This window comes from Oryctolagus cuniculus, chromosome 7 (assembly GCF_964237555.1).
Source record: "Oryctolagus cuniculus chromosome 7, mOryCun1.1, whole genome shotgun sequence".
Lineage (NCBI taxonomy): Eukaryota > Metazoa > Chordata > Mammalia > Lagomorpha > Leporidae > Oryctolagus > Oryctolagus cuniculus.
This window is the reverse complement of record NC_091438.1, coordinates 157582910-157828746: the sequence shown is the minus strand read 5'-3', so window position 1 is coordinate 157828746 and position 245837 is coordinate 157582910. Positions and strand designations below refer to the sequence as shown.

Sequence of the window (245837 nt, the reverse complement as noted above, 5' to 3'; positions counted from 1 at the left end):
AAATATTCCTATTTTTTACTTTGAATTTCCTTTGAACTTTTACCGAGAGATTTTCTTCCTTTACCTTCTTTTTTAGTGATGACCATGTTTCTGTGTTTCTGTGTGCAGCATATCCTTAAGCATTTGTTGTAAGCCTAGACAGGTGGTGACAAATTCTTTCAATGTCTGTTTGTTATGAAAGGTCTTTATTTCACCTTCATTCATAATGAGAGCTTTGCAGGGTACAGTATTCTGAGTTGACAGTTTTTGTCTCTTAAGACTTGGAAGTGCCGGCTCTGTGGCACAGCGGGTTAATACCCCAGCCTGCAGCACCAGCATCCCATATAGGCACCTGTTCAAGTCCCGGCTGCTCCACTTCCGATCCAGCTCTCTGCTGTGGCCTGGGAAAGCAGTAGAAGATGGCCCAACTCCTTGGACCCCTGCACTCAAGTGGGAGACCTGGAAGAAGCTCCTGGTTCCTGGCTTAAGATCAGCTCAGCTCTGGACATTGTGGTCATTTGGGCAGTGAACCAGTGGATGGAAGACCTTTTGCTCTCTGGATCTGCCTCTCTCTGTAACTGTCTTTCAAATAAAATAATTCTTTGGAAAAAAAAAAAAAAAAGACTTATTATGTCACACCATTCTCTCCTAGCCTGTAGGGTTTCTGATGAGAAGTCAGCTGTGAGTCTAATTGGAGATCCTCTGAAAGTAATCTGACATTTCTCTCATGCACATTTTAGAATCTTTATGTTTTTCTGTGGAGAGTTTGATTACAATGTGTCGTGGTGAAAATCTTTTCTGGTCATGTCTGTAAGGAGTTCTATGTGCTTTCTTTACTTGGATGTCCCTTTCTTTCTCCAAATTAGTGAACTTTTTCTGTTATTATTTCACTAAAAAGGCCTTCTAATCCTTTCTCTCTTTCCACACTTTCAGGAGCTCCTAGAACCCATATGTTGGCTCATTTGATAGTATCCTGTAGATTCCCAACAGTGTTTTTTAGTTTTCTAATTTATTCTTGTTTTTTGTCTGACTGCAATCTCCTGCAGTTTGTCTTCTAAGTCAGATATTCTTTCTTCTGCTTCACCAATTCTGTTGTTAAGACTTTCTGTTGCATTTTTTTATTTGTTCCATTGAATTCTTCATTTCCAAGATGTCATTTTGCTTTCTCTTTAAGATCTCAATTTCGTGGGGGAAATTTTCTTTCATGTCACATACAGATTTAATTAGTTCATGCACTTGCTTCTGATTACTTCTAAGGAATCCTATGATCAATTTTTTGAATTCCATTTCTGGTGTTTCTTCAGTCTCATCTTCACAATCTAGTATTGTGTTGTGTTGGGCAGTTTGGGGGTGTCATGTTGTCTTCCTCATTCTTGTTTCTTGAATTGGTGTGTTGATTATTCGGCATGTGTGGAGATACTCATTGATTTCTTTTCTTTTCTTTTTTTTTTTTTTTTTTTTTTTTTTTTTTGCTGTGGTGGCTTTTATCTTTGGACTGTGTTTGTGTCAAAACAGAGATTTTTTTATATGCTCAAGAAAGCTGGGCTGATGCTGTTTCTTTGAAAGTGCTTTCCTCCCGAGTATGGTAGTGGCCATTTTAGCTGGAAGATGTGTCGTGTCTCCCTCGAAGCCTGTGATACCGTGTGTAGTGTCTTGTTTTAGGGGTAGTGATAGAATTTGAAGAGCTCAGCATGCCAGCTTAGTTTACCAGCTCCTGTTGTGAGCAGAGCAGGACAGGGGCCTGTGTGCTGGGTACCTGGGGAGGCGCGACCCCAGGCCGATGTCAGCCTCCTTTCACCTGCCATCTCCACCCCGTGCACTTTGTGCTTCTTGGGTGCTGATGATTCTGCAGCAAACAGAGCAAGCCCTGCCTTGGGCCTAGTGATGAAGGCTTCAGTCAGGAACCCCACCTTCCATGTCAGAACGCCGGGGAGGGAGGCCCAGCCGCACTCCCGATCTCAGTTTCCTGTTGTAAACCCTGGGAGGCAGCAGGTCATGGCTTAGGTATTTGGGGTCCTGCCTGCCATGTGGGAGATCTGGACTGAGGTCCCAGCTTCCAGCTTCTGCCTGGCCCAGCCCTGGTTGTTAGAGGTAGTTAGGGAATGAGCCAGTGGATGGTAGCTCTCTGTCCCTCTCTTTGCCTCTCAAAATAAATTTTAAAAAATTCTGATTTCTGAGTAGGAAACAACTAGGGAGGTGGTGGGGGATAGGAGTGAAGAAGGGAGACAAAATAGCAGCCCCTAGGAGAAATGATGGTGCTTAGCCTAAGGCAGGAATAGTATAGGCTGGGAGACATAGCCAGATTCAGGATATGGAGATATATATATGTGTGTGTGTGTGTGTGTGTGTGTGTGTGTGTGCATACATATACATATATAGAAATTGTTTAAAGGTTTATTTGAAAAGAAGACTTACAGAGAGGCAGACAGAGAGATCATCCATCTGCTAATTCACTCCCCAGATGGCACAATGGCCAGGGCTGGGCCACGCTAAAGCCAGGAGCCAGAAACTTCATCCATGTCTCCTGCATGGGTACAGGGGCCCAAGCACTAGGGCCATCCTCCACAGCTTTCCCAGGTGCACTAGCATGGAGCTAAGTTGGAAGTAGAGCGGCCAGGCTGCGAACAGGGATGCTGGTACTGCAGGCGGTGACTTTTCCTGCTGTGCCACAACACCAGCCCCAGGATATGTTTTGAAGTTAGAACTAACACAGGCTGGTGCCGCGGCTCACTAGGCTAATCCTCTGCCTGTGGTGCCGGCACACCGGGTTCTAGTCCCAGTCGGGGCGCCGGATTCTGTCCCAGTTGCGCCCCTTCCAGGCCAGCTCTCTGCTGTGGCCCGGGAGTGCAGTGGAGGATGGCCCAAGTGCTTGGGCCCTGCACCCCATGGGAGACCAGGAGAAGCACCTGGCTCCTGCCTTCGGATCAGTGCGGTGTGCCGGACGCAGCACGCCGGCCGCGGTGGCCATTGGAGGGTGAACCAACGGTAAAAGGAAGACCTTTCTCTCTCTCTCTCTCTCTCACTGTCCACTCTGCCTGTCAAAAAAGGGGGGGGGCAGTTTGGGGGCTGGCGCCGCGGCTCACTTGGCTAATCCTCTGCCTGCGGCGCCGGCACACCAGGAACCCGGTCGGGGCGCTGGATTCTGTCCCAGTTGCCCCTCTTCCAGGCCAGCTCTCTGCTATGGCCAGGGAGTACAGTGGAGGATGGCCCAAGTGCTTGGGCCCTGAACCCACATGGGAGACTAGGAGAAGCACCTGGCTCCTGGCTTCAGATCAGCGTGGTGTGCCGGACATAGCACGCCGGCCGCGGCGGCCATTGGAGGGTGAACCAACGGAAAAGGAAGACCTTTCTCTCTCTGTCTCTCTCACTGTCCACTCTGCCGGTCAAAAAAAAGAAAAAAACAAAAACAAAAACAAACAAGCACAGTGCTGAGAGCACGTGGAGTCGGAGGACAAGGAGAAAGTAACTGAGGACGTGTGTGAGTGACAGGACGATGCTGCAGTTTGCTGAGGGAAGAAGATGGTGGAAGACCAGCTAAACCTAGGGCTGAGCCAAGAATTTGACTTTGGTCATGTTGACTGAGATGCCAACATTTCCAGCTGAGTGTGTAGTCAGCAAAACAGCTGGGCAAACCGGAGTCGAAGGGGAGCAGCTGGGGCTGGAGTGGTCAGCAGGAAGACAAGGAAGGTCCTCCAGTAAGGTGAAGAAGGCTCGAGACGGGTGAGCAGGCCTGGGGAGTGAGGTGCAGTCTTCGGGGTGCCACCACGGAGCAGTCAGGATAGCAAGGTCTGCTCAGCAAAGAGGAAGAGGAGTGGCCCGTGGGGAGAGTGACACTTGGCAGCCAAGTTGAGGAAGAGTCTTAGAGGACGTGATCGCTGTGTTCGGCACAGCCCGTGGGTTAAAACAAGGACTAGGCAGTGACCACAGGTTTTGGCAATAGGAAGCAGCAGGGAGCCAGTGAATACTAGCACTGTTACCCAATGTCAGAGCCAGTTGAGAACCCAGAGTAAGGCGAATGGGAGACCAAAACAATCACCTTTATCGCTGGTAAAACTGCTACTAAAGGATGCGGGATCATCTGCAGGAAATGGATTTTCTAATACTGAACCTCATGGGGCACTTCTCACACGGAATGTTTTTTATTTGACAAATAGTTCCCATCTGTTGAGTCCACGCCCTAAATGCCCACAATGGCCAGGGCCGGGCCATGCCAAAGTCACCAGCAAGAACTCAATCCCTTGAGTTTTCCTGGGGTCTGCATTAGCAGGAAGCTGGAGTCGAGGCAGAGCCAGGTGCGGAACCCGGGTGCTCTGATACAGGACACAGGTGTCAAGCACTAGGCTTAAACGCCCACCCACTTCTGCACCAGACTCAGGCGGTCACACTGCAGCACAGACACTGACAGAACTGGTCTGGGGCCCAAGACTTTGCACGTCTGGTAAGCTTCCCAGTGATGTCAGTGCCTCTGCGGTGGGACCAGTCTTTGAATAGCAAAAGGCTAGAGGAACTCAGCAGAGTGTGTGTTCCCTGAAGGCAGCCGAGGTTCTGGGAGACAAGGTGGAAGGGACTGGACTATCCTTGCCTACAGGTTCCTCCCGAAGTCGCAGGAAGGTTCTGGAAACAGAACACGCTTCCCACGGACAGAGGCATCAGGGGTACCTCTGCCCTAGCAAGGTCATTAGCGAGCAGAGTGTTTTTGTGAGTGCTGCCAAAGAAAGCCTGTTTGGAGTCATCTCAAGAGGAAATGGGAAGACAGGAAGTGGGAAGAGTGAAGACAGACCATTCTTTGAGAGCTTTTATTGTGAAAGAAGAGAAACGGGGTACCTGGAAGGGGATACAGGAGTCAAAGAAAGGGGTTGAAGGGCTTATTTATTTAAAAGATTTAACTTCTTTATTTGAAAGGCAGACTTAGAGAGAGATCTTCGATCTGCTGCTTTACTCTCCCATGGCCAGGGCTGGACCAGTCTGAAGCCAGAAGACAAGAGCTCCATCCAGGTCTCCCAGGTGGGTGCAGGGCCCAAGCACTGGGGCCATCTGCTGCTGCTTTCCCAGGCGCACTAGCAGGGAGCTGGATCAGAAGCAGAGCAGCCAAGGCTTGAACCAGTAGCACTCATAAAGCATGTTGGTGTCACTGCACCACAACGTAGGCCCCAAAAGGGTTTTATTTTATCTTATTTTAAAAGATTTATTTTATTTGAGAGAGTTAGAGAGAGAGAGAAAGGAAGGAAGGAAGGAAGGTAGGTAGGTAGGTAGGAAGGTAGGAAGGTAGGTCTTCCTTCCACTGGTTCACTCCCCAAATGGCCGCAACAGCCGGAGCTGTGCCGATCTGAAGCCAGGAGCCAGGCGCTTCTTCCTAGTCTCCCACGTGGGTGCAGGGGCCCAAGGACTTGAGCCATCTTTTACTGCTTTCCCAGGCCACAGCAGAGAGCTGGACTGGAAGAGGGACAGCTGGGACCAGAACCAGTGCTAGCACTGCGCCACGGTGCCGGCCCCCAAAAGGGTTTTATTTTAAAGAAAGGAAATGAAACATCGTGTTTGTGTGTGAATTTGAGTGAATGAACCAGAGGGGAAGACCTGGCAAAGGGGAAGAGAGTGGGTGGGGCTGCCAGAGTGGGCCCAAGGATTAGGAACCAGCACACTCTTTTTTTTTTTTTTTTTTTTTTTTTTTTGCCAGGCAGAGTTAGAGACAGTTATAGACAGAGAGAGAGAGAAAGAAAGGTCTTCCTTCCGTTGGTTCACTCCCCTAATGGCCGCTATGGCCAGGGCTGAATCGAGGAGCTGGGTACTTCCTCCCGGTCTCCCATGCGGGTGCAGGGACCCAAGCACCTGGGCCATCCTCCACTGTCCTCCCAGGCCACAGCAGAAATCTGGACTGGAAGAGGAGCAACCGGGACTAGAACCCGCACCCCAACCAGGACTAGAACCCAGGGTGCCGGCGCCGCAGGCAGAGGATTCGTCAAGAGTGAGCCATGGCGCTGGCCCGGCCCAGTCTGAAACCTTATGTGAGCTCTCCTCGTTACGTCACAGCACATCTGCTTTGGGATGATCATCCCTGAATCCGTCCTCACAAAGCCAGCTGTTCCCCGTAACTGGACCCCGTCTGGGTCACACTCTCTGTCATGTTCTCCAAAGTTAATGGCACGGGAAGTCAGGTGCCCCGTGCCACTGTGCACGTTTGCATGTTAATTCTGCATCAGATTTTTCTGGTCATTCTACTTTTGCTCAGGTATTCCCCACTCCCATAGAAACTCCTCGTGCCTGCACGGGCCATCTCTTCATACTTCACATGCCCGCTCCACTGGCTGTTGAATATATGGTGTCAGGGTTTTTGTTGTTGTTGTTGTTTTTTTTTTTTTTTTTTTTCATAATTGCTCTTTCTCTGTAGCACGTGTTCCAGCCATTTGGGTTCAGCTCCAGGAACTGCCCTCAGTGAGCCAGCCGCAGAGCTGAGCTGTGCAGGCCCACCCCTCTGCACACCCTGGACCGGAGTCAGATGGGGCTCCGCCCTGGGAGAGGCTTCTGTGCGGTTCACGCTCCTGCTTTGAGTGAGGATCTGGGGGGTTAAGCCGCAAGGCCTTAAGATGCTTAGTAGAGTGGGTCGTCTTTCTTACATATCGGAAGCCACATGTTGGAGAATTTTTATAAAAACAAGCTCAGTGTGAAACTTCGGCTCCAGCACCGTTTCTCCACCCTGGTGGGGCCTGGCCTGTGTCCCAGCCTTGCCCTCCTAAGGCCACTTGGCCGCCGCCTCCCGGCAATTGCGGGAAGCCGTATTTTCCTGCTTGTTAGTGCCTTAACAGAAATGGAAAGTGTGCAGGGTGTAGCATTAAAGAGGGGGGAAAGGGCTATTTGATTAGATATCGAACCATGTTTGCATAAAGCAGTGCCTATACAGTACTAACTAGGGTAAATCCAGATACAGATGTGTAGTCACATTGACTCAGCATAATTTCTCTCTTGCTAAATCTCAGGCCAGAGCAATCAATTTGTTCCTTCTGCAGATGGCAGCTTCCTTTGTAACTGAGCCCACAGAACGAGGAAGCAGTTGCAAGGAAGTTGAAAGGTCACCCAGATTCTCTTAGGGAGCCATTGTGTAAAGTTTTACCTGTTGGCGCCCCAAAACTGGTCTTTGAAATTTCATTTCAATTCAGCTTTCCATTTAAAATCACCTTAGACACCACGCGTGTACAGACACGCCAGCTTCACTGGGAAAACACAGGCTGGGTATGCATGCTTATGTCCTGCTAATCTCATTACGAAAGAGCCCTGGGCTTGGCCCCATGGACTTGGGTCACAGTTCAGTTCTGCCACTGGGTGGCTGGGAACGTCAGCTTTGCCACAGCAGAGCAGGCCCGTGGTCGGCCTGCTGGGGAGGGCAGCAGCTGAGGTGTCCCACATCGAGTGCCTGGGTCCAGAACTCAGCTCAGGCTCCTGACTCCGGCTTCCTGGGAGGGAGCAGCTGATGCCTCAAGTACGTGGCTCCCTGACACCCATGTGGGAGACCTGGATGGAGTTCTGGGCTCCTGGCGTTGGTGGCCTGGGCTGGTTCTAGCTGCTGTGGGCATCAGGATCAGGGGAGTGCAGCAGTGCCGCTGAGATCTTTCCCTCCCTCTCTGCCTTTCAGCTTCAAAAAAAAAAAAAGGGGGGGGGGGGTTGGGGCTGAAGACCAAAGCCATAGAATTGACTTATTCAGATTGCTGAAAGGAAAGACCTATCACCTCAGAGTTTTCTGTCCAGAAAACGATCCTGCAAAAAAAAAAAAAAAAGGAAGGTGAAATAGAGGCATTCCCAGAATTTTTGTTTTCCTAAAAACTTCTTCCTAGCAGAGCTGTCCTAAAAGAAACACTAAAGGAAGTCCCTTCAAGCTCAAAATGACACCAGACAATATCTTAAACTTACCAGAAGGAATGAACAGCACTGGGATGAATAATAAATGCATAATTAAATATAAAACTTACTATATTTTGTTTTTAAAAATGACGTATTTATTTGAAAGGCAGAGTGACAGGAAGAGAGAGAGGGGCAGCATCCACCCCTTGGTTCTCTCCCCAAATGCCTGCAACAGCCAGGACCTGACCAGGCCACCAGGAGCTTGGACTTCCCATCAGAGTTTCCTGTGGGTGCAGGGGCCCAAGCACTTGGGCCATCTTGCACTGCTTTTCCAGGCCAGTAGCAGGAAGTGGATTGGAAGTGGAGGAGCTTGGGATGCATGCCAACAGTAGCTCAACCCTCCGTGTCACAACATCACCCTTGGGTTTTTTTTTTCTCTTAATTTTTTTTTTAAAGATGTTGTCTCAGGAGTTTGACTTAGCAGTCAAGATGCAGGTTCAGGTGGCCACATCTCATATTGAATTGCCTGAGTTCGACACCCACTGCAGCTCAGGACACCAGCTTCCTGCCACTGTAGACCCTGGAAAGAAGTGGTGATGGCTGAAGTAATTGACTTTTTGCGCCCACATGGGAGCTCCTGGCTTCAGCCCTGGCCACCCAGGCATCTGGGGAGTAAACCAGTGCAGGGGTGCTCTCTCAAATAAGTTTTTAAAAACTGGGGGGCCAGTGCTATGGTGTAGTAGATGAAGCCTCTGCCTGCAGCACCAGTATCCCATATGGACACTGGTTCAAGACCCGGCTGCTCCGCTTCCGATCCAGCTCCCTACTAATGGCCTGGGAAAGCACTAGAAGATAGCCCAAGTTCTTGGGCCCCTGCACCTGCGTGGGAGACCCAGAAGAAGCTCCTGGCTCCTGGCTTCTGATCAGCCCAGCTCCAGCCATTGCAGCCATCTTGGGAGTGAAGCAGTGGATAGGAGACCTCTCTTTCTCTCTCTGCCTCTCTGTAACTATGCCTTTCAAATAAATAAACAAAAGAAAGAAAAGAGGGATTGCATTAAAAAAATAATTCTTGGGCCAGCACTGTGGCTCACTTGGTTAATCCTCCACCTGCGGCGCTGGCATCCCATGTGGGTGCCAGGTTCTAGTCCCGGTTGCTCCTCTTCCAGCCAGCTCTCTGCTGTGGCCCGGGAGTGCAGTGGAGGATGGCCCAGGTGCTTGGGCCCTGCACCCCATGGGAGACCAGGAAAAGCACCTGGCTCCTGGCTCCTGCCATCGGATCAGCGCGGTGCGCCGGCTGCAGCATGCCGGCCGCGGCAGCCATTGGAGGGTGAACCAACGGCAAAGGAAGACCTTTCTCTCTGTCTCTCTCTCTCACTGTCCACTCTGCCTGTCAAAAAAAAATAAAAAAATAAAAAAAAAAATTTTAAAAAAGTGAAATTAACTTTTAGATGTAATGACTTTCAACAGCCCTTGTCTCAACTGTTGAGGAACATTTTTTTTGTGCGAATTGTTGAACTCTTTACTTAATATAGAGTTGGTCTTCTGTGTATAAAGTTAACTGAAAATGGATTTTATTGGAGAATGAGACTGGGAATGGGAGAGGGAGGAGGAGGAGGGCTGGGAGTGTGGGTGGAAGGGCAGGTATAGTGGGAAAAGTTTGTATTCTTTAAATAAAACATTTCTTAATGAAGAGCACAGGTTTGTCATTTGGAGTCCAATTTATGTTTTTGGTGACACATCTAGAAAATCTTTGTTTAGGCCGGCGCTGCAGCTCACTTGGCTAATCCTCCGCCTGCGGCACCAGCACCCTGGGTTCTAGTCCCAGTTGGGGCGCCGGATTCTGTCCCAGTTGCCCCTCTTCCAGGCCAGCTCTCTGCTGTGGCCCAGGAGGGCAGTGGAGGATGGCCCAAGTGCTTGGGCCATGCACCCCATGGGAGACCAGGAGAAGCACCTGGCTCCTGCCTTCGGATCAGCGCGACGCGCTGGACGCAGCACGCCGGCTGCGGCAGCCATTGGGGGTGAACCAACGGAAAAGGAAGACCTTTCTCTCTGTCTCTCTCTCTCACTGTCCACTCTGCTGTCAAAAAAAAAAAAAAATTCACTCAAGATGATCACAGATGTACACGTTAAGAGCTAAAACATAACTAGAAGAAAACATAGCAAAACATCTTTGTAATTTCAGGTTAAACAAAGATTTTCTTTTTTAAATTTTATTTATTTATTTATTTATTGACAGGCAGAGTGGATAGTGAGAGAGAGAGAGAGAGAGAGAGAGAGAAAGGTCTTCCTTTTGCCGTTGGTTCACCCTCCATTGGCTGCTGTGGGGAGCAACCCGGACTGGACTGAGTTACTGGAATTAAGACTTATTCTATGCATCTGCTCTCCCACAATATGGCGCTGGGAGAGGAGAAAACAGCTTCTACGCAGCTGCCTCTTGCCAACTTGAGTGCTGACCTCCAGGAGCTGATCTTGCTCCTGATTGGAGGAGAGCAGCGTACTCGGCGTGTGGGCAGCCGAGTTGGGATTGGCGGAGGAGGACTATAAAGGAGGAGAGAGACAACATGCACCAGGAACATCTACGGGGAACATCTATCTGAAGGAACACCTGTGCAGCCCCCGAGAGAGCCGGCCGGCGGTGTGCCGCTCCCCTGCGGAAGTGGGGAATGTGGCAGGGGGAACTGCCCTTCCACGGAGGTGGAAGGGACAGTAGCCAACCTGGGAAGAACCAGCAGCAAACCCGGGGAGGTCCGAGCAGACGAAAGAACAGCGCAGGGTCCTGTGTCGTTCCTCCACGAAGACGGGGAGCGACATAATGGTGCCGTGACTCGGATATGAAGCCTAGGCAGGTTTAGTGTCGTTCCTCCATGAAGAGGGGAAGCGACAGCCGCCATGGCCGGCACGCTGCAGCCGGCGCACCACGCTGATCTGAAGGCAGGAGCCAGGTGCTTATCCTGGTCTCCCATGGGGTACAGGGCCCAAGCACTTGGGCCATCCTCCACTGCACTCCCGGGCCATAGCAGAGAGCTGGCCTGGAAGAGGGGCAACCGGGACAGAATCAGGTGCCCCGACTGGGACTAGAACCCTGTGTGCTGGCGCTGCTAGGTGGAGGATTAGCCTATTGAGCCACGGCGCCGGCCTATTTTTTATTTATTTATTTTTTTGACAGGCAGAGTTAGTGAGAGAGAGAGAGAGAGAGAGACAGAGAGAAAGGTCTTCCTTCCGTTGGTTCACCCCCCTAATGGCCACTACGGCCTGCGCCACGCTGATCCGAAGGCAGGAGCCAGGTGCTTCTTCTGGTCTCCCATGCGGGTGCAGGGCCCAAGCACTTGGGCTATCCTCCACTGCCCTCCTGGGCCACAGCAGAGAGCTGGCCTGGAAGAGGGGCAACTGGGACAGAATCCGGCGCCCCAACTGGGACTAGAACCCAGGGTGCCGGTGCCACAGGCGGAGGATTAGCCAAGTGAGCTGCAGCGCCGGCCTAAACAAAGATTTTCTAGATGTGTCACCAAAAACATAAATTGGACTCCAAATGACAAACCTGTGCTCTTCATTAAGACATTCAGAAAATAAAGACAAGTCACAACCTGGGAGAAAATATTTGCAAATTGTATATTGGATACAGAACTTCTATTTAAAATAAAGAACTTAAAAAAGTGTTTCTTGAGGCAGTGCTGTGGTACAGGGGGTTAAGGCACGGTCTGAAGCCCCAGCCTCCCAAATGCCAGTTCTATTCCCGGCTGCTCCACTTATAATTCAGCTCCCTGCTAATGTGCCTGGGAAAGCTGCAAAAAAATGGCCCAAGTGCTTGGTCCCCTGCACTCACGTGGGAACCTGGAAGGAACTCCTGGCTCCTGGCTTCGCCCTGGCCCAGCCATGGCTATTGCAGCCATTTGAGGGAGTGAACCAGCCAATGGAAGATCTCTTTCTCTGTCTCTCTCTAACTCTGCCTTTCAAATAAATCTTTTTAAAAATGTTTCTTTTCACCTACTTGAAAGGAGAGCAACAGAGGAGAGAAATCTCACTATGCCCCAGTGCTGGCCCCATATGAATTATATCTCCATAAATCAGTGTGTGTGTGTGTGTGTGTGTGTGTGTATTTTAAATGACTGTTCTGAAGCTGTGGCAGGTCATCCTGAAGCAGGGTGCCAGTACAATCTTCCCTTCAATTTCAGGTTCATAGCTGCCAGAGGATGGGCATGGGCAAGACTGTTCGAGAAGGACCACAGTGAACACCCCCATAAAGCCGGCACTCACCAGCAACACCGAGTGCCTGTCGGGTGTGTGGTACGTGGAAAGTGCCAGAGACACACTGGTGAGCAAGGCACACACAGCGGCCGGGCTCAGGCTCCGAGGTCTCGTGCTGGAGAAGGAGGCAGAAGCAGCTTGCCGGGGACACAGGCGGGAGATGGGCACTCCGTCTGGATAAGCGGAGACGCCTGCCGGGAGCCAGGACCCTGGGCTGGGAGGATCCAGTGAGCGAAGAGCAAGCGAACCGACCGTCACCCAGGGCTGCTTCTGGCACCAGCCAGGCATTCCTGCTGTCTGGAATGTGGTGCAGCCGGGGCAGGGAGGTGTGTCTGCCTTGCGGAGCTTGTCTGTCACCAGGGCTGGGGATCCAGCAGAGACAGGAATCTTCCTGGCCCTGTCTCATGGGGCGACCCGCAGATCCACGGATCCACGCTCACACTGCGGCCCACGTTCCAGACACTGCCCTGGGATGCTCTGGAAACACGAGCATTGTGGTGCAGTGGCCTGCGACATCCAGCCTCCTGCTCACGCACCTGGGAAAGCAGCAGGTCCTGGCCCAGGGAATTGGTCCCTGCACCCCTGTGGGAGGCCCAGATGGAGCTCCTGGCTCCTCACTTTGGCCTGACCCAGCCCCAGCAGTGGTGGGCATTTGGGGAATGAACCAGCAGATAGAAGGGCGATTCTCTCTCTCTCTCTCTCTCTCTCTCTCTCTCTCTCTCTCTCTCTCCCTCCTCCACACACACACACCCCACCAGATAAATAAATATTTTTTAAAAAATTTCAAAACTAGTTGTACCAGGATATTCCCATGATGCAAAGGAACGCAGACGAGAGGTCAGGTCAGGACTGTGGGAAAGGGCCTGGAGGTGGACAATGCCCCAGGCACGGGTGTGTTGTCAAATGGGAATTTTTCCATAGCAAACCCTTTGAGCGCTGGGCCAGCGTTACCACTGCTGGACGAGTCTATGGGAGCCACCCGGGGCACCCCTGCCTCTCTCACCTCCTTCTCCCCAGGGGAAATCTTCTGGTTCGGTTTTATTTTTCCAAAACAATTTCTGTCTCTCCTCACTGAGTGCTACAAGAGGTAGCAGCAGAAAGGCCCGAACCCCAGCACTCCCCACTTGGAGGAAAACAAGAGAAAAGCATTTTGCAAAGTTATTTCATCCAAGTTTCTCCTGAGGGTCCTCAGGAAGACCCAGGGAGAACTGTGTGTGTGGCTCCGGTTGGGGGAGGGCTGGGCGGCCGTGGAGGGGGGAGCCTGTGGGGCCGGTCTGTTCACATGCCTCCTGGCCTCTCAGGAATGAGGGTCTTTGAGCCCTCTACCAAATAGGGTAGGCCAAAGAATTCCTTCCTGGTCAGTTCCTACAGAGAACGGTGGGGGCAAGTCAGTTACAGTTCTAGGGTTTATAGCTCCCCTCCGGGAAGGCGATTCTATCTTTTGGAAGGGCAGGGACAGAGTGAGCGATCATTCAGCCACTGGTCCATTTCCCCGATGTCTGCAGCAGCTGGGGCTGGGCCAGGAGCTCAGTCTGGGTCTCCCACGTGGGTCGCAGGAACCACGCACGTGAGTCACCATCACCTGCTACCTCCCAGGGCGCCCATTAGCAGGAAATTGGAATCAGGAGCTGAGCAAGGACTCGAACCCAGGCCACTGATGTGGGATGCAGGCATCACAGGGTCTTCACCACGAGGCCAAATGCCCACAACCTGGCTCTACATTTTATGACCCATCTACGGGGGGGGGGAATTCTGGTTACTTTAACTCACTTTGGAGGAGAAAAGGGGGGCAGAAGGGGGGTAGAGGGCCCTTCCTTCTGCGGTGTTGTCAGTATCCGTCAGGTCCAAGCCCTCAGCTGGCCACAGTGGGGTGCCCGGGAGACTGAGCTGAGCCCAGGGACAGACACTGGTACCCACCGCAAGTTCCCTTTGTTTTATTTAACCCGAGAGCTACGCTGTGAAATTCGTCATTTCTGTTTTACAGAAGGGAAACTGACTCAATAACTTGCCCCCAGAAGCACAGCGAGCTGGGGGCAGGGTGACGCCCAAACCCTCCTGCCCATCACCAAGCAGACTCCAAGAAGAGCTCAGATCCCGTGAGAAGCCCCCGGTCTCCCAGCCCAGACTGAGAGGGACCCGGAGGACATCGCATCTCCTGAGAGGCACTTCTGGAGTTGGTTCTGTCACCATGGGACTCAGCAGGTCTCGCCACACCCCAGGATCCTCATCTCTCAAGTATGAGTTGGGGGCCCAGCGCTGTGGTAAAGCTGCTGCCTGCAGTGCCGGCATCCCATAGGGGCAGCAGTTCGAGACCTGGCTGCTCCACTTCTGATCCAGCTCTCTGCTACGGCCTGGGAAAGCAGCAGAAAACGGCCCAAGTCCTTGGGCCCCTGCACCTGCATGGGAGACCTGGAAGAAGCTCCTGGCTCCTGGCTTCGGATCACTGCAGCTCTGGACATTATGGTCATTTGGGGAGTGAACCAGCAGGTAGAAGACCTCTCTGTTTCTCCTTCTGCCTCTCTGTAACTCTACCTTTCAAATAAATAATCTTAAAAAAAAAAAAAAAAGACATGTCAGTTTAATAAAATTAAAAAATGTGGGGCTGGCGCTGTGGCACAGCAGGTTAAAGCCCTGGCCTGAAGCGCTGGCATCCCATATTGGTGCCAGTTCTAGTCCCAGCTGCTCCTCTTCCAGTCCAGCTCTCTGCTATGGCCTGGGAAAGCAGTGGAGGATGGCCCAAGTCCTTGGGCCCCTGCACCTGCATGGGAGACCCGGAAGAAGCTCCTGGCTCCTGGCTTCGGATTGGCACAACTCCAGCCATTGCCGAAGGACCTCTCTCTCTTTCATATAAATAAATCTTTTTTTTTCTTTCTTTTTTTTTTTTTTTTTTTTTTTTTTGACAGGCAGAGTGGACAGTGAGAGAGAGAGAGAGACAGAGAGAAAGGTCTTCCTTTGCTGTTGGTTCACCCTCCAGTGGCCGCTGCGGCCGGCGCACCGTGCTGATCCGAAGCCAGGAGCCAGGTGCTTCTCCTGGTCTCCCATGCGGGTACAGGGCCCAAGCACTTGGGCCATCCTCCACTGCACTCCCTGGCCACAGCAGAGAGCTGGCCTGGAAGAGGAGCAACCGGGACAGAATCCGGCGCCCCGACTGGGACTAGAACCCGGGGTGCCAGCGCCACAGGCAGAGGATTAGCCTATTGAGCCGCGGCACCTGCCCAAATAAATAAATCTTTAAAAAAAAAAAAATGTATCCAGGCTGCATTTACTTAAAAAAAAAAAAGTCTGAGTTGGGCTAGGTCAGTGTTTCTGAAAGTCTCAGGCCCATCGCCTTCATGCTCCTAGAACAATGACTGAGGGGGTGGGTGCCTGGCCTGGGCTGAAGCCACTGGACCGGGTGCCCGTATCCCTAGTGCAGCGCCTGGGTTCAAGAACCGGCTGTGTTTCCGGTTGCAGCTTCCTGCTGTAGTGCACCCTGGGCGGCGGCCGGTGACAGCTCTAATGGCTGGGTCCCTCCACCCACGTGGGAGCCCCAGGTTGAGTTCTGGGTTCCTGGCTTCCGCCTGGCCCCGCCTTGGCTGTTGGCCAGCATTTGGGGAGTGAACCAGCAGATGGAGACTCTCTGCCTTTCAAATAAAATAAACGTAAACAAATAAATATATTGAGGCCCCAAAGAGCTTTTTCCTTTTCCGTATGCGAGACCCATCAGCACTGACCCATGTTAACAACTAAAACTAAGGACAGGAGTCCAAGCCCCTGGCTCAACGCAGCGGTGGCAGCTGGGGAGCAGGGGTCTTGTGGGTTGTCCCCATGACCCGCGGATTCCTGGGAGCCCCCAGGTGGGCATTTCATTGCGGGGTGCAGTGCGTCAGGGCCCGGCCTGGACGCCAGCTCCCTCCTGGAGGGCAGCAGGCGATGGCCAAGCCCCCGGAGTCATCGCCACCCACGTGGGAGACCCAGAGGAAGCTTCAGCCAGGCGGGGAGCGAGCCTCTGACGAACCGTAAACGAAAATGCAATAGCTCCCTCGCTCGGCGCGTCTGCCGCAGACACTGGGGGCCCACGTCCCGCCCCATGCGCCCTCTGGGCAGGACCAACAGGCCGGACCCTGGCCCTCGCCGGGGGCGCCCCCAGTGCGCGGCAGTCAAGCCTAACGGGCCGACCGAGTGGGTTACCGCCGTTGTGGCTGCGCGCATCCGCAAGCAGCAGAGCCTGGGGCCCGACGACAAGCCCCGTGCGACCGACCCCGGCCCAGCGCTCGGTACCCACGAACCCTCGGTACCATCGATCTGCTCGGCGCTCTACTGATCCGGCCCCCCGGGAATGGGCGGGCCCACTTGACCTCAGGTGGTCTAACAGGCGCCGGAGACAGCCAATGGCGTGGCGGCATAGCTCCGCCCCCTACCCGCCGATTGGTCGGCGCCGGAAAGCAGGGCTGTAAGCGGCTGCCGCCCGGGAGGCCAGCAGGAGCCCGACTGAGCCGTCCGAGCCCCGGAGCCCCGACCTCTCGGCGCTTCTCTGCTCCTCGGATCTCCTCAGCCCGCCGCGCAGCCGCCGCCATGGCCCAGTGAGTGGCACGCCCGCGGGAGCAGGCCTTGCCTGCGCGGAACTTCCCGGGGCCAGGATCTGCCGGGCTCCCCAGCCCCGGGGGTCGCCTGAGGAAGCCCGCGTCGCGAGCCAGCCCCGCAGCCTCCGCATCCCGGCGTCCCCGCCCCTGGCCTCCGGCGGCCTGGGCCCGGGCGGGGACGCGGGCCGAGGGCCTGGCCAGGTCCGGCTGCGGGCCGGACCCGGGGCAGTCCCGGCGCGTGCGGGCGGCTCGCGGAGGCTGACGCGGGCTTCTGTTCTTCCTCTCAGAGCCGACATCGCGCTGATTGGCCTGGCGGTCATGGGTCAGAACTTGATCCTGAACATGAATGACCACGGCTTCGTGGTGAGTGGCGGGCGGGGCTGGCCCTGCGCCCTTGCGGGACCCCGCGGCTCCCGCCTCCTTGGAGTGGGGGGGGAGGTGTCAGGGCCGACCCCGAGGGGCCCTGCCCGAGACCCCAGGTGCCCGCGGCCCTGGACAGAGCTCTGCTTACTGCCCTGGAGACCCGGGGGCGGGGTGCAGTCGCCGCCACGGAGGCCAGGGTGGGGGCTGCGTCCCAGCAGGGGCTGACCGGCCGCGCACTGGCCGCAGCCCGCGCTGGGGGGCGTTCATCGCCTCACCAGGCCTTCCGCCCCCCTAGGTCTGTGCTTTCAATAGGACGGTCTCCAAGGTGGATGACTTCTTGGCCAACGAGGCGAAGGGAACCAAGGTGGTGGGCGCCCGGTCCTTGGAGGAGATGGTGTCCAGGCTGAAGCAGCCGCGGCGGATCGTGTTGCTGGTCAAGGCCGGCCAGGCCGTGGACGACTTCATCGAGAAACTGGTGAGGCCCGCGCAGCTGCCCGGCTGGCTGCCTGATGCTGCTTCCTTCCCACTTTGTCCTTCAGTGTTTAGATGTGGCCTGCCCAGTTCCCACACAATGATTGCTTACTGGGCCGGAACCAATTAAGTAACAGTGTATCCTGGAGGGGTCCTAGTTATCCATGCAGTTCTCACGGCACTAAGACACATCTCAGTAGAAAGGGGAGAGCAGCAGTGGGCACTGGGTGCCGTGGTTGAGACACCGCCTGGGACCCTGCATCCCGTGGCACAGGGCCTGCGTCTGCAGCCTCGCTCTGGATTCTGGCTTCCTGCTGAGGTGCACCGCGGGAGGCAGCCGACCTGGATTAAGGTCTTTTTTAAGATTTATTTACTTATTATTTGAAAGGCAGAGTTACAGAGAGACAGAGGCGGGGGTGTGGGGGGGTCCTCCATCTGCTGGTTCTCTCCCCAGATGGCTGCTACAGCTGGAGCTGCGCTGATCTGAAGCCAGGAGCTTCTTCCGGGTCTCCCTAGCAGGTGCAGGGGCCCAAGGACTCAGGCCATCTTCCACTGCTTTCCCAGGCCATAGCAGAGAGCTGGATCAGAAGTGGAGCAGCCGGGACTTGAACCGGCGCCCATATGGGACGCCGGCACTGCAGGTGCTGGCTTTACCCACTCACCACAGCGCCAGCCCCTGGATTGAGGTCTAGACTCCTAGCTTTGGCCTGGCACAGCCTGGGCCGTCACAGACGTGCGAGCAGTGAACCAGCAGGTGGGAGCTCTCTGCCCCCAGATAAATAGACACACAGACATGAAAGACTCAGAACAGCGGCAGTCTTCATGGGCTCTCTGTCCCTGATGTTCAAAAGGGTCTTTCAGAGTTGAGTATGCAACACTGATGGGTTTTTAGTGCTGTTCACTAGTAAACCTCCGGGTCTAAATGGACGAATAGATTGCATGTTCTCGTGTTCGTACACAGCGGTGGTTCTCAAAAGGCCGCATAACTTGGTAGCGGCACCACCAGGTCCCCCTAGGGAATTCTGGGAACTACGTGCTGGGCACCTATTTTTGTTCCAGACAGTTTGCTGGCCCTGGGAAGTGTACTTACATGGAAGCACAGACGTGCACACGAATGAAGGGGAGCCTGTGGAAGGGGTTTATTTAGATACCTTAACAACTATTCTAGAGTCATAACTCTGAAAAACAAGAGACTCCCTGTTTGGAAGAAATGTTTGGTAAGAAGTGGAGTGAGGACAGGCGTTAACACTGGGCTGTCTCCCCAGCGAGGAGAATTTGTAATTGTGCTACTGTTTTTAAAGTAGAAAGGACCTTGTGACCCAAGCTGCTGCGATTAGCTTCAGACCGAGTGGGCTGAGAGAGGCAGGTTCTCCTCCAGCAGAGAGAACGTTGTCACGCTGACTGGGAGCCTTCCGGGGGAAGTGGAGCAATCGTAACAGAGCCCGCCGAGGGGTGTGCCAGGGGAGGTTCTCTTTAGGGGGTCAGCCTCTTCCTTTTTTACATTTTTCTTAAAGATTTTTTCATTTATTTGGAAGGCAGAGTTAGAGAGGTGGGGGGGGTGTCTCCCATTCACTGGTTCACTCCCCAGATGATGGCAGTGGCCAGGGCTGAGCCAGGCCAAAGCCAGGAGCCAGGAGCTTCGTCCTGGTCACCCATGTAGATGCAGGGGCCCCAGCACTTGGGTCATCTTCCCCTGCTTTCCCAGGCCATTAGCAGGGAGCTGGATCAGAAGTGAAGCAGCCGGGACTAGAAGCAGCGCCCACAGGGGATGCCGGTGTGGTGGCTTTACCCACTCTGCCACAAGGCCATCCCCAGCCTCTTCCTACCACTTCCAAACCGTGACGATGAGATCATTCATTCACACATGACATCGTGTGGCCTGCTGTGTTCCAGAAAGAGCCTCTATAGCAAGTGTTTTAGATCCTGGGAGCTGGTCCTAGCCCTGGGGCTATTCACTAGGCGGGAGGCACACTATGGAAGTATAAGCTTTCCAAGTTGTTTGTTTCACTAAAGCACTTCAGAAAGTTCATGGAAAGTAGAATTAAAAGGTAAGTTTATTTTAGTGCAAAAACTCTGGAAGCCCTGCCTAGTTTTTTGTTTTTGTTTTTGTTTTTTTTTTTTGGACAGAGTGGACAGTGAGAGAGAGAGAGAGAGAGAGAAAGGTCTTCCTTTTCCGTTGGTTCACCCTCCAATGGCCGCCGTGGCTGGCGCGCTGCTGCCTGCGCACCGCGCTGACCCAAAGGCAGGAGCCAGGTGCTTCTCCTGGTCTCCCATGGGGTGCAGGGCCCAAGCACTTGGGCCATCCTCCACTGCACTCCCTGGCCACAGCAGAGAGCTGGCCTGGAAGAGGGGCAACCGGGACAGAATCTGGCGCCCCGACCGGGGCTAGAACCCGGTGTGCTGGCGCCGCTAGGTGGAGGATTAGCCTATTGAGCCGCGGCGCCGGCCCCTGCCTAGTTTTTTTACAATATGCATTTCCTGTTAATTTTTTGAAAAATCCTTATAAAAATCTGAGATTACTCACTGTTGGGCATTTGGCCTATTGGTCAGGATGAGTTGGGACGCTGTATCCTGTATCAGAATACCTGAGCCCTGGCTCAACTCCCGATTCCAGCTTCCTGCTACTGTGCACCCTGGGAGAGGGCAGGTGATGGCTCAAGTATTTGGTCCCTGCCACCCTGTGGGGACCTGGATAGAGTTTCTGGCTCCTGGCTTTGGCCTGGCCCAGCCCCAGCTGTTGTTGGCACTTAGAGAGCCAGCCGCTGTCGCTCTGTCCCTCTCTGACTCTCCAGTAAGTCATTTTTAAAGTACTTGGAGTAGTTCAGGGGGTGGCATCGTTTGTGGACAGTTCTGGATTTGGTGGGCGGGATCACTGAAGAGGGATGGTGGCGGCAGAGCAAGTGATTGGTCAGCCTGGCACGACTTTAACTCGGGCGCTCGGGGAAGAAGGGGCTCCACTTGCAGTCTGGGAAGTCACCGGCTGAGGCCAGGCTGCCCCGTGGTCTGGCTCTGGTGGCCGGTCTCAGGGCGGACAGGGAAGCAGAGAGGGACGGGCAAGGCGATCTCGGGGCTCCCCCTAGCAACCCGGTCCAAACCAGTCACTCCCAAGTCTCCACCTTCAGACGCCAGAATTGGATCAAGCCTCCACTGTCATCCACGAATCCATTAACTGTTAACTGTTGGGGTTCAAACATGAGTTTGGGGAGCCACATCCTGTTGGATCCGAGGCGAATGACCCACGCTTTGCTAGGCCGTGTTTACTCTGGGCACGTTCTTGCCTGTGTCGGTCGGCCAGGGCTCTTGTTCCCTGTCTTTGGCCCACTTAATGCTGACGTCTGGTTACAGGTTCCACTGCTGGACGCTGGTGACATCATCATTGATGGGGGAAACTCGGAATATAGGGACACCACGGTAAGTGCTCTTCAGTCCAGGCTCTGAGAACGCTCCAGAAAAAGGCAGCAGATTCCACCCGTGACAGAGGCGCCGTCCTGTGGGGCCCTCTCGAGGAAGCGGCGGGGACTGCTGGGATGCGCGGCGGATGAGGGTCTCAGTCGCACGCCTGACTCAGAAGAGAGGCTGCTGCTTGGAGCAGGCGGCCAGAGCCCGACCGGCAGTGCTTTTCCCCGCCCACTGATCCACGGCGTGTCAACGGGCGGGGGCTGGGAACCGCAGCTCTGAGGGTCTCGGATGCCGGGAGAGTGCTGACCCCAGTCCGTCCTACTGCGCTGAACCAACCGCCGGTGAACAGTGTCGCACAAGGCCGCCGCCAGCCGAACGAGAGCGGGAGTGCGACTTTGTTATCGCCTTCGGCAACAGGGTTGCTGTCTCAAGCATCCGGGGCTTCTTGTCGCTCTTTATCAACTCCCACACGGGGGGGGGGGGGGGGGGGCGGGATTCACGGCCTGGGGTGACGGCTGCTCCCAGACCCCCGAGACGTCTTCCAGTGTGGATCCCCGTCCCTGTCTCACCTTTCTCTCCCGGGGAGAGACTTACTTTGTGGGGCCTTCATAGAATTCTTTTTCTTTCCTTTAGAGACGATGTCGAGACCTCAAGGCCAAGGGGATCTTGTTTGTGGGGAGCGGAGTGAGCGGTGGAGAGGAAGGGGCCCGGTACGGGCCGTCACTCATGCCAGGAGGGAACAAAGAGGCTTGGTGAGTCTGGGCGCCCCCCTGTCTCAGTGCAGGGGGCCTGCCTGGAGGAGTGAGCCAGGGACCCCCACGTCGCCCTGGGCGCCAGTGCTGGGAGATGCTGGAGGGACTTCGTCCCCCAGACCTTTGGTTGCTGTGGCAGAATACACGAGGGTTCTTCCGGAAGTCTGGAGCGGCAGCGTTTGGCCCAGCAGCTGGGTGCCCAGAGCCCACATCCGAGTGCCTGGGCCAGTACCCGGCTCTGCACCTGACGCCGCCTCGGGACGGTGCAGACCCTGGACAGCAGTGGCGATGGCTCAAGTGACTGGGTCTCTGCCTCTCACGTGGGAGACCTGAGCTGTGTTTCCAGCTCCCAGCGTCACCCGGCCCAGCCTGGCCGTTGCAGGGGTTTGGGGGGTGAACCAGCAGGTGGGAAATCTCTCTCTCTCTGCCTCTCTGCCTCTCAAATATAAACGTTAAAGAAAAATAGTTCACAGAAAAATGGAATTTAAGAAAGTTCAATTTATTTTGGTGTAAAAAATGGAACTCCACACACAGCTTTTTCATAGTCCGCGTTTCCAGAAGCCGTTTGAAGGGCCCTCATGCGTGCCTACTCTTCTCTGTCTCTTCCTCCCTCACCCTCTGCGAGACTGGCACTGGGTTGTTTTTTTTTTTTTTTTTTTTTTTTTTTTGACAGGCAGAGTGGACAGTGAGAGAGAGAGACAGAGAGAAAGGTCTTCCTTTGCCATTGGTTCACCCTCCAATGGCCGCCACGGCCGGCGCGCTGCGCTGATCCGATGGCAGGAGCCAGGAGCCAGGTGCTTTTCCTGGTCTCCCATGGGGTGCAGGGCCCAAGCACTTGGGCCATCCTCCACTGCACTCCCTGGCCACAGCAGAGAGCTGGCCTGGAAGAGGGGCAACCGGGACAGAATCTGGCGCCGCGACCGGGACTAGAACCCGGTGTGCCGGCGCCGCAAGGCGGAGGATTAGCCTAGTGAGCCGCGGCGCCGGCCGGCACTGGGGGTTCTAAGTAGGCTGGGAGGAAGCAGCTGGGACCATGCCCGTGCACTGACCGCACTTAGGAGTAAGGTCTGCCTCTTCCCGCTGGTGTGTGGCCCACAGATAACTAACAGTTGTGAGTAATGGAAAATCCGGCCTGGGATCGAGGCAGAGAATTTGCCCTTCTCTTGGGAAAACAAACTTTGGGTCACCTGCTGTGCTCTGCTCAGAGGCAGGGTCGGCCACAGGAGGGCACATGCGGCAGAGGCGGGGTCGGCCACGGGAGGGCACGTGCGCTGCTGATGTGAGTCAGGGCTGTAGGCACCTCCGCGGGTCGCGGTGTCTGCCCGCTGATGGATTCCTCGCCGGCTCCGCGGGGCGGGGGTGGGGGGCGGGCAGAGGAGAAAGCCGGATGGGGAGAGAGGTGGAGCGAAGGGACGCAGTGAGCCAAAGGGAGGAACCTTTTGAGGGAGATGTGGAGAGGGGGCGTTCTTTCCTGAGTGAGTCTGATTGCCACTTGTTCTAGAATTACGTCAGGAATAAAGCGCCCGAGTGACCAAGCCTGACCCTGAAGGGTGACGGGTTTATTTTTAAATTCTCCCTAAATTACCTCTCTGCTGAGAAGCCTGGGGATTCTCTTAAGCGTGTAAAGTGTACAAGAAGAATCCTGCTTCTCGCAGGATTAAAAATGCTTATCCTGGGGGGCAGGGGCATCGTGGGCAGTGGGTTCAGCTGCCGCTTGTGACGCCCGTGTCCCAGTGGTTAAGTGCTGGCCATTTCACTTTACTTCCTCAATGTCCCCAGCAACCAGGGCTGGGCCAGGCCGGAACCAGGAACCAGGAACTTAACAGAGGCCTCCCACATGGGTGGCAGGGACCCAAGTACTTGAGCCATCCACTGCGGCCTCTGTGGGTTTACGTGGGCAGGGAGCTGGATCCGAAGTGGAGCCAGGACTGAAACTGAGGCACTCTGACGTGGGTGGCAGGGCCCCCGACGGCGTCCTGACTGCGTGGTGAGCACTCAGAGCTGTCGTGAAAGTTAACTTGGCAGCCGCGTGTGCACGGTGTTCACTAGGGAGTCAGGGCAGGCGTCGGGGCACAGCTGGTTCAGTCACTGCCTGTGACACCAGCACCCGTATCAGAGCACCGGGTGGAGTCCTGGCTACTCTGCTTCCGGTCTTGGCTCCTTGCTAATACACCTGGAAAAGCAACTGAAGATGGCCTACACCCACGTGCCAGACCCTGGTGGAGTTCTAGGCTCCTGGCCCAGCCCGGCCATTGCAGCCATCTGGGGAGTGAATCAGCGGATGGAGGATCTCTCTCTCTCTCTCTCTCTCTCTCTGCCTCTCTTTCTATCACTCTGCTATTCAAACAAGTAAGATACATCTAAGACCATGAGCAGGACAGTCAGGAAAGCTCGGGGTGCGCACAGCTTCCTGGAGGAGCTGCTCTTGCTCTGAGGTAACGGATCTCTGCAGCAAGTCGCCCGCCTGCCCTCTCGGAATTGTGCTGCACCTGCTACCGCCTGCCATCCGACGCGAGAACAGAGGGTCAGAGGGTCTCTAAACAGCTCCCGGTGCTCGCCGTCGGCAGTCACAGCCGCTCCTGGTGCTGCAAGGGAAGGGGCTTCTGGTGGGTGGGTGCCGCTTCCGCCCGGCCTTTCCCGGGTCGTGTCAGCCAGCATGGGGCAGGGGCACGTTCATCCCTCGGTGCGGCACACCCTCCTCCCCTAGACAGAGCCGGGGGGGGGGGGGGAGGCGGCCTGGAGTGGGTGACGGCCGTCTCAGCCCAGCGCTCTGACCTCACCGCTCCCTCCCGCAGGCCGCACATCAAGACCATCTTCCAAAGCATCGCTGCGAAAGTCGGAACTGGAGAACCCTGCTGTGACTGGGCAAGTTCTGGGGCTCCCTTTAAGGCCGGGTGCAGTATGGGGGTGTGCGAGTGACGGAGTGCACAGAACAGAGGCCACCTGGGTCGGTGGCTGGCTCTGTGAGGTAAGGTCCTGGTCTTATGCTGCTAGCATCGCTGATGTCTGAAACGCATGCCTGTCACGTTCACGTTCCTGCTTTTCCTGACTATAACATAATACCCGAGCTGGGTAACTTCATGCGGAAAAGAGGTTTAGTTAGCTCACAGTTCCGGGGCTTCAAGGCCACGGCCCTGATAGGACCTCCTGGTGGATGACCCCACGGTGGCTGAGGGAAGGATCACACAGCAAGGGGGAAGCCAGGTGCCCCTCGCCCTCATGAGGACTCACTCTGGGTCCCGTGAACTGCCTCAGTCCTTCGACGGCAAGCAGCCAGTGAGCAGGGGCCTCCCAGCAGGCTTTCAAAGGCTGCCTCAGCTCCCAAAGTAAACATGGGGCCCACGCTTCCAACGCAGGAACCTGTGGGGGACAGACCCCGTCGTGCCCCGAGCACCTGTGCTCTGCACAGCCGAGAGGTCGACACTAAGGCAGCCTTCCTCAAACCCTCCGAAAGAAACAGGAAGGCCCAGGGACCTAAGGTGTTTCGTAACGATCTTACCACATAGCCCGAGACAGTGTCACAATCAGAAGTGGAGTGTGCAGCCTGCGTGGGAGGAAGAGGACTGAGCGGCTGTCGCCTTGGCGCACGAGTCTGGAGAAATCCTCTCCCGTGGCTTGGGATGTAGGTGCTCCGTGCTTGAACCCAGGAAGCCGCAGGCCCTCCCCGAATGTGAAGGCAGCACGGCCAATTCAGTGCCTCCCCTTCCTGCTTTTTGTGCTGCCGCAGAAAGAATTCTCTCCCGTGTTGTAGCTCAGCCCTCATGCGCCAGGTGGGAGACGGCTGGTAAACCTGGGAGACATCAGCAAGCCACTTCCCCCTCGTGGACATGAGGATCGGACCTGCTGACCTCTGGGATGTCTTGCTTGCGCCCCTCCTCCCCTTTAATTTTCTATCAGCAATTTGGACGCTAATGTTGCTGTTCACTTGCACGCGAGGCAGGTGGGAGGGGTGCTAGGTGCGGTGTCTGGCTGCTGCAGCGAAGCGGATCGTCCCCTTCTCGCCAGGGGGCGCCGCTGAGCTCAGCGAGAGTCTGCTGGGGGCGGCCAGGCTGGAGCCGTGAGCTCAGGGGTCAGTCTGAAGGCTTGGGAAGGGACTTCGCCTCCTCGGCATCAGATCACTGCCCGGCGAGTGCAGCGCTAAGGGGCTCTTTTTGCACACACGCGGGACGAAGTGATGAAGGAGGAGCAGCCCTTGCCCTTGGGTGTCTTTTTTTTTTTTTTGGACAGGTAGTTATAGACAGTTGTTGAGGTTGATTTCTTCTGAGAGGATTCATTTCTGAGAGGAGCGTGGTGGGGGCAAGAGGCGCGGAGTCACCACACAGCCCCCGGGAGTCGGGTGAAAGCGGGCCAGAGGCGAGCAGCTGGAAGACTCGTTTATTTCAGTTGCTACAGCTGCTTATATAGCCAAGGCAGCCAATCCGGTCAAGGGGCGGTCTATGCCCTAACCAATCACAACCTGTTGCCAGGCAGTTTCCAAAGCCATCCAATCACAGCCAGTTGCCAGTCAGGCTCTGTTATCATGTGGTTTCTGAAACCATCCAATCACGGCCTGTTGCCAGTCAGGCTCTGTTATCATGTGGTTTCTGAAACCATCCAATCACAGCCTGTTGCCAGACAGTTTCTGTTGTCAGCGGCCATCTTGGCATGACCTTCTCACCTTCTCATTTCACCACATTTCCCCCTTTTCGTGTATTTTGAGCAACAGGAGGCATGATTCTTGGCCACACCATTGTTGACCCCGTTTCCATGTGGTCTCCGTACGCGACTGTGCCTTTCTTAGGTTGTCCCACAGGGGATCTTACCCGTCATTGACTAACCAGCGCTCAAAACGAGAGACCACAGGAGTGCTTTCTCAGATGGGGGTGGGAATGAGGAACAGTGTTAACCAGGAATGGCGTGACCGCACACAGGCTGTGGGCCATTCGAGTGGCTGACCAGAGCTAGTGGGGTGTAAAGCAGTAGCAGATGTGCCTATGAGCAGTTTCTCAGGGTAGGACGATAGGGCAGGTGTGTCTGCTAATAAGGTGGACTCTGTCTTGTTCAGCTGGTTCTGGTTGGCTGTCAGTTGCAGGCTTGATGTTTCTGGCTGCACCCAAATGGGCTGTCCCGCATTCTCTGGAAAGACACAAGCATATTCTCGGCCCTTGGTTAGCAGCAGCCTTTCTAAGGGCGTACAGGGCCTGAATTTTGTGTCCATTCCTATATTAATGGCAAACATGTAGGTGGGATGGGGTCTAGCAGCTGCCCTGAGAGCCTGGGGTGCCTGAGTACTGCCACAAATGTGGGATCCTCACTGGGTGCAGATGGGATGACCTCGCATGAGTTACTGCTTTGAGGTCCTCTAAGTTCATGCCTGGGGTATGTGGGGGTGGCTGACCAGGCATTGCTACCTTGTTTGCTACGTTGTTTGCTACCTTGCTTGCTACCTTGTTTGCTACATTGTTGTTTTCACTATCAGAGCTGTCTCTCCCTAAGTCATCAACTGTTGTCTGTGAGACAGGGACCTGGAGTGTTAGGCTCTTATCACTCTCAGATTCACTATGTTTGGTCATCTGCATGGGATTCCGAGAAGGGGGTATCTTTCCCATGTTTGAGTGTTTAAGGGCGGCGCACCACGCCAACTCTAGCCAAAGGAAAGACACGCACAGCACTGCTGCCGTAGCAATGCAAATTCCTAGCACCTCAGGTGTTGATGGCATTCTGCAGGGGTTCCCTACGTTAGACAGACAGACAGTGGTGTGTCAGATCGTACGTATGTCCTGTGCTTAGTGGGGGACTTCCTTGATTCGTTAGGTCAAGGCCGTATGCCCACACGGTGTCTCTGGAGCGTCACCTCTCTCGAGGGAGGAAAGATGACATGGTTCCGAATTCTGGGATGATAAGTCCCTTATGTGAATTCGCCGCGTGAATCGAAAGTAAAAGGAGGAGCCGAGAAGCGGTGTTATGCTTCTGGGGGGTGTGTGCCTAACCTGGGGTCACTTAGACTGAGGACAAGGACAAGGAAAGGGGTGTAGGAGGGGATTCTGTGCTCACTCTCACAGAACCGAACAGCACACAAAACATCGAGGGGCCTACTTGCCGAAATCCAGGGGGGACCTCGCCAATTCTGACACGCTGTCTCTTTCTCAGTCATGTTGGCGTGCCAGATGTTGAGGTTGATTTCTTTCTGAGAGAGAGAGAGAGAAAGGTCTTCCTTCCGTTGGTTCACTCCCCAAATGGCTGCCACGGCCGGTGCTATGCCAATCTGAAGCCAGGAACCAGGTGCTTCTTCCCAGTCTCCCATGGGGGTGCAGGGGCCCAAGCACTTGGGCCATCTTCCAGTGCCCTTCTAGGCCACAGCAGAGAGCTGGACTGGAAGAGGGGCAACCAGGACTAGAACCTGGCGCCCATATGGGATGCCAGTGCTGCAGGCAGAGGATTAACCAAGTGAGCCATGGCGCCGGCCCTCCCTTGGGTGTCTTAATCAGCTTAGGTGTTGGTTTTGTGCAGCCTCAAGACTTCATCTCAGGTCACTGAGAAAATCTAAATGCAGGTGCACCTTAGTCCACTGTCGGAGTAGCCGGAAGGCAGAGGTGAGGATGTCATTAGTCACAGGACTGCATGAGCAGGGCGGTAAGAGCAGAGGTAGGCCAGCGGCTGGAACCAACAGGGCGGTCCCTGACATGCGGTGGGCTGATCCGCACAGAGGCTGCCCAGGCCACCAGCACCCGGTCTGCAGGACAGGTGCGTCGCAGTCACAGAGATGGGTGTGTGATGGGTGCACACGTGCCACGCCCTTCCTTCTGACTCCTTGCCACTCAACAGCTTTCCACTAATTTGGCATCTCGGGTAGCTTGTCTGTAGAGACAGAACATGCTGATCAGAGTAACACCTGCAGCCATGAAGATCCACCATGAAAAGTCTCACCCTTAACCCAGTACCTGCAATGCAGGTGTTTACATCTTGCCAGAGCAGTGCCAGGACCTGGTCCGTGAGGGGACCTGGAGGGCACCCGTCTCTGGCTTCCTGGGTTGAGTGAGGGCTAGATGTTGGCTCTTGGGTCGTTTTCCTTGGCCCACAGTAACCACAGAACCAACCGCAATACAGTTGTATTTTGGAAAAAAATGTATGTGCCTTAATTAACCATTTTTATTTTAACCTCCAGTTTGTAGAAAAGTGGCAATTTCAGGACAAAGAAGACTGTTCATGGGTGAGGGCTGGAGAGTAGGGGACTGGTTCAGCAACAGAGTGAAAGTAGAGGGAGGCTAAAGGACTATCAGGCCCTGGGGCCAGCACTACGTCTCAGCAGATTAAGCCACCATGTGCAGTGCCAGCATCCCACATGGATGCTGGTTCAAGACCTGGCTACTCCATTTGCAACCCAGCTCTCTGCTATGTCCTGGGAAAGCAGTGGAAGATGGCCCAAGTGCTTGGGCCCCTGCACCCACATGGGAGACCTGGAGGAAGCTCCTGGCTCCTGGCTTTGGCCTGGCCCAGCTCCAGCTGTTGCAGCCATTTGGGGAGTGAACCAGTGCTTAGAGGATCTCTCTCTGTCTTCCTCTATCTCTCTCTCTCTTTCTGTAACATTGCCTTTCAAATAAATAAGTAAATCTTTGAAAGAATGAACGAACTGTAGGTCCTTCTGGGGAATTTGGGGATTTTGAAAAAAATCTTTGGAGGAATGTGCTGGAATTATTTAAACAGCGTGGGACTGGGCTTGCATTGGGTTGCTGCACGACTTGTCTCAGAGACACCTGTTGACTGGGTGTTTGTGGCGTCTCATGTGGGGAGGGGCGTCGAGCCCGGGCGCCCCTCTGACGGCCTCGCGGTGCCTGTGCCTGCCAGGTGGGCGAGGAGGGGGCCGGGCACTTCGTGAAGATGGTGCACAACGGCATAGAGTACGGAGACATGCAGCTCATCTGTGAGGCCTACCACCTGATGAAGGACGTGCTGGGCATGGGTCACGACGACATGGCGCAGGTGAGTCCCCGCCGGGGGGAGGCGCTCCGCAGCAGGCTGTGAGGTACAGGAGGTGGTCACGAGGCTGGAGGCTCCCCGGGCCCCGGCTGCTCGGGGAGCTGCCGTTACAGGACTGCGGCACTGCGTGGACTCTAGCTCAGTGAACCCTGCCGTCCCGTGCAGGAGGTGGCACTGCCTGCTCACTCTGGATCAGCTGTGAGAATTTGCACACACAGGACAGCGGAAGGCACGGTGGGCACCGTGCGCACTCCACCTGCAGGCTGCCAGTCACTGCGCTGTCCCGGGCTCCGTCTGTCAGTTTCACCTTCTTTCTGGGTGCCTTTCCAAGTCAGTGCAGGATTCAGTGCCGAGTGCTTCAGCGTCTCCAGGCAGACGTGTCTGCTCCCTGCAAGCAGAGGAAGGGCCACGCGTTCATTCACTCAGCGTCCTGCAGAGCCAAGGCCATTACCACAGTGTGGTGCTGCTGACCAGCAGTCCAGGCGTCCTCCCTGCCACACAGAGCGTCCAGATACCACCGTAGTTACTGCGAGTGGAGCGCCACTGAAAGAGCCGTCGGCGCACGCCGTGCAGGCTTCTCGCAGGTTCTTCCCTGTGTTAGCCTGCGTCACCCTCGCCTGGTGGCCTGCACTGTCCCTGGCTTGCCCTGCTTGGTTTCCCAGGACGCTGGACTTAGTTGTCATGGAAGCAGAGTTTTGCTTTTCTGTGTTCATGTTTAGTTGGTTTTTTGACATTTAATGTATTCACTCAACAAACCTAAGTGAGGGCCTCCCTACGTGTGAGTCCCAGTTGTAGGTGCCGGGGATAGAGCAGGGAAGACGACAGAGCCCCTGCCCCCAGACCCGGGGAGGCAGCCCCTCCCCATTCAATATCTAATAGAAGAGTAGCTGGTGCTAGTGACCATGAAGAGAGGCCGACGGGGGTGAGAGGGGGTGAGAGGTGGGTCACAGAGCAGGTGAGCACGGCAGGTCCGGGGAGGTGACAGGGTAGCCCCAGGAGAAGTGAGGGGCCCGAGACTTGGGAAGGGGTGGTTCTGGTGCTGAGCAGATCGGCATAACCGGGTCAACAGCAAACACGGCTGCGACTCGGTTAGCACAGAACCAGTCTGGGGGAGCAGGAGTCCACCAGCCTCCTCGGGCCGAGTGTGGTGGGTCAGGCCTGCAACACTGGGAAAGCCGGGCGGGTGAACGAAGGCCAAGAGGAATTGGGGGGTCGGAGGGGCAGGGAGCAGCCCTTGCACAGCCTCCTCTCTCCCATCCCACATGTAGGCCTTTGAAGAGTGGAATAAGACTGAGCTGGACTCTTTCCTGATTGAAATCACAGCCAACATCCTCAAGTTCAAAGATGCTGATGGCAAGCAGCTGCTGCCAAAGATCAGGGACAGCGCGGGGCAGAAGGGCACCGGGAAGTGGACGGCCATCTCGGCCCTGGAATACGGCGTTCCCGTCACCCTCATTGGTACGTGCCACGTCCCCACAGCCTGACCCAGGTGTCCGTCTGAATACTGATCTCGCCTGCTGTTGTTTAAAGATTGATTGATTGATTTGAAATGCAGAGAGAGAGGTGTCTTCCATCCTCTGACTCTCCCCAAACGGCCACAGCAGCTGGGGCTCGGCCAGACTGGAGCCAGGAGCCAGGAGCTACATCCGAGTCTCCCTTTGTGAGTGGCAGGGACTCACATATTTGAGCTGTGATCTGCTGTTTTCCAGGTGCATTAGCAGGGAGCTGGAGCAGACGTGGAGCAGCTGGGACTGGAACCAGTGCTCTGACATGGGATATGGGTCCCCAAGTGGCCATTTACCCACTGCACCAATTACCTGCCCCTCGCCTGGTCTCCTGGAGAGTGTGCACTCCTGGACAGCTTTCAGATGCTTTTGCCCTTTTGCGTATGAAGAAACACAGCGTGAGAGAGGCTGACTCTGCTTTCAAATCTCTATTAAAGGCAGAGTGACAGAGAGAGGAGGAGACAGGGGAGAGAGATCCACCTTCCATCTGCTGGTTCACTCCCCAGTGGCCGAGCTGGAGCCAGGAGCCAGGAGCTGCATCCAGATGTCCCCCTTGAGTGGCAGGGGTACAAGTACTTGGGTCACCTTCTGCCACCTTCCCAGGCAAATTAGCAGGAACCTAGATTGGAAGTGGAACAGTCAGGGCTGTAATGTGGGACACCGGCATTGCAGGCCACAGCTTTACCCCTGTGCCACAATGCTGTCCCCCCACATGTTTTACTTTTATTATTTGAAAGGCAGAGTGACAGAGAAAGAGGAAGAGACAGAGAAGAGAGACCTTCTATCCTCTGGTTCACTCCCCAAATGGCCACAACAGTGGGGACTAGACCAGGCTAAAGCCAGGAGTCAGGAACTTCGTCCGGGTCTACCACATGGGTGGCAGGAACCCGAGTGCTTGGCTGTCATTTGCTGCCTCCAGGTGAGTTAGCAAGAAGCTGAATTACAAGTGGAGGTGGGACTTGGTCCGAGGCACTCCTGTATGGACTACATCTCGTGAGAGGCAGCCACCGTGCCCACCCCTTGAATCTCTTTATAATGCTTCTCTCATTCGTGGGAGCTTGGAGGTAAATTTGGAAGTTACTGTCCTTTCCAGTTTTACCTTTGGACTATTTTAGCATTAGTGACTTAACTGTACTCCTTGACTTAGGATCTTTTTAATGGGGCGGAAACCGTAATGGAAGTTTTGGTAGAAAACTTCACAGAACAACATATGCTCATGTACCAGAACTTCTTGGTATCTTCAGAGTTTTTCATCCTGTAAGTTTTTTCTGATTCGCTGTACATTTGAAGTCCTTGAGTGGTCTTTCCCTGCGTTCCTTCCGTGTGCTCTTTTAGAAGGAAGCCACACGGACACACGTGGCGGAATGCTGCCGCTCAGGACACCCGCATGCCCTACCAGAGTGCCTGGGCCAGCCACGGCCCCACTGGTTCCCGCAGTGCAGTGGTGGTCACATTCACGTCCCACAAGCCCTCGCCCCACTCCCAGTCTTCGGTTCCTGCTGAGGCATATTCTGAGAGGCAGCAGGTGATGGGTCAAGTCCGTGGGGCCCTGGCACCCACAGGGGAGACCTGGACTGAGTTCTGGGCTCCTGGCTCCAGCTACCCAGCCCTGGCTATTTCAAGTGTTTGGGGAGTAAACCAGTGGATGGACAATCTGTCTGCCTTTTAACTTAATTAAACTTAATTAAAATACCAAATAAGGTAAAAAGAAGGTGGCGTTGTGGTGCAGAGATTAAACAGATGCCTGCGTGCTGCGTCAGCGCCTGGATGCGTGCCCCCTGCTTCCCCTCCAGCTCCCTCCAAGGCACCGGGGAGGCAGCAGAAGCTCAAGTGCTTGGGTGCCTGCCACCCACGTGGGAGACCAGGATGAGGTCTCCTAACTCAGCCCTAGCTGTTGTGAGCATTTGGGAAATGAACCAGTGGATGGATGATTCATTCTCTCTCTCCTTCTCTTTCTCAGTCACTCTTTCAAATAACTTTAAAAACAAGATACCCACTCTCCTGAAGTTGCTTTGTCACCTTCCCAGCCATGCTTTTATCTTTTTTTTTTTTTTAATATTTATTTATTTGAAAGGCAGAGTTACAAAGAGGCAGAGAGACAGAGAGAAAGGTCTTCCATCCACTGGTTCACTCCACAGATGGCTGCAAGGCCAGAGCTGTGCCAATCCAAAGCCAGGAGCCTCTTCTGGGTCTCCCACGTGGGCACAGGGGCCCAAGGACTTGGGGCCATCCTCCACTGCTTTCCCAGGCCATAGCAGAGAGCTGGATCGGAAGTGGAGCAGCCAGGTCTCGAACCAGCGCCCATGTGGGATGCTGGCACTGCAGGCGACGGCTTTACCTGCTACACCACAGTGCTGGCCCCAACCATGTTTTTATCTTATGTCAGTGAGCTAAGTGTCAAACTCAGAACAATGGAGGGAAGTAATAAAAACCAGAAATAAATAGAAAAAATTAGTAAGAGCTGATGAACAAAACCAGAAGCTGGCCCTTTAAAATGAAGAGATGGAGCTCAGGCCCAGAGCCAAAGGCAGGGCCGGTGTGGCTGACTGGTGGCGTGGCTGGTGGCGTGGCTGGTGGCGTGGCTGGTGGCATGGCTGGCGGTGTGGCTGACTGGTGTGGCTGACTGGTGGCGTGGCTGACTGGTGGCGTGGCTGGTGTGGCTGACTGGTGGCATGGCTGGCGGTGTGGCTGACTGGTGGCGTGGCTGGTGGCATGGCTGGCGGTGTGGCTGACTGGTGTGGCTGACTGGTGGCGTGGCTGGCGGTGTGGCTGACTGGTGGCATGGCTGGTGGTGTGGCTGACTGGTGGTGTGGCTGACTGGTGGCGTGGCTGGTGGCATGGCTGGCGGTGTGGCTGACTGGTGTGGCTGACTGGTGGCGTGGCTGGCGGTGTGGCTGACTGGTGGCGTGGCTGGTGGCATGGCTGGTGGTGTGGCTGACTGGTGTGGCTGACTGGTGGCATGGCTGGCGGTGTGGGTGACTGGTGGCGTGACTGGTGGCATGGCTGGCAGTATGGCTGGCGGTGTGGCTGACTGGTGGCGTGACTGGTGGCGTGGCTGGCGGTGTGGCTGACTGGTGGTGTGGCTGACTGGTGGCGTGGCTGGTGGCATGGCTGGCGGTGTGGCTGACTGGTGGCGTGACTGGTGGCATGGCTGGCGGTGTGGCTGGCGGTGTGGCTGGCGGTGTGGCTGACTGGTGGCATGGCTGGTGGCGTGACTGGTGGCATGGCTGGCGGTGTGGCTGACTGGTGGCGTGGCTGGCGGTGTGGCTGACTGGTGGCGTGGCTGGTGGTGTGGCTGACTGGTGGTGTGGCTGACTGGTGGCGTGGCTGGTGGCATGGCTGGCGGTGTGGCTGACTGGTGTGGCTGACTGGTGGCGTGGCTGGCGGTGTGGCTGACTGGTGGCGTGGCTGGTGGCATGGCTGGTGGTGTGGCTGACTGGTGTGGCTGACTGGTGGCGTGGCTGGTGGTGTGGCTGGCGGTGTGGCTGACTGGTGGCGTGGCTGGCGGTGTGGCTGACTGGTGGCGTGGCTGGTGGTGTGGCTGACTGGTGGCGTGGCTGGCGGCGTGGCTGGCGGTGTGGCTGACTGGTGGCGTGGCTGACTGGTGGCGTGGCTGGCGGTGTGGCTCCCCCTGAGAAAACACTTTCCCGCTGCTGTCCCCACACCGGCGCCTTCCCCACCCTGATCTCCTGATCCCCGTTGGCACTCCCTGGTCAAGAACGTGCCGTGGGAGGCGCAGTGAGGAGGGCAGGGTTTATCAGTCCCGCGCTGAGTACACAGAGGGAGGCCGGGAGCGGGGCCGTCCCTGCCTGTCGCTCCCCCTCTTCGTGGAGGAACGACACAGGACCCTGCGCTGTTCTTTCTGTCTGCTCGGCCCTCCCCGGGTTTGCTGCTGGTTCTTCCCGGGTTGGCTACTATCCCTTCCACCTCCGTGGAAGGGCAGTTCCCCCTGGCCGCATTCCCCACTTCCGCAGGGGAGCGGCACACCGCCGGCCGGCTTTCTCGGGGGCTGCACGGGTGTTCCTTCAGCTAGATGTTCCCCATAGATGTTCCTGGTGCATGCCGTTTCTCTCCTCCTTTATAGTCCTCCTCCGCCAATCCCAACTCGGCTGCCCACACGCCGAGTACGCTGCTCTCCTCCAATCAGGAGCAAGTCCTACAGTTAATTGGTTGAACTGGAGGCAGCTGTGCGGAAGCTGTTTACTTCTCTCCCAGCGCCATATTGTGGGAGAGCAGATGCATAGAATAAGTCTTAATTCCAGTAACAGTCTAGTCCGAGCTGCTCCCCACAGATCCCCCTTTCTTTTTATTTTTTTGGCGTTGATACGCGCCTGTCTTCGGTGTCCCGCAGCACACACTCTGCTCTACTTGCTAGAGCTGCCACAGGCTCTTACAAGTCCTATCAATCAGGCAAACCGAATCCGGGTCCTCTCTTCGCCATGCTGTGAGGAGGTTTTCAGGCGCTGATGCGTGCCTGTGTTCGGTGCCCTGCAGCGCATGCTCTGCTCTGCCTGCAGGGGACTTACAAGACCTATCAGGCAGACCGAATCCAAGCCTTCTCATTGCCTTATTGTGGGGGAGACTTATTAGTGTTGGTTCGTGCCTATCTTCGGTGACCTGCAGCTCATAAGCTGCTCGCTGGCGCTTACCGCCTTAAATCAGGCAGACCGAATCCAAGCTTAATATTGTTGTATTGTGGGGAAGCCTTACTGATGTTAATTCGTGCCTGTCTTCGGTGACCTGCGGCTAGCCGCCCAGGTGCTCATAGCCTCACTAATCGGGCAGACCGAATCCAAGCCTTCTAATTGGCATGTTGAGGGGAGGCCTTATTTTTCTCTATTTCTCTATCTCCGGGCATTCCTACCTCTCCCATTTCACTTCTATCTTCCAGCATTCCCACTTCTCTTTTACTTCACTTCCAAACTTCTGTTTCTCTTATCCCTGCGGCTTTCCGGCACCTCGCCCCGCCGGCGGGTTCCCGGCTCTGCGCCGCTTCAGCCCGCGCGCCTCTCTGCGCGGCTTCCCGGCTTTGCGCGGTCCGCGGTCTCCACGCTTAACCCTTTCGCGTCTGAACCACGGCCTACGCCAGCGTTCCCTATCTATTCACGCCCCGTGCTCTCTCTGCACGCGGCGGCTTCCGCGAGTAACACAGCGTAGCTTGCGTCTCCGCCACTAGGATTCAATCTAAGTTCCCCGGGCTAGCCTGGCGAATTCAACCCAGCGTACGTCTCCGCCCCACGATTTGGCTTCCCGTCCTTTGCTCCCCGGGCTAATCAGACGGATCCCAATCTGGCTTACGTCTCAGCTTCTGGTTTCAACTTTTCGCCCCCTATTCCCGGGCTAACCTGAGAACCCCAAAGTGGCTTTCGTTTCTGCCTTGGCCTGCCCCCCGCGGCTTCAATTTCCCTAACAGTTTTCTCTACCCGGTATGTTTCCCCAAGCTTTCCTCCAACGATATTCCTCCCTCATTTCTCCTGGCCTCTCCCCACAGTCCGCGTCCGAGTCTGTTTGTTCTAGCTTTCACTTTCACTTTCGACCTTAGAGATTTCTCCCAGCTTCCCCCCGTAGTCCGTATCCGAGTCTATGCCTAGGCTTTTCAATAGCTTCTTCCGGCACCCTTTTCGTCCGGCTTTTCCCTAGGCTGTTTGCTAGTCTCTCTCTCCGGTAATTTCCTACTTCTTCCCATTTCTTCCCTCCTAAGTTTGCTAATCCGTCCTAGGTTTCCTATCCGAGTCACGTTTCCTATCCGAGCTAGGTTTCCTATCCGAGTCATTTCTTCCCTCCTAGGTTTTCTATCCGTCCTAGGTTTCCTATCCGAGTCACGGCACCATTATGTCGCTCCCCCTCTTCGTGGAGGAACGACACAGGACCCTGCGCTGTTCTTTCTGTCTGCTCGGCCCTCCCCGGGTTTGCTGCTGGTTCTTCCCGGGTTGGCTACTATCCCTTCCACCTCCGTGGAAGGGCAGTTCCCCCTGGCCGCATTCCCCACTTCCGCAGGGGAGCGGCACACCGCCGGCCGGCTTTCTCGGGGGCTGCACGGGTGTTCCTTCAGCTAGATGTTCCCCATAGATGTTCCTGGTGCATGCCGTTTCTCTCCTCCTTTATAGTCCTCCTCCGCCAATCCCAACTCGGCTGCCCACACGCCGAGTACGCTGCTCTCCTCCAATCAGGAGCAAGTCCTACAGTTAATTGGTTGAACTGGAGGCAGCTGTGCGGAAGCTGTTTACTTCTCTCCCAGCGCCATATTGTGGGAGAGCAGATGCATAGAATAAGTCTTAATTCCAGTAACAGTCTAGTCCGAGCTGCTCCCCACACCTGCCTGATGCGGTCTGTGAGTCAGGTCAGGAGGAGGCCTCCTCTCCTGCACTGCAGAGCCCTCTCTCCCCTTCTGCCAGGCCGGCAGGGACCCCGGGGCAGGGAGGCCTCTGCTCCCCCCGCCCACCTCGGCCGCAGCTGTCTCTGAAAGCATCCTTGTGCGCCTGCTCAGTCCCTGTGGGTGCCCCCGTGGGCGAGAGGGCGACGCCTGGGCCCAGGCAGCCGTGCGTGTGCTGCACCCTTCCCTCGAGACGTCACTCCCCGGAGACCCTACTTCATTTTGTCTGCAGGAGGACGTGGCTTGAGAGGAAGTTATTCTAGTTCTGAGTCAAACAAGCAGTCTTTTACGGGGACTCTTTTTTTGAAGATATGAAGTGCTTTAAATTAAGGTGCCAGGTTGGAATGACTTATTCAGATGAAGTAGAGCTGTGATCCTGGACCAGGGGCACACCGAGAACCGCGAGATGTGGCAGGTGCTGGGGCGGGGCGGGCACACGGTGCTTCCCTGTCCTGGTGGACATCTCCGACTGAAGTCCTCCAAGTTGGAATTGAAATTGTATTCATGGCCCAGTCTGAGTAATTCTGGATCCTAGCGCTTTTAGCTCTGTTTTCCCTCTGGACTCCTTGGGGGTCCTTGTGCCGCCACGCCCGTGCGCACAGTGGAGGACTGGTCCAGAGGTTCGTCAGCAGCGGAGCTGTTCAGAGCTGTTCCCAGGCGATTTTTCCGGTCGGGTGGAATTCTGTGGCCTGAGCGGTCGTGGACTGGGCTCCCTGGCCTGGCCCCCGCCATGGCCCCGTCTTCCCTCTGCCCTCAATGCCTGCCCGCAGGAGAGGCCGTCTTTGCGCGCTGCCTGTCATCTCTGAAGGACGAGAGGGTTCAAGCCAGCAAGCTGCTGCGGGGGCCCCCGAAGGCTGCGTTCCAAGGCGACAAGAGGGCGTTCCTGGAGGACATTCGTAAGGTGGGGCCTGGGAGGAGGCGGTAGCGGTGGCGGGGGCCTGAGCACGGCCACCTCTCCCCGTCCCCCTGTCCCTCTGGGGAGCCCCCCTGCCACATGGGGCAGGCGGCAGGTGGGGGCAGCCACTCTGCTGTCTCCCCGTCACTCCCTAGGCACTCTATGCTTCCAAGATCATCTCTTACGCCCAAGGCTTCATGCTGCTGCGACAGGCGGCCACTGAGTTCGGCTGGACCCTCAACTACGGCGGCATCGCCCTGATGTGGCGGGGCGGCTGCATCATCCGCAGGTGAGTGGGGACAGCCCCGGGGCACGGGGGCTCAGGTCACTGGCTCCGGGGCTGCCCAGAAGTGGCGCGGTGGCCCTCCCACGGAGCACCGGCCACAGGGCAGTGGAGGGCTCCACAGCGTCCCTGGCCTGCCCAGCCGCCCGTCACATCTGTGGATTTCACCAACCGGTTGAAATTATTTGGGGAAAAAAAAATGTATCTGAGCTGAACATGCAGTTTTGTTTTTATTAAGCCCTAAGTAGTGCAGTTTAACCACTGCTTATAGCATTTACATGGTGTTAGGTACCCTGCGTCACCTAGAACTGACTGATTATTAAAGTGTACAGGAGGAGGGGCAGGTGGTTGGCACCGGCATCCCGTGCCGGAGCCCTGCTCTGCTGCTGTGACCCAGCTTCCGGCCGCCGCGCGCCTGGGGAGGCAGTGAGTGAGAACCCAGGTGCTTGGGCCTCTGCCACCCTCCGGGGGACCTGGGTAGAGTTTCTGGCTCCTAACATCAGCCTGGCCCAGACCTCACTGTTGTGGCCATACAGGCAGTGAACCAGCGGATGAAAGGTTTCTCTGGCTCTGCCTCTCACTCTGCCTTTTGAATAAATAAGTAAATCTTTAAAACAAAAAAGGGGGGAGGGGGGGCAGCATTGTGACCTAGCAAGTAAAGCTGCCACTTGCAGCACCAGTATCCCGTGTAGGCACTGGTTCTTGTCCCAGCTGCTCCACTTGTCACCCAGTTCCCTGCCAATGGCCTGGGAAAGCTGTGGAAGATGGCCCAAGGGTTTGAACCCCTGCCACCCAAGCGGGAGTCTTGGATGAAGCCCCTGGCTTCTGGCTTCAATCTTAAAAAATAAAAAAAAAGATTTCACTGCCTTCTTTCCTCTTGATCATTTCAGTGTTTTCCTGGGAAAGATAAAAGACGCATTTGATCGAAACCCAGAACTTCAGAATCTGCTGCTGGACGACTTCTTCAAGTCAGCTGTCGAGACCTGCCAGGTGCGTGGCCCGTGGCTGGGGGCGGCGGCCTTCTGGGTGGGTTCTGCCCCGGGGCCCCTGTCACTTGGGAGCGTGGGTGTGCGTGGAAGCGGGTAGCGTGTCTCAGGCAGAGCGGACTGCTCACGGCCGGCTTTGCCCTCCCTGCCCAGGCCTCCTGGCGGCGGGCAGTGAGCACCGGGGTCCAGGCGGGCATCCCCATGCCCTGCTTCAGCACCGCGCTGGCCTTCTATGACGGATACAGACACGAGCTGCTGCCGGCCAACCTTATCCAGGTGAGCGTGCGGCGCCGTGCCGGACGGCCCCTGCTGGGAGCCGGGGGCCTGCGGCTGGGCGGTGGCCTCAGCTACTCCACTTCCTGTTTCCCAGGCTCAGCGGGATTACTTCGGGGCTCACACGTACGAACTCTTAGCCGAACCAGGACGGTTCATCCACACTAACTGGACAGGCCACGGCGGCAGCGTGTCCTCCTCCTCGTACAATGCCTAAGCGGCCCGTGTGCCACACACACTCCTTCCTCGGCCCCTGTCCCACTTCTGCTCAGGTCTTTGCAAGTCCGACGTTGCGAGAGGCTCCTGAAACAGTCCACTTACTTGGAGGCGGCTCCGGGAGAGCCACCTGCCCTCCACCCTTGCCTTTGACCGTGTGCGGGACAGCAGCGGCCAGGGGCCCGGCCCCGCGGATCAGCAAGGCCATGCGTCTGTCCCGAGAACGCTGCAGCTCTGAGTACACAGAGGGGAGGGGACGTGGGGTCGATCAGGTGGAACTCGGGGTCACGCTGATTCCCCCCTTTCCCACACCCAATAAAAGCTTCTCTACGTTTATGCCTTTTCTGCGACTCCTGGTTACCTTGGCCCCACGGAGCCCTGGCCCCGCTGCCACGAAGACCTGGCGATGGGTTTGTGAGTCAGTTTGTTGGCAAGGCTGGAGCAGGCGGCATTCAAGGGCTCTCACCGTTCACGTCTCACCTCCTGCCGTGGACCTTGGCTGTGGAGTGGTCCCTCGAGGGTGACAGTGAATCCTGGGCCCGGCCGGGCTGACTTGTTTCCTCGCCCACGCCCGTCCCTGTCTGTTGGTCTCAGTTTGCTGTGGGCGCCTTAGCAACCCCAGCCCGCTCCTCGCCCAGGCCTCACTCGGCCGCTTGTACTGAGGCCGGAGCAGGCCGCCAGCGCTAGTGCCACTGTGGCCTCATGTGGCCTGGGTCCTGGGCTTCACTCTGATTTTTCTAGAATGCTCCAGGAAGCTGGGAGGGTGGCCTACTCCTGGTGAGAGCAAACAGCCTCCATGTTTTTGCAGCTGGTGCTCCTATGACCCCAGGCCTCTGTCTCTGCAGGGTGTGGGGCGGGCATAGCTGACTCGGGTGGGACCGGCCCCTGTGGCTCCCTCCCACCCCACCAGCAAACCTGAGAAGCTGCTTGTGTGTGGGATTCTTGAAGGTTATGAAAGGCCTTCCTTTTATAAGGACTGATTTATTTGAAAGGCAGAAATACAGAGAGAGAACAGAGATCTTCCATCCACTGGTTCACCCCAAATGGCTGCAAAGGCTGGGGCTGGGTTAGGCTGAAGCCAGGAGCCAGAAGCTTCTTCTGGGTCTCCCAGGTGGGTGCAGGGGCCCAAGCACTTGGGCCATCTTCCAATGTTTTCCCAAGTACATTTAGCAGGGAGCTGTATTGGAAGTGGAGCAGCCGGGACTCGAACTGGTGCCCAAACGGGATGCTGGCACTGTAGACAGTGGCCTAACCGTCTATGCCACAGCGCCGGGCCCTGAAAGGGCCTTTCTCACAGGTGGGCTGTTGACCTTGCTCTGAGGTGGCAGGAAGGGGAGCATTCTGAGTTCTGAGAGGAGACGAGAGGGAGAGGGACGCTGACGCAGCAGGACGAGGGCCCGGCTGGCTTGCCCGGCGTCTGCGGCCCTGACCCTCAGCAGGGAATCAGCCAGCCGCTCTGACCAGCTGTGTGGCGCTGCTCCGTTCTCTCAGATGGGGGCAGTCGTCCATGGGATCCTGTCTCCGAGAGGCTGTCCTGGGGGAGATCACTCGCGTAGGAGGTGGCGGTTCCTGCTCAGGGCGAGCCCTCCCGAGGCACCAGAGCTGCCTCCTGGTCCACAGGTGAATTCACCTCGCACCCCCAGCCGCAGAGGCTCCTGTGGGCCCCGGGGCGCCGCACGGTCCCTGTGTAGGGTGAGGTCTGACTGGCGCTTCTCAAACTGCCACCCAGACCCCGCCCCTTCCTGGGATTCGAGGAAGAGGTGCAGATTCGGTGGGCAGGTCGGGGTGGGCTGCATTTCCAGCAGGCTGTCGGGATGTCCGCGCTGTGGTCGGTGCACCACGGCGACGTGCTGGGGCTCGCGTGGAACGGGTGGCCGAGCTGAGGTCAAGTCCCGCTCCCGCTGTTTACCTAGCTGTGTCCACTGGGACAAGTGCTTGCAACCCTCGGCACCCGTGAAGTCCGGCGGCAGGAAGCCCCCTGCGTGGACGGACACGGGGAGCGGGAGCCATGTTGTTAGAACAGAGCAGTCCTCTGCCCAAGTCCTTGACAGGAAGGCTTTTCTACTCCCTGCATTTTATGTTTCCCCGAGGACTCTGGCTATGCCGCAGCCTTGCCAGACAGCTCTGGGCGTGGAAGGAGCTGGAAGCAGAGGCCCCACCACGTCTAGCTCCCGGGGACAGTCAGGGCTCCCCTCGGCAGGAACCGCAGGCCTGCGGTAACTTCAGCCACTTCCGTCTGCTTCGGGATTAAAGAGATGAGGACACGGATCAGGCCTGGGCATTCAGGCAGCAGTTGAGGTGCCCACATTCCGAGTCAGAATACGGGGTTCACGCCGAGCCCGGGCTCCAGACCCCCACACAGCAGGGGGTGGCTCAGGGAGCTGGGCTCCTGCCACCCACGTGGACAATCTGGACTGCATTCCCAGCTCCCAGCTTTGGCTTGGCGCAGCCCCAGGGACGGTTGGCACCTGGGGAATGAACCAGCCAACAGAAGCTCTCTGTCTCCCTGATAAATCAGTTTTTTTGTTTTGTTTTGTTTTGTTTTATTTATTTCTTTTTTTTTGACAGGCAGAGTGGACAGTGAGAGAGAGAGACAGAGAGAAAGGTCTTCCTTTGCCGTTGGTTCACCCTCCAATGGCCACCGCGGCCGGCGCGCTGCGGCCAGCGCACTGCGCTGATCCGATGGCAGGAGCCAGGTACTTCTCCTGGTCTCCCATGGGGTGCAGGGCCCAAGGACTTGGGCCATCCTCCACTGCACTCCTGGGCCACAGCAGAGAGCTGGCCTGGAAGAGGGGCAACCAGGACAGAATCCGGCGCCCCGACCGGGACTAGAACCTGGGGTGCCGGCGCCGCAAGGCGGAGGATTAGCCTAGTGAGCCACGGCGCTGGCAATAAATCAGTTTTTTAAAGATTTATTTATTGATCTGAAAGGCAGAGTTAGAGAGAGACAGAGACAGAGAGATCTCCCATCCACTGGTTCGTTCCCTAGATGGCTGCAATGGCTGGAGCTGGACGGATCCAAAGCCAGGAGCCAGAAGCTGCTTCCTGGTCTCCCATGTGGCGCAGGGGCCCAAGGACTTGGGTCATCTCAGGCTGCTTTCCCGGGTGTATTAGCAGGGAGCTGGATCAGAATTGGAGCAGCTGGGACTCGCACAGGCGCCCATATGGGATGCCAGCATCCCAAGCAGAGGCTTTACCTGCTACACCACAGCACTGGTCTCTAAGAAAATAAATTTTAGAAAGAAAAAAGAAGGCTGGGTGTCCTGGGGCAGTGGGCTAAGCTGCCGCCTGGGCACCTGCTCCCCAGGTTGGGGTGCCTGGTTTGTGTCCAGCCCCCTGCTGATGTGCATTGTGGGAGACAGCAGATAATGACCCAAGTACTGGAGTCCCCATCACCCATGTGGATGACCTGGATTGAGTTCCAGGTTCCTGGCTGTGGCCCAGCCCAGCCCTGGCTGTTGGCAGGTATTTGAGGAAAACACCAAAGTAATCTGATATTTTAATTCCACTTTTCCATGAACCTTTTGAAGTATCCTTGTATAAGAATGTAGCAAGTGGGGCCAGCCTGTGGCCTAGTGGGCTAAGCACCTGCAGTGCTGGCATCCCATATGGGCACCAGTTCAAGTCCTGGCTGCTCCATTTCTGATCCAGCTCTCTGCTATAGCTTGGGAAAGCATAAGATGGCCTAAGTGCTTGGGCCCCTACATTCACCCCACCTGGGAGGCCCAGAAGAAGCTCCTGGCTCCTGGCTTCAGATCAGCCCAGCTCCGGCCACTGCGGCCATTTGGGGAGTGAACCAGAGGATGGAAGATCTGTCTGTCCCTCCTTCTCCCTGTCTGTAACTCTACCACTCAAGTAAATAATATTTTAAAAATGTAGCAGAGTGTGTCAGGTACTGTTCTGGGTGCTGTATATGTTAGCTCATTAACACGGATGAAGCCCCTGGCAAGTGGCTTACCCAAGGTCACTCGGCTGCTGAACAGTGATCTGAGGCTAGAGTCCACGTAAGGATCCTGAGGCCATCGTGTCGCACACACGTCGCCCAGGATCTGCACGCCTCCACCCATCCTCCGTGTATCTGCTGTACACCTGCCACGTGTGCCTCTCCGTGTGCCGTTGGTCCGGTGCTGGGAGAGGTTGAAGGTGCTGACCTCACACACTTAAAGAACATGTATAAGAGGCTGACTTTTGAATTGGCATTTCACAGTGCAACTTTAAGGAGAAAGTGATGTGTTCTGCTGACCAAAAATATCCATGACACCCCATTGCAGGCAACTGAAAAGGATTCGGGGATTCTGCACAAGTCCTCGTCTTATCTGTGGTGAAGGCAGAGGGGTGAGAGCGTGACCTCAAAGCCAGTTGCCCAGAACCACATCTGGGCCGTACCCCTTGCAGGGGCTTCCCCCACGCAGTTCTCTCTACTTGGAGGCCGTGCTTCCTCAGAAACGCGAGGCTGACAGTGTCTACCTTTTAGGGCAGGTGGGACATAAAATGAGCGCCTGGGAAGCGCTGCAGGTGCGAAGTGTGCCTGGGAACCTTGTTCCCTGGCATGGGGCAGTGCTGCCACCTAGTGGCCATCTTACAGCTCTGCCTCTGCACTGAGTCCAGGTAGCTGCAGCCAGGAACATTCATTTTCTCTTCCTTCCTTCCTTCCTTCCTTCCTTCCTTCCTTCCTTCCTTCCTTCCTTCCTTCCTTCCTTCCTTCCTTCCTTCCTTCCTTCCTTCCTTCCTTCCTTCCTTCCTCTTTCTTTCTTTCTTTCTTTCTTTCTTAATATTTATTTTATTTATTTGAAAGACTTACAGAGAGAGTTGGGAGGAAGGAGGGGGGGAGAGAGAGACAGAGAGATGGAGATGGAGGGAGAGTGAGAGGTCTTCCATCCGCTGGTTCACTCCCCAAATGGCCGCAATGGCCGGAGCTGAGCCGATCCAAAGCCAGGAGCCAGGAGCTTCTTCCCCGTCTCCCACGTGGGTGCAGGGGCCCAGGGACTTGGGCCATCCTCTACTGCTCTCCCAGGCCACAGCAGAGAGCTGGATCAGAAGTGAAGAAGCTGGGTCTCGAACTGGTGCCCATATGGGATGCCAGTGCTGCAGGCCAGGACTTTAACCCACTGTGCCACAGCGCTGGCCCCTCCATTTTCTTTTTATTTTTTGGAAAGACACAATGTCAGAGAGAGACAGACAGACACACACACACACATCCACCATCCAGATTCATTCCCCAAATGGCTGCAACAGTGAGGGCTGAGCCAGACTGAAGCCAGGAGCTTTTGGGTCTCCCAAGTGGGTGCAGGGGTCCAAAGTCTTAGACCATCTTCTACTGCTTTCCCAGGCCATAGCAGAGAGCTGGATCAGAAGAGGAGCAGCCAGGATATGAACTGGCACCCTTGTGGGATGCTGGCATCACAGGCAGAGGCTTAGCCTACTACGCCACAGCACCAGTCCCAATATTCTTTTTTTTTTTTTTTTAAGAAAGATTTATTCTATTTATTTGAAAGGCGAAGTGACAGAAAGAGAGAAAGCAATCCTCCCAGTCCTCCACCCACTGGTTCACTCCCCAAATGGCAGCAACAGCTGGGGCCGGGCCAGGCCGAAACCAAGAGCCAGGAGCTCCATCCAGGTCTCCCACGGGGGTGCAGGGGCCCAAACACTTGGGCCATTTTGGCTGCTTTCCCAGGTGCGTTAGCAAAGAGCTGGATCGGAAGCAGAGCAGCCCAGACTCAAACTGGCGCTCTGACGTGGGGTGCCTGCATCACAGGCGGCAGCTTAGCCCTCTGCACCCCAGTGCTGGCCCCTGGAGGAAGATTCTTTATCCCTGGGAAGCAACAGCTGTGGAATGAGACCAGAGGCGGGCGTGCGGTGCGGCAGTTAAGGTGCTGGCTGGGACGCCCGCATCCCGCATCGGAAGCGCCTACCTCAGGTCCTGGCTCTGCTCCCAATGCCAGGTTCCTGCTAATGCAGCCTGGGAAACAGCGGGTGGAGGCGCAAGTGCTGGAGTCCCTGACCCCGGGTGGGAGACCTGGACTGAATCCCAGGCAGAGCCAGGACGAACCCAGGCACTCTGATCCGAGATGCAGCTGTCCCACGCTGTGACTCAGCCACTGGCCCGAACGACCCCCCGCCACCCCGACCTTATTTTTCAAAAGTGATGCGTGCTTGTAAAAAAGGCAGAATACAGACGCGCGCGAAGTGGGAGCTCTGTCTTCCCCGAGCCGCAGGAAAGGCGGCCACACGGTCCAGTCGCTGACGTCACTGCACCTGCCAGCCCTTCGCTCTCTCTCCCTTCCCATAAATGCACCGTGCTCCGTTCTGCATTCTCTGTGTCGGTACAACCCCGGGGGTGAACTGTGAACCCCCACCCGCACGTTTCTGGGGGAGAGGTGCTTGTTAAGCGACCACCTTCCGAGGAACCGGAGAAGGCCCTGCCCGGGGCCGCCGCCAGGGGGCGCGCGAGACGCAGGGAGGAGGAACTTCGCGCTTTGTCCCCTCGCGCGCTCCGTCGGCCGGCGCCGGGCGGGAAAATCCGAGCGCGCCGCCGCCCGTGCCTGCCCACGCGCGCCTGCGTGGGGCGGCCGGCTGGGATGGCGGAGGAGGAGGCCGAGGAGCAGCAGCGGTTCTCTTACCAGCAGGTAGGGGTCCCCGCGGGGCCTGGGTTTCGGGGGAAAAGGCCGCGCCTCGCGCAGCGCCTGTGGGGCCTGGGTCTGGGGGGTGCCGCTGCTCGGCCTCCGCTCCGGGCCCAGGCTCGCTGTGAGGGCGGAGTGGGGCGCTGGAGGAGCCGGGCCCCGCGCGGGGCGGCCGCGGCGGGAGCTCCCCGCACGCTCAGACCCCGGGCGCGGGTGCGGTTTTCTGTGCGAGGCCGGCGCAGGGCAGTGGGGGCGCGGGGGTCCCAGCCGTGTATCGGGAGACCTGGCGGCGCACTCCCCAGGTGGCAGGGGCGCCCCGGGGCTCCCGTGCGGGCCTGGGTCGTCCTGAGCTGCGGGTTAGCGCGGCGGCCCCCGGTGGGGACACAGCCCGAGGGAGCAGCGAGCCAGCTCCCGCGCCTGGGCGCCGCACCTGCTGCTTCCAGCCGCGGGTTTGAAAGGCAGAGAGGATGAGAGACAGCGGTCTCCGCTCTGCCCGCAGCACCCGGGGCGGAGCCGGCCTGGGCCTGGGCGAGAGCTGAGCGGGAGGCCGGACTCCCGGCCCGGGGCCTCCGCCGTTCCGCGCGGGCAGCTCGCTGCGGACTCCCGCGCGCTGGTGTTGCCCCGAAGGCGCGTCCGGTAGCCCCTGGCCCCGTGTCTGCTCTCTGCGGAGCCGAAGGAGGCGTGGGAGACGGGCCCCCAGGCAGCAGGGCTGCCCTGTGCGGGTTTGTGCGTGGGCAGGGCGGACGACGGTGGACCGACCGCACGAGAGTGGGGGCGGCCGGGGGCACTTCGGAGAGACCACTCCGCCGTGGTCAGCCACCTGCCCGGGAACAAAGCTGCCCGTCTTAGCCTGGAGGCCTCAGAGGCTGGGAGCTGGCCTCTGAGCACTGGGGTGTCCGCACCACCGGGAGGGGCCAGGGAGGGAGGAGGGGCAGAGGGCACTGGACCCAGCGTGAGCGTGGAGGAAGGAGGTTAAGGGGTTCGGGGTGCCGGGCAGGTCTTGTGATGTTTGGAACCGAGGAAGGCAGGAGCCTTGTCCCCTGCCTGGCCTCCACATGGGGTCCTGGTTCCTGTTTGCAGCCCCTCCTCGGTGTCCTGGTCCAGCTGTCACCGTGTCCAGTTCGGCTTTGTCTCCGGCACAGCCAGCACGCGGGCTGTGGACGCTTGTTTTTTCTTTGTTGGGGTTGCATTTTTGTTTGAGAGCGCTCCTGTCTGCCGGGTCGCTCTCCCAAATGCCTGCACTGAGCCCACGTTGGGACCGGAAGCTCTTCCCGGCCTCCCGCGTGGCTGGCAGGGCCCCCGCCATCAGAGCCAAGGCCACAGCCTCCCAGGGTGCAGGAGCTGGGCGGGGCGTCACCGTCACGTCCACGCGCCCTGATCCCGAACGTGGACGTCGGAATTGGCATCCTGACTGCCTGCTGCAAGTGCCCACCCCTTGCTGTTTTGTTTTGTTTGGATGAGGTTTTTTTGTTTGTTTTTCTTTCTGACAGGCAGAGTGGACAGTGAGAGAGAGACAGAGAGAAAGGTCTTCCTTTGCCGTTGGGTCACCCTCCAATGGCCGCTGCGGCCGGCGCACCGCGCTGATCCGAAGGCAGGAGCCAGGTGCTTCTCCTGGTCTCCCATGCAGGTGCAGGGCCCAAGCACTTGGGCCATCCTCCACTGCACTCCCGGGCCACAGCAGAGAGCTGGCCTGGAAGAGGGGCAACCGGGACAGAATCCGGCGCCCCGACCGGGACTAGAACCCGGTGTGCCGGCGCCGCAAGGCGGAGGATTAGCCTAGTGAGCCGCGGCGCTGGCCTTGGATGAGTTTATCAGAGGCAGAGTGAGCGCCCATCACTGAGGAGAGTGCATGGAGCCGCAGGCGCCCGTGCCTTCCCAGGGACCTGCGCTGCAGGCTGGGATTTGGGGCCTAACCCTGAGGGTGGAATGGAACCCTGCCGGGAGTGTGGAATAGTGTGGTCTGGCCTCGGCTTTCCGTGCCCTGGCTCGTGGCTCGTGGCTCGTGGCTGGGAAGGGGTGTTCCTGGGCGTCCCGCACAGAGACCTCGTCCATCGATCCTGCACTTGGAGAGGAGCTCAGCCCTGTGGAAGGGGCCGAGCGGCTTCTCCCCTTGGCCTTGTGGTTGAAGACATTTATTTGAAAGGCAGAGTTACAGAGGGAGAGGGAGAGAGAGGTCTTCCATCCGCTGGGTCATCCCCAGGTGGCCTCGACGGCTGGCCAGGCTGGAGCCAGAGCTTCTTCAGGTCTCCCATGTGGCTGCAGGGTCCCAAGCGCTTGGGCCATCCTCCACTGCTTCCCGGGCCATTGCTGGGCGCTGGGTGGGAGGTGGCGAGCCGGTGTCACGTGGCAGCCTCACCGCGGGGTCTGCTCTCTCCCCAGAGGCTGAGGGCAGCCGTTCACTACACCGTCGCTGCCCTCTGCCAGGAGGTGGCTTCAGACAAGGGGATGCCGTTCAGCAAGCAGAGCGTCGCGGCCGTCTCGGAGGTGACTTTCCGGCAGTGCGGTACGGCCGAGGTCTGCCCGGCAGGGTGGCCGTGCCGGGAGCGGTGCGTGGGTCGGGGCGAGCGCTGGGGGGCCGAGGTGCGTCTGAGCAGCGCCGTCGGATGCGCTGAGCGAAACGTTTCTTTCTTGGCTGTAAGAGGTGGGTGCTCTACGGGAGGAGCTGGTGCTCTTTGCTTGCACGAGCTCTGGGGCACCAACACACACACCCCGTCGTGTTCTGACGGCCCGATAGCTGGGACGTTAGACGCCACGTCCCTTCTCCAGGGTGTATACGTTTTACGTCACCCACAGCTCGGCAGGTGAACCTGCAGCCTTCGCATTCGCGTGACTGCGAGGAAGTTAATGTCCCCCTAAGCCCTACCCCCGGCAGATGGTTTCTAGAAACCAAAGGTGCGGTCACTGTTAACGGAGGGCCCACCCTACAGACCGGGAGGGCCGGGAGCCCGCGGCGAACAAGCGAGCTGAGTGCTGCTGCCAACGCCGAGTCACCTGTAGGGTGGTTTGCCATATTAGTGCAGAAATTGGGATTTCACTTTTCCTCCTCCTGGGTTAATACTGGGGTAAGGGTGGCTAAAGTATGTCTCTGTTCTTTTTCAGAAAATTTTGCCAAAGACCTTGAGATGTTTGCAAGGTGGGTGTCGTCCATTTTTGCCCGTGTGGGGCTGCAGGGTGGGTGTTCCTGGGGCGCCTTAGCTGCTGCTGGTGTTTCACGGGGAGCTGAGCCTCACCATGCCAAGACTCTGCAGGGGTGTGGCCTCTGATGGCCACGCCCACTCTGGGGTGTGGCCTCTGATGGCCACGCCCACTCTGTGGGGTGTGGCCTCTGGTAGCCGCACCGATTCACATCTGTGTTGTGCTTCTTGTTAAAGAGCTCAGGTCTCCGGCTGGGAAGGTGGGAACGAGGCCGCCAGCACTCAGGATGGGTGTGCGGTGTCTGCTTTGACAGCGGCGGCTTGGGGGTGGTTTGATTGCGTGGGCTCTGCGGGTGCGGGGTTGGCAGTGCTGCTGCTCCGCGGGGCAGCCCCTCGAGCTCGTCCCGGTGACTGCCGGCAGGTGTGCAGAGAATGAGGGGCGCTGGCTTGCGCTGGCTTGCGCTGGCCGTGTTTGTTAGGAGCGAGCGCTCCCTGGAAAGTGGGCGCCTTGCTTTCCGCTGGGAAGCTTTGGCCTTCGCAGGTGGTTTTTGCCCGGCCGCTCAATTGGTGCCTCAGGTAATTGAGAGCAACTGCCAGGAGCGGGAGCCGTGTGAGAGACGGCGGCCGGAGAGGGCTGGCGCTTTCTGGTGTGCCGGCTTCTCCCAGACCCCTGCCTTCACCCTGCTCCTGTCCGCCCTGTTTCCTGGATGAATATTTTGAATGAATTAAAGCAGTGGGCTCTCCGGGGCAAGCTCTAAATCTTCCCTGTTCCTCTATATATTAGTCCCTGAAAACCGCTTAGCATCTGCAACTTGACCAGAGGGGCTCAGAAGTATTATGGGATGCTGCGAGCTCTCATTCGCTGTTAATCCAGGCAGTCACCCCCACGTGTGCCCCACCCCCAGGAAATCATTTATCACTTGCCATTGTGTTAGCTGTGGGAAAAGACTCTGAAAAATTTAAAAAAGGGTACTGTGTCAGAGATTGAGAGAGAGAGGGATCAATTCATCTTCCATCTGCTTCCCTCTCAAAAGGCCACAGCAGCCGCCTAGGCCGGCAGAAGCCAGGAGCCAGTAACTCCATCCTGCTTTCCCATGTGGGTGGCAGGGGCCCGACTGCTTGGGCCAGTTCACTCCTCAGACCCGTCCTGAGAAGCTGAGCAGGTGCAGACCCAGTTCTGGGTGCCCAGAGGCAGGCTGTGCACCCTCTGACTTGACACAGTCCACAAGTGCAAATGGTCGTGACGGCTCCTCTTCTGTCTGAGATTCACATTTGTTTTCATGATATTCCAGGTTGTTTTTATACAAGAAAGCAGGTTATTGTTGGGGGGGGAGGAGCGTGGTACAGTGAGTTAAGCTGCCACTTAGGGCACCGGCTCCCTTATTTGATGACTGGGATCAAGTCCTACCTCCACTTTAAAAATAAATAAATAAATAAAGATTGATTTAAAAAAATTTATTTTATTTTATTATTATTTTTTGGACAGGCAGAGTTAGAGACAGAGAGAAAGATCTTCCTTTTTCCATTGGTTCACCCCCCAAGTGGCCGCCACAGCCGGCGCACAGCGCTGATCTGAAGCCAGGAGCCAGGTGCTTTCTCCTGGTCTCCCATGCGGGTGCAGGGCCCAAGCACTTGGGCCATCCTCCACTGTACTCCCGGGCCACAGCAGAGAGCTGGACTGGAAGAGGAGCAACCGGGACAGAATCCGGCGCCCTGACCAGGACTAGAACCCGGGGTGCCAGTGCCACAGCTGGAGGATTAGCCTAGTGAGTCGCGGCGCCGACGATTTATTTATTTGAAAGAGTTAGAGAGAACGAGCGAGCGCGAGCACACGCGCCTGCATCCACTGATTCACTTCTCAGATGGCCACAACAGCCAAGGCTGGGCTGGGCTGAAGCCAGGAGCTTCTTCCAGGTCTCCTATGTGGCTGGCCAGGGCCCAAACTTGGGCCATGTTCTACCACTTTCCCAGGTCATTAGCACAGAGCTGGATCTGAAATGGAACACCCGGGACTTGAACCGGAGGCTGTATGGTAGGCTGGCGTAGGAAGTGGCAGCTCTCCCTGCCACGCCTCAGTGCCAGCCCCCTAGTAATCAGATCCTGCCGCCCATGTAAGAGACCTGGGCTGTGTTCCAGCTCCAGGCCCCGGCCGCAGTCCAGCCCGAGCTGTTGCAGGCATTTGGGAATTTGGAGAGTGAACCAGTGGATGGGGGTGCTTGCTCTGTCTTTACCTCAAATCAGACAAAACCCCCATGTTGAGCGGAGTGGAGGACAGGGTGAGTGTTGTTTCCCAAGACTTCCTGTGTACACAGCTCACTCTACTCATTCCTTTTGCTACAAGAAGAGAATAAATAAATAAACTTCGTGGGACGTGTATTAAGGGGTGCTTCAGGCTTTCTCCATGAAGCACTTCACACAGGCTGAGCGGCGACGCGGTTCCCAGGGCACAGGAGTTGATACCCAGGACCTCTGTGGCTCTGGTACTTTGTAGCTGCTATCCTGTTACCTTTTCTTTAAAAACAAACAAAAAGATTGATTTCTTCAAAGGGCAGAGTGACAGGAAGAAACAGAAGTCCATCTTGCAACTGCTGGTTCACTCCAAATGTGCACGGTAGCCAGGTCTGTGCCAGACTGAAGCCGGGAGCCAGCAGCTCCGTCCTGGTCTCCACGTGGGTGCAGGGGCCCAGGCACTTGGGCCATGCTCTGCGGCCTTCCCAGGTGCGTTAGCATGAGGGTGGATCAGCCAAGACTTGAACCCGCACTCCAGTGTGGGATGCTGGCGTCACAAGTGGTGACCTAACGCTCTGCACCACAGTGCTGGCCGCCCTGCCCCCATCACCGTCCTCTGCCCCGGGTCTTGCAAGGTGGTAATGAGAAGTGATCTCTAGAAATGGATAGTATTTCATGACATGCAGATACTGTCAGGACGAGATGACGTGTTATTTGTACATTTAGCAGGATGCAAAGGATTAATTTGGCCAAATGATGTAATTTCTGTGTGATTTTTTTTTTCTTTAACTCAGCAGATACTCAGGGTTCAATCTGTCCTGACCACTTTACTAGTTATTGAGGACACAGAAGGGCTGGTGTTGTGGTTCAACAGGTTAAGCCCCAGCTTGGCACACCTGATCCCAAGTCAGAGTGCCTGGGTTTGGGGCCCTTCCCCACTCTGACCCCCCTCTTGCTGACAGGCCCCCGGGGGGCGGGGCAGTGGTGGTGTTTCGGATGCTCGGGCCCTGCCAGTCTCGTGTGGCTTCAGCCCGGCCAGCCTTGGCTGTTGCAGTTACTCGGGGAGTGCACTGTGGGTGGAAGGTCTCTCTTCTGTCTCTGTCTCTGTATGTCTCCATTATTCTGCCTTTCAAATTAAATCTTAAAAAAAAAAAAAAAGATAGCCAGACTCCTGCTTGTTCTCATCTACAAGTGCTCAGTGTCTGGGTGGAAGTTGGCAGTGGCGAGAAAGGGTGTGCTCAGCCGTAAATCATCGCGTGGTGCTTACTCTCTCAAACCCTTCAAATTGAGGGTGAGAGGACTGAAATGAGAGTTTGAGGAGTTTGAGTTGTGATAAGAAACAGGCTGCAGTCTATTTTCCTTTTTTTTTTTTAAAGGTTTATTTATTTAAAAGGCAGAGTTACGGAGAGGCAGAGAGAGAGGTCTTCCATCCTCTGGCTCACTCCCCAGATGGTCGCAACGGCCAGAGCTGGGCTGACAGAAGCCAGGAGCCTCTTCCGGGTCTCCCACACCTGTGCAGGGGCCCAAGCACTTGGGCCATCTCCTGCTTTCCCAGGCCATAGCAGAGAGCTGGATCGGAAGTGGAGCGGCCAGGACTTGAACTGCTCCCAGTGGGATGCCGGCACCACAGGTGGCGGCTTTACCCGCTGCACCACAGCGCCAGCCCAGGCTGCAGTTTAAAGGAGCCAGGATGAGGGGAGGGAGCAGGCGCATTCGGAGGCATCTGCGTCTGCTGCTTCCTGCAGGCCCTTGCGGAGAGCTTCTGGGCCTCCACGTGAGCAGAGTCATGCTTTGGGACGTTCTCTTAGCTCCTCCGCACGAGCTCGCACCCTGACCTTGCTCTTCTGTGCTGTTTGCTGGGATCCCGGTGACCCAGACGTCACCTTGGAAGGGCCCCGCCCTGTGCTTCGTCACCCGCAGCGGAGAGATGGGCTTCTGTGGTCTCCGTCTCTTTAATTGGTTTCTTGGCTGGTAACTTCTCTCATTCTGGAGTTACTTTGCTTAATGACCGTAATCTAAAAAGAGGGGCTACTTAGAGACCCTCGTTAGCTGGAAGTCTGACCGTGAACTTGTAGTTTCATCGGAACTTTCAATAACAGCAAACATTTTGGTGACTTGCTCTGCCCTTCCCACAGACATGCGAGAAGGAGCACAATTAACACTGAAGACGTGAAGCTCTTAGCCAGGAGGAGTAATTCACTGGTGAGAGATGGATTTCTTCCCTCACTCCCCTTTGCCATCAGAATACATTATTCCCAATTAATCACTTGCAGCCACGAAGTTATTCCCCGGGGCACCTTGCATTAAGAAGTAGAGATGGCTGAACCGTTTCAGACCTGCCCGTAATTTATGGTCTCTCTTTCATGATGATGGATCTTGCTAAGCCAATTTGAAATTTTCTAATCAGCACTCTCTGGATTTCATAATTCGCCTTTTTTGTAATGTCTCAAAACTTTGGTCCCATGTTTGATGCACAACATGATGTCAGAGACCGGTCACAGACTCGAGTCAGTGGGGATCGTTCCATTATGGGCCCACAGCTGTCCCCGGGGACAGATCCGTATGTCTGGACGTGCAGAGCAGAACAGTTTTGACCACACCTTCCTTCTCTGGGGAGACACTGGCACCCTGATTCCGTGATCATCCCCGTGGCGTGTCTGGGACGCTGGGCAGCGTGTGCCCGCCTCTGACACTGGGTGGCCCTTGCTCAGTATGCGCTCCGTGTCTCTCTGGTCCGGGGACGCAGGAGGAGCTCTGCAAAAAGCCGTTGAGTTTGCCTGGCACTGCATGTCGTAGCTGAGTGCTCACTGCCGCGCGCTGCGGGTGCTGCAGATTCAGCTTGTGAGCCCTGTTTACAGACTCGGCAGCCGAGGGTAGAGACAAAGTTGACAGCTAAGCTTTCTGGGTGCCAGGTGGACCTGACCACCGCCTCCACCTCTCCCCTTCCTCCTCTTCCCTCCCATTTTTATTATTATTATTTGAATGGCAGAGAGACATCTCCCATGTTCTGGTTCATTTCCCGAATGCCCACGATAGCCCGGGCTGCGCCAGACTGAAGTCGGGAGCTGATAACTCGATCCAGGTCCCCCGGATGGACAACAGCGCTTTCGCCGTTCCTTGCTGTGTCCCAGGGTGCACATTGACGGAAAGCTGGATCCGAATTGGAGCGAGGACTCAGACCCAGGCCATGGCATTTTACCTGCTGTGCCAAACGCCTGCCCCCAAACGTCACGCGCTCGCCCTGGATCCAGTGCCGTGTGCCTCCTGCTGTCTCTCCCTCCTCTCCCGAGACTGTGGCGGCGCGCAAGGAAGCTGCGGTTCCCAGGGAGAACAGCTACGGCGCCTGGATTCTGTCAGTGGGAGGCCTTGCTCGGATCCTGCACACTTGGCCCACGCCACTGGAGGAGTGGTTGAGGGAAATCACCTACTCTGTGTAGCCCTGTACTTCAGAACAGTGCTTCTATTTTGGACTCCTAAAAAGTTGTGTTTTTTGTTTGGTTTGGTTTTTTTCCAAATTATTACCAAAGAGTGCAGCTCAGTTTGTGCATTGGACATCTGTCCCCTATGAGGGCTGGGGCCTGGTCTGGTCTTGTAGTTTTGGTGCCTGCTACATAGTAGTCAGTATTTTTTCATTGAGTAAATTTAGGGGGATATTGGTTACTTTCTTTAAAAAAAAAGATTTATTTATTTGAAAGAGTTACATACAGAGAAGAGAGGCAGAGAGAGAGGGAGAGAAAGGTCTTTCATCTGCTGGTTCACTCCCCAGATGGCCACAGTGGCCAGACCTGGCGCTGATCAGGAGCCAAGAGCTTCCTCCAAGTCTCCCACACAGGTGCAGGGGCTCAAGGACTTGGGCTGTCTCGTACAGTTTTCCCAGGCCACAGCAGAGAGCCGGATCAGAAGTGGAGCAGCCGGGACTTGAACTGGCACCCGTATGGGATGCCGGCACGGCAGGTGGGGGCTTTACCGATTATGCCACAGCACCGGCCCCAGTTACATTTGTTTTTGTAGAGTGTGTCTGTGATTAGCAGGCCTTCCACAAGCTTCACACTTTAAATTCTTTGGATTTCCAGGGAGCTCTGACCTCTACGTAGTAGCAGCGAGTTGATTTTTGTAGTTGATTCCTTTTTCCAGAAAAAAAAAATTTTGAAACTGCATTGGATTCTAGGAAATACAAACCAGGCTTTTGCACGCAGGTTCTTTGGGTGGGAGGGAGTGTTTGGGGGTTGTAGTTATTCTCGGTTTTCTTTATCTGGTGTGTGTGTTTTTTGTGTGTGTGTGTTTTTTGTTTTGTTTTGTAGCTGAAATACATCACAGAGAAAAGTGAAGAGATTGCCCAGTTTAACACGGAGCAAAAGGCAAAGAAGAAAAAGAAGTTAGAGGAGGGAAACAAGACGCTGGAGGCGGCCGAGGTGGTGGAGAGTGAGAGCTAGAGCCGAGCGCCGCGAGGGCCGGGCAGAGCCGCCGGGGTGCAAGGACACGCGGCCGGGCGCTTCCTGCCGTGCCCGAGGTCCCGCGTGTGGAAGCCGGTTCACAGGAGGGCTGCAGGCCCCGGGCGAGCCCTCCCAGGTCGTACTCCAGAGACAAGGCCGCGTGCGCCAGAAGCCGCTTCTGTTGCCGTTGAGGGAGTTGTGTTAGCCTCTGGACAGCGGCTTTCTCGAGGGAGAATCGGTGACTTCCTGGTCTCTGACACAGTTTTCCAGGCTGCATGATGGCCTGCGGATGGATGAAGCGGTGTGCAGTGTCTCGTCGGCAGTGTCTCTAAGCCCAGCCTGCGATCACGGGGAGGAAGCTGGGTGTCCGGGACTGGTCCCTTGTACTAGTTAAAGGTAATTTTCTCCAGAAACAGTTTATATGGCTTTTCTCTGGTTATTTTGTAATTAAACTGCTTTTCTCAGGCAGCGTCTGGCTTTGGATTACTGCCCCAGATCCCCGAACGTGCTGTCTCCTGTTTGTGAGACCAGGTCCCCAAGGCCCCCCCTTCTGCCTTCTCACATCTTTGGGGTTTCTTGGAAGCCCAGGGCCGGCCTTTGCCTTTGGGGGCCGTGAGGGTGAAGAGGAGGGCTGGCGTTGCAGAGCCAGGCCCTGCTCTGAGTGCCATCTCCATCAGTCACCTCGTTGCAGTCTGCAGTTTTACCGGGCGTCTTCCTGGTGAGCACTGAGCCTTGATGAGGTTGACCAGCTGCCAGGATCACCAGGCTGGATTGATGAGCAGGGACGGAATTCACACTCAGCGGTGCTGACTGCAAGAGAGGGAAGGGCGTGTGTTCTGGGCGAATTTATACCATCTGCTCAGTCTGCTCAGCAGGACACCCTACAGTCTGGCTCTCAAAGCCGTGGACACAGACGCCGTGGGATCCCGGGTGTGGCACCTGCGTGGGAAACGTGGGTCACAAAGTCCCGTCCTCTTGGTGCCCCCAGCAAGGCCCCTCGTGTTGGCAGTGGTGTCTCTTCCAGCTCCGTGTCAGGAGGAGCTCAGGGAATTGGGCCCCGGGCTCCCCGGGGGCTGGCAGATCCAGACGGGCACCCAGGTCCGGCAGCTCTGGCAGCTGTGTTCACTGGAGAAGCAGGGCTGAAAATACTCGGCATTGGAACACATCCTGCCTTTTATGTTTCTTGTCTCCGTGAGGCTAGAAACGGTGAGCCTGAGTGTGCCGGCGTGTCTCATTAGCATGTCACAGAGGGCGTCTCCCAGGTGCCGTGAGTTTAAGATTCGCTGATTGATTTGAAAGGTAGAATGATGAGGCAGGAGAGGGTTTCTTCTGCCCTCTGGTTTGCTACCTAAATGGCCACAACAGCCAGGGTTAGGCCAGGCTGAAGCCAGGGGCCACCTGGGTAGCAGGGCCCAAGTGTTGGGGCCATCTTTGTGCTGTCTTCCCCAGGCACGGTAGCAGGCAGGCGGGATTGGAAGTGGAGGAGCCAGGACTTGCAGCTGCTGTGCCACAGTGGCTGCCCTGGTATGGGTATTTTGATGGGATTTTATTTTTCCTAGCTAGTAAGAAATCTGACTTGTGTTGTCATTCATGTAATATCTTGGTTTGACGTTTATTTGTTACCTACTTACACATTTTATTTTTAAGAGGCTTTTATTCATTTATTTGAGGCAGAGTTACAGAGAGAGGGAGAGAGAGAGAGACAGAGGGCTTCCACATACTGGTTCACTCCCCAGATGATTGCGATGGCCAGAGCTGGGATGATCTGAAGTCAGGGGCATCTTCCAGGTCTCCCACGTGAGTGCAGGGGCCCGAGCACTTGGGCCATCTCCCACTGCTTTCCCAGGCCATAAACAGAGCCAGATCAGAAGATGAGCAGTGGGACATAAACTGGCATCCATATGGGACGCCAGCGTCACAGGCACAGGCTCAGCCTACTAAGCCACAGCACCGGCCCCCTCATATTTTAAAAAGTTTATTTTCTTGGGGTGAACGCTGTGGCATAGCAGGTTAAGCCACTGCCTCCAACACCGGCATCCCACATGGGCACTGGTTCTAGCCTTGGCTGCTCCTCTTCTGATCTAGCTCCCTGCTAAGGAGCCTGGGGAAGCCTCAGAAAATGGCCCAAGTCCCTGGGTCCCTGCCACCCACGTGGGAGAGCTGGAAGAAGCTCCTGGCTCCTGTCTTCAGCCAGGCCCATCACTGGCATTGCGGCCATCTGGGGCGTGAACCAGCAGGCGGAAGACTCGTATTCATTCTTCTCTCCCTTCTCTCTCTAACTCTTTCAAATAAATAAGTCTTTAAAAAAAAAAAAAGTTTATTTTCTTGCTTTGTTTGAAAGGCGGAGCTACAGAGATCTTCCACTGATTTGCTCCTCAATAGCCAGAGCTGGGCCAGGCTGAAGCCAGGCTGTCGCACCTGGGGGAAGCCAGGGAGAACCCCGTATGGGTCTCCCGTGAGGGTGGCTGGGAGCCAAATACTTAAGCCATCATCTGCTGTCTCCCAGGGTGCACCTCAGCAGGAAGCAGCATTGGAAGTGGAGGATCTGATCCCGGGCCTCTGGCGTGGGAAGTGGGCATCCCTAGGGGTTTAACCTGTGTCACTGTGCCTCCCCAGGACTGAGCCTAGAGCCTCCCACCTTGTAATGAAGCTCTGCCCAAGCTGCAGCCAGAGCCCTCCTTGGCACATTCCTATACTGGAAGTTCACTTGCCTCTCATGTGTAGTGAGGGTGGCCTAGCACGTAGGCTGTGGCAGCTGTCAGGGTGTGGGTGGCGTGGGTGCTTTGTGGTGCACGAGTTCTGTGTACCTGCTGGATACCCAGGTGTTTACCGAGTCCACCCAGTCAGACCTGCGCATCGCACCGAGGGTCTGAGAAGCTGGCTGAGCTGCCCTGACGTTCTCAATGGCAAGAATTCCCCAAATGTCAGTGTTGGGGCCGGTGCTGTGGCACAGCGGGTTAATGCCCTGGCCTGAAGCGCCGGCATCCCATATGGGCGCTGGTTCAAGTCCCGGCTGCTCCACTTCCAATCCAGCTCTCTGCTATGGCCTGGGAAAGCAGTGGAAGATGGCCCAAGTCTTTGGGCCCCTGCACCTACGTGAGGGACCTGGAGGAAGCTCCTGACTTCGGATCGGTGCAGCTCCTGCCATTGTGGCCAACTGGGGAGTAAACCTTGGATGGAAGACCTCTCTCTCTCTCTGCCTCTCCTCTCTCTGTGTAACTCTTTCAAATAAATAAACAAACAGTAGTTATTCATCTTGGTATAGAAATAAAGTGTAGACGTGCAGTGTAGACGTCATGGGTATTCAGGCCGTGCTGACTTTACCTTGAATCTTAAACAAAGGCCAAGGGGACTGAGGTTCAAGACAGGTCTCCCTCGGGAAAGGGGGTGGGTGATTCAGACCCTCCTGGCCGTCTCGCTTCAGAGAAGGGCTCTGCGTTTGTCTTGGTGAATCTGAAACCAAGCCCTGTGGGGAGGCCAGGAGGTGGGTCAGGACTGCACATTCTCACCTCCCAGAGGTGGCACTGCGTGTGGGAGGAGAGGGTCCTGGGAGCTGGCCAAGGAAGGCTCGGGGGGAGATACTTTCTCAGATGGTGACAGGTGGAAGGTGTCCTACCAGCCTGGTCACTATATGTGAAACATCTGCTTTAAAATAAAAAGTACTCTTCATTTGAAAGGCAGAGATACAGAGAGAGAGAGAGAGAGAGAGAGAGAGAGAGAGGTCTTCCATCCACTGATTCACTCCTCAAATGACCACAATGGCCAGGGCTGGGCCAGACCCAAGCTAGGAGCCAGGAGCTTCTTCCTGGTCTCCCACATTGGTGCAGGGCCCCAGGCGCTTGGACCGTCATCCACTGCCTTCCTAGGGCACTAGCAGGGAGCTGGATCGGAAGTGGAGCAACAGGGACTTGAACCTGCGCCCATATGGGATGCCGGCACTGCAAAGGAGCAGCTTTACCCCCTGGCCACAAAGCCGGCCCCGTACGTGGGTTTCTGTCTCATCGGAGAAGCGAAGTGCAGCGCCGTGACCGCGAGAGGCTGCTTGGTGGCAGCATGGAAGGCACGAGAGCCCGGCGCTCCAGGGCCAGTGTCACCTGGGAGCCCGTCACTGCCCCTGCCCGCCTCTGAATCTGCACTTAGTGGTTCAGGTACACTGTACAGCTTGAGAAGCCTTGGCCCAGAGTGGGGCCGGGCTGACGGCCGGGCTGGACACCATTGCGTGGCGTCCCGGCCCGCCGTTGGGTGAAGGTGTGGGTGCTGTCGCGGTGCCTGGGCCCTCACTGCCTCCTCGTTTCTTGTGCGCACAGCAGATTCTGTCACACTTGGTATGGGCACCGTCTTTACCATTTGCAGCTCCTTGTCCAAGACTAATTTTGTGTTACGTTAAATCACTTGCTTTGTGCTCAGCTTCCTGCTTACGCACGGGCACAATTAGGAGACGGGAAGCGTCTTCAGAAACACGCACGTGCTTTCCAAAATAGGGGCAGCTTCACTCCCGGCACCGGCACAACCTGAGGTCGCCAATTAAGGGGCTAAATCCAGTCCCAGGGCGTTCTGCGCCCTGATTGCTCTGGCTCGTGCGTCACGATACCGGCGTGAGGAAACAGGATACAGGTGGGAGACGCGTAGACAAAAAACAGCTGGCGCCCGGACTTAAAACACCCCCAGTCTGCAAAGAGACCCAAATCCAGGAGACGTCGGTGCCAGCGCCGTGAGAAGCATGGGCCGCCGCAGAGCCAGAGGAGTGCTGCTGCCCCCCGGCCTGCTGCTGCTGCTGCTCTCGGGGGCTGCGGCCACGGCCACCCTCGCCCTGGACGGCGGCACCGGCCAGGACAGCCAGGTGAGTCCAGCCGCCCACTCCCCTGTGCGACCCCCAGCATCTGCATGGCCGGGCATGTGTGGTGGGGGGTTGAAGGACACCAGACTGGACTGGGCTGCCCTGTGGTACTGGGATGTCCCCTGCAGGCAACTGATGGACACTCGGCTTACTGGGGACCACTAGTGACATCAGAAAACCTCTGTGACACACGGGGCACCGGGGAGCCTGAAGTGGCCTCCCCAGCCGCGGTGGCGCGTGGTCAGCCTTAACTTGCACACGGCACGCGCTCTCGCCGGTGCACATGAACCATCACCAAGTGTCCGTTGTGAGGATCCGCGACTTCCTGTGGTGATTTATTTCTCTCTTGTCCGTTTTGAAAAAGTTCCAAGAAAGACTACATAAAGTCGACCATTAAAAATGGATTTTTCTCTGAAATTGCCGGATGAGTTTGAGATGGGCCATCCGTCAGCAGGCTGCTCGGAGCAGTGTCCCCACCCCGGTGTCTCGGAGCTGCCACTCACGGTGCACGGGGAGTGACAGGTGTCCCGACCCTCCTGCCCCAGGCCCGGGGCGGAGCAGGCGCTGTCTGCACTTGCCTGCTTGCCTCTGGCACGGGGAGTGACAGGTGTCCCGACCCTCCTGCCCCAGGCCCGGGGCAGACTGGACGAAGTCTGCACTTGCCTCAGGCTTGCCGGCTTTGCCCTCCGTCTAAGGGGCTCCCTCAGCCTTCCCAGCCTGGGGCGGGGAGCGCCTCTCCATGTTGAAGGGCCTGCGAGTCTGGGGGCCAGATTCCTGACCTCTCTCTCCTTTGTCATCTGCCTCTCTCTGAAAGCCCACGCAGGAAGGGGCGGCGGCGGAGCAGAGCGGGCTCCTGACCTTCCTGGCTCGGTGGCACGCGTGGACCGCCCAGGCCCGGGGCACGCCCAGCCGAGGGGACACGGGGGCCATGTCCAGGCGGCAGCAGGGTCCGCCCCCTCCGCCGGCCCCGCCCTGCCGGAATTTCTTCTGGAAGACCTTCTCCTCCTGCAAGTAGCTCTCGCTCGCCCGCGGGGACCCCTGGAAACCGAATAAAATATGATCAGCAGAGTGGGCGTGAGCGGTGTTCTTTCCCAGCTGCCCCGGGGCCTTGGCGCGCCGGGCTCACCGCAGCTGGAGCAGTTTGGGATCCAAAGGAAATGCTGCTTTCTGGTGGCGAGCAGGGCGTGCTCAGTGCCCCCCCCCACCTCCCGTCTTCCTGTGGTTTACAATAGCCAAAGGCCACCCCCCCCCACCTTACAGAGTGACAGCGCGAGCTCTTCCATCTACTGGTTCACTTTCCAAATGGCCAGAAAGGCTGGGCTGGGCCAGGCCAAAGTTGGGAGCCTCTTCCAGGTCTCCCACGCGGTGCAGGGGCCCAGGGACGTGGGCCATCCTCTGCTGCTTTCCCAGGCCACAGCAGAGAGCTGGAGAGGAAGTGGAGCAGCTGGGACTGGACCCTGTGCCCGTATAGAATGCTGGCCACAATGCCGGCCCCAAGGCCACCTGTCTAATAAGAGGTCAGAATAACGTTTCAGTTGGTTTTGATACAGATTCTCTGAAAAATGCTTCCCTCGCATTCAAAGCAGCTTTTCAACATTGTGTTCAAAGAGCAAAATATTCATGTTGTAGCCAAAATTAACCTTAAAAATATTTGAGAGATATTCGGACGGAGAGACAAGGGCCCATCCACTGGTCCACTTCCCCGATGGTCGCGGTGAGCAGGGCTGGGCTAGTCCAAAGCTGGCAGCCAGGAGCTCACCCAGGTCTCCCCCAGGGACCCAACTGCTGCAGCCACCACCTGCTGCCTCCCAGGGTGTGCAGTGACAGGAAGCTGGGCCCAGGAGCCAGAGCCGGGAATCGAACCCACACACTCTCATATGGGGTGCTGGCATCTTAGCCACTAGGTCAAACGTCCACCCCTCTAATTAAATTTTTAAAGGATTTTATTTATTTATTTGAAAGGCAGAGTTACAGGGAGGGAGAGGTAGGGACAGAGGCAGAGAGAGAGGTCTTCCATCACTGGTTCACTCCCCAGATGGCCACAATGGCCAGAGCTGCGCCGACCTGAAGCCAGGAGCCAGGAGCTTCTTCCCAGTTTCCCACACAGGTGCAGGGGCCCAAGGACTTGGGGCATCTTCCATTGCTTTCCCAGGCCATAGCGGAGAGCTGGACTGGAAGAGGAGCAGCCAGGACTGGAACCAGTGCCCATATGGGATGCCAGCACCCCAGGCGAGGGCTTTACCCACTACACCACAGCGCTGGCCCCTCTAATTAATCTTGAAACTGTGCCATTAAACAGCACCGTGCTGACTTGATTATAAAAGTGACCCCTGAACTTGCTGTTAGGTGCTGGTTTTAATCAGTGACTTCATTTGTTAGTGATTTTCACAGGTTGTAGCTTAGATTTGCCCTGAAGTTTATTATTTCGTTCATTCTTTCTTTTTCCAAGATTTATTTACTTGGCAGGCAAAGTAACAGAGAGAGGGAGAGACAGACAGGTCTTCCATCCACTGGTTCACTCCCCACATGGCCATACTGGCAGAGCTGAGCTGATCCAAAGCCAGGAACCAGGAGCTTCTTCCGGGTCTCCCACGGGGGCCATCTTTACTTTCCCAGGTGCATGAGCAGGGAACTGGATCGGAAGTGGCGCAGCCCACATGGGATGTCGGCGCTGCAGGGGGTGCTTAACCTTCTGTGCCACAGCGCCGCCCTGGCGTTTATAATTTCAAACCAGATACGGGGGCAGCACTGCTGCCTAGCCTGTACCTTGCCTCCACTTCCTTCTGAAGTGTATGTATTTATTTTAAAACTGTATTGATTTTGAAAGGCAGACAGACAGAGACTACCTCCCATCTACTGCTGGTTCACTGCCCGAAAGCCTGCAGCGGCCGGGGCTGAGCCAGGCAGAAGCCGCCAGGAGCCTGGGCTCAGTCCGGGTCTGCGGTGCAGGTCCTGGAGCCGGCACCTGCTGCCTGCAGGGCGCACGCGCAAAGCACAACGCTGGCAGGACGGGTGCTGGGACTCCGGCTTGGGCGCTCTGGCGTGGGACGTGCATGTGCTAAGTGGCATCTTGACTGCTGCGCCAGCGCCTGCCCCACCTCAACTCCTTTTTTTATTTTTTATTTATTTGAAAGGCAGAGCTTGGAGAGGGGGCCGTGGAGAGAAAGAGAATGAGCAACCTTCCATCTGCTGGCTCACTCCCCAAATGGCCACAATGGCTGGGGCTGGGCCAGGCCAAAGCCAGGAGCCAGGAGGTTCCTCCGGGTCTCCCACGTGGGTGCAGCGGACCAAGCACTTAGGACATCCTCTGCTGCTTTCCCAGGCCCATTAGCAGGGAGCTGGATTGGAAGTGGAGCAGCTGGGACTCGAACTGCATATGGGATGCCCAGCATTACAGATGCCGGCTTAAACTGCTATGCCACAGCACGGCCCCGCCCCCGACTTTCAGCACAAGGACCCTCAAAATCTCAGGCGCCAGACTCTGTCCAGGGACAAGTGGCTATGTGTTATGTTTATGACATTCATATTGACTGCCTCATTCCTCAGTAGTTTCCAGGGAATAATGGTTAAACCAGGGAGGCCTCACTTCCTGTGATATAAGCCCCACGTGGGCCAGGACTTCCATGTGCTCAGAGGAAGTTTGGAGTAAACGCATCACTCCACTGCAGGACCCTAATCAAATCTTAATTCTAGGGGCCGGCGCTGTGGCGTGTGGAGCCACCGCCTGCAGTGCCAGCATCCCATGTGGGCGCCGGTTCAAGTCCTGGCTGCTCCACTTCCCATCCAGCTCCCTGTTATGGCCTGGGATAGCAATAGAGGATGGCCCAAATCCTTGGGCCCCTGCACCCACGTGAGAGACCCGGAGGAAGCTCCTGGCTTCTGGCATTGGATTGGCGCAGCTCCGGCCATTGCAGCCAACTGGGGGGTGAACCAGCGGATGGAAGACCTCTCTCTCTCTACCTCTCCTTCTCTGTGTAACTTTGACTTTCGAATAAATAAATGAATATTTAAAAAAAAATCTTACTTCTCCCCTCGAGCATCAAAATCTGCCTGATTAGCCTGTTCAGTGACTGTTGGGTTATGAACTCGAGCGTGGAGTTTTACAGGCGAGGCTGGCCTTAGTGGTCCATACCTGATTACACCCAGGGTCCATTCCTGGGTGAGGCCTCGTTCTGGGGAGGGTCCGCTACTCCCCCTCCGTTCCCTGGACGCCAGGGAAGCCGACTGCTGAGTGTGACTGCTGACTTTCTGTTCTGCTTTCCGCAGAGCTGGGCTCACGCCTAATTACAGCTGCGTGAGGGCCGGCGTGACGGAAGACACTTCACAGCAGGCTCACGTCCAAGCACGGCAGCGTTAGCGGACCCGGAACTGGGTCAGTGCGCTGGTGGGAGACGCCTGAAGGCTCCTTTCCGGGGGGAGGTGTGTGCGGCTCTTGGCACAGAGGTTGGGAGGCGGCCTGGGATGTCCACATCCCACTTCAGAGCGCCTGGGTTTGGGTCCCAAGTCCACTCCCAAGTCCAGATTCCCGGCCGGGTGCACCCTGGGAGGCAGGGGTGAGGACTGAGTGGTTGGGTTCCTGGCTCTGGCTTGGGCCTGGAACAGGCCTGAATGTTGTAGGTATTTGGGGAGTGAACCAGCAGGTGGGAAATCTCTGGCTCTCAAAATAAATCAACAAATAAATTTATTAAAAAGATTTATTCTTTCTGATTTGCAAGACAGAGTTACAGAGAGAGAGACTGGCACACACAGAAAGAGCTTCCAACCACTGGTTCACTCCCAAATGGCCACTATGGCTGGGCTGGGCCAGGTCAAAGCCAGGAGCCAGGAGCTTCATCCGGGTCTTCCACGTGGGTGCAGGGCCCCAGCACTTGGGCCATCTTCTGCTGCTTTCCCAGGCTCATTAGCAGGGAGCTGGATCAGAAGTGGAGCAGCTGGGACTTGAACTGGTGCCCCTGTGGAATGTGGCGGTTCAACCTGCTATGCCACACCAGCCCCAAAGATTTTTTTTCCTGGAAGAAAAGTATGTGCATTATTTTTCAGTTTCACTTGAGGTCACTTGTAGCCCCGAGGAGTGCTTGCGATTTGGGTCAGGGCTGACAGCAAAGCAGCCCTGGCGGGAGACACGCAAGCCAGTGAGCTCAGTGGGCGTCGGCTCCACTGACACAGCACCCGCCTGGGCAATGGCCATGTCTCGGCAGCTGGCTCCGTTGAGATGGGGACTCCATCCTGCACAAACCAGAAGAGGAAAAACCAGGCCGAGATGCACGAGAAAGAGCCGCTGTTTCCAGACTGGAACGGAAGGGGCTGGCTGGCCTGGCAGCCTGCTGTCTCTAACCTCCTACGGCTGATAAGCACAGTCGTTTACCCTTTCCATCCCGCACTTTAATTAAACAGTTCAGTGATTAAAAATACATGTGTTTGTCTTAGTAAGACAATTCCAGGCCGGCGCCGCGGCTTACTAGGCTAATCCTCCGCCCTGCGGCGCCGGTACTCCGGGTTCTAGTCCCGGTCGGGGCGCTGGATTCTGTCCCGGTTGCCCCTCTTCCAGGCCAGCCCTCTGCTATGGCCAGGGAGTACAGTGGAGGATGGCCCAGGTGCTTGGGCCCTGCACCCCACGGGAGACCAGGAGGAAGCATCTGGCTCCTGGCTTTGGATCGGCGCAGCACACCGGCCGTAGCAGCCATTTGGGGGGTGAACCAACGGAAGGAAGACCTGTCTCTCTGTCTCTCTCTAACTATGCCTGTCCAAAAAAAAAAAAAAAATTACAAGCTGGAGAAAAAGCGTCATTTTGTCTTGATCAGAGTTCTTGAACCTGGTGACGGAAACCCCGAACCTGTGCATTAACCTGTTGCTTCACTTCCTTCCGACTGCCACGTGTCAGATCTCATTCAAGCAAAGGGCGTTCCGCAATCTGAAAATGTGGCTTTTCTTCTCTTTTATTATTTATTTGAAAGAGTGACAGAGAGAGAGAGATCTGTCGTCTGGGGGTAGTCTCCCCCTGCTGCCTCCCGCCCCGGCCCCAGGGTCAAAGCCGGGAGCCAGGAGCTGCATCCTGGTCTCCCGTGTGGGTGCAGGGCCCGAGCACTTGGGTCAGCTGCTGCTGCTCCTCCAGGTGCATTCGCGGGCGCTAGATAGGAAGCCAAGCCAGCCACGGCTCGAGCCGCTGCTCCAGAAAGTGGCAGCTTAACTCCTGAGCCATGATGCTGGCCCCCCAAGATGGGCGTTTCCAAACTGGGTGGAGGACTCCCTGTGGAGCGTGCAGGGGCTCGACCAGACCACTTCCAAGGTCATTAAGGACCTGAGGTCGCTTCCGAGCACAGAGCGATGATGAACGTTTAAGGAGACGGCAATGCCAGCCACCCTGACTTGAAGTTACACTCGTACCGTGGGTTGAGTTATCACACTGCCTCAGAAATATGTAGTTATGTGTCGATTTGAACAGACCCCAAAACTCAGTAGTGTAAGTTATGGCCAAAATAATTCAACCCAAAACTCTTCAGATAAAATGGAGAAAAACCTTGAAAGGAAAAAAAAAAAAGATAATTAGAAAATTAAACAGCTAAACAATTTGGTTAGTAAAGGCACATTAATAAGCCTGGTAATTAATGCAATGGGTTTTTTTTTCTTTTACAGACTACTATTATTTTATTCCCTTCTCTCTGGAAAATGAAAAATCCATTAGTTTCTTCCTTTTGCTTTTACCCAGAAATTAAAGGTTGGTAAGTGGCAATTAGCATAGCTCGTGTCAAAGCCAATTGCCTAATGGGAACCGACATCTGACTCAGGCTGAGAGAGTGGAATGCGGCTAATGGCGTGTGTTGGTCCCCGCCGCGCTCTCACATTCTGCGGAAGCCAGCAGAGCCGGCGTGCCCGCTTGCGCTCCTATTTTTAGGCACAGCGCTGTCTGCTCTGGAGGTGCAGTGGCCTGGGCAAGGTGAGTGGCCCCGGAGCTCGGGGGCGTCCTGGTGGCCTCTTGCTGCACACCTGGGCCGATTCCACACTGCAGCCCTCGCCCTCCATACCCACGGATAGGGGCCCCCTGCCCCCGGCCCGGGCCCCAGCTGCAGTGGGCAAGGACTGTGCACCTCCTCACGCTACTTCGTTTAACCCCTTTGTCTGGGGGGCCTCGGCTAGCTTAGGGTTCCAAAGGTTTGTCTTCCTCTGGACCTGCGGTCCTTTTTCCATTATCCTGTCCAGCTGAGGTGCCTGGTGGGCTTGTTTCCAGTGCAGAACGGCACGACTGGGCATGGGCATGGCTCCTCTTCCAATCCACCTTCCTGCTGATGTGCACCCGGGAGGCAGCAGTGATGGCCCAAGGACTTGGGTCCCTGCCACCCGTGTATGAGACCTAGATTGAATCCCATGCCCCCAGCTTTGGCCTGGCTCAGCCCCAGGTGTTGTGGGCATTTGAGGAGGGAGTGCACAGAGCATGGAGGATCTGTGTCTGTCTCTCTCTACCTTCTAGTCCTGGTTGGGGCGCCGGATTCTGTCCCGGTTGCTCCTCTTCCAGTCTAGCTCTCTGCTGTGGCCCGGGAGTGCAGTGGAGGATGGCCCAAGTGCTTGGGCCCTGCACCCATGGGAGACCAGGAGAGGCACCTGGCTCCTGGCTTCAGATCTGGGCAGTGCGGCCATTTGAGAGGTGAACGAAAGGAAGGAAGGAAGGAAAACCTTTCTCTCTGTTTCTCTGTTTCTCTCTCTCTAACTCTGCCTGTCAAAAAAAAAAAAAAAAAAATGTTTTTAAATGTTAAAGAAGAAAAAATACCAGCACCCAGACAAGTCAACTGAATGAAAGGTCCACTGTGTATTTGACGGAAATAAAATATTTGTAATTTGTGGGCCAAGGTGCAGGTGTGAAATGACGGTTGGGGCTGGTGTGTCACTGTGAAGCTGCCGACTGTGGTGCCAGCATCCCATGTGAGCACTGCATCGAGACCGGCTGCTCCACTTCCAATCCAGCTCCCCACCGACGTGCCTGGGAGTGCAGCGGAAGACGGCCCGAGTACTGGGGCCCCTGCCACCCCGTGGGAGACCTGGCTTTGGCCTGGCCCAGCCCAGGCTGTTGTGGCCATTTGGGGAGTGCGCCAGCAGATGGAAGATCTAACTCTGCCTTCCAAATAAATGTTAAAGCCTGGTGAATAGACACCACCCTTTCTGGACGTCTTTTGCCGCAGGAGTGGGCCGAGGCGTGACGGCTGCTCCACGCCACCAGCGCAGTGACGGGGCAGGGGAGCCAGGTTCCGGCAAACGCCTCACATCGTGTACCACCCGCGAGCTGGATGTTGAAGAGGAAAGCTGAGAGCACTCGGATCAGATCAGAGTCTTGGTGAAGAGCCCAGGCCCTACCCCTGCAGAGCCCAGGCCCTACCCCTGCAGAGCCCAGGCCTGCTCAAGTGTGAAACGAGAGGCCACGTCCCGGGCCCTGCCGAGCTCACCTGGGTCCCGGAGGCTCCAGGGTGAAGGGCTAGCAAACGCCGACGGCCATCGCTGCCCTCCAGGGGTGCCGTGGGAGGATGGGGGTGTGACTGGGGGCTGCCGCTGGCCTTGGGGCGGGGAGAGTAGGGGAGCGAGGCGCTAGTGCCCCTGCAATACCCAGGAAAGGCCCGCCCATATCCTGCGTGGCGTCTGCATCGCACTGGGCGTTAAGTGTGAGAACCCGTTTAAATGATCTCAGCCTGAAACCTACTTTATATAAACTCAGAGTATTTTCCTGCAGCTTTAATGGGCCCTGCATTTCCTAGGGCTGTAGCTGGGCTGTAAGTCAAGCCGAGGTGGGCAGTTTTGTTCAGAACTTCACTGATGATGCTATGGTACTCGGGCTGGTGATCACCACACACCCACCCGTGCTGGTCTGCGTCTGTTAATCCAAGGCCCTCAGTGGCTTGTGTCAAACCCTACCTTTTTCCTATATGTATATAAGCCTGAAAAAGTCTAATGTACAAATTAGGCACAGTAAGACACTGACAATGGAGCAGGTGTTAGCACACTAAACACGCCACTCGAGACGCCCACATTGCGTGGTGGAATGCCTGCTCCACTCCCAGCTTCTCACTAATGTGAGAAGATTCATTTCTTTATTTGAAAGTCAGAGTTGCACAGAGAGAGGCAGAGAGAGAGAGAGAGAGAGATGGATCAATCTTCCATCCGATGGTCCACTCCCCAACCGGTCAGAGCTGTGCCAATCCGAAGCCAGGAGCCAGGAGCCAGGAGCCTCCTCCTGGTTCTCCCACGTGGGTGCAGGGGCCCAAGGACTTGGGCCATCTTCCACTGCTTTCCCAGGCCATAGCAGAGAGCTGGACTGGAAGTGGAGCAACTGGGACTAGAACCAGGCACCCATATGGGATGCCGGCGCCCCAGGCAGAGGATTAACCTACTGCGCCATGGTGCTGGCCCCCAAAACATTGTTTTCAAAGATTAAAAAGATTAACAATAGCAATAAAATAATGATAATAGTTACATGAATGGTTTTTAAAAGATTTATTTATTTTGAACGAGTTATAGAGAGATCGATCTTCCATCTGCTGCTTCACTCCCCAAATGGAGGCAATGGTCAGCACTGGGTCAGGCCAAAGCCAGGAGCCAGGAGCTTCAGCCAAGTCTCCCATGTGGGTGCAGGGGCCTGGGCACTTAGGCCATCCTCCACTGCTTTTCTCAAGCCTTAGCAGGGAGCTAGATTGGACATGGAGCAGCAGGGACACGAACTGGCGCCCACATGGGCCGTGGTGTTACCAGTGGTATCTAACCCTCTACTCCACAACACCAGCCCCTAAAGAGTTATTTTGAAAGTCAGAGTTAGAGAATGAGGGAGACACAGAGAATCCTCCATCCATGAGTTCACTCCCCAGATGGTCACAACAGCCAGGGCTGGCCAGGCCAAAACCAGGGGCCAGGAGCTTCCTCCGGGTCTCCCACGTGGGTGCAGGGCCCTAGCACTGGGCCGTATTCGGCTGCTGTCTGAGGCACGTTAGCGGGGAGCTGGATCGGAAGCGCAGCAGCCGGGGGACTTGACCCAGCGCCCACGTGGGATGCCGGCGCTGCAGGTGGCGGTTTTATCCGCTACACCTCAACGCCCTCCCCACTCTTAATCTTGCTGTGCTGTACCTACACTTCTCGGGATGATGTAAGTACGAGGCCTACGTGATGAGAAGTGAGGTGCCCGCCACAGGCGCCACGACACGTCAGGCTACCAGGACAGATCTGGTCACTGGGATGGCTGCAGCTGACTAGCGGCGGGCGGCACCTACAGTGTGGCTGGTGGAGCCGGGGTGGGGTCCAGTCCCAGAGGGGAGGAGGTGGGGGACTGCCAGCCATTCCACGATGTGAACTTGTGAGCCTTCCACTGCTGGAGTTTCCCATTGGTTGCTGTTGGACCACAGCTCACTGCGGACGGCCAGCACAGAAAGAGAACCCGGGAAGTGAGACCCAGGGCTGACGGGCACCTGCCCTGGGCATCCGGGGCCTCTGGGAGCCTGTGGCCGCGTCCAGACACCGCCGTTCGTGTCACTTTACCGGAAGTGATTTTGCTTCTGCTTCTGAAATCTCACCTTGGGGCACCAAGTACAAGCCGGGTTATCGGCTGCAGCCTGTATTCGGGATGGAGGCGTCGTCGTAAAATAACCAGCCGAAGGAAAATGGCGCTGCCAGGTGGGAGCCGGTGGGGGAAGGCACTGGGCCAAGACGGCCGGACGCGTCGGCCCTGCCTGCCGCCCCCGGGCGGGCCCCTTGCTGCTCGTCCCCGCCAGGCCTTCCTGGTTTCTTTACTCCGGAGCTGGCCGAGGGAGCAGCGCTCTATCCCCTCTAAGCAAGCACGGCAGTGACGGAGTGCCGCCCCCTGCAGAGGACTGCGCCAGGACAGCGTGGACAGGCAGGGCAGCGTGGACAGGAAGGGCAGCGTGGACAGGCAGGGCAGCGTGGACAGGAAGGACAGCGTGGACAGGCAGGGCAGCGTGGACAGGCAGAGCAGCGTGGACAGGAAGGGCAGTGTGGACAGGCAGGGCAGCGTGGACAGGAAGGACAGCGTGGACAGGCAGGGCAGCGTGGACAGGCAGAGCAGCGTGGACAGGAAGGGCAGCGTGGACAGGCAGGGCAGCGTGGACAGGCAGGGCAGTGTGGACAGGCAGGGCAGCGTGGACAGGGACAGCGTGGACAGGCAGGGCAGCGTGGACAGGGACAGCGTGGACAGGAAGGGCAGCGTGGACAGGCAGGGCAGCGTGGACAGGAAGGACAGCGTGGACGGGCAGGGCAGCGTGGACGGGCAGGACAGCGTGGACAGTGCCAGGACAGCGTGGACGGGCAGGGCAGCGTGGACAGCGCCAGGACAGCATGGACAGGAAGGACAGCGTGGACGGGCAGGGCAGCGTGGACAGGCAGGGCAGCATGGACGGGAAGGACAGCGTGGACGGGCAGGACAGCGTGGACAGTGCCAGGACAGCGTGGACGGGCAGGGCAGCGTGGACAGCGCCAGGACAGCGTGGACAGGAAGGGCAGCGTGGACAGGAAGGGCAGTGTGGACAGGCAGGGCAGCATGGACGGGAAGGACAGCGTGGACGGGCAGGGCAGCGTGGACAGGCAGGGCAGCGTGGACAGGAAGGACAGCGTGGACAGGCAAGAGGCGCAGTCGCTTTGATGACCTGGTGCCCCTGCTGCTCACATAGTAGAGGTTTGCGACGCTGGGGGAGATGAGAAATGGTGACTCGGACTCCCGGGTGCCCACGGTCTGCAAGCTTCCTGTTGCCTTTGAACTGATCCGTTACCCTCAGAGAGACCTGGGGTCACAGCGCACACCGTCACGTCACCTTCTCTCCCAGCCTCTGTATTTAAACTTCTGCAGTGCTGTAGTCAGTCATGTTTAAAAATATTATTTATTTGAAAGGCAGAGTTACAGAGAGGCAGAGAGAGAGAGAGAGCGAGCGAGCGAGGTCTTCCATCCGCTGGTTCACTTCCCAGATGGCTGCAATGACAGGAGCTGTGCCGACCCGGAGCCGGGAGCCGGGAGCCAACTCTCGGGCCCCACATGGGTGCAGAGGCCCAAGGACTTGAACCACCTTCTGCCGCTTTCCCAGGTGCATTAGTAGGGAGCTGGAGCGGAAGTGGAGCAGCCGGGACTCGACCCGGTGCCCATGTGGGATGCCGGCACTGCAGGCGGCAGCTTTTACCCGCTACGCCACAGCGCCGGCTCAGGTACTGGTTTCTCCTCACTGTGCTTGGCAACAGCGCTAACACAGGGGAGAGCGTATGCCAGGAGGCGGCAAACTGCGCGCAGCTCTATCATTCAATACGGGGGGGGGGGGCACACGTGGAGACCCGGGATAGATTCTTCTGGACGGGTGTCACGCCAGTCTTCCAGCCTGTGCCAAGAGAACATGCTGGAAGGCGAGGGCACGGCTGTGCGGAGGGACACCAACCAGGCCGAAGGCATTTACCGAGAGCAGAGACGAGGCCCAGGGCTTCCCTCGCATCCTCCCGGCGGTCGCTACGTGGGGTCTGGCTTGGCTCGCTTGGGCTCCTGGGCTTCCCCGGGCCGGGGGCTCTTGCGTGCTGACGCGGTCCTGAGAGACCGCAGGCTGTGCACCTGCTGCAGGCGCGCGGCGAGCTCTCGGCCACAGGCCTGCTGCGCGGCTTGCGTCTTCGCCAGGTTCCAGCTCAAAGCGACAGCCAGCGCCGTGGGGTCTTCCTGGGTAACCAGCTGCAGCGGGAACAAGGACCTGAGACCACGCTCTCACGCTCTGCGCCACAAGCGCGCTCTCGTGCTCTCGTAGGGCAGCACGCGAGGCGGCGTCGGCGTGGGCTGCACCTGCACGTGCAGGCCGGGCTTCTTTCACGGTAAACCGGCCCCGCCTTCGCTTACAACACCAACAGCAAAGGGTCTTGGAACGCGGCTCAGGGGAGCGACTGCCGCGTCCTGTGCTCAGAGGCGGCCCGGCCAGCCGCGGGCCAGCCTCAAGTCAGCCACCTCCCTCCTCTCCACCTCCACCAGGGAGGCCCCCGGCACGGGCAGCGGCACCCACTGGGTGGCTTCCCTGGCCCTGATGGCGGCACCGTGTGGGTCTCCTGCAGGCCTCTGTGGGTCGTCTTCAGCCACAGAAGCCTGCACCCTGCTCCTGCCCCGTCAGGTCTCGTCCTGTCCGACTGCCCCGGGCTGCATTCCCGCTTCCCCGTCCCAGGAAGGGAGCCTGTCTGCAGCCATCTTGCCTCGGTCACGGGAGAGGCCCAGAACGGGCAAGCGGCCGCTTCAGGGTCTGCAGAGCGGAGGGAGCCCACACGCGCCGCTGCCGGGGCGCGGCCCGCTCCGACTTCAGTGGCCCTGGGTCTCGCCCACCTCCAAGTCCCGACTGGATAAACTCAGCTCCGGAGCAGGCGTCTCCCGCAGCGTGGTGAGCACCCGGCTCGCGAGCGTCCTCTCGGAGGAGAGCTCTCTGCTGACGCCCCTGTCCACGGCATCCGTCTCCTCGCTGAAGGCAGCTTTGGTCTCTGCAAAGCAGACAGGGACGGGGATCAGCACCCGGCCTAGTCACACGGCCGCACAGCCACCCGCACCCACCGACCCGTCAGGCGGGAGACCGGAGCCCCACACCCCGGCGGCGCACAGCCTCCCCTGGGGCGGGCTCGCTGGCCCGGGGTCAGGCATGCCCTTGCAGAGCCCCACCTTCCTGCTTCGACAAGACGCTGCCCTCCTTCTCCAGGGCCTGCAGGTAAAGCCCCAGGAGCTGCCTGGACTGGCGGGCCTCCTCCCTCTGGTCGAGCACCTGCTGCAGTGTGTCCTGGAGCCCCTGCACGGTGGCGTGGCTCTGGCCAAGCTCCTGCGCCAGCTCCGAGCACGGAGCGTCAATGAGCACCTGAAGGGCAAACACAGACTCAGAAACCGGCAAGGCCCTTCCAGACACGCGGGCTGGGAGGCAAGAGAGAAGCGGGCGGTTTTGCCAACTTCCTTCTAGTACAAAAGTGGGGAAAGTGATGCCCGCTGCCCACTACGAACACAGCAGCACAGAACATGAAGGAGAGGGCAGCTGGGGTCAGGAGCCGGGGCCGAGCACCGAACCCACCACTCCTGGGCGGGGTGAGCCTCTCCCTGCACCTTAACTGCCAGGCCGAACGCCCGCCCCATTCGGCATCAGTTGATGTGCAGTAACGTGGACACATCCCGGTGTAACATCTGCGAGGCCTGGCCCTCGTGAGAGCTCTCAGCATCACTCTTGTTTACAGACGAGGAAACGAGGCGAGACGGAGCACGGACTTCCAAGAATCACAAGCTGACAGCCCCGTGCCCACCCCCTGCCCCCCACCCTCAGTCCACCACAAGCTGACAGCCCCGTGCCCTCCCCCTGCCCTCCCACCCTCAGTCCACCACAAGCTGACAGCCCTGTGCCCACCCCCTGCCCCCCACCCTCGGTCCATCACAAGCTGACAGCCCCGTGCCCACCCCCAACCCTCGGTCCATCACAAGCTGACAGCCCCGTGCCCACCCCCTGCCCCCCACCCTCAGTCCACCACAAGCTGACAGCCCCGTGCCCACCCCCCACCCTCAGTCCACCACAAGCTGACAGCCCTGTGTCCCCCCACCCTCGGTCCACCACAAGCTGACAGCCCTGTGCCCACCCCCCACCCCCCACCCTCGGTCCATCACAGGCTGACAGCCCGGTGCCCTCCCCTCTGCCCACCCCGTCCTCGGTCCCTGCAATGGCGGCGCTTTTGCCTGCAGGTGGGTCAGCCTCATAAGGTCTCTGTGTGGCCGGAGCTTCCCCGGGGAGTCCCGGCCACGCTCACTCATGTCCTGACGTCCCTGTCTGGGCGTAACGTGCTCCGTAGCCCAAGGAAGTACTGTCGGGACGGGAAGAGACCTCAGCACACCTTCTTATTTCTTAAAAAAATCTTAAATCCAGTGAGCCTGCGGCACCCATCCCTCTCCTGGACACTGGCCCTACGGCAGCCATCCCTCTCCTGGACACTGGCCCTACGGTAGCCATCTCTCTGCCTGGACACTGGCCCTACGGCAGCCATCTCTCTGCCTGGACACTGGCCCTGCGGCGGCCATCCCTCTCCTGGACACTGGCCCTGCGGCGGCCATCCCTCTCCTGGACACTGGCCCTGCAGTGGCCATCCCTCTCCTGGACACTGGCCCTGCGGCAGCCAGCCCTCTCCTGGACACTGGCCCTGCGGCGGCCATCCCTCTCCTGGACACTGGCCCTGCGGCAGCCAGCCCTCTCCTGGACACTGGCCCTGCGGCAGCCATCTCTCTGCCTGGACACTGGCCCTGCGGCGGCCAGCCCTCTCCTGGACACTGGCCCTGCGGCGGCCATCCCTCTCCTGGACACTGGCCCTGCGGCAGCCAGCCCTCTCCTGGACACTGGCCCTGCGGCAGCCATCTCTCTGCCTGGACACTGGCCCTGCGGCGGCCAGCCCTCTCCTGGACACTGGCCCTGCGGCGGCCAGCCCTCTCCTGGACACTGGCCCTGCGGCGGCCATCCCTCTCCTGGACACTGGCCCTGCGGCAGCCAGCCCTCTCCTGGACACTGGCCCTGCGGCAGCCATCTCTCTGCCTGGACACTGGCCCTGTGGCGGCCAGCCCTCTCCTGGACACTGGCCCTGCGGCGGCCATCCCTCTCCTGGACACTGGCCCTGCGGCGGCCAGCCCTCTCCTGGACACTGGCCCCAGGCTCTCCGTGCAGCTCCACCTTGGCCTGCAGCCCCCGGTTACACTGACCCCTCCTGGAACCCTGCTGGTGCTGACCAAATGCGGGCGCCCTTGAACTCCGCACTCACTGCACAGCGGAGCCTGAGTGCAGAGACCAACACAGCTTTCACAGCATTGACCGGAAGAGCGACACGACACGCCATGCGGTGGTAAACAGACGGTGGATGGCTTTTCTGTACTGAGCTAGAAGACGTTTCCAAATACTTCTGTGCAAACGCGGTAGACACGCCCCCACGTGGAGAGAAAGGAAGGAGGAACCGCATACAACCTGTCTCCGGCGGGGCCAGCGCTGTGGCGCAGTGCGCTAAGCCGCTGCCTGGGACACCAGCATCCCAGGTGACTGCCGGCTCAAGTCCCAGCTGCTCCACTTCCAATCCAGCTCCCTGTTAACACGCCTGGGAAAGCGACGGAAGAAGGCTGGGTGTTTGGGCCCTTTCCACCCACGTGGGAGACCGGGATGGAGTTCCAGGCTCCTGGCTCCAGCCTGGACCACTGTGGCCATTTGGGGGGACCGGCAGATGGAGGATGCTGCCACTCTGCCTTTCCGTCAGTGGGATGGGAAACCGGGAGAGTGGTATCTCCAGGAAGGGACATCTGCGCGGGGCTCCTGCCACCGAGCCAGAACACACGCCAATCCACCCATCCATCAAGGATACGATTCCATTTCGGGTACTCACCAAGCTGTGCGACACTGCCATATCGAGCTCAGAGCATGTTCACCCCTCCGAAAGCAGCCGTCAGCGGTCGCCACCCTCGTCTTCACCTTCCCGCCCCGCCCCGCCCCGGGCAGCCACCACTGCACACTTGGCTCCAGACTCGCACTGCTGAGCGCTTCCTACAAGTCACTCGTCCCCGGGTGCGGCCTGCGGTCCGGCTTCTCCCACCCAGCAGTTTCCAGGGCTCACCCACGCTGCTGCCTGAGCTCACTGGACGGCGTCACCACGGGCCCATCGCTGACTCCCTGACGGACACCGGGGCTGTCTGCTGTCGGCCTACCTGTGTATCTACCCTCCTTCGCCTCCTGGAGTTTGAACTACGTGAATGTATTCATAATATTCATTCAAAATAAACACGTTTAAAAAGAGGTCTCCCTCCACCCACCCCTGTCACCCTCTGTACGCCAGCCCTATGATGTGTGTGTGACGTACTCATTGGAGATGGAAGGAGAGACAGAGTGCCCCGTGTTCCCTGGCTGGGGCTGGGAACTGGATCCAGGTCTCCCCGTGAGCGGCCGGGACCGGCAGGGGCCCGAGTACTTGAGCCGCCACCGCTGCCTCCCAGGGTCTGCACTAACAGGAAGCTGGATTCAGAAGCAGAGCCAGGGACAAAGCCAGGCAGCCCGATTCGGGACACAAGTGTCTTAACCAGGAGGCCAACGCCTGCCCGTGACGCGCCGTCCCGCTGCCTCCCGTGGGCAGGGTGCAGGCGCCCTCAGAGCTGACGCTGTGCCCAGCTGTGCGCCACGGTGCCCTGGTACATACACAGAAACGCGCCAGGCACATGGCAGCGCCCTGGAAGAAAACGCACGGTTTCAGCCCATTTTCCTGGACAGGGTACACAGCAGAGCAGCAGCCCTGCGGCTGGGACGACCCCAGCCCCTCGCCACCCTCCACGTCTCAGCGGCACGGCCTCCGCCCTGGGTCTCAGCACCTGGATCGGAAAGCCCACGGGCGACTCCGACGCACCGAAAGGCTGACGGCGCGGCAACGTCACTGGAGTTTGAGAATCAAGAACCTTCACGGAGCGAGTGACCCCAGCGGGAGGCAGGGCGGTGTGGGCGCAGCTGACCTGGAGGTGCTCCTCTGACAGCAGGACGATGCTGGCCAGGTCTCCTCTCAGCTGCCTGGCCACGTTCTTCCACGTGGGCCCTGCCCCGCTGTCGGTCTCATCGGCATCAAAGGACTCTTGGGAAATCCACGCCGTCCCTCCGTCTGCAGTGGGAAAAACGCCGGTCACGGTCAGGACGGCCTGGGGCGCTGCTCCGCCCCCTCCCCCGCCTGGTGAGGTCGGCTCGTGTCTGCTGGCGGGAGAATTTCAGGGATAAAGGAAGCCCCTCTGCTCGAGGGTCACGGAGTGCAGGCAAGCCAGCGCTTGCCAGGACCCCACTGTCCCTCCTCCACCTCCAGTCCACGTGTGTGCGACCGTGGCTCGGTACGCTTCTGTGGAAAGAGGCCGCTGAAGCCCCGTGTGGGAGCAGGGTCGTGTGCACGCACGATCCCACCACACTTCCTGTTCGGTTGAGTTTTGATAGCCTAAGTGGGCTGGTGCTGCGGCTCACTAGGCTAATCCTCCACCTTGCGGCGCCGGCACACCAGGTTCTAGTCCCGGTCGGGGCGCCAGTTCTGTCCCGGTTGCCCCTCTTCCAGGCCAGCTCTCTGCTGTGGCCCGCGAAGGCAGTAGAGGATGGCCCAGGTGCTTGGGCCCTGCACCTGCATGGGAGACCAGGAGAAGCACCTGGCTCCTGGCTTCGGATTGGCACAGCGCCGGCCGTAGCAGCCATTTGGGGGGTGAACTAACGGAAGGAAGATCTTTCTCTCTGTCTCTCACTGTCTAATTCTGCCTGTCAAAAAAAAAAAAAAAAAAAAAGATAGCCGAAGTGTTGTATGTTTGTATCCAAAAAATAGTCACTCTCACCCAGCGCGGCTCTGGTGCTTAGGTCTGGCCCCCAGCTCAGCGGTGGGGCTCTGGTGAGGCTCTGGTGGGGCTGCAGCACCGCCCGCGGGCCCTGGGGTTAGGTGTGAGTGACCGGAAGAGCCGCTGGCTCCTTGGGCAGCCGTGCAGCCTGCAGCGCTGTGACCCCGATCGTCAGTGTCCACTGCCTCTGTGTCACCAGAGGTGACAAAGGTGACGATCACCAAGCCAGGCAGCACACGGAGCCCTCCTGGGTGCAGGTAAGAGCTGAGCGCTTCCTGTCGGTGGTCCTCAGCCAGAGGCAGCTCTGTCCCCCGGGAGACGTGTGACAGGCTCAGGAGACACTCTCGGTAGTCCGAGTTCGGGCGGGGAGTGGACGTCACTACGCACCCTGTGACACAGGCAGCCCTGCACCACAGAGCCTGCTCCAGCCCCAGAGTCGATGGCAGCATCACCGGGAAGGCTGCTTCCACGGGCTCACAGCAGCCGGGGAGGCGCCGAGAGGTCACGTGACTTGCCCAGGGTCGCTGGGTGGCTCAGATCCCGTGGCACTGATGGCCCCGCCACACTGCATCTTAGCCCCTGCCAGGCTGAGCCAGGGACCGGGCCCAGGCCTCACCCGTCTTTACCCCAGGACTCCGCCCCGCCCGGCACACAGAGGTCTCGGTCAATGTCTGCTGCCCCGTGCTCGGACAGCCAGAGAGCAGCAGCCCGCGCGTGCGCAGTGAGGTGATCAAGTGACTCGTGACGGATGCCGCACTGCAGGCGGCCCGCGCTTCTTACCTGAACTGCTGTATGTCCACTTCTCGTTACTGGCCAAGGCCACAAATTTAGTGTTGGAAGGCAGACACAGGAAGTAGTCGTCATCGTCCACGATGGTGCCGTCCTCCGCCAGGACCAGGGTGACCGGTGTCAGGGACTCATCGATGCCCAGGATGTCACAGGCTGAGGAGAACAGGTCACTTGACAGATACGCACCAGAGAATCCCATCTCTCCTTGCACCCTCAGTCCGGCGGCTCCCAGGGAGCCGGGCAGAATCCCCGACGGGCGACAGCAACCCCACCTATGGGCGTAACTGTAGCTACATGTGGCACCATGTGCCCGGGGCTGTTCCATATGCTCCTGGCACTGGATCTTCCAACAGCCCCATGAGGTGGGCGCTGCTATGTTCCCACTTTAAAGATGAACCCTAGGCTCAGAGAGGCCTAGGTAACTTGTCCGAGATCACACGGTTTGAAAGAGGCAGGACTTGGGGCTGGCACCGTGGCTCACTTGGTTAATCCTCCGCCTGCGGCGCCGGCATCCCATATGGGTGCCGGGTTCTAGTCCCGGCTGCTCCTCTTCCAGGCCAGCTCTCTGCTGTGGCCCGGGAGTGCAGTGGAGGATGGCCCAAGTGCTTGGGCCCTGCACCCCCCATGGGAGACCAGGAGGAAGCACCTGGCTCCTGGCTTTGGATTGGCCAAGCGCGCTGGCCGTAGCAACCGTTTGGGGAGTGAACCAATGGAAGGAAAACCTTTTTCTCTGTCTCTCTCTCACTGTCTGTAACTCTACCTGTCAAATAAATTAAAAAAAAAAAAAAATCCTTTAAAAAAGAAAGAAAGAGGCAGGCCTGGGACTTCAACCCCGTCTGGCTGCTGCAAATGTGCTTCGCAGAGCGACCGTGACCCAGAGGAAGCATTCAAGTCTTTCTGCAAATGAGCGACCAGAGTCTGGTGTGGCTCTTACCCTCATTTATCCTCACTTGTTTAACTTCTTTAGATAAAGAATTTGTTGCTGTGAGCAAATACTACCTGCAAATTATTTAAATACATCATCTCATTTTGGTTAAATGTCAAAAAAAAGGGAGGAGGGAGGCATTGTGGCAGAATGGGCAAAGCTGCTGCCTGGACTCCGGCATCCTATATGGACACCGGTTCGAGTCCCGGTTGCTCCACTTCCAATTCAGCTCTTTGTTAAATGGGCTGGGAAAAGCAGCAGAGGATGGCCCAGGGGCTTGGGCTGCTGCACCCACGTCGGAGACCCAGATGAAGCTCCTGCTGCTGGCCCAGCCCGGGGTCGCTGCAGCCATCCGGGGAGTGAAGCAGCAGATGGAAGCTCGCTCGCTCGCTCTGGCCCCCCTCCCCGTGTAAGTTTTCTATTCAATCAATCTTAAAACCGGGGGCGGGCACAAAAGAACAATTTTTTGTTCTTTGTAGCATTTTCCTTTGCAGCTTTTCTAAGCTACAGAAAAGCGGACGTGAAGTCCAGCTCCTACCATTCTCATCACCACCGGGCAGCAGGCTTTGTCCAGGACAGGGCTGTGACGCCTCACGGGCTGGAGTAAGCACAAGCGGCCAAGAGACCACCAATGTCCATCGGCCATGCTGTCCACCACCGACAGCGCAGCAAGCCTGGGGCAGGCCGAGCGGCTCGGAACACAAGCCTCCGTGCCAAGCGCACCCAGCAAAGCCCCGAGTGGCACAGCTCCTTCGGCTAGCACCTGCACACCGTCCGCGTACACTTCATTTTAGAGTCCCGCAACGTCTGAAGCAGGGCTGGAAATACATCCGCTCTGCCAAGGGCAAAGCGGCCGCCGAGGCCCAGCAGCCCGGGGTGCGGCTCGGCGTCTCTCCCAGCCCACGGTCGAGCCTCCGGGCCGCCGGGGACAGCACCGGCCGGGCGGGCCGAGCGGCCGGAGCACACCCCGAGGCTCGCCTGCGCCCCGAATCTAAACCGTTAGTGGCAAGACGCTAACCCGAGCCTTCTGTTCCCGCGCCCGAGCCGCGTCAAGATCGCTCGCACCGCGCCCGAGCTCCGAGAACCTCCAGGTCGTCTCCCGGCCGCCCCCGCCTCGCCCCGCCGGACCCCGCCCCGGCCCGGCCCCCGCGCCGACCCTTGCTCCGCAGCTCCTCCAGGCAGGAGGCCGCCACGCCGTACTGCTCCCGGCTGTGATTGCGGCGCAACACGCAAGGCTTCAGAGCCCGCATCTCGCCCTGGACCTCCATCCTTCCCTAGGTCGGGACTCGGCGACTCCCAGAAGTCTCGAGCGGCTCTCCTCCCGCGGCCTGCCGGGAGATGTAGTTCTCTGCAGCAAATCAGGCGTGAGGCCAAAGGCACGCCGGGAAATGTAGTTTCAGTGGCTGCTAATACCGTGCGGCCCTGGGGCATGCCGGGAGTTGTAGTCTCTGGGTTCAGGGCTGACTTCGTCCGGTGGCGCAGTACAGTCCCTGCGCCGGCTTCTGACTCCATTCAGGAGCCTTAACAGCACGTTCACGCGTGGGTCGGTAGCGACGGGCTGTGCGTTTTGAAGCACATGCGTGTCTGTTCCCTTGGGGCTGTGGAGCGCGTCTGTCTGCATACGCATGCGTAGTGGTTAAAGAGGCTGTCACCCAGCGCTGGTTTTCACGTCCAAGGCCAAGGATCTGTAAGACGCCCGGCTTTGGGCTGACGTGAAGGAAGCCGAATTTACTTGTTTAAATTTCTTAAAGGTTTACTTATTTATTATTTGAAAGGCAGAGTTATGCAGAGGCAGAGAGAGAGAGAGAGAGGGAGGGAGAGAGAGAGAGACTTCCATCCGCTGGTTCACTCCCCAGGTGGCCGTAGCAGCCCGAGCTGTAGCTGTGCCGATCCGAAGCCAGAAGCCAGGAGCTTCTTCTGGGTCTCCCACGCGGGTGCAGGGCCCAAGGACTTGGGTCATCTTCTACTGCTTTCCCGGGCCATAGCAGAGAGCTGGATCGGAGGTGGAGCAGCTGGGACTAGAACCGGCGCCCGTGTGGGATGGCGGCACTGCAGGTGGAGGATTAACCTACTGCGCCACGGCCCCGGCCCCCGCAAATAACAATTACAGGAACCCACTGTTTTGAGCTAAGCTCCTACACGAGGCCTCGACAGACCAGCAGAACATCAAAATGGAGTCACTCAACCTCAACTTTTACAACACCAAGCTGGAACTAATTTATCTGACCTCCAAAGAAATTAGGATTAGCGGTGACAGCCCCATTTCCCAGCTTGATCTGGCATGATGATGAGCTCCTCTGCCTCAATCTTTACCAAAAAAGTGCAATTTGAAAGTAACCTGATTTTAGCCAATTGGTCACTTTTCATTATTCCGTCTCCCTGTCCCTGTACGGCAAGCAAAGTAACTTTGAAAAGACCAGTCTGCTTTTTTTGTTTATTTCTGCTTTTTTCAGCTCTTTTCTGTCTACAGACCCAACATCTCTGCTTCGCTCACTGAAACATTGTGGAATGAAGTGTCCCCTGATTCTGAACTCAAAAATCAGGCTAAGTAAGGTCATTGGACAAGTTGCTACAACTTTTTCCTTTGGCTATATCACATAAACAGTAAGGTCTCCAATCAGTCAAGAAGAGTGATCCATGCTTGGAAGTTGTTCAGGTGCGACCCCACAGCACTTACCTTGATTTTGTTTTCTTTCTTTTTTTTTTTTTTTAATTTATTTTTTATTATTTTTTTTGACAGGCAGAGTGGACAGTGAGAGAGAGAGAGAGACAGAGAGAAAGGTCTTCCTTTGCCGTTGCTTCACCCTCCAATGGCCACCGCGGCCGGCGCGTTGCCGCCAGCGCACCGCGCTGATCCGATGGCAGGAGCCGGGTGCTTATCCTGGTCTCCCATGGGGTGCAGGGCCCAAGCACTTGGGCCATCCTCCACTGCACTCCCTGGCCACAGCAGAGAGCTGGCCTGGAGGAGGGGCAACCGGGACAAATCCAGTGCCCCGACTGGGACTAGAACCCGGTGTGCCGGCGCCGCAAGGCGGAGGATTAGCCTAGTGAGCCGTGGCGCCGGCCAATTTTGTTTTCTTTAAAAGATTGGTGTGTTTGAAGGGCAGAGTGAGAGACCTTCCATCTGCTGGTTCACTCCCTGAATGCCCACAACGGCCAGGGTTGCACCAGTCTGAAGCCAGGAGCCAGGAACTCCAGTCTGGTCCCCCACATGGGTGGCACAGACCCAAGCACTTGGGCCATCGTCCACACCTCCCAAGTGCATTAGCAGGAAGCTGGATTAGGAGCAGAGTGGGTGGGGTCAGAACCAGTCTCTCTGATTTGGGACGGTGGGGTCCCAAGTGGTGGCTTAACCTACTGCGTCACAATGCCTGCTTTCATCCTTGTTTTAATAGTTTTTTTAAAAATTTATTTGAAAGTCAGAGTTACAGATGGCGGTGGGGGGAGACAGATAGACAGACAGACAGAGAAGAGATAGATCTTCCACCCACTGGTTCACTCCCCAGCTGGCCGCAACAGCCAGGACTGAACAGAAGCTGGGAACTTCTCCTGGGTCTTCCACGTGGGTGCAGGGGCCCAGACACCTGGGCATCTTCCTCTGCTTTTCCCAGGCCACGAGTATGGAGCTGGATCGGAAGTGGAGCAGCCGGGACTGAGACCAGCGCCCACGTGGGATGCTGGTGACTCAGCAGGCTTTACCCACTATGCCAGTGTTGGCCCCAGTGCTGCTTGTTAAAACACAGAGAAGTCTCTGTTTCTTCCTCCTGAAAAACTAACACTTAAGATGACAAATAATTTTTAAAAAAATATCAAAGTTTCCTGGCTTAAAGGGGGGCCATTTAATGTAAATTGGAAACAACTGTCCATGTTCACTTTCTTATTTTGTTTATAAAAATGCAGGTGAGGGGACAGACATTATCTTAATCGAGGTGTAGCCATTTAAGCCATATTGGTGGGAGGAATTGTTAATGAAGACAACTTCTGAGTACTCCATATTCATCTAGAAACACTACAGTTATGAACTGATACTTCTAGCTTATGCATCCTTTTTCACATAATTTCCTATCGAGTTTAAAATCTAACAGTCGCCAGCACCACGGCTCAATAGGATAATCCTTTGCCTGCGGCGCCGGCACACCAGGTTCTAGTCCCGGTCGGGGCGCTGGATTCTGTCCCGGTTGCCCCTCTTCCAGGCCAGCTCTCTGCTGTGGCCCGGGAGTGCAGTGGAGGATGGCCCAAGTGCTTGGGCCCTGCACCCCATGGGAGACCAGGAGAAGCACCTGGCTCCTGCCATCAGATCAGCGCGGTGCGCCGGCCGCAGAGCGCCGGCCACGGCGGCCATTGGAGGGTGAACCAACAGCAAAGGAAGACCTTTCTCTCTGTCTCTCTCTCTCACTGTCACTGTCCACTCTGCCTGTCAAAAACAAAACAAAACAAAACAAAACAAAACAAAAAAAACAACCTAACAGTCTATGGGGCCTGTGCTGGCGTAGCAGATAAAGCTGCTGTGTGCAGCGCCCACATCCCATATGGGCGCCAGTTCGAGTCCCAGCTGCTCCTCTTCCCATCCAGCTCTCTGCTATGGTCTGGGAAAGCAGCAGAAAATGACCCAAGTCCTTGGGCCCCTGCACTCATGTAAGAGACTTGGAGGACGCTCCTGGCTCCTGACCAGCCCAGCTCTGGCCCTTGCGGCCATCTGGGGAGTGAACCAGCATTGGAAGATCTCTGTCTCTTCCATTCTCTTTCACTCTGTAACTCTGCCTTTCAAATAAATAAATCTTTTTTTTTTTTTTTTTGACAGGCAGAGTGGACAGTGAGAGAGAGAGACAGAGAGAAAGGTCTTCCTTTTGCCGTTGGTTCACCCTCCAATGGCCGCCGTGGCCAGCGCGCTGCGGCCGGCGCACCGCGCTGATCCGATGGCAGGAGCCAGGAGCCAGGTGCTTTTCCTGGTCTCCCATGGGGTGCAGGGCCCAAGCACCTGGGCCATCCTCCACTGCACTCCCTGGCCACAGCAGAGAGCTGGCCTGGAAGAGGGGCAAGCAGGACAGAATCCGGTGCCCCAACCGGGACTAGAACCCGGTGTGCCGGCGCCGCTAGGCGGAGGATTAGCCTAGTGAGCTGCGGCGCCGGCTCAAATAAATAAATCTTAAAAAAAAAAAATCTAATAGTCTAACCACTGTGAAGTACTGAGTGTTAGTGGAGGACTCTCTCCACCAAAAGGCCCCCTCTTGTGTGTTCTCCAAACAGAGCCCACCTGTGACCAGGCTGGGCGCCCCTTTGACCTGGGGTGGGCGCCCCTGTGACCAGGGTGGGTGCCTCTTTGACCTGGGGTGGGTGCCCCTGTGACCAGGGTGGGAGCACCTGTGACCAGGGTGGGTGCCCCCGTGACCTGGGTGGGTGCCCCTGTGACCAGGGTGGGAGCACCTGTGAGCAGGGTGGGTGCCCCCGTGACCATGGTGGGTGCCCCCGTGACCAGGGTGGGTGACCCCGTGAGCAGGGTGGGTGCCCCCGTGACCTGGGTGAGTGCCCCTGTGACTGGGCTGGGCGCACCTGTGACTGGGCAGGGCGCACCTGTACCAGGGTGGGCGCACCTGTAACAGGGTGGTTGCACCTGTGACCAGGGTGGGTGCCCTTGTGAGCAGGGTGGGTGCCCCTGTAGCTGGGCAGGGCGCCCCTGTACCAGGGTGGTTGCCCCTGTGACCATGGTGGGTGCCCCTGTGACCAGGGTGAGTGCCCCCGTGACCTGGGTGGGTGCACCTGTGACCATGGTGGGTGCCCCTGTGAGCAGGGTGGGCGCACCTGTACCAGGGCGGGTGCCCCTGTGACCGGGCAGGGCGCACTTGTATCAGGCTGGGTGCTTGTTTGGCCTGGACTGGGGAGCGGGGGTTGGGACTCGGACCGTTTTATTTCTAGCGTCCACCAAAGTTCTGGTGAACAGTAGCCAGTGAGTTGTACTGAACTGAACGCTTAAAGTTAATTTTCACCTTTCTTAAATACGTCCCGAGTCCCCCATTGTATCCTGGCACCGCGTGGGGACGGGTAGCGATTTAATTCAACAATGCACACGCAGCGATACGAAGAGGACCCAGACTTTGAATCGGCCCCCATCGACAGGCTCGGCTCCGGCTACTTTAGTCTGGGCGGGAGCGAGGGTGCTTGGGAGAAACCTTGCCCCTCGGCGATAGATTAGTCAGGCCTCGGAAAGATGGCGTCCTCGGAGCAGACAGAGCAGCCGGGCCAGGTAAGGGGAGCGAGACTCCCTCGCCGTGGCGGCGGGGACCGCGGCTGCAGAGGGCGTTCGGGGCGCGGCCGGGAGCCAGCTGGGGCCCCCGGAGTCCCCGAAGCCGGCGTCCCCGACTTCGCGTCCCCCTGCGAGCCCCGCCCCTCCGCCAGCCCTGCCCGCCCGGCCCCTCCCCCGGCGACCCCTCAGTGACCACCGTCCGGAGCCGCAGCCTGGGGGGCTCGGGCGCGCCTGCGGGCTCTCGCTTCCCACTCGCAGGTTCCTCCAGTCCAGTTCATGCGTGGCGGGCGGGAGGCGGGCCGCTCGGGCAGCCCCCGCCTCGAGCTGCGGAGGGGGCCCTGCGGGAGGCGAGGGCGTGCGGGGGGGTGTTCGGTCGCTCGGGCTGTCCCCCAACCCGCGAGGGGCAGGGGTCCCGCTCTCCCACGGCCTCAGCCTCCGGGGCGGCCCCTCTTCGAGTCCCTCTCCTAGTTGCAGGGTCGGACCCTCGCCGGCGTCCGCGAGCGACGCACGCCGCCGGACCTCCGCGGAGGAGCCGTCCCAGCCGGCGTGCGTTTGGGCTTCTTGGCCGAGGGCTGCCCCCTGGCCTTGGAGCCGCGTGGGCGCCGTGCACCTGCCGCCGCGAAGTGGGGAGGGCACAGCCTCGAGGGGGCGTCCGGGCCCGAGGTGGGAGAAGCGGGCGGACGCAGCCTGGCACCCCGGGGTCAGATCTCGGTCATTATCGCCCTTAGTGCTTGTGCACCCTCCACGCACGACTTTGTCAGGACTGAGGTCTGCGCGGAGCTAACTGCGCTCCATCGCGCGTGGGTTTGAACCCGCGCGTGTGCGTGACTGCCCCGGGTCCCGGAGTCCGCGGAAGATGGAATTCAATAGCGCACCCGTCCCGTGAACTTCGCGGAGTGGCCGTGGATGTCTGTCTGAGGAGTAGACCGATGAGGAAGAAACTGGTCCCACCTGGGCCTCCCCACCCTGTCCCCGCTCGCACTGCAGCACTTTCCGAGTCTTCGCTTCCTCCCTGGGCAGCAGACCTGGACTTAGGGCTTCGCAGCCCTCTCTCTCCGGGGTGAGTCTGTGCAGGAGCTGCGTAAAGGCGGTGCTGAGGTCCCCAGATGGCGTCCCCGGCGCCGTGAGACTCAGCAGGCAGGTGGCCCTGTCCTGAGATTAGGGGAATTTCTCGGACTGACTCTCGCCTTCTCACTGTCCAAAGCGCTGGAGTTTGGGGAGTGTCTGCCTTCCTCTCTCTCTTTTAAAGATTTATCTTATTTACTTGACAGGCAGAGGTAGAGAGGTAGAGGCAGAGGGGAAGAGAGAGAGGTAGAGGGAGAGGCAGAGGGGAAGAGAGAGAGGGAGAGGTAGAGGTAGAGGTAGAGGCAGAGGGGAAGAGAGAGAGGGAGAGGTAGAGGCAGAGGGAGGTAGAGGCGGAGGGGGAGGGGGAGGCAGAGGTGGAGGGGGAGGCGGAGGGGGAGGCGGAGGGAGAGGTGGAGGCAGAGGGAGGTAGAGGTGGAGGGGGAGGTGGAGGGAGAGGTGGAGGGGGAGGTGGAGGGGGAGGTGGAGGTAGAGGTGGAGGTAGAGGGAGGGGGAGGGGGAGGGGGAGGTATGCCATCTGCTGATTCACTCCCCAAGTGGCCGCAGGGCCTGGAGCCGGGGCAGAGCCAGGAGCTTCTTCTGGGTCTCCACGTGGGGGCAGGGGCCCAAGGACCTGGGCCATCCTCAACCGTTTTCCCAGGCACATCAGCAGGGAGCTGGATTGGAAGTGGAGCAGCTGGGACGAGAACCAGCACCCATATGGGAGGCTGGTGCTGCAGGCCAGGGCTTTAACCCGCTGTGCCACAGCCTCCCCCCCCACCCCCCGAAATACTGAGGCTTCTCCCGGCCTGGGGCTCCTCCCAGTGTTCTGTGTTGTGACGTCCTCGGCCTCATCCCTTGGTCTTTTAGGACATAAAATGAGTCAGTGCTGGGAAGGGCACTGAAAATCCCGTCGCTTGGCTCCGCTGTTGTACCCAGGGATTCCTCTGGGTTCTGGAAAGTGCCCTCTCTGAACGGCTGGAAACGGATCTGCGGCCCCTGTGGGGCATGGCCGACTCTCCGGTTCTCAGCCCTGCCCGGCCTTTGCCCTCCTTTCTCAAGCTGGTGGAGCCGGGGTTGCATCAGAATTGCTGATGGCCCCGGGAGAAACCGAACTCTTCACACCAGCGTCGGTCGCCGTCCAGCCGGGAGCCGCAAAGACTGGGCTCTGCATGCCAGTGTCTGTCACTGTCCAGCCGGGAGCCGCAAAGACTGGGCTCCTCACACCAGAGTTGGTCGCCGTCCAGCCGAAGTGGCCGGAGCTGTTCTGCAGCTGCGTGTCGTTTGTGTCCTGATCAGCCCATTTCTGCAGTCCAGGCGTGTGAGATGGAGTCTTTGCCCCAGAGTTGGTTATGTCTCAGGAGCTCCGTGGGGTGGGCCAGCGGGGCTGAGCCCGTGCTCTGTGTCTCACTGGAACTTTGAGAGTTGCCCATGTGGCGACAGTCTCAGTCTCAGAAGATTAGAGGTTAAGAGTGAGAGGGAGAAGGACTCTTCGGTTGAGAGGCAGGGTCAGGGGTTGCAAGTGTAGGCTCTGAGGCCAGCGCCTCTGCTTGGAGCCCTACCCCACTGCTTAGCTGTGTGAACTTGGAGATGGGAGTTTTTTGGCCTTAGTTTCTGCATTCGTGGAATAGAACAGTCCTAGAGCCTGTCTCGTAGGGTTGCTCTGAGGATTAAATCAACTGATGTATGTAACAGTGCTTAGAACCATGCCAGACAAAGTATGGTGTCTGTTACTGTTATTCCACCTAATAAACTCTAGATTTGCACTCACAAAACAAATGGACCTAAACCTTTCCACAGGTTCGTTCGTTCTTTCTGTCTGTCTGTCTGTCTTCTTTCTTTCTGCCTGCCTTCTTTTCTTTTCTTTTCTTTTCTTTTCTTTTCTTTTCTTTTCTTTTCTTTTTTTTTTTCTTTTCTTTTCTTTTCTTTTTTTTTCTTTCTTTCTTTCTTTCTTTCTTTCTTTCTTTCTTTCTTTCTTTCTTTCTTTCTTTCTGTTTTTCTGTTTTTCTATCTTTCTTTCTAAGATCTATTTATTTTACTTGAAAGAGTTGCACAGAGAGAGGAGAGGCAGAGAGGTCTTCCACCCGCTGGTTCACTCCCCAGTTGTCCATAACAGCCGGAGCTGCACTGATCTGAAGCCAGGAGCTTGCTCCGGGTCTCCCATGTGGGTGCAGGGGCCCAAGGACTTGGGCCATCCTCTACTGCTTTCCCAGGCCACAGCAGAGAGCTGGACAGGAAGTAGAGCAGCCGGGTCTCAAACTGGCACCCATATGGGATGCCGGTGCTTCAGGCCAGGGTGTTAACCTGCTGCGCCACAGTGCCGCCCCCCCCCCCCTTTTTTAAGATTATTTATTTGAAAGTCAGAGTTGGAGAGAGAGAGGGAGGGAGGGATGGAGAAAGGGAGACAAGAGATCTTCCAATGGCTGGTTTCCTCCCCAAGTGGCCACAATGGCCAGGCCAGGCTGAAGATAGGAGCCAGGAGCTTCGTCTGCATCTCCCACGTGGGTGCAAGGGCCCAGTGCTTGGGCCATCTTCTGCTGCTTTCCTAGGCCTTTGGCAGGGAGCTGGATTGGAAGTGGAGCAGCTGGGACATGGACTGGCACCCATATGGGCTCAGGCATCCCAGATGGCGGCTTTACCTGCTGCACCACAATGCCGCTCCTCCATAAGTTCTATTACAACATCTCTCAGGGTATGATTTTTAAAAAAAATGACTTGAAAGGCAGGGCAACAGAGAAGGAGAAAGGAAGATCTTTTAGTCCCTTGTTTGAAACTGTAAATGGCCACAGCAGCCAGATCGGGCCAGGCAGAAGCCAGGAGCTGGAAACACGATCCGTGTGTCCCAGGTCTCAATCCAGGTGGCAGGGGCCCAAGTACCCAGGCCGTCCACTGCCTTTCTAGGTATGTTAGCAGGAAGTCGATCCAAGGTGCATCTGAAGTGCAGTGGCTGGGACCCAAACTGTCACTTTAATACGGGATGCTGGCATCACCTGGACCTGCTGTGCTACAATGCCAGCCCCTAGCACATGATATTTTAATATGTTAACCACTAGTCTAGTCAAGTAGGCTGGTTAAATTGTTCTTTTATTTGATCTGAAGTAATTTAAATTTTAAAGGATGGGCTGACACTGTGGTGCAGTGGGTTAAAGCCCTGGCCTACAGTGCCAGCATCCCATATGGACGCCGGTTCAAGTCCCAGCTGCTCCTCTTCCAATCCAGCTCCCTGCTCATGCGCCCGGGAAGGCAGCAGAGGATGGCCCAAGTCCTTGGGCCCCTGCACCTACGTGGGAGACCTGGAAGAAGCTCCTGGCTCCTGGCTTCGGATCAGCTCATCTCTGGCTGTTGCGGCTGTTTGGGGAATCAACCAGTGGATGAAGGACCTGTCTGTCTTTCTACCTCTTTCTGTAAATCTGTCTTGCAAATAAATAAAATAAATCTTTTAAAAAAATAATTTAAAGGAACACCTCAAATGCTGGTGTTTATGCTGGCTGTCCTTTGTGACTTTAGGGTTTCAGGGGTAAACCTTTTTGTAATGGTAAACTATAGTCTTTTTAAAAAATTACAGTGATTCCTTTTTTTTTAAAACGTTTATTTCATTTTATTTATTTCAGAGACAGAACTAGAGATTCCCTTCTGCTGGTTCACTCCCCAAATGCCTGCAACAGCCGGAATTGGGCCATGTTGAAGCCAGGAGCCAGGTCTCCGTGTGGTTGGCGAGAACCCAGGCCTGGAGTTGTCAGTTGCCACCTGCACTAGCATCAGCAGATCTGGGGCTGGAACCCAGGCACTGTGATAGGAATATGGGTGCCTTAAGCAGTGTCTTTGTTTTTAAGATTTTGTTTATTTGGAAGTCAGAGTTACAGAGCGAGGCAGAGACAGAAAGACACACAGAGAGATCTTCCATTTTCTGGCTTACTCCCCATATGGCCACAACAGCCAGGGTTGAGCCAGGCCAAAAACCAGGAGCCAGAAACTTTATCCAGGTCTCCCACATGGGTGCAGGAGCTGAAACACTTGGGCCGTCCTCTGCTGCTCTTCCCAGGCCATAGCAGAGAGCTGGATGGGAAGTGGAGCAGCCGGGACTTGAACTGGTGCCAATTTGGAATGCTGGCACCAGCTGCTACGCCATAGCACTGGCCCCGACCCATAATTTGTTTATTTTCCGCTGGTTTTTCTGTTGCCACTGTAGAGCAGAGGCCTGGTTCTATCTGACTGCTTCACAGTTACTGCGTATTGAAGATGATGGCAGAACATAGACCTCAGATCTGTTGGAGTTCTTTGGGTGCAGTGCATTTTGTTTGCAGGGCCAGGGAAGGAAGGAGAGCCATGGAGGACAGCAGAGCGGGCGTGTGTCCCCACGGTTCGGTTGGCCTGCAGCTCTGCAGTGAGGGTGCGGGGCTTGGCACGCCAGCTTCCAGCAGCCGAGTTGCCGCTGAGAATGAGCAGCTGTGGCTGCCCTGAGGTGTGCAGTGAGGGTCGGCTGAAGTCACGGTGTGAGGAGCTCCTGGTGCACCGTGCATGCTGGGTAAGACTCAGTTTCCTGCACTGTGGCTCCGGATGCAGGTTAGGAAGTCCATTGAACTCTTGGATAACAGTGGTTCAAACCAAGGTATCTTCTCCTTCTGTGCTTCCTTTTGAAAATTTTCCAACTTTTAGGAAACTTGGAAGAATAATAGAGAACTGTAAAACTTCCATAAAAGTTTCGCCAGGGTCCGGCGCTGTGGCATAGCCAGTTAAAGCTGTGGACTGCATGCTTGCATCCCATATGGGTACCAGGTCCAAGTCCCAGCTGCTCTACTTCTGATCCAGCTCCCTGCTAATGTGCCTTGGAAAGCAGTGGAGGGTGGCCCAAGTGTTTGGGCCTCTGCCACCCACTTGGGAGACCTGAAAGAAGCTCCTGGCTTCAGCCTGACCCAGCCTTGGCTGTTGTGGCCATTTTAGAAGTGGCCCAGTGGATGGAAGATCTCTCTCTCTCTGTAACTCTGCCTTTCAAATAAATAAATAAATCTTTGAAAAAAAATGTTTCACCAACATTGCTCATATTTTGCTGAAGTTGCTGTATCTTGGTCTCTTGTTTAAGCGTTTATAGTAAATTACAGACATCAGATGAGTCTACTCATCCCAGTGAGGGGAATACTTGACCATCTCCTAAGAGTAACTTATTCTCTACATAATCATCACACAAGAGGTTTAGTATTGATGCAATAATGTTATTTGATACACAACCCACATTCAGGTTTTCCCAATTAAAAAAAATCAGAGAGCTGGCACTGTGGCCCAGAGGATTAGGCTGCGGCCTGTTTTGCCTGGCTTCCAACATCCGGGTGCTGGTTCAAGTCTCAGCTGTTCCACTTTGATCCAGCTTCCTGCTGATCACCTGGAAGGCAGCAGATGATGGCTCAAGTCCTTGAGTTCCTGCCATCCACGTGGCAGCCCAGATGGAGCTCCTGAGTCCTGGCTTCTGTGTGGCCAGCCCTGGCTGTTGCAGGCAGCTGGGGAGTGAGCCAGCAGGTGGAAAAGCGCGCCCTCTCTCTCGGTTGCTTTGCCTCTCTCTTTTTTTTTTTTTTAGATTTATTTATTTATTTGAAAGACAGAGTAACAGAGATGCAGAGAGAGGGAGAGGGAGAGAGGTCTTCCATCTGTTGGTCTACTCCCCCCCATATGGCTGCCAGTGATGGGACCTGGGCCAGTCAGGAGCCAGGAGCTTCTTCCGGGTCTTCCACATGGGTGCAGGGGCCCAAGGACTTGGACCTTCTTCTGCTTTCCCAGGCCGTAGCAGAGAGCTGGATCGGAAGTGGAGCAGCTGGGACTCGAACTGGCACCCATGTGGGATGGCAGCATTGCAGGCGGCTTTACCTGCTATACCACAGCACTGGCCCCTTGCCTTTATTTATTTATTTGAAAGTCAGAGTTACAGAGAAAGAAGGAGAGGCAGAGAGAGACAGAGAGGTCTTCCATCCGCTGGTTCACTCTGTAATTGGCTGTGATCCGAAGCCAGGAGCCAGGAGCTTTTTCCAGGTCTCCCATACAGGTGCAGGGGCCCAAGGACTTAGGTCATCTTCTACTGCTTTCCCAGGCCATAGCAGAGAGCTGGATTGGAACTGGAGCAGCTGGGACTTGAACCAGTGCCCTTGTGGGATGCTGGCACTGCAGGCGGTGGCTTTACCTGCTATGCCACAGCACCCGCCCCACCTTTCATTTTTAATGAGAATATTATATAAGTGACAGTGTGTCCTCAGTGGTCAGCAGGCATGTGGTGCCAGTTTGTCCCATTGTTGACGATAATGGATTCGAATGCTTGGTTGAAGTGGTGTCTCGGATTTCTCCTTCACAAAGGTAACTTTCTATTCTGGTTACTTTCTCTGCGGCTTTGCTAGTGTTTTTAATACTTTAGATTTAATATCTTCTTGGGTGGCAAGGTCCTCTGGCCTGAACTTTGCTGTGGCATGCCAGTAGGTGTGCTGTGGTCAGTTTAATGAGCTCTGGCCAGCCTGGGTCATCGCCAGCACTGCCGAGACCAAACAGCCCCTTTCTCCTTCTGTATCCCCTTGGGCTCCTTGCCGTTGATTCTCTTCTGTTAGGGGCTGCGGGAGTCAGAGTGGCTCTCTGTGACTGCAGATTATATTTGTTTTCTTTAGAATCTCATAGGACTGGCTGGCGCCGCGGCTCACTAGGCTAATCCTCCACCTTGTGGTGCCGGCACACCGGGTTCTAGTCCTGGTCGGGACGCCGGATTCTGTCTTGGTTGCCCCTCTTCCAGGCCAGCTCTCTGCTGTGGCCAGGGAGGGCAGTGGAGGATGGCCCAAGTGCTTGGGCCCTGCACCCCATGGGAGACCAGGAGAAGTACCTGGCTCCTGGCTTCGGATCAGCGCAGTGCGCTGGCCGCAGCACACCGGCCGCGGCGGCCATTGGAGGATGAACCAACAGCAAGGGAAGACCTTTCTCTCTGTCTCTCTCTCTCTCACTGTCCACTCTGCCTGTCAAAAAAAAAAAAAAAAAACAAAAACAAAACAAAAACAAAACAAAAACAAAAAAAACCTCATAGGACTGAATTTATAATGTATACATTTTTTCTTTCTTTTTCAAAACATATTTATTTATTTGAAAGTCGTAATTACAGAGAGAAGGAGAGATTGTCCATCTGCTGGTTCACTCCTGAAATGGCTGCAAAGGCCAGGTCTGGGCCCGGCCAAAGCCAGGAGCTTGGAACTCCGTCCTGGTCTTCCACATGGGTGGCAGGAGCCTAAGCACTTGGGCCGTCTTCCCCTGCTTTCCCAGGCACGTTAGCAGGGAGCTGGATTAGAAGTGGAGCAGCCCGGAGTTGAAATAGTGCTCACGTGGGTTGCTGGTACTGCAGGTGGCAGTTTAACTTGCCGTGCCACAGTGCTGGCCCGAATGTAAACATTCTTTTATGTGTTTCTTCTTTTGCTCAGAAAAGTGTGAAATTAATGAGCATTGTGTATTCGTACTTTGTCACTTCTATTGCAGAGTAGAATCCTGTTGGGTGGCTCTAGCCTAGTTTGTCCATCTCTTCACCAATTGGACATTTGGATTGTATTAGTTTTTGGTTGCTGTGTGACAGCATCACCACAAACTCAGTATCCTGGCCCCTCTGTTATCTCACAGGTTTTGTGAGTCAGGAGCTAAGCTGAGCCTCACCAGGCTACAATCAAGGTGACTGTCAGGCTGTGGTCCCATCCAGGGCTTTGCTGGGGTGGGCTCTGCCTCCTAGCTCACGTGGTCGTTGTGAGCATACAATTCCTTATGAACTGGGGGTCTCAGTGTGTCACTGACTGTCAGCCAGAGACCACTCTGTTTCTTGCCACATGGTCTTCCTGACAAATCCAGCCAGAGTCTTGTACCAAGATGGACGTTACTGTCATGTGTCATACACATTAGTACAGTGACATGCACCCCGTCGCCTTGCTGTACTCTCTTAACCAGAAGCAGCTCACAGGTCTCAGCCTCCCTTCTTGGAAGGAGGCAGCATGAGGTATGAATGCTGGAGAGTGGACCACGGAGCTCAGCTTCGAGTCCGCCCCGCAGGCTCGGTTCTGGTTGGGGGCTGCTGTGAATGCTCGCGCGTAGGTGTTGGTGCGGCGTGGTTGTCACTTTGCTAGGCGAATGCCTGTGGGTGGAACGACTGGGCACAGGGTGTGTATTTAACGGGATGAGAAACGGAGCGTTTTGCGAAGTTGTACTGGCTTTCCTTCCCACTAGTGGTGTGTGAGACTCCTCGTGGCCCGCCCCTGTGTGTGCCCTTGATTGGGCCACTCTAATGAGTGCGTAGTGATATTTCATGTGGTTTTAATTTGCACGTCTGTGATGACGCATCACGTTGAACATCTTTTCCTGTATGTATCATGTTGAGGTTATTTCCCTATTTGGATATCAGTTCCAGCATTTTGGGTTGGAAAAAATGGCCCTTTCTCCTTAGAATTGTCCTGTTTCCCTTGTGAAAAATCAAATTGTGGGTACGTGAGTTACCTTCTGTCCTCTGCTTCATTTTTCTGTATCTGGCCTAATGTAAATATCCCACTGTTGCTGCAGCTTGATGGTAAGTCTTGAAATCAACTAGTAGAAAGGTTTCTAATTTTATCTTTAAATTGTTTCAGGCTTTGGTCCTTTGTGTCATCATTTGAATTTTAGAATCACTTTATCAATTCTTACCAAAAAGCTTGCTGGGATTTTTATTGGGATGTGTGGGAGCTATGGATCAATTTGGGGCAGAATAGACTCCTAATATTGATCTTTCAATCCAATACTGTGCTGTATGTCTACATTTACTTAGGTCTGCTTTGATTTTTCTTAGAAGTATTTTTGTAGTTTTAAATGTATGGGTCATGGACATATTCTGTTAAATTTCTCTAAATATTTCAAATTTGGTAATTATTTGTATTTTTATATTTTATTTTTTAATTTTATTTATACTTGTTGGATGCTAATATATAGAAATAAAATTGAGTTTTAGCTGGCACTGTGGCTCACTAGGCTAATCTTCCGCCTGTGGTGCTGGCATACCAGGTTCTAGTCCCGGTCGCTCCTCTTCCAGGCCAGCTCTCTGCTGTGGCCAGGGAGGGCAGTGGAGGATGGCCCAAGGGCTTGGGCCCTGCACCCACATGGGAGACTAGGAGAGGCACCTGGCTCCTGGCTTCGGATCAGCGCGGTGCGCCGGCCACAGCGTGCCAGCTGCGGTGGCCATTGGAGGGTGAACCAACGGAAAAGGAAGACCTTTCTCTCTGTCTCTCTCTCTCTCACTGTCCACTCTGCCTGTCAAAAAAAAAAAAAAGAAAAGAAAATTGAGTTTTGTGTATCTCTTGTGTATCTGCCTCCTTGTTAAACTCAGTTTAAATTCTGGAAGACTTTTTTGATTTTGACTTTAAAAAATTTTTATTTACTTGCTTAGAAGGCCGAGAGAGAAAGAGAAAGGAACAGAGAACAGAGATCTCCTCTCCCCTCTGCTGGCTCACTCCCCAGATGTCCACAAGAGTGGAGGTGGGGCCAGGCTGAAGTCAGGATTCCAGAACTCAGCACGGGTGATGGAGGCCCGGACACTTGAGCCACCAGTGGCTGCTTCCCCGGTGTGTGTTAGGAGGGAGCTGGATTGGAAGTGGGGCAGGGACGCCAGCCCAGGGCGTTCCAAGTATTTGTTAACTTCTGAGCCAAATGCCCACTCCAAGTAGTGGGTTTTTTTTTTTTTTTTTTTAGTTTTTTCTGTAGATGATTGTATCATTGGCAAATAAAGACAGCTTTGCCTTCCGATTTGTTCTGTTGCACTGTCTGGGACTTTGGGTGTAGTGTTGGAAGGGTGAGAGTAGACACTCCTACCTTACTTCGTGATTTTGGGGAAAACACCTCTAGTCTTCCACACTTAGGTATGATGCTGGCAGTAGGCTTCTTGTAGGTACCCTTTATTTTAATTTAATCCTATAATATTTATTTAAGGGTTGGAGAGGGAGGAAGAGAGCGAGAGTGCTCCTGTCTGTTGGTTCAGTCCCCATGTGCCCACAGAGGCCTGGGCTGGGACTAGGCTGGACCAGCGAGAAGCCCAGCGCTGGTTCCTCAGTCTGGGTCTCCTGCATGGGCTCAGAGGCCCAGCCGGAGTCAGCACTGCTGCCTGCCAGCTTGTGCGTCAGCAGGTCGCTGGGCAGGCGTGCAACGCGGGCACTTCTGAGATGGGCCAAACGCTGTCGGTAGGCTGTTGTAGGCTGCCCATAGGCTGTCTGTAAGCTGCCTGTAGGCTGTCCGTAGACTGTCTGTAAGCTGCCTGTAGGCTGTCTATAGGCTGTCCATGGGCTTGTCCGTAGGCTGTCCGTGGGCTTGTCTGTAGGCTGTCCATAGGCTTGTCCGTAGGTTGTCCATAGGCTGTCTGCAGGCTATCTGTAGGCTCTCCATAGGCTGTCTGTAGGATTCTTTATTAATTAAGAAACTTGACTCAGTGTTTTTTTTTTTTTTTAATAAGTCATACATGCTTTTGAATGTTGTTTGGTGCCTTTTGGTGTTTTTGGAGCTGACACCTTTCCTCCCCTCCTTGATTCTGTTAATGCGGTGATTATGTTGATTGCTTTTTCAAATGCTGAAACGATCTTGGTTCATTGGATAAATTCCACTTGTATTACCTTTTTAATATATTGCTGAATTTTGCCAGGATTTTGTTAAGAATTTTTAACCTTTATATTCGCAAGGGATATTGAGCTGTAGTTTTCTTTTGACTATGTGTGTGAAATCTTTGGTTTTGGTATCAAGGTAATCCTGGCGAGGCTGGTGCTGTGGTGCAGCGGGTTAAACCCTGGCCTGAAGCGCCGGCATCCCACATGGGCGCTGGTTCCAGTCCCAGCTGCTCCTCTTCCCATCTGGCTCTCTGCTGTGGCCTGGGATAGCACTGGAGGATGTCCCAAGTCCTTGGGCTCTTGCACCCACGTGGGAGACCTGGAAGAAACTCCTGGCTCCTGGCTTTGGATATGCACAGCTCCGGCCCTTACGGCCATCTGGGGAGTGAACCAGCAGATGGAAGACCTCTCTCTCTGTCTCTCTCTGTAACTCTGTCTTTCAAATAAATAAAATAAATCTCTCTCTCTCTAAAAAAAAAAAAAAAAAAAAAAAAAGATAATCCTGGCCTCACAGAATGAGTTGGGAAACTTTACCTTTCTGAAATAGTTTGTGTAGGATTGGCACTATTTCTTTTTTATTTTTTTAAGATTTATTTATTTATTTGAAAGAGTTACACAGAGAGAGGAGAGGCAGAAAAGAGAGAGAGAGGGCTTTCATCCGCTGGTTCACTCCCCAGTTGGTCGCAATGGCTGGAGCTGCGCTGATCTGAAGCCAGGAGCCAGGAGCTTCCTCCCAGTCTTCCCATGCGGGTACAGGGGCCCAAGGACTTGGGCCATCTTCTGCTTTCCCAGGCCATAGCAAAGAGCTGCATCGGAAGTGGAGCAGCCGGGTCTTGAACTGGTGCCCATGTGGGATGCTGGCATTGCAGGCGGCGGCTTTACCCACTACGCCACAGTGCTGGCCGGGCATTATTTATTAAATGTTTCATAGATTTTTTTTTTTTTTTGACAGGCAGAGTGGACAGTGAGAGAGAGAGACAGAGAGAAAGGTCTTCCTTTTGCCTTTGGTTCACTCTCCAATGGCCGCCGTGGCCGGCGCACCACGCTGATCCGATGGCAGGAGCCGGGTACTAATCCTGGTCTCCCATGGGGTGCAGGGCCCAAGTACCTGGGCCATCCTCCACTGCACTCCCTGGCCACAGCAGAGAGCTGGCCTGGAAGAGGGGCAACCGGGACAGAATCCGGCGCCCCGACCGGGACTAGAACCCGGTGTGCCGGCACTGCAAGGCGGAGGATTAGCCTAGTGAGCCGCGGCGCCGGCCCGATTTTTTTTTTAAAGAGTTTTGGCTGGCGCTGCGGCTCACTAGGCTAATCCTCCTCCTGCAGCGCCAGCACACCGGGTTCTAGTCCCGGTCGGGGCGCCGGATACTGTCCCGGTTGCCCCTCTTCCAGGCCAGCTCTCTGCTATGGCCCAGGAGTGCAGTGGAGGATGGCCCAAGTGCTTGGGCCCTGCACCCGCATGGGAGACCAGGAGAAGCACCTGGCTCCTGGCTTCGGATCGGCGCAGCGCGTTGGCCACAGCAGCCATTGGGTGGTGAACCAACGGAAAAAGGAAGACTTTTCTCTCTTTCTCTGTCTCTCTCACTGTCCACTCTGCCTGTCAAAAAAAGAAAGATTTTTATTTATTTATTAGACAGATAGAATTACAGACAGAGACAGAGACAAAGATCTTCCCTCTGTCACTTCACTCTCCAAATGGCTGCTACAGCCGGCGCTGCACTGATCCGAAGCCAGGAGCCAGGTGCCTCCTCCTGGTCTCCCACGTGGGCACAGGGGCCCAAGCGCCGGGGCCATCCTCCACTGCCCTCCCCGGCCACACCAGAGAACTAGACTGGAAGAGGGGCAACCAGGACCAGAACTGGTGCCCACATGGGATGCTGGCACCGCAGGCAGAGGATTAACCCAGTGCACCATGGTGCCGGCCCCAATGTTTGTTAGATTTCACCAGTTTTCTTTTTAAGTTAATTATGAACTTCATCTCTCTGTCTTTTTCTTACGTATTTAGTTTAAAAAATAAATATAGGGATTGACATAGTGCCACAATGGGCCACGTCACCCTCTTTGATGCCAGCTTTGAGTCCTGGAGCAGAGTCCTGGCTGCTCCACTTCCAATCTAGCTTCCTGCTTAATGCGCCTGTGAAAGAGGTGGAGCATGGCCCAAGTACTTGGCCCCTGCCATCCACGTGGGAGTCCTGGATAGAGTTCTAGGCTCCTTGCTTTGACCTGGCCCAGCCCTGGCTATTGTGTCCATTTGAGAAGTGAACCAGTGGATGGAAGATCGCTCTCTGTCTCTCTCTCCATTAACTCTGCCTTTCATGTAAATAAAACAGATCTTTAAAAACAAAAATAAAAAGCTATGAAACCTTTTTGGTTTTTCCAAGATCAGTTTTGGTATGTTGTGTCAAGGAGTTTGTTCATATCATTTAAGTTGTCCAGTTCGTGTTTTAAAAGTTTTTGTGGCCGGTGCTGTGGCTCACTATGCTAATCCTCCCCCTTGCGGCGCCGGCACACCGGATTCTAGTCTGGTTGGGGCGCCGGATTCTGTCCCGGTTGCCCCTCTTCCAGGCCAGCTCTCTGCTGTGGCCAGGGAGTGCAGTGGAGGATGGCCCAAGTACTTGGGCCCTGCACCCCATGGGAGACCAGGATAAGCACCTGGCTCCTGCCATCGGATCAGCGCGGTGTGCCGGCCGTGGTGCGCCGGCCGCGGCGGCCATTGGAGGGTGAACCAACGGCAAAAAGGAAGACCTTTCTCTCTGTCTCTCTCTCTCACTGTCCACTCTGCCTGTCAAAAAAAAAAAAAAAAAAGTTTTTTGTAAAATGTTAAAGCATTATCTTCTTTTTTTTTTAAAAAGATTTATTTAATTATTTGAAAGGTGGAATTACAGAGAGGCAGAGGCAGAGAGATAGAGAGAAAGAGAGATATCTCCCATTTGCTTGTTCCCTTCCCAAATGGCCACAATGGGCAGAGCTGGGCCAGTCTGAAGCCAGGAGCCAGGAGCTTCTTTGGGGTCTCTCAGGCGGTGAGTTGGATCAGAAGTGGAGCAGCCGCATCTCGAACTGGTGCCCATATGGGATGCCGACACTGCAGGCAGCGGCTTTGCCCACTATGCCACAGCACCAGCCCCCAAAGTATTATCTTTTAAAGATGTATACAATATGCGGTGATTTCCTCTTATTTGTCCTTGATATTAAAAGTTAGTTTTGGGGACCGGCATTGTGGTATAGCAGTTGAAGCTGCTGCCCATGATGCCAGCATCCCATATGAGTTTGAGTCCCGGCTGCTCATTTCCAATCCGGCTCCCTGCTAATGTGCCTGGGAAAGCAGTGGAAGATGGCCCTGCACCCACGTGGGCGATCTGGAGGAGGCCCTTGATGCCTGGCTTTGGCCTGGCTCAGCTCTGGCCATCGCGGCCATTTGGGGAGTGAATCAGCGGATCTCTCTGTCTTTCTCTCTTCCTCTTTCTCTGTAACTCTGACTTTTAAATAAATAAATCCTTAAAAAAGTCTTTTTTATTGACTAGCTAGAAGTTAATCTTAATGTTCGTTAAAATAAAAATTTAATTTTACTTATTTGTAAAATAAGTTGAATCTTGAGTTTCATTTCCTCCTCTTTTTCTAGCTTCCTCTCTAAAGTCAGTATTTTAACTTTTCCTCCAGGCACGGCTTTAATTCTGTTCCACAAACTTAGATGTGTTGTGTTTTCATTTTTACTCAGCTCAGAATATTTTCTGAGTTGACCAGTGTGGTTGTTTAGAAGTCTGTTTCATTTTATTTTATTTTTTTCTTTTTATTTTCTTTTATTTTTTTAGAGAGAGAGAGACAGAGAGAAAGGTCTTTCTTTTTCCATTGGTTCGCCCCCCAAACGGCCACTACGGCTGGCGTGCTGCGCCGATCTGAAGCCAGGAGCCAGGTACTTCTCCTGGTCTCCCATGGGGTGCAGGGCCCAAGGATTTGGGCCATCCTCCACTGCACTCCCTGGCCACAGCAGAGAGCTGGCCTGGAAGAAGGGCAAGCGGGACAGAATCCGGTGCCCCAACCGGGACTAGAACCTGGTGTGCCGGCGCCGCAAGGTGGAGGATTAGCCTAGTGAGCCGTGGCGCCGGCCCCCAGATTTTTATTGATATCTAGTTTAATCCCATTGTGATCAGAGAACCTGATGTGTGTATATTTTCAAATTTGAGATTTGTTCTATGGTCTGTCTTGGTGACTTTTGCTTATGTACTTGTAGATAATGTATGTTCTGTTACTGGTGGGGCATTCTGTAAATGTCATCGGATCATATTTGTTGGTAGTTACTCAGGTCCTCTATGTCCTAATTGACTTTTTGGTTAAGGACAAAGGAACGTTAAAATCTCTACTGGCAACTTTGGATTTCTTTTCTTGGTTTACTTCATATATTCTTTTTTTATAGATTTATTTATTTGAAAGTCAGAGTTACACAGAGAGAGGAGAGGCAGAGAGAGAGAGAGAGAGAGAGAGAGAGAGAGAGGTCTTCCATCCAATGATTCACTTCCCCAAATTGGCAGCAATGGCTGGAGCTGCGCTGATTCGAGCCAGGAGCCAGGAGCTTCTTCCAGGTCTCCCACATGGGTGCAGGGGTCGAAGGACTTGGGCCATCTTCTACTGCTTTCCCAGGCCATAGCAGAGAGCTGTATTGGAAATGGAGCAGCCGGGTCTTGAACCGGCGCCCATATGGGATGCCGGCGCTTCAGGCATTAACCTGCTGTGCTGGCCCCACTTCATATATTTTAAAATTCTGTTATTGGGTGTATATTTATTCAGGACAGTATGTATTTTTTTGTAAGTTTATTATTTTTTTGAAAGGCAGAGCAACAGAGAGAGAGATTGATCTTCCATCTGCTGGTTCACTTCCCAGGTGGTCAGAACCGGTGGGGCTGGACCAGGCTGAAGCTAAGAGCCAGGAGCTCTGCCCAGGTCTCCTACATGGGTGGCTGGGGCCCAAGCCCTTGAGTCGTCACCTGCTGCCTCCTAGGGTCTGCATGGCAAGAAGCTGGAGTCAGAAGCTAGAGCTGGGAATTGAGCCCAGGCATTCCCTAGTCGGACAGGGGCTCAATGGCTGAACCAGACGTGTGTCTCTATCCTGCTAACCGACTGTTCTAAGATTTACAATATGTAACTTTATCACAGCTTGCTTTCAATATTATAGCAGTTGGCTTACCATGGAAGAACCTAACAACAGTCCCTCGTCTCTCATGTATTATATATTAGCATCGTAGATTTTGCTTCTGCATATGTCACACCCCCCCAGTACATTCTAATTGTTCTTTTTTTTTAAATGTTTATTTCTTTTTTTTTCTTTTCTTTTTTTTTTTGACAGGCAGAGTGGACAGTGAGAGAGAGAAAGAGAGAAAGGTCTTCCTTTGCCGTTGGTTCACCCTCCAATGGCCGCCGCGGCCGGCGCGCTGCGGCCAGCGCACCGTGCTGATCCGATGGCAGGAGCCAGGAGCCAGGTGCTTTTCCTGGTTTCCCATGGGGTGCAGGGCCCAAGCACCTGGGCCATCCTCCACTGCACTCCCTGGCCACAGCAGAGAGCTGGCCTGGAAGAGGGGCAACCGGGACAGAATCCGGCGCCCCGACCGGGACTAGAACCTGGTGTGCCGGCGCCGCAAGGCGGAGGATTAGCCTAGTGAGCCGCGGCGCCGGCCTCTAATTGTTCTTGAAATTAAAAATATTTAAAATATATTTTCTATGCTGCAATATTTACCATTATGTCATTTTTATTTATATTCAGATTCCACCTGGTATTGTTTTCTTTCTGCTTGAAGAACTTCTTTTAGCATTCCTTGTGGTATAAGTCAGCACAGTTTTTATTTTTTCCTGAAAGTGTTTATTTTGTTTCAGTTTTGGAAGGTATTTTTGCTGGACATAGGATTTTCAGCTGACAGGGTTTTTAGGCCCTATTGAAGATACTATTCCATTTTGACTCGCATAGTTGTAGAAGTCTGCAGTCATTCTTAATTCTGTGAATTGTAGGTAATGATTTTCTGGCTGCTTATAAGATTTTCTCTTTTCACAAGTTCTGAGCAATTTGATTATGACTTACCCTGGGGTGCTTTACTTGTCATTGTTGAACCTCTCTTTGTAGTTTTCATTGAACTTGAAAATTTTCACCTACATTTTCTTCAAATATTTTTTCTGCCTCGCCCCTTTTTCTTGGCCCCCAGTTATGTATGTTGCCACTTGATAGGCCACAGACTCCGTGGACTACTTCAGCAACAATTCCCTAATCCCTGATTGATTGATTGATTGATTTGAAAAGCAGAGTTACAGAGAGAAGATGGAGAGAGATATCTTCCATCTGCTGGCTCACTGTTCAAATGGCTGCAATGGCTGAGGCTGGGCCAGGCCCAAATCTGGACCCTAGAACTCCATCCGGGTCTCCCTCAGGGATGGTAGCGCCCCAAACACTTAGGCCATCTTCTGCTGCCTCCCCGGCACTAGCAGGCAGCCGGATAGGAAGTGGAACAGCCGGGACCAGTAGTCAGAGGCTGTGGCTTAACCTGCTGCACCATAAAACCCGCACTGATTTTTTTTTTTAAATCTTTGCTCTGTTCCTCATTTTGATTACCTCTCTTGCTGTGACTTCAGGTGCACTTACCTTTTCTTCTGCATAAGCTGGCTGTTATCTCATTCACTGAAAATTTGTATTTTAGGTTTTTAGGATCTTCATCTCTAGTTCTGTTTTCTTTATATGCCTTATATTTCTCTCCTTGTTCTGATTGTGTTTTCCCTTAAATACTTGAATATACTTATTAACACCTGTCTAATGATCTTGTTTGCTAGTTACAGCATGTGTTTTTTTAGATTACTGTTTACATTGTCTCTTGACCTACGTTGAGAGTTTTGGGTGCTGGATGTTGTGAATTGTGCTTTGGGTTTTGGGGTCTTGAAAGGATGTTAGGCTCTGTTTTGGGGGCAGTTAAATTATCTGCAGTTCAGGGTGATTCTTTGAAGTCCTGCTTTTAAGCTCTGTTGGGGTCCATCTGGGCTGAGCTTGACTCTGGATAACTGGACCCTCTCTTCCGCCGGGATCCAGGTTGCTGGACTCCCCTGGATGAGCAGCGCGGACGCCCACTCTGGCTGCTTGGGAGCCGTTCTGCCTGAGAAGTCCGGGGGCTGCGTGGTGCACAGCTGCCACAGCCTTCGTCTTTTACCCTCCTGGAGTCTCCCTGTGCTGCAGTGTGTTGTATTCAGCAGAGACTCGCGGCCCTCTCCTGCGTGACCCTTTCCTCTGGCTCTCAGTCCTGCGGTCTTCAGCTGCCTCAGCTTCCCTGAGCTCTGACCTCTGTCTCCTGCACCGAGAGACTGCCCGCTCTCCTCGGGGTCCTGCTCCCTCCTGGCAGAAAGCCCAAGAGATTTGTTCTGCCAGGGACCACAGTCCTGTGAGCCTGCCGTCCAGTGTCTGCAAACAGTGCTTCCCTTCATTTGCTTAGTTGTCCAGTTTGCAGAGGGGGAGGCTCTGGTCTCTGTCAGTCCATCATGGCCGGAAGCAGAAGTGCTTAGGATGATCTTGAGCAGAGGCGTAGCCTGGCATAATGTGTATTGTCTCCTCTGACTCAGTTTGAGGTGGGGATATTAGCCTCACAGATGAAGAGACGAAGGCCCAGGGAGGGTGGACAGAATGCCCGGAGTCTCTGATGCCAAAGCTCGTCACTTCCCACGTGCTGCCGCCTCCCAGGGGACACCTGTGCAGCCGCATCTTATTCTTCCCAGCAGCGACTGCCCGGACCGGTGTAGGACGTACCCCGAGTGGCAGTGGTCCGTGGGCTGAACCCCCGAGGCCTGGAGGTCCTGCCCTTGCTCAGACTTGTGAGCTGTGTGTGAGGTGGACCTTTGCAGTGGGGCAGGGTTGGCACCTGGGCCCACCTTCCAGGTGGGGAAGGCCAGTACCTTGGCGGCAGGAGCGAGAGCACCTGTCTCTATCAGAATGAAAACATGCCTCTTGCCACTGCGGTCTCCATGTGTGTCTTTTATTTATTTATTCCTTTAAAGCAGTCTTAAGCCCTTGCTTTCTTCCCTTCCTGTCTTCCGGCTCTGGCCCCTAAGGATTCTGAAGGTGGGTTGCTTAGAGCCTCCTTATACCTTTGCAGCTGACCCCAACTGGGGGTTTCGAAGCTTTACTTTTTCTTTTTTCTTTTTTTAATCATGGAGTGTGAAGATCTCCAGGGTCAAGTTTGAATTTAATTTGTGGGGCTCTTCCTCAAGCCAGATAATAGAGTTGACCGCTTCAGCGAGTCACTGTGGGGTGTCTGAGGCTGTGTTGGGCTTCTCTCAAGGCTGCACTGGTGAGACTCATGGGCCGCATGAGCTGGGCGATCCAGCTTCCACTGCCAGTCGGCACTCGGCCCTTTGCCCTTCGTCATGTTTATTTGTTTCAGAAGCAGACAGAGCGAGTGAGCTCCCATGCACTGGTTCCCTTCTCAAATGCCCAGGAGGTGGGAACTTGCTCCAGGTCTCTCCAGGCAGAGACCCAACTGTTTGAACCATCATTTGCTGCCTCTCAGGTTTGCGTTGGCAGGAAGCTGGAATTGGGAGCAGAGCTGGGATTCAAACCCAAGTACTCTGATAAGGGATGCAGGCGTCACAGGCTGTGTCTTAACTTCTATGTGAAACGCCTGCTTTCTTTTTAAAACTGTTGTTTATTTATTTATTTGAAAGGCACAGTGACAGACCACTCCCACTCCGGCTCACTCCCCAGATGCTTGCAGTGGGGCTGGAGCCGGGATCGGGGAGCTCAGTCCAGGTCTCCCACGTGGCTGGAGGGAACCCGGTGACTCGAGCCATCACTGCTGCCCAGGATCTGTGTTAGTAGCAAGCTGGAGTGAGGCTCTGGAGGTGGCACTGGGCCCAGGTAGGGACAGTGTGTCCTGACTGCCGGGCTGCAGTCTCCCTTCTTTCCAGTGTCTGCAGCCGCGTGTTGAGAGGGGAGCCTGTCCTCTTCCGCATGTGGAAGCGGGGTGGTCAGGATTCTCCACGTCCTGCTGGTGTTCTGGATGGAGCAGTCCTTCATTGGCTGCAATGCCGGTCCTTTGGCCTCCTTGGCCCCTGCACTCTAAATGCCAGTGGGAGTCCCTGGTCCCATGACAGCAGAAACGCCTCCCCTGTTTGCACGCGCCTGTGAGAGTCGTACCACGCAGGGTCAGAGCCGGGATCACAGTGTTACGGGCAGAGCGTGCCAGGCGGAGGGTGCAGAGGAAGTGTCCTGGGGAAGGCTGATCCTCTGCTGGCTTTGTCTGGGCTTAGCTACACCGAGTGGTTTCTTTTAAGTGCTTAAAGACATGCGATTGAACACGTGTACATTGAGTATCGGTAATCATCTGGGTCCTGAAGGTACGGACTTCCGTGGGATGGACAAGAACCTGTCTGCAAGAGGCTTAAAATCGAGGCTGAGGGGTGGGGTGGAGGCACAGCCAGCGAGCAAACTGCTCACTCAGTGATGGGATTATCAAGAAAGTAAACGCGGGGAGAAGCGAGGGCGAATGCTAGATTGGTGGTCATCAGAAACAGTTTTCTATAGGGAGCTGAGGCAGGAAATGGGGCAGTGTCCTTTTTAGGTTGCCGAATTTCTTTTTTTTTCTTTTTTTTTTTAAATTTTTTGACAGACAGAGTGGACAGTGAGAGAGAGAGAGAGACAGAGAGAAAGGTCTTCCTTTGCCGTTGGTTCACCCTCCAATGGCCGCTGCGGCCGGCGCACCACGCTGATCCGTTGGCAGGAGCCAGGTGCTTCTCCTGGTCTCCCATGGGGTGCAGGGCCCAAGCACTTGGGCCATCCTCCACTGCACTCCCGGGCCACAGCAGAGAGCTGGCCTGGAAGAGGGGCAACCAGGACAGAATCCGGTGCCCCGACCGGGACTAGAACCTGGTGTGCCGGCGCCGCAAGGCGGAGGATTAGCCTAGTGAGCTGCGGCGCCGTATGTTGCTGAATTTCATCGTGAGCTGGAGAATCATCTAGAATGTTCTCAGTGTTGGGCAGTTCTCAGCTTGGTGAAAAGTCCTGTGTCAGTTCACTGAGGAACCTGCCTGGGCGAGACAGCGTGGCTATGGGAACACAGCGGGGAGATGGCGCTGCCCCTTTAGGCGCTCTGCGGGTGTCGGCAGCCCTGAGAGTGCTGCTCTCGGAGGCCCTGGCTGGGGACGCGCACAGGGAGGTGCTTGGCGGGCAGCTTGCTCCCTCCGGCAGGACACGCAGGGTGTCAGTGGAGGGTCCCTGGAATAGGAGGAGAGGACGCTTTTTCACTTCTAATGTTTCAGTTGTGTGTGTGTGTGTTTGTACAGTGCATTTACATGGCTCACCACTTAAAAAAGTACTAAAGGGTAAATGATGAAAGAGATTTACTTGGCTCTGGTGGTGTTTAGACAAACATGAGCTCTGTAAGAGATGAGCCGATGTTAAGGGACATTTTTGTGGAGACAGTGATTCAGAGTGATTCCCTGTATCACGGGAAGCACGTTTAGGCTTCCTAAACACCAGCACTCTTTGCGTGGGGCTGTTTTGTATACTCGGATAACCTGCCTTGTCATTTATGTTGTCAAGGTTGTTGGCTTACTACAATTTGGCCCAAACAAAACTGGACTATTTTAAGCGTTCAGTTCCCCGCCGTGAGTTATTTGACCTTGTCTCAGTCTCCTCATCGGCAGTAACTTCATACATTTATTGGGAGAATTAAATGAAGAAAGAGCTAAATGAGCGTTAGCACTCACTGTTATTATCTACCAAATGGAGTGAAGGAAGCCCTCAGGAAGATAATAAACTTTAATACATAACCCATTACGTATTAGTGAGTGGAACCTTTGTCCCATTCATCCATCCAGCAAGGACTTGTGCCTGGTGCTGGCCTCGGCCAGGGGTGTGGTGATAGCGGACAAACAGGTTCTGGCCCTGTGGGGTTATCAGATGAGGAAGGAGACAGGCCTTAGGCAGATGGTCACAAAGTGTAAAACTGCAGGCCCGCCCAGTGCTTGAAGGAGAGGCATTTGGTGTTGTTTATGAGTGTTTTTTATTTGGTGTTGTTTATGATTGGACCCACAGCCTTGGACGTCCAGGAAGGAAGGCTTCCCGGAGGAAGTGTCTCAGCCGATCTAAAGGATGAGTGGAAGCGTCAAGGGGAGGGGAGGAAGTACATGTGCAGAGGAGGCAAAGGCCAGTGTGTGCGGACGGCAGCGCTGGGTTGTGGTGCCGGAGGACACCTGACACATAGCCAGAGAAGATGGGAGGCGTTGTGAGCCATAGAGACCTTCCCCGCTGAATTCAGAGAGCAAGGAGAGGCCGTTGAGTTGTGTGCTGGGGGGTGGAGGATTACCTTTTGGGAGTGATGGTTGGTGCTGTGGAAGGTGGGTTGGCAGAGAGCCAGCGTGGATGTGGGTGAGCTGACCAGGAGGCTACTGCGGTGGTACAGGCAAGAGGTCTTGGTAGCGTGGGCCACCGTGAAGGCCACAGACATGGAGAGAAATGGGCAGATTGGCTCCGTGGCCATTCAGGAACGCCCTTGGCCCGGGCGGTGAGGGAGAAGGAGGCGGCAAGGAGGCCTTTGGGATTCCAGTTTGTGTAGCTCATTGAAGCTTGTGCGGGTCACTCCACGGGGAGCCCTGGAAGGGGACCTGCGTGGCAGGGGGAGGCGATGGTGTCTGCGAGGGGATGAAGGTCCCAGTGGATGGGGGAGGGATCTGGCCCAGCCATCTGCAGTGCGAGCTCGGAGGTGACTGGAGCCCTGCGAGGGACAGCGGCAGGGAGCGCTCGCTCTGGCTCTGACCCGCTCTTTCTGGCTGGCTTCTCACCGGCTGTCCTGAGCCAGTGGTGCTCTTGGGACACGGCTTCAGGTGGAAGGGTGGAGGTGCTGTGTGACAGCTGTGTGGTGCAGCTGGAGGCTGGGAAGCATTGGGAACCCTCTGTGGAGGGGCCTCTTCCCTCTGCCACCTTCCACCCCTTTCCTAGGAGGCTTGGCACTGGCCGTCTGAACTAGCTGGGAGGCGAATGGAGGCTGGCTCCCGGCTCCTGGCTGCAGGCGCACACACATTAGCTGCACTTGTCTGGATAGCATCTGGGGATAATTGGCAATTGACTTGAACATCAGTAACTGTAAGCTGACCCTGACTCGCTCCAGCTGCTTGTTTTAGTCTTTTGGAGGTTTGTACATTTCTTCAGAGGCTGTTCCTCTTTAACTCTCCTCTTTCCTCTGAATTTTGACCAGGTCACTCAGGGGTTGAAGGCTCTTGTGAGGGTGAGGAGGGGTACCCAGGAGAAGGAAACAGTGGAGAAGCAGGCTGGTGGGCCACAGTGCTGCCTGCCCACCCATAGGTTCCGGTTATCTGTCTGCGTGTCACAAGCAGCTTATTTTGAAAAAAGGATTAATCCTCGGGCTTTCTTTACTGTTGTTTGGGGTGGAGTCCTCAGTGACCTGTGATAGGGAACAGTTTTGGTGTTGGCTGAGGATCTTGAGCGTGGGAAACTAGCACCCCCTTGTGCCCAAATCTGCTTCTTCACTGTTCTCGACTTCTCGGTCCACTGGAGTTGGGGAGACGGTGAGAGGGGTAGTACTCTCGTCTTCACGCCTTTCCTGTGCTTTTCACTGGTCCATGAATTTTGTGGTGGTCCCCAGACCTTGCTGCCTAGTGCCCATCTTGGACCTTTCCCAGCAGTAACCGAGCCTTGTTCTTGGGGGTGCGTGTGTGACGTGAGCCCAGAGACAATCTCTGTTCCCCAGTGAAGTCATGCTCTTTGGGCTACTACTTACAGGTAGCCCACAGCAAGACACTCCAGAGTTCTGAAAAACTGGTTGGGATAGGAGTGCTTGCCTGTGCTGCTTGAGAACAGGTGTCTTGGGTTTTTTGGTGTCCATTGGGTGGCACTGTGATCTTATTTTTGTTTCTATTTGTCTTTGCAGCCCAGCTCCTCTCCAGGAAGTGAAAATGTGGTGCCTCGAGAGCCGCTGGTAAGTACCGCGATGTTGGACGCTTCTGCTGGAGAAAACCCCACGTGAGTTTAAAGAAACCCTGTGGTGTGCAGTCGTGAGCGAGCAGTTTCCCTTGAAAAAGGTGCTGCGTGGAGAGGCCTGTCCGTGGCCTCTGACTTCCAGCTTTGGCTCTGCGTGCGTCTCCTTGGTGAAGCTTGGTCTTTTCTGGAACCATGAGTGCCCACCCTAGAGGGTCATGCACCACCGTGTTGCTGATCAGTAGTCGTGAGCGACATACCCGAGGGAGCATGGTGCTGGGCTGCTTCTGTGTCCTGGTTGTCTGAAATAGCTGTCTCTGCCCCTCAGGGCTGCAGACCTCAGGTGGCCCTTCAGCAGCAGGCCAGGAGGGCCTTCTGGGCTTGCCTGGTCACTCACTAGGCTTATGCAGTCTCCCCAGCATTTTCCTCCTAGGCTGTTGGAAGGGAGTTGCTGTGGTGGTCAGAGCCAGCACTGCCTGCCCTCCACCAGCACATTTGTGTTGCACTTTGGGCCTCCTGTAAATCCTGTCGTCCGGGAAGGAAGACTGGTTCTGTACAAACCAGGTGCATTTTAGGGGTTCAGCTTCCCGAGTGTCCACTCTCAGTGGTGACAGCAAGCTTGGGGTGTGCTGCCAAGGTTCTGCGGCCTCACCCGTTTTTCTTCACTCTCCTCCTGGCAGTCGTGGGAGAAGGTCCCTGGCGGGTAGGAGCCAGTTTGAGTTTTCACGTGGCTAAGCCTTTCTGTGGCAGAGGGGAGCTGGGGAGAGGCCGAGGGCTGGAGGCTGCCAGGGCGTCGTCAGGGAGCAGTGCTGTGAGTCAGGCCCCTGCTGTCACCAGTGGCTGTGCCTCACGGCGCTCTTTTTGTCTTGCTTGGGTTCTTCTTGAGGTCCTGGCGGTGGGAGAGCCAGAGGAGACCTTGCTCCGCCGGTCTCTTGGATAAGGCACTTGGTACCTCCCGTGGGGTCTGCACGGGTCATGTCCTTCTGGCCGAAGCTGTGGCTGGTTTTAGACTAAAGTCCAGATTGAACCCAGTAGTCCTCTTCAGTGCTTTCTTGCTCTGTCTCTGTGAATGCCGTTTGACTGATTTAACTGTCGATCAGGAGAAGGGCGGCCCACCCGTCTCTGGGCATGATTGGGGAAACTGGCTGGGAGCGCCGAGCGCTTGGCAGGCGCTCTGGTCTCTGGCCCTTTGCTCTGCTAATGGTTCTGTCCACTGCTCTGTTCCTGTGTACTGTGCATCTGCTTGCTGGTTGGCTGTGTTTTTACTTCTTTCTTTTCTGGGAGGCCCTGAGCAGTCTTCAAACCCTCGTAGCCTGTGATGGTCCCGAGTTCAGACTCATTCTCTCCAGGCCAACTCTACAATTACCTTATATTTAATTAATATTTTTCTCTTCTTTACGTACTTGCTGCATAATTGCTCAGAGAAAAGAAAACACATAGCAGCAATTTATATATATATAAAAAAAACCAATAATTAAAAAAAAACCCTGAAATAAACTCTCATCTCATTTGGGCTGATCCTGTGAGTTGGGTAATTAGGGCCCTATTAAAAGATAGACCCTTTGTCTTTCCCTTTTTTTTATTAATTTTTTTATATTAAACTCCCACAGTCTCTCAGTCATGCCCTTATTGCTTTTGGCCAACCGTTTGCTGCTGCCTGATTAAATGAGGGCACCAGCTGAGTTCTATGGTCTTGTGTGAACTACTTCTTCCTCCTGGGAATGGCAGTGGGAGGGTGTCGGGCAGAGGAGCCTGGCTTGGGTGGCAGGGGGGGACCCAGGGTGAGCAGGAGGAGAGCCTGTGGCTGCTGGGAACCGGCAGGGTGCTGGAGAAGGGGTGCCGTGGCAGCCGTCCCCGCAGGGAGCGCCCCAGCGCGGTGCCACGCTATAGCTCTGGCTTGTGGACACACTCAGCTCGCGGCCCGGCAACGGGGGGCACTTTGTTGGGTGTGTGTGAGCATTTTCTGGGGGCTGCGCCTAGCCTGGGCTTGGAGGCTGGGGACCAGTGGAAGACCAAGGTGAGCCTTGCTCTCAGGTGAGAACATACTTTATTTGGGCAAGAGAAAGCATTCGCACACATGAAACAGGCAGCAGCACGAGGCTGCACGTGGTCTCAGCAAACAGCACCAAACCACCTGTGATTTGTGTGCAGCGTATAACGCTGTGGAGCCTAGCGAAGCGAGTTGTTCAGAACAGTTCTGCGGAGGGTGGGAGAGGGGCTTAGGCATGGTTTCTGTGAGGGCTGAAGCCCGGACTTGAGGAATAGGGCATCCCGGTGTTGGGAGAACACCCTACCAAGTTGCGTTTGTTTTTCTTTTTAACTGAGTGCATATTTCCCACAACATTTTTTTTTTTTTTTTTTGACAGGCAGAGTGGACAGTGAGAGAGAGAGAGACAGAGAGAAAGGTCTTCCTTTGCTGTTGGTTCACCCTCCAATGGCCGCCGCGGCCGGCGTGCTGTGGCCGGCGCACCGCGCTGATCCGATGGCAGGAGCCAGGATCCAGGTGCTTTTCCTGGTCTCCCATGGGGTGCAGGGCCCAAGCACCTGGGCCATCCTCCACTGCACTCCCTGGCCACAGCAGAGGGCTGGCCTGGAAGAGGGGCAACCGGGACAGAATCCGGCGCCCCGACTGGGACTAGAACCCGGTGTGCCGGCGCCGCTAGGCGGAGGATTAGCCTAGTGAGCCGCGGCGCCAGCCATCCCACAACATTTCTTAATGGAAGCTGCCTGGTCACTATCCTAAAAGAGTTAAGGTGGGATATTGAAGGCAAAAAATTTCTTATCTGTTTCTTTGTTGCAGAACTAGATAACCACTTTGAAGTAATTTTTCTCCCTCTGAAATAAGTGAGTTATGGGGATGGGGTTTGTGGTACAGCGGGTTAAGCCACCGCTTGGGTTGCCCATGTCCCATATCACAGTGCCTGGTTTGAGTTCCGGCTGCTCTGCTTCCAATCCAGCTTCTTGCTCATGTGCTTGCCGTAATAGCTGAGGCTGGCTCAGATGCCTGAGCCCCTGCCACCCATGGAGGAGATCCAGATGACCTGTGGACTCCTGGCTTTGGCCTGGTGCAGTTACAGCTACTGGGGGCATTTGGGGAGTGAATCATCAGGTGGAAGAACTCTGTCTTTCACTCTTTCAATAAATAAGTCAGTAAATCTTTTTTTTTTTTTTTTTAAGATTTATTTTATTTATTTGAAAGACAGAGTTACAGAGAAAGGTAGAGACAGAGAGAGAGGTCTTCCCTCTGCTGGTTCACTCCCCAAGTGGCTGCAGTGGCCGGAGCTGCGCCAACCTGAAGCCAGGAGCCAGGAGCCTCCTCTGGATCTCCTATGTAGGCGCAGGGTCCCAAGGACTTGAGCCATCTTCTGCTTCTATCCCAGGCTATAGCAGAGTTGGATCGGAAGAGGAGCAGCCGGGACTAGAACCGGTACCCATATGGGAGGCTGGCACTTCAGGCCAGCGTGTTAACCCGCTGCACCACAGCACTGGCCCCAAGTCAGTAAATCTTTAGAAAGGAAGTGAGTGGTTACGGAAGACGCTCCTTGGGGCAGTCAGTGCAGTGCAGGTGGCACTGTTCTGTTGGTGTTCGTGTGTCTGCGTTACTGTCTTGCTTTCCTTGCTCGGGAAGGAAGGAAGGCCTGCTTTTCATTTTTGTCTCATTTGAGCCATAAAACTTGCTGTGATGCCGTTCGAAGTACAGCTGTGTGGTCTGCAGCGACGCCTTTGTGTTTTTAGATCCTCTGGTCTTGATTTCAGCCAGGTGGTGACCCTGCCTTGTCCCTTCAGTTCCTCTCCTCCCACACCCTCCAGATAGAAGCAGCCCGGCACCACTGCGTCTGTCGTGCTCTGGAGTATCCCGGTGTCACCAGGACTGGAGACTGGGCTCAGACGGGGCTCGAGGCATCCTGGAAGTCGCGCTGAAACCTGTCACTGACAAAGCCTCTTTGCTGCAGCAGAAGCTGCCGATGCCGTCTTGCTCTTCCTGCTCTTCCCCAGGCCTCGCCTCCCGGCCAGGGCGCCTGGCAGCCCTCCAGTGCCGCTGACCTGCTGCTGCCCGGCCTGGGCTCTGGCTCCCTGCACTGCCCTGGCAGGGTTAGTCCCTGCTTTTCTGTGGGTTGGCGAGAATGGGCCGTCTGCACAGAGAAACCTGGTTCCCATCTTGTTTGGATACCGAAACTAGGATTAAGTAACCTTCTGGGATTTCCTTTTCGTCCTTCGAGTTTTGGTCATTTGAAGTCAGCAGTAACTGCGGTTTCCTTTATAGTTTACTCACGTGTTTCATCTCAGCTTCTCAATACTCAGCAGTACTGTTGATCACCTGCTTTACGTAGTATTTTTGGGTTTTGCCTGAACTAGAATTTCACCTGTTTGGTTTTTGAACTGATTAACCAGAGCCTAGTAATCAAAGGGCCATTAATACCTTGAATGAGTTCAGGAAGCCAGTCCTGGGAGCCTCTCTTGAAGTAGGCTATGCCAGTTGCCCGCCTCCTGAGGGCCTCCCGTCTGCACTCCTGGTGCAGTCTCCCCGTATCCGTGTCTTCTGCGGCTTCCGTGGTTCCCGTGTGTCCGAGGGGTGCTTGTTGGCAGGCTCACTGTGGAGGGTGGTTCTCATTCTTTTCTCACCAGACTGTTTCTGAAGGATGATGTTCACATGCTCAGTGCATTTTTTTTGTGTGGACTTGTGTGCGTGTGAAAGTGTACTGTAAGGATGTGGATAGCAGATAGCATATAAAGATGCTTCAGAAAGCCCATGGGAAAATGGAATTAAAAGACAAGTTTATTTTGATGCAAAAAAATAAAAGTCCATGTGGAGTTTTTCATAATATTTTCCATGAACATTAAAATGTCTATTTTCATGTACTAGAAAGAGGGACAGAATGATACAGAAAGAGAGAGAGAGATCTTCCATCTGTTGGTTCGCTCCTCAAATACTGACACCAGCCGGGGCTGGGCCAGGCCAAAGCCAGAAACCCAGAGCTGCATCCAGATCGCCCGCATCTGAGCCTTCCAGAACGCGTTAGCAGGAGCCGGGTTGGAAGTAGAGTACCTTAGGTCTCAAACTGGGCACTCCGGTGTGGGACGCAGGCCTCCCAAGTGGCAGTTTAACCTGTCGTGCCACAGTGCTCGTCCCTTCGTACATTTTTTGAAGACCTTTGTACGTGTGTATTTCAGTTTTTTTACATCACAATAAACTTACTTTTGAATTCCATTTTCCACAAACTCTTTGAAGTATTCATATAAATGAGTGTAAGATTCAAAGAGTTTTGTGTGGGGAAATAAAATTGATTTTGATCCTTTCCTCATGAAAGTGTTTCACAGGCACACGGGTAATGAAACCATCCATTTAGACATTTCAAGAAATTCATTTTTTCCCAGGAACAATAAATAACTAGGGCAAACCTCATTTTAAAGTAGTAACTGTTAGTTTAAAAATCTGTCGTGGTTGGTTTCTGTGCAGTTGAGTGTGTTGGAGCTGTGGTTTCTGCCCCCGTGCCCTCTCGGGGGGTGTCTGGGAGTGGGAGTGACATTACAGGGGGAATCTGAAATCCTCTCAGCATGTCTTTTTAAAGTAAATTCTCTGCCGGCACTGTGGCTCACAAGGCTAATCCTCTGCCTGCGGTGCTGGCACCCTGGGTTCTAGTCCCGGTTGGGGCGCCGGTTCTGTCCCGGTTGCTCCTCTTCCAGTCCAGCTCTCTGCTGTGGCCCGGGAAGGCAGTGGAGGATGGCCCAAGTGCTTGGGTCCCTGCACCCGCATGGGAGACCAGGAGAAGCACCTGGCTTCTGGCTTTGGCCGGCCGTGGCGGCCATTAGGGGGAGTGAACCAATGGAAGGAAGACCTTTCTCTCTGTCTCTCTCTGTCTATAACTCTCTCTGTGTCTCTCTCTCTCACTGTCTAACTCTGCCTGTCAAAAAAGTAAATTCTCTAGATTTTGATGCTTGAACTGCTATTAGCAGCGTCTTCCTCTGGGTGCCCCCCAACTGCTAAGAAACCTGGGGACGAAGATCAAGTGTAGACAGGGAAGAGGGGGTCTCGTTGCCCCTTGCTGGTCCTGATCCTGCCGTTCCGAGGATGTAGCTTTTCAGATAGGAGAGGTGGTTGGCTCTCCTTCTCCGCTGCTCCGCGTCATCACAGTAAAGACACTCCAGTGAAGGGGAAGGTTTGCTTTTTCCTTCCCGATGTCCACAAGCCCTGCTTGCTGGTTGGGCGGTGCCTGAGACTCCCACCTGCTCTGGGAGGAAAACTGGTCCAGAGCGAGTGCCGGAGGAGAGCGCCGTCTGTGCTGGGGGGTGTCCCCTCCAGGCCGCTGCCTCTTCCCGCTCTGTCATCCTGTGCTTGGAGAGGAGAGGCAGTGGCCTTGAAGTTGTTTCCTCTTTCAGGTAAATGAAGAGGTTGTTTTTCAGTTTTAAGGTATCCTTTTACAAGTAATTATTAAATGAATCGAAACTCTTAGGGGTGATAATTAAAGAAATGGAATTTGGAATAATTATTCGCCTTTGTTTACACTGCGGGTTCCTGGCGCTCACAGTAATACTTTACGTTTGCTGGGCTTCCCGTAATCACAGGCCCTGCCCCTGCACTGAGCGGTGTCCTGATTTTGGACGTGTGGGAACTGAGGAAGTGGGCGCTCGTGCGCCTTTCTTCGGAGCCACACAGCGACTGAGGGGCTGGTCTTTAATCTTGTCGCCAGCATCATTCTTTCAGAAGGAACAGTTGGGTCGCCCCCCTCTTCTCCCGGAGGTGCCGGCTTTCCAGTTCCTGCAGATGCCCTGCTGGTGCCGGCGCTGGGCTCTGCAGGACTCTCACTTGGGTGGAGGCGCGTTCTGAAGCGGGCTTTCTTCTTGTTTGGGATACTTTTCACGTAGAGGTGTCTCTGGAGTGTGTAGTGAAGGATAGGTATCCTGCGTCCCTTGCAAGCCCCTAGTTTGCAGAGCTCTGAACATCCCACTGTACTCAGGACAGCCGAGTGCCCTATGTGTTCCCGGGTAATTTCAACTTAAAATATTTCAGCCCTTTGTCGAGCCACGCAGACCAATTTTGCCTTGAAAAATGCGATCTTGTAGTGAATCCCCCTTGTGTGCCGTGAGAAGCCGCGGGAAGACAGAGTGCTGCTCTAGAAGGGCGTGTTCACCGCCCTCCCTCCCCCCCAGCTCTCCTTTCTTTTATGGTTTGTAGTTATAACCAAGATTTATGCCTGTTGCTCCACAAATCTTCCCTCTGCCATTGTGAGTTTGTCTGAACGGTCTAGAGATGGGGCCGACACTGAGTGATTCTCGAGGTAAATCTGCCCGGGCCCTTCCTGACAGTTGGAGGCGGAGAGGAGCTAATGCGTGGCCCCAGTGGGGCGGGTGTGGGATAAATCGCCCTGTCGAGCAGGCAGGCTGCCACCTTTGTGGCCTCAGCCGTGACCCTGGCACGGCTGCCCTGGCCGTGGTCAGTGAGTGCTTCCGGACAGATCCGTGGGTGCAGGCCCACAGCAAGAGCGTGTCTGGGGACAGGGCCACTTCTTCTGGCCTTGTGGTGGCAAAGAGCTGCTCACAGAATCAAGCATGCAAGGAGATTATTTGTATAAATGATTTAGTTTTCCACACTTCACTGAAAATGGCTTCTGATGGGGAAGGGGAGTCAACGACATCTCTTCAGCGTCTTTCTCCCGGCCTGCCCTCGCCTTTGCCTTGTCCTTTTGTCTCTTGTGCACTTCGGAGAGTTGTTTTGAATGAAATGAAGTGGGAATATAGATAAATATATATTACTACTTTAAAATTTACTTATTTGAGAGGCAGACAGAGAAAGAAAGCCCCCAGCCACTGGTTTACTTCCCGAATGCCTGAAGCAGCCAGAGCCAGGACGCCAGGCTCCCACATAGGACCGAAACCTTGAGCCATCACGGCTGCTTCCCAGGGTGTGTGTTAGCAGGAAATCCAGAGCCGAGCTGGGCCTCTCACACAGGCCCTCCAGGGTGGGACTTGAGTGCCTTAACCGGTACCTGAACCAGTAGGTGAATGTCAGCCCCCGGATGTATGTTTTAAAGGGCTCAAACTTGCATTTGATACACTCATTTAAATAGTTGGCTGCTGGGGCCAGTGGAACCTACTCGCCAGGCCCGGGTGCCCTGAACGAGGCTGCTCCCCGGCTCGTCAACTGCACACTCGCTCCTCACGCCCCTTCCTAAACCTGTGTGTGCCAGATTGTATTAGTTGTTGAATCAGGTTGGATGTCAACAAATGAAATATAAATGTGAGGAGGGGATTCTGCAGCTCTAATGTGTTCTATAAAGATAAATATGGAGAGTGGGTTCTGTGAAACCAAGTTAGATGCTGTGGTAAATATGAATTGCTAAAAAAAAAAGTGCTCTCAGATTCGGTGTGAGACACAGGTAAACACTGGGGGAGGATGTCTGTAAGTTTCTCATTTTGCTTTAGAAACTATGGAGGGTGCGTTATGGGTGGGGCTTATGTAGGGAAGATGGCTGGGAACGTCAGGCTGTGGCCCACACTCAAAGAAAGGTCTTGGCTCTACATCAAAAGGTTAGCAAATGACTGTACATTTATAGGTTTTCGGTTAATATAAAATGTTTCAGGTATGTAGAGCAGGCTCCATTTTTAATGATCCCCTGCCTTAACTGATTTTTTGATTAACTGAACAATTACTAGTGCTGATCACATAGGGCAGGGCTGCTTCTCTGCCCCGTGCCGGCCTCGGCGCTGGTTTCTTTATTTTCGTCCTGTTTGGCTCCAGCAGCTCTGTGAGGATTCCTCTCTTGCTGCACTTCACAGTGAGGAAGCTGGAACCCAGGACAGGGAAGTTCCTGGAGCTGGGAAGTGGCCGGACTGAAACCCAGAGTTCCAAATCCGTACCGCTGAGCCCAGCAGGGTGGGAGAGCACGCCTGGGTGACCCGGTGGGCCCCGCCTGTGAGCAGCCTCCTGGCAAGCGCCTGGCTGGCCCGAGGGTGTGCACTGCGCAGCCCGGCTGCACAAAGCTCCAGCGTCGCCTGCTGATCCTGCTTTCTCTAGAGCTGTTGCCTTAGATTGCTTGCCCTGGTTGGAGTCTTTTGTATGCATCTTAGCTGTTGAAAGGGCACCTATTAATTTATCACAGGTGATGTGTGCCTCCTCAGGCTCGGAGGAGGCGTCTGCACCCATGTACCTCACTAATGACAGGTTGTGGGGATCGAGAGGAGATAATAGGACCTTCTCATCTGCCGTCTGTAGGGAAGTGCTATGTCCCTGGTGGCTTCTAGGGGGCAGCAGCCGCTTGCTAGTTCTGCTCGCAGAGCCGAGGCGGTCCGTTGGGCGATTTGCTCTGGGCTTTAGCCCTGTAACTGGTGCTGCGTACGAAAATACAGTAAACAGGATCCTTCATTTCTTTCTCCGCTCCCCCTTTATCTGTGTCCCTATCAACTCCACCAGTTCCTCATTGTCAGAGTTAAGGCAGCAAAGTTCACGGGCTTTGAAGATAAGAGAACAGAGATGTCTTTATGAGAGTAAAATCTTGTCACATCTCACTTGTTGCCAGCTACTAGACACTGATAGCCTGCTCTAATGATGTTTAGAGGTTTTGAAACTCTCCCCCGTGGACACGTGTCTTTATTCTGTAGGGAACACGGCTGTCACATGGTTAATTACCTGTCGTCTTGTTGGCGCTCCCTTCCCCCCAGCCAGGCCAGGCTTACAGAGGGTTCCCTTCCATCCCAAATGACTTATTTCAGAAGCACCTTGAGGGGAACACTCAGATTTGCCAATGTGTCGGCTTTCGGGGCCCAAGGCCGACAGGGGGACACTGCGCCTTGTCAGGCGTGGCTGGTTCTCCCTGGCTCGGTGTTCCTGGCTGCTCTCACTTTTTCACTGGTTGGTCAGGAAAAGGAGCGAGACTGGTTGCAGGCAGAACTGAATGTTTGCCATCCACGCAGAGACGCAAATTAGCCACAACATTTCAGCCGTGTGAGGTTTATTCATTATTTAGGGTGAGCGAAAAATTCCCGGTCCTGACTCTGCCGTGGGAGGAACAGGTGACCTGTGGCTGCCTTCTTGCCAGATGGCTTTGTGTTCTCCGGAGTTTTCTTCTGAGGACCCCAGGGCCCTGGAGAAGGGCAGGAGTTTGTATCCAGCTCCAGCCCAGGGAGAGGTTTTCCTCGCAGCTGAAGGCGTGCCTCTCACCCCCCGCCCCCGCCCCAGCACCCTCTGTTGCCTCTGAAACATGACGGTTAATAGGGTCTATTCATGAACAGGAGTTGTGACTGGAAGTGGTGCGGATCTCTGACGGTGAAGTGGCCTACGACTCCCGCTTACCAAATGGTTGTCGTCCGTGTTGTTATTTCTGTTGGACTTTGGAAGAACTCAGCCTGGGCTCCAGAGCCCCGTTTCTGAGAGGACGTTTTGATTCCTCTGTGATGTCCAGAAAGAACCTTATTTCTGCTGACACCTGGGTCTGCGGCCGGCCCCCGCCCGTTTCTCTCCCCTTCCTTTCTGCTTCTGCTCCGTCCCCTCGGCGGCCCCGTCAGCCAGGGCGTCCCCCGGCCAGCCTGGCCGTGCCGCGCGGCGAGAGGGACGCTGCCGTGTTTGTTTTTGCAGCTCCTGGATTTGGTTTAATGTACGATTGATTTTTTTAATGTATTTAATCATTTTCTTCTTACCTCATAAGGATTAACCTGCACAAACCTCATTTTATCCTAAGTGTGGCTTTGGGAGGAAGGGAGAAGAAAATTGAGTTTCTCTGGCTTATTTTATTCTTTCACTTTTTATTTGCCGAGTGGCTCTTCCTGCCGAAGCGGCTCTGGAAAGTACAGTGTGTTTTTGTGGCCATCGCTGACTCCCTTCGCACTGGTCTCCCCTGCATGCAGGGGGCTCGGTGATAACTGGTGCAGTCTCATCAGTCAGTCAGGGACTAGCGGGGAGGGCTGCCTACCCAGCACATGCGAGGCATCACCGTTCGGTGTCTGCCCCTGAGTCGGGGCTCGCCGGGTCAGCCCTGTCCTGACGCTGTGCCTTGGCTTGCCTAATTGTTTCGCACGGTCACCGGGATTTACGGATTGTAGCCTAATCTGCCCCCTTCCGATGGTTCTTGTTAGTTCCTGCTTCCTGGTCCTGTATGTGAAGCGTGAATTTGCAGAGGTTTCTGTTCTCCTTCGTGGGTTTCTGGTGCCCAGGGTGGTTAGGTGGCCGCCTGAGGTTGATGGTCCCTGCGTCGGTGTCTGCAGAGTTCAGATGGGGGCAGGTCTTTGTGAGAGTCGGATTGAGCCTCACTTTGGGTGGTTATCTGGTTTGCCTTCTACCCTGTCTGCTGTGATCCGGCGTGGAGGGAGAGTATCCCCCATTACCCTGCCAGGCTTCCAGGTGCTCCCGATTGGAAGGCTTTTAGGCGCTGAGGGGGAAGGCGTCCCCTTGCTGTGTTTCTGAGTGAGACACATTTTGTGTATGCTTGTTTCCGACACTTTGCTAAGCTCTCCTTGGGATGGGCATACCCTGTGTGGCTCAGCTCCCGGCACACATTTGTGGAGTGAATGCATGTATGTGCGGCTTACGCTGATGGAGAGGAGAAGCCCTAGAGGTGGACTGCACAGCTGCTGCTGGCTTCCTGCTAGGACTTAGGGTGCAGGGTTCCCATTGGGATGCGCAGACGCTGATGTTTAGAGGCTCGGAGCCACAAAGGCAGCATCAGAGGGAACATTACAACCCAGGCCTTTGTAGCCTTTCCGTTATTATGGTTTAATTCTTGACAGTCTTTATTTGCAGTGACACTGGGACCAGAGAAGACAGTGCTCACTCCCACCTCGGTGTTCTTCCTCTCCACATCCTGCTCTGTAGCTGTGTGCACTGACAGGCAGCGTGCAGCGTGCAGCGTGCAGGCACGGAGCTGCCCTCCACTTTGTCTAGAAACAGCCGCTTTTGACTCAAGTTGGAAACCAGATGACTCACCATTCTGTTTGTTTTATTGCAACTGTCGTTTCACGAAACGCCCGGGAAGCTCCACACTGTGCATGCCAAAGCCAGGTCTCCGTCTTTCTTCTGTATTTTGTTACCTCTTCTGTGATCTCTAATCTTTCATGTTTCTCCTCTCCCCTTCCCTTTCAGAATTGTTTTCTCTTTCATTACTTTCTCCTTCTCTGTCCCTCCCTTCCTTCCTGCCCCTCCTCCCTACCTTTGATGACTCTAATGAAATCTGTAGTTGAAGTAGTTTTGCTAACATCATGGTGCTGCTTTAATGCTAACTGATTGAGAGCGTATATCTTGAAATTTTTATGTATGGTTTAGAAATGAAAATGTCCGTGCGTGTCAGAGTTTGTAAAGTGCTCATTGAACTCAGCTCTAGAAGCTGAGTGCCAGGTCACATCATAACAGTAACTCTTTCTTTTTTAAAAGATTTATTTAGGGGCTGGCATCGTGGCGTAATAGGTTAAACTGCTGCCTGCAATGCTGGCATGCCAAATGGGTGCTGGTTCAAGTCCCAGCTGTCCCACTTCTGATCCAGCCCCCCGGTAATGTGCCTGGGAAAGCAGCAGAGGATGACCCAAATCCTTGTGTCCTTGCACTCATGTGGGAGACTTGGATGAAGCTCCTGGCTCTTGGCTTTGGCCTGGCCCAGCCCTGGCCGTTGCAGCCAACTGGGGAGTGAACCAGCGGGTGGAAGATCTGTCCCCCCAACCCCCAGCTCTGCCTTTCAAATGAATAAAATAAATCTTTAAAAAAAATTTGTTTGAAAGGTGGGGAGACAGAGAAAGAGAGATCTTCCATCAGCTGATTCACTCCCCAAGTGGACACAATAGCCAGGGCTGGTCTAACCTGAAGCCAGGAGCCCAAAATTCCATCTGTGTCTCCCATGTGGGTGGCAGGAGCCCAAATACTTGGGATGTTTTCTGCTGCTTTCCCAGGCACATTACCGGGGGGCTGGATCAGAAGTGGGACAGCTGGGACTCAAACCAGCTCACTGATATGGGATGTGGCCACTTAACTGCTGTGCCAAATGCCATCCCCATATAATGCATTTAAAACTTATTTATTTATTTGCTATGAAAAGGGAGAGGGAGAGGGAGGAAGAGAGTGAGACAGACAGATGGACTGACAGAGCTCCCATCTGCTGGTTTTCTCCTCAGATGACTGCAACAGGCTGAAGCCAGGAACCAGGAACTCGGTCCTTTTTTCCCATATAGTGGCAGGAACCCAACCACTTGAGCTATCACCTGCCCCCGCTCCCTCCCCCCAGGGAAACTAGACTTGGGAGTGGAGCTGGGAGTTGAACCCAGGCGCTCCAATGTGGGATGCAGGTGGCCCAGCTTTGCCCACAATGGCAAACAAATGCCCCATTTTTTATATTGCATTTTACAAAACGGTATATCCTAGTCTCTTCTACATAGCCATTTCCTTTATTGATGGCTGCCAGGATCACAGTAGCTCTAAGAGTGTTTGAATATCCTGGGAAAGTCTTCTGTGGGCTGTAGGTTCCTCTGACTTCTGAGGACTAGGGGAGCCATGACCTCTGTGTACTGTGGGACCTGCAACTTTTTTTTTTTTTTTAAGAGTTTTTTTTTTTTTTGTTTAAAAGACAGAGTTAGAGAGGTAGAGACAGAGAGAGAGGTCTTCCATCTGATGGTTCACTCCCCAATTGGCCACAACGGCTGGAGCTGTGCCGATCCGAAGCCAGGAGCCAGGAGTTTCTTCTGGGTCTCCCATGTGGGTGCAGGGGCCCAAAGACTTGGGCCATCCTCTGTTGCTCTCCCAGGCCATAGCAGAGAGCTGGATTGGAATTGGAGAAGCCGGAACTAGAACCGGCGCCCGTATGGGATGCTGGCACTTCAGGCCAGGGCTTTAACCCGCTGTGCCACAGCGCTGGCCCTGGGACCTGTGACTTCTGTGACTGCCAAGTCTCCTATTGACAGTGAGGTTACATCAAAATTGTGTATTGTTGAGAGCACCTTGATCTTGTTAACCTTTTTCTCCCTTAAGATGTTCGTTAACTGTAATTCCTGAAGTAGGGAGGACCTGTTCAGGGCTGGAGTTCTCACCCAGGACTTGCAGGATCTTTTTTCCTGGTCCCCGATACTGTGCCACTTGGCTAAGTCACCTGATTGATGACATGAGCATCATTGGGTGTTAAACACCTGGCCAGGGAAACGGGGGCCCTCTGTGGATTTACCCAAAGGATGGCAGACAGATTGTCGAATTTTAATGAAGGTGGGCGGGTCCCTGACGGAGCAGAGCAGAATCCCAGCGTTAACCTCGGGAATGCTCATTGGAAACCTGCTCTGGTGTCGATGGTTACATTACACATTTGTCACCTCCTCAGATCCAACTGAACTAATTTTAGAAGTAGTTAGTTAAAATGAAAAAGAACAGTAGCTGCAGATACATAGGAGCTTATTTTAATCAAATGTTTCCTGCTCTTTTTCTCCTTTTTAAAAAGGCCTTCGGTCTAATTTGGCCTTCAAGGTGAGTGATTCCCTGGGTTCTGTTTCAAGAAAACTTCTTTTCTATTTTTTTTTAAAAGATTTATTTATTTAGTTGAAAGGCAGAGTTACAGAGAGTGAGAAGGGGAGACAGAGAGAGAGCTTCTGTCCACTGGTTCACTCCCCAAATGGCTGGAAGAGTAAGAGCTGAGCCAGGCCTAAGTCAGGACCTTCTTTTGGATCTTCCAGATGGGTTCAGGGGCCCAAGCACTTGGTTCATTATTTTCTGCCGTCACAGGTGCATTAGCAGGGAGCTGGATTGAAAGTAGATCAGCTGGGACTCTAATTGACATCCATATGGGATGCTGGCACTGCAGGCTACAGCTTTGCCCACTACACCACATCGCTGGCCCTGTGTACTTTCAAAATTATTTATGTTTGTTTTTTTTTTTTTTTTTTTTTTGACAGGCAGAGTGGACAGTGAGAGAGAGAGAGACAGAGAGAAAGGTCTTCCCTTGCCGTTGGTTCACCCTCCAATGGCCGCCGCGGCCGGTGCGCTGCGGCCGGCGCACCGCGCCGATCCAAAGGCAGGAGCCAGGTGCTTCTCCTGGTCTCCCATGGGGTGTAGAGCCCAAGTACCTGGGCCATCCTCCACTGCACTCCCTGGCCACAGCAGAGAGCTGGCCTGGAAGAGGGGCAACCGGGACAGAATCTGGCGCCCCGACCGGGACTAGAACCTGGTGTGCCGGTGCCGCTAGGCGGAGGATTAGCCTAGTGAGCCGCGGCGCCGGCCATTTATGTTTGTTAAAGATTTGTTTATTTATCTAAAAGGCAGAGTTACAAAGCAAGAGAGAGACAGATATCTTCCATCTGCTGGTTCATTCTTCAAATGGCTGTGATGGCTGGGGCTGGGCCAGGCTGAAGCTGAGAGCCAGAAGCTTCATCCAGATCTCCCACGTGGGCGGCCAGGGGCCCAAGCACTTGGGTCATCTGCTGCTGCTGTCCCAGGTGCATCAACAGAGAACTGGATGGAAAGTGAAGCAGCTGGGACTTGAACTTGTGCCCATGTGGGATGGCAGCATCACAGACAGCTCAACTGCCTAAGCCATGACAAAAACCCCTACCACTTCCTTTCAGTGTGCCTCCAAGGAAGGGGAATATTTTCCATGATGTGAGTGGGGGAAAATATGGTGTCATCAGAATGTTAACAAGTTGGCTGTGAGTTTTAAAAAATATATATACTGGGTAGCATTCAGCATACAGTGCCGTGGTTTTTTTTACACACTTGGATGATGTCTGATTCTGTCACAGTCATTATCCTGATGCTGCAAAACGGAAAATTGCAGGCTGATAACTGAATCCTCTAACCTTTTGGGGCTAAGGTGGGAGTAGAGCTGGGGGTGGGGGTTCAGATCAAGATATTCTCACTTCCCACTGAAGACAGATGTTCCTCTGTTACTGCTGACAGTCTGAACGAGGAGTCCAGAGTTTCTGGCCATTTTAATTAAACCTCAGTAGTCTGCTTATGACGTGGGTAATTACTCTGAGACTTAGACGAGTTGTCCAGTGTCCCTTGCAAACCCTGCTGGACTTCCTACCTATGGACAGCGGTCCCTCCCGGGCAGGGCCTCTCTGAGGAGCAGGATTGTTTAGTGCTCGTGGCCTGTTCATTCCTTGGCTTCTCTGCTGAGCTATCCAGCAGGGGTGCCAATTCTTCCATTTAGCTGACTATTATATAGCCCTTAAAAGGGAAGAGTTTATTTTAGCTGGCTGCTATATTGATTGCTATAGGGACGTTTCTATTTTCACTGGCTGCTATATTGACTGGGAGAGGGAAAAGGGCCGTATTGCCGGGAGCTGTCATATTGACTGTTACAGAAAAGATCTGTATTTAAGCAGTACCAGTGCACTGGGATCTCCCAGGAAGGATATTAATGCTAATTCATCCGCTCACCCCCTGCTGTGAGTGTTATTTGTTTAAATCTGTAGATTCCCACAGCGCCTTTATATCCTCACTAGAGTGAGCTCTGCTCCCTGTAATTATTTAACATTATATGCTGATATAAATTGTAACAGTTAAAGAATGGTAATGAGTAGCCAAAAAAGAAAAGGAAACCAGAAAAGCTAGAAAAAAGAAAGGGAGAAAATGTATAAGATAAAATTTCCACATTATCCACGTGTGTGTTTATTTACATATGCCATGAGAAGTGGCAGAGTCAGGGTCTCAGATAGTGCAGAACAACTCTTGGCGTCCTTTTTCCTACTCCTGAGTTGATTTGTGCACTATTGGTCGGCCCATGTATTGTACACCTGAGTGTGTGTGTGCATGTGCCTGTGTATAGATGAGCTCAGGTCACCTGCAGGAGACGGTATTGATGTGTGCTGCCCTGTGCAATTTGTGCACATGCGTGTAACCACGTATGGGTATGTGTGTGGTCTGTGTTTTGGCAGCAGACATCCCCGTTAGCCATCCAGCTTCTTAATGAGTAGCTGATAACTGATGATTGTTTGAGCCTCCACACTTGACTTATCCCCAGGGAAAGCCACCGGGGAACCCTCAGTTGGGATTGAACTCACAGGCCATTGGGTGTCACTGTCGCTCTGCTGGCTATAGTTGGAAGAAAGATTTTTTTTTCTGCTGGGGAAACTGGATTTCCAAAGAAAGAAGTTTTTCTGCTCAAGTTGGATGTGTTGTGTTTGAGGTGTTAGGCTGCATTTTGAGATCCTTTTAAACAGTAGTTGTTCTGTTTGCTTGTTTCTGCTGTGCTAAGCTTCAAGCATGTTTATTGTTCTCAAAAATTGTGTGCTGATTGCAAGCTCTGTTTGGGTCTAACCTGCAGTGAATTCCGATGAAGACTTTCGATAAGCAGAAACCTGTCCCTCTTTTTAAAAAAAGAGGGAATAGCGCGTCTGGTAGCCTGGGTAACAGGGAGAGCTGCTTTGGGCCGGAACTTGAAAAGGAGGAAGAAAATCTCCTTGCAGAATAAGTGTGAGTTGGGCCAGTGCTTGCCGCTCCCCTGTACCTCTCCTCTCTCGTGGAGGGGTGGAGGGGGAAGAGCGAGAGAGAGAGAGAGAGAGAGAGAGAGCGAGAGAGCGAGGCTGCCGCCTGGATGCACAGGAGCAGGAGTAGGAGCAGGCGCGCTCCTCCAGCAGGCTGCTCGGCAGTGTGGAGCCGTGCCAGGCTTCACCACAATTCATACAGTGTCAGTTTAATAAATGCACTACTTAAATTATGAAATTACAAAAGAAAAAAGAGAATGCACTTATTCAGACTCTTAATACATTAAAAATAAGGCATTAAAACTCTGACTTTTTTTTTTCTTCCAGAATCAATAATGAACAGGAAGGGTTGTAGACATTAACAGTCATGGACATTCAAACTCTTATACATAAATTATCTTAGAAAAATGCACATAAGACTTGAATAATGTAAATACATTAATGCATTTAATAATTTAAACATTAAAGCACAGGCAGGAATTCGAGGCAGCGGCTGTTCTGAGGTAAGGGGCTGGTCCTAGAACGCGTGTGTCCCAGGATCGATGGGTGCTTTCCCCTTGAGACACCCTGGAAAGAGAGTGCCTGGCCGGCAGGTTCGGCCTCCGGTGCCAAGAATCCCTGGACATTCCTGATCTCAGCTACTCCCAGCCCTTGTTTTTGCATTGCCTGACCTTCGTCCTCAACTTCTTTTTTCTCGTTCAGTGTTTTTCTCTTCTCTTCTCTTCTCTTCTCTTCTCTTCTCTTCTCTTCTCTTCTCTTCTCTTCTCTTCTCTTCTCTTCTCTTCTCTCTTCTCTCTTCTCTCTTCTCTCTTCTCTCTTCTCTCTTCTCTCTTCTCTTTTATTTAAAAGATTTATTTATTTATTTGAAAGTCAGAGTTACAGAGAGAAATCTTCTATCCTCTGGTTCACTTCCCAATGGCTCCAAATGGCTGCAACTGCCGAAGATGGTCTGGTCCTGGCCAGGAGCCAGGAGCTTCTTCCAGCTTTCTCACATAGGTTCAGGCGCCCAAAGACTTTGGCGATTTTCTCCTGCTTTCCCAGACGCATTAGCAGGAAATGGATCAGAAGTGGAGCAGCCAGGACTTGAACTGGTGCCCATATGGGATGCTGGTGCTGCAGGTGGCAGCTTTACCCACTATGCCACTGCGCTGGCACCTAGTCAGGTGTTTCTAATTGTTAGAAAATCAAATGGTTTCACTCAAAGAACAATGAACAAGAATGTCTTGGATGGGCCGGCGCTGCGGCTCAATAGGCTAATCCTCCGCCTGTGGCGCTGGCACACTGGGTTCTAGTCCCGGTCAGGGCGCCAGATTCTGTCCCGGTTGCTCCTCTTCCAGTCCAGCTCTCTGCTGTGGCCTGGGAGGGCAGTGGAGGATGGCCCAGGTGCTTGGGCCCTGCACCCGCATGGGAGACCAGGAGGAAGCGCCTGTCTCCTGCCTTCGGATCAGCGCAGCGTTGGCCATAGCGGCCACTTCGGGGGTGAACCAACGGCAAAGGAAGACCTTTATCTCTCTCTCTCTGTCTCTCTCACTGTCCACTCTGCCTGTCCAAAAAAAAAAAAAGAATGTCTTGGATGAAAAACCAAAATTTAAAATTCCTTCACTCGGCTCTGGCTGCTTGTGATTGGGAATCAGGAAGTGATTTGCCCCTGCTAATGGGGCTGTGTGTCACAGCCTGGAACTCATGGTCGGTGGGTCCTGGTTGCAACAGCTGATCAAGCTGGAAACAGATCTGTGGGAGAGCAGAACTGATGCCTATGTGAGCTCCTGGGTGTTGGGCAGAAAGATGGCAGGTAGCCACGCAGGAAACAAGACAGGTACCGTGGAGTCAGACTGTGGCCAGTGAGCATGCCTTTCTTTGATTTGAGAGTTTAACCATTGGATAGACTGATGTTAAAAACCTCCCCCCACCCCTGCATGCTTCCAGAATTGTGTTCATTAACAGCAGGAGCTCGCTGGAGTGTTGAAACCCCTCTGCTGACAGAACATGGAGTTGGTCTCATTTAAGTTTGTTTGTTTGTTTGTTTGTTTATTTATTTATTTATTTTTGACAGGCAGAGTGGACAGTGAGAGAGACAGAGAGAAAGGTCTTCCTTTTCTGTTGGTTCACCCTCCAATGGCCGTGGCCGGCGCACCACACTGATCCGAAGGCAGGAGCCAGGTGCTTCTCCTGGTCTCCCATGGGGTGCAGGGCCCAAGCACCTGGGCCATCCTCCACTGCACTCCCGGGCCACAGCAGAGAGCTGGCCTGGAAGAGGGGCAACCGGGACAGAATCCGGCACCCCGACCGGGACTAGAACCCGGTGTGCCGGCGCTGTAAGGCGGAGGATTAGCCTAGTGAGCCGCGGCGCCGGCCCTCATTTAAGTTTAACATCTGCACTGCAAACTTCCCTAGGAGGACTCAGAAGCCATTTGTGTGCATCTCGTCTCCATCTGTGGACCCCAGTTTTGCTCTTTGCTTGTTCCCCAGCCTTGTTTTATGGTTCAGATTGTAGATGAGAAACTGGAAAAACTCCAAAAAGTGTGTTGCTGGGGACGCATTCTGAGATGCTTTTCTCTCCCTGTAGACGTGTGCTTATTTGGTCAGTAATGCACCTGTTGCCCCACTGAGTTTCCTGTGGGACCCTTGAGGGAGAGAGAGGTGGGAACGATGGAATGGAATGTGTTTTTATTACTGTCAGATATCTCTGAGCCTTTTACCGGATTTCCAGTTTTCTACCTCTGACTTTACCTGGGATCACCTCGATTTGACCCAGGCCTCGTTTGATCTGTATTTCAAGATCATTTCCAGTCTTTTTTGTGGCCAAAGACAGCCTGCTCTCTCAGCTGACATGGTTACAGACCAGTTTATAACCCCTTCTGGAGAGTGGTTGTAGGCATGGGCTGTGCTGCCCACGTCAGCTGGAAGAGAAACCGGTTCTTTGCAAGTCAGTAGCCAGGGACTGGTTTAGGGAGGACGGGCATGGACGTGGGCGAGGGGTCCGCGTGTTGTCCCTGGCACGAGCGCGGCTTCTCTCGACCTTGTCCGCGCAGCCTTGCCTCGCAGCTCTTCTCCACCTGTGCTGCCTGCGGCGGCCGGGCCTTTCTTACCGTTTCTATTTTTCGCCTGTGATGACTGTTGCTCCCAGGACTGTTGTGTTGGTTTCTTTTCCAGAGTTTTCGTGGCCCAGGCCTGCTCCCCCTGTGTCTTGTCCAGCCTGGACCAGTGGCCGTCTCCTACCTGGTGCCCACAGAGGGAAGAACGTGAGGTTGGGGAGCCTGTGACCAGAGAGAACTGAATTCTTTTTGGATTTTGCTGTTCACACTCAGAGAAGCTTCTTTCTCTTCCCCTGAGATTCAGGACATATTGTACAGCCTTTCCCGCACAGTTGGGTCTGCTGGGTTGGGACGCACTGGACTGGGCAGTGGCAGCAGGGGAGGGGAGCACCCACAGTCAGTCTCCTGCTTGGGGTGCGTTGTGAGCAGACGGAGAGAGCAGATAGCACTGGTGGGGTCAGTCCCTGCCTGTGATGCATCCCGAATGCAGATTTCCTTTGAAGAGAGAGGAGTCAGGTTCATTAATTAGAGGATCCTGGCTCGAGAGCCCTGTAATTAGAGGTGCTGGAAATCTGCATTTTAAGAGGTCTGTGCAGCTGCATTCTGAGGGCTGTAGGGAGGCACTGAGAAGCACAGGCTGTGGGCAGGAATGTGGCTGAGCCAGATTTGGGAGGTCAGGTTTTGGCAGAATTCCCCTGCAAATTCATATTTATTCTATCTATCTATCTTTTTTTTTTTTTCCTAACCGGGAAGCTGAACCTGTGGAGTTTCTTGTTGTTTGGGTGGAGGTCACACCCTCTAAGCGGAGAGCCCCAGACCGTCAGTGTGTGTGGGGGCAGAAAGGAGCTGCCGTGGCGGGCGTGGCGTGGCATGGCGTGGCGTGGCGTGGCGTGGCGAGCTCGAAGGAGGACTCTGGGCCTGGGGAGTGCAGTGTTAAAAACAGACAACTTCTTTCCTGAAACAGCAAAGGACCGGGAGCAGAAACTTAATTCAGGTGCAGTCTGGGGAGATAAGTCCCGGACAAGTGTCGCCTCCAAAATCTTTGTCCCGACTTCTCTCCCCCAGCGCCAGCACCGCCTCCGTCGTAAATCACTTCTGGGTGAACCGTGTTGCAGGCCATTTTCAGACCTTTGTGGGAAGTCCTGACCTGTCCCTTTTCTCTCTCATTTCCTCAATTATTCGTAGGTTGACCTTTTGCTCTGGGTGCCTTTTCTCTCACCCCCGCCTCCCCTCCCCACTTCTTTACAAAATTTCCTATTTGATTTATGATAGCCCTTTTTGCTTCTTGTCAGAAGCCTTTATTTCGGTCCACGGCCGTTTGCATCTCTGTTAATTCACCGTGGCTAATTTGGGATGTGGACAGGAGTGGAGCAGGAAGAGTTAAGAGCTGGATGAGTAGGGGTCTGCTTCCCCGACCCAGGAAGGAAAGAAGGGCCTGTTGGAACCCTGGTCCTTACATGTAGGACGGCCTGCAGTATTCATATAACGGTGAGATCTGGAGGCCGTGAACTGTGGAGTAGAAGCAAGTGCAGGACTCTCACTGGTACATTTGCAATATGCAGATGGCAGTCCCAATTAGACTGAAGCTGCCATTTAGCAGAGTGGTTTTGTGAAATAAATAACTTTGGAAGAAGAAGGCCTCAGTGTGTGTAATAGATACATACATATTTCGCCTTCAGCTGATGCCACGGAGCTCCCTGCCGTCCCGAGCCTCGCCCTGAAATGATGATTCCCGCGTCCCGAGCCTCGCCCTGAAATGCTGATTCCCACGTCCCGAGCCTCGCCCTGAAATGCTGATTCCCGCGCCACCATCGGCAGCTCTGGGCTCTGTACAGAAGAGCTCATCCCTTGCTCTGGCACAGGGACCTCATCCTTGATTTACGTGCTCAGCTTGTTAGCGCCGGCCGCGAAGGGGAGATGGTGTGAAGGTCGTTACGTCCCTTTTGTCCTCTCCAGGAGAAAGTGAGGGTGTGCGTGTTTGTTCCTGTGTGCCTGTCTCACCACGGGTGGGGTTCAGGTGCCCCCCTTCTGTCAGGAGTCGGCTGAACCCCCTCTCCTCTCGTCCCCACCCTCTGTCTGCGTCTTCCAACAAGGGGGAGCAATTCCAGACGCCTGATGCAGAATTTCAGTAAGAGCAACGCACACCTAGTCGGAGTTCCCCCCAACACGCCCTCTGCATAATCTCCCTCCTCAGCCCAGCCGCGACACACTGACAGATAATTAACAGATCAGGCCCTCCTGTTAGGGCGTCCTGCTGCCGGGAGCTGCTTTGCCTTAGCAGCTCTGTTGCATCTGGGTGGTGGTGCGCTAAGTGGTCATAGCAGAGGGCAGTGAGTGCTTTGGGAAAAGCAAACAGAACACTCTGGAAGAGAGAGTGCTTAAAAGGGAGAGGGGCAGCAGGTGCCTGGCTTGAAAGCACCTGGTGAGGATGCTTGGACTTTCAGGGTTGCCGTCCCAAACACCCCGCCCTTCTCCGGGAATGGTGATCTGGCTTAGAATAGGATGCCTGATTACAAAGAACATTTCGAAGGCCACTTAGTCCCAGGTCAGGCGATGCATTAGGCGCAGTAATCCTTTGCGGCTACACTGGCCTGGAAATGTGCGCTCTGTTGTGTTTCAAACGTTTCTACCGGTGGCCTCCTACAGGGCTTTCTCCTTCAGGCACCCAACTTTCTTTCTGTAGTGGAAAAAAAAAATTCATTGTAAGCATATCCTCTGCTACCTACCAAATGACTTCTAAAAACTACTTCTCTGTCTTACCGGGTCATTTTCCTCCTCTTCATGATCTGAAATATTAACGTGTAGATAAATACAGCAGTGTATGAGGGCTGCACGTAGGCTCCGGTCTTTGGGCCTGGCATGTTGGAGCAGAAAGAAAGAACCTAATCGCATCAAAACCACTCTAAGTTCATGGATGTGGGGCCCATCAAGCTGAAAGCGTCCAGACGGCATCTGCTGTTATCGAATCACTCATGAACCCAGCTAATTAAAATAGAGCTTCATTTTTCTGAACCATTGTTTGGCAGGAATTCGAAACGGGTCTAACCCAATTTCTGCGTGTTTATGAGCCTTTATTATATCAGAGGTACTCTTCTGTAAATGTACAGGGCTGCCTTAAATGAATTGATCCACACAGTAGCACCATAGACGCGCTACGGACTTGCTAATGATCTCTTCCCCTCTCTGGCTTGCAGACATACTCTTGAAAGCTTTGTGTTCTCTTTTTCTATCCTCTGTTCTTTGTCTTCCTCTCTCTCTCTCTCTCTCTAAATTAACTTCTCTTACTTTTAACCTTTTTTCTTTGAAATTGGGAAAATTGCTCCCTTCGTGACGTGTTTTGCATCTCCCTCTCTTCCTCTCTCCTTTTCTAGTGGGGAAGGTTTGCCTTTTCTCCCTTCATTCTTGCTGCTTCCCCTTGCCCCTTCTCCCTTTGCATCTCCTTTCTTTTTCACGTTTTTCTGGCATCTGTTTCCTCTGTTTCTTTGTCCTTTTTCTCTCTGCACCTCCTCCCACTTTTCCACGTGCGAGTACAGCGTGGGACAGAGAGGGGGTTGTGGCAGCCGAAGCTCTCTGGCTGCTGTGAGATGATGTGTAGCCATTTTGCTCCGCAGAATTTGCTTGCATGCTTTATTTTCGAGTTTTAAAAGATTTTCAAACCACATCTACTCTACTTTATGGTCTAATAATCCCACTTTGAAGATGAAAAGTATTGTATAAATGCTAACTAATTATTCCTTGTAACACTTTGTTGAGTCTCTAAGCAGTCTTAGTGCCATTTTACAGACGAGGAAGTAGAAACAGGAAAGGTAAGTGACTCTGAAAGTTACTAAGAAATCGGTAGCTGCGCTGAATTAAGGCTGGGCCACCTTTGGCTTTGATTCGTGGTTACCACCTATGGGAGTTTCTCTGTCCACGAGAATCACATATTTAAGCCGCAGGTAAGAGGGTCCCATCCCCCTTTCCTCTTCTCTTTATGTACTTTAAACCTTCTGAAGTTTCATTTGTAGTCTTTAGATGTTAAATGAATTTCTAGCTAATTCCTGGGAAAGAAGGATGCCAAACCACTTATGGGATAGTAAAAACCCTGTCCATTACAATCTCAAAGCAGAGCGCTCACTTTCTGTTTCCAGCGGCTTCCAGTAAGTGGGCCCACGTCACATACACTGGCCCCAGTGATCAAAGCGTTGTAGGAAGCGCTGCCATATTTGATTGAATTTAGCCATCCTGGAATGACGTGTGTATGAAGTCGTCTCTTGCATTACTGTGGCCTTTATTATTGCTAATGCGTTCTGACATTACAGGTGTAGCCTTGGCTCTCCTAGAAAGGGCAAGGCTGCCCTTCCCAAGCGAAGAGAGAATTCATGAAACTTACATAGCGAGACCAGAGTTTTCATTGAGTTACTGGGCAGAGCAAGGGAAATGCATTTGTAGCAACCATGGCCGAGTGACAGAGGTCTATCCTAATTCCTCACCCAGCTTTGTTTCAAAAAACAGATGAGTAAGTATTGTTCTTCTACCGAGAACTAGGGCCAATGGATAGAAGGGTCAGGAAAATGAATGTCCTTTTTTCTTTTCTCTTCTTCTTCTTCTTTTTAAATAGATTTATTTTTTTATTTGAAAGGCCGAGTTACAGAGAGGCAGAGGCAGAGAGAGAGATCTTCATCCGCTGGTTCGCTTTCCAAGTGGCTACGGTAGCGGGAGCTGGGCTGATCCAAAGCCAGGAACCAGGAGCTTTTCCCCCATCTGCCACACAGATGCAGGAGCTGTCTTCCACTGCTTTCCCAGGCCATAGCAGAGAGCTGGATCGGAAGTAGAACAGCCGGGACTCGAACCATGCCCATATGGGCTGCTGGCACTGCAGGTGATGGCTTTACCTGCTGTACCACAGTGCTGGCCCAAGAAAGTGGATTTCAAGTTGGTTTAAAGAATGACTCCTGAAAATGAGTTGATGGCGCCCTGAAGGGAGTGAGGTCCCTGTTTGCTGTAAGCGTTCGTGTGGAGCCTCCGGATCCTCACAAGGTTGTGAAGAGGCGAGTCCTCGGTCATGGGTGGGACTAGGCGACCCAAGGTTGCTCTTGGCCTCTTTCCTTGTTTTAGATTGTGACAACAAAAGCAATGTCTTCACTTGGTCTGTGTGATTTTATAAGTGCCTAGTGTACTGTGAGGACCCTGTGAATACTCAGCAACTATTCATTATTTAATCTTCGGCTTCCTGCTTCTTAATCCAACCTGAATCAAAGCTATTTTTGTTCAGTTCCGGAAGCCACCATCTCTGGCACCCTCCTGGAGTCATTCTGGATAGCCACATTTTCTGGATGGCCATCGAGAGCTGTACGAAAACAGACAAAACAGACACTTTAAACTTTTTGAGGATTATAAAAAATGGATTATATACTTTCTTGCTTTATTAGGCAAAGTCTCTGGAATATAATTTCATCCTGATGACTCAGTGTCATCATTCTAGATGTAAATGTTTATGTTGCGTGCTAAGTGTAGCCCTGTCTTCAAAGCCTGTTGAGATGTAGCCGTGTTGTATATTTACTCCTACTCTGAATGATTCCAATGACGCTAAATGTCCCCACACTAACAAGCTTTTTGAATTTTTTGTTTGCTTTTCATAACGTGTTTTCCTCTCTTGACATTCGCCAGTAGGTTTTTTTGCTTTCACCTCTCTGTTCTGTCAGTGTCCCTGTCTTAGCTAGCTCGTCTCTCTCATTTGCAGCTTTGAGTCTTTATGATCTGGACACTAGCTAACTAAGCTTGTATATAAAATATGTGGTAAGCAGTGTGAGTGAAACTCTGCTGTGTGTACGATATGTGGAATTGGTAATATATTTCTTGGCAACACCGATTGCTGTTGGTTTTCTCCCCCCCCTTTTTTTTTTAAATTGAGTATGAGCTTGTAGAGCTGAACTCTGGAAAAATTGAGTCTTGTCCTTGATCTTGTCCTTGGTCCTCCTTGACCCAAGCCCCTATCCCCAGCCCAGTTATCACAGGCTGCTTCTTGGAATCACTTGGAAGTTATAAGATGGCATGGCTGGGGTCTCCTGAAGACCGTCAGGCAGCCCCTTACTCTACAGGGCGGGCACGTGGGGGTGCCTGTTGCCGTTGTCTGGTTCACCGGTTTCTTGTGTCCCAGCCCCCTCGCAGTCCTGCCTCACTGTCAGTTCTGTTCCCTGCCAGCTTTGAGCAGAATGTGTATAAGAGGAAATACTGGTGTTTGTGTAAGATTAAAAACAAAACAGAGAAAACTTCCCTGCTGGCTTTTGAGCAGGTTCAGAATAAAAGTGCATAAACCAAAAACGCCTTCTGTTTGTGGCTGTGTTTGTTCATGTTTGCGCTCAGGGCTGCTATTGATATTGCAGAAGCAGCTTTAATCCCTTCATTCAAATTTACAAGAAATGCTGTTTCCTTTTAGTTAAAAAAAAAAAAAAGTCTAAGAGAGCATTTGATTTGAGGAACCAAAAGTCTAGAAAATGTATCCGGGAGTCCTCGTCAATTTGGGGCATAATGAAATATAAAAAATACTCAATAAAAGCTCCTTTATTACTTTAACTGTTTAAATGTGGAGTTTTTAGCCATCAGGTTAATGTTTTGGTATCATTTTTTTATTTGATTGTGAGCACTTTTCCAGGTAGCTCTGCCACTCCAGCGCTAATCAGATTCCCACAGATGAATGGTGCTAGCCGCAGCCTGACATCACTGCGTTTTTGCTTCAACATTATTTTATTTGTCTTTCCTGTAAAAGTTAATAACTCCGTGTCCATGTGTTTAAACAGGCAGGAAGACAGAGAGAAAGGAAAATGAGCAGAAAGCAGGGGTGCTCAGGCTGCGCTGGGGTGAGGGGTTCTGTGGTCTCCAGGTCTCGCACCCTCTGAGCAGGGTGTGGAGAACCGGGAAGGCTGCAGAGCGAGCTGGTAGCCCATATGTTTCAGGTGACAGGAAGGAAGCTTCTCTCTGACTCCCCGACAGCTGGCTTTTGAAATGAGTTACCACTGATTTAGAGAAAAAGAGAGATGCTCAATACGACTGATTTTGCTTAATAGTGAGAATGTGTAAATTTTAATTGTAGACAATTTGCACACTCATGTGGCATCTCCTGGGTTGCCAGGGTTGGAGAGAGCATCAGGTGGATGGCATCGGGTCCCTCCTCCCCTAGTTCGTGCCATGGGAGACGCAGTGGCTCATGTCCAAGATGGCACTGGAACATAGTGCACCTTTATTGGATCCTTTGCTTTTTCTTTTCTTTTTTTAATATTTATTTATTTATTTGAAAGGCAGAGTTACAGAGAGGCAGAGGTGGAGACAGAGAGAGAGAGAGAGATCAGTCTTCCATCTGCTGGTTCACTCCCCAAATGGCCAAAATGGCCAGAGCTAGGCCTATCCAAAGCTGGGAGCCAGGAGCTGCTTTTAGGTCTCCCATGTGGTGCAGGGACCCAAGGACATGGGCCATCTTCTGCTGTCTTCCCAGGCCATAGCAGAGAGCTGGATCGGAAATGGAGCAGCCGGGACTAGAACCAGCGCCCATGTGGGATGCAGGCACTGCAGGTGGCAGCTTTACCTGCTTGCTTATTGGGAGCTGCTGTTGTTACTTGGGAGGACGTTTATGGTGTCCAGTGAGAAGTCCGAGAATGGTTCGGAGTCATGAGAGCTGCCTGCCATTGGAGTCCATCTGTGTGCAGTGAACTCCCTTGCTGAGCCGAAAATGTCCGTGTTGAGATTTCTCAGAGGAGTTGCAGGGCTGAGAACCTCTTGACTGAATTTCTTTTTCAGATTTGCACCTAGCATCTGAAGCCATGGTTTGTGGGTACAGATCTGACAGTGGGCATAGTCATTTACTCTGAAGATGTTGAAAAACCTAGGATGCTTTCCTCGTGAGCAGCAGAGACATGGCTTGTCTGCTTCTCTGCGTCGCACACTTTGTGTGGACAAGTTACTCCTGAAGCCAGCAGCAGAGGTGGCCTGTGTAGGTAACCTGTACTTAGAAAACGGAACCTGGTGCGGCAGACGTGTGCTACTCCACTCACTGCCACCGACCATACTGTCCCAGTGGAGGGCCGGTTCCCGTCCACGCCGGGCCTTGTGGGCTTGGGGAGGTGGGTGACTCCTCTGAGAGGAGCTGATTGTATTTGGCCCTTTGAATAATAATAGTAGCTTCCAGTCCCTATTATCTCACTGTAAATTTTAAGATTTAAAAAAAAATTTTTTTTAAATTTTTTACTTGAGAGAGTTACACAGAGAGAGAGAAAGAGAGAGGTCTTCCATCCGATGGTCCACTCTCCAATTGGCTGCAACGGCTGGAACTGTTCAGATCTGAAGCCAGAAGCCAGGAGCTTCTTCCGGGTCTCCCACATGGGTGCAGGGACCCAAGGACTTGGGCCATCCTCTATTGCTCTCCCAGGTCACAGCAGAGAGCTGGATTGGAAGAGGAGCAGCCGGGGCTAGAACCGGCGCCCATATGGGATGCTGGGGCTTCAGGTCAGGGTGTTAACCCTCTGAGCCACAGTGCCGGCCCCAAAATTAAGATTTTTAAGCCTCTCCGCTTACTCTGTTATGAATCGTACTTTTGGAACTTACACTTTGATTCTTCCCCTTAGGCCCTGAGGTAACCCAGGCCAGCAGCAGCAGCTGGGACTTGGCCTTCAGGTGTTAGCAGGTCTCAGTTGCTTACTTTCTTCTGCTTCCCAGTGGATCTGAAGGTGACCTTTTGCTGTCCACATTTGTCATTACAAATTCTTTTCTTGCTGTCTTTTGATTTGAACTATTCAAAGCCATGACTGGTTCTCTTTTTGTTTTGAAATGTGTTTGTTAACATTTAGGCTTTGTCCCATGTTCCTATGGAATGTTCTTAATGACTCCCCACAGGGTTGTTTGTGCTTCCCGTGGGGCGATGGGGGGCCAAAGCTTACCCTCCTCTTGCCTCAGAGTCGAAGGTGCAGGCCCTCATGAGGAGACCCTGCCCTGTACTACCTGGTGGACACCAATGGGTATCTGACCCCAGTGATGACCTTGACGCTTGAGGTTGCAACTCCACAAAACACGCCTTCTTCATGCTCTTCCTAATCGCTGCCTGGCTCAATGGTGCAAAACTGGGAAGAGCTTCCCCAGTCCCCATCTGGCCCGGACACATCTGCTGAACGTCTGAAGGTGCTGGAGTCGAGGAGTAATTGTCAGGAGGCATGAAATTCAGCCAGTGGAGGAGAGAAAGACCCTAGGAAATACAGGCTGTGTGCCATCGGGAAGGTCCTGGGGCCCGTGTGCTGGAGTCACCGTCACCGTCACTGGGTGAGCTCACACTTCTCCTGGGGAGCGTCTTGGACACTGAGTCATTACATTCCTTTGGAGTGATTCAACTCAACAGCTTGACACCTTCATTAATTTTACAACACGAAGCGCGGGTGCTCTCTGCTTCCTCTCTAACAGTGCAGAGAAATTAGAGAAATATTGAAAATATAAAATCAAGGGAACCTGGAAGGAGGAGCAGTCAGGGGCTCTCTGTTAAGAGACCGTGTTAAGAAATCAAGCTGCTTGCCTTTCCTTGCTGCCCCCTGGGACCAAGCACCCAGTCTCGCCACTCGACTCTGGCACCGACGCCGTTGACTTCTGTCCCTGGCATGCCAGCCGGCCCTCTCTGCCTTGCAGCCGGCTCGTTTGCCTTCTCTGCCGAGGTCACTGCTACCGTGATCCGTGTATAATGGCATTTTCCTCCTCTTTTCAGTACGGAGGCTATTACAGCTGCTTCTCTAAACAGGACTTCAAACAGTTTGCTGCCAGTTCCATTTCAAAGCCAAGGAAAAGGCAAATGTCATCCTTTTTTTCTCCCCTCTTTGGGTAACTGCTTTGTTGGCTGCATCAAAAATTAGAGGGGCTGCTATCTAAATTCAGGTGGGGGTGCATGGGGACAAGGCATTTAAATTTGCTTTCTTTCTCCCCGAAGGAGCAAAATCCTTTTCCTTCTCAACCTTTCCTGAAAAGCAGCTTTGATCTCCCCAACCCAGAGCAGGGTTTTCATTTCCTCCGCGGCGCGTGCTCGCCACGGCGTTCGGTGGCGCAGTTACAGGCGGCTGCCCGCCCGCAGCATCCGCGACTCTGCTTCTCTGGGCTGGGAGCTGGCACCCAAGTACTGAGAGCCGGACTTGAGAGCCTCCCGGAAGTCACCCTCACGTCCCTAGACCACTGCCGCGTGATATGAAACAGTACAGCGGTGTTTCAAGGCGCCTTTTACTTCCACAGACGTTTCTGGAAGAAATAAAATAGCAAAACAGTGGCATTCTGGTGGGCAGTTCGTGCAGTGTTTTTAAGTAAGGCTAAGGAAAACATTCTAAACGGCAGACATTCACTTTGATAGGTAGATTCTGCGTTTGTGAAGTTACCACTTTCATAAAGGTTTTTTACTACATATATCAAGTGTTTTAAGAGAGATTGGGGTCAATAATGTATGCTTTAAAAATTCCCTAAATACGGATTTACACAATAGACCTTAAAAAATATATTGTGTTCTATCATGTCAACTCTTGTGCACTTCTACCAGGGTATTTTGTTTCTTTAATGTGAAAAACAAAAGGACAGAGGAAAGTAAAACAAAGGAAATTAGGGCCCACAGCTTAATGAGTGGAGGGTTGTAACCCAGATTAACAATGGGAAGGACACAATGGCAAAACCAGGAAATTCCAAGTTGCGAGAGGCTCCTTCCTTTAACTCCCTGGGTGCCGGACACTTGCTAGGACACAGCGTACCCAGGTGTGGAGGCCAGCTGAAGTGCAAGTCCCTGTCTTTATTTTTGAACTTCCTGGCTTTTGTTGACCCCCCCCCCCCCTGTTAATGTAAATGAAACATACTCTGTGTGTGTGTGTGTGTGTGTGTGTGTGGTGTTAATTGTAGATAAATGGGGTAAAAGTACTTCTTGATTTTGTAACCCTCAGAGAGGGGAGAAAGTACAAAAAAAATCCTGTCACTGTCATCTGTTCATTTTTAATGAGCAATTTTAAAAAATTGAAAATAAAAGAGGAAAATGAATAGGTGTTGAACCAGCCCGTGATATGTAAATGCCAACTAGTAATTACCTAAAACCTCAATTTTCATTCTGTTTCATCTTGCAAAACATTTCATTTTCCCTGAGTGAAAACACTTAATTTGGGCTGTGCGAGTTAGCGGAGCGGCCGCCTCCGGCCTGCGCCTCCGCGGGCTCCGGCTAGGGGGCGCTTTGGCTCTGCGTGTGGGCTCCAGAGTGGCTTGTCCACCTCAAGGTTATTCCCCTCTTGCCATTCCAGTGGTTTCGCTGCGAGTGTGCAGTGGCACCCCTCCCCCCGCTCCCGCCAGTCTGGTTTCGGGGCGCCTCCTCCTCCTCGTCCTTGTGGAGGATGCTGTTTCCTCTGCGTGTTCACTTTCCCCTCTTACCTGGCTGGAGACCCCTGGGCTCCCTGAGCCGCACCTCACAAGCACAGGCAGCGGCCTGGAAGCGCCTTTTCTCCCCCGAGGTTTCCCACAGTGCTCTCTGTCTTCTGCGACTACTGCTGCTTTTTGTTCTTTCTTTCCGTCCTGGCAGCCGGAGGCAGCTCTCCCCCGCTGAGGCGCACACACGTGTGTGCGCCCGACAGACTTGGGGTGCTGCTTCTGATGTGCCCTTTCTCTCGCATGCTCACAGACTCCTCTTCTGTCCTGGCTTTTGGGATCTGTCACCTTGTGGATGCGTTTGGCAGCATCCTGGAACGTGGCTGTGGTTCCCTCTGCTTTCTTCCCGCCCCGCAGCCTGTGCCCTAGCTAGCAGGATTGCAGACAGAATTGAGAAGGAAGGGAGAACCCAGGGCTCCGAACGGGAGTTCAGATAGGAGTCTGGATGCAGAAAGCCAGGATTCAAAATTATGCTGTCCTAGGACCCTGGATCTGAGAGCGCTCTGCCTGGAATCTGAGGGAGCGCGGCCTCTTTAGTGAGATATATAGCTTCATAATTAGCCCCTTGCATTTTTTTCACGAGTGCTAGCATCAGCGTTCTACGATGTGTTTCTCTGATTAACAGCTGCTTTGCAACTATTTCCTTGTGCCACCAATGACCGTATTTGTCAAGGAACTCCTGACAGAGTACTGATTTCTTACTAAAATGCTGCATTTCTGTTTGAAGAGGGCTCTCTCAATCTCAGCAGGGCCTGGCTTTTAAAGCCAGTCCTTGTTAAAACTCCGGTTGGCTTTGGTCTAGCGCGTGTTAACAGGATTCTGGGTATCCACTTTAAAGTACGAGCACAGGAACCTTTCACAGGCAGTTTAATCTTCTGAGCAGTGCACGTGAGCAGGGAGGTGCTGGGAGCGGTTTCAGGCCGCGTATTGGTCACTTTCCTTCGCTTTTTAGTTGTGATCTCTCTAGGTTAAGAAGGACTTGGCTGTGGTTGTTAATGTCATTAATTTTTGAATATTTTTAATATTTTAAAATGGCTAATGAATGCTCACATTTTAGGAGATAGATGTGTGTAGTACACAGGAGTACTGGAATTGGTGGCGTTCCAGGTAAGTGTCGCTGGAGACAGTGCAGCAGGTTTACATGCCAGGTGTGAAGTGCCACGGCTCCCTCAAGCCCCAGGGTCGTCGTTAGGCAGCCTCCGTTCTGTCGTCCCCCTCGTGCAGAGAAGAAGGTGTGCGTTCTGCAGATGACAACGCGCAGGTCTTTGTAGGACGGCGGAGAGCACAGAGGAGGCGCCTCCTCAGTGCCGGCTGCAGGAACCCCCGTTCTCACCAGGATCACTCCCCCTGCATGACGCATCGCACAGCACGTGCCTCCTAGCGGGTAACCCCTGAGTACCGTATGCTGGTGATTTATACGGTTACACATCCTGGTCTCAACACAGATCTCTCTCAGTTGGCCAATCATCTAGGTTAGTCTCAAACCTCCTTTTCTCCAAGTTGCTGGCCCTGACTCCAGTGTAACCATTGTCCCAAGGTTGCAGAGGCAAGCGTTCGCTCCGCTGCGCCTCAGCTTTACCTCTGGCCTCAAGTGATGAGCAGTGAAAGTGACGGAATTTTTACCCTGAAACTGTGGCGCTGGCGGTGGGAGAGTTCTTTTATTTTTCTTTGGGGGTAGGGGACTGGGAGGTAGGGTCAGAGGCACTGGGGGAGGTGAGAAACTTGGCCTCCGTTTTCCTCTGAGTTCTTCTTTAGCTGCTGGTGACTCCAGGTGCACTTGTTAAGGACTCAGCGCGAGAGGAGGGAGAGGAAGGCCGGTTCCGTGTTTGCCATGGACTCAATAGCAAATGGCTTCGACAGCGGCGTCGGGAGCTCCGTGCCAGAATTTTCCCTGGCTTGCTGCACTCCCACAACATGTGCAATAAAGTTCCTGCCTCCGTTTTACATCTTTGACATTGAGGCGGAAGATTTGGCCTGAATTTATGTAATTTAGTTGGGCACTAAATATAATCCATGAATAGCCACATTCATCTTCTAATTAGAAAATCAAACGATAACACAGGACAGGCCGCAGGCACCCCATCATCGAGTCCAACAAAAGCGTGTTGTGTGTGTCGGGCCTCTGCAGAGGAAAGTCAGTTGAATGCAAAGTGTCCAACGGAGGCCGGGGAGGCACAGACGGAGCACCCCGCCAGCTGCTTAGTGTGTGAAGATCTTTGCACTGTGGCTGAGGAGTTTGGGGGAACCTTTTCTCATCGATGTGTGAATCGTAAGGCTACGAAACTCTGGATTGGACAGCCGCTATCCCCCCTGCCACAGGCAGCGCCAGTCCTCAAGGGGGCGGGAGGGGAGGAGTAAAAGTAGCCGGAGTCGTCATGGGGGTGGGGGGAGGTGCTGTGGTCACGCCTGCTCGGAGCTGCTTCTTGGCATCTTATCTGGCGCCTTCCGTGGAGGCTGTTAGTTCGGGTGCTTTATATTTTTGCTGTCGGTGCTGTTAAATATGTGATTTGCCTGTCGCCTGCGTTTTCAGACAAAGATCAAGAGGAGCATAAACAAGCCCCAAAAATGCTTTATGTAGATGTTTGGTAGTATTATTTTTTATGACTTGAAATTAGTGAATGGAAACTTTAAAAGAAATTGTTCATATTTTTCCAAGTTTGTAGTGTGCCGGGACTTTGTCAAATTCCCGTTAAAATAAATACGTCAATTTCATCTCCCTTCCAAATTCATTTATCTTGCTTTTTTAAAAGGTGTTTTCTACTTTACCTGATGTTTAAATTGGATTCGCTCGTTTGTGCTGTTCTTTGCTATATCCCCCACGTTTTCCTTAAATGAATTACTAATGACAGAGCACTCCATCATCCCCTCTCTGCAGCCACTTTAAGGAAAGCATGGTGATCTAAACCTTTTAACCTATTAAAGATGATTTTTCCCAATTGAATCAGACCCACCACAGGTGTAATAACTAATCATTTAAACTACACCTGCTATTATGTATTTTTAAGCCATTATGCGTGTTGGATAGATGATAATTCATGTTTATTGCATTGTCCGATGGATCCGTTTTGCCTACACTAGGCTGATTAATGTATTTAAAGAAATAAGAGATGCAATTTTTAAAAAAAAAAAATTGATGGAATGCGCCAAGCACTGCATTGAGTGCACCATTAAACCCATCAGAACTTTGCTCTCTGACCAGAAATGCATATACCAAGGACTATATTAAAAACACAAGGTGAAACCTGTGCGTTTTAGTGGTAGGATTCTGTTTTCTTTCTCTGCATGGAAAATTTTGGAAGGAGGAAGGACAGGTTTCTGTTTCTGTAAGTAAGTGCTAGGAGCTGTGCTGTTAGCACCTTCTGCCCAAGACCTGTTCATCCACACTGCCCTGACACCTGGTACCCGTGCTGCATGACAGGAATACCGTAATTTTCATTTTCCTGTGTGTTGGAGGTGCATGTTCCTCCAGGTGAGGAGCAGTTATCCCCGAGCCATCTGAGCCGTGCAGCTTGGCGTTGACCCCACGCTACCTGTGGCCCTGTGGTGCGTGCCTGTCCACCGCTCTCTTTGTAGGGCATGGGCCTCTCCTTTCGTTTTTCTCTTCCCTTCTCACCCACTTCTTCCTTTCTTTTTTTAATGCCCCCACTTCCGTTATACCTCCTCTTGTCCTATTGCCTTCATCTCCCTCCTTTTCCTCCTTTTCCCAACTCCCTTTCCTTTCCTTTTTTTCCCCCTCTTTTTCCCTGTCCCATCCCTTCAGTAAAACACACCAGTGTTGTAGATGTTTGCTGGATTTTGGGTGCCAACCTGAGGAGATCTGGGTGGGGCGGAAGGGGTGAGTGTGCAGTTTTGGGCTTCTAGACCCTCAAGTGTTTTCCTGGTCGTGGTGGGTGCTGCTTGCAGTGTTGGAGCGTAGATTATAACCCAGGGCGGGGGCCGGGTGGGCTGTGCTTGGCTCTCCAGGAATACTGGTGGGTCTGAGGGTGACGGGCCCAGCTCTGAAAAGTGGGGACACGAGCTCCTCCTTTAAGGAGCGTGCCGGGCTCAGCCTCCCACGGAGGGGTTACAGGGAAGCGCATCAGGGAGTTTCTCTAGCTGTTTGTTTCTGTTCCAGAGAAGTCTGTCTGGTCTCAGGATTGAATTCATGTGAAATGTGGGGAAGGAGGCACTTTGCAACTTGAATTTTATTTCTGGTCGCAGTACTTTCTGTTTGAATCTCTGCACAGCTGTTACCTTTAGTTTGAAGGATCTGAGAAAACTTCCTTACGTCTGGCCCCTTAGAGATTTTTTTCTTTCACCAACTTAGGAGTGAATCGAAGTACCTGTTGACTTTCCCTGAGGTGGAAAGTGCCAGTCCTTCGGAAAGGCCCCTCTTCCTACCTGGGAGCAGGTTGGCGTTGGCCTCGCGTGGGCTCTGTGTCTGGGATGGAGCATGTGTGAACGGGGTGCCGGGGGTGCCCGGTTTTCCTGCCACCCTTTGCTTGGGTCGTTAGTAAATCAGATTTCATTAAGTAAGACTCACTATCACAGGTAGGTAGGTAATCCATCAGCTTTTAGCCGTGGAAACCCAGAATTTTGCCCCTTGGAAGACTAAGGAATTCGGCTCTCCTGCCGGAGAGGGCTGTGAGAACGGCTGTGTGGTCTGTCGCTCTCCAACCCTCCACTGGCACCCGCACGGTGCTTTGCCGGGCTCTGTGCAGGCAGCCTGAATATCAGAAGATAGCATCATTATGTCTCCAGTCTGTGCTGCACGCTTCTCCATCGGAGTAGGCCGTGAAAGGGCCGTGCTGGTGTGGGGGCGTGGAGAGGGAGTGTTTAGACAGGTGGAGGCGGGAAACAGGCCCTCGTGCACCTGGAGTGATGTGGGTGAGCTCGGCTGAGCTGCCGAGGGCTGTGAAGACTCAGCCTGCACAGGAGGGCCGGTGTGGGCCGGTGCAGGTCTGAGAGGCTGGCCAAGGGACTGGGTGGGCAGACTCCCCCAGCAAGGCCCCCAGGAAGCCACGTGTCTCCTAGTACGGAGACCTCGACGTTTCAGAAAGAAAGGTTGACCTGAACAGAGACCCTTAGAGGACTTTGATGGAAAATTACCTTTCTCTGCTTTTCCTTCCCCACCAGATCGCCACAGCAGTGAAGTTCCTGCAGAATTCCCGGGTCCGCCAGAGCCCACTCGCCACCAGGAGAGCGTTCCTTAAGAAGAAAGGTACGGGTTCCTGCGGCCACGCGGAGTGGTCTGCGGAAAGGGACGGGGGCGGGCTAGGTGGACACCCGTGGTGTAGAAGGCAGGCGCTGAGGGCGCCCAGCGTCCTCATAGCTGTCCTCTGTGCGGGGCAGCCACCCAGTGAGGAAGGCAGGTTCTCTCGCCACAGTGGAGCAGAGGTACTACAGGGCCTGTGTAAAGTGCCCTCTAGAAGGCCGAGGGCCTGGCCGGCATGCGGCACAGGCAGTGTTCGGCGCAGAGTCAGCCCGTTGGCTGCATCTCCAGAGGGCTTGTGCTCCTGTTGAGGACCTGGCTGCGGAGTGGCTGGCTCTCCAGTGGGTGGGCAGCTGCTACAGTGAAGAATGAGGAAGAGGGAAACGGAGGGGGAAGCGAGATGGCCCAACAAGGTCAGCCTAAGGTCAAGCCTGGGGTCAGTCGATCCACGGATTGAAGTGGTAAATTACGGAGTTCATGGTATTTCTGTAAGCAGGGATAAAATTGGATCCTGACAAATTCAATATTGTCTGAAGCAGACAGAATCTATTCTGGTTCTGTTGGAATTTAGGGTATTTTTCTTTTTTGTAAAATGAAAACAAGCAAGTAACCAAAAAAGAAGGCTTACTTTCCATTCTGTGTACATTTAATTTTCTAGAAATCTACCAAGTTGAATAAAGGCCCTTACGTGGCAGAGGAGTGGGATGGGGGTGAGTTTTCTTGCCCCAAAAACAAAAGTCTTTCCTTTAGGAGCTGGAACGTGGGCCTCATAGCTCTTGGTTTTGAGCTCCTAGTTGTGTTCAGTCGGAATGATTGGTGGGCTGCTCAGCGCAGACGGCCACTGAAGGGAAGCCAGCAGTCGGGTTGGTCACTTTACCTAACGTGTCCCAGGGCCACACTCACAGGTTTGGGCAGAATAAGCGCAAACATTTCATTGATGGGCAGCTGCTGGGCTGCAGCCCCAAGGCTGGTCCCTGTGACAGAGCTGGTGAGGGGTGCTGAGCCTGTGCTACTGCACTGTTCTCATCAGCCCCCCCCCCCATCATTAGGAGATTATTAAAATTTGGAGTGTGTTGGCTGGCTTCTCCACTCTGCAAGCATTATGCCATAAAAGAGTTTTTCCTTGAAATATGTGTACCTATGGGGAGTAATTAATCATAAAAGCTTAGGGATTTCAGCTCTCTCATCAAAGCATTGAAGCAGGGGAAAGCTGAGCCTAAAAGCCGAGCTGATTACCCGGGGTAACCTGAGACAAAATCTATGGTTGCCGAGAGATCCTCAGCCCCAGTATATTGTGCAGTGTTAGAACTGCCTGATCGCCTCCTCTACCGACAATGACCAGTTAGTCCTCATCTTCTCTCAAACACAGCTGGGTTAGAATTTCATTTGCAGAAGGTATTTAGAGCAATTTAGAGACAAATGTCTCTGGTGTTTGCTCGGCACTTCCCCACCGCAGGCTTTGCTGAGCAGTTTAGTATCAGGAGCTCCATCTAATCTGTTTAATTTTAATAAATCCCTGACTGGGAGAGGGAAGGAAAAAAAGAGCGAGAGAAACTCCGGACCCAATAATACTTCTTTTGAGTTACTTGGCTCATAATTACTTTAGAGAGGAAACTGTTTTGTCCAATTATTATTTGTTCTTAAAAAAAAAAATCACCAATCGGTGGATTAATTGATTCATCCAAGAGCGAGTGTCCACCCCATGCCATGCCCCCGTTCCCCACACTGGTGATTTAGCCAGGAGGAGAACAGACAAAATCCCTGCCCTCAAAGTGCTTCACTTCCGCTGTGGGGAGGCAGGCAGGGAACAGATGGGGAGGTGAAGTATGTAGTTTGCCAAGGGCAAAGGCCATGGTGGAGAAAAGCAGAGAGTGTGGGGGACGCAGTGTGAAAGAGGGAGTGTCGGAGGTCTCTAAGAGAAGGCGTGTGAGCGGGGACCTGAAGAGGAGTGTGTGTTGGCCACGTGGCTGTAGTTCCTCTCACCTCTGATCTGGGCTGGAGTTCAGGCGTCCAGATCCCCGAGAGGCTGCCCTAACCTCTTCCTCTAAGGAGACCCGCGGAGTTTACCCCTGTACTTAAACCCAGAATCACTAAAGTTAATCACCCGTCTCCATTATCCTCTGAAATGCTGCTTCAGTCAGTAATTATCCATTTCCGAGTTGAATCCCAGTAGGGGAAGTTCTGGCAGGACCTTTTCTGGGCAGAGAATTCCAAGGTTTGATCGGTGTCTGGGGAAGAAAAGCCCCTTCGCGGATTTAAACTTCACTTTTTTAATTTCCGGCTGTTCCTTGGGTCAGGCTTACACGATCAGCAGAGCTTGGCACGGTCTCTGGTGGGGAGGAGAGGAGCGTCTACCCTGTTCCTGACAGTGGTTGGGAAGGAAAGAGAGTTGGCTCACTGGCCGTCGGGTGGGAGGGACCAGGGCTCTGGCGTCCCCAGCCTGCCGTTCCTGCAGGCGTGTTGTGGCACTGGGTTTGCAGGACTGGCTCTGGGAGGGCACTCAGCCCCTGTAGTCTTGGCTTCCTAGCAGATGTCACTTTAGGGAATTACAGCAGAGCACCGACTTGAATTATAATCTCAACTTTTCTTCTTCTTCTTCTTCTTCTTCTTCTTCTTTTTTTTAATAAACATCTCTTTCCTGAGAAGGCAAATCCAATTTTGTTTTTCTTTTAATATTATTTAATATTTAATATAGAAATTGAGGTCCCTGTAGTGCATGTCAGCTCAGTGGAAAATGAGGGTGACTTCAGACTCATCAGCTGAGTTTGTTTTGTTGTGAAACCACAGCCTGGGGGCTGGGCTGCATCCTGCCTCTTTGGCTGACAGGTTAAGCATGGTGCTCTCTGATGGGGGGTGCAGATAAAGGGTAGGGGGCCTTGGAACCACGGAAGGCAAGAGGGAGTGAACGGGACAGGGATGGGATAGCGCTGGGTTGCAAGTTTTCCCCTGCTTGGGCTTTTTATTTTTTGTTTGGAGATCTCTTGGATGCTTTAAAGTCTGAAGATGGAGTCATTAATGAGAAACATGAAGTTATTAGAATCATTTATCATTTTCTTTGAAGTTTGTACTGCCGTTTTGTGTAATTTACAACATTTCTTCCTTTAATCGGGAATTTTTTGGATGAAAGAGAAAGCAGCTGTTCACCTTCAGAGTCCCAGAATAAATGCTTTTGTTTTCCTTCAACCACTGGGTTCTGCAGATGACAGGTCAACTGCGGAGTCAGCCACACATGACGGTAATTGGACTGTGTGTGGGGCGTGAGCCTCACGGAACTGGTCTATATATAGACGCAGTTCTTGCCAGGCAGGCATCATGACTGGGCTTCACACAGGCTGCAGTCCAGGGCTTGAGAGGAACTTAGAAACAGCGACAGAATCAGTCTGGAAGTTAGAGGCTTGGACGCCGTTGTCACTAGTGTTGTTGATTTGACACCGTCAGCCACGAAACGCAGGAGGCCGTCTGCTTCCTAGCATGTTCGGCAGGCTGAGTGCGATGCGTCAAAGTGACCCCGGCTCACCGGAGGCCGGGGAGGGGACGGTGTCGGCCGTGCACTTCTCCGACACACCTGTCGAGAAGCAAGCGCGTGGGAAGCAGGGGCGCATCCCAAGCTTTTCTGTAGACTCCTGCACAGAGGGAGGGTTGGCGTTGCCTGGCACTTCGGCCCACTTTGCCCTTCTCACGTACGTCAAGCAAAGGGCCTTTTTCTCATGGAATAAATAGTCCCGGGGGGTGGAGGTGGGCAGGGAAACTAAACAAATGAAGCACACTTTGGGAACGACTTTCTCGTTCTAAAAGGTGACACCAGATCTCACCCTCTTCTGTTCCTGGAAGCGGAAGCCCTGGCAGCAGAGCTGCCTGCTTGCTGGCGGTGACCGTGAGGAAGGGACCTGCCAGCCTCAGCCTTGGCAGTGGGTGGAGGTGAAGGGCTCCTCTCGCTGCGGTGCTTCCAGGGGGAGTGAATCCTGCACAGACTTCAACTGAGCTCTCTTTCATTACCTTCTTTTTTTTTTTTTTTTTTTTTTTATCATTTACGTCCATTTCATGAGGTAGTTTGCATGTCCTTGAATGGAATCTCGTTACCATGAAAGCTTTTTTAGCATTGATTTCATAACAGTCTTAATTTAATAGCTCCATCATTACTGAGAAGCTCTGGGAGTGGGGCCCTGACTTTCCAGGTCACTGACCTTTTAATTACAAACCTTGTTCTGATAGCCAGGTTATCGACTGGACAGCTCCCAGCTTGTGCCCCCAGGATGCAAACCAAAATAACTGTGTTTCCTCCCCCATCTCCAGGAAAAAAAAATGTAACCTCTTGTGTTTCTAAAATTAATTTTCTCCTTCAGCTTTACTTTATAATTAATTCCTGAGTATGTCTTAGTGATGCCAGAAGTCTTTTTCCAAAGCTTTTGTTCCTGGAGCTGGGGTCCAGCCGATAGCCTGGGGGCAGGGGGCAGAGTTGGTGCCAGCTCCCGGCCCTGCGTGACTGCGGCCGGTTTCCTCGGCGGCGGCAGCTCCCGCGGCGGAGCTGGCAGGACTGCTGGTGGCTCCGCGAGGGGCTCCTAGCCCTTCTGAGTCTTCGTTAATGAGACATGGATTATGGGCTCGAGACTTAGATGCATGCCTCTGTCTGCCAGAGCAACTGAACCTGGCGCAACATAGACGTTTTAAAAGCCGTGGCCATTCTGAGAAAGGCCAGAAGTGGAAGGATTTCTCTTCTTGCTTCTTACCTCTTTGTTAGGCGTGGAGGGAACAGGTCCTGCCTGAGGAGTTCCACGTGGGTCACGAGCTTGAGCCACTGGCTTGATCTAGGTTCTCTCGCATTGGGCGTGGAGAGGGAGAGGAAAAGGGAGGACAGTGGGCAGCAGGTCGGGTGAGCAGGAAGATCCCGTGTTGTGGACGTGTCCCTCTGTCCTGAGCAAACAAGCCTCCTGGCAGTACGAGCCTTCCTCAGGAGAGAGACGCAGAAGGCACAGGGAGCGGTGTCCACTAGCAGTAGTCCCGGGAGTCCAGCCTGTGGCACTGTGGCATCGATCTCCCCACTTCCTGCTCCTCCCACGCGCAGCCACGCCCTGGCGTGGGTCTGGGGCAGGGTCGGGTAGGGGAGGCACCCTGCAGGTGAGCAAGGAGCCGCGGCCGGAACAGACAGGGCCGTGTGGCAGCCGCAGGCTCGTGCCTGAGGATGATTGAGTATCTCCATCCATCTGTTGTGCGCGGACCGTCTTCCCTCCCTGCCAGTCTTGCATCTGCATATCCGTCACCTGCTGTTCCGGACCAGCCCATTCATCACGCTGACTGGTTCCCCCCCATCAAGTTTCCTGCTCCCCTTGTTATCCAAACTTGTCTTGAACTCCACAGATTTCTCTCAGCATCCAGCGAGACCTCAGCAGCTAGGGCAGCCAAGTGCCGTGGCGTAGACACACTCGGCTAGGGCAGCCAAGTGCCATGGCGTAGACACACTCGGCTAGGGCAGCCAAGTGCCGTGGCGTAGACACACTCAGCTAGGGAGCCAAGTGCCGTAGCGTAGACACACTCAGCTAAGGCCGCCAATGCCATGGCGTAGACACACTCAGCTAAGGCCGCCAATGCCATGGCCTAGACACACTTGGCTAGGGAGCTGAGTGCCGTGGCGTAGACACACTCGGCTAGGGCAGCCAAGTGCCGTGGCGTAGACACACTCGGCTAAGGCCGCCAGTGCCATGGCCTAGACACACTCGGCTAGGGCAGCCAAGTGCCGTGGCGTAGACACACTCGGCTAGGGAGCTGATTGCTGTGGTATAGACACACTTGGCTAGGGAGCTGGGTGCTGTGGCTTGGACATACTCGGCTAGGGAGCTGGGTGCTGTGGCTTGGACACACTCGGCTAGGGCTGCCAAGTGCTGTGGCGTGGACACCCTCGGCTAGGGAGCTGAGTGCCGTGGCGTGGACAACCACGGCTTCCTCATTCGGGGGGAAGCCCACAGCACTTGCTCCCCCAAGAAACCCGAGCTAACTCATTTCCTGCCCTGCACCCTACGATGGGGTGACGCAGCGGAGGAGCCTGGGGGAGGGCAGCTCTTCGGGATTCACCTGGTAACGTTGATGTTTTTCCTGAAAATGAAGAGTGATTCTTTTCATAAACTTGTGCGCCTGCAGCGACACTACGAAGAAAAGCAAAGTGACAAAAGTGACATTTCATGTATCTCAGTCTTACTGAAATGACCTTTAAAACTTTTTGACAAGGTAGGGTATCCCCATCGTTTTAAAAGTTCGTCAAGAGGGTGCACAGTGAGGAACGCGCCTCCCACCCCGTCCCGTCCCGTCCCGTCCCGTCCCTGCTCCGACTTCCTTCCCCGAGGATGCCGCTCCGAGCAGTTTGCTGTGGGTCGTTGCAGAGAGCATTGCTGTGCGTCAGATGTGTTCCTGTGACTCCCGAGTCCAGTGGTAGCAGGTTACTACTCGCCCGCTGCTGGACACTTGGGTGGCTCCGCTTTGGGGATATTAAAGACAAAGCTGCCTGTGTAAGTCTGTGTGTGTAATCCCTTCCCTCAAGGCAGATACCTCGTGGGCGAATGGCTGGGTCCTATGGGAGGTGTGTTTTAACTTTTTTTTTTTTTAAAGATTTTATTTATTTATTTGAGAGGTAGAGTTACAGACAGTGAGAGGGAGAGATAGAAAGGTCTTTCCTCTGCTGGTTCATTCCTCAGATGGCTGCAACAGCCGGAGCTGTGCTGATCCAAAGCCAGGAGCCAGGTGCTTCTTCCCGGTCTCCCATGTGGGTACAGGGACCCAAGGACACGGGCCATCCTCTACTGCTTTCCCAGGCCACAGCAGAGAGCTGGATTGGAAGAGGGGCAGCCAGGCCTCAAACTGGCGCCCATATGGGATGCTGGCGCCGCAGGCGGAGGATGAACCCACTGCGCCACGGCGCCGGCCCCATGTGTATTTAACTTCTAAGGAAAGTTGTGTTCTGTTTTGAAAGTGGTTGTGCCATTTGATGTCACTGGCAGTCACGTGTGAGCACTGCGCTTTGGGTCCATGGAATGGGAAGGGGCGAGGTTTCCCAGTACTGACCCCACATAGCTTTAGAAACAGTCTTCAGAGTGACCAAAGAATGGGTCATATTGGAATACAAGCGCCTGGAAGACCCTGGAGCACAGATTTTGGGGTCCCAGACCCAGCCTCACCACTTTTGAGTTGTGCAGTCCCGCAGAAAATACTTGGCCTCACACATCTTGGTTTCTTTAACTGTAAAATGGAGTCAATGGTAGTATTGACTGTGAAAGAGTCTTGTAGGAATTACGTGAAAATAGTTGGAAGTGTGTAGCAGAGAGCCTTGCACTACAATCCGAGCTTGGTCGACAGCAGTGCTGATCAGGTGCGTCCTCTAGAGGGGAGGCTTTTCAGGGAACAAGAAGAAGTGCCCTTTTGCCCGTGGTCTCGCATTCACGCCGCTGTGAAGAGCGTGCCGGAGTCTCTCGCTCTGCTTCCCTCAGGGCGGAGTGACCCTTTAGCCCGAGGTGTTGGTTATCAGACCGACTGTCAAAGTTGCCGCACACACATCCCAAGGCCTGCATCATCACTTCGTGTCCTCACACAGGCCCTGTATCAGCTCACACCCTCACAGTGAGAAGAGTGAGTCCCGCACACTTTAGATCGTGGCGAGCCGACACAGGGAAGATGTGTACGTGGAGATCTGCAGTGTCCGCTGGGGCTCTTGCAGTGATGGGGCTCTGTGGCAGTCAGTGCACTGCGATGTCATGTTACAAAGATAAACCTGATGGTGTCGCAGAAATCCACGCAACAGAAACTTCTAGGAATTTTGAGTAGAAGAAGGATTTAATACGGGTGGTTAAGGAGGTTACAGCATACTCGAAAGGGCTAGAGGAGTAACCATGACCAGGCCTCCAGGAGTGAGTTCCAGAACTCTGGGAAGCTAACTTGCCAGGGGCTGCTGCCTCAGCCTGGATCAGGCACTTGGGGGGTGGGGCGGGGTGTGGGGAGGCTGCCACTGGAGCTGGTGAGTCCCAGAGCACTTCCCGTTAGCTCTGACACAGGGACCAGGAAGTTGCCACTGCTGCCACCGCTGCTGGTGTCTTCTGTGTTCACAAAGTCAATCACAGGACGTTGGAGTATGAACTTGGCTTCCACCTCTGTTAAAACTGCCGTGAGGGTGGACTCTGGACACTGCAGTCAGAAACCCGAGTGTTTCCAATATCTGCTATGTGTGCAGTGACCAAAAGCAGCAAAGGACAGCTCTTTGCCCCCTTTTTACTTTGTAAGCCACCTGTGAGTACCCCTAAAGAGGGGGACTCACTTGCTGTCCAGAGCTCTAGCTGCCAAGGAGTCTGGGAAATGGAACTTCTAGCACTCCAGTCCCTGCACTGGAGGAAGACACACGGGGTAGAAGTGGGAGTGGGTGCTGGAACCATAGAGGAAGAAGATGCATGAATAATACAGCACGTTTGTCCCAAAGCAGAGTATAGGCACGTTTATACGACAAGTCTCTTAAAAATTATTTTGTATTTTTAAAGATTTTATTTATTTGGGGGTGGGGGGAGAGAAAGAAAGGTCTTCCATCCATTGGTTCACTCCCCAAATGGCTGCAGCTGCTGGCTGGGCCAATCTGGAGCCAGGAGCTTCTTCCGGGTCTCCCGCGCAGGTGCAGGGGACCAAGGATGTGGCCATCTTCTGCTTTCCCAGGCCATAGCAGAGAGCTGGTGGAAGAGGAGCAGCTGGGACATGAACCAGCACCCATGTGGGATACTGGTGCTGCAGGTGGAGGCTTAGCCCGATATGCCACAGCGCCAGCCTCCATTTTTATCTTTTGAAAGGCAGGGATGGAGAAGAGACACCTTCCATGTATTGATTCACTCCTCAAATGCCTGTAACAGCTAGGGCTGGGCCAGGAGCCTGGCACTACGTCCAGGTCTCCCATATGGGTGGCAAGAACCCAAGTACTTGAGGCCATCACCTGCTGCCTCCAGGGTATGCCGTTAGCAGGAAGCTGGAACTGAAAGTGGAGCCAGGACTTGAGCTCGGGCTCTCTGATATGGGATCCAGGCATCCCAAGTGGTGACTTTGAACTGTTGTGCCCGCTGACTAGCCTCTTTCTTCTGAAGCCTTAAACTAAGGATTTTCAGAGCTGTTTAGACAGCCCACAGAATGGGAGATGCATTTCATTTCACAAAGAGCAAATTATGGGCCAGCGCTGGGGCTCACTAGGCTAATCCTCTGACTGCGCAGCCAGCACCCCAGGTTCTAGTCCCAGTTGGGGCACCAGATTCTGTCCTGGTTGCTCCTCTTCCAGTCCAGCTCTCTGCTGCGGCCTGGGAGTGCAGTGGAGGATGGCCCAGGTCCTTGGGCCCTGCACCCACATGGGAGACCAGGAGGAAGCGCCTGGCTCCTGCCTTCAGATCAGCACAGTGCTGGCCGTAGCGACCACTTCGGGGGTGAACCAACGAAAAAAGACCTTTCTCTCTGTCTCTGTCTCTCTCACTGTCTAACTCTGCCTATCAAAAAAAAAAAAGAGCAAATTATGTGTATATATGAGGGAAAGGTACTGTACGGTTAACCAGCTTTGTTTTTTGAGATGAGCTAGACCTTAATGGTTAGCAAAAGCTATGGTACTAGAGCTCCAGATTGTGTAAGAGGCAAATATGGATATATTCTGTATCACCACTAGCTTTCTAAGGTGACTTTTCTCTTTTTAAGATTTATTTATTTGATAGGCAAAGTTACAAAGAGGCAGATGCAGAGAGAGAGAGAGAGATTGAGATTTTCCATTCACTGGTTTACTCCCCAAATGGCCGTGAACGGCTGAAGCTGAGCCGATCCAAAGCCAGGAGCTTCTTCCTGGTCTCCCACACAGTTTCAGGGGCCCAAGCACTTGGGCCATCTTCTGCTGCTTTCCCAGGCCACAGCAGAGAGCTGGATCGGAAGAGGAGCAGCCAGGACTCGAACCAGCGGCCATATGGGATGCGATGCTGGCACCACAGGAGGTGGCTTCACCTGCTACACCACAGTGCCAGCCCCTCTAAGATGCTTTTAAGGAAACTTGTTCTTCTTATTGGTTGTAGGGTGGGAGTTTCTTTAAGGAAGTTTATATGCTAAGGATAGACAAGTTTTCACAAAAGGTACTGCATGATACATGGGTTTATCAGAACTGTTGGAAAATATTGGAAGCAGGGATTTTTGAAACAACAGAAGGTATAACATAAGGCAGTCTCTAATGAAAAAATATTTTATGTTGATTGGACTGTAATTAGAAAGATTTAAAAATGACTTTGGATGATATCATTAATTTACCAATCCATTGTTAGAGTCAACATTTTGAGCCCATGCCTTATTAAAAAAAGAAAAAGCATTTGCTGGTATGCAAGTGTGTATTCCAGTATCTGCATTATATATATGCATATGGATGATATATCTGAATATAAGACGGTATAGGCCTATTAGGTTTGCTAGTCAACAGCTTTATCTTCTTTGCATTTTTGAAATAAGTCTAGGCCATTCACTGGCGGTCTCCAGTATTAGAATGAGGAGGAGGTGGGCTTGCATTTCAGTCGTGTTGAGAACAAGCACCTCTAGTAACTTCCCTCTGTCTTTGAGCAGACCTGTGTTTGGTTTCTAAATCATGCTGTCAGGAGCGGGTCTTCTCAGAGCGCTGCCCTGTACCAGACAGGAGGACGTGGGAAGGCTTTAGTCTCTTACTGTTAATTATTCTTTTTAGTTTTAAAGCCCTTTAAAGTAATCTTTCTGTAATTAGATTGCTGAGTAGATTGTCTCTGGTAATATGGTGGTCTTTAAATTTTGTGTAGATTTTCGATTTGTTAAGTGATCGCAAAGGCTTTCGTTCATAAAGTTGAAGTTTACCATATCATGGTATTTCAGCAGAAAAAAAAACATGACCTTCCATGATAAATTAAATATCACAACCACGTAAATGTCATCTTTTCAGTGAAACCTAAAGTGTGTAGGAATGGGACCCTTTTCCACTCTGTTTTTGGCTTCAAGCTGTATCTGTACTCTTAACCGATAAGAAAAGCGTTCTACCCCTGACAGTGGTAAACATGGACGCTAAAGAACAAAGTCAACCTTTCCAGTTTTGTGAGTCACAAACGGAATTGTGAATTAAATATTCTAATTGCAAAATTTGGGGTCTTGGCCGAAAGAGCACAGGTTGAATTTGAAGAAGAGGCAGTTAGAAAATCGGTTTAACTTACAAGCAGAGATAATTTGCACAGGGTGTAATTGGAAGAGAACAAATATGGAGCTCCACGATATTCTCCATTTGTGATATTTACTTACATTTTTTTCCCAATCAAAGGCCCTCTTTTAAATAGCCTTGAAACGAGGAGACAAAGCCTGAAATAGAAATGAGAGAAGCAGGAATAACGGGAGCAACAGAAACGCGCACTGTGCTTTTGAAGATCTTAGCAGCTAATTTTGAAAGACTTCTAGCATCCATACAATCCTACAAGTATGTATTTATTTACTTTAAAAGATTTATTTATCTATGTGAAAGTTGGAGTTAAACAGAGAGAGGAGAGAGAGAGAGAGAGAGGGAGGGAAGGAGGGAGGGAGAGAGAAAGGTCTTCCATCCGCTGGTTCACTCCCCAACTGGCTGCAATGGCCGGAGCTGAGCTGATCTGAAGCCAGGAGCCAGGAGCTTCTTCTGGATCTCCCACGCAGGTGTAGGGGCCCAAGGAGTTGGGCCATCTTCTACTGCTTTTCCAGGCCATGGCAGAGAGCTGGATTGGAAGTGGGGCAGCCGGGACTCAAGCCGGTGCCCATATGGGATGCCGGCACTGCAGGCAGTGGCTTTACCCACTATACCACAGCGCCAGCCCCACAAGTATTTATTGAGTACATGTATTTTACTGGCACCATGGATATAGTAGTGAGTAGAACAGATAGAGGTCTGGGGTGGAGACAGGACCGACACCCCCCCCCCCCCCCCCCGATATGTGAACAAATAAGAAAACTGATGACGGAGAGGCGAGCTGCAGGAGCATGCGGGGGGGGGGGGGCAGGCCTGCACTGGGAGGGTTGCTGATACCACAATGCCAACGGTTCTGTGAAGAACAAGAGCGCTTGGCCAGTGGGGATGGCAGGCTCCGAGACTCTAAGGCAGGAAAGGAGTTTGATTTGATTCAGGAACCCATGGTGGGACTGTGGTTGTGGTGGAAAATGAGTGGTATTTTACAGCTTCCATCTGAAGATGCTGTGGAAGAGAAAACGCCGGGGACGGGCATTTGGCCCAGCAGCAAAGACCCTCTTTGGGGTGCCTGCATCCCATGTGGGAATCCTTGGGTTCAAGTCCCAGCCTTTCTCCAAGTTTCTCACTAATGTGCACCCTGGGAGGTAGCAGGATAGGCCCTCGTACTTTGGTCTCTGCCACCCACAGGAGAGACCGTATTGATTTCTCGGCTCCTGGCTTTGGCCTGGCCCAGCCCTGGCTGTTGTACACATGTGGGGAGTGAGCCGTCAGATGGGAGATACTTTGTCTCTGTCTCTCACCTTTCTCTTTCTCTCTCTCCGATAATGAAATAAGTTGATTAAGAGGAATGAAAGACATCCGTAGGAGTTTCCTATTTCCCAGTCTGAGTTTTCTCGTGTGATCCCTGACCGAGTTCAGCTGTATTCACCAGGCATGGTCTGGTGTCAGCCGTGTGCCGTGCTAAATGCACCAGAGATTATAAATGGTCCACGGCCTCGGAGAACTTCGTGATGAGATGGTAGAAGCCACTGGTAACACAGTTATTGTGATTTATAAGCAGACCTGAGCTGATACAGTACACGCTGCATAATAACCACTGGCATATGTATTTTACTTTATGGTTTAAAAGCATTCTCACATACATTTGGTCATTTAATCTTCGTGGTAAACTCTTTCCCCAAAAAGTGAACACATCAGCACGGAGGCTTAGGGAAGGAGGCCGCGTGCCTCTGTCATCACTGGGTTGGATTTCAGCGTGTAGACGGCTCGCGTGGACCAGGGCCCTCTGCTTGATGCACCACATTTTAGCAATGAAATCTAGACTGACCGCTGAGGTCACTTATTTCGTCCATACCTTTCATGTGCGTGGATTGCACTGACCATCGCAGTGGAGGACTCATTTGATGTCAGCTGGCCGTCGTTGCCGAGTCTTCGTGTGGCCTTGCTGGGGCTCCAAGGCAGAGCTCGTCCCTGGGCTTGTGAAGAGGGCGTGTTGGGCTCGGAGCGCTTGGCTCTGTTGAGTGGTGTTCTGCAGGACGCTTTTATCAGGACATGAAGGGTAGACAGGGCGATCCCTGCGCCTGTGGAGAGGTCGATGGTGACATTACACAGTCTCCGAGAGCATCCTGCAGCAAATGCATGGGTTATATTAAAAATTGCAATCATATCATTTTTTATAGCAAATTGCTGACCTTATGCAGTAGAATCAGCTTTATTGAATTTTGCCAAAAATGCGTTTATAATTCTGCCATACACACATGATATTCATGTCCTTGCTGTCCATGTGGAAATGTCCCTTTTATGATGCTAAACAAATTAAATCGACTTTCTCCGGCGCTGCTGTGCCTCACCTTTAAGATCTGTTCTCAGGAGCTGAACCTGCAGGACGCGGCGCTCACGTCCATTAGCTAGTAGAGCGCCGGAGGCGGGTGCGTGAGGGAGCCCTGCCCCGGCACTCGGCCGGCCAGCGCGGAGACTGCCCAGAGGCCGTGCTAGGACAGGAGTGGGTGTCTTGTTCACTGCCTGAACACTAACAAGCCTTCCCCATAATTACTCTGTTTGTTTGGGGGAAAGGTAGTTATTTGTTTAAAGGGATTTCTTGGTGAACCAAGAGTCTACAGGTGTAGCTAGTCCTCAGCTATTCATTTGTGAATGACTCATCGCAAAAGTTTCTTCCTAAACCAGTTTTTCTTTAATTCTCTATAGCTGCGCTTCCTTTCTAACCATTGTGGTATCAATGATGCAAACTGATTTTAATGTTGGTCTAACAATGTAATGTTAGTCTAACGACCAGAAAGCCATAGAGCGTATTTAAGTGAGACACACGCTTTACAGTTACCTGCTTTCCAGAATCGTTTGCTCTGATTTGATTCTGCTTTTCATGTGGCTCTGAGCATGGTCTATGTGTCTGTAGATATCTGACTGTAAATTGCCACTTCCCAGACTCTTTTGCACTTAGAAGCAGTGTGATTCAGTGGAGAAACCATCCATTCATTGACTAATCATTTATTAAATACCCATTTCCTCCATGCCCCAGTGTTTGTGCTAAGCACAACAAATACAAGAATAAGATTTTGATATGTAAACACAGGTGTGGATAATAAAACACTGCTGTGCTGCCCTAGGTGTACGTGTGGAGGCCAGTGTGTCCGGGGGAGGCCGCCCTGATAGGAGCCCTCCGGGGGCGTCAGTTGTCTGCAGGGTTTCAGGTGGAGTGGCGATCCAGTCGCTGCAGAGGTGGTGGTGGGAAGCTAGTCTGGGAGGCAGGAGACTCAGGCTAAGGTCCTAACTCAAGGGTTAGGATTTCGTTGTGTGGTCAGGGAGAGACCACTGAGGCATTTTAGGTGCCGTGCAGTAGTACCCTGTCCTCGTCAGAATGCCCCCTCTGAAGGCAGTGGGCGGTGGTTAGCACTAGGAACTGCTTGATGGACTAGGGCAGTTGCTGTGGGAATGGAGAAGAGGCTTGGGGAGAGGGAGGAGGAAATCCAGTCTCTAGAATTGGTGTCTGAATGGTGTGGAGAAAGGGAGGGTGCGGGCCTGTGGCTCAGGAGTGGTGTGGAGGCTGACAGGTAAGAGTAGAGGGGCTGGGGATGGCTCCGTGGCAGAGTGGGTAAAGCTGCCGCCTGCGACGCCGGCATCCTCTAGGAGTGCCTGTTCAAGACCTGGCTGCTCCACTTCCTATCCAGTTCCCTGCTGATGCACCAGGAAAGAAGCAGAAGTTTGGCCCGAGCGCCTGGGCCCCTGCATCCTCACGGGAAACCCAGAAGAATCTCCTGGCTCCTGTCAGAAGGCAGAGACAGATGGAGAGCAAGCGTCCAACTGCTGGCTCACTCCTCACGTGCCTGTAACAGCCACGTGCCTGTAACAGCTGGAACTCCATCTGGGTTTCTCACGTGGGTGGCCTCGTACTTGAGCCATCATCTCCTGCCTCCCACGGTCTGCATTAGCAGGAAGCTGGGTTGGAAACAGAGTTACCGGGGACTCAAACCAGGCACTCCAATATGGGATGCAGGCCCCTCAAGTGGAGACTTACCTGCTGTGCCAAACACCCACCCCATGATAACCTTAGAGAAAGTCAGATAAAGAAGCTTTGCAAAGAGAAAGGAGACTGAAATTTATGGGGAAGATTTTCTACATTAATTTCTAGGTTTAACAATTCCAATAAAAGCCTCAATTAGGGGCCAGCCCTGTGGCGAAGTGGGTAAAGCCACCGCCTGCTGTGCTGGCATCCCATATGGGTGCCGGTTCGAGTCCTGGCTGCTGGACTTCTGATTCAGCTCTCTGCTAATGGCCTGGGATAGCAGTAGAAGATGACCCAAGTTCCTGGGCCCTGCACCCATGTGGGAGACTCAAAAGATGCTCCTGGCTCCTGGCTTCGTATCGGCCTAGTTTGGCTGTTGGGGCCATTTGGGGAGTGAACCAGTGGATGAAAGACCTGTCTCTCGCCCTACCTTTGCCTCTCTGTACTCTACTTTTCAAATAAAAAAGTCTTAAACCAATTAGTTTTAATTTTCTCAGATGTTCCTCAAGCGTATCTGGGAGAATACATGAGAAAGAATAACTAGGGATGGGCGCCGGCATTGGGGTGCAGTAGGTAAAGCCCCTGGCTGCGACACCAGCATTTCAGATTGGCAGTTTGTGTTCTGACTGCTCTACTTCCCATCCGACTCCCTGCTAATGGGTCTGGGAAAAGCAGCAGAGGATGGTGCAAGTGCTTGGGCCCTGCACCCACTCGGGAGACCTAGAGGAAGCTCCTCCTGGCTTCTGGCTTCCGTGTGGCCCAGCCCTGACTGTTGGCGGCCATTTGAGAAGTGAACCAACACATGGAGATCGCTCACGTGCGCGCTCTCTCTCTCCCCTCCCCTCTCTGTAACTCTGCCTTTCAAGTGGATAAAATAGATCTTAAAAAAAAAAAAAAAAAAAAAAGGAAAAGGAAAGGGCTCTAGCCTGCAGGGCCCGAGGCAGTGGGAGGGAGGAAGTCCTGGGCACCCAGCCCTGTGGTGGGTGGGCATGCAGGGGTGGAGGCGCTGCGGGCACGCAGGGGTGGAGGCGCTGCGGACATGCAGGGGTGGAGGCGCTCCGGGCATACAGGGTGGAGGTGCTGTGGACACACAGGGGTGGAGGCATTGTGGGCACCCAGGGGTGGAGGCACTGCAGACATGCAGGGGTGGAGGCGCTGCGGGCAGGGGCGGAGGCGCTGCGGACACGCAGGGGCGGAGGCGCTGCGGGCATGCAGGAGTGGAGGCGCTGCGGACATGCAGGGGCGGAGGTGCTGCGGGCATGCAGGGGCGGAGGCGCTGCGGGCGTGCAGGGACGGAGGTGCTGCAGGCATGCAGGGGCGGAGGCGCTGCGGACATGCAGGGGTGGAGGCGCTGAAGACATGCAGGGACGGAGGCGCTGCGGGCGTGCAGGGGCGGAGGCGCTGCGGGCGTGCAGGGGTGGAGGCGCTGCGGGCGTGCAGGGGCGGAGGCGCTGCGGGCGTGCAGGGGCGGAGGCGCTGCAGAGATGTGGGGTCTCTGGCATCTGGCTTCCAGAGCTGCTCCCTCCCCAGGTGACTGTGCGGCTTGCTGTCTTCTCACTGATGCTGTGAAGTGGATTCACTGAAACTTGAGTCTCTCTGAAGAGAGAAGATGGCCTTCGTGAAGCAAGTGTCATTTTATCCGGAGATGATTTCGCAGTGATAAGCCAAGTCTTTCTGCTTCCAGGCGAGGTCCCCCCTCCTGCCAGGAAGAGCGGGTCCCACTGACTCCGACCATGGTCCTGGGGGGCTGCCACTCGGCCTGCCCTTGAAACCTTGGCCTCCAGAGGGTGTCCCCCGCCGTGTCATCCGCCGTTTGCTTGTTCCTCCCTAGCTGTCCTGTGCGATGTCTGTGTGTTTTGCTGAACTTGCAATAATTCATCGGATTCCCCATCTGACCCGAACAGTTTGTTCATGGCACAGTGGTGTTAGTACCTTGTTTGGTTTTGCCTTGGTTTTGCCTTGGTTTCCTGGTAGTAGGGAGGCTTCCTGGTACCTTTACTCTTAAATTGACGGAGTTCGAAGTGTAGACGATGTGTGGAGCTGAGGAAAAGCCTGAAAGATCAGAGCTCCAAGAAGAATTAGGATGAAAACGATGATCAGTCCATTAACTGACTTCCTGGGGGGTTCCAGAGCTCAACGTGATCCGTGAGCTTCATGCTGCTAGCGCCAGGCCACTCGCAGCGGTGCGCAGAGGAGCGGCTGTCGCCTCTTCGCTCCTCTGCTGCTGGTCCAGCCAGAGTTTGGAGGTCTGAGGGCACGGCTCTTGTTCAGCTCACACAGCTCAGTCCAGACCCAGTGCCTGGGGCAGAGGGTGGACTTGCTTTGGTGGAGAGCTGAGATCTGCAGTTTTGAAAGCTTACCCTACATACACTCTGTGTAAAGTGTGTCTACACATGTTTCTTCTCCGTGGCCATCCTGTCAGTCCACTTTTGTCCACCTTCTCTGGGGAAAGGTGGTTTTAGCCACAATTCACAGTAGCCCTACTATGTTAACCTGTTTCTTTGGTTACTCTGACCAAATACCTGAGGCAGGCCACTTTATTTATTTGTTTTTAAATTTTTTTTTTTTAAATTAAAGGCAGAGGGGAGAGAGGGAGAGAGAGAGAGAGAGATCCTCCATCTGCTGGTTCAACTCCCCAAATAGCCACAACAACCTGGACTGGGCCAGGCCGAAGCCAGGAGCTGCCTCCAGGTCTCCCACATGGGTGGCTGGGGTCCAGGGACTTGGACCATTTTCCACTGCTCTCCCAGGCACATTAGCAAGGAGCTGGGTCATTAGGTGGAGCAGCCAGGACCCAAACCAGTGCCCACGTGGGATGACTGATGCCACAGATGGCTTAGCCCATTGCACCTGCCCGCTGGCCTCAGAGGCAGGCTACTTTATAAATAGGTTTGTTTTGGCTCATGCTAGCGTGCAGGGTCTAGGGCCACATCTGGTGATGGCCTTCTTGCTACAAGAGTCCTGAGGTGGCCTGAAATGTCACTTGGCAGGAGAAGGGGAGCGCGTGGGCGGGCGGGTGTGCGTGCGGGCGGGTGTGTGTCTTTGTGTGTGTGTGTGTGTGTGTGTCTGCCTGCCTGCCTGTCCTCTCTCCCTCTCCTTATAAAGGCACCAGGATTCGGTCGTGTCTCATCCCGATCACCTGGAGGCCCTGCACCTGAACACCACAGCCGGGCTGACTGTCCACGCTCATTCAGGCCTTACGGGGCATTGCATTTCAACACTGAAGCCCTGGGGACACTCACACCTCATCCAAGCACCTGCTGTGTCTCTCGTTCGTTCGCTCTCTTAAAGATTAATTCATTTATTTATTTGAAAGGCAGAGAGAGAGAGAGAGAGAGAGAGAGAGAATATCTCCCATCTGCTGGCTGAAGCCAGGAGCCAGGAACTTCACCTGAATCTCCCACGCGGGTGGCAGGAGCTCAAGTACTTGAGTCAGCACCATCCACTCCTTCCCCAGCGCAGCAGCAGAAACCTGGGTCAGGAGCAGAGCACTGCGGTCCAAACCAGGCACTCCACTGTGGGACGCAGGTGTCCCGGGCTGCGACTTGTCCCCTTACACTACAGTGCCTGCTCCCCTCCCCCATGTCTCTTACAAACCATTTCTTTCTGGTATAGTCACTGTCTTCTACTTGAGTGGACTTTACCTCTCCTTTCTGTTTATTATTAATTAAAATCTGAAATTGAAACATTTAAACTGAATGGCTTGGATAGTGGTGTTGTCCGTTAGCCTCTGGTAGCTCTTTAGCGTGTTGACCCCAGGATCCCTCCTCCTTCCCCACACTGGTCGTGGGGGAAGGGCGAGGGAAACGAGGGAGAAGAACGTGTGAATGCTTTTCAGTAAAACGAGAGGGAAAAATTAGTGTTTGCAGAAACCCAAAAAAAGCACCTCTCATTACGGTAATTAAATGGCAGCATTTAACCTATCAGAACGTTCTGCACATGTGAGAGACAGCCAGGGAGCTATGTGTTTGGAATCAGGGCTGTAATCCTCGGGGAAGAGAAGGGTTAAATAATTTGTTTTCGAGGTGCGAGAGCAGACTCGGCAAGGTGTGGGTGTGGGTGTGAGTGTGTGCCGTGTGCGCGCCTGCGAGGGTGAGGGGCTGTCGTGCTGTGTTTACCCAGAATACCCTGGAGGTCGCTATTTATCAGCACCTGTGTGCTGTCAAGAAGCACACGAGCTGCTGCTGCCCGTTCATTAGGTTTTCCGAAGAGTCCGGGCCTCACCTGTGGCCGGGTTGCATCATACTGGGAGAACTTGCTTCATTCTGGCCCTCTGGGACCCGCAGAAATAGATTTGAGAGACAGGACGAGACATGGGGAGGAGGAAGCTGGAATTCTGCAGCATGTGTGTGGCTCGGCTTTGCGGGGCTGGCCCCCAGGAGCCGGAGTCCACAATCCACGCTCTCCCTGGCAAGGGGGCAGCTTTGAGGCTGCTGCCACAGCCTTCCCTGGGCAGCGTCTCCTGCCAGCGCTCGCCACCCTTGGTAGGGTCCCTTCTCTGCCCTGACATAGTGTTTGGACTTCAGTGGATCAGGAGGGGTTCACAGTGTCCTATCTGCCCCTTATCTTTCTGTGTTCTGGGCTGGAGCTTACGATTTTGCTGGTGCGCGCCCCTTTTCATCCTGGAGATTCCTGGCCGTGGATCCCGGGATCAGAATTCCACAGGATAGGCTGACATGTGGCCGGGGGAGCTGCACATCTGTCCCTGTACCCCTCATCAGGGACTTGGGGCAGGGGTTGTCTACACACGCGTGTTCTTTTTAGGCGCACAGCCCCCGTGGGTCTGAGAGCATGAAGGGTTTCTATTGTACTAATAGGGAGCCCTGGGGACCCTGTGACAGTGATGATCATCCCCTGGGAGGGCCAGGGCCGTCTGTGCGCTGACCTCATCCTGGGGGAGCGCTGATGAAACTCTCACTCGGCCTTGCCGCCGAGCCCTGCGCCTGATGGGGGGTTAGGGAGAAGGTTGCCAGGGTGTTTCTTCTACAGCTGCGTTATTATCAGGCCTGCGTGTCTTTGGGGCATTTCATCAAAACTTCTTTAGTTTTGCTTAAGAACTTAAAGAGCTGATGAGCCTGATGGAAAATTTTCTGTAACAACCGTACAGCAACTTCATAAATACAAGCTAATTAGTCCTCAGGGCACCCTCGGGACAGCAGAGGGGGTGATGGGGTGATCATGGCACTGGCGTGTTTTATCCCCATTTTATAGACTGGGAGACTGAGGTATTGGGAAGCATCTGTGACTTGGTGGGAGCGAGCCCCTCCACCTCTCGGCCTGTGACGGCTGCATCTTGCTTGGAAGTCATCTGGTAGAGCACCCTGGGTTTTGCTGCTTCTGTTTTTTTTTTTTTTTCTCTCTGCCTCTCACTTAATACTGTGTCTTGGACATAACTTGCATCCATAAATACAGATTTCTGTCATCACTTTTAATAACCGCTTAGTGCTCTGCTGAGAATTTATATCGGTATTCTTGAGAAACAGGTATTACTTTGGTGATTACCTTTTTAGGGTGCAAACCTTCGAGTTGCTAATCCCGGGTTAAGGAAAATGGACTTGTTTCCATTGTCCTTCAGAAAGGTCATCCCGGGTCACGGTTTGAAGCTTCCCCTGTTGAGTTTACAGTTTCTTCTGCCAGCTTAGCATAGAAAGCCCTTTCCCCGCTTTAAGAGCTGGAAAGATTTGCCTTCTTTTTTCTTTTACGATTTTTGGTCATCTTTTCTGGGTTTGTTTTGTTGTTAGTTGAGCAGCAGGGAATCTAACTTGAGGTTTTCCTGGCAACCAGCCTGATTCGTTCCATTTTATTTCTCCACCCACTCACTTGGCATGTCACCTTTTTTATTTACTTAATTCTTAAATATACCGATGGGTGACCAGGGACAATCTGTTCTCATTCATTGATACACTTGTCTGTTGTGTATGCCTATGCTGCCATGTTTATATTATTATAGATTTGTTGCTGCTTTTATTTGTTATCATAAATTGTATTCTTTTGTTATTGTTCTTTCTTAGAACATTCCTGGCTTTTCTGGCCCTTGTGTACTTCTGAAGGCTGTTCAGAGTCACTTTATCCGTCTCCTCTTCTCATTCTTGATCCCCCCCCCCCCCCACTGCCAATCAAAACATAAAATCTCCTTGGAATTTTGATTATAATTACATTCAGCGTAGAAATTGCTTGGGAAAGAATTGACATCTTTGCAGCATGCAATCTTTCTACTCATGAATGTGGTGTATCGTTCAAGTAAAATATATTCCTCAATGATGACTTTACATAGTTCTTGCATAGTTCCTAAACATTTCCTTTAATTCTAAGTATTTTTAAACTTACCGTTGTTGCTTTGTGATCTTTATTTCCATTATATTTTCTAACTGATCTTTACTAATATTTAGGAAAGCTATTGATTTCTGTGCTTTTAAAATTACCTTATTGTATTCTTTTAATAGTCCTAATTGTTTTTATTGCTTCTCTCAGGTGTTCTTGGTAGCATATTATGTGGAAATAACATTTTCCCTTTCCAATGTTATGTGACTTTGTTGCTGTTTCCACTAGGCCTTCCAGAATAGCATTTATTAAAAATGAGTGCCCAGGAGCTGATGCTGTGGCGTAGTAGGTAAAGCTGCTGTCTGCATTGCCAGAATCCCGTGTGGGCCCTGGTTCGAGTCCCAGCTGCTCCGCTTTGTTCCAGCTCCCTGCTGATGCGCCTGGGAAGGCAACGGAGGATGGCACAAGTTCTTGGGCCCCTGCAGGCACATGGGAGACCTGGAGGAGACTCCTAGCTCCCAGCTTTGGCCTGGCCCAGCCCCAGCAGGTGGGGCCATCTGTGGAGTGAACCAGTAGTTGAAAGATCTCTCTCTCTCTCTCTCTGTAACTCTACCTTTCAAATAAATAAATAAATCTTTAGGGGAAAAAAAAGAGTGCTCAAGGAGGCCAAATGGGTGTAGTCCTACTTGTTCCTTCTTGGCAAAGCCGTGGTTTAGACCTGAAGGGCCTGGGAGGTAAGACAGCTCTCCTGTCGCTGCGCTGTTGGAGGCCGTTGCTCGCCAGACCACTCTTTCTCACCTGTTTGGCCAGTGTTTGTTCTTTGGAAAGAATTGTTTGACATGCTCCTAACTGTCTAATCTTAGAGGAGAAAGCCAACATTATTTTTACTTTTTCAAGTGGAAGAGCTGGAAGGCAGCGGGAACACCCCCCAGTCACTTGGCACAGAGGGCAGTGACCGACCCCTGTGTGAAGCCAAGCCCTGGCTCCCAGGAGGGCTGAGCAGTGGCTGGGGCTCCGCAGTCAGGCGCTGCCCTGTGCCAGCACCTCTCCGCCCTCCTCACACACGGTGCTAATGCTGGAGTAGAAGACAGCTTGTTGGCCACAGAAGTGATAAAGCATGAACCCCATGAGGCATGAGATGTGATCGTTCTGTACAACTAGAGTCCTCTCGGAGGCGCTCCGCCAGCAGCAGCCTCGGGCCTGCACAGACAGGCCGGGGTGGGTCGGGGCCGCAGCCTCACCTCCTCTGGCTTACTGTGTTGCCACCAGGTGGGGGGCCCAGCTCTGCTTCAGCTCGCCCCTGCTCTGGCTGGAAGCTGTCTCTTGTTGTGAACTGTTGAATCGACCCCACTTGCTTCAGTCTTTCTAACCTGGTGTTTTCCTCCGTTTGTTGGCACTGATCGGTCTAGAAAAACTGACTATCACATGAACACTCCCCTTTATCCAGTTTCTTAGGGTTAATGTTTTTTCCATGTTTGCTGTATCTGTTTCTCAGCTCTGCGCACACATGTGCATAAACGCACACGCATGCATAAATGCACACACATGGTCTCTTTCTGGCCATTTAAAAAGAACGTGGAGGTACTCTGACCCTTCAGCTCCGATTACTTCAGCGTACACTGGAGTCTTTTTAGTTAAGGGCATTCTCCCACATAACCATACCACATTTTCACACTGAAGACAACAAACACTAATTTCGTTAAAATCATCTGGTATATAGTTCATATTCAAATTTTTCCAGTTGTCCCCAAATTTCTTTTGTGACTGGTATCCAGTGGACAGGGCTCATGCCATTCATTTCACAACTCTGTTTCCCACTCCCCATTTTTAAAAGGTTTGCTTATTTATTTATTTGAAAGGCAGATGGACAAAGACTTCTATCGGTGATCTGTCTGTCTGATTGTTTACTCCCCAGAGGGCTGCAGTGACCAGGACTGATCAGGGCTTCAGCCACTAGCCTGGGGCTCTCTCCAGGTCTCTCCTGGGTGGCTTCTGTACTTCCCCAGGCATATTAGCAGGGAGCTGGATTGGAAGTAGAGCAGCTGGGACTTGAACCTGTGCTTGGTGAAGGATGCCTGCATTGCACGCAGGGCTTAATTTGCTGCATCACCATGCAGGCCCCACAGCTGTGTGTTTAACCTAGAGCCATCCTCTTGACATTTCTTTCTCCTTTTCTTTGAAGAGCTCAAATCCGTTGTTTCTTTTTCTTTTCTTTTTTTTGACAGGCAGAGTGGACAGTGAGAGAGAGAGACAGAGAGAAAGGTCTTCCTTTGCCATTGGTTCACCCTCCAATGGCCGCTGCGGCCGGCGCACCGCGCTGATCCGAAGCCAGGAGCCAGGTACTTCTCCTGGTCTCCCATGGGGTGCAGGGCCCAAGGACTTGGGCCATCCTCCACTGCACTCCCTGGCCACAGCAGAGAGCTGGCCTGGAAGAGGGGCAACCGGGACAGAATCTGGCGCCCCGACAGGGACTAGAACCTGGTGTGCTGGCGCCGCAAGGTGGAGGATTAGCCTAGTGAGTCGCGGTGCCGGCCAAGATCAGTTGTTTCATTGACTGTCTTAATCCTGGGTTTGACTCATTGGTGCTGCTTGATGAGATTAAGTGGGAATGCTTGATAAGTAATGCATGCTTGCTTAAGGCATCACATTAGATGGGAGGAGTGGCAGAGTCTTCCTAGTTCTGATATTAACTTGATCACTTGGTTAATAAGGTGACCACCAGATCTTTGCAAAGGTACATTTGTCCCACTGAATTAATAAGTAATCTGATAAGTTTTTCTTCCTTTCTTTTTTTTTTTTTTTAAGATTGTATTTATTTATTTGTGAGGCAGAGTTACAGATGGAGGGAGAGACAGAGACAAAGGTATTCCTTCCATTGTTTCACTCCCCAGATGGCTGCAATGGCTGGAGCTGCGCCGATCTGAAGCCAGGAGCCAGGAGCTTCTTCCCAGTCTCCCATGCGGGTGCAGGGGCCCAAGGACTTAGGCCATCTTGTACTGCCTTCCCAGCCATAGCAGAGAGCTGGATTGGAAGAGGAGCAGCTGGGACTCAAAGCAGTACCCATATGGGATGCCGGTGCCACAGACAGAGGATTAATCTACTGTGCCACATGGCACCGGCCCTGAGATACCTTGCTTAACAACCTTTCAGACAAGATTTTAGTATCCAAGGAGATCTTTCCTTGAATTGAGTATTCAGAAATTTAAAAATTGTGGTTTTCTGATTATTTCTCTTATGTTGATTATCCAGTAGTCTTCTGTGAAGAGCTTTCTCATGCCTCCTCTTCTTTCTCACTTTGAGAATAATTAAATACCTTTTAATTCAGAGTGGTGGTGTTCATTATTATCCTCCCTCTCTCTTTTTAAAAGATTTATTTATTTATTTGAAAGGCAGAGTTACAGAGAGAGAGGGAGAGACAGAGAGGTCTTCCATCTACTGGTTCACTTCCCAGATGGCCACAACAGCTGGGGCTGGGCCAGGCTGAAGCCAGGAGCCAGGAGCCTCTTCCAGGTCTTGCAGGTGGGTAGCAGGGACCCAAGCATGTGGGCCATCCTCTGCTGCCTTTCACAGACCGCTAGTAGGGAGCTGGATCAGAAGTGGAGCAGCTCGGACGCCAACTGGTGCCCAGATGGGATGCTAGCATTGCAGGCGGCGGCTTTACGTACTGTTCCACAGTGTTGCCCCTATCCTGTCTCTCTCTAATGCCACATTGTTCCAGACGTGGTCTGCGGGTGTGTGTTCAGGTTGACTCCTAGGTCCCTTGCTTTCTGGTAAAAATGTCTGATGCACCTTGTGTTGTTTGTGTCCCAGCCCTGGAATCAGACATTTTCTCAAGGCTTCTTTAGTGGGAATGACTTGGAAGCCAGGACGTGGACAAGATGAGCGGCACACAGGACCACACACAGTTTTGTTTATGTTCACCCACTGACGGATGTGTGCATACTCAGTATACATCCAGTCTGCTTCAACATGACCGTTTTCCTTACTTCTGTCTCATTTTTACATTTGTATCTCTTTTTTCTCACAGTGAAAAACTTGGTTCATTTGTTTGATATGGTTGTTATTTATTGTGTCCTGGGATATAAATAGTTGTAAAATTATAAGCTAATATTATTATAGACATTTATCTTACTGAATCAGTACTTTTTGTCATGGACTAGATGAGTAGCTACCCAAGTGAGGTCTGTGGAGCCTTGGGGGCTACCAGGGCCCTTTCAGGGTTCTGTAAGATCACAATAATTCTCATACTCAGGAGGCAGATTATCTGCGCTCCGCACGGCGGTGACATTTGCAGTGATGGTGCAGGAGCAGGCGAGCCGTGCAGCCGGCCCCTCGCCGTCTTCCTCCCTGCTGAGGACTTGCTGGGAAAACAGTAAAAGCCCGTTTCGCTTCAGATTGTCCTTGATGAAAAGTAAAAATTATTAACTTTATTAATTCTTGTGACTTGAGTATACGTCTTTAATATTCTCCGTGACGGAACAAGCGCGCCGCAGGCCAGAGCAGGGTGGGCGCGAGGGACAGTGGAACGAGCTGCGCTTCCCTCACGGCGCCATCTTCACAGGACGGACGCCTGAGACGCTGGCCGCCTGGGCTGCAGTGTGTTACAGGGACGGACGCCTGAGACCCTGGTCCCCCGGGCTGCAGTGTGCTACAGGGACGGACGCCTGAGACCCTGGTCCCCCGGGCTGCAGTGTTACAGGGACGGACGCCTGAGACCCTGGTCCCCCCGGGCTGCGGTGCTACAGGGACGGACGCCTGAGACGCTGGCCGCCCGGGCTGCAGTGTGCTACAGGGACGGACGCCTGAGACCCTGGTCCCCTCGGGCTGCAGTGTGTTACAGGGACGGACGCCTGAGACGCTGGCCGCCCGGGCTGCAGTGTGCTACAGGGACGGACGCCTGAGACGCTGGCCGCCCGGGCTGCAGTGTGCTACAGGGACGGACGCCTGAGACGCTGGCCGCCCGGGCTGCAGTGTGCTACGTTTTCTTGGAAATGAGCGGAGGAAGCTGGCATTTCAAGAACAGCTGCTGGTGCTTTTGTCAACAATGAACATTGAGCTTTCAAATGAAAGTGAAATTTTGGAGAGTCTGTGTCCAACAGTGTGAGGCGGACAGCTTCCTGCTGTGTAGACTTCTTGTGAGCACTGCTCACTCACCGGTCACTCCCCCAGCACACCCCCCAATCTCTGAGGACTGATGAAATCAGTGCTGAGATTATTGGCTGTGCTTTATTTGTTTATTTTGATTTATTTATTCATTTGAAAGAGTTACAGAGAGGCAGAGAGAGAGAGGGAAAGAGATCTTCCATCCACTGGTTCACTCCCCAGAGTCAGTGGCCAGAGCTGAGCTGATCGGGAGCAAGGAGCTGGAGCTTCTTCCGGGTCTCCCACGTGGGTGCAGGGCCCCAGCACTTGGGCCATCCGCTGCTGCTTTCCCAGGCCATGGCAGGGAGCTGGATTGGAAGTATAGCAGCCGGGACTCAAACCAGTAGTGCCCATATGGGATGCCAGCACTGCAGGCGGCAGCTTTACCTGCTACGCCACAGTGCTGCCCCTCTTTATTTTTAAAAATATTTATTTATTTTTGAAAGTCAGACTTATAGAGGTGGGGTGGGGAGGGAGGGAGGATGGAAGGAAGGGGAAGAGAGAGAGGGAGGGAGGGAGGGGGGATCTTCCATCCTCTGGTCTATTTCCCAAATGGCCACAATGGCCATGCCTGGGCCAGGCTGAAGCCAGGAACTTCCTCCTGGTCTCCCAAGTGGATGGCAGGGATCCAAGCACTAGGGCCATCTTCTGCCACCTTCCTAATCCACCATCATGGCGTGGAATTGTAGTGGAGCAACCAGGACACAAACTGGAGCCCATATGAGATGCTGGTGTTGCAGTCAGCCACCTAACCCACTAGAGCACAACACCAGCCCCGTGAGCTAGCATTTTTAGTTCTTAGTTGATTTCTGATATGCGGAGTGTCAGTATATGCAATCCTCACTATCAAAAGATCTTCAGGGATGCCAGCTCGTATCCTGACTGCCCCACTTCTGACCCAGCTCCCTGTCGCTCCCCCTCTTCGTGGAGGAACGACACAAGACCCTGCCTAGGCTTCATATCCGAGTCACGGCACCATTATGTCGCTCCCCCTCTTCGTGGAGGAACGACACAGGACCCTGCGCTGTTCTTTCGTCTGCTCGGCCCTCCCCGGGTTTGCTGCTGGTTCTTCCCGGGTTGGCTACCGACCCTTCCACCTCCGTGGAAGGGCGGTTCCCCCTGCCACTTTCCCCACTTCCACAGGGGAGCGGCACACCGCCGGCCGGCTCTCTCGGGGGCTGCACAGGTGTTCCCTCAGATGTTCCCCTTAGATGTTCCTCGTGCATGTTGTCTCTCTCCTCCTTTATAGTCCTCTTCCACCAATCCCAACTCTGCTACCCACACGCCGAGTACACTGCTCTCCTCCAATCAGGAGCAGGTCCTACAGTTTATTGGTTGAACTGGAGGCAGCTGTGTAGAAGCTGTTTCCCTTCTCAGCGCCATATTGTGGGAAAGCAGATGCATAGAATAAGTCTTAATTCCAGTAACTTAGTCTAGTCCGAGTTGCTCCCAGTTGCTCCCCACAGCTCCCTACTAATGTGCTTGGAAAATCAGTGGGTGATGTCTAAGGTGCTTGGGCCCCTGCACCCACATGGAAGATCCAGGAGAAGCCCCTGGCTCCTGGCTTCGGCCTGGCCCAGTCCCTGCTGTGTGGCCACTGGCGAGTGAACCAGCAGATGGGTGATTCCGTCCTGTCTCTCCTTCTCTCTGTAACTCTGCCTTTTGAATAAGTAAATATTTCTTAAACGTTCTTCAGAATTCTTACTACTTTCCAAGAGTGAAAAGGGTTCTGCCATGCTTGGGAAGCACTGCTTAGGGAACACAGCACACGTCTCTGGTTTGCTGTTGCCTCTGTGATGAGCACTAGCTAGAACGTGGTAGTTCCCTGCACCCTCTTCAGCCTCGTGTGTCATAGTGGGATTTCTGCAGGTTACTAGTAGCGCATAGGTTCTAAGCCCAGAAAAACATTGTGATTACTTTATATGGCCACTATTCATTTATGCTTATTTTTCCCTAATTTTTTTTAAAGATTTACTTATTTATTTAAATGAGTTACAGAGAGAGAGAGAGAGAGAGAAAGATAGAGAGAGATCTTCTATTTGCTGGTTCACTCCCCAGATGGCCACAACAGCTGGGGCTGGGCCAGGCTGAAGCCAGGAGCCAGGACCTTCAACTGGGTCTTCCATGTGAGTGGTAGGGGCCCACGCACTTGGATCATCTTCCATTGCTTTCCCAGACCATTAGCAGGGAGCTGGATGGGAAGTGGAACAGCTGGGATAGGAACCAGTGCCCACATGTGATGCTGGCGTGGCAGGTGGTGGCTTTACTGACTGTGCCACAGCCCTGGTTCCATCCCTCACTCTCACACCTTCCTGAATTTCTGTCTTTCCATCTGGGATCATTTTCCTTTTGTCTGACGAGTTTTCCTAGGATGCCATGTAGTGGAAACTGCTCGTCATGATTTCTCTGGTTTTATTTTTCTGAAAATGAAAATTTCACACAAAATTTATTTGTGAAATGGATACAAAGCTACTCAAATAATGTACTTTATGGCAAAAAAAAAAAAAAAAGAAAGATTTTTTCTACACAATGTGTGATCCCGAGTTGTGTGTGGTTGTCATATCTCTTTAGCCTCCCTTGACGTGGGACGCTGTACCTCAGTCTTTCTGTGTCTTTTGTGGCCTTGACATTTTTGTAGGCTGTCGCCAGCTTTGTACACGGCACCTCATTTTGTACTGATTTTGTTGTTTCCTCATGATCAGATTCACTCCGTGCGTCTCGGAGCCCTGCTTTAGTCATGTCAGCCCTGTTCCCGTGCTGTCTTCCTCCGCATCGCATCAGTAGGCACAGGACATCGATTTGTTCCACTGCTGGTTGTTTTCATTTTGATTTGTTGGTTGAGGTGGAGTTTTCTAGGTTTCTGCACTGTAAAGTGTTATTTTTCTTCCTTTGTAATTAATTCCTTTTGAGCAGGTACTGTAAGACTGTGTAAGTGTCCCATTTTCATCAACTTTTTACCCATTATTTTGAGCATCTGTTAATGATTTTTAACTGAATCATTACGACAGTTGCTGAATATTCATAATAATTATTGTGAGGATTACCAAATGATGACTTTCTAATCCTGCTAGTGCAGTATCCTAGATTGACAGTTACTTTCTTCCAACATTTTAGAGATGTCATTTCATTATTTTCTGGCTTCCTTTGTCGTCTGTTGGTCTGGTTATCGATCATTGAAAGGGAATACTTCTTTATCCTTTCTGGCTGCTTTTAAGGTTAGTCTCTCAACTTTTTTTTTTTTTTTAAAGATTTATTTATTTACTTGAAAGTCAGAGTTACACAGAGAGAGAGAAGGAGAGGCAGAGAGAGAGAAGTCTTCCATCCTCTGGTTCACTCCCCAGTTGGCCGCAACGGCTGGAGCTGCGCCGATCCGAAGCCAGGAGCCAGGAGCCTTCTCTGGGTCTCCCATGCGGGTGCAGGGGCCCGAGGACTTGGGCCATTTTCTCCTGCTTTCCCAGGCCATGGCAGAGAGCTGGATTGGAAGTGGAGCAGCTGGGACTCAAACCGGCGCCCATATGGGATGCTGGCACTGCAGGCAGTGGCTTCATTTGCTAAGCCACAGCGCCGGCCCCTTAAAGATTGATTTATAAAATTTATTTGAAAGGAGGCCGGCGCCGCGGCTCACTAGGCTAATCCTCCGCCTAGCGGCGCCGGCACACCAGGTTCTAGTCCCGGTCGGGGCGCCGGATTCTGTCCCGGTTGCCCCTCTTCCAGGCCAGCTCTCTGCTGTGGCCAGGCAGTGCAGTGGAGGATGGCCCAAGTGCTTGGGCCCTGCACCCCATGGGAGACCAGGAGAAGCACCTGGCTCCTGGCTTTGGATCAGCGCAGCATGCCGGCCGCAGCGGCCATTTGGGGGTGAACCAACAGAAAAGGAAGACCTTTCTCTCTGTCTCTCTCTTTCACTGTCCACTCTGACTGTCAAAAAAAAAAAAAAAAAAAAAAAGGTTTATTTGAAAGGCAGAGTCAGAGAGAGGTAGGTTGATCAAATGATCCATCTTCCATCTGCTGGTTCACTCCTCAAATGGCTGCAACAGCCAGACGTGGGCCAGGCTGGAGCCAGGAGCCAGGAACCCCATTCTGATCTCCCATATGTGTGTGTGACAGGGGCCCAAGACTGAAATCATATTCCTCTGCTTTCCTAGGAGCATTAACAGGGAGCTGGATTGGAAGTGGGTCAGCCAGCACTCGAACTTTAACGTGCTCACCTGCTGAACCACCATGCGGGTCCCTCATGTCTTCTGCGCTCTGGTTTGCATTGTCCCCCTCATTTCTCTACTGACATACCTTCTAGTTCACTCATCCTTTCTTCTATGTCCAGTTTGCTGTTAAACTGTTTATCCCAGTTACTGCATTTTATAATTACAGAATTAGCATTTATTTCCCCTTTAAATTTAGTTTTCTAATAAACTTATGTTTGCCACCTCTTTTCTTCTTTTTTTAAGATTTATTTACATATTTGAAAGGTACTGCCACAGAGAAGCAGAGGCAGAGGCAGAGAGAGAGAGAGAGAGAGAGAGGTCTTCCAACCACTGGTTCACTCCCCAGATGGCCTCAATGGCCGGAGCTACACTGATCTGAAGCCAGGAGCCAGGAACTTCCTCTGGGTCTCCCATGTGGGTGCAGGGGACCAAGGACTTGGGCCATCTTCTACTGCTTTCCCAGGCCATAGCAGAGAGCTGGATTGGAAATGGAGTAGGCAGGACTTGAACCGGTGCCCATATGGGATGCTGGCATTGCAGGCAGCGACTTTACCCACTATACCACAGCACCTCTTTTCTTGAACATACTAATTTATTCTTTTTTTTTTTTTTTAAGACTTATTTATTTATTTAAAAGTCAGAGTTATACAAAGAGAGGGAGGCCAGAGGGATCTCTATCCACTGATTCAGTCCCAGGTCACAGTGACTAGGGCTGGGCCAGGCTGAAGCAAGGAGCTTCATCCAGATCTTCTTGTGGGTGGTGGGGCCCAAGCATCGGGCCATCTTCTGCTGCTTTTCCCAGGCTATTAGCAGGGAGCTGGATTGGAATTGGAGCAGCTGGGACTTGAACGGGCACCCATATGGGATGCTGGTACTGCAGACTGGGACTTTAACCCGCTGAGCCACAGCACTGGCCCCAAAAGATAGTCTTTTGTTTTGAAATTTACTTTGTGCTTGGGTAGGGTAGGACCATATGACCTTAACCAACAAGGTCGGAGCCAGTCAGGTTGCAGAGTTGTTTTGTTAAGTCTTGTCCTCCCTCTGGTTGACCCCAGGGGTAGCCCTCCCAGAATCCCAGCTGAAAACTTAAAAGTGTTAACTAAGCCCCCTTCTCCTTGGTGGGTGAGCCATGCTTTTCGTCCACCTGGTGCTGTGAGGTGAACAAAATCTCTCTTAAGTTACTGGCTGCTTTGCTCCTAGATTCTTGCTTTATTCAGTTTCAGAATTTTGCTGTTGCTTCTAGTGGAAAACACAGATCTATACTCCTCTCTCTCCACCTCCTTTTCCCAAGGACCTTCACTCCTTCAAGTTCCGTCTGCTCTGTGAACTCCATTTGTTTATTTAGATGTCTGTCTGTTTGTACAGGCTAAGTATCCCTTATCCAAAATGGGGTAAGAAGTGTTTCAGATTTTTTTAAAATTTCGGAGCATTTTCATATACATAATGATATGTAAATGTGGCATTTATTTACGTTTCGTATACACCTGTGTACACGTTTGCCTGGAGGAATTCCACACAGTGCCCTCAGTGCTCCTGCGTTTTGAACGTGACCCATTGCCTGGGTCAGGGTTGGATGTTTCTGCTTGTAGCATCCCTGGGGAGCTCAACAAGGCAGGACTTTGGAGCACCCTGCGTTGGGGTCAGGATGTTTGGGGCACCCTGCGTTGGGGTCAGGATGTTGGGGCACCCTGCGTTGGGATAAGGATGTTTGGGGCACCCTGCGTTGGGGTCAGGATGTTTGGGGCACCCTGCGTTGGGGTTAGGATGTTTGGGGCACCCTGCGTTGGGATAAGGATGTTTGGGGCACCCTGCGTTGGGGTCAGGATGTTTGGGGCTCCCTGCGTTGGGGTCAGGATGTTTGGAGCACCCTGCGTTGGGGTCAGGATGTTTGGGGCACCCTGCGTTGGGATAAGGATGTTTGGGGCACCCTGCGTTGGGGTCAGGATGTTTGGGGCACCCTGCGTTGGGATAAGGATGTTTGGGGCACCCTGCGTTGGGGTAAGGATGTTTGGAGCACCCTGCGTTGGGATAAGGATGTTTGGGGCACCCTGCGTTGGGGTCAGGATGTTTGGAGCACCCTGCGTTGGGGTAAGGATGTTTGGAGCACCCTGCGTTGGGGTAAGGATGTTTGGGGCACCCTGCGTTGGGATAAGGATGTTTGGGGCACCCTGCGTTGGGGTCAGGATGTTTGGGGCACCCTGCGTTGGGGTCAGGATGTTTGGAGCACCCTGCGTTGGGGTAAGGATGTTTGGGGCACCCTGCGTTGGGGTAAGGATGTTTGGGGCACCCTGCGTTGGGATAAGGATGTTTGGGGCACCCTGCGTTGGGGTCAGGATGTTTGGGGCTCCCTGCGTTGGGGTCAGGATGTTTGGAGCACCCTGCGTTGGGGTCAGGATGTTTGGAGCACCCTGCGTTGGGGTCAGGATGTTTGGGGCACCCTGCGTTGGGATAAGGATGTTTGGGGCACCCTGCGTTGGGGTCAGGATGTTTGGAGCACCCTGCGTTGGGGTTAGGATGTTTGGGGCACCCTGCGTTGGGGTAAGGATGTTTGGGGCACCCTGCGTTGGGGTCAGGATGTTTGGGGCACCCTGCGTTGGGGTCAGGATGTTTGGCCTGTGCGTTGCTGTGGTCCTTGTGGAGAATGGTGGGAGCTGTGCCTCTGAGCGCCACGCAGGGCGTCACTCACTTCCCAGCAGTTCCCTCCTTAGACCTGGGACTTTGAAGTCTGGTTACTTTGGCAGCTCCCCAGTTTGCGCCTTCAGTTTGCTCGGTTGAGTCTTGTTCTCGTGGTTTTCAGCAGTACTGTTGGGTTTTTACAAGCTACTTCATCTTAGTTGGAAGCAGAAATCCTGTTAGTCTTGTTTTAATTTGAATTTCTCTTTTGAACTTAAGCGCCATTTTAATTTCCAGTTCTGTAAATTGACTATTTATATATTTTACAACTTCTTAGGATTAGATGATTAATGCTTTAAAGTTGATTTATAATTTTATATGCCACATTTCATGTCTGGAATATGTGATACAAATAAATTCTATCAGTTTGAGATTTGTCTCTACTAAAAACAATTTTTAAAAAATTTTTATTGGGGCCGGCGCCGTGGCTCACTTGTTTAATCCTGCGCCTGCGGTGCCGGCATCCCATATGGGCACAGGGTTCTAGTCCCAGCTACTCCTCTTCCAGTACAGCTCTCTGCTGTGGCCCAGGAAGGCAGTGGAGGACTTGGGCCATCTTCTACTGCTTTCCCAGGCCAAAGCCAGGAGCCGGGTACTTCCTCCCCGTCTCCCATGCGGGTGCAGGGACCTAAGCACCTGGCCCATCCTCCGCTGCCCTCCCGGGCCACAGCAGAGAGCTGGACTGGAAGAGGAGCAACCGAGACTAGTACCTGGTGCCCCAACCGGGACTAGGACCCGGGGTGCCGTTGCCACAGGCAGAGGATTAGCCACAACTTTTTCTTTTTTTAAAGATTTTATTTATTTGAGAGGTGGAGCTATAGACAGTGAGAGGGAGAGACAGAGAAAAAGGTCTTCCTTCCGTTGGTTCACTCCCCAGATGGCCCCAACAGCCGGAGCTGCGCCAATCCGAAGCCAGGAGCCAGGTGCTTCCTTCCAGTCTCCCATGCAGGTGCAGGGGCCCAAGCACTTGGGCCGTCCTCCACTACTTTCCCAGGCCACAGCAGAGAGCTGGAGTGAAAGAGGGGCAGCTGGGACTAGAACTGGCGCCCATATGGGATGCTGGCGCCGCAGGCGGAGGATTAACCCATTGCACCACAGCACCAGCCCCTGCCTTCAACTTTTTAAAAAAGAGAACCTTTAAAATTTTACTTATTTTTGTTTATTTGAAAGGCAGAGAAACACAGACAGATAGGAATCTCCTGTCTGCTAATTCACTCCCCAAATGCCCACAACACCTGCCGGGCTGAAGCTGGGAGACGGGAATTCAGTCGAGGTTTCCCATGTGTGTGGCATTGACCCAAATACTCGAGCCACCACCTGCTCTTCCCAGGGCACATGCCAGCAGGAAGCGGGATTGGAAGCCCAGCTGGGAGTTGAACCCACGGACTCCGATACAGGATTCGGGTGTCCGGAGTGGCAGCTTAACTGCTGTTCCAAATATCTGTCCCTTAGCTTCATTTTTTTTCACGTCCCTCAGTATCTTTGGACCTTGCACATTCATTTTTACTACTCTCTCTCTCTTTTTTTTTTTTTTTTTTTTTGACAGGCAGAGTGGACAGTGAGAGAGAGAGACAGAGAGAAAGGTCTTCCTTTTCTGTTGGTTCACCCCCAAATGGCCGCTGTGGCCGGCATGCTGCACTGATCCGAAGCCAGGAGCCAGGTGCTTCTCCTGGTCTCCCATGGGGTGCAGGGCCCAAGCACTTGGGCCATCCTCCATTGCCTTCACAGGCCACAGCAGAGAGCTGGACTGGAAGAGGGGCAACCAGGACTAGAACCCGGCGCCCTTACGGGATGCCGGCGCTGCAGGCGGAGGATTAGCCAAGTGAGCCATGGCGCTGGCGCCTGTTTTTACTAATTTTAATGAACTCTGTTCTTTCATTATGTCTTCCAACCAGTTATTTTTATTTTTATTTTTATTTATTTATTTGACAGGCAAAAAGAAACAGAAGAGCAAGATCTTCCATCCACTGGTTCATCCCCCAGATGCCCAACAATAGCTGGGGCTGGGAACTCCATCCAGGTTTCCCTGTGTGTGGCAGAGACTTAAGTACTTGAGCCACTACTGCTGCCTCCCAGAGTACGCATTAGCAGGAGGCTGGAGTCAGGAGCAGAGCCATGCACTCTGATGTGGGAGCCAGGGTTGCCAGCATCCCAAATGGCATCTTTTTTTTTTTTTGACAGGCAGAGTGGACAGTGAGAGAGAGAGACAGAGAGAAAGGTCTTCCTTTACCGTTGGTTCACACTCCAATGGCCGCTGTGGCCGGCACACTGCGCTGATCTGAAGGCAGGAGCCAGGTGCTTCTCCTGGTCTCCCATGGGGTGCAGGGCCCAAGCACTTGGGCCATCCTCCACTGCACTTCTGGGCCATAGCAGAGAGCTGGCCTGGAAGAGGGGCAACCAGGACAGAATCCAGCGCCCTGAGCGGGACTAGAACCTGGTGTGCTGGCGCCGCAAGGTGGAGGATTAGCCTAGTGAGCCGCGGCGCTGGCCACAAATGGCATCATTTTTAAAAGATTTATTTATTTATTTGAAAGAGTTACAGAGAGGGAGAGAGAGAGGGAGAGAGGGAGAAAGAGAGAGGTCTTCCATCCGCTGGTTTACTTCCCAGTTGGCCACATCGGCTGGAGCTGCGCTGATCAGAAGCCAGGAGCCAGGAGCTTCTCCCAGGTCTCCCACGTGGGTGGAGGGGCCCAAGGACTTGGGCCATCGTCTGCTGCTTTCCCAGGCCATCGAACTGAGCTGGATCGGAAGTCGAGCACCCGGGTCTTGAACTGGGCACCCATCTGGGATGCCGGCACTGCAGGTGGCCGCATAACCTGCTACACCACAGCGCCGGTCCCCAAAGTGGCGTCTTAACTGCTGTGCCAAACACCTGCCCCCACTCTGAGGGCAGTTTTTACATACTGCTTTTGAATGTAGGCACTTAGCGAGATGTTTCTATTGCTTACTGTCAGTTAACTCTTCCAGTTTTCTGGGCACTGTCTGGCAGTAATATTTTTACCTCTTCTTTTCTGTTGTTTATGACTTCTATTCCTTGCCAGTTGCTTTAGCTGGTATTACGTCCAGAACAGTGACAAATAAAGCTGGTGTTTGTGAACATACTTGCTCTGTTCTTGGCTTTAAATAATACGCTTTAGTAGACTTTTAATAACAAAAAATGGGGCTGATTTTGGAGAGTGACAGTAACACACTGGTATGGGTATTCTATCTACCCATTCTTTCTCTCACACACTCCAAGTCGTAAGTCATATTCAGGAAGTATATGTGTCTTCTTATTAAGAGTTTTTCATTAAAATAGATACAGTTATATCAAATGCCCTTCATTGCTGTGGAAATAGCTATATAATTGTCCTGTGATCCCTTAATCTGGTAAAATGCAGTAAATAATACTGAATCATTGTGTTATTAGTATGACTTCAGTCAGCTGTGTGTATTAGGCTAGATTCTGTGAGCCGTTCTTACATGTGGCAGGTAGCAGAAAGAGCCATTAGTGAGGTTTTGTGTTCATGTGCTCAGTCACCATGGATTTGATGGTATTTGGAAAAATTGAAGTAGAGTGTAGAGAACTAGTTTATTTTACTAGTAGCCAATGCATTAAATACTAAACACCATATCAGACTCTCAGCACTATAGTACTAAAACTATGCATCTTTACTAAGACCATAAATACTGTTTATAATAAAGGAGGCGTGTGGTAGTTGTACTTTTTTTTGTAAAATCTTTTTTTCATAGCATTTATGATGGGCTGTATTGTGGGGGTAGAGGCCGACTGCTTAGCTGTTTACTTGTCATCAACTGAGCCTGGAGCTCTGGAAAGCTCTGAGGTTCCCCTCATCAGGAGCCTCTGTTTTCTTGGTGTGATTCCTGGGGCCCTCTGCCCTCTGGCTCCCATCCAGACTCTGTGCTCTGCAGAGCTGCTGCAGAGCTGCCAGCCTCCCGCCGGGACCCTGGGAGCCCTTTCGTCTCTGTCTTGGGGCCCATTCCTGTTTTGGGTTTCCTCGGGTTCTTTCTTGGATTGCATCTCTTAAGATGGTGGAACGGAATCCCCAGTAGCTTCCTAGGAAGGGGTTGGTGGGAAGTAAAGTAATTTATATATAGCACACCTAAAACTGTCTATTTTCCTTTGGTTAGCTGGGTTTAGACTCTGGACTGGAAATGATCTTTTTATTGGAAATGCGAGCGTGGTCCATTGTCTTGTACCTTCCAGTGATGTGCCGTGAAGTCAGGCCGATCTGAGTCCTGACCCCTGGTGTGTGTTCGTTCTGGAAGCCTTGCTTCTCCTCCTCAGTACACAGTGATGTGCATCACAGGGGTTTGTTTTTGTTTGCGTTTTCATTGACCATGTGTTGCAGATTGTTGGGGGGGGGGGTATGTTCTTGAATTATTTCCTTAACAATTTCCTCTCCTTTGTGTTCCGTGTTCTGTTTTCCTGGAACCCCTGTGAGTCGGTGATGATGTCCTCTGTTGACCCTCCAGAATTTAAGGAGAAATCTTTGCTTTCCTTTTTCCCGTGTTTGCCCTACTTTATGGCTTCTTCTGATAGTCTAAAAATTGTCTGCTGATTTTTGATTTGCAGGAGTGTTTAGTTTTTATGTGTGTTCCCATTTTCCCAACACCGTGTTCTTGTTTCATGGATGCACCACCTTATTTCTCTGGGATTATTGTTATTTTGATTTTTCTTGTGTTCCTGATGTAATTTCTGTTTCTTCTAAGTTTCTCTTTGTTGTGCTTTCAGGGATACTCTGTTATCCATCTTCGAGGCTTCCCTCAATGTCTGGCAATCCTTTCATGTCCATTATTTAAAACAGTGACCCTAAGACATTACTGGGAAAGTTCGTGGGTATGATTCCTTTGTAACACGTAAATATAGGATGAGGAAAATCCATCAGAAGGGGCCAGGAGACCTGGAGGAGGCTCTGCTTCTGTAGGGCTCAGCCCTGTCGTTGCGGCCATCTGGGGAGCGGACCAGCAGACGGAGGATCTGTCTCTGTCTCTCCCTGTATCTCCCTCCCTCTGTAATTCTGCCTTTCAGATAAATAAATCTGAAAGCAAGCAAATCAGATGTGTGTGTATCTGAGCTGCCATATCTAAGTGGACAACTGTTTAGAAGAAATTTCAAAAATCATTGTGGACCGTATGTTGTTTTCAACTTCAGAATGTAGCTTTCTGCTCTGGTGATTTTTCTCTCCCAGTATGTCTAAACTTTTCTGTGTTGATGAAAAGGTGCTTTCAAAGAAAGTAGAATGGCGTTTGCCAAGGCGTGGGAGCAGGGGGACAATTAATTGTTCAATGGGTACAGAATTCGGTTTGGCCAGGGGAGCAGAGTTCTGGAGATGGGTGATGCTGACGGTCGCCCCACGGTGTGAATGTGCTTACTACCCCTGAACTGTGTGCTCAAAGATGGTTAAGATGGTACATTTTATGTTATGTTTATTTCACCACAACTTAAAGACTTAGATTTTGAACCATTTGTCACAGTGGCTGAAGCCTGCTAGGGACCCCTGCACCCATACTTTTGCACCCAGCTTTTGCAGTTCCTATCCAGTGTCCTAATGTGCACCCTGGGGGGCAACGGATGACAGCCCAAGTGCTCGAGTCTTTGCCGCCTGCAGGGAGACCCAGGTGGAGGCTGAGAGTCCTGACCTTGGCCTGGCCCAACCCTGGCTGGTGGGGGCATTTGGAAAGTTAATCAGCGATGGAAGATCTGTCTCTTTGCCTTTCAGATAAATTAAAAATAAATAAATAAAGTTATATCAAAGTATGTAAAGTGAAAGCTATTAGAAATAAAGAAGAATTTAAAATCACCCAGTTGAAGGTATGAATACACTTCAGAATTTAAAAGTCAGCAGTAAAATAAATACTGTGAGATAATTGACTTGTATAATAAGCTAGTGTTAGGGGCCGGCACTGTAGCGCAGTGGGTTAGGCCGCTGTCTACAGTGCCGGCATCCCATCTGAGCTCTGGTTTGAGTCCTGGCTGCTCCACTTCTGATCCAGCTCCCTGCTAATGCGCCTGGGAAAGCAGCAGATTATGGCCCAACTCCTTGGGCCCCTGCACCTGTGTGGGAGACCGGGAGGAAGCTTCTGGCTTCGGATCAACCCATCCCCAGGGGGAGAACCCGCAGATGGAAGATCTCTCTGTCCTCTGTCTCTCTCTCTGTACCTCTGACGTTCAGATGCATACATAAATCCTTTTTTTAAAAAACCCTGGTTTTACATATAAATAGAATTTTGTAATATAACACAGGTAGTACTCAGGTTTTCAATACATGGTCTATTTATTAAAAGTTATGTAAATTAACTACCAAGAAAATTTTCAAAAGTCCTAACAGTGGAAATCTTACAGCCCCCCTTCTCTGACCATGAAGCAATAAAACTAAAATTTACAATGAGACGCTTGCAAGAAAAATTGGCCACTTGGAAAATTTAAAACACTCTTCTGCAGAATTCCTTCTGTCTACTTTGTTTGGATTTTTCTGATGTTCTTCTAGCTTCTTGAGATGAGTGCTTTATATCTTTTCTTTCTTTCTTGTTTTTTATTTAAAGGAATTAGAACAAATGATGACTAGCACTGTCCGACACTCCCTCAAAACAGATTCCAGAAGTGAGGGTGTATTGACTCGGAAAGCGCGATTGTTTAAGACTGGGTTCGTAGCGTTGACTTTCCAAACAAGGCATTCCAGTTCCTGCTCCTGGACTGAGGTTTCATTTATTTATTATTATTCTTTTTTTAAAAGATTTATGTATTTGAAAGAGTTACATGGAGAGAGACAGATCTTCCATCTGCTGGTTCACTCCCCAAATGGCCACAATGGCTAGGATTGGGCCAGGCTGGAGCCAGAAGCCAGGAGCTTCATCCAGGTCTCCCACTTGGGTGGCAGGGGCCGAAGCATTGGGCCGTCTTCTGCTGTTTTTCTGAGGCCATTAGCAGGGAGCTGGGATGTGGGCGTCACAGGCGGTGGTGTGACCTGCGACAACATGGAGCCGGCCTGAGTCCCTGTCTCAGTGTACAGCCTGTGTGTGGTCACCAAAGAGCAGCATTCTCAGATTGTTTTCATCTGCATTACTTTGATTAGTAACACAACCGGACTTTTAAAAAATATGTTTATTTCTTAGATATATTTGTTCAGTTCTTTTTCCTCTTTATTTTTACTGGGATATTAGTGCTTATTGATTTTTAAATGCCCTTTATATATTAAGAATATTAATTCTTTGTCATGTTTGCAAACATTTTCCCCATTGTTCTTTGCCTTTTATATTTTTAATATATAAAACTGATTATTTCCACATAATCATATCTATCAATCTTCAGATATTTCCTCTATTATGTTTATGGCAAGAGATTTCTTCCCCGTAATTATTAAATAATAATAATTACAATACCAGCTAACATTTATTGAGGGCCGATTATGTGTCAGGCAACAAGCTAAGTGCCCTTATTTTATTTAATCACAAAAACCCTATGAGGTAGATTTTTTTATTATCTTTTTTGCAGTTGAGGAAGAAACTCAGGAGAAAGATTAAATATCTGTCCATAAACACTGAACTAATGATAAGTTATTCATTCATATTTTATTTTAGTTTTTATGGTTTGTGTTTTTATATTTAACTTTTTAATCCTCAAATTTATGAAGAGTATAAAGTGAAAATTCTTTCAAACGTTACTTTTTCCAAGACGGTTCTTCGATAAGTAAATCATTTCTTTGCGCACTGGTTTGCTGCACTTCCTTTGTGACGTTAGGTCTTCATGTTGCAAGGTCTCTTCCAGGGATAGCTGTTCTGTCTTTGACCTTTACCACCCACACAAGAGCCACAGTGTTTTAGTTGCTGTGTCTTTGTTATCAGTTTAAATGCGTGCAAGAACAAGGCTCGCTTCACCCTTCTTTTTCACAGACATTCTGAGTTGGGAGTTCTGGCTTTCAGTGATGACGGAGCACCTTGCATCAGAAGAACATTCCCACCAATAACAAATATAAATTTCAGACAGAATATTTTAAAAACATCGTCCGAAGGCACTGGAGAGCCACCGAAGGCAAGCAGAAGCTGGAATGGATTTGAGTCCTGAACTAAAGAGCCAACCTGGGAGAGCACCTTTATATGGCTTTTCTCTGAGGCATTCCCCAGCTGTCAGGTGCTAGCAATGGAACTTGGGCGGAAAGCCATGTGGTGCTGGTTTGAGGTTGGCTGGACCTCGAGGATGGAAATTCAAGAGAGGAAAGGGCGATGCAGAGGGTAATCCCAGACTGCGCAGGCCCGCTCCTTACATGCCAGGCTAGCTCCTGACGTGCCTCGTGTGGGAAAGTGCTGTGGATTCCAGCAACGATCTCCTGCTGAGCTACCTGCTGTACCGGATGGGAGCCAGAATTTGGAGTGTGAAATTTTTTTTAAGTTAGAGGGAGCTTGATAAAATACCTTTGACTTCCTTTGAAACCCCTAAAAGGCCACTTCTTAGGGCCAAATACCATTTCCCAGGGCTATGACATTTTTTGCTGAGATTAAGGGCAAAAAAGAAGTAACTAAGACCAAACCTGTACCAAATCAAAGTGATCTGCCCGTGATTTAACTGCCTACTAGACTAAACGTTCTTCAGATAAACAGAATCTAGAGTTTCTACAAATTATCTTCCACAATGTCCAGTATGAAATAAATTGCTAGAAAGGAGAAAAAACAGGAACCTCTCACCCCTACCAGTGTGAAAAGTGAATCAATAGAAAAAAATTCATACAAACAAGAACTTTAAAATAATTTGTGAGAGAAATGGATAAAAGAATGAAGAGAAGGAAAGTTACAGTGGAGATACAGATGTTGTAAAAAAAGAACTAAGTGGATATCTTAGAACTGAAAACAAAACCTGACTCTGGAATTTTACTGGATAGGATTAGCGGCAGATGGGTATAAGAGAAGAAAGAACCCATGAACTTGAAGATAGGTCAGTAGAAATCATCAAATGGAAGTACATAGAGGAGGGAAAATATTTTTAAAAATTGAACCAAAGCCTCCACAATCTTAGTCAAACTGATGAGTACCAAAGATAAAGAAAAAAGGAACAATGATCAGAATTAATTCTGACGGCCGGTGCTGTGGCTCAATAGGCTAATCCTCCGCTTTGCGGCGCCGGTACCCTGGGTTCTAGTCCCAGTCGGGGCGCCAGATTCTGTCCTGGTTGCCCCTCTTCCAGTCCAGCTCTCTGCTGTGGCCCAGGAAGGCAGTGGAGGATGGCCCAAGTGCTTGGGCCCTGCACCCAATGGGAGACCAGGAGAAGCACCTGGATCCTGCTTTTGGATCAGCGCGGTGCGCCAGCCACAGTGTGCCAGCAGCGGCAGCCATTGGAGGGTGAACCAACAGAAAAGGAAGACCTTTCTCTCTGTCTCTCTCATTGTCCACTCAGCCTGTCAAAATAAATAAATAAATAAATAAGAATTAAGCCTGACTATTCTCAGACACCATTATAGCCCACTAGACATTGGAAGGACGTCTTCAAGATGCTGCAAGAAAAGACTCAACCTAGAATCCTGCATACAGAGAAGATGAAGAAATAAAGACACTCCAAGGTAAAAGCTGAGAGAAGTTGTCACAGCAGGCATTCGTTAATAACTGTCAACATAAGGTCTTCATATGGAAGGGAACAATAATAGCAGATGGAAATGTGGACCCTCAGAAATAAAAAGCATTGGGTCTGAAAAGTGAGTAAATATAAAATACTGTTTTCTGTTCTTAAAAGTTAGTTGACTAAAGCAAGAGCAATATGCTGCTATATTTATAATACACACATATACAGGAGGTCTTCACAGTGTTTATGAAAAATGCATATTATGGAAAAACTATTAATGGATTTCAAAAATTTTTGCACCCAAATAAACTCAAACTTGTTATGACGTTGTTTGAACAGGATCTAGTTTGAAGAGAGCCCCATCAGAGAAAGATGAATTCTGCTAAAGTTGAAGCAGGAACAAACATCAGATTGATGGTGGTTCTTAGGTGGAAGAATGGTGAAGCTGTTGATGCCTGATGGAGGGTTTGGGGATCAAGATGGCAGAGTAGGGAGGGAGCGTGCTGCTCCAGTTCAGGAGAAGATCGCTTAAAAAAGTGGAAACAGTGCAGTCTCAGGGAAGAGTTAGGGAGACAACAGCAGAGGAAACGCTACGCAAATTGGAGGGACACAGTGGGCCTACGTGCAGGGCGAGGACATACACAACTCAGGACCCCAGCAACCGAGAGCCTCTGCACCAGCATTGGCGAGTGAGGGGAGGCCAGACGGAAGCAGCACAAGCCACTGGTGAGAAGTGCAGGAAGAGCCTAGAGGGAGCCTGGCCTGGAGCTCCATGGGAGAGCGTGCCCACCCAACTAGGGAGAAAAGCAAAGGTGGGCATGTCATCTCTCCCCTGAGAACCCTGCAGCGCATCCTGTAACAGGCTGATAGAGAGCAGGCACCATTTTGGACATATGTAACAGCTGTGCCCGCTCGTGTCCACGCCCAGCAACCAGCCAAGCGGAGACTCCTGAGTCTGGTGGGGAGAACAGACTGGGAAATTATAGTCAGACCAAACACAAGGAGAAGAAATTAGAAAACTAAAAAACACTGTTGGTAATCTACAGAATACTATCAAATGACCCAACATACAGGTTCTAGGAGTTCCTGAAGGCGTGGAAAGAGAAAGGATTAGAAGGCCTTTTTAATGAAATAATACAAAATCAATACACAAAAAACAACAGCCTTTGTATACACAGACAATGCCATGGCTGAGAAAGAATGTCTAAGATCAGTTCCACTCACAATAACTACAAAAAAAATCAAATACCTTGGAAGAAATTTAATCAAGGATGTCAAAGATATCCACAATGGGAATTACAAAACATTAAAGAAAGAAATAGAAGAAGATACCAAAAAATGGAAAAATCTTCCATGTTCATGGATTGGAAGAATCAATATAATCAAAATGTCCATTTTTTCTGAAAGCAATTTATAGATTCAACGTGATGCCAATCAAAATACCAATGACATTGTTCTCAGATCTATGAAAAATGCTGAAATTCATATGGAAACAGAGGCGACCTCGAATAGCTAAAGCAATCTTATACAACAAAAATAATGCTGGGGCATCATAATACCAGATTTCAAGACATACTACAAGGCAGTTGTATTCAGAACAGCCTGGTAATGGTACAAAAACAGATGGATAGACTAGTGGAACAGAACAGAAACACCAAAAATCAATCCAAGCATCTACAACCAACTTAAATTTGATCAAGGAGCTAAAACCAATCCCTGAAACAAGGGCAGTCTCTTCAACAAGTGGTGCTGGGAAAATTGGATTTCCACATGCAGAAGTATGAAGCAAGACCCCTACCTCACACCTTACACAAAAATCTATTCAAAATGGATTAAAGACCTAAATCTATGACTTTATTAGAGAACATTAGGGAAACCCTGCAAGATCTCGACAGAGGCAAAGAATGCTTGGAAAAGACCCCAAATATACAGAGAATCAAAGCCAAAATTAACAAATGGGATTACATCAAATTGAGACGCTTCTGTGCTGGAAAAGAAAACACTCAGGGAAGTGAAGAGGCAACCGACAGAACGGGAGAAATTATTTGCAAACTATGCAACTGATAAAGGATTAATAACCAGAATATATAAAGAGATCAAGAAACTCCACAACAACAAAACAAACAACCCAGTTAAGAAATGGGCAAAGGACTTAAACAGATATTTTTCAAAAGAGGAAATTCAGATGGCCAACAGACACATGAAAAAATGTTCAGGATCACTAGCCATCAGAGAAATGCAAATCAAAACCACAATGAGGTTTCATGTTACCCCAGTTAGAATGGCTTTTGTACAGAAATCAACAAGCAACAAATGTTGATGAGGATGTGGGGAAAAAGGTACCCTAATCCACTGTTGCTGGGGATGTAAGATGTAAAACCACTATGGAAGACAGTTTGGAGATATAGACCTACCATATGACCCAGCCATCCCACTCTTGGGAATTTACTCAAGGGAAATGAAATCAGCAAATAAAAGAGTTATCTGCACTCCCATGTTTATTGCAGCTCAATTCACAATAGCTAAGATACTAAATCTAAATGCTCATCAACTGAAGACTGGATAAAGAAATTATGGGATATGTACACCATGGAATACTATACAGCAGTAAAAAAAATGAAATCCAGTCATTTACAACAAAATGGATGAATCTGGAAAACATCATACTTAGTAAAATAAGCCAGTCCTAAAGGGACAAATACAATATGTTCGCCCTGATCTGTGACAACTAAGAGTACTTAAAAGGAAATCTGTAGAAGTGAAGTAGACACTTGGAGAAGCAATAACTTGAACAGCGCTCGTTTTGACTGTCGAGGAATAGTTTTTTTTTTCTCCTTCATACTATTTGTTGAACTCAACATAGAGTTAGTCATATATGTATAAAGTCAATTGAAAATAGATCTCAGTAAAAAATAAGAGTGGGAATAAGAGAGGGAGGAGGAAGTTTGTAACAGTGCTGCATACATTCCTGCAGACCTTCTTCTAGGGTACAGTTTAAAAACTTGCCATGGGACCCCAAATCCCATTAAGCTGGGTGGTAAAAATGCCATCTTGTTAGACTGACCGTATTAAGTGTTGAAGTGATCATATAGATAGGATTAAGTGTTAAAAGGATCCTGTAAATAAGATCAAATCTCTGGTAATAATAATAGAATTAAAAAGTAGAGAATGTTTCAACATGAGAAGCAGTCCACACAGCAGACTCATAGAATGACAATTGAGTTAAACAGCACTCTGACCTCAGAATCAGCCCTTAAGGCATTCTGATCTGGCTGAAAAGCCCACGAGAGCATTTCAGACATGTAAAGCTAGGACACTGTGGCCAAAAAAAAAAAAAAAAAAAAAAAAAAAAAAAATCCTACATGAAGGATCTCTCTGAGAGAGACCCCAGTGGAAAGAAGTGGCCATCAAAGAAGGTTGCACTTTTCTCTGAAGGGGGAGAGAACTTCCAATTTGCTTATGACCTTGTCTAAATACTGATGAGGATTGTGGATTCAAAAGGCTTCCATCGCCTTGGCAGCTCATATTGAGAGCCTCGGGTGATCACTGACATCATACATAAGAGTGTTAATTGTTAAATTAACAACAGGAGTCAGTGTGCACTTCCTATGCAGGACTTCTGTCCTCAGTAAGTTGTATTATGAGAATTAATGGTAAAACTAGTTCTCAAACAGTTTTTTGTGTGTGTATATATGCAAATTGTTGAAATCTTTATGTATATAGAATTGGTCTTCTGTGTATAACGTTAATTGAAAATGAATCATAATGGAAAATAGGACTAGGAATGGGAGAGGGAGGAAGGGATGGGGTGGGAGGGAAGATATGATGGGAAGAATTACTATATTCTGAAAGTTGTACTTATAAAATTTGTACTTATTAAATAAACAATTTCTTTGGGGGGGAAAAAAAGAAAGAAAAAAGAAAAGATTATGGGGACAGTATTCCAAATAAATCATTCAATTTGCAAATGAATAACCTGTTTTAAGAAGGAATGAGAAATGTTGAGGGCAAAGCCTACAGTGGCAGATTGTTCATATTAATTTGTGGAAAAAATATTAATCTTGTTCACGCCCTAACTGGAGAGAACCAACAAGTAACAGCAGAAATAGTAGCCAACAGCATAGGCAGCTCAATTGGTTCTGCTTCCATAATTCTGACAGAAAAATTAGAAGTTGAGCAGGTTTTCTGTTCTGTGGTTGCCAAAACTGTGGTGTCCAGATCAGCTGATGACAAGAGCAGAGCTCTCAATGGAAATTGTAAGTACATGGGATTAAGATTACGAAGCATTTCTTTGGAGAATCCTAACAGGAGACGAGACACGGCTTTACACGCACTATCCTGAAGACAGCACAAGCAACGGTCAAGAGCAAATGTCACGGCAACGTGGTTTTTTTTGTTTTTTGTTTTGTTTTGTTTTTTTGGGTGGTGGGGGCGTAGTCTGGGCATTTTGCTTCTAGGCTTTCTGGAAGGCCAAAGAATGATAATCATCTGCTTACTGTGAGAGCGTGCTGAGAAAGTTAGACAAAGCTTTAGAGGATGGATGTCCAGGAAGCTTCAGCAGGACGGTGTTGCTGGCTCCTTCCTTCCATCCAGCAAGAGCAGTTATGCGACGGGGCCGGCAGGGCTGGCGTCGTGGTATGGCGGTACAGCTGCTGCCTGCAGTGCCGGTGTCCCCTGTGTCCTGCTGATGTACCTGCGGAAGGCAGCGGAAGATGGCCTCCGTGCTTGAGTCCCTGCCACCCTGTGGGAGACATGGAGGAATCTCCTGGCTCCTGGAAGGGATATCCAGGGAGTGAACCAGCAGATGGAAGACACTCCTTCTCTCTGCCTGTCTCTGTCTCTCTCGGTAGCTCTGAATTTCCAATAAGTAAATAAATCTTTTTCTAAAAAGCAATTATGTCGGCCGGCGCCGAGGCTCACTAGGCTAATCCTCTGCCTGTGGCGCCAGCACCCCGGGTTCTAGTCCCGGTTGGGGCTCCGGATTCTGTCCCGGTTGCCCCTCTTCCAGGCCAGCTCTGTGCTGTGGCCAGGGAGTGCAGTCGAGGATGGCCCAGGTGCTTGGGCCCTGCACCCCATGGGAGACCAGGAGAAACACCTGGTTCGTGGCTTTGGATCGGCGCAGCGCACCGGCCGTAGTGGCCATTTGGGGGGTGAACCAACTGAAGGAAAACCTTTCTCTCTGTCTCTCTCTCTTACTGTCTAACTCTGCCTGTCAAAAAAAAAAAAAAAAATTATGTGAGAATTTCCAAAGAGGAATCATTAGACATTGGTCGTGTGGTCCTGACTAGGCTCCTTCTGACTTCTGTTCGTTTCCTAATCTTAAAAAATCCTTAAAGGGCACCTGTTTTACTTCACTTTTATCATATAAAAAGACTGTGTTGACTTGATTAAATTCCTAGACCCTCAATACTTCAGAGACAAACTAAATGACTGATAGCATTGCTTAAAAAAGTATCCTGAACTTGATGGAAATTAAGTTCAGAAATAAAGTTTTTTATTTTTAAAATTTTTTTTCACAAATCATTACAATGCAGTCAGTCTCTCTCTCTCTCTCTATTTATATTTGAAAGAGAGAGATCTTCCATCTGCTGGCTCAGTCCCCAAATGTCTACAACAGCCAGGGCTGGGCCAGGCTGAAGCCAGGAGCCTGGAAATCAATCCAGACCTCTCGTCTGGGTGGCCGGGACCCAAGTATTTCATGCATCGCCTGCTGTTCCCCAGGGTGCTTACAGAAAGGTGTAAGTAGGGGCAGAGCTGGGTCTTACACCCAGGCGTTCTGATGTGGGACGTGGGTGTCCCAGCCTGTACCAAGCACTGTTCCTATATTCTTTAATTCCACTTTCAGGGCCAGGGTTGTGGCTTGGAAGGTAGAGCGTCTGCTTGTGATGCTGGCATCCCACATGGGCTCTGGTTCATGTCCCAGCTGCCACACATCCAGCCCAGCTCCCTGCTAATGGCCTGGAGCAGCAGCAGAAGATGGCCCACATGTTTGGGTTCTGGCTACCTATGTGGAAGGCCTGGATGAAGCTCTTGGCTTCTGTATTTGGCCTGGGCCATTGCTGGCCATTGCTGGCCATTGCGGCTATCTGGGGAGTGAACCAGCAGATGGAAGATTCCCTCTCCCTCTCCCTCTCCCTCACCCCCTTCCCCTCCCCCTTCCTCTCCCTTCCCTCTCCCCTCCCCCTCCCTCTCTCTCTCTTCCTCTAACTTTTTCAAAGTAAATAAATAAATCTTTAAAATTACATTTTCCATGAACCTTTGAAGTAAGCTTGTATATGTTTATATATAACAAACGTATTACAATAAGAAGGGAATGTAAGTAGAATTATTAAGGTTGCTAATGAAATTTATTAGTGTATTAATACATGTAATGTTACGCATATAATATGTTAAGGTTCTTAATATGTAATATGGTTATAATATTAATTCAGAGTAGACTCTGATAAGTTAAGGATGCATATTGTAATCCCTAGAGGAACCACTTTTTTTTTTAACGTTTATTTTATTTATTTGAAAGTTGGAGTTCGTGGGGGAGAGAGAGATCGTTCATCCCCTGGTTCACTCCCCAGATGACTGCATCGGCAGGGGCTGGGCCAGGCTGAAACCAGCAGCCAGGAGCTCCATCCAGGTCTCCCACATGAATGCAGAGGCCCAAACCTTTGGGCCACACTGTGCTGCTTTTCCCAGGCCATCAGCAGGGAGTTGGATCGGAAGTGGAGCAGCCAGAACTTGAACCAGCGCCCATATGGGATGCTGACACTGCAGCCAGCTGCTTAACCTACACGTCACAATGCTGGCCTCGAGGAACCACTTTTTAAAACTATAAAGCAGTTTGTATAAATATTCAGGAGTGGACTACCAAGTATCTAGAGTTACTGTTTTTTTTTTTTTTTTTTCCAGATTTATTTATTTATTTGAAAGAGTTACAGAAAGAGGGAGAGACAGAGAGCTCTTGCAATCTGCTGGTTCACTCACCCAGATGACCTCAACAGCCTGGACGAGGCCAGACCAAAGCCAGGAGCTTTGTCCAGTCTCCTGTGGGTGTCAGGGGTGCTCGGTGCTCTGCTGCTTTTCCTGGACGCATTAGCAAGGAGCTGGATTGGAAGCAGAGCAGCTGGAGCACGAACTGCACATTGAGGTGCTGGTGTCACAGGCAGTGGCTTCACTCACTGCGCCCCAGTGCTGGCCCCCATCCCTAGTTATTCTTTCATGCCTATTCTTCCAGATAAGCTCAAAGAACATTTGAGAAAATTAAAACTAATGGGGACTTTTTGGAAACCTAGAAATTAATGTAGAAAATCTTCCCCATAAATTTTAGTCTCCTTTCTCTTTGCAAAGCTTCTTTATCTGACTTTCTCTAAGGTTATCATGGGGTGGGTGTTTGGCACAGCAGGTAAGTCTCCACTTGAGGGGCCTGCATCCCATATTGGAGTGCCTGGTTTGAGTCCCCGGTAACTCTGTTTCCAACCCAGCTTCCTGCTAATGCAGACCGTGGGAGGCAGGAGATGATGGCTCGAGTACGTGGCTACCCACGTGAGAAACCCAGATGGAGTTCCAGCTGTTACAGGCACGTGGCTGTTACAGGCACGTGAGGAGTGAGCCAGCAGTTGGACGCTCTCTCTCCATCTGTCTCTCTGCCTTCTGACAGGAGCCAGGAGATTCTTCTGGGTTTCCCGTGTGGATGCAGGGGCCCAGGTGCTCGGGCCAACTTCTGCTTCTTTCCTGGTGCATCAGCAGGGAACTGGATAGGAAGTGGAGCAGCCAGGTCTTGAACGGGCCACTCCTAGAGGATGCCGGCGTCGCAGGCGGCAGCTTTACCCACTGCGCCACGGAGCCATCCCCAGCCCCTCTACTCTTACCTGTCAGCCTCCACACCACTCCTGAGCCACAAGCCCGCACCCTCCCTTTCTTCACTCTTTGCACCCATTCAGTCACCAATTCCTAGAGATTCAGAAGAAACCCATACGTAAGGAGCAGACCACAGATGGAAGATCGCTGTGTCTCTGCCTTTTGAATAAAAATTTAAAAATTAAACTTAAAGAATGATTATCATAGTAATTTTGTATTTCTGATGACTACTGTGAAAGGAATTTTTTTTTTTTTTTTTTTTTTTTTTTTTTTTTTTTTTTTTTTTAGTTACTAACTGCTGGTGCATAGGAAATTACTGATTTTTATTTTTAAAGCAAGATTTATTTAAGTCAGAGACCTCTAGCCAGAGAGGTCTGGAGGGGAGCTAGGCTTCCTTTCTTTTTTTTTTTTTTTTAAACATTGGTTATTTTTTTCCCCTGGACTATTTATTTATTTTAAAAGCAGAGTTACAGAGAGGCAGAGAGAGAGAGAGAGAGAGAGAGAGAGCTTCCATCCACTGGTTCACTCTCCAAATGGCCACAATAGCTGAAGCTGGGCTGATCCAAAGGCAGGAGCCTGGAGCTTCTTCCAGGTCTCTCATGCAGGTGGAGGCGTCCAAGCACTTGGGCCATCTACCCCTGCTTTTCCAGGCCATAGCAGAGAGCTGGGTCAGAAGTGGAGTAACTGGGTCTCAAACTGTCACCCGTATGGGATGCATGCACTTCAGGCAGCGGCTTTACCTGCTATGCCACAGCGCTGGCCCCAGTTTATTAAAATACATATTTCCTGCCTTATTACATGGGCTAGAAGTTTAAAAAATTTTTTTAAATGTTAATGGCGACAATGGTTATGTCTTATGATAGATATTTTTTTTAAGAGAAGAGGAATTGTCACTGAATGATGCAAGTATATCCTACAGTTATTAAAAGTCTTCCAGGGGCTGGCACTGTGGCATAGTAGGTAAAGCTGCCGCCTGCAGTGCTGGCATCCCATAAGGGTGCCAGTTCATATTCTTGCTGCTGCTCTTCTGATCCAGCTCTCTGCTGTGCCCTGGGAAAACAGTAAAAGATGGCCCAAGTCCTTGGGCCCCTGCACCCACGTGGGAGACCCAAAAAAAGCTCCTGGCTTCTGGCTTCAGATCAGCGCAGCTCCAGCCATTGCAGCCAACTAGGGAGTGAACCATCAGATGGAAGACTTCTCTTTCTCTCTGTTTCTCTGTCTCTCTGCCTCTCCTTCTCTCTCTGTGTAATTCTGACTTTCAAATAAATAAATAAATCTTACAAAACGAAAGAAAGTCTTACAGTCCATCGAGTGCATTTGTTTGCACACTGAATGAGTATTCAGTGAAGGTCCACTAGGAACTTATCAGTGTTTTAGGGATATAGTGATGAATCAGACAGCCAGTAGAAGTTTAACAGCAGTAAAAATCCTGGAAAAACCAAACAAAATGAAAGCTACAAACAGTCTGGTGGCCAGAGGATTGTCCCATGGGTGTCAGTCGCTGTTGAAAAGTGCCTGTATCTGGGGGGAGTCGGAGGAAGCTGGTGGACAGGCTAGCCCAGGACAACGGACAGTGCTGCGTGGGGCCAGGAGGAAGCTGGTGGACAGGCTAGCTCAGGACAATGGACAGTGCTGCGTGGGGCCAGGAGGAAGCTGGTGGACAGGCTAGCCCAGGACAACGGACAGTGCTGCGTGGGGCCAGGAGGAAGCTGGTGGACAGGCTAGCCCAGGACAATGGACAGTGCTGCGTGGGGCCAGGAGGAAGCTGGTGGACAGGCTAGCCCAGGACAATGGACAGTGCTGCGTGGGGCCAGGAGGAAGCTGGTGGACAGGCTAGCCCAGGACAATGGACAGTGCTGCGTGGGGCCAGGAGAAGGCTACTCTGGTGAGTGGAGCACCATGGGCAGAAGACATGTGTGTCTCAGAGTACAAGATATGGCAGGGGCTGAGGAACAAAGTGGTTTGCTTCAGTACAGTTTTTACTCCTATCTCTGGGGAGCCCTGAAGATTCTAAAGCAGTGTTTTCGGGGCAAGGAGGAGATGAAGGTGGGATCTGGATTCTTTCTGCGACCCCACTGGCTTTCTCTAAACCTGAACAGCAGTACTTTATCTGCTAATATATGTTCAGTTTCTATTTATTTATTGTTTCCACATGTTTTTATTCAACACCTACTAGGTACAAATAGAACCAGAGTGTTCTAGCCATAGGGAAAAGAACAGTGACTAAAATGGCCAAAGTTCCTGTCTGCTTTTTTGAAAACATTTATTTATTCATTTGAAAGAGTTACAGCAAGAGAGGAAGAGACAAAAAAGAGAGAAGTCTTCATCTGCTGGCTCAATCGCCAAATGGCCACAATGACCAGGACTGGGCCAGGCTGAAGCCAGGAGCCAGGAGCTTCTTCCGGGTCTCCCACATGGGCGCAGGGGCCCAAGCACTTGGGCCATCTTCCGCTGCTTTCCCGGACATGTTAGCAGGAAGCTGGATCAGAAGTAGAACAGCCAGGACTCAAATCAGTGCCCAAATGGGATGCCTACCTCCAGAATTCCTGTTTTTAATGAGCTTGTCCTCAAATGGCAGAGAAGGAGGGTGACAACAATAGAGTGAGATGCAAACATAATGTAAGTAGAGTAAGAGCAACAGAAAGTTCTTGGGAGCTTGCAGTTTTAAACAGAATGTTCTGGAAAGGCCCCCGTAAGGTGACATTTTGAGCAAAAACTTCAAGAAAATGAGGAAGCAAGCCATACAAGATTTCTGGGGAGAAAGAGTTCTAGGAAAAGGGAACAACTTGTGCCTGAAGCGGCAGCATGGGTGGCAAATTCTAGGAACAGAAGGGAGGCCAGTGTGTAGGCAAGGATGGTAGTGAGAGGCAGGGTCACAGCATTCACAGGAAGTGAGGTCGAATAGGGTGTGTTGATCCCAGTGAAGACTTTAGTTTTACTTTGGCTAAATTGAGAGGTCATCAGAGACTAATTTAAGCTTTGGTAGGAGCAGCCTGGCTGCTGTGTTAAGAGTGAACAGTGAGGAGAGCAAGGGTAGAAGTGAGAGACAGGAAGTGGTGTTGTGTTCTCAGAGCACTGGATGTTTTTTAAAGTGACTCCAAGAGAATATCCTGATGTGTCAGATCTGGGATATGAAGGAGAACTGGAAATTAAGGAAACGTCCAAGGTTTAGGGCCTTGTATAACTGGGAGGTTTGGAGTTGCCAGTAACTGGGATTGGAACAGCTTGGAGGAGCAAGAGTGGGAGCCAGTGTGTAGGCGTGCTGAGTTTGACATAGACATCCTTGGGGCAGATGGACACTAGGAGGCAAGTTCAGAGAGGTGTGAGCTACAGATACAGACTCAATAGGCTCAGCTGAGCTGTGTGTGAACATGCACTCCTCCCACTCATTCACCCCACAACACACCTCAGGTGTACTGAAATACTTAGGAGGAAAGAGGCAGCGTGTCTGTAGCTTAGTCTTAGTTCATAGAAAATAATTATGCAGATGGATAGGGAATAATAAATGTGATGAGTTTAATATTTAAAGACTCTAAGTGAAAGGGGAATATTTTTATTATTCTTATAACTTTCCTGTAAGTCTGAGGTTATTTCACAATAGAATGTGGTTTTTTAAATTTAAAAAAAACAATTATTTAAAAGAGTTACACAGAGAAGGAGAGAGAGACAGACAGACAGACAGAGAGAGAGAGTACGTAATTGAGAGGTCTTCCATCCGCTGGTTCACTCCCCATTTGGCCACAATGGCCAGAGCTGTACCAGTCCAAAGCCAGGAGCTTCTTCCAGGTCTCCCACACAGGTGCAGGGGCCCAAGGACTTGGACCATCTTCCACTGCTTTCCTAGGCCATCGCAGAGAGCTGGATTGGAAGTGGAGCAGGCGAGACTGGAACTGGTGCTCATATGGGATGTGGGCACTGCAGGTGGAGGCTTTGCCCGCCACAGCACAGCACTGGCCCCACTAAAGGAGTTTTCAAGCAGAAAGAAGATGATCCTACGTGGAGACACAGAAGTGTAAGGAAGAATGAAGAAAGGACACATACAAGTGAATGCTGGCTGTAAAAGAAATAAGGTTTCTCTTATGGGTTTTGACATGCGTTGGAATGAAAATGCTTGCTCTTACGCAGTAGGAGAGTTGGAGAGAAAGTTCTAAGCGCTAGAGCTCGTTGGGGAAATGGTGGTTTCTCACTGATGTGAAGCTGTGGTAAGCCAAGGCTATACTGTGATAGCTAGATCAATGATTCTCAGACTTTTTAGGCTAGGACCCCTTTTACCCTTAGCAGTTTGAGATCCCCCATTAGGCAGATGCCTGGTAATTATTGTTGCAGACAAGATCTGATGTGGGCTGGAATTAGAGGGTGAGAGTTTGAAGACAAGTAACATAGTATCTCCTGCAAGCTGCTTAATAATTACAAAAAGAGTGACGTTGCCATGGAGAAACCTTTCAGAAGCCACCTTGACTACAAGCAAATAGAAGGAAAAACTGAGTTAAAAAGAAAGAAAAGAGTGGATTAAATGGGTCAAAAAGTAAACAAATTGTAAGATGAGGTATATAAACCTCAGCGTTTCAGTGTTTATATTAAATGTAAGTGGGCTAAATAATGCACTAAAATCAGTTTGTCAAGATTAGACTATTTTAAAGATTTATTTTATTTGAAAGACAAAGTTACAGAGAAAGAAAAAGATCTTCTATCTACTGGTTCACTTCCCAGATGACCACAACAGCCAAGGCTAGGCCAGGCCAAAGCCAGGAGCTGGGAGCTTCATCTTGGTCTCCTACATGGGTGGCAGGAGCCCACGTACTGGGGCCATCTTCTGCTCTTTGTCCAGATGCATTAGCAGGGAGCTGGATCAGAAGTGGAGCAGTCAGGACTCGAACTGGTGCCCATATGGGATGCTGGTGCTGCAGTTGGTGGCTTAACCTGCTGTGCCACAGTGCTTTCCCCAAAAATACCTTTTATAAAAATAGTATTTCCGGGGCTGTCATAGTGTAGCAGGTGAAGTGGCGATGCTGACATCCCATATGGGGGCCAGTTCGAGTCCCAGCTGCTCCACTTCTGATCCAGCTCCCTGCTAATGGCCTGGGAAAAGCAACAGAGAGTGGCCCAAGTGTTTGGGCTCCTGATACCCACTTAGGAGACCCAGATTAAGTTCCTGGCTTGGACCTGGCCATTGTGGCCACTTGGGGAGTAAACTAGCAGTTGGAAGACCTCTCTCTCTGTCCCTCCCTCCCTCTCTAACTCTGCCTTTTAAATAAATAAAATTTAAAAATATATATTATTTAAAAAAAGTTTATGAAAAGCCCTTAGAAAGATACCTCATGAATCTTAGTAAGTTTAATATGATCACATTTCCTTCACATTGAAACCAATCTTTGGTTTAACACTGGACAGTATGGTCATCTTTGCACATGGGTGCCAGGCTGCACAGAGAAGATCACCTGGGCCAGGCGCTCAGAGTACAAGGCCCTGTAGGAGTGAGGCTGTGGGCCCTTCCCCATGAAGATGCAGTACATGTGGAGTGAGGCGGTGGGCCCTTCCTGCCCCATGAAGACGCGGCACGTGTGGAGTGAGGTGGTGGGCCCTTCCCCAGAAAGACGCGGCCCTCGTGGAGTGAGGCGGTGGGCCCTTCCCCATGAAGATGCAGTACGTGTGGAGTGAGGCTGTGGGCCTTTCCTGCCCCAGAAAGACGCGGCACGTGTGGAGTGAGGCGGTGGGCCCTTCCTGCCCCAGGAAGACGCGGCCCTCGTGGAGTGAGACATTGGGCCCTTCCCCAGAAAGACGCGGCCCTTGTGGAGTGAGGCGGTGGGCCCTGCCCCACTGCAGTGTGGTTCCTTCTCCTTCAGCTCATACATGAGTTGAATTCAGATCAAGTTAAAAATGCTGCAACTCTGTTGCTTCCTTTTGTCTTTTTAAAAAATGTAATTGAGATCATGCTATGAATACAGCATCTGTCTTTTATGTCTTATCAAAAGCATTTTCCTATATCATCAGAAATTGTTCCTATGAATGTGAACATTTGAATATCACATTTTTGAAATATATCATAATTTGCCTAATCATTACTCTTTAGATATTTACATTGTTTAATCTCTTTGCTGTTAAAAATATGGTGATGAACCATCTTTCTACATAAGTCTTTTTAAAAAAAGATTTATTTCTTTATTATTCTGAATGGCAGAATTCCAGAGAGAGAGAGAGAGAGAGAGAGAGAGAGAGAGAAAGAGATTGGAAGAAAGAAAGAGACAGGGAGATCTTCCATCAGGTGGTTCACTCCCCAAGTGGCTGCAGTGGCTGGGGCTGAACCAGGCTGAAGCCAGAAGCCAGGAGCTTCCTCCAGGTCTCCCACATGGGTGCAGGGGCCTGAGCACTTGGACCATCCTCCCCTGCCCTCCCAGGCACATCTGCAAGGAGCTGGATTGGAAGCAGAGCAGCAAAGACAGAAACTGATGCTCATAGCGGGTGCAGGTGTTGCAGACAGCAGCCTTACCTGCCATGCCGCAGCGCTGCTCCCTGATGAGCTGTTCGTATTATGAAGTAGATACATACACAGCTGGCCCCTGCGTCGGCGCATGCCGGATCCATGGAGTCAACTAACCACTCTGTCCAGGAAACATTTTTTGAAAAATACATCTGTGAATGTGTACAGACTTTTTTCCTTGTCACTATTCCCTAAATGTTATTCTGGAACAACTCCCTATGTAGAATTTGCATTGTATTGGGAGTTATAAGTAATTTAAAGAAGATTTAAAGCATACAGGGGGCTGTGCTTTAGATTATATGCAAATACTATATCCTTTTGTGTAAGAAACTTGAGTGCCTGTGGATTTTGGTGTCTGCGAGGGTCCTGGAGTGAATTTCCCATAAATACCAAGAGATGGCCATGTGTATTTTGTTTTGATAGTATGAGGAACGTCAGTCATCTTTCTGTCACTTGAGCTAAGATACCTGAGAGGAGCTTCTTAGAAGGAAGGAGGATTGTTTTGGGTTACGATTTTGGGAGTTCACAGCCCAAGATTGGGTGGCTCCGTTGGTTTAGGTACCCGATGAGGCTAGGGGAAGGCGTAGGGATAGTCATGTGACCATAACTGATGCATAGTTTGTTCATAGCATGAATTTTTCCGCAGAATTTTGAAGTACCCATGTATGTACAAATTGTGTGTGTGTGTGTGTGTGTGTGTGTGTGTGTTTGTAGAGAGGGAGAGAGGCAGAGGAATAAATGAAATACCTATCCAACATGAGAAATCGAGGATAAGAAATTTTTTTAACTTTTATTTAATAAATATAAATTTCCAAAGTACAACTTTTGGATTATAGCAGCTTTTCCCCCTGATAACCACCCTCCCACCCGCAACCATCCCATCTCCCACTCCCTCTCCCATCCCATTCTTCATCAAGATTAATTTTCAATTATCTTTATATACAGAAGATCAATTTAGTATATACTAAGTAAAGATTTCAACAGTTTGCACCCACACAGAAACACAAAGTATAAAGTCTGCTTGAAGACTAGTTTTACCGTTAATTCACATAGTACAACACATTAAGGACAGAGATCCTACATGGGGAGTAAGTGCACAGTGACTCCTGTTGTTGATTTAACAATTGACACTCTTATTTATGATGTCAGCAATCACCCGAGGCTCTTGTCATGAGCTGCCAAGGCTCTGGAAGCCTCTTGAGTTCACCAACCCCATCTTATTTAGACAAGGCCATAGTCAAAGTGTAAGTTCTCTCCTCCCTTCAGAGAAAGGTACCTCCTTCTTTGATGGCCCGTTCTTTTTGCTGGGATCTCACTCACAGGGATCTTTCATTTAGGTTTTTTTTTTTTTTTTTTTTTTTTTTGCCAGAGTGTCTTGGCTTTCCATGCCTGAAATGCTCTTAATGGGCTTTTTAGCCAGATCCGAATGCCTTAAGGGCTGATTCTGAGGCCAGAGTGCTGTTTAGAACATCTGCCATTCTATGAGTCTGCTGTGTAGGGGATAAGAAATTTTAGGGAGACTCCCATTTAACAGGTAGGGAAGCTGAGATCCTAGCTGTCCCACATTGCCAAGCAAAATAAGCACCTATTTTCGGATTTGGTTGAGTACTGTATAATTACATCATGTTGACAAAAGCATCTATTACCGGATGCACTTGAGCTACACAGATTGATGGTGAGGGCATGATTTTATGTATTGACCTATAAGACAGCATTTTGTATGTGTTATAATCAAACTAATATGAGGACTTAAAAAAGAATCTGATAGCTTGATAGCAATTTAGAGAGCAAGTTGAATGTGAAATAACCCTTCTGATCACGCGTTTACAACGTGAAAGAGCCCAGTGCTCGACTGAGCGAGCAGGGATGTGCCTGCTGCCTGCACTCTGGTGACCGGGTGTCCTCCTCACCGGGTCCGGCTGTGGAGTTCGTGTTTCTCACATCAGGCTGTCTGGAGGCACACAGGAGATGGCGGCCATCCCTCTCAGCCCAGAGCAAATGTTTGTTTTGTTGCAGTGACGGAAACATTTCCATGGGTGAAGTCAATATTTGGAGCCGAAAGAAACATTTGGGCAGCCAGGATGTGTCAAAGTAGAACAGGTGTCTGCCTTTTAAAAACACATTAAAAAAAAAAAGAGAGAGAGAGAGAGAACCTACCTTGTATTTGGCTGCTGTGGTTGCCACTACAATGAGTTAAGCAAAAATCAGAAATCGTGGATGCGGTCAAACGCTAGCGCCTGCGTGTGCCTCCTCATCTCTTTCTGCTCTGCTTTTTCTGTTCTGGAAATTGGGGATAACCCTTGAAGTGATTTTGCCAGATTCAAGGTTTTTTTTTTTTTTTCCTCCCTGCAAATATTTTCTTGTTAAAGATAAATTTAATTTTTTCCTTTTGAATCAGAAAGGGATTCACGTGGAGCAAAATCCCTAAGGAGGATGTGCAGTGAGACGTCTGCCTGCACAGCTACTGGTTCCCCATCCATTTAGAACCTGTGTCACCTGTTTCATGCCTTTGCACACAACTCCGTGTATATGTGTGTCTACAGAGGTGTGTGTAGCACGTTCCGTGTCCCTGGCACCTAGTTCCCTGCCATGTTCCACGTGTGTATCCTTGCTTTTCTTTTTTTGCTGGAGGCTGGGGCGATTGAAATTGCGCTGGCTGTGTCAGGTGGCCCAGGGGAGCAGGTGCACCCCTGGCAGGACACCGGGAGCCCCAGAGTGCAACGCTGCTGCCTCTGGGTCTTGCCTGGGCAGGAGGCAAATCTGGCCCTCGTTCTGTCCATTTTTCTTGATCTATAAAATGAAAGGATGGGTCTGGCGCTGTGGTACAGTGGGTTAACACCCTGGTCTGAAGCGCTGGAATCCCATATGGGCACCAGTTCTAGTCCCGGCTGCTCCACTTCTGATCCAGCTCTCTGCTATGGCCTGGGAAAGCAGTGGAAGATGGCCCAAGTCCTTGGGCCCCTGCACTCATGTGGGAGACCTGGAGGAAGCTCCTGGCTTCAGGTCAGCACCACTCTGGCTGTTGTGACCATTTGGGGAGTGAACCAGCAGATGGAAGACCTGTCTCTCTGTCTCTACCTCTTTCTGTAACTCTGTCTTTCAAATAAATAAAAATAAATCTTCTAAAAAATGAGAGGAAAAGATCGGGGGATATACTAGATAAACTACAACTTTTCCTCTAGTTCTGAATTTCTTTGATTATCAGAGACGTGTGTGTGCGCGCGCGTGTGGTGTGTGTTTAAACAAGCAACCTTTGCTGCCTCTGCTGAAACAGAAGCAAGATTTAAGTATTATTAGACGTGTGCCTGTCTGTCTGGCGTCTCCACACGTACAGGCACGCATTGGACTTAGCTGGCCTTTGGCTTGTACGTAGCAGCGGTTCCTGATTGCCATCCCGAAGTCTATAGGACACAGTCACGCTTCCATGGACTTGCTCCGTGTGCTGTGAGAGGGCTGACCTCTCGGTGTGTTGCCAAAGACCTGCTGAGTTGAGACTGCTGGCGGTGACAGTGGCCGCAGCATCTGTTCCTGTGGAATTGATGATCAGATATCCAAAATAACTCCTCTTTGTTTGTGCGTCTAATTTAGCAGAGAGGAAGTAAAAGAAAACGTTTAGGCTATATAGATCTAAAAATAGGCGTGGATGCTGATTGGAAACCTCCCAGTCTTTCATATAAGAGATCTCAATTTGTGCTACACAGAGGGGCAGCTCGCTTCGGTCTTGTTCACCAGTTATACTGCTCCCCAGAGAAGCTCGATAAATCTTACAGGAAAGTTTGCTCCTTACGCGGAAGGAGCTAAGCTCACTGCCTGGTGGGGCTGATGTAATTTAGGGCTCCGAGGGAGCCCGTGTGCCTGGTGGAATGCCCTGTTGGAAGTGAATGTGCAGAGACTTTTGATCTTGGTCAGTCTGGCCATGTCTTCAGTACTGTTGGGCACCAGCCCCTAGGACCCCAGCCTGTCTGCTTTGGAATAAAACTCCCAAAACTTGCATCAACTTCACCACCGAGGTGATTCTCCTGCATGTGTTGCCGGTAGACTTCAGAGCTTGCCTGCTGCTGTCCTGGTTCCACCACCACCTCCCTGACACCCCAAACTTCGACGCGGCCGAGGTTTTGCACCCCCTTCCGCCTCCCTGAGAGGCGAGCCCTCCTCCGCTGACTTTGGGAAGACAGAGCTGCCTTCTCTCCCGGACTTCACGCGCAGCAGGCCTGCCGGGTTCCGCGGTCAGAGCAGCCGTGAAGTGCATTTTGCACCAGCTTTTTGCTTGGTGACTTACGCGAGGCGACGTGGCTGGGTGATATCCTGTGTCCTTTAGTCCTTGTGTTTATTTTTCTTCCACATTTAAAGGATATATGTCTCTATGGTTCACTGGGACGAGGGAGGGGTTGGCGCACGTTTTCAGGTGTTGAGGTGAGAATTACACTCTTGGTCAGGTATCTTTCTTTCTCTTCCCTTAGGTGGCAGGAGGCTGTGTTTTGCTGCTTTGTGAAATAGCATTTCTACTAACGATTTTAGAAGGATATGGAGAGGACACATCAGCAACTTTCTCTCCTGTTGTTGGAACTTTCCTCTCCTCTCTTCCGGAGAAGGGAGGGTCTCTGCCCTGCTCTTGAATTTACATATCAATAGTAAGATGGTGGGAGCCAGCCCCCTCCTGACCATCAGATCAGTTTTTATAAAAACTCTTTCATTCAGGGTAATGGTATTTGGAACTAGTTTTATCAAATACTGTTTTTCTGCTGGGGAATAGTTAATCAGTGGAGAAGAGGGCATTTGGCTTATTTGCTTAATATTTTAACCAAGTGAATTGGACAGGTTGGGGGGCTGGGGGAGGGGATGAGAAAGTGGGTGGGGGAGGCCCCATAAACAAGGTGATATATAATATTTTTTTTGTTCTCCTTTTAAATAAATACCGATCAGCTTTATGTTCAGAGACAATAGGAGCCGTTGGCTTAAATTTGCAGTTTACTGTATTTATGGCTGTAATATCAAGGTGCTGCCGTCGTAATTTCATGCCCCAATGAGAAGAGCAAGGTCGAAGCAAATGCTTCCATCGGCATCTGCTAACACACTAACTCATAAACAAGGCCCGGCTGGATCAGGTGGCACGGAATAATACAGGCTAATGAAATACAGCACAGCTTTCCATTACTGTTAGTTTTTACAGTGTCGTCATTACGTGTAATTTATGTTTAAAAAATTCAATTTTATACAAGGCACTGGGAAATAGGGGTCTACAGGTCATCCAACGACTTTTAGAGGCTCTGAGAGTCCTTATTGTACTCTACTCTTCCAACAAAATGTTAATAAAATAAAATAAAAATACTTTTCCCCTTCCCCTCCCGGAGCCTCTTCTGAGAGAGCTGATTTTTCTTGTACTTTGGGAAGTATTTTTAGCCAGCTGTCTTCTCTGCCTCATCTCCTCCCAGAGTGTGCTGGGCCAGATAACTACTTGTGTTCTGAGAGAGGTGACCCCCGCTCAGTCTCCGAGAGTCCCAGGTGAATTGTCCAGGTCCCAGAAATAGGACCGCGTGTGGCTGGGGAAGAAGAGGGTCCAGGTTCCTGGCCCCTTAGCCCCTGCCCTTTGCCGCCAGCCTCTGGCCCTGTGCCCTTCAGCCCCACCAGGCTCTGCATTTTTATTATAAAACTCAGCCTCTGTTGGAAGGTACCCTGGGGCATGCGTTACCCTGTGCGTTTTCAGACTGTTCCTAACCCTGTGTCCTGGTTGTGGTTTGACATGAACAATGCAAAGAAGGGCACTGCTGTCTTCCGCCATGCGTCTTTCTGCTTCACCTGCGTAGGGCCGGACCCACAGCAGTGCCCAGTGGTCACGGGGGGGGGGGGGGTGGGGCAGGGTTGAGGTCACTTATTCTGAGAAGCCCGTGCACAGCCAATCTCACCAAAAGACGGTGAGTCATGGGAATGGCCCTGGGACTCCGTGCTCGAGGCCAGTTAGGTAGGTGCTGCTCCTAGAGTCAATAGGTTTGGTTTTGTTTGTGTTTTTAACAGAAACCTTTAGAAAAAGAAAACAAGCCTGTTTATCTCCTGGGGGATAAAAGTGTGGCCATCCTGAAGCCACTGAGTTCCAGCGCTGCAGCCATAAAGCCCGGCTTTGTTCATCAGTAGGAGGCTGGAGACCCTCCCTGCAGAAAGTGTGGGAAAAGAAACCCTGGCGGCCTCTTTAGAGGGGCAGCGCAGCCCTCCTGGGAAGGGGTGTGTTCCGAGGCTTTGCCAGTAGATTCTAGGGAACTGGAAGTGTGAGCCAAGAGCTTCCAGCAGCAGCGGTACTAACAGGTGGGGTGGCCTCTGCCTCTGTCGGTCCACGGCCCGCTGCCACCTCGGACAAGTTTCCTTGGACAAGGCTCTTTCTCTGCCTCCTCTTGACTAAAGCTAGTGAGTGGATGGGATAACTGAGCAGGACTTTCTTAGTGCTATTCTTTATCAATAATATATTTTAATCATCAGTGCTGTAGACTGAGGGTGGGGGTGGGAGAGCTGGGGACTTGAAAATCGCCAGTGGCGGAGGGGCAGTTCCTGAAAGAAAACATCCGCACGCTAAGTGCTGGTGGTGTCGTGGATGCCGATTGATGCCCCAGCTTCATAGCACGGACTGGTCCTTCCAAGTGTAGCCTGAAGCCTACGGGGAGGGAGGAGGTTTGCAGGCCACCGGACGGGAAGCCCTTCACTCCCATCTCTTGCTCTGCACAGCCACTGTCAGTCCCTCTGCGGTTAGATTATTCCTCACAGATAGCAATCAACTGGAAGGAAGTGTGTGTGTCTAATTTGCATGAGATTATTTAAAACAAAAAAAAAAAGGGTCTGCATTAGTCAGGGTGATGGTAAACAACGCAAAGAGATGCCTTTTATAATATAGCCTGGCCTCAGCTTTCAGAGCCAAATATAATTCACTTACAATTGGCAGTTTCCTTTATTATTCCTCTTAACCTTTTAGATTCTGCAAGGTCTCAAGCTGAGATCTACTCTGTTTATCTCTGTGGGGGTGGGTGGACCAGGGCCCTTGGATGTCTTATGCGTGGGGCCCATGGCAGGGAATCCTCAGCACCAGGAGCCAATGACTGTGTAGGTGAGATCGCCAGCTCTCAACTGGGGGGCGGTGGGTGGTGACTCTACCCCGGCTCCCTGAGGCCCGGATGTGTCGGTTGAGTCCTGACCTGGGGACGCTCAGGAAAGTGCCGGCACCAGTCCTAGGAGGTGTTCAGATTTGATTGGGGTTAGGATAATAGAATGAGCTGCAAGTGGGGACACTCTACCTTTGTCACCCTGGGATTGTTCAAAAGGTTGTCTGATAGGAGCTCAGGGTTGAGTTTGTGTGTCATTTCAATGTAGCCGCTGGGTCCTGTTCCTCAGCTCCTACAGGTGCAGGTGGGAGATGGGAGATGGGAGAGGAACGTTCAGTCCTTCTCTGCGGCTCTTTTGCAAGGCTGAAGACGTAAGACGTGATTCTTTTTTTTTTTTTTTTCTTTTTTTTTTTTTGACAGGCAGAGTGGACAGTGAAAGAGAGAGACAGAGAGAAAGGTCTTCCTTTGCCGTTGGTTCATCCTCCAATGGCCGCCGCGGCCGGTGCACTGTGGCCGGTGCACTGCGGCCAGCGTACCGCACTGATCCGATGGCAGGAGCCAGGTACTTCTCCTGGTCTCCCATGGGGTGCAGGGCCCAAGCACTTGGGCCATCCTCCACTGCACTCCCTGGCCACAGCAGAGAGCTGGCCTGGAAGAGGGGCAACCAGGACAGAATCCGGCGCCCTGACCGGGACTAGAACCCGGTGTGCCGGCGCCGCAAGGCGGAGGATTAACCTAGTGAGCTGCGGCACCGGCCAAGACGTGATTCTGAATCTGCCACTCGATGTCACATAATGCTGTGGGGTGGTGGAATGTCACTAGGCCAGAGAAGGGAATCACTGGCTGCCCTTCTCTCAAGCTGTGATTTGGGCCCTGGTTTCACCCTCCTTGGATCTTGGTTTTTTACATGTTAAATGAGGGCAATGACTGGGATAATGGTCCAGCTCTGAAATTATATTGCCCAGTGAGATTGTTACAATGCTTACTTTTTTTTTAAACAAAGAAAAATGATTCACTTATTGTAACTGAATCAAAATCCTCCCGACTCCCAGAGAACAGGGATGTCAGCATTCCAGCTGGTGTAAATGTGAAGCATCCGATGATAAGGTTGCAGAAAAACCAGACTCGGAAGGAAGTGCCGATGCTCTTTAGGCTGTGTCCTCGCTGGTGGCTGCTGCGGCGATGCAAGGAACATGTTTTATTAGGAAAGCAGGCTTCGTGAAAGCTCAGGGCCAGAGGGCAGAACAACGGGCAGGGAGTCCTGTCCCTTTAACCAGCGCCAGCTCGCAGGGCTGCGGCACAGCCTGTAACTTACTGTATATTTCCCCAGCGTTAAACATTATCGTACTTGTTTATATTTGAAAGAGCCAAAAGGGAAAATGAGAATGCAACTGAACGCTCCTTTTGGGAAAATTATCCTCATTTGCAGCCAGCGGCTGACAAGGCACACGAACCACCAGGTTTCTAGAATTCCGCAGTGTGCCAGTGACCATCAGCCTGTGCTGACGTCGCAGATGCTGCTGTCCCCTCCCGCGGCTGACCAGGAACTGGTTGAGACACTGTCTTCCCTGCTGGCACTCCGGAAGGGTGCTCTTCCCATTTAGTAGGAAAGTGACCGGCAGCCACCACTCGGGCACAGACTCCAGAGAGCGGTGTCCACGGCTTCCCCCCGGCTTGTCCGTCTGTCCTGTGCCTGTTCTCCTTGGGAGGAGAAATGATGGGAAAAGCGGTCCTTTGCAGGAGTGTGCCCTGTCCAGCCCCACTCTGCTAAACTTCAGCTTGTGTGTCCGGAGGCAGTAAGTGCCAGTAAGCAGTATTCTTGGAACCTTAGAAGCTTTCTCATCTGTCCACCTCCCCCCGCCCACACACACCAGCCTGGGGAGCGCCCAGTGCGCTCAGACTTCCCGGCGTGTGGCCTGGCCGTCCACTGGCTCGCCCCGCGGTATGAGGAGGGGAAGAGCTGCAGCTTCAAATGGACAGACCTCAGCTGCTCAGCTCGGCTCAGAGCCAAGGGGCCAGGGCCACTGAACAGTTCAGGCACTCTCCCTTGCCCAGTTGCGGTGGGGTGTGAAGATTTGAGGGATGGCTGCCGTCCGCCCGCGCGCCGGTCCGGTGCAGGGCAGAGCTGCGCCGGGAAGCACTAATGCGCACCATCTATTAGCCTCTCGGCGCAGAGCGCGAGGCCCCGGGCTTCGGAAGATGCTGATCCTCGGAACCTCCTCGTGCTTCATCCACCCCCAGGGGCAGTATACCAGGCTGCGGGCCTCTAATGGAGGCCGCCGACCAGATGTGGAAGAGCCCTCGGCTCTAGTTTAAAAGCTCCGTGCTGCGGATCGACTGGATATTGGGCTTCCTGGAACGGCGTGGGCTGCCCAAGTGGTCTTTTGCAAACTAAGTGACCTCCCCCCGGCCTCTCCCACTCTCAGCAGCGGCAGCGCTTCCCTGTTTTATAGCTTTCCCTGTAGCCCCCAGGTGGTCCTTGGGCAAGTTTTTCTCATGGCCTGGCCCTCACTGGGTGCCTGTTCTTCGGGTGGGTCGGTGCCCTCACCCTTGGCCGAGAGTCACTGTCCCCCGTGTGCGTGCTGGGAATGCGGTCTTCACGGGTGTGTCGCTCGCCTTGCATTCCTCCACGCTATTGCCTGGTGTGGTTTGTGTGTCGGGAGGGTTAAAGAAAGGGAGGGGGAGCAAAACCAGCCGAGGGCGATATCGGCGGGCTGTGATAGGCTAGAGTACTAATCATCTGAAAGTTTGGGCCTGGCCTTGTTTTGATCTGTTTTCTCGTTTTATTTTCTTCTTTACATTCTGTATCCCATTCATACTAATCACAGTCAGTCCTGATTTTTCTTTTTATTTCTGCATTTGTCATAAAATAAAGCAAATTATTCCCGTCTTCGGAAACGATCTAGACTAATTAGTCGTCTCACCCAATAATTAGTTTTTTGTTTCCCTGTCTGTTTTCATGCATTATTGTTAGTTTTTCCCCCTCTTTTTTTAACACCATTACAGATTAAAATGAGCCACATTTGCAGTTGATGGTATCTGTTTTCGGGGGAAGAATGGAGAATTGCAGTACGGAGCGACTTCAAAGGCAGCAATAAACTCAAGGATAAATTAAGGAAATTGAATGAGCCACATTTGGAAGCAGTGTTGAGGCTAATATTCTGTCGCTTAAGGTTAAATTGCAACTGAGAGAGGTTCCGGAGAATCCAAAATCGGGGAGGCGGCTTGCTAGATGCCAGGCGCTGTGTGGCAGGAAGGGTCCTTCCTCCAAGAAGCGTTGCGTGCCGCCGTGCACACTGGCCAGAGATGCTCACCTGCGATACCTGTTCTTCTCCCCAGGGCTGACGGATGAAGAGATCAATTTGGCTTTCCAGCAGTCCGGCACTGCTGCCGAAGAGCCTTCGTCCTTGGGGCCAGCCACACATGTGGTTCCGGTGCAGCCCCCTCCGCTCGCTGCGCAGCCATACAGTAAGTCGCCGCCGCGGCCCCTGCTTCGGCCGTGACCGCGGTCAGCACCCTGGCCAGAGGGCTCCGGTTTACCTCTCCCCGACTCCGCAGGCTGGACACATTGGGAGTCATGGAAGGTTCTTGGCTTTTTCCAAAAGGATGTGACATACCCAAAGCCTTTTCTGGATGAACTTTGAAGTATGTGACACAGGATTAAGAAAAGGGACGGAGAAAAATAAGTTTATTTGTCGTTTCAAGTGTTTTGGGTTGTATACAAGAAACTGTAGGACTGTTTATTGGTTCTGTTTCCATTTTTCTTGTACCAGCACTTTTTATTTATTTATTTTTTGACAGGCAGAGTTAGACAGTGAGAGAGAGAGAGACAGAGAGAAAGGTCTTCCTTTTTCTGTTGGTTCACCCTCCAAGTGGCTGCTACGGCCAGCGCATTGCAGCCAGCACGCTGCGCCGATCCGAAGCCAGGAGCCAGGTGCTGCCTCCTGGTCTCCCATGTGGGTGCAGGGCCCAAGGACCTGGGCCATCCTCCACTGCCTTCCCAGGCCACAGCAGAGAGCTGGACTGGAAGAGGAGCAACCGGGACAGAATCCGGCACCCCGTCTGGGACTAGAACCCGGGGTGCTGGTGCCACAGGCGGAGGATTAGCCCAGTGAGCCGCGGCGCCAGCCGTACCAGCGCTTTTGAATGCTGCTGTCTCACCAGTTACACCGTGGGTCCTGGGTGTGGTGGTCTCATTTGCTCACTGAAATAATTTGTCTCCTAATTTCACTTTGTAAAGTTAATGTCTGTAGATTGAGGGCAGCCCTCCCTCCCTCGGCCTGGCTGTGCCGTGTGTGCACTCACATAGAGGCGGTGTGTTAGAGTTCAGATGAAAACGTAAAGATCCTTTGTGAGTGCTGCTCTCACCCGTTACGTGACATCACGGCTGCAAGGGGTTTTGTTGTTTGTGAGTGAAAGTTACTGTAGGAGTGAAGGTTCTTCCGGGGGCGGCGTTGTGGCAAGCTGCCGACTGCGACACCAGCATCCCACATGGGCGCCAGTTCCTCTTGTCCCGGCTGCTCCACTTCTGATCCAGCTCCCTGCCAATGGCCTGAGAAAGCAGCAGAGGATGGCACAAGTGCTGCACCCACGTGAGAGACCTGGCTGAAGCTCCTGGCTCCTGGCTTCAGCCTGGCCCAGTCCTAGCTATTGTGGCCATCTCAAGAATGAAACAGCAGATGGAAGCGCGCACGCTCGCTCTCTCTCTCTCTCTCTCTCTCTCTCTGTAACTGACTTTAAAATAAACATATAAATGTTTAAAAAAAAAGTTTCTTCAAGCTGGTAATAAATGTGTACCTCCAAAATAAAGCCAGAACCCCTTTAAATCTCTTTGACAAAGTATAAAAAGATTAGTTAAAATCAACTCAAAAGCTTTGGAAAATAGCTTTATTTCTTTTCCTTTTTTAAAAAAATTAAATATTTATTTATTTTCTTACTTGAAAGGCAGAGACAACAGTGAGAGAGGGAGAACAAGAGAGTGAGAGAAAGTTTCCCTCCGCTGGCTCACTCCCCAGATGGCCGCAACAGCCAGGGCTGGGCCAGATGGAAACCAGGAGCCTGGGCCTCCATCCGAGTCTCCCACGTGGGTAGCAGAGGCCCAGGCACTTGGGCCGTCTTCCACTGCTTCCCTGGCTCATCAGCAGGAAGCTGAAGGGGAAGTGGAGCGGTCGGGACAGGAACCTGTGCCTGAGATGCTGGTGATAGCTTAGCCTCTTGTGCCACAACTCCAGCCCCCCAATTTCATTTCTTTAATGAAACTCAGCATCACATATGTTGTTTTTCAAAATACCTTTCCTATAGTTTTCTTCATTTTAATTATCTCAGAATTTTTTTTTCTTTTAAGATTTATTTATTTATTTGAAAGGCAGAGTGACAGCGAGGGAGAGACTGAGAGAAAGATCTTCCATCTGCTGGTTGGCTTCCCAAGTGCTCACAACAGCCAGGGCTGGGCCAGGCCAAAGCCAGGAGCCTGGAGCTCCATCAAAGACTCCTACATCAGACCCGGAAGAAGCTCCTGGCTCCTGACTTTGGCCTGGCCCAGCCCCGGCTGTTGGGGCCATTTGTGGAGTGAACCAGTAGATGGAGACTTCTTTCTCTCTCTCTCCCTCCCTCTCTGTAACTCTGCTTTTCAAATAAATAAATAAATCTTTTTTTTTTTTTTTTTTTAAAAAAGTCTCCCACATGGGTGACAGGAGCTCAAGTAGTTGGCCATCATCCGCTGCCTTCCCAAGTACCTTAGCAGGGAGCTGGATTGGAAGCAGAGGAGCTGGGACTAACATTGGCACTCCAAAATGGGATGCTGGCCCTGGCATCACAAACTGTGTGGCTTTCACTGTGCTCCAGCACCTGCCCTTGAAGGTGTGTGTAAAATGACGTGATCTAAACCCAGGGTCTGGAGCGCCTCCTCTCTCTGGCTCCACCATCATTTCCATTTGTAGGCGGATGGCCATGATGGCAGGCAGAGCCAGCCTTCCCTTCCCCATTGCTGCTGGTAACCAGGGTTCTGCTTCGTGTATGCAGATCTCCTTTAGGGATCTCCTTCTCTGGGCTTTCTGGAAAAGGCCAACGGGTGCAGCTAGGGAGCATGCGCTGCAGGGCCCCGTCTGCCTGAACTGCTGGCACCATGGCCATTGAGACCCGTGAGCGCAGCTGCAGTGGCCGACCTTGGGTTGGGGCTCCTGGGTCGGGATAGTGTGACACACCTTTCTCTCTGGCCAGCCGTCTCTCAATCCTCTGCTTGCTTTGGGCTCCGACCGTGCCTCACATGTTTTCTTTTCCTGTGTGCTCGGCCAAGGCACCACTCTTTTTCTCCAGTTGTATCCCTGGGCCCAACCGTTTAATGGGATTTGTTGAGGATAGGCAGTGGCAGCTGGGGTGCAGAATTTCCTAAGATGCACATCTGTTCTGTTCCAGCTGTTTCCTCCCATGCTTAATACCAAGCAGGTCTCTCGGCTACTTGGAAACTTCTTGCTCAGAACAAATTGTCCTGGTTGGTCACAGTGTAGGCCTAAAGCGTCGTGCGTCTGCCTGCTTCCTTAGACTTGGGGAGAGTCATCAGGATGAGGTGGAAGGGGCAGGGCAGTCATTTACATCATCCTCAAGTCCAGAGCACTCCGGGAGGGCTGCATCCTCGGTCTCCTAGCCCTAAAAATCAAATAGGCCTCTGAGACGGGCTTTTTCCTGCGTTGCCACCTGCATAAAAGTGGTGACTAGGGTCATTGGAAGTCCCTGGGGTTCTGATTGTCACCCCTGAGCTTCGTTCTTCTCGCACTGTTACCTTCGCTGCTTTTCTGCTCTGGGGTTGACGCTACTTTTCACTTCTGTACTTTTGCCAAGAGGTGTCAAAACTGCTCAAAAAAAAAAAAAAAAAAAGCTTGATTTTGATTAATATAGAGAAACAAGACTTTGCCTGACTGATAATAAAACTGATAAATGACATTTGAATTACTTGTAGCGGTAATTTATTACATAAAATATCTTTTATTTGACATGCGATTAGTTGCTGGAAGCATCACTCAATCTGACTAGTTTAAACACGCTCTAAAATGAACCCCAGTCAAAACCAGGGCTGTCGGCTGCTGGCGTTATGAAATATACTAATCCTGGAGTGAGGAAAAAACCTGACTTTAAATATTTAAATGATTAATTGGGTTTATATATTTTTTTTTACCTTTCTAACCCCCTTAATTACAAGCAAACTCAGGGGAGTTTCTGAACTGGGTGTGCAACCTGCATGCTTATCACCAAGGCATTGTCTGCGTCTGCGAGGGATTTATAGCCTCCGTTCACGGGTGCCTCTGCTGCTGCGTTTACACCTCCATCTCCAGCAGCCTCGGCCTCCTATTGCTGGGCTCTGTCAGGACGTTCCAGCCCTGCGCCCTCTCCCAGACATCGGGGTTCCAGGGCCCAGCCGCAGATGCTCACGTCCCGGCATGGAGTGGTTTTTCCAAGACCACTCCGCGAGCCTGGTGCTCTCCCGGCAGCTCTGTTCTTTGCTGAATGTGGTTGACCTTGGGGCGATAGTCAATGCCGGTGTTGGCAAAGAGAACGTGCGGACCAGCCAGAATGGCAGCTCAGTCCCTCAGTGTTTATTAAGCACCTACTGTATGCTCAGTGCTGTGTCATGTGAGGGATTCAGTAGATGAGCTTTAAGAATCTGACAAGTTCTTTGGGAAGGTAAGATAAATTCTTTAGAAGAAGACAATAATAAAAGACGTTGTGATTTAATGCCAAAATTAATTACACAGAAAAATCCCACAGGAATGCAGAAAAGAGAAAAATCAGTGTGGGCTCCAGAAGCCAGGGAGTCTTTGTGCAAGCAGTGGGAGGTGGCACCCAGGGAAGCTTGGTGTCGCCTGGCGTGAGAATCCACCGGTGTTCTGGAGAGCTTTGTTGCTTTGCAGCTCTGTTTAGTAACGTGTCCTTGGCCCCAGGTGTCTTCCTGCCAGGCATTTATAGGAACCGCCTACTGAGTGCCAGGCTCTGTGCGAGGCCCTGGGCTGGAAGGGCTGATGAGGCCTGGGGGCTGTCCCTCTGCCCCCATCTTGTTGGAAGGGCAGCTCAGCAAGCTCAGCGGTGCCAGTGGGCCCCCTCGGGGAGGATGGTGGCCCCGAGGGGTGCAGGGTTAGTTCAGCTGTGTCTGGGGGCGATTGGTTCAGTGATCACACCGGGTGGATGGGAGCATCCAGGCTATGGTCAAAGCTCATGCACGTGAAACTCTGATGGGCTTGTCCTGAGAGACAGGGGCACGGAGCCCAGTGTCAGAGTGAGGGCCAGGAGGGAGTCGGGTGCCCTCCAGCGTGGGACAGCACAGTGACACCTGACTCTGAAATGTGCCATCTGGTTGTCTTTGAGACCGTTTTACCTATTTGACCTTATTTCTCTTAGACCGATAATAAAGTCGTTTGTATCATGTGGGCAGGTGCTGCATGGAGAAGTGGGATCACACCTGGAGCGTGCCGCCTCGGCAGTTGTCCCTGTGCTCAGCTGGTGGTGCCCTCCCCCTCTTCTCTGCAGCTCTTCGCTGTTCTTCGAGTTAGGAGTCAGCCGTCGCCTCCCCCAGGCCGCCTGTTCTAACAGGATGGAGGCTTCTCCACTCCATCCCACTCTGTGCTTAAGTGTTCAGTGTCTTCCCTGTTAAACTGAGTCCTGAGGCTACTTTTTTTTAAAGATTTATTTTATTTATTTGAAAGGCAGAGTTGGAGAGGGGGGAGGCCTTCCATCCAGTAGTTCACTCTCCAAATGGCTGCAACAGCCAAGGCTGGACCAGGCGGAAGCCAGGAGCCAGGAGCTTCTTCTGGATCTCCCACATGGGTGCAGGGATCCAAGCACTTGGACACCCTCCACTGCTTCCCCAGGCACATTAGCGGGGAGCTGAATTGGAAGTGGAGCAGCTGGGCCTTGAACTGGCATCCATGTGGGATGCTGGCGCTGCAGGCTGTGGCTTAACCTGCTGCGCCACCGCACCGGCCCCTTTTCTCGTCTTTAATCTCAGGGCCCGAGGCGCGGACGGAGCACGTGTTCTGAAACTGCTTGTTGATAGGCCTTTTCTTGGGAGAGCTGCCCTGAGTCAGGAGGCGGGGCCGCTGGGCAGCTGCAGAAGGCCCGGGGGACAGGCTTTGCCAGCAGGAGGCTGCTGTTCACAGAGAGGAAGGCCCCGGGCTTGGGGAAGCACATGGAAGTGGACCCGTGCCCTCTCGCTTGGGGGCATGCTGAGAGCTTTCAGAATTTGGAACAAAGGAAGCTCCCCAAATGCTAGTGTGGGGCCAGGTTTTCCAGAGGGGCAGACCTGGAGCTGTCAGGATCAGTAAGCCATGGCTGCACCAGGGCAGGAAAGGACAGTGCTGCGAGCTGGGGCGGGCCAGGGCCTGGGGCCAGGGATGGCCTGCGTGGGAGTGGCCTGGAGGTGGCTCACCAGAAGCGTGTGTGGACGCCGGCAGGAGACTCGCCCCCACTTTCCCCACCCACTGCTGTCTCTCTGTGCCAGTTTAGTGCACACATCTCACCTTGTGCTCCCCAAACCTTACTGATTTGTAGCTGAAGGAAGCACTTCTCCAGTTCTGAGGGTGTTCTTTGGTCCTTGCCACTGGTTCAGCTGCATCAGCCTCTGAGGGGCGAGTGTCCTGCCACTCGGTTGCTTTGTGGTATGCCTGCTGTGTGCCGAGGCCACGCCATCTGGGGCTTTCGGTGAAAGCAAGTAGTCCGGGAAGTGAGGGAAGCCACCCGTTCCTCCGGCTGCTCAAGCCAGCCAGGGGCTGTTTGTCGGTGTTAGGTGGGAGTCTGACTGTGCTGCCCGTGGGTGGTCCTACCTGCTGTCCAGCAAGTGGGAGGGGGAGAGGGAAAGGGGGGAGGGCAGGCCGCCTTCAGAGAACACCTCCTGGAAATTGCCTGCGTCACCTCCATCTGTGCCCATTGCCAGAGCTCCGTGTTGGCGAGGGAGGCTGCGACACGCAGTCCTTGTTCTAGGCGGGCTGCTCCCCGCTTTTCCTGTCGCATGGACATCTCAAGTTGGAGTAACTCTGAGTCAGGATTGGTCACCTCCAGGTTGGGGAGGAACACTGGGCCAGCTTCAGTCGCTAAATTAGGCCAGTTTAAGGTTGCTAATTTTATTATTCTTTATAACATAAATGTTATATTTTTTATATTAGCAAACACAATGATATTTCAAAAAGTTTATGGAAAATGGAATAAAAAGTAAATGTATTTTGGTGCAAAAATTTTAAATCCAGGTGGGCAGTTGTTGCCGATGTCGCAGATGTTGTCAGTGTCTGGGTTCAAGTCCGGGCTCCACTTCCAGTTCCAGCTTCCTCTGCTGTGCACCCTGGGAGGCACAGTGATGGCTCAAGTTTGGGTCCCTGCCACCTGTGTGGGAGGCCTGTACCCCATGTTTTCTTCTAGAAGGAAGCTGTGCCGCGCTGGTTTTATGTTTGGTTGAGTCTCTGTGTGGTGTGAGGGGACAGTGAAAGTTGACCTTTCTCCACGTGGGTGTCCAGTTATGCTGGCAGAAGGTTGTCCTGTCGACACTATCCACATTGAGTTACTTGTCTATGAAAAATCACTTAGCCACATACGATTAGTCTGTTTGTAGACTCCTCCTCTTAAAAAATCACTTAACACAAAGCTACTGAAGTGTATCTTACATATTGTTTTTTTTTTTTTTTTTTTTTTTTTTTTGACAGGCAGAGTGGACAGTGAGAGAGAGAGACAGAGAGAAAGGTCTTCCTTTTGCCGTTGGTTCACCCTCCAATGGCCGCCGCTGCAGCCGGCGCACCGCGCTGATCCTGGCAGGAGCCAGGAGCCAGGTGCTTTTCCTGGTCTCCCATGGGGTGCAGGGCCCAAGCACCTGGGCCATCCTCCACTGCACTCCCTGGCCATAGCAGAGAGCTGGCCTGGAAGAGGGGCGACCGGGACAGAATCCGGCGCCCCAACCGGGACTAGAACCCGGTGTGCCAGCGCCGCAAGGTGGAGGATTAGCCTATTGAGCCACGGCGCCGGCCATATCTTACAGATTGTAAAATTTGCCCACTTCAAATGCACAGTTCAGAGAGTGCTTTTCCGAACTTTTTTTTTTTTTTTTTTTTTTTTTTTTGACAGGCAGAGTGGACAGTGAGAGAGAGACAGAGAGAAAGGTCTTCCTTTGCCGTTGGTTCACCCTCCAATGGCCACCGCGGCCAGCGCGCTGCGGCCGGCGCACCGCGCTGATCCGATGGCAGGAGCAGGTGCTTCTCCTGGTCTCCCATGCGGGTGCAGGGCCCAAGGACTTGGGCCATCCTCCACTGCCTTCCCGGGCCACAGCAGAGAGCTGGCCTGGAAGAGGAGCAACCGGGACAGAATCCAGCGCCCCGACCGGGACTAGAACCCCAGGGTGCCGGCGCCACAGGCAGAGGATTAGCCTATTGAGTCATGGCGCTGGCCAGAAGAGTTATTTTGTATTTAAAAGGCAGAGTAACAGAGAGAGATCTCAGAGAAAGACCTCTTACCCACTGGTTCACTCCCCAGATGGCCGCAGAAAGCTAGGTCTAGGTCAGGTGGAAGCCAGGAGCCAGGAATTCCATCCAGGTCATGGGTGGCAGGCCCAAGTGCTGAGCCACCATCCACTGTGCACGGAGGTGTGTTTCAGTGTTTTTTATTACTGAATTGTATTCCAGGAGCCTGCAGACTTTGTCTTTGAAGGCTAGGTAGGACATAGTTTAGACTTTGCTAACTGCATGTCTGTCACCTTCTCCTGCTCTCTCCCTTTCCCTCACTGTATCCTTTAAAATGTAATGAGCGTTCTTAGCTCATGGCTGTATAAAAACAGGCTGGGTGTTGGCCAGCTTGCTGTAGCTGGCTAACTCTGTCGCTCCATGTGTGAACCCACAGACGGCCCCTGACTAACGATGGCTCAACGGATGTTTGACTACAGTACTGCAGAAGTGCTGCAGTCAGTAGGAACCATGCCTCAGACTTTGAACTTGGTTCTTCCTGGGCTAGGAGGGTGTGTTCCATCATCTCTGGTGATGGCGTGTGGTGGCACCGAGGCCAGCGCCCAGGCAGCCCGCGGTCTTGGGAGACAGTGGATGCTGTGCGGTGTGCTGTGCTGCCAGCTTCGTGTGGATTTTGTGTTTAGTTTCCTTATCCTGCTGTGCTTACACAATGCCCCTCTGTGTGTGTGCAGGAGATATTCCACACTTTGTTATAAAATGGGCTGCGTATTAGAAGACTCTGCCCAGCCGTAGGCCAGTGTGGCTGAGCCCGCTTAAGGCAGACAAGGCGAGGCTATTGTGTGGGGGAGGTTGGGGTGTTAACTGCGGTTTCAACTTGCCGATACTTTCAGCTGAGGTGGGTTTATCAGAGGATTTCACCCATTGCAAGGAGAGGAGTGCCTGCATCACAGTTTGACCTGCTGTTGGGTTGACAGGAGTTTGGGTTGTTTCCAGTTTGGGGCTGTTCTGAGTCAAGCTGCTATGAACGTCCCGTCGCAGCCTTTGTGTGCACATCTGCTTTCAGTTCTCTCGGGTAAATACCTAGGCTGGAATGGCTCAGTCACGTCTAGGTGTTGCAGAAATGGTTGGCCAGCAGTGTGTGGGTTCAGTCACTCCATATCCTCACTAACTTCTTGGTTTTTAAGATAAGCCACTCTATTGTGCGTGTACTGGAACCGTCTTGTCATTTTAATTGGCCTTTCCCTAATGACTAATGCTGTGAAGCCTGATTGTCATATGCTCCTTGGCCATTCATGTATCTTTGTGAATTTTCTTTTTGCGTTGTCAGAACTCTTTATATATTCTAGCTAGAAGTCCTTTCTCAGATTTGTGGTGGATATTTTCTCCCAGCCTTCAGCTTGCCTTTTCATGTTCTTGACAGTGCTTTTGGAAAAGCAAAAATTATAAATTATGGTAACGTCCATTCGATCAATTTTTTCTTTTTGTGGTTCGTGATTTTTGTATTTTAAGATTGTTTTACCTACCCCAAAAATTTGACTCTGTGTTTTATTATGGAAATTTATAGTTTGTGGTTTTTATTTGGGTGTTTGATCCGTTTTGAGTGAATTTCTGGTACAGTGAAGGTGAGGTTCAAGATTGATTTTATTTCCCCCGTAGATACCCAGTTGTTGCAGTGCCATTGCTGCAAAGATTACCCTTTCCCCATAGAGTTCTTTGGCCTCTTTGGCAAAAAGCAGTTGACCATATAAGCATGGGTCTACTTCTGGACTCTTCCTCACAGCTTGATGAGAGCCCATTGTCTTAGTCTGTGCACGGGGACTATAGGTAGGCCTCTCAGTGCCTGCCTGCCTACAGGCGACACAGCTGACAGCATTGCAGCCACAGGGAGTGGAGAGATTGTCTTTTACACGGTACACATGGACAGATGGACATGGCTGCCCAGACTGCCGTGGTGCCTTTGCTGGACAGCCTACCCAGGTGCTTCTGTTCCTAGATGCTGCCGTCTGGGTTGTTTGTCTCTCTGACCGCTGCCAGCCATCCACATCGTGGCCAGTCCCTCAGCTGTGTCCCTTCAGCTGGTCACCAGTCTCTCTGTGCCTTTGTCCCAGCAACTGCAGGCTGTTGCAAGCACTGATTTGGTGGACTGGGATTATTCCAGGGCCTCCCTGTGAGTGGGCCTGTCTGTCATTGAGTTTCCAGGGTGGCTTCTGAGCAAAGCTGACGGACGGATTTGAGTGGCTGGATACGCCGCCGTGTGGAGTCCTGGCTCCAACCTCAACAAAGGTGGAGGCGGCCACAACTGCTTGCCCCGTTTCTGCAGTGTCTCGCGCTGTGCCTGGGCTGCCAGTGTCCCCAGGGACATGATTATCATGTCCCTCTTGTCAGCCAGCACGTCACTGGAGTGCACGTTGTCCCAGCAGGGTGATCCCCTGCGGCCCGTCCGCCCTGTTCTGCAGAGGGGCCGTCACTGCAGCGTGGGATTCCCACGGCCACGAGTCCCTGACTGGGTGGTCTCAAGCCCGCGGGGCTGTGATGTGCACCGGGCTCCCATGCTCGGTGGGGTCGGTGGTCACCTGCTGGGTGAACAGCTCTCGGTCGAACAGACATAGTTAGAGATTGGCCGTGTTGCTTTGGTTGGTGTCCAGTGAAGAGTCGAGGGGCTGTGGGATGCAGCCCTCCTGCTGCTGACACAGCCTCTGTCCACCCTGGATTCCCCTGCGGCCTGGGCTTTGGACCGTCAGCATCTGGTGGTTCCTGGAGTCCTTGCAAGGTGCAGGAAGCTGGGGAGTTCCAGAGAGCTCTGTGCCCCCTCCTGACCACAGTGTGTCCTCTGAACTTAGCCGTGGCCAGGGAGGGGTTGGCTGCAGAAATGCCGGGTGCTGTGGGGTGGTCATCGCCGGGGTCACCTCGTGCTGCAGACACCAGGGATGTGGGGTTGCAGAGCACACTGGCGGCCGGCGGGGCAGTGTGGGGGGCTCCTGGAGGAGATCCAGTGTGAGAGCTGCCACTGCCGACCTGGTGGTCCTTGCTGGACAGGCAGAGAAAATGACCCTGGAGCCACGTGGCTGGTGGGGTGGCCTTGGGCGGGGCTCGACCCTGGGCCACGCCTGCTCGCCCCGCGCCTGCCTCCTCCGCAGGGCAGGGCAGGGCAGCACCCACTCGCAGACTGCACTCGCAGACTCTTGGCTCTGCAGCTTTTAAAAGCTCACTCCTTCCATTTCTTCCCCTCAGCTGGAGCAGCAGAGACTGGCCTGGCGCTCTGCTCGCGTGTTTGTAATTAGGGGGGCGGGGGGCGGGGAGCGGCTGCTGTTCCTGAGGCCCTGCCTTCCGTCCCCTGTGGGTCCTGTGCTGGGCTTGACGGGCAGGGTCTGAATGCAGGGTGGTCCGGGCTGAGCGGGCCTGGATCGTGCCAGGCGCCTCACAGTAGCCCTGGCCCTGCCTCTGCCAGCCTCGCAGGGACGGGAGTTTCTCCATCTGCGTTCTCTTCCTTTTTCATTTTGCCACAAGACAGGCTCGCACCGCACAGCTCCTCAACGAGTAAAATGGCATTTCAGCTTCTTGTCTTTATAGACTCTCTGAACTTTAGGAAAGATCATTCTGGTCCCTTTTCATTAATAATGAAAACCAGGGGCAATAAAATGTTCTTAACGGGAGCCTGGCAGGAATGGAGGAGCCGTGAGGGGTGAAGGGTGAGCTGGCAGGAACCACAGGTGTTTCTCGGTCTTGAGGGCAGCGCCCTGGAGAGGGGGGCACCTGCAGGAGGGCCGTGGTTCCTGGACCCCAAACTGCCAGCCCCCGCCGAGCCCCGGCAGCTCCGAGGACCCCAGGCAGACATTGCGCCCTGAAGCTTCAGAGAGTCCAGCAGACCTGGGCTTGTGGTCAGGTCTCTAGGCCACTACAGCTGCTTGCTTGCACCGTGTCTAGTGTGTATTCGAGAAGCAACAGTGAGAGCATGTCGTGTGGCATGCCTGGTTTTGAAGGCGCCCTCTGTGGATCCCAGCCCCCCAGCATGACCACCTCCCAGGAGGACTTCGTTCCTTCTCCTTTTCCTCCTGGCGAGTGAACCTGCGCATCTGACTCAGAGGGGAGACAGAGGCCTGCCCAGGACTGAGGGGCCCCAGGTCTCGAGGATCAGGGTGCAAGAGCATCTTCCTCAGTGGTCTCAGGGCCCCCGAGAGGCGCTGTGTGGGGGCAGCTCGCTCCCCGAAATGGGGATGCCACCTGTCACTGCACAGCCCGGGAAGGGCGGGGGGATGTCTGCTCACCGCCGTACAGACCTCAGAACCCACGAGAGGGGAGTGGTGCACTCGTATGAACACAGGACGGCTGCACGCCTCAAAGCAGGATCTGCTGGAGGAGCTGTTTGTGATTTGTATCCCAGACCAAAGCTGCAGTATCCCTGCCATATGAAGCGTCTCTCTGAAGTGCCAGGGAAAAGAAAGCAAGTGGCAAAGTGGAGAACACACAGTACCCCGAGGGGGTGTGGATGAAAAGGCGCCCAGGCCTCGCTCAGAGGGAGACCCGGCCAGATAGGAACTACAGTGCAGCACCGTCTCCGGACGGCGGCTCGGCTGAGAGCTGGCGCCTCTGCGCACTGCGGGCGTGGTGGAGGGGTGCTGGGGACAGACTGGTGGGCCTCTCAGCAGGGCCCACGCACCTCTGACCCCCCACAGACATCCTTGTACCGGATGGGAGGTGACCCGTGCACTGCCGTGGACCAGGGTGCTGGGAGCGAGCTGCGTGTCCAGCTGTGGGTCAGAGGTGGAAGAGGGAACGGAGCAGAGAAGTGAGGCACACCCGGCTTCCCTTACGCATGCACACGGCTCCCTGGGAGACACGCGGCTCTCGGGGCTGGAGGAATCCTTGTTGAGGGGACTCACTGTTTTAACTGTGTGTGTATCACCTGTTCAGAAGTGTACACCAGGGGCCGGCGTTGTGGCACAGTGGGTTAGACCACTGCCTGCAACACTGGCATCCCATGTGGCTGCTCCACTTCCAATCTAGCTTCCTGCTAATGTGCAATGTGCCTGGGGAAGCAGCAGAATATGGCCCAAGTGCTTGGGTCCCCACCACCCATGTGGGAGACCCAGATGGTGTTCCATTCTCCTGACTTGAGCCTGGCCCGGCCCCCCAATTGTGACCATTTTGGGGGTGAACCAGTGGGTTCTCTTTCCCTCTTTCTTTCTCTGTATCTCTGCCTTTCAAATAACTAACTAAATAAAAAAATCTTAAAAAAACAACATGCACCAGACATGGGCATTGGGCTGAGGGAGAGGCCTGTGTTGATAACAGATCCGTGGTGGAGCCCCTGGGCTGGGCGAGGCCTCCTCCTGTGTGTCCAGGTCTTGCCACTGAGGCTGCAGAGCAACTCCTGCCCTGTCCTGGGGTCCTGAGACCCCACGAGGTGACAGATCCCTCTGAGAGCTCACAGGCACAGGTGCAAGGTGTAGGCAGGACCGGGCAGGTGTCCGTAAGCTTTGCCCAGCCACGTTGTGAATCTCCTGAAAGCTGCCGGCTGGCTGCCGCTCCTTCGCCCATCTGCCGGATTCGCCCCAGAGCCCAGCGTCTGCTCACAGCCGCGGCAACCTCCCGTTGGCACTGTGGTCTCCCTCCATGGCCAGCCTCTGTGTCCCACACATTCTGGGAATGGTGGCCCATGCTCCTCCCAACAGCAGATCCCTCGAGGGCTGGCTTGGAGGTTGCAGCTCCATGGGGACACAGTGGAGAGAATGCCCCCCCCCCCCCAGATGGGATTGGATTATGGACACTGAAGCATTTTGTGAACTAAACGTGGCAGAGAGTGTGAAGTAGGAAGCTCTCCTGTCCCCTGTGTGGCTGGAATTCCATCCAGGACTGGCAGCGCCTGTGGACAGCGGCCTCCCCTTATCCTCAGGGGACACCTCGCAAGGCCCCCAGCAGATGCCTGAAGCCACAGATCGTACTGGTCCCAGTGCGCACCGTGTTTTCTCCCATAGGTACACGCCTGTGATCAGCTCTGATCGATGAGTCGGGCACAGTAAGGGAGCGCCCCGCTTCAGGTCCTCCATGCAGCAGCAGACGCTGTTCTGAGATAGCCCCTAACTCCCCTCCCACCCCAGCCCCACTTTGTGCTTGGTGGGCCCTTGCAGGAAGCTCCGCCTCTCCCACTTCTGGCTTGCCCCGGGGCCACCTGAGGTTGCTCACCTGAATTAGTGTCTGTGGCCCTCCTTGGTTCAGCTCCTCCAGCGAGTCCCCACTGCTTGTGAGATGATATCCATGGCTCCACGCCTCCCTGTAGCCCTGCACAGCGTGTGAGGCCCCTGCATCCTCCTGGGCGCCCTGTCCTGTGGCTCTCTAGCAAGGCCCACACTGGCCGCCCGCTCTCTGGGACTCGCTCCTCCCCTGCTCTGGGACTGCAGCTTGACCCCCACCTCCGCCAAGGCCCTGCTGACCCCACTGCTCTCCTGTCACCCACCTCTCTCGTGTCTCCTTCTGGTGGCTTTCTCACTCTCCCAAGTTGCCTTGCTCAGCTCCCTGTAGGCTGTGTCACCTTCCCCTGGCTCCAGGTGAGCAGGGCAGGGAGATCTGGTCTCCCACCGCCCCTGCTCCTGGTCTGTGTGGCTCGTGTTTCTCCCCGTCTGAACGGGGCCCATGCCGTGCACACACCTGAACGTGTTTGTCCCCATCTGTACGGGGCCCGTGCCCGTGTGCACACCTGAACGTGTTTGTCCCCGTCTGTACGGGGCCTGTGCCCGTGCGCACACCTGAACGTGTTTGTCCCCGTCTGTACAGGGCCCGTGCCCGTGTGCACACCTGAACGTGTTTGTCCCCGTCTGAACGGGGCCTGTGCCCGTGCGCACACCTGAACGTGCTCATGGCATCCTTGGTAGGCCTTTTGTTCCTTGGGTGTAGACACCATGCTGCAGGGGTAAGGGTTCCCTCCCCATGCCCGGGGGCCTCACACACTGCTGGACACCTGCACCCAGCAGCACACAGCCGGCGCCAGGTGCTGGCTGGCGCTTGTGTCCAGCGGAGCACCTGTTCAAAGGCCTGGAGTGAGGCGAGGACAGAGCTGAACGGATGTCCCTGACGGCTGCGTGCTGTCTTCCTGCAGCTCTGTGTCCCTCCTGCCCATCCCTTGGTGGGGGGAGTGTCCTGCTGGGGCACGTGCTTGCCTGTCCCCTGGGGGACGGTCGCCATGTGCCTCTCCTAACTGCGTTTTCCCACCCTAGGCCCCGTGGGCTCCCGATGGCGAGATTACGGTGCCTTGGCCATCATCATGGCGGGAATCGCGTTTGGCTTTCACCAGCTCTACAAGGTAAGTCGTCCTCCTGGCGGCGGCAGGTGCCGTGCTCCTCCCAGTCCTTGGTTCACCTGTGCGGAGGCGCGGACCTGACGCTCGCTCTGGAGCTCCGCGGTGGACGGCAGGCTGTGGTGGAGGTGGGGACTGCTGATGTCTGTGCACTTGGGGGGCAGCCGTCAGGCCCCAGCTCTCGGCCCCCTCCCTTCCAGTAGGGGAGCCTGGCGGTTGCAGACCCTCTCCTCCCAGGTGATCACAAGGCATGTCCATCAGGAGCCCACGGCAGGTCCTTAGAATGATGCCCCGCACGTGGCCAGCAGAGGGTCCGGGGCACACACGGAGCCCAGCTCCTCTGCTGCCCCGGGCCCAGGGGAAGCACTGTGTCTGCCGATGCGTGTTTGGAGCCGTGTTGGAGGAGCCCCGGTGATTGGTTGATGAGACCTCCCTCCGTCTGCTGTAGGTCGTGTTGTGTCTTTGTACACTAGGTTCCCCAGCCTTTGTGAGTCAGCCCTCAGCACCCCAGGCTTCAGTGCGTAGCACAGAACTGCAGGCCCCAAGTGAGGGTGCCCTTCCCCGAGGCCGGGGTACAAGGTCCGACGGTGACCTGCAGAAACAGGTCTTTCCTGGAGGGCAGGGCCGTCTGGCCGTCCTCTGACCTGGAGAGTCCCTCTGCCGTCCGAGGCCGCCGGCTCCGACTCCTTCACCCCTTATTTGGGCCTGAGTGAGCACACAGACGGCCGCTGTGACTTGGAGCACGGGGAACAGGTTTACACAGTGCCCTCTGGGATTCTTAATTTTTGACCTAATACAAAAGTTAATGACAGAATTATAGCACAATGTAACTTTTTCATCTATTCTTGGAGTTGGAAATTTCCAGTCAGAAATCCAGAAGCAAAATGTCCCGGGGCCCGGGACTTTTCCCTCTGCATCGATGCCTCCCTGCCTTGTGCGTGCTCGGCCTCTGCAAAGCCCCGGGAAGGGCAGGACGTGACGTGGAACGCCCCACGGGTGCCGCACGTGGTCAGCGTGCTGCTGCCGCGGAGTCGGGGGCGGCGCTTCCCTAGGTGTGGGCCCTGAGCGGGCTGTTTGCACCCAGCCTGCACCCTGCCCGCTTTAGGAAAGAGACACTGAAATACGGTCCGAGAGTACGAGATAGTTTTTTTTTTTTTTTTTTTTTTTGACAGGCAGAGTGCACAGTGAGAGAGAGAAAGAGAGAAAGGTCTTCCTTTGCCGTTGGTTCACCCTCCCATGGCCACCGCGGCCGGCGCGCTGTGGCTGGTGCACCGCGCTGATCCGATGGCAGGAGCCAGGTGCTTCTCCTGGTCTCCCATGGGGTGCAGGGCCCAAGCACTTGGGCCATCCTCCACTGCACTCCCTGGCCACAGCAGAGGGCTGGCCTGGAAGAGGGGCAACCGGGACAGAATCCGGTGCCCCGACCGGGACTAGAACCTGGTGTGCCGGCGCCGCAAGGCAGAGGATTAGCCTAGTGAGCTGCGGCGCCGGTGAGAACGTTTCTAAAACACGGGCTAAGAGTTTCTTTAAATTTTAAAAAAAGGGTGGGGGCAGTAAGAAGCTGTTGTCTTGTTCTGTAAATACATAAAGGGTGAGGCTGGGGCAGTATCCGGCGCCTCCCTTGTCATTTCTGGCTCCACGGATGAGAATGTGGTGAAGATCATGTTGGGGAGATTTTCTGCCTGAGGCGCGCGGCTCAGGCTGGTGTCAGATGAGTTCTGGGTGGGAACTCACGCCGGGCTCAGTGGGAAGTGCTCTGTGCACCTGATGGGTAACAGCCTCCCCCCCACACCTCCCATGAGCACCAGCCCGGCTGCCCTGTGCTCACCTGGCGCCACCTGTTGCAGGTGAACCCGGCGTGGTCTCTAGGCTCCACCCTTCACACCTTACCTCCCAGCAGGGCAGCCTGACTGCTTCCTAAATGTCCCGGGACAGGCAGGGCCGGGGCGGGGGTGGCCCTGCAGTCTCGGCTCGCTTCTCCCCAGTTCCAGTTTCTTTGGGGCCTGCGCAGCCCTCTCCCCTGTGGCCTGAATTTCAGCGCTGGAGGAACTGGGCTGCTTTTGACTGCCTGGGAGGAGGTTGTTTGGAGACTTCGGAAAGACTTGGGCGACGTCTCCCAGCCGCCCTGGACTCCCCGCCTGAAGCCATCGCCCGGCGGAAGAGCCCCGGGCCGGTGTCTCTGGCTGATGGAGCGCTCGGTTTTCAAGGAATTTGGTTTACTTAATTTCATTCATTTTTTCCCCCTGAGTGAGTGAGTCACTCACAGTGTTCAAAGTGTCGAAGATGCCCTGACAGGCTGCAGCTTCCTCCCTGGGGGCCGGCGGCAGTGCCGGCTTCTGGTGCTCCTGCCACATGTTCACCGTACGCCTCTAGAGCAGGATTGACGCTGTTTCTGTTACCAAAGTGTTAGAGCCGGCGTAAAGCAAACGCAAGCCGGAGCCAGGCAGGTCTGGTGTCCCTGGGCAGAGGCGACGTCCCCTGCTCCGTGGCCCTTTGCGGACGGAGCTCCTGACGTTATCCTGCGCGCCGCGCGCTGGCTGAGGGCTCCGAAGCCGGGCGGACGGCGAGCGGGCGGGAGGGGCGAGGACTCACCGGGCCGCCTCTCGCAGCAGTACCTGCTCCCCCTCATCCTGGGCGGCCGGGAGGACCGGAAGCAGCTGGGCAGGATGGAGGCGAGTCTCTCGGAGCTGAGTGGCAGCGTGGCCCAGACAGGTAAAGATTAATGACTCCATCAAGTCACCCCTCAGAGCTCCTCCGCACGGCCCCTCTCCCTCCGTCTCCACTTTATGTGGTGACTTCATTTATCTGCTCTGAGAATCTGTTCACATTTGCAAATGAAGCCGCCGTCATTTCGGTTTAATTTGAAATTGCTTGTTTACTGTCGGCGCGGCCTCAATTAATTATGTTTTTACGGAAAGGCTCCCAACCTCAGAATATTAATAAGGGGAATAAAATGACAGCCTTTCTAAGGGCTGTAAAGTTCATTTTTAATTTCTGCTTCTATGAGGTTTTCAGGGGGGTTTTCGGCGACTTTCCCCCTTCCCTCGAAGAATCCAGCACAGGGTCAAGAGAGTCTGTAATTACTGTGGCTCCCGGGACCCCGGGCACCTCCTCTGTTAGCGACTCCAGCGGGCTCGCCTTCATTACCCAGTGCCCCGTGATGGCCCAGATTAGCTGGGACCTGTCGCGCCGGAGGTGGCTTTTCTCCCTTATAAACCTGTTTACTAGGCGGAGGCTCTGGATCTGAGAACCCCAGGCGAGCAAGAGAAGCCGCCCGTCCCAGGCAGAAGTCTGGGTCTCTCTGGGGCACCTTTGCGAAGCCCTCAGAAATCCCTGGCATTTGCCCCTGGCAGGCTCCCGTGGCGACGGGGAGCTCAGCGGCAGCCCTGGGGTGGGCTCAGCGAGGAGGCGGGGTTTGCCGTGGCCGCCGCTCCGTCTAGGGTCAGAGGCTCTCCGCGGTCCGCAAGGACACGGTGCGGCCTCTGCCGTGAGTGATGCCCCTGTTCCAGGGGCTGGGGGAGCCGAGCAAATCATGAGCAGATATAATTAGAGGGGAGAGGTTCTGGACGGATATACTGTTGACCACGGACAACTCCACAATAGAAAGATAAAGTAGAAATACTGGAGGTTAGAGACAGTGCAGGTGGATTACCCAGGGCGCAGATAAATTGTCTGCACCGCGCCGTGGGGGCGTCTGCAGATGAATCGCACGTGGCAGGAAGCTGGGCAGCTCAGAGGTGTGTGGCGCGCGGGGAGGGCTCTGCAGGGCCCCGTGTGACAGGCACGCCTGCTCTCCTCCCAGTGACCCAGCTGCAGACGACACTCGCCTCCGTCCAGGAGCTGCTGATCCAGCAGCAGCAGAAGGTCCAGGAGCTCGCGCACGAACTGGCCGCCGCCAAGGTACTTGGCCCTGACCCCGTCCCCCTGCCGCCTGCCACCTGCCGCCTGCACCGCTCCTCCCCCCGCTCGGCCACGGCCAGCCCCCTGCCCTCCGCTTGTCCGCTTGTCCACCCCCTGCAGGTGGCGCGCTGACCGCTGAGGCCGCCCTGCCTGTCTCTGTCTCCTCCTGCCCGTGGACCTCTTGTGGCAGCCACATGCCCACAGCCGTCGGTGTGGACGTGGGGTGGCTTCCACCTCCAAGTTTGGTTGCAGGTCACAGCCCTGCCGAGGGCCAAGGGGAGAAGTGTGCTCCGACTTGCCCTGGGCCTCGCTGCCTTGCTGTGGGCAGGTTCTCCGAACCCAGTGTTGCAGTTGAGCGCCTCCAGGAGTTCGAGCCCCAGGCCCACCTGGGCGGCTTCTGTGCCTCACCGCCCAGACCCGAAGCGGTCGTGGCAGTGTGAGAGTCTGGGCGTGGACCACTGGGGTTGTGAGCACGGGTGGACTCGGCCTCCTGAGCCGTTTTCATCTGTAAAACGGAGCCATGCGGCACCTGCTTCACCGTGCTTGGTAACTTGTCACGGCACCTGGCTGCAGCTTGCTCCCAGGGTTGCTGGTGCTGGGGTCTGTGGGTGTGTGGCAGGGGCCGCCCCGGCACTGCCTTGGGCTAGGCCTGGGAGAGAGTGGTCCATGGCTCCATTATGCCCCAGGGCCTCCCCCTCCCCTGGACACTTCTCCCTTGGCTCTGTGGCCAGCAGGTGCTGCTCCCACACACGCCACGCTCCAGAGGACCTCCCCACGCAGCTCTTCCAGGGGCAGCTGGGGCGCTCTCGGGAGAAGGTCCCAGGCGTCTCCTCCTGATGTCCGCCCGCCCCCCCCCCCCTCCACAGAGGCAGGCCCGCAGCCACCGGGTGCGCCCAGCGGGGCGCAGGCCGTAAAGCAGCCCACAGGCCTCTGTTATCTTCTGTATCTGCAGCCCGCCTGTGGCCAAAAGCCATTCCGGAAATTGGAAAACCGTTTCCAGGCCTCGAGCCTTCAGATTAAGACCACATGTTGGAGTAGGAAGGGGCGGGGCTGGTGCTGTGCCTGTGGCCGAGGGCGGCCGAGCGCGGTCTCTGCTCTGGGGGACTCCTGCCCCTCCCCCAGCCCTCTGTGTGCTGAAGCGGGGCTCCCTGGCCTGGCGTCGAAACCCATGTGTGCGAGGACTTCGGTTACTCCATAAATCCAGGGAGCCAGAGCTGTGTTTTCTCAGCTGTAATGTGAGTTTTTATATCTGGCTTCCAAACTTCTACTGGAGCACTGTAAAAAATTTAAAAAGAAGAGCTTTAAGTAATTAAAAAACCTACATAAAACTGAAGGCTGCGAGTTTTCTACAACTGTTTTTTAAAGAGCCTGGCTAAAAAGCCCCAGATGTCAGATTTTATTTCTAAATCCCGGCATCTGGCACCATATGCGTTTGGAAATCCGAGTCCTCGGCAGGCCGGTGAGTGGAAACTGCTCCCTTGTTAATGGGCTGCGGCTTCCCTGTCCCAGAGAAGCCAGAGCAGCGGCTCCGGGGTCCTTGCTGTCTGGTGGTCTGGAGAGGGGACCCCGAGGGGACGTGTGTGCGGGCGGCGGCTGCCCGGCTTCTGTGTGGGCCTGCAAGGGGCTTCTCCGTGCAAAGGCGCACCCGGCCGGCTGCTCGCCGGGGCAGCTCCCCACATCAGGTGTGCCGCAGACCCTGGGGCGGCGGCGCCAGGGGAGCGAGAGCCCTGGCGGCCAGCCGTGCACTTGCCAGCCGCAGTGGCCCCGCCAGCAGTCACCGGAGCCTCCCTCTGTCCCCCGCAAGTCAGGTGTTGTGCTCTGCGGCCCACTTGGGATCCAGCGGCAGGGTGGGAGGGGAGAGGCGTGAGGGGGAGGCTGGCGCCGTCGGAGAGAGATGGCCGCCCGGCCTCTGCGGCGGCCACTGAAGCCCCCTGCACGACCGCCCTGCTGAGCGTCCAGTCAGCCCAGAGGAGGAGCTGGGTGACGGGGGCGGAGCCTACAGGCAGCTCTGCGGGCAGTGGCCCTTGCGGGGGCAGATGGGGGAGCCGGAGCTGGAAGATGCGTGGCTGCGCGCATCCCGGCTTCAGGGATGGGATGGGCAGCTGCTCGGATGCCTCGGCCACCCTGAGGCTCCGAGGTAGTGCCAGGTGCCAAGGTCAAGGAGGCTGCCGCTCCCCGCCCCACCCTCGAGGTAGCCCCTTGGTGCAGTGGCTTCTGGGGGCCGAGGCGCTGAGGAGGGAGGCCGAGCTGACTCGGCAATGGGTGCGTGCCGCATGTTTCAAACATGGAGGTGGATGGACAGGGAGCCACGTGTGTGGATCTGGAGCAGATCCCAAAGTCTGGGCCCCTCCCCTCCCGCGGGGCACCTTTGATGTCTTATTGACACACCCATAATGTCACCTAGATGCAGGCGTGATGGGCACCACTGAGACCGACGTTTGCCCCGAGGGCGTCATCTCAGCAGCGAGCCGGCGCTGCTCCTGCCGGGGCCGCCTGGGCGCCGTGCTGACCCGCGTCTCCCTGCGCTTGCCTTTCAGGCCACCACGTCCACCAACTGGATCCTGGAGTCGCAGAACATCAACGAGCTCAAGTCGGAAATCAACTCCTTGAAAGGGCTGCTTTTAAATCGGTAGGCGAGAAGGCTGGCTCGGGCTGGGCTTGGCCTGGCAGGGCTGGGCGGGCGCGTCTGCCCGAGGGAGGCCTTGGACGCAGGACTCCCAGTGAGGCCGCTTCTGCAGCGGGGGCCCCTCGCGGAGGCCCCTCCTTCCTGAGCCCCGACGCCTCTGGGGACAGCCGTGCCACAGAGAGGGTCCCCGGGGCGGGGCCGGGTCTTGTGCCCACTGCGTGTGAAGACGCTGTCTCCCCCCCGTGTCCTTGGTGTCCCACAGCTGCCCTGCAGTGACAGCACGTTGTGACCGGTGCAGCCCTGCACGCGGGGTGACCGGGACGTCACGGTTTGAGAGCTGAGTGCAGAGTCCCCAGAGTGCACCCCCACCCCCCGGGAAGGCAGTCCTCAGGGCGCCCCCGTGTCCCTGTTGGGCCTGGGACCCTTGGGAGCTGTGTGAGGGCATCAGGAATGGATTGGAGTGGGGGGTCTTGTGGCCACAGCCAGGTGACCCCATTTCCCAGCCTCCCTGGGTGAAGAACTTGTTCTCGTGTGAGGTGTGGCTGAGCTGGGGGTCGAGGGTGTCGTCTAGGGAAGCCCTCGCCATCTCTAGCCTGGCGGCTGGGGACAGAGCAGCCATCGGTCACACCGAGCACGTTCATGGCACTGAGGCGGGAAGGCCTCAGCGCGCGCCCGCGGAGCAGGTCTGAGGGAGGAGGCTGGTTCTGAGGCCCTCAGGTCTGAGCTCAGGCGGGCCGGGCCTCCCTGTCGTACAGCCTCATCACTGGGCCCTGGCCAAGCACACCTGACCTCCCAGGGCACTCCTGGAGTTGGCTTTGCTCTGGGCTGGCCCAGGGCCCAGGAAGGGAACACGGCCGTGGGAGGGAGGGCTGGCCCCTCCCTGTGGTCAGTGCTGGGCCCCGAGGTTTTCTAGCAAACTACACTGACGTCACCTTTCTGATTCTGACGTCTCTGACGCCCCGGCCAGTGGCCGGGGTCCCCACTGCCATGTTTTGCTCAGGCCATAGGCAAGTTAGAGCCGAGGCCATGAGTCCCAGCTTCCCACCCCAGCCTCTGGGGGCTCCTGTGTGCTCCCTCCCTTGGCCCTGCTGTCCCGCGGCTTCCAACACAGGGGGCCTCACCTGGGGCAGGGTGGCCAGGAGGCTGCCTGGATATAGCGGGGCTGCCTGTGGCCGGCACGGGCCCCTCTGGTTCCTGAAGGAACCCCAGCCAGCGAGGAGGACGGGGAGGGCTCTGTGCAGGGCGCCTGTCAGGTGGCCGTGGTGTGGCCACCCACCATCCCTGAGCCCACAGGCCCTGGACGCCGTCACCAATCTCTGCTCCCCTGGTCCGCCCTCCGCCAGGAGACAGTTCCCGCCCTCCCCGTCGGCCCCGAAGATCCCGTCCTGGCAGATCCCGGTCCAGTCGCCGGCCCCGTCCAGCCCCGCGGCCGTGAACCACCACAGCAGCAGCGACATCTCGCCCGTCAGCAACGAGTCCACGTCGCCCTCCCCAGGGAAGGAGAGCCACAGCCCCGAGGGCTCCACGGCCGCCTACCGCCTGCTGGGCCCGCAGGAGGACGGCGAGCGGGTGGACGTGAAGGGCCAGGTGAGGATGGAGGTGCAGGGCGAGGAGGACGAGCAGGACGACGTGGGCCACGCGGACGAGGAGGACTGCCTGGGGGTGCAGAGGGAGGACCGCCGGGGCGGCGACGGGCAGATCACCGAGCAGGTGGAGAAGCTGCGGCGGCCCGAGGGCGCCAGCAACGAGCACGAGCGCGACTAGGCTCCGCCGGCCGCCCCGTGGCCCTCGTGGCCCCTGCGGGCCGGCGTCCGGCGGCGGGCGCGTGGCTCCTGCCCCGCCTTCCCTGGCTCGGGGAGGCGGCCTTGAGCCGAGGTAGGGGCAGAGCTGTCCCGAGCTGTGGCGGTGGGCGGTCGTGTTCGTCCCCCGGCACCTCCCCGCCCGAACCCCAGCCCCTGCCCAGCCCCTCCCGGACGCACGCCTTGACCTTGTCCTTGTCCAGGACGCGTCTGCCGAGCGCCCTGGCTAACGAGACACCTGCATGGCAAGAGCTCGTCTCCTCCCTGCCTCTCCAGCGGGGCACCACGGCCCCTGCGGCCTCTGCGCCCTCTGTCCCCTGGGCCTGGCCGTGGCTGCTTCTCGCTGTTGCCCAGAGGCCGCTCCCTAGCTCCCTTGCTGGGTGGGGGCCTGCCAGGGCTCCAGACCCCACCGAGGCCTGCCGTCTTCGGGCACCTGTCCCCAGCCCGCCGGCCATGCCCGCTCTCCTTCCAGACGAGTGGAATTCCCGGCCGCTCCTGCCCTGGGGTGTGCATCTGTACCCCCGCGGGGCCAGGCACAGGCCCCTCCTGACCACCAGCCTCGCCTGCCCCCTGCCAGAACACATGTTCATCTGTGATCATGTATGGATTTCAGGATCTAAGGCACGACTGTGCGTAACTGTAATAAATGAGCCACCGCTATTTAACCGCCGCCTGTTGCTCCCTGTCTGCTCGCCCTTCCCCACCCCTGCCCGACTGGGTGACGACTGAGGCTCCTCCAGGTTAACCCTGGGCAGGGGCCTGGGGGCGTGGGGAGGGCAGAGCCCCTGGCAGCCCCTGCAGGACGGCCTGCTGGGCGGCTCCATGCCCTGCCCCCAGCCAGCTGCCGCCGGCTGCTCACCCAGAGCCAGAGTGGTCCTTGGCCGGGCCTGGGTGTGTGCCTGCAGGAGCGGGGACCTCCTGTTACTGTATATAGACCTGCAGCCGGGGACGAGCTGCCTGCCTTAAATGGATGAGCGTTCCCCGGGAGAGCCCGTGTCTCCTCTCTGCCCCCGGCTCCTCGCCCTCGCTCTTTCCCTCTAACCTTCACAGAGCCCTCGGCTAAAACCAGCAAACCGGAGCCAGAAGCCCCTTCCCAGGAGCCCTGCCATGGCCGTGGCCGCGGCCGCGGGCGCCCTCCCACCGTGTGCCCCGTTTGGCCAGCGGGGGAGGGGTGCGGCTTCCGGCTGCGGCTCCCTCTCGGCACCGGCCTCTTGCGCTTTCCGCCCACGTGTTCTGGGGAAGCAGAGGCTGCACGTGCCTCCCCTTGTCCCCTGCCTGCTGCCGTCCTGGGGAAGCCAGGGGTGTCAGTTCCCAGGGGACAGGCCCGAGATGGGCCAGCACGGGCCGCAGGCGACTGAGCCTTGTCCCTGCTAGGAGGCCGGTGACCGAGAGCTCCCTGGATCCGAGCACTCGGGACTGGGCAGCCATGGCCGCGCTGGGGACTGGCGTCATCTGCAACTTGTCACAGGACCTTCCTCTGTGGGGCCGGAGAGACCCCAGAGGGCAGGCGCCCTGGGTCGGAGGGACTGCCCCCCACCCCGACCACCGGCAGGGCGCGGCCTCCCCGCCCCTCCCTCCAGAGCTGGTGCCAGCAGGAGGGAGCCCTGGGTGGGGGCCGGGGAGCGGGGAGTAGACGCACAGGTGCCTGGGGCTCAGGCGCAGAGAGGGCACGGGACCCCGGGACCCAGGCCTTGCGCCCCCGCGGGTTCTGTGCGCCGAGTCGGGCTTTTGCGGACCGAGAGCCTGGCGCGATTTCAGGGAGAGAAAACCCCTCCCCAAAACGGCGTGCGCGCTGCCTAATAAAGTCAGCTGCTGGCCGAGGGCAGGCAGCCTTTGAAAAAAGGCTTTCATTAGGAAAATAATGCATTTCATCCAAATAAGGTAAAAATATTTGGAATGGGGCAGAAGTGAGCAGCAGGCAGCGCCTGTCAGGCCTCTCTGGAAGGGAGTAGATTATTAAACTCAATTACAATGTATTTTTATAAAGTGTCTCAGGAAGGAGCCAGCCCAGGGCTCGGAGGCCCCGGGCTGGCTGTCCCGACCTCTCCCTGCAGGGCTGGCCCACGTGACCCGCTGGTTCCCGGGCTGGGGCTGGGGCGGGGGGCCCGCCCTGGGCCTTCGTGGTGCCCCTGGAGCAGGCCAGGTGGCCCGGGCGCCTTACTGGGATACACACATACGCGCACACATGCACACCTGGACACGCACACACACCTGGCACACACACACCCGGCACACACACACATGCACACACACACCCGGCCGAGGAAGGGGCGCATTCCGGGTCAGGGGAAGGGCTGCCGCGTGTGTGTCCAGAAGTGTTGGTTTTCTCTTTTCCCGTGGTGGGAGTCCGCGCCGCACGTTCGGGAGGGCGCAGGCCCGCGTCGCCCGCTCCCCTCTCCTCGTGCGCTCCTGCGCAGGGCTGTGCTGAGCCGCCCGCTGGCTTTCGCGCCCATGTGGACACGGGGTTTCCCGGAAGGCCGAGGGCACCGAGGCCCTGGCTCCAGACCCCTCCCCCCCGTGACTGCCCGGCCCCCACCCCACTCTGAGGCAGGAGCCGAGGCCCAGCTCTGACCCCCTCGGGGTTTGCTCCTCCGCCTGTCTACACTGCTGTCTGCAAGGCACGCATGGAACGGGGTTGGAGCCCTGCACGGGGCAGACGCGGCTGATGGGGGCTGGGGTGGGCCCAGCCTCCGGGGTCCTAGCCCTCCTCCCGGGCCAGGCAGGAGCCCCTGGGAGCAGCAGCTGAGGCCTGCCGAGTGCGTGTGGGTGTGGCCTGCTTTCCTGATTTCTTGTTCACTTGTTTGCTTGAAAGGCGGACTGAGGGGGGAGACAGCTTCCACCCGCGGGTTGACTCCCCAAGTGGCCCCCGCAGAGCCAGCGCCGGAGCCAGGAGCTTCCTCCCGGTCTCCACGTGGGTGCCGGGCTCACGCACCTGGGCTGTCTTCTGCTGCCCTCCCGGACGAACCAACAGGGAGCTGGATCGGAAGCGGAGCAGCCGGGCCTGAAGCAGCGCACTCGAGGTGGGGCGCCGGCGCCCCCAGCGGTGACCGGGCCTGCCACACGGCCCCGCCTGGCCTGCTTCTCCCAGGAGCCCGTACCCACCCGCCACACTCGCACACTCGCGCTGCCCCCGCGGCCCCGCCCGCCCCTGGCTCCACAGCAGCCCACAGGCGAGTCTGACGTCGCGGCCAGCGAGCGACGGCGGCTCCCCGAGGCTGGACAAGCCTTCAGAGTCCTTCCGCGGAGGAGCCTGAAGTCCCCTTCCGCTGGAGATGGTGGTTAGTGTCCAGAGGCGGAGGCCTCCTCCTCGTGACGAGTGACGGGGGCTGGGCCGGCAGGCTGGGCCGCTGCCTGGGAGGCCCGCACCCACGCCGGGGCAGCGGCTGCTGACATGCGCGGGAGGCGGCAGAGGGTGGGGACGGCCGCGTCCTGCCACCCACGTGCGAGATGATGGCGATCCTGACTCCTGGGGCAGCCTGTCCCAGCCCTGGGGGAGTTGACCAATGGCTGGAGGGTTCTCTGTCTCTCACTTTGCCTTTCAAATAAATCATTTTAAAAAACAACGGGCACGGCCGGCGCCGCGGCTCACTAGGCTAGTCCTCCGCCTGCGGCGCCGGCACACCGGGTTCTAGTCCCGGTTGCCCCTCTTCCAGGCCAGCCCTCTGCTGTGGCCCGGGAGTGCAGTGGAGGATGGCCCAAGTGCTTGGGCCCTGCACCCCATGGGAGACCAGGAGAAGCACCTGGCTCCTGCCATCGGATCAGCGCGGTGCCCCGGCTGCAGCGCGCCGGCTGCGGCAGCCATTGGAGGGTGAACCAACGGCAAAGGAAGACCTTTCTCTCTGTCTCTCTCGCTCACTGTCCACTCTGCATGTCAAAAACAACAACAACAACAACAACGGGCAGTAGTGGTGTCTGGTGAGGGGCTCCTCAGCTAGGCCTGATGGGGCTGTGTCTCCTCCCCTTGATTGATAGAAGCACCCGAAACGGAAAATCTGGTTAATGGGGCTGGTGCTGTGGCGTAATAGGTTAAGCCTCCACCTGGGGTGCCAGCATCCTGCATGGCTGCTGGTTCGTGTCCCGGCTGCTCCTCTTCTGATCCAGCTCCCTGCCAATGCGCCTGGGAAAGCAGTGGAGACGGCCCAAGTGCTAGGACCCCTGCGCCCACGTGGGAGACCCAGAAGCAGCTCCTGGCTCCTGGCTTCGGATCGGCTCAGCTCCGGCTGTTGTGACCATTTGGGGAGTGACCCGGTGGTTGGAAGACCTCTCTCTCTGTTTCTTCTTCTCTCTGTTTGTAACTCTGCCTCTCAAATAAATAAAATCTTAAAAAAAAATCCAGTTAAGTCGGAGATGCAGGGATCCCCCTGCCAACCCACGGCCCACCTCAGCGCAGCCCCTGTGCCCACGGGTGCGAGTAGGAGCTGTGGCTGCTAACAGGGCCCAGCGCAGTGGGAGGGGATCGGCCTGGGGAGCCGTGGTCCTGGGAAGAGCCGCGTCGGGCTCCGTGCACTGTGGCGAAGTGAGGCACAGCTGCGTCTCCCCCCCACGGCGCCACGTCCGGCCTTGGGAGCCCACGCGGCTGGGGTCGGCTGCCGGGCCGCCATCTGCTGGGCCGGCTCTGGGCTCCTGGGAGCTGCTTCCTGTCCCGCAGCGCCTCCCAGCAAGGGTGGCCTAGGCCAGCATTCGGGCCCTGTGGAGGACTTGGGGCAGCCGCACTTCCCCAGTCCCCGGCCCTGTCCCTAGTACGCGTGTGGACTGTGGTCTCGGGTGGGCGCTTTCCTGCCCTCTGGGCCCAGCAGCCTCTTCCCCGGGGCACTTCTGAGACGCAGCGCCCGCCGCTGCCCAAGGCTGGGCTCAGGGTCGGGTGCTCTGGGTCAGAGGCTGGCACGTGGTCACTCCAGCCCAGAAGACACGGGGCGGTCCGCAGACTCCCCCCAGGCCCCGTGCTCCCTCTCCAGCCCCAGGCGTCCAGAAGCTGCCCCTCCTGCGGCCCTGGCCGCCACACTCGCACCCAGGGGGAGCCCTGTGGCCGCCCCGCCCGGCCGCAGGCTGAGCCTGGGACTTGGCTGCCTGCCTCCCCCAGGCCCCCCGGGAAGGCCGCTCGGCCCACCA

General features: G+C 53.4%; 5 protein-coding genes and 1 long non-coding RNA gene across 11 annotated transcripts; 4 read left to right on the top strand and 2 right to left on the bottom strand.

Moving 5' to 3' along the window:
• Positions 1–16479: 16479 nt before the first annotated feature.
• On the top strand, positions 16480–40424 carry PGD (phosphogluconate dehydrogenase). The gene is made up of 13 exons (XM_002716147.5): positions 16480–16616; positions 16904–16979; positions 17275–17454; positions 20796–20861; positions 21483–21601; positions 24397–24466; positions 29426–29560; positions 30826–31015; positions 38206–38336; positions 38486–38619; positions 39504–39603; positions 39753–39875; positions 39970–40424. The coding sequence occupies exons 1-13, from the start codon at positions 16609–16611 to the stop codon at positions 40087–40089; spliced, it is 1452 nt and encodes a 483-aa protein (XP_002716193.5). The 5' UTR covers positions 16480–16608; the 3' UTR covers positions 40090–40424.
• Positions 34823–37516, bottom strand: LOC138850738 (uncharacterized). Its single transcript, XR_011390894.1, has 2 exons — positions 37378–37516; positions 34823–34867 (listed from the first exon to the last, which is right to left on the bottom strand). It is a non-coding gene; the product is annotated as an uncharacterized lncRNA (long non-coding RNA).
• Positions 40425–46666: 6242 nt separating the features above from the next.
• CENPS (centromere protein S) lies at positions 46667–56504 on the top strand. Its single transcript, NM_001204933.1, has 5 exons — positions 46667–46714; positions 49088–49211; positions 49808–49841; positions 54207–54273; positions 56373–56504. Exons 1-5 carry the CDS (start codon positions 46667–46669, stop codon positions 56502–56504), a joined length of 405 nt encoding a protein of 134 aa, NP_001191862.1.
• A 4720-nt stretch (positions 56505–61224) lies between these two features.
• On the top strand, positions 61225–62356 carry CORT (cortistatin). Its single transcript, NM_001204934.1, has 2 exons — positions 61225–61344; positions 62156–62356. Exons 1-2 carry the CDS (start codon positions 61225–61227, stop codon positions 62354–62356), a joined length of 321 nt encoding a protein of 106 aa, NP_001191863.1.
• A 10824-nt stretch (positions 62357–73180) lies between these two features.
• Positions 73181–82702, bottom strand: DFFA (DNA fragmentation factor subunit alpha). 2 transcript variants are annotated; one of them, XR_007924115.2, is made up of 7 exons: positions 82534–82698; positions 80444–80605; positions 78818–78960; positions 74984–75173; positions 74657–74808; positions 73761–74023; positions 73181–73685 (listed from the first exon to the last, which is right to left on the bottom strand). XR_007924115.2 is itself a non-coding variant. In XM_051858104.2 (6 exons), the coding sequence occupies exons 1-6, from the start codon at positions 82643–82645 to the stop codon at positions 73811–73813; spliced, it is 972 nt and encodes a 323-aa protein (XP_051714064.2). In that variant the 5' UTR covers positions 82646–82702; the 3' UTR covers positions 73181–73810. The 2 variants fall into 2 exon arrangements, 1 of the variants encoding a protein (XP_051714064.2); XM_051858104.2 differs by having other exon boundaries at positions 73181–74023; positions 82534–82702.
• A 4826-nt stretch (positions 82703–87528) lies between these two features.
• On the top strand, positions 87529–241393 carry PEX14 (peroxisomal biogenesis factor 14). 5 transcript variants are annotated; one of them, XM_051856878.1, is made up of 9 exons: positions 87529–87618; positions 112193–112240; positions 149160–149244; positions 217026–217154; positions 232324–232409; positions 235016–235115; positions 236206–236303; positions 238841–238932; positions 240273–241393. In XM_051856878.1, exons 1-9 carry the CDS (start codon positions 87583–87585, stop codon positions 240691–240693), a joined length of 1095 nt encoding a protein of 364 aa, XP_051712838.1. In that variant the 5' UTR covers positions 87529–87582; the 3' UTR covers positions 240694–241393. The 5 variants fall into 5 exon arrangements, with proteins under 5 accessions (XP_051712838.1, XP_008264154.3, XP_069935420.1 ...); XM_008265932.3 differs by having other exon boundaries at positions 235013–235115; XM_051856879.2 differs by lacking the exon at positions 87529–87618 and adding an exon at positions 97214–97237 and having other exon boundaries at positions 235013–235115.
• Positions 241394–245837: the final 4444 nt, after the last annotated feature.

Excerpts from the sequence above, each read along its gene's own strand:
- CENPS (NM_001204933.1), top strand. The coding sequence starts at position 46,667 with ATGGCGGAGGAGGAGGCCGAGGAGCAGCAGCGGTTCTCTTACCAGCAG. Across the intron at positions 46,715-49,087 it reads AGCGGTTCTCTTACCAGCAG|AGGCTGAGGGCAGCCGTTCA; the intron begins GTAGGGGTCCCC and ends CTCTCTCCCCAG. Across the intron at positions 49,842-54,206 it reads GACCTTGAGATGTTTGCAAG|ACATGCGAGAAGGAGCACAA; the intron begins GTGGGTGTCGTC and ends CCCTTCCCACAG.
- DFFA (XM_051858104.2), bottom strand. The coding sequence starts at position 82,645 with ATGGAGGTCCAGGGCGAGATGCGGGCTCTGAAGCCTTGCGTGTTGCGC. Across the intron at positions 80,606-82,533 it reads GGAGGAGCTGCGGAGCAAGG|CCTGTGACATCCTGGGCATC; the intron begins GTCGGCGCGGGG and ends TGTTCTCCTCAG. Across the intron at positions 75,174-78,817 it reads TGTCAGAGGAGCACCTCCAG|GTGCTCATTGACGCTCCGTG; the intron begins GTCAGCTGCGCC and ends TTTGCCCTTCAG.
- CORT (NM_001204934.1), top strand. The coding sequence starts at position 61,225 with ATGGGCCGCCGCAGAGCCAGAGGAGTGCTGCTGCCCCCCGGCCTGCTG. Across the intron at positions 61,345-62,155 it reads GCACCGGCCAGGACAGCCAG|CCCACGCAGGAAGGGGCGGC; the intron begins GTGAGTCCAGCC and ends TCTCTCTGAAAG.
- PEX14 (XM_008265932.3), top strand. The coding sequence starts at position 87,583 with ATGGCGTCCTCGGAGCAGACAGAGCAGCCGGGCCAG. Across the intron at positions 149,245-217,025 it reads AGCGTTCCTTAAGAAGAAAG|GGCTGACGGATGAAGAGATC; the intron begins GTACGGGTTCCT and ends TCTTCTCCCCAG. Across the intron at positions 217,155-232,323 it reads GCTCGCTGCGCAGCCATACA|GCCCCGTGGGCTCCCGATGG; the intron begins GTAAGTCGCCGC and ends TTCCCACCCTAG.
- PGD (XM_002716147.5), top strand. Across the intron at positions 20,862-21,482 it reads CGGAATATAGGGACACCACG|AGACGATGTCGAGACCTCAA; the intron begins GTAAGTGCTCTT and ends TCTTTCCTTTAG. Across the intron at positions 39,876-39,969 it reads TGCCGGCCAACCTTATCCAG|GCTCAGCGGGATTACTTCGG; the intron begins GTGAGCGTGCGG and ends CCTGTTTCCCAG.